General features: G+C 43.5%; 1 protein-coding gene across 3 annotated transcripts; it reads right to left on the bottom strand.

Moving 5' to 3' along the window:
- Positions 1-72,700: 72,700 nt before the first annotated feature.
- On the bottom strand, positions 72,701-283,358 carry EVA1A (eva-1 homolog A, regulator of programmed cell death). Of its 3 annotated transcripts, XM_086461629.1 has the most exons (10): positions 283,259-283,358; positions 223,522-223,806; positions 221,700-221,759; positions 220,425-220,429; positions 211,866-211,989; positions 195,035-195,187; positions 178,930-179,073; positions 85,162-85,326; positions 80,937-81,110; positions 72,701-73,071 (listed from the first exon to the last, which is right to left on the bottom strand). In XM_086461629.1, exons 1-10 carry the CDS (start codon positions 283,356-283,358, stop codon positions 72,701-72,703), a joined length of 1,581 nt encoding a protein of 526 aa, XP_086317755.1. The 3 variants fall into 3 exon arrangements, with proteins under 3 accessions (XP_086317755.1, XP_086317756.1, XP_086317757.1); XM_086461630.1 differs by lacking the exons at positions 220,425-220,429; positions 221,700-221,759 and having other exon boundaries at positions 223,592-223,806; XM_086461631.1 differs by lacking the exons at positions 211,866-211,989; positions 220,425-220,429; positions 221,700-221,759; positions 223,522-223,806; positions 283,259-283,358 and having other exon boundaries at positions 80,937-81,107; positions 195,035-195,125.
- Between the last annotated feature and the right edge of the window lie 5,000 nt (positions 283,359-288,358).

The following is a 288,358-nucleotide window of genomic DNA, read 5'->3' as shown; positions in this document are numbered from 1 at the left end:
CGTGAGGTATGTTCCATGTTTACAGATGCACCTGGTAAATTCTCCATCTGGTCCAGCAATGTTTTTCAGTACCTTTTTTTTTTCTTTCTTTTGCTAGTAAAATTGCTGAAAAATAGAATTGTCAAGAAGCTGCATTTCCTCCATTTTAGATACCATACATCAATCCATTGAAAATTACAAGCTAAGGAGATACAGAGGAGGCGGACACCACAGTAGGGCATTTGTCAAATGATGCACCTGCTTCCTGGCAGATTGTCAAACCCAGAGGGTGCAAGAGTAAACAAATCTGAACAATAATTTTCTTCCCCCACATTAGACATGTGCTAGTGCTGAAAAAGGTCCTAAGTATTGCATTAGCAGGAGAAAAGTCTATTTATTCTGTTAGAAAAAGGTACACAAGGAACAATTGAGGTCACAAAGGGTTTGGACAAGGTGTTTGTGTCTGTGAGTGGTCATGTCATTCCTTTCCAAAGGCTGAGCCTAACATGAGGGTGTGGAAAAGTAAGATCATGGTGCACACTTGCTTCCAGGTCTAGTTTCATATCTAAAGAAGTTGCAACCCACAGTCTTACCTCAGCGACTTTTCAGCACCCAGAGTAGACGTTTACTGACCCTAGTGATCTGCAGGCTACACTTACCATGTGAGACCATCCAGATCCATCACAGCCAGTATAAATGATTTAATCAGAGGGACCTCTGTGAAACTGGTTCAACCAGACATTGATAGAACAGAGGTACAGAGGTGGGCTACCAAGCTAGTAAAGGATTTGGAGCATGTCTCATATGAGGAACAGCTGAGGGATCTGGGACTGTTTCGCCTGGAGGAGAGAAGGCTGAGGGGAGATCTTATTGCTCTCTACAGCTACCTGAAAGGAGGTTGTAGTGAGGCGGGGGTGGGTCGGTTCTTCCTAGCCATCGAACAAGGGGAAATGGCCTTAAGCTGCACCAGGGGAGTTTCAGGCTGGATGTTGAGAAGAATTTCTTTACTGAAAGGGTTGTCAGACATTGGAACAGGCTGCCCAGGGAAGTGGTGGAGTCACCATCCCTGGAGGTGTTTAAGAGACATGTAGATGTGGCACTTAGGGACATGGTTTAGTGGTGTTGGTAGAGCCAGCACAAAGGTTGGACTTGATGATCTTGGAGGTCTCTTCCAACTGAAACTGTTCTATGATTCTATCATTCTATCATTCTAATCATGGAACCATTAGGTTGGAATAGACCTCTAAGATCATCAAGTCCAGCCATCAACCTAACACCACCATGCCCACTAAACCATATCTGGAAGCGCTACTTCAACATGCTTTTTGAACACCTCCAGGGATGGTGACTCCACCACTTCCCCGGTCATGAAACCACCAATGCTGACACTTCAGAACGGTTTGTGAGAGTCTGTGAAAATGTGCTTAGCTACCCATGTGCAAAAGTGACTAAGTACTCACCATTCTGCTGTCACCTACACAAGAATATAGCAACCTGTAATGTCTCACATATGGTACCTTTCAACAGCTCCAAGGAACAGACAAACATCTGGTTTATGGACAGTGACTGTAAATAAAGGGCAGGGATATGACAGGTACCTTTCAGTACCTAAGCAGCCACATTAACCACAAGGCCACTGCTAAACAACAGGGGATTTGTTCAAACAATCTTTGTTTCAGCATTTTATGCTTTTTGCATCTTTCATGTGTACAAGAACGTTTGACTTGGTTGTGACAAAAGACTGACCAGAAGTATGAGAACTGAATTTCATTCACAAAAAATAAAATCCTGGTTTTTTGTTCTTCGTCTAAGGCCTAGCCCCACCTAAACAGAAAAAAGAAAAAAAAAAAAAAAAAAAAAAAGAACACGAAGAATATCCTGAGGCCAGCATATTCATCTGGGAAGCAGGCAATCTAGATATAAATCCTACCTGGGAGATTTAGAGGATGGATTTGAACTGGTTTATATGTGACCAGTGCTCAGCCACTGGCAAAGTAAAGCTGTCAGTCACTAAGCAAATAAATATCCCACTGGCTTAAAGTGGAGCAGCTCCAACCAGAGAAATTGCCTCCATAATCAAGTGTCTGCTCTGGTTTAAATCTCTGCTGAAAATCAGGTAGAATTCATACCTTCGTCACTTCCTAACCAGGGAGCTGTTTCCTCATCTGCTGAAGCATTCGTCATCTGCTGCTCTCATCTTCCAAACCAGACAGAGCAGAAGGTCTCCCTGGGCCACAACATGTGATGCCATGTGAGTAGGCTCCATCCACACATGTATGATAAATGTCCTGGAGAGCCCAGAGAGCAGTCGGGAGCAGCAGACACTTCATCTGTAGGAATTAGGACTTGTGAATGTCTCTGGTCTGTTCTGCATCGGCTGTTCCTGATAATGGTGCACATAGAGCAGATGGAAGCATGGGCAGCTCGAGGCAAAGCTGGAGCAAAGCAGCCAATTAAATCAATCTCTCCCCAGTCAGGCTTGCTCTCACTGTGCGTTGGTTACACTAGCGGCTGATCTATCATTCAGCCCTGTCTGTTGCAAAGGCATCAGCTGTATTCATTTGGTGAGATACCACTTTTTTTTACAATTCAACCATTAAAAAAAAATAAAACCATTTAAATAAACAAATAAATCACTTGGGTCTCCTCTGCCCTGCACCCTCAGCCTGTTTTTGACAACTACACAAAGCAGATGTGAAGTGGCACCACTTGAGAGACAGAGGCTGGGGAGGATGATAGCCAGATCCTGAGCAATGGAGGCTGGCACATCTCCACTGAAATCATTGTGCAGCTCCAACAACAGAGACCACGCCAGCTTCCATAAGTTGAGGGTCTGCTTGCAGTCCTGATAGCCAAACTGCTCTGCATATTTCTTACCTGAACATGTCCATCTCTAGAGCGCTTATCACCCTTAGTGCCTAGAAGCAAGGTACAGACTGGCATAGCATCATCTTCTCACACAGATGTAACTTCTGGTGACACAGCAAAGAGAAGCAAGGTAGATTTGCTCTCAGCAGATGGAAGGAGGCACCTGACAGGCGCTTCATCATCTCCATCTTTGGCAGTTCTGGTCATCTTTATCACTCCTTACATCCTGGAGGTGTTCCTCTCTGAATGTATATCACACAACCATCTCAGGTGACAGCTGACCCCACTCAGGCTACTGTGAATCATGAATTCAGCACAGATAGCACTTGTCAAAAAGAAAGACCTTATGAGTATCTCATTGACTGTTCTTCACTTCTGCTCACTGTTAACATCTCCAAGGGCAGAGACACCATCAATCCCATCCCCACATGCACAGGCAGGCCAGCTAACAGACTGGAGCCCCTTTGCAACAGCAAGGGGTCCTCAGCGACAGGCACATCCCACCACATAAAGTCCACAAAGGAGTACATCACACATTGAATCTACCCAAACATTAGCCACCACAAAATGATACAGTTGGTGTTATCCTCTTGAGCTGATGGTAGTTTCAGCAAGTGGAGGAAGTTTTAGCTCTCACCAGAGCCTGTAACAGCAAGGCCTCCACAGAGATATGGTGTAAGCCTCAAGTCCCATCTCAACATATTGTCTCACCCAAGCTTGGAGTTTAAGGAGTAATTGAGACAATAAAACAGAACAGCTGAAAAACTACTAAAAATCTCCTACCACTGTCTACCAGGAAGGTGAATTCCCCAGCAGTTGACTGGACTGTCCCTAAAACATTTTGTTGCTGTAGCACCATTTCTAGCTATTTGTACCTTGGAGCTACTGACCACACTAAGTGTGGCTGACCAGGGCACGAGCAGGGAGCATGCAGCAAAGGGATGCAGGCAGCATTAACATTGGCCATGTCCCAGCATAACAGTCCTGGCATCTCTGCTGTCATGCAGTCACACTGCCTACATGCTCAGCAGCTGGGCCAGGACACTTCCATGTTGCTAAATACTTTATGAAAGCCAAGGAAAAAGACAAACTTTGCTTCATAGCTACTGCTCCACCGTCAGTGCTTACCTCAGGGGTTTTCAAACACAGCAGCACCAGCATTGGGCGTTGGGGGCTGCTCACAGTCAAGTCCAGAGTTTCAAAACAAACCCTCAAGTTCATCCTCTCCATGCGGAAATGGATTGATTCTTGGTGGTTCAAGCAGGGAGCAGTTCTTTGTAACTTTAGGAGCTCACTGTATCATTTTAATGAAGGAAAAAGAAAGGGAATATCTTTATCAGGAACTAAAATACCCCGTGTAAGAAGATATCTGATACAGGAAGGTTTTCTAATATCACTGATAAAGGGCTAATCAAATCCAATAGATGGATCTCAGCCCTGGGGAATTTCAAACTGCAAACACAAACATATTTTTGTAGTCGAGGCAATTAGAAGCAGTTAACAGGGAAACATAATGAGCTCTTTCCTAGTTAGAGTCCTTAAGTTGGGTTCAATTCTGGAATCACAGCTCAGAGAAACCACAGCAGATCTTGGATTTATAGCCATTTATACTGGTTAATCTTCCAGCCTTACACATCTTACTAAAAGCTATGCTCTATTTCATTCATAACTGATTTGATTCGGCACAGGAATTCCTGGATGAAAATCCTGTGTTGCCAAACTGGAGGAACACAATAAACTTTTCTAGTCTTAAAATACATGTGGGGCAGTTCCTCTAAGTCTGCATGGTTTTATTTAAGTCACTGGAATTATATTGATTTACACCAGCTGAGAATATTTCTCATTTTTAATTTCTTCAGTGGTTCGAACGAGCATGATAAAACTGGTATAAGCAGAGAGTGAGCCAGCCCATTTGTATCCTGTGGGACTACTGAGGAGCAACCCTTTCTGATCCAGATGGCAATTCAGCCTATTTTAGAAGCAGAACTTTGATTTAGAATTTGTCAGTCATTGTGGGGAGGACAAGGCTGTGAGGCAGGTGCTTGGAGAACCATATTAAATTATGCACAGCAGAAAATCTGCAAAATGTACTTCAAGAGCTGTAAACTCACCATTTGTGACTGAAAACTGCAGAGAGACACAATCCTAATTTCAAGATTAACTATTTCATCAATTAAAGCTGCTTTTGCCATCCGTTCTATTTGTCTGCCAATCTGTGACTACTGCTAATACAAAGCCATCACCATAATAGAAACCAAAGTGGACATTTGATGCCATGTGCATATGACAACCTACGTTTTTTTTCAACCACAGTAGTTCCAGCTAATTATTTTTTTTAATGTATTTGCACTAGTTTGTGGAATTCCATAGTTCCTATTAAGAAAAGACAGGTAATCAAATGAGAAAATTAAGCGAGTCCTGCTGCATGCTGTGTGTTTATACAGTTGAGAGGGCAAGGTTTATAGTTAAGATAATGTGGTAGCTGTTTACACGAGAACAAAACATCTCCTGCTGACCCGCCCAATTCTCAACACATTTTAGAAATGTACTTCAGCCCACAAATCATTTATGAGTCCAGCTACCTCCTAAGTGTGCCTTCCAGATCTGTAAGATCCAGCCTTTGTTGTTGCTGCGATAAGCTGTGGAATATTTTGCTTAAATCCAAGCTAAATTTTGCAAATGAGAAGCTGTGAGCTGAGGAAGCCCAGTAGCAGGAGACAAACTTCTAGCAAATGAGAAGATACATGATTGTGCTATTATTAGCAAAAAGCAGATCTGCAAAGACTGTGAGAGAAGAGGGACTGAAAGCAGTGCCAACGGTGCAAACCTGCAGCCTTGAAAAACACACCCAGCCCTGCCTTGCTGTCTGCATCCAAACCCAATTACTTTAATATTTCTGTCTGCATTTAGGGTCATGCTGCTGAAATTGTACCCAGAATTGCATTCATCCCCTCAGGACTGAGCACTTCTGCACCTCACCCATGCCACAGCCTGTTGAGTGATGTACTCATGATTCACCCCACTGCAGGTACATCTGAAGTATTTCTTTCCCAGTACAGCCCATTCCTCAGTGGGGAGCAATGAAAGCAAAACATGGAGTCAGGGTTAGGGAAGACTTCCAATATTCATTTGCAACCAGTTTACGGCCCATTTGTACCTTCTGGCAGGCACAGAGTTGTAAATCGCAGCTTGTGACGTCTCCCAGGTGCCCACCAAGCCAGACCCTATCCAGCAAAAAGTGCAGCTTGGACAGTAAATCCTGTGAGGCTTCCCACATATTGACAGTCCCAGCAAGGCTCTAAGCCAGGCTTGGGTGCCAGACCAGGGCTGCTCCCCGTCATCTCTGCACTAGCAGTGGCTCCCCGCCTCCCAGCCAGAAGAGGTGAGAAGAGTCTCCCAGAGGACAGAGTGCCACCATCAATCTGCAGATCAAACCCAAGACGGTGGGAGGACCAAGGCAGAGCTGCAGTCACCTTCTACTGGTAACTGAATGTAGCATCACCCATGACGCTGAGCCTCTGCAAACTCATTGCTTGGTGCCCAAGGCTGCCTCTCAGTTGCTTGTAAAGTGCCCTTCAGCTACAAGCTAGCAACACTGAAACTCTCATTTTATGCCTTTTTTTTTTTTTGAGTTAATAAAAAGCATAGTGCCTGGAATATTTAATTTAGGGCTATATATCTAAGAAATTGTTTGCAGCTCCAACACAGTGAGGTTTGTTAGGGTTTGGCAGGGGCGGGGGAAGAGCGGGGTTGAGTTATTGTCAGAACATCTGTAAGACCCGAGTCCAAAAAGAACCAGACACTCTCATAAATCTAACCATTTTATATGGTACATTTAGGAATTTTTATCATCATTATTGCAGTGGGTAGAGTATAGAGTATACAGTCTTTTAAAATTCTAGAACAGAATCAGATGGGCTGTTTATTGTAAGCAAGTAAATCTCATACTACATTATTTGAGTTACTAAAAAACCCACAGGTTCCTGCTGAGATTAAGCCCTTATTGTACAGACAAGTAGCAAGAGATAATACCCATTCTTAAGAATTTATGAGCTGCATGAGCAAAATGTTAAAGGTTATCAACAGTGAAATTACTCCAAATTTTCATATAGGAAGTTATAGCAGAGGGAGCTAAGGGGAACTGATTTTAATTCCTTTTCTCTGAAATTCATCCTTATATTTAAAAACATCCAGTTCTATGTCACTTCATCAGAAGTCATCCAGAGTGCACTTAGGAGGATTGAGGGATAATCCTCTGTCCTGGATGCTATTGAAATGCAGTTGCTGCTCCTCTCCGTGCCCCAGCTGAGATGGGAGCCCCGGTAAACACCAGCTGCAGATGGGACTTGTCTTGACTCACTCACTAGGGTTCAGAAAGTATCCTGAGAATACCTATGGCTAGGAGCTGTAGGATCAGAGACACTGTCCTCTGGTAATTTATTTATTCATCCAGGCTGGCCAGTTTGCACATCCTCTTTCTCAGTAACTCCCCACCTGCTGCAGAGAAAGTCTAAGGGCAGTCTCAGCTCACCAAGAGCCTGACTGCTGAAGTTATTTCACTACTTAATGTGGGATCCATAATTTTAGAAACCTACATTAGAAGTCTCTAAATGTCATCTAGTCATGAAAGTTCTCTTCATGGTCAGTAGAGAGAAGTAGGCATCGTTGCTGGAAGATTCATATGATCTGTTTCTCAACTCATCTATTTTGCAATCAGACAAATCTTTCTCTAAGCACACTAGTTCCTCTCCTGTCACCATTAACAGGGTCTAGGCATTTGGTCAGACAGAAATATACATAATTATGCAAAAAAATCCCACCTACAATCTTGGGAAGAATATGCCTTAAGGCTTTCAAGACCTTTGGCTGACATCTAAACGTACTAAAATACCTTTTAAAATCCAGACTTTAATGCCTGAAGTCTCCCCTCTGCCCCTCTCTGGTCTCCCCTAAGCTGCATGCATTTCAGAGGTCAAGACATCATGACAAAACCAGCTCCATTTCCAGCTTTTCTGCCAGTTGTGGGAGAGGGCTTCTGGGTCAGCTCAGCAAGCTGCCTGGCTTTAAAGCTGACTTTGAACCCACCAAGCCCCCAGCCAGAGCTCTCCCTGAGCCTGAGCTGAAAGCAGATCTGGAGAGCAGCAGGGTCTCCTGTTTCTCTGCTGCAGCTGACACATCAAACTTGCGTGTGATCACACCCATCAAGCAGTGAAAAGGTCCAGAAAGTCTCTTTCTTTAGCACGTTGACTATTTGTTCATGTTTCTCCTATGGCTTTGGAGGCAAGTACAAGAAATACTGCTCGGGGACTGTCCAGGGGCTGAATGGCTGAAGGTTTCCGTGGGACTGACACTCCCAGCCCAAGCTAAGCTTGTAGGCAGAGCTTGCTGACAAGGAGAGATGCAGCTGGCTGCTCAGTATCTCTGAAACAGGTTTGGAAAAAAAAAATTGGTTTTGCATTTTTTATGCCTAATTTAATGGAGAAACTTTCTGCTCTGCTCCTCTGAAAGTCAATGATACATCCATGATATTACTGGATCAGCAATACCTGTTATGAAACTGAGCTTCTATGCTGTTTTTAAGAGCTGAATCAGCTGCGTTGCTATTTCATTCCAAATGTCAGGAGCAAGTTATCCTGGAGCAATAATCTCAATAGCGTCAGCCCCTACATGCATTTCACAGGAACCAGAGGTTCAAATCAAGGAACCAGAGGTTCAAATCAAGCTGGAAAGGAGAGTTAATCCCCAGAGAAAACAATAAAACCCTATCAACATTAATAAGGGGTAGAACAGTATTCCTAAAACTAAAATCCCAGAGGACCAAATTGCTCAGATTATAGAAGTGCAGGATTTAGCAACAGCAATATGAAATTACATTCCCTTCTGGATGTAATTGTTTGGCTCATTTGCGTAATTTGCCTGGTAGACACCCAATTACTTTTTGCAACAAGGGAAATGTCTCTCCACCTCCAGGACCAGGTTTCCAGAGCAAGAACAAGTGAAAGAGGTACCACATCCAGTCTCACTATATCTTCCCCCTTTTTTCAGTACGTATAGGTATCTCGGAAGCAGCTTGTAGACCAGCGTGCCTGTACTGAGCATGCCTGAGAAAGCCTTTTTCAAGACAGCTGCTCTTAGTCTTGGAAGCTCCAGAGGGTACAGCCTCCAGCCATCATTACGAATTTATTGACTACACAAACAGCATAACTGCCTGGCCTGCAAGTTGAATCCTAACGCCGTTAAATACGTTACTATCTTCTTGCAGGATTGTGAGAATATTAAGGCCTCAAGGAAACAGAAGCATCATCATTAATTTGCAGGTCAGGAATAAAACCCTTCACTTCCAAAAATGCCATGTGCTTCAATCTCCCTTCTGCTCTTAGCAGTACTACATAAGTGCACACAAGGAGAAAGGCAGCATACATACAAGGTGATCGACTACCTCCTTTCCCTCCTGCTCAGCAAATCTTACACTTGTGCACCCAAAGGGATTAAAAAGCAGGAAACCCAGATGCTATTAAAGCTCTAAGCTCCATGCAGAAATATCCAGCTAGCCCATACAAATGCCACATGGGTTCACTTTCAACCTCAAGAAATGTCAGGTAACCTACAGGAATTGCTGTGGGCATTACTGAAATATTCACTCTCAAAACAGGGTAATCATGAAGAAAACAGGAAAAACGGCAATTCAGACATTCCGCCTAAGGGAAAACAAAGACATCTTTGTATGTTCCCTCTCTCACACACAAAGGTAGTAAATGCACTGACTTGATAAGCACAGGTGGGTTTCACCTGCCTGATGGATATCACAAACAAATTAAATCATGCAACTTGAGGCATTTCTGTAGTAAAGGCCGCAAAATAAATTAGAAATACACAAAACATGAACTGAGATTTAGCCATACAGATCTTGACTGGATTTATTTTAGACTGCTGAGAACAGGAATAAATTAGCCTCCCTGAGCTCCAGGACACCACAGCTGGATTGCTACCCCTCCCTGAGATGGTTCATCACAAGCTGCGCCAGGGACTTCTTCACCGTAAGCGTAGGTAACAATATACTGCCCGATCTCATATATAGCAAGTAAAATAATAGCTGCTGCCGCCTGTCCCTGCTCCCAGAGGGTTAATAGCTTTCTCAGTCAGAGGAGCTTTACTCCTCAGCATCTTATCTGGCCTAATCAAGCAGGTAGTGTTCCTTCCTTGCACTGAAAGAAGTTATAGTGTTGACAGCTGGACTTGACCTCATCTCAGAGATGGGCAAGGTGAATGCTTATGGTTTCTACTTGGTAGAGCAATGTCCCATCAGTATTCAGGAAAGAACCCCCACCAGAAAAACACTAGTCATGTTCTCAACTTCCTAGCAACTCTCTGGGGTGCAGTTGCTCACAGTGGTCACCCAGCTTTCCTTTGGAAATATATTTTGACAGTCGGTCCATGAGCATCCTTTCTGGGAACGGTCAAAGGGTCTAGGGAGGAGAGACAGAAAAATAACAATGTTTTCTGAGAACTTAAGAGATCATTCTATAACCCTAAAGTATTATAGATATCATGTAGCATGTAAATGTAATAATTTAAAGTAGTAGTAAATATTAGTTTTAATACTCTAATGCAAGTGAAATATATAATAGATGTGATGATGCAAATATTTATCACAGAGAATTCTAGTTTCTTCCTCACTGCCATCTTTCAGACTATTGTAATAGCAGAGACAAGCAGAGAAATCATCACAGTACAAAATATATGGGGTGACAACGCACACCTCCTTATCCAGGGCTAATCTGGCCTTCAGTGCAAGCCCTGGGAGCCTTGCAGCCATAGGAGTGGCCCTACTCACCCATCACCGAAGGAGGGGACCCTCTGGGACCTCACCAGGGAACATGACTCACGTTCTTCCTACCTCCTCCTTCCCCTGCACGAAGGAGAAGTGAGTTTCATCCTAGTGAGATGAAACCTGGAGCAAGAGATCAGGAGAGAGTGAGTGAGGGGATAAAAGTCCAGGCAAAGCTGGGAGACAACAGTGCTGCAGTGAATTATGTGGTCTCCTTTGAATAGCGTTACCCGAATCCTAAACAACCCGAATACCAGGTAAGCCTGCCACAAGTCTGGGTGTACATCTGGGCTGCCCAGGCTGAAAAGCCTGAAGTCCTTGTTTAAACTGGGACTGAAATAATAACATCATTTTCAGAGCTATGAGCCTGAGGTAGGAGTGCAGATGATGAGGAAGGAAGCGAAGAAGGGCTGATTTGGTAAAGCTGTGTGTCCCAGGTCAGTAACCATGGCTGCAGGCAGACAAGAGATGAACAATTAATGCCCTCTGATGCAATAAGCTGTGTCAGGAAGCACACTCATGCACTAATTCACTACAGTATTTTCTGTACCCAAAATCTACAGTTGTATGTCCTGGATAAACTCCTGCTATGTGGTTCAGGGGACAGTCACAGCAGGAAGCTCCCCAAATGCACTGGGACTGGTTGGTCACCGTAAATGTGTAGATATACTGATAGAGAGATATTCGTCTTCCTACCACTTCAATATGAACTTTGCCATTAATCTCCAGTGTGTCTCAGTACCTGAGCAATAAAACAAGTATCAGGTTTCTTTTTTCTCATGTTTTGTTTGCCTGGGTGATTTAGATGAGAAGATTTTCAGGATAATGGTTGCCTTACTTTAAGCTTTCATACAGCACCTTGCAATGTAGGGTTGTGGTCCCAACAGGCCCCTCTCAGTTGACAGTAATACAAAAAAAATCACAATGAACCAGAGGAAGAAATAAGATCGATTTTAGGATGTACAATCATAGCTCTAATACAGAAAAATTGGTTGAAAGCACACTCAGTTTCTATACTGAACTGAAAAACAGAATAAATGTCAGGCTTGGAAAAATTAAGAAAATATGTCTAAAGAAACACTTTCATTTTCTGATCTTTTTTTTAAGCACTAGCAAGAGAATATTGTGCAATCTTTTGGAAACAGTTCTGTACACCCAAAATGGTGGCTGTCCTGTAAGAAAATTAAAAACTCTGCATCTCATTCTATAGCAGGAGAGAAATAAATAATGCAAGTATTTGTAATGATGATGGATTTTTAAAATAAGTTATTAATTAACTGTACTTAATTATATTTAAGAAATTTTTGTTCTTTTTACAAATAGCCATGAAGAGCAATTTTAACTTAAACAGAAACACTCTTAACTTCTTCCAATTTATTTTGAAGTTGGAATCACAGTATGGTTTTCACTATAAAAAACTAAATACATTATTTTCAAATAGCAGATTTTTCCAGGGTCAATGAAATGGTTCAGAAACACCAGCACAAAGCAAACAAAAACAATAATAAAAATGAATCAACTGACTCAAAAAAAAAAAAATGAGTAGCAACAGCTTTTATTGTCCAAAGGGTAAAACATAGTTCCCTTGACTGCATATTTTGGCTAGCATTGGAGATACAAGTCATAGTCATGAGGCCAGGCAGCGATAACAACAATATTAACAGATAACTCATATTTACGTCAATTCACTCTGTGCCTCAAGAAAAGTCTAATACAATTCTCCTTTTTGCAATTCAGTGTTGACATCAGCACTTCGAAGGACGGCTTCCAAAGGGCACATAAACCGCCACACTTCTAGAAAAAAGTCTCTCCAGCAATTTTTTCTTGCACAAAACAAATGCAAGATCCTTTCCTGCTGTCCATCAGCAGGTGTTTTCTGGAGGAACAGCAGGAGGTGTACGTTTGCAGGGCCCGCAGGATGGCCCTGGAGGTCAACGTCTGGGCTGCTGAAAAGCAATAACAAACCAGGGGCCAAACTCTGCTTAGGTGGCAGTGGGTAAAGTGCTCTCAACTTTCATATGGCAGCGCGGATTGGAGCAGATTCAAGGGAGATGTTGGATCAAAGGATCCAGCCTGAAATAAATAAAAATAACACAAGCCTTTTCCCCTCTGTGAAATGGCAATTCAAAGCTTCTCTGGATGCAAACGACTTTTGATCTCTGTTATTTGACTGGGTTTGAACTGGTAGGTTTTATGCAGAGTTTGCATTTAAGATCTGTAGTGCTACTTTTGGAAGCAGGGAATACTTCTAGGCTAATGGAGGCACATACAATACTTAGTATAGAAAATACCTATATATAGCAGTTATGGGAAATACTACAGGTCCATTACTTCCTGATGGAGATGTTAATATGAGCCATTAAGCAACACATTGATTTAATGTTAGCAGACAGTCCTCATTTTCAGTATTGCTGTAGGATTTTGAAACAAAGAACTGCTAAGAGATATCACAGTACAGAAAGATTATTATAAGGTGCTTTTAACACAGACTTCTGCCAGAAATGGTGTTTAACATGAGACACGTCGCATATATTTCTTTACATTGATTTTGCCTGTCTGCTGGTTCTATGTTAATTCCAAGATATTATGCCTATAAACCAAAAGTCTTAAATTAACTTTCTTATTTGTGATTGCTGTGCACAGATTCATGAAGGACATCACAAATATATATTAGCTGGTGCCTGTGTGGTTCTCTTAGTAGCCAATTTTTAAAGCACTGTGTTATTGAGCTATAAATTCTCCCATAACAACAATTGTAATTTCTGAAAGGTTTCCTGTGGGATACTTTTAGCTTTTGCCTGATGAAGTTAATAAATAAGGTAAGTAATAGTCAAATAAGGTAAGTAATAGTCAAGGGGAGAATGCATTTGAGTGGAAGTATTGGCCTAATAGGCTCCTCATTGAACTGCAAAGAACCGTCAGATGGTGTAACCTTCTCCCAGCCTGGCGGTCTCCAGCTGCAGCCTGTTCCCCATTTCCTGCTTCAGTATCTGACCAAAGACACCAGGAGAGTGTCTGCAAAACAACAAAATAAGTGATTTTGAAGGAGGAGACATCTGAATTTCTTTGGGCAGCAAGATCAGTGTTTACCTGTCCACCATTCTGGGTGGTCATGCAGGCGGTTAAGAAGGATGTGGCTGGGCAAGCACCACAGCTGGCAACTGTCAGCGCGTCCCAGCTCTCTCAATAGCCACAGGAGAAAAGCAAGTTCAATGCTCTAAATCAGCCCTTGAAATGTTGCATCCCAAAGCATCGCTTGTAGTGTCTTTGCAGGATCCTTGTAGTTAAAAAGCACAAAAATTGGCTGCTGCCACAGATTGGGAAAATGCTCATGCTGCCACTCTGTTGGGACCCTTTTGTACACATCCAACTGTCCATACCAAGGTGGGCTTATGGGCTCCTGTTCTGCCTTCAGGGAGCCCAGTATAACATCCTTCCCGCTTCCGTTGCTCCTCTGAGGTCTGTGGTGAGCGTTCGGCTCCAGGAACAGGGTAAGCCCAAGCCCAGCACTGCTGCCCAGACTGCACAGCCCATCCTGTGAGCTGTGAGACACAAGAAATGTCATCCCCACTCAGATACTCTGGTGTCTGGTAAGGACTGAGCCCTCACTGGTTTCTCAAAATCACTTGGGTGAAAGGAGGTTGTCTGAGAAAGTCAAACATTTCAATTTTTTTCTAATATGAAACATTTCTATTTTACATTTATTTGAATTTTTTTTCAGACGTTTCCAAATGAATAAAATCCAAAGTCATGCTAAGTGCAAACAAAACTTCTGGTAGAAATCAAATAAAATGTTCTCATCATACCTCGTATGATTTTAACTTTTTTCAATTTATTGAATTTTCACATTAAACCTCCCATTCACTTCTTACATTTTTACTGGCTTTTGTTGCTAACTAACCCAAATATCGCAATACCAATTCACAGATTTGATTCCGTTTTCCAAAGAAAAAAATTACCATTTACACCAAATAGCAACAAACCAAACATTTACTTTGTCAGAATATATATTTTAATGTTTTAAACCTTTAAGTCAATTTACTTTTTTGGTTGCAGAATGATTTATTCCACTCAAGAATAAATGCTTGGAATGTGGCAGTGGCATTGCTTCTAAGACTGTTGAGTACATCACCTGGACGTTCAACTTGTGATGTATGATCAAAAATAGATGCCAGGAGCTAGATTATGAGCCCAGCTACCATGAAGAAAAACTGAAATCAAAATGAAGGACCTCCTGGGTGACTGGAGTTCCCACTCACTTTACTTTCATTTTTTTTTTCACCACATGCACTGTTTCCATTTAGCAGTTGATTGGCATTTGCTGACAGCTTTGCTGGAACAGATCAGCAGAAACAGGTGAGATTTCTGAGGAAAGGTGAGAGACAAGTTAAATTAAGAATAACACTTGTATGAGCAATGAAAACCTTTCGTCTTCCCTCACTGAATGTATTTTGTAAGTTGTTATTATATCTTCTCCAAAGAAGTGTGAGTTTCAAGAAAATTAGGTATTATAGGACTGAGATTTAAAATAGTATCTATGTGTTAATATTAGCATTGTTCAAACTGAAAATTCTGCAATAGGCTGACGATAAATAAATCAAACAACTATGTTAAAACATGAGCACAAATACTCAAGATATACTAATTTCATTTCCACTTTCCAAGTCTCTTACACGTGTGGCAAGTTACTTGACTTCAGTGGAATCTATCAAGAAGCATGCATTTTGTCGTTGTCCTCCGCATTAGAGAAGTGCCAGAAGTCATGAGCAGAGACAGGGCATGTGTGGTGCGGTGCAGCAAAGAGAGTATGAAACTGTCTGAACTTCAAAGAGCAGCAACTCATTGAGAAAAGACATAGCAAATGAGGTGATACAAACCTTGTCTGTCTTCGATCCCTCCATAGCAGTCATCTGTCTGACTAAGTTAAAGCCGCTAATTCAGGCAGATGAGATTCCCATCTGGATGCTTCAAAGTCACCTTCCCATGTTTATAAAGAAATGTAAGCACGTGCATGTGTCTGAGCAAGTGTTTTCTCTGCAAATTCTTCACATTCCTCCTCCTCAGCTAAGCCCTTAATGAAATCTTAAAATATATATATAAATTAATCTTGGGTAGGTGTTTCTTGAGATAACAACTGGACAATACAATCCATTTCTATGGCATCATAAAAGATTGGTTTGTTTAGAAGAAAATTGTATCCTTGTTATCTTTGTCAGTTGACAGGTCTAAGGAGCTGCTTCTACAACAAAAGTGCTTCAATGCATGTTCAAGGGTCACAAGCAAGGTATGGTGAAGGAAACTTTTGCTATCACAATGTTTAGTGCATAAGACCTTGAGCTCAACAGTAGATTACTATCTTCGTATCTTCAATTCAGCCCTGCTCAACAATGTTTAGTTCACTTCTAAATCAGAAACCAAAATCTGATTTATATGGAAACAAACACTGCTATCACCTTAGCTCATGTTGGAGGCTGCCATGAACACAAAACTGCACTGAATTGTTATTATTAGATATAATTAATAGATTTGGGAGCTTTCTGGTCAGTGATATTTCTACTTACTATCATAATATCCTAATGTAAGTGGAGGCATCACAAATGTCATACTTCTGAACTCGGCACACACTCATTCCATTGCAGAAATACAAGGAAGACATACGGCTTCCTAGATCAGTGGATAAGGACCTGGAAGGTCAGTGTATTGGGCTATGTATTTACTGGATGAGCAATTCTGTAAAGTCATCTTAAGAAATGCAGAGAAAAGCTTCTGTCTTACTTGGCTGGATGCCTTGCTGTTCACAAAAATGGAGTTCATGACCCTTTCATTTAAAGGCTTTTACTTCCTGCCTAAATCTTAAATCAATCCTGTTGTCTCTGAGCACTGCACATTTAATTCTAACATCTCTTCTTGAATTTGCCTCGAATTCCTCGAAGTCAACACTGCCTACACAAGCAATCTCTTTCTACCTCAGTGTCTGAAAATAACAGAAACACATTGTCTAGGGTAGGTTTCTCTTCTATGTGCACAGAAATCTCTTTGGAGTTTGCCAGCCTGTCCTGTGCTGCACGATGTCTCAGCTCACCATAAATCCCAAGGCTTTTAACATTACCATGCACGAGCAGGATGCTTTTAACCAGTAACAAATACAATCAGGTTGGGAATTGCTGTAGCATATGGCTTTGAACAGTAACAATACTAATATACACAGGTCAGGACTGAACTTCCAGGGAGCAAAAAGTGTGAATTGTGGATAAGTGATAAGGAAAAGGAGACAGTTTGTGAGGTATATTGGACAGAGGTTTTAGCTCAACATGGGATATATCACCTCCTGGAGACGCCCACTTCTCAGTTTGTTAAAAGCTTATATGCCTTGTCTGGACTAGATGCCTACTGTTAGATAGCTAAACTTAGCTAGGATGATCCCCACCCTTCACGAAGAGTAATATTTTATATAACGTGGAAACAGGAGGGATTGATCATGGGTTCATCCACATTTAGAAACAGACTAAACATACCACCTTAGGTGCAATAACAGTTGGTATGTGTGCAGACGAGGAAGAAGATGAATGTTATCATCTGGTATTTTCCAGTTTTCCTCAAGGGCAGTGTGAGATAATGAATAGTCCTGGAGTTTATAAAATAAAATTTAAAAAAAACCAAAAAACCAAAAAAAACCCAACAAACCAGTGCTTTCATGATTGAGCCATCAGTCCACCAGTCAGCTCAAGTCAGCTCCGTCAGTCCACAGGCTGGTGAGGCTGGAAGTGACTGGAATTCACCCACTATGATGCAAAAACTTTGGACATAAAAAAATCTTGCTTCAGTACCTCAGCTCCAGGAGTTAAGATGAATTTAAGCATAGATGATTATCACCACACTTTCTTATTGCAGAATTCCCTATGAACAATTGTTGGAGACAGGATGTTGGCTTTGGACAGACCGTGAATGGTAAATGCTCCAGAGTGAAATAAATGCTGAGCTTCACAGCAGCAGTTTTCATCTTGGAAGTGTTTAAACATCACAGTCTAAATTTGCTCTACTTGAAATCAATGACAAAGGTCTTGCTGTGTTTTTCGGGGCAGGAGGGGGACCATCATCTGATAGATCTCCAAATTACTCTGCAAATTAAGCTAAAGCTATTTTCCAATTCTGAAATAAATGCTACTGAGCTTCAGAGAATGTTAGGCTCCAATCACACCAGACCATTGAACTTACTGAGTTTATTGATGCTTTTAGGAGGCGGGTTGATCATTTGGTGTAGACACACTTGGAAAAGATACACAGCTGGTAAAGGGAAAGTTCCGCATTTCTGATAAAAAAAAAACGTAGAAAGATCAAAGGACTAAAAGATGAAGCTAGAGAAATTTCACCTTGAAATCAGATGCTATTTATAGTGATTAGACATTGGATCACATTACCGGAAAAGGTGATGGTTTTATCAGTCTGGTTTCATCCCACCTCATTTTAGGCACTGAAATGAGACACCTCATAGAGAAGCAGTTGTCCTCAGCTCTGTGTCAATGGGGACACAGAAGTACTTCTAGAGAGAAACTCACACTTGAAGTAACCTGACCCATCCTCTAAAAGTGCATTTCACTGATTCTAAGGGGAGCTTGAGTCTGAGATCATGCAGGCCATCACACTGCCAATGTGAAGGTCTCACTTAGGCTGGGACAAAACCAATCCAGTACCAGTGTTGTTCTCTTTTAGCAAAACTACAAACCTATTAAAAAAACAAAAAAGGGTTATTTAATGGGTTTCTGGTAAAAATACATGTTTGTGGGTGAAGCAGAGCAGAAAGAAGGCCAGATGACTGTGGTCCTTCCTGGAGAGGTGTGTCTATGGTCAGTCATGACTTTCTCAGCATGTCCTGAGGAGAACAAAATTGCCCTTGATGTCTTAATAATATTTGTGCCTCTCCATTGAGGATTATTATACTAAAATACAAAATTTCTTGGCCTCAGACTGTTGTTTGCAGGAGTGAGGAATGTTTTCCCTTACTGAACAGTTGACTTGAGATAGTTATTTTTCTCCCTTTCTTTTATGCATCACAAATTTATCCTGACAGAATATTCTTACTTTTATTTTCAAACCAATGCTGAGAAAAGAAATGCCCTTTGTGCCATGTTGGGAGAAACTTTGGGAAACTTTTTTTTTTTTTCCCTCAGCAGGGCATCTTCTCCTGATGATTCTGCAAAAGCTTGCAGCACAGTCTTTCTTGCTTAAACAAGTTTGCTTCATCTTTTCCTTGCACATGGGAGATTTTAGGCTACACCATAGGCCTTCAAGGCAGAAGTGAGTTTCATGAGCTCATTCTCTACAGAGAAAAAAGCTTTGCGCAGCTCACTGTATCAAGAGTTGGCTAATTTTGGGTTTTGCTTTATATTCAGAGTCCTGTTCTCAGACTTCAGCGTTATTCCTATGGATAGGTAGTAATTAGTAATTAATAAGCGGTAATAACATATGAGGAGAGGCATACAGTCATTTCTTCTCTACTGAAAGAGTGATAACCTCCATCAAAGCAAATAACAGCTCCAATGTTATTAATGTGTCAGAAGAACACACAAGAAAGATGGAATTAGTTTACATCCACAGTCTGTTTCTGCAAACTCAAGCTATATGCATGCAGGTCATCCTGTTTATAACCTCAGTCCACACCCTTCTGGTTGTCTGGCTTCTTCAGAACTCTCTGTCTCTTATTTCCCATTTTTTAGGAGTTTTCCCAGTATCCTCTTCTAGCAGATGACCTCAGGTCATCTATGAAATAGTGATTTTGCATGAGATCCTCATTTGCTTTTACTAGTCTCAAGTTAAATATATAGTCTCAGTGAGTAATCCTCTGTGTTGAGAAAATTATGGGAAGACCTAGCTTACATGCCTGCCTTAGGTGATGTTAAAACCCCCTGTGCCAGAGCCTCTCTCTCTCCATCAGCTATAGAGGTAGCCTAACTTGGACCAGCTGATTTTCACATAGCTGAAGTTAGGTTATAATAATCTTAATATTTTGACTCTCAAGAGTTTATAAATCTTCTTCACAGGCAGCCTGTACAAGGGACAGTTTATATCTTTTGCTCACTTTGCAAGCAAAGTGTGATTAGTCACCTTTGAACCACACATGGTCAATGTGACTTGAAACCCTGCAGAGGAATACAAAAAGACCTTAGGGTCCTATCAAAACTGTGCATGTCTCTAACTCCTCTTTTTTATTCCCCATGCTACATGTGTTTGGATAGAGGCATACAAATTGGGCCCCTGATGAAGCTGACTTACTGGCTGGAGTGGCTGGAATTCCTTTGTGCTTCTCTTCAGGAGCTATTCTGCTGACTTAGGATCTCTCTCCAGGCTCCAGGCATGAATTAATGGCATTGGCATCAAAGTGGTAGGAGTGGGATGGATTGAGGTTCCCCTCCCCTGGCAACTTTAATTTAAAGCCCTCTTCACCATCTTGGCAAGCCTATGATCAAAGATGCTTTTCCCCTTCTCTGACAGAGGGACCCCATCAGCCCCCAGTAGACCAGGTTTCTCAAAGTGAGTCCCATGACAAGCAGCCACTGCCCTGGTTTGTTGTGGCACCAGTCCTGTAACCTTTTCTTGATTCATTAGCTTCAATTGGCCAATTCAAACCCCTTCGCTTTGACCGGGAGGACAGATGAAAAAACTACCTGCTCTCCAGAATCCCTGACCACCGCTCCCAGGGCTCTGTAATCCTTGATAGTCCTCACACAGCTCCTGGCTGTATCACTGGTGTCCTTGTGAAACAACAGCAGTGAATAATAGTCGGTGAACTGTACAAGGCTTGGTAGTCTCTTGGTTACATCACTGATATGAGCTCCTGATAAGCAGCGCACCTCTCTAGAGAGTGTGTCAGCTCAGCAGGTGGGTGCCTCTGTCCCTCTCCAAAGAGTCACCTGCTGCTGTCACCTTTTTTTAGTTGCGCTGGTTGTTATATGGGGAGCAGACAGGTCTGCCTTGCTCAGCTCCAGTGTCTCTTCTAATGTGACGGGTCTTTCCTAACCACAGAGTGGTGAAGCAGTTCTGCAAGGGCACCTCAGGCTTTGGGGGCAGTCTCTTCCTCCTGCAGGTACTTGCTGTTGCAAGCTTCCATTCTTCTGCATTATTGGACTCCTCCCTTCTCTGTGCTGGTGGGGGAGGTTTTGGCTGTTTGGCTGTTGGCCCATTGCAGACTGCTCTTGGAACCAGCTATCTAACTTCTTCTCAGCCTCCCTGATGTTACACAGCCTTCTCACCACCTCCTGCAGATCAGCCAGCTGCTGTAGGAGGACTCCACCTGGGCACACCTTTGCAGGCAGGTCTGCCGCCTGTCCCTGCCCCAGCAGAAAAGCCTAGGCTCTTCCTGCAGTCTGAGGTTTGAGATGCAGCCTCTCACCTCAGCTGCTCCCTCTGGGTGGAGGCATCGGCCACCGCTGGGATAGGTGGTGCAGACCCCACAGCCAGAGCTGCAGCCTTTGCTCTCAGACGAGTGCCCACCACTCTGCCTTGAGGGTCAGGTAGGGTGAGGGCCCTTGGCCTGTACAGATGGTCACAGAGCAGTGCCCGGTTGCTGGGTTATTGTACTTCAAGTCTCGCCACGCAGCCAGTGGAATGTCCTGTTTGCCCATCCCAGTTGCAGCGCTCCTGGTCGCTGGCACTCCCCAGGGCTGCCTTTTGTCGGGGTGGGGGGTGGCCGCTGTTACTCCTGGCCCTGTTCACGTCTCATCAGCTGCTCTCTCTCGTGAGAGCTGCTGGCCCCTGGCGGGTCTCTGCACCCCCTTGGGGTTCCCCCGGCTCAGAAAACCCACCCTGTATGCCATGATCCCCCAATCCACTGCAAACGCACCTGCACTGGAGCTGATCAGCCTCAGTGAATGACCTTTCTATTATGCACCAACAGGGAAGCTAAAAAGCATTTTTATCAGCAGTATATCTCAGTGGTGCGCTCAAGGAGCAGCTAAAAGCTCCTTAAGAGAGTAAAAATCTGAAGTTGAGCACCAAGTACAAAATGTTTCCTGGAATTCAAGACTTTTATACAAGCTAGCCCAAAGCCAAGCTCTAATGTTCTCTCCTGCCCATTCACACACGCAGAGCCCAAAATAAAGGATTAGGGAACTAATTACCATCGGTGTCTTTAGATCCTTTATTAAGTGATACAAATTAGTGTCTTCCTCACTGTCACCTTGTGACTTTTTGGAATACTTTTTGAAATGAGACCTGTACATTAATCCCAGCATAAGGTTGCCAGTTTGGATGTGAGCTGCTTTCCATTCCCCTGACACTAAAGAAAACAAGCTAGGAGGCAGATATGCTGAGATCTGTCTTCATTTTGCTATTGGCAAATGAGTAAAATTCTGGCCCCAGTAGGGGTAGAGGTATTTTTAACATTCACTTACACGGAGCCAGGGTTTCATGAACAGAAAGACACTTATCAAACTCTTTCTTCTTGAAATGAAAATATCCTCTATTCAGCCCCAAGGGTAGTAGTGTGGAAAACCTTGAAAAACCCCAGGAGAACTTGATAAAGGTCCTGCACAGGAAAACAAGGCAAAAAGATGAGTTCATAACTAAGACTTTAACTCTTCAGTCCAAGGGAGGAAATACTAATTTCAGCTGTGGAAGTCTTACAGGTAAAAGCAGCCATTTAAATGCAATCTTTATTTCACAGATACAATCCACTTGGAGGAAGCAGCATAGGATCAGACAAAAGACCCATAACTTCAGTTTCTGTACTTAACAGTTCACTCTTGTGTCAAGTTATACACCCAACGATGGACGAGATAATGAACAAATGCCAATACAAAAATGCCTCAAGAAAGTAAGATGCTTGCACTAGCTACTGCAAAGTTCAGGGTATCTGTGTTGTTATTTCTGGAAGATGATCTCTCTACTTTGAGTCACACTTCCTCCATTTTCTGCAGTGCCAAAGGACTGAATAGTCTGAAGAAATGGTGGAGCAGGTTTCCATTCACCTAGATTCTTCACATCACTCTTGTCTTCTAATTCCTTCTGTTTCTCTTTCATATGGAAAGGCACACCAAGGACAGAACAAAAGCAGGCAAGTGCCAAGTTCACTTGATTGGACAGTGTAGCTTCCTGAGTTTTCATGCCTCAAGAAATGCAACTGGCATTGCATTTGTTGTCACAGTGTGACAGTCTCACCACTTATGTGGTATTTAGAGCATGTTTGGTGGAGTTTTTCAAAGGATTACTGTTTAAACTTACTGGGCTACTTTTTTTAGAAAAAAAAGAGAAAATCGTTTCTCTTGAAAGCTACCTGCATTTTACAGGTTAAGAAATGCATTTTTAAGCAAATTATATTTTATTGTAAGTTTATTATAATTCATTGTGTTCTTGTTTGTAAGGCATTTATTTAATACTTTAATCCCTTCGTGTCTTAACATGCTTAAAATATTGACAAGCTCCGTGACCTAGTTCCATTTACAAGATGTAATGCCGTAATTCTAAAGCAGGAATCAGCATGGAAAATTTCATCTTGTTTCAAATGAGCAACTGAAAATAGGTATTATGAGAATCAGGACCAGATGAGCACAGTAACAGAAGGGTGATTGGTACAAGCACCTGAAACCAAGGAGTGAAACATTAGCCCAGTAACCTGAAAGGTTTCTCAGAAACACCGCCACATATCTTCAAAGTTTCTAGTTCCCAGAAAGGTCACTATATAACTTCAGCCAGTTCAAGCTTTCTAGAGACTTGCAGCAACTGAAAGTCTCTCCTGAGTATCACAGGTCCTCTAAAACAAACCACTGCTCTAAAAACATCCCTGCCTGAAAACCTGAAAATGGATTAGCTGGTGTAAAGGTTTGAATGCAGGGATTTAGGGGGTTTCCTTGAGAACTTGGGAAATGATGCAACTAAATCCTATTTTCATTGGAAAGGCAGGTGCTCTTTTTGGAGAACCTGCAGATGAAGAAAAAAGCATAGGATAGCTAGGGTAGGCGTCAAGACTGACACTTCTATGGAGGTGTCTGTAGACAGGTGTCTACTAGCATTGGAAGTGTCTAAGCAACTTTTATCATCAGCACAGATCTCAGCTCCGTTGCTTAAACATGGCTGTCTAGTACCTTTGAGACATGTATCACTATCCAAGACATTCCCACGGGTCTGCCAGATATGTGAAAGGACACACAAGAGACTGAAACCTGTCTGGAGACTGCTTTTGCCTTCAAGTGTTGGTGTGTGGGCAGTTGAGACAAATCTCTAGCACAGCTGCAGGCACTTATATGTAGGCACCAAGTATTGGTGTCCATAAATCCATCCAGCCTTTGGCAATCGAAAGCTTAGGGACTTTTCACAAGGCAAATCACCCTGTGCGCGTGAGGATAGGCTGAATTGCCTTCTGGAGGTTCCCCTTTTCATTGACTACAGAAATGCAATGTCCACAGTGGTGTGAGGGGATCTGTGGCAGACCTGAGTCCTTCTGGACCAGGAGCTGAACTAGGGCATTGCAACAAGTACTAGACACCATGTAACCAACATAACTAGGTCTTAGGTGTATAGTCCTCAAACTATCAGGTTTAAGTGAACTCCCTCCTGGAGTTCAATGAGGTTAACCACATTCAACAGATCAGGTTGTTTCATTTTGTATCTGTCACATTCCTTGATATTCACTCAAACCCTGATAAACCAAGCAGAGCCTGCCCCCTGCTCTGTTTATGATGACAATGGTCACACTCACTCCAAGTAGTATTAACAAAGATTATTAAATACCACAGCACTGCTAAAGTATCTTAATTCCACAGGCAAGCGGTCATCTCCAAGCTTCCTGTATCTAGGATTAATTTTGGAGGGTACTTTTTTCAGCCCAGGCTAGAAGTATGTCAGGGACCATTTGAACAATTCAGTGGTATAGACCATCACACTCCATTGCTCAGGATTGTGTCCTGAAGCCTTTCAGTTTTCTGGTATAGATACACCCTTGCGTCTGACTGTGATCTACACTAGTCCCACATGCGCATAGTTTTGCCCCCTACTCAAAAGCACACACTTACTTTCGATTCTCTGGCAAGCACTGGAGATGAATAAATGTATATCTGCTCTCTTTTTAAATGTTGTGCTCTAAACGAAAATAAACTTGAAAAGCTGTCATAGCTTGCTGAAGAAGCATGCCAATAGCTGTCTCATTTTCAGCAAAACTCACTTCCTGGTATTCAATTAAAAAAAGAAAATCACTGCATTTCAAATGCACTCTATTTTAGAATTTCATAAGCAGCCTCAAATTCTGTGGTAGTCATGAGATTTGCTTTCCTTATTCAGATATTCCAGTATATTCCGTTCCACAATAAGTTCATTAGGTATTTTTTCCATATCCTGTCCAAGTGACTTCCACTGTGCAGCTGAGCTTTATCTATCCATAATCTGGAAATGCTCTTTCATCCAAAACACTTAAATGTGTATAATTTTAAATACTGCAGAATATTCATTGATTTCAGTAGGATTCTTCATATGTTTAAAATATGTGTGCTGAAACACTTTGTTGAAAACAGGGCAAACTCTCCATCACCAGTATTCTTTCACCTGTGGACCATAAATCCACATTTGACCATAGGTCATATTTTCTGTCTGCTCACACTTCAAATCACTTTCTCTCCAGCCTTTTATTCACAGTCTTCGTCACATTATAAAAACCTCTACCATCCCACTTGAGAAAGTATGCCTGTCATTTCTTAGCGTTATTAAGCATTATTAAGTATTATTTAGGCCAGGAAACTGATTTAAAAGCAACAATTCTTTACCTTTTCTATTAGTCCTGTATATCACTCATAAACGAAACTCAGGTCTGGCATGAATAAATAAGCAACATTCTCTCAGTCTCTTGTTCTTGGGCAACAATCATTCCTTTTGAGTGACACAGCCCCAAACACTTATCTGTTGTGTCACAACTTGTAGCTGTCTCAATTTGCAGCAAAGCTGTAACACTCAGGTAGATTCTTTCATACAAATATGACTTCCTTACGAAGATCTTCTATGGTTGTGACCCATTCTCTCTGAGTTTTCATATTCATATGGGAGGTTATAGATATATATCTGAAGATATACCTGCCTGAAGTACAACCACAAAGGCAAATCATAGTTCATTAAAAAAACTGTGGTGTCAGTTATTTCATGAAATAGACGTTATGAAGACAGGATCTATTCCATCAGGATTTTATAATCTATATTAATGGGAAAGTGCTGTTTTATTTTTGATGTTTCAATTTGTCTCTAAAATTTTAACCTAATTGGACAACTATCACAGAATGCCTGAGGTTGTAAGGGAACTGTGGAAGCCATCATGTCCAAACCCCCTGCTCAAGTAGGCACACCTAGACACAGTTGCCCAGGACCACGTCCAGATGTGTTCTGAATATCTCCAAGGATGGTGACTCCACCACCTCTCTGTTCCAGTGCTTGGTCACCCTTACAATGAAGAAGTGTTTCCTGATGTTCAGATGGCACCTCCTGTGTTTCAGCGTGTGCCCGTTGCCTCTGGTCCTGCCACTGCACCACAGAAAAGAGCCTGGCTCCATCGCCTTTGCATCCTCCCTTTGGGTATTTCTGTACAGTGATGAGATCCCCCCTGAACCTTCTGTTCTCCAGGCCAAACAGTCCCAGCTGTCTCTAATCTTTTCTCATAGGAGAGATGTTCCAGTCCCTTTATCATCTTTGTGGCTCTTCATTGGACTCTCTCCAGGATGTCCATGTCTCTCTTGTATTGAGGACCCCCAAACTGTACACAGCACTCCAAGTGTGGCCTCATCAGCGCTGAATAAAGGGGAAGGATCACCTCCCTCGACCTGCCGGCAATACCTTGCCTAAGCAGCCGCCTTTGCCACAAGGGCACATTGCTGGCTCATGTTCAGCTTGGTGTCTAGCAGGACCCCCAGGTCTTCTTCTGCCAAGCTGCTTTCCAGCTGGGTGGCCCCCAACATATGCATGGTGTTGTTCCTTCTCAGGTGCAGGACTTTGAACTTCTCGGTTTTGAATGTCATGAGGTTCCTGTCAGTCCATTTCTCCAGCCTGTTGAGGTCTCTCTGGATAGCATCATGACCCTCTGGCATATCAGCCACTCCTCCCGGTTTAGTGTCCTCTGCAAATTTCCTGAAATTATACTCTGACCCATCACCTAGATCATTAATGAAGAAGTTAAACAGGATTGGACCCAGTATTGACTGCTGGGATATGCTGCTAGTTATTGGCCTCCAACTAGAGGTTGTTCCACTGATCACCACCCTCTGGGCCTGGCCATTCAGCCAGTTTTCAATCCACCTTACTGCCTGCTCTCATCCAGCCGCTACAGCAACATCTTTTCTATGAGGGTCTTACTAGGTTTGGCAGATGAAATTATGGGAATGAAGAAAGTGGCAAAGAAATGTTTTGTGTATAAAGAACTGGTCCCATACCTCATCTGGTGAGACTGGAGTAGCACCTCATTCCATTAACATGAGTAGAATTACTCCTGAATTTCATGGAGAATTATCATGTTTTCAAAACCGACTAGTTATTTTGGATATTTGACTGTGCTGGAGGTCCTAATGTCAAAAAAAAAATTGAACATTTTGCTAGTGTATCTTGGCTCTTTTATTCATTGCATTTTATTGTGTGGAATCTCAGATTCATGATAATTATTTAATTGCATTTAATTAAATACTACCCCATCCTGTCTGATAGCCCCATAGTCAGGAAGGACTTATAATTAGTTACCAAAATATCAAGTATCATCTCCACACTTGTCACAGAAAGAGTGATGCACTTTGCTCACAAGAGAGAAACAACAATATATTTTATTGATATAAGACAATGAGTTAACAAAGTTCAATAGTAAATGTGATAGTGGTTTCGCGAGATTCGATGGCAAGCTACAATTGAGTATTTACTGCATAGAGGACAGGGTCAGACAAACCTGTCAGGGATACCCTCCCATTGAGTCACGAGGTTCAGAAAAGACTAAATTTGTGAAAATTCAAGCAGTGTTCTGCAGATTCATAACTGTTGTCACGAGAAGTCAGCATTGGAATGTCATGCCTGCAATCCATTCCTATCAATATTTTAATAAAAAAATAAGGCATTATTACTTTATCAGGTAAGCAAAATTTTGAGCTAAATGATTAACTAAATTTTTTACTTAACTGTATGAATTATATACTTGGAGTAATATAAACTGCCTCTGCTGTCTTGCTTATCTGATGATTTTCTAATTACTCTAAAACTTTTGTAGCATCACTTTCTTTCAGTTCCCCAGCATTTCTTTCTCAGGGGCTCAAAAGATCCAGCAGCAATTTGAATCAAAATCTTTATTCATTATTTTAAGCATTAAACAATCTTGCTCAGCTCTTATACATCACTGCCATTCAAGAATCTCAAACTCTTTAAAATTGTATCATCTCAGTTTAATTTACGGGCAAATGACACAAAACATTAAATTGACTGGACTGACACTAACCAGTACGTCTGTGGCAAAGTCAGCCATGGCACCAAGGTCTGCTATATTTCATTATACAGACACTTTCACTAAACCTTTCACATTTTTAATTCCCATTGAATAGTGGATGGCCCCTAAGGACTTCAGCTGTGTTATTACGACAGCCCCATTTAGCTGTGCTGGTCTCAGGAGAGAAGCTTTTTTGTTCTGTACACTTTCCTGCAGCTTGTGTGAGGACAGTGGATAATTCAGAGAGAGCATTTTTCAGGAGCAATTTTCATTTTTCAGAGAAAGGACAGTACTTATGAGAGATGCTACCTAAAAAAGCTTGGCAGGTAGTTGGAAATGTATGTAATTCAATATTAATACATCTTAGGTGGCCTCCAAAAGCACCCATGTAAGGGTATGCAAGATACCAACCGCTGCACAGTTGGCATATGTGGCACAAGACCTACAGGAAAGGCTTATCCTTCTGGAACAACAGATGGGGACAGATAGGACACTTTAGGACATCCTAAATGACACAAGACACCTGTGTATAGACATCAGTATCACGGCCCCAGTCACTGGTTACCTAAATCTCTCTCGGCTCTGCTGACCGCACTGACTAACTCTCCACCAGCTACAGCACAGCTAAGTTACCTAGAGAGGCTGTACACACTCCTACATAAACTTCAAACTTCCTACGTAAACTTCAAACAGTTTAAACTCAGTTTAAATTTCAAACTGAATCATGCCCATAAAGTCAGTGAGAGCTGCCCCTCTGTACTCGTATCTCAGCCCTAGGGGAGAAGATACAGCCTCATTTCACTTGACATGCCAAGGGCATTTAAAAGTTCTGAATGTGACTTCTCTAGAGAAAGATGTTTCTTTGGTAGATGATTATGGAACTAGTTCAACTTTGTGCATGTGTCTGGTGGTCTGATACATAGTTTTCCTTCATTAAGCACCATAGTTTTAGTTGTTGAAATTGTGCTCCAGATGTTCCTAACAGCTGTCAGAAGATTTTGCCATCTGAACACTCAGCAAACGTACAGCAAAACAGGTCAGAGGGGAAAGAGTTTATCTGCCTGTATGCAGGCCCATGCAATATAAGCATCCACGTCTGAGCTAATCACTTCCTTTTCTAGGCCAGAGAAACAATTCATAGAGAGCCTCTTGGCAGCCAGATCTAGTCTTGCTTTGAGCAGAGGGGTGCTCTAGATGACATCCAGATGTCAGCTCCAGTCTAATTTTTTCTCTGTTAATTTTTCTGGTTTTTATCATAAATAAGCACTTAATGGCCTGTGACTCATCTGAGCTGTTTTGAGCATTTAGGTTAGAAGGAAGCAGCTTAAAAGCACTGGCTTTTCTCTATTTGCTATAAAAGAAGTCGAGAAAATCAGCTCAGATGTAGACTTTCAAATTGAAAACACATTAATTTGATTAGCATACCCCTACAGGCATTGTCTGGAGCAGAGGATGGAGAGACAATATTCTAACTGTCTGATCCTCTGTTTAGGACTGATATAATTTGAAAGGCTCTGGTCTGTATATTTCAGTAATATACAAAGATAAAAGCAATAGTTAATTATTTCTTTTAATGCCATTCTCACCCATGCCTTAAATGAGAAATACTGAGACTAAAAGTAGAGGCATAGCTGATCCAATGGCTCTGCATTTCCTGGCATAGTCTGGTATTTCAACCTATCAAATCCTACAGCACCAGCTGACTAGGTTATGGAGTTGTTTGTTGTGAGAGGCAGCTGACATCTGTAATAGTGAACTAATTATTAACATTGCCTTAACTGGCCTGGTATGACCACAGCTGTGCTATTAAATTCTCATTTAGAAAAAAATGCGTAAATGCACACAGATTTCTTACTAGGGATAGTCTACAGTACATGCCAACTGCTCAGCATTCCTGCACAGGAATCCCATGGGAAAATATCAGAGGTCCCCATTAGGAATACTGGAGAATCAAGCTCCAATGCTCAGTCCCTGGGACTGTTTAATATAACCATCTAGAAATAGCTGTAAAATACCCCAAGGTTTCCTGTCAGAATTATTGCAACCATAGAAAATCTCCCTGATTTCTAAGAAAAAAAAAGTACAAGATCTTGTCACTTCCATGTCACTTCATTATGATGGTGAGTCTCAGTGTCCACTTTGAGCCAAATCTTTCAGGAATTTCAATAAAACTTCTAGTTGTACAAAGAAGAAGTCAGGGGCATAGAATTTGTATCAGGAAGTTTTTTGTTTCTTTCCCCAAGATCTTCCAACGACAAATTCTTATATATAAAGACATAAAATGTATTTTCTGCACTTTCTGTACTTTCTTTACAATATCTGTTATTGAAATAGCCTGAAAGCTGGGAGGTTTGGGGTATGCAGTCTCGTTGAATTCATCCTGTTTGAACATTCTGTTTCTAATTGGGCTGTCTCAAAAAGTTTAATTGCAAAGGATAGAACTAAATTAAAGATAAACTTTCAATTGCATTTTAGCTATGTGATGTTATTAGACCCTCTGAAAGCAAATCCCAAAATGGCACAGTGTCTATACTCTTAATTATACTTTGCTTACAAATATGAGCCTAATTGTCCATACCAAATGGCATCGTCACGTTTAATTATCTAAAATATAAAGCATCACTAATTTGTTATATGAACTGAGTTCTCCTGAATATAAGAGATGACATCTCTGGACTAACTACAAAACATGCGCATCTGCTAAAGTCAACAATGTCATTTTGTAGACATTCATAATGTTCCTTCTCACTGAAGACCAACGTATTTCAGCATTTGATGGTCAGCTAAAAATAAACAGGCAAGTCAAGACCTGCAATTAAAAAAAAAATCAAAAGAAAAAATTCAAACCATTGCAGTGCAGATAGAGGTATATATCTAACTGTCTGTGCACATGTTTCTGTAAGAATCAGGAGCTGATGATGAGAAAGGACAAGACAATTAGTATTTCTTGCATGATTAGGACTTGCACAGCCCATGATTTCTGGCTCCCAACCTGGTGCTTCCTATGGCAAGGAAGAAGGTTTCTATATGTGGGTCTGAATGCAATGTAATATTGTGCATCCTAGAGAAAACAGCAGCTCAAAGGCTGCTTGATCCTCCCTGTTCAGAGGCAGCTGAAACAAAGCCTCCAGGCACCCTGGGTCAGAGGCAGCTGACTGCTCATTAGAAGCTGCTAGAGCTTCCTCAGTCCCAGACCCTTGTGGTTCCCCTTCCCTTGTCCCTACCTGGTGGCAGTGCACGCTCAAGTTTCTCAGGGGGTTCCTGTGCATTCCCCAGTGATCCTGGCCGCTGTCCCCACACAATTCAGAAGCTCCCAAAGCAGAACTCAGAAGCTGCTGCACAAGATGCTGTATTTGCTGGCCACCACCTCAGTTATCTGTGCTCATGAACTTCAAGGAGGTTCATGCATTTTATTCAGGGCTCTTTAATAAAACAACCTGGGAGCAGGGAGCAGAACACCAATCATGCCTCATGACTTGGTTAAAGAACCAAATTTTCTCTTACTTGTTCTCCCTGTGTTCCCATAGATTTTGGGGCTTTGTCTTCACAGTCTCAACTGGAAGGAAGTAGGGGTTCCTTGCATATGTGCTTAGCTAATAGCAAGCTGGTTTGGGCACTCCTACTGGTAAAAGGAGTTGCTGAGCCTGAAGAGCTTCAGGCTGAGGAGCTCAAAAGTCCTCCATCCTTGCTGAAAACAATAACTATCACAGTTCTTATGAAAAGGCAGCCTAGTTTCTCTATTTCCTCTCTTTTCAAATGGAAAACAAGCCAGTTGTCTGTATTCAAAAGTAGAATTCAAGAGTCTGAATCTGACTTTTGTATAGGTACCTATATCTAAGAGAGAAGGAGGACTTTGAAAACACTACTCTCATCAATGTTTCCTGCTAAATATCTTTTACCACAACATACTAGCGTGAAGTGTCTGAATGTTGCCTTCCACTGTACTGGGAATTATTTACATATAAGGTGGCAGTAGACCTCTAGAGTCAGTGACTCCATTCCCCTTTCTGTATTTGCCTCTTACCTGTTTGCAAACAAATCTCATACGTTCCCTTAGTTGTCCCATGTGCATACTATGTTACAGCAAAGGAAAGTCCTGGATTTGGAAGATGTTAAAGAGAAATTAAGTGTTGTAGCAGAAACAATAGTCTGGGAAAAAAAAATGTGTCTGCAGCAGCTCATTGAACAGAACTGAATGGTGCAGTTGGATTAGGATTTCCTGAACAAATATAGCACAGTAATCCTGACAAGCTATATGACATTCTGGACAGCAGTTCTGCCAAGGAAAACATCTGGATCATGTAAGACACAGACGTGGCCAGATGTTATAAAAGTAAGAGTGGCAAAATCGACACCCAGCCAATAGGACTCAGTGAACAGGAAAATAACAATATTTTAATGATGTCAAAAAGTTTGTGATTAAAGACTCAACTTTTAATTATACTATTTTCAGTGGCTGCAGGTCTGTTTAGGCCTCATAAACATGAAGAAGATGCCACATCCACGTTGTTCTTTAAATCACAAAACCACAGATTATGAGAACTCAGCTTAAGTGAGTTCAACAGGGGAAATAGCCCCTGTATTTCCTCTCTTTTTATTTTCCCATCCCAAGCATTTAGTATTTATCCCTACTAGAGACAAGATATGCTTGCGCTATGCATGGATTAGCACAGACCAGGGACCATTCCTGGTGTTGCAAAGTTTGGACACGGCCACTGCTTTTGAAAAGCAGGGATTTAGAAGCATTAGCCATAGAAGAACAGTCTGTGTGAAAGAACAGTCTGTGCAAAAGAACAGTCCCCACTTAATTTACTGGCTATAGCTATGGCTGGTAGGTATTTGGCTTGGCCCAGATTGGTTATTCTTACATTTGAAACTTGTGCAAATCCACAGAATCATGAAAAACAAGGATGAAATATACTCTTCTGTGTTACCTACTTTATACTTGTTCCAAGGCAAGATCAGCATCACCTAAACCACTCCACAGATGACTATAAAACTTGTCATTATTACACAATAGTGGGATATGATGACATTTCTGCAATCCATTCATCACAGGTTTTTTATGCAGGAAGAATTACACTTGAAAGAAGTTCTGCAGTGGTGCTGAATTGCCTTTTAATTGCTTCTTTCAATGTATTCACCTGTAAGCAATTTCTTCCAAGTCATCTTCTCTGGAGAGTCAGCAAATCCATGGATTTTTACAATTTTTTTTCGTGTGATGAAGCTTTGAAAGTGTGCAAAGAAGAAGATGATGATGGCTGGCTGGATTTGGATTCAGGATCATGGCTAGTGCAAAGTGAAAGTACAAAAGAATCAGACACTTCTGAACAAAACTAACAACAACTCTGGTTAAACATCTGGTTTGGTTACATAGTTGGAAAAACAAGGCCATTCCAACTTTCCAGATCTGTTGAGGCTGCCTTTGCTTGCAGTAAGAAGTGGTGCATGGTCACAGTCTTGAAACCTTCTATGTTTCATTCTGCTACTGTTGAATTCAGGATAGCAAAGTGATTTGCTCTCTCAGGCCCTGTAATACACATCCGATCTTCACCAAAAAATTTTTCATTAGAGTTTCAGTTTCAAAATGAAAACTGCCTTCAAAACCACAGATTTTCTTCCCCTGTAAAAGAAAAACTCTAGTCCCCTCCTTTTTACTTGGTAATCAAACCCTTAAAAATCACATTTTTCTTTTCATTCCAGCCTACCTAGAAAGTTAAATTGAAGCTATCATTAAAATTTATAACTTAACCATTAAAAGAAAGCTATTTAGAAACCAACCATTTGGGAATAGAAAAAAATCACAGGGTTCCATTCCAAGAACATTGCCAATAATAGCTGGAAATGAGAACACTGGCTTTGGTGTGCTTTTTCTGAATATATTGTAATTGAATCGACGTGTTCCTATGGAAAGTTTTTATATTCATGAAACTGCATTTTCTCATTAAAAAATGCCAGGTCTAGTCCTGAGCACATGGAGTTAATTTTTTGCAGCATCTCAAAAGAAAATTATAGATACTATTATCTCTAAATCATTTTCCCACCCCATGGACAGATGTCAAAGATCAGCACTATTTTCAGCATTAAAACTTTTTCAGCATCCTTTAGCAGCTTGTGCTTCAGTGTCTCTGTCTTTTCATTTAACACAGACAATGCAGTGGGACCAAACTAGCCAAAAATCCTTTGTGTGAAGCACTATATAATACACGTTCAAAAGACATTCTTTCGCCTGCATCAGCAGAACTATGGGAGGATGAAACCAAAATGAATGTAGGATTGTAATGAATGTATTCATAATTCTCCTGGTGTTTAACTGTATCATTGACTAGCAGGTGCTAGAAAGATCTGACTGTGCATATACAGCAGAACATTTCATGTCAGCTCAGCAGTATTTCTATGGTCCTCGGTATTTGTTTCTAGCCAGAACTGGAGTCTCTGTAATCCTCTGAAGTTCTGTGTAAATGGAGCTGCAGTTCTGATGAGGAATAGCAGCCCCCTGTGTCTTTCTGAAGTTCATCCTTGCTTTTCAAAAGACAAATAAATGCTCTGGGCTGGTGGACTAGGGGAAGGAAATGTCCAGTGCCTGTGCTGCAACATAGTCACCAACATCTGCTGAAGAGAGAGCATGCCATCGTGTGGTGATATAGCCTCACCACAGCAGTGTAATTTTTCACCACCATATAGTTGTAACCGAAGAGAAATGTACAGTGAGGGAGGGTCGTCCAGATCCCACCAATTTCCCTGCTCCCTCTAATTCCTTGGAAGGTGTCACAAGGTTTTTTATGTCTGTAGTATTGCTCCATTCGGGCAGAGCTTTTGGAGGCCACCACCAGCAAAAAGCATACTGAGGCTGAAAGATGGAACGCCACCATGAAGATGTGACTTGGTCCCCTGTAATGCAGGGAAGACCCCTGGAACTGCTACCTCCCTCACTGAGCTTTATCAGCCTCCTCACCCATCCATGATGAGGGCAGTTTCTCCATGCCACAAGCCTAGCCAGCATTATGGAGCCCAGATCTGTTCACATGTAGGGCCTGTTGGCTTCCCCATCTCCACTGCACCTGCATGGAGCTGGGCTGGCGCGCAGAGTTGGAGCTGTGCAGGACCACGGTGCTCTGCCCTCTGCACCAGCCCTTGGTGATGTCTTTTGGGCATCACGGAGATGGGAGATGCCAGCTTCTCCAATATGGCTCTGCTGAGAAGCTCTTGGCAACGTGAAGCTTGCCGGATGGAGGTTCACTTTGGCTGTGGATGAGGCCTAAAGTGTCCTGAGCTTACCCATGCATGGCTCCACCCTACCTGATCTGTGCTTTTCCTAGCTAACTGGTGCTCATGCAGGGTCCTTCCCAAAAGGGCATGGCAGAGCAGGGCCATTGCCACAGGGAAAGGGCTGCAGACAGAACCTACGCAGGGCTGCACAGCACCCCACAGCAATTTTAAGTGCAATAGCCAATCAAAGCAGGACTATGAGGATAACCGATGCCACAGCATATTATCAGAAGGATAACTCCATGACAACCTTAATCCTGAGATGCACAAACTCTAAGAAGCAGCCAAGCTCAGATGTTTATTACTCTTTTGGAAACTAGACATAACCACAAGATATCATCTGATCTTGATAATGCTGCTGACTTTCATACTATAGAATTTCCAACATACAGTGTTGTCTTTTGTCCACAATATTCAATTATAACACTTCAGCAGAGCTTCTTAGAAAGGTGAAAGTGTGTTTCATACCCTGGAGAGCATACAAGGCAGGGAAAGGGCCACAACGGGATACAGGTTTCACCAAATCGAGGTGGGAAGGATTGCTGAAGGAAATCATTGGTCTTTAAGGAAGTTTTTTGGAGGTGAAAGATCTGGAAAAAAAACAGAGAGACTGTCCAGACTTTTCAAGAAGTTGACACGTCTTTAGAAGGTGACTTTTATGAATATTTTCTTGCCCGAGACATTTCCATCATCTCCAGACAGATTGTTTCAAATCTAATGCTTGAACCACTGCACTATTGATTACAGGCAGCCACAAAGAAAGTAATTTGTTCTATTTTATTCCTCTCACAGTTTCCTCTCCCCCTCTCCCACCTCAAAAAAGCCTCTCCTATCCATCAAAAAAGTGTCTCCAAGTCCATTTAACCCTTCAGATTATAGTACTCCTCACAGAAGGAGAGGAAGTACCATAACCCAGAAGCTACAGTATTTTCTTTCTCCCTCTAGATGGTGCCATGGACTTTCCCTGGGTTAACTAGAACCTCCTAAAATCAAGGCTTTGGTGGAGTGGGATTTACCCAACTGCAGGTAGACCTCAGCAGCTGCTCTGGCAGAGACTGCATTGCCTTATGGTCGAGAGATGATATGTGGATAGGAAACATAAATAGAAAGTTTAGTCTTTTTTTCTTTTTTTTTTTTTTTTAAGTGAATGGACTCTGGGACAACTGGATGCCCTTCTCTGACCTTTGATCTCTTCCCTCCTTTTTTCATTGGATTTCACTTTCTCACCATCCTTTCTTTATCACCCAGAGTGGCCCTTTTCAGTGGAATATAAAATAAATCATATGAGAGCATTAAACTGACCTTTGAGCCCCAGGGAGCAGGATTTATCTGTAGATAATGCTGTCTGAACTAACAGAAGACTTTTTACAGGCAAAGAAAAGAAATAGAGGTGGTTCCTCCTGGTCTAAAGTAGGTATCTGAAACAGGGAGATGCTGCCACCACCAGAAAAGCACTGTTTCTCTCCAGGGACTGGAAAGGCAGCCCCAGTTAAGTAGTTCAGACGTGTGTCTGCATGGTTGACACCTAAAGTTAGGTGAGTTGAATAACATCTAAAATGGCATTTATTTGACCTAAGTACTAGGCACAACACAGGCCAAACACAGACAGAAATGAATGGCATCATTTTGTTGTGGTAAACCTTGAAGGACGTTATAACCCCAGCCCACAGGAGCGGTAGGCTCATTTTAGTAATGAAAAGATTAATTCTGAACCAAACTAATCCTGACCTGGAGATGATTCAGGTGTGGATCAGAGTCCAGTTTCAGTGGTTGAGGCTTTCTTTGCTGGCCTGAAGAGTAACTCCAGTGAGACCCACAGGTTTCACACCTGGATCCCCACATTTCACAGAATCACTGAATCACAGAATGGCAGGGGTTGGAAGGGACCTCTGGAGATCATCTAGTCCAAACCCTCTGCCAGAGCAGGTTCACCTAGAACAGGTTGCACAGGGCTGCATCCAGGTGGGTTTTGAATATCTCCAGGGAAGGAGACTCCACAACCTCCCTGGGCAGCCTGTCCCAGCGCTCCGCCACCCTCAATGTAAAGAAGTTTTTCCTCATGTTGAGGCGGAGCTTCCTGTGCTCCAGTTTGTGCCCATTGCCCTTGTCCTGCCAGGCAGGGTAGTCCTTTGTAGACTTGTTCTGCTTTGACACATTATTACACACAGAGAAGAAGATGACAATCAGACCTGAGATTTGCAGCTTTTTGGGCATCACAGTGAGCAGAAGGGAGTACAGCTGTGGGCACAGAGCATGAGAAAACCATTCTGAGCTCCCAGGCATGCCTGGGATAGCAGTTGCAACAATTCCCACTAAGAGGTGCACTTTGCCACCACATTTTTTCCTCTCCCTTCCTTCTATAGGTGTCATGGGGCAATAAAAATAAATGTGGCTTTCCAAGAAAGGATTTGTAAGTGTAGTATTGCACCTGGCAACCTGCAGCTAAAGTTTTAACAGGGAGACACAGTCTTCCCCAGTCTTTTTTTTCTTCCCTGGGAAATGCAGGAATTGTTGTTTTCTATGTCATTCTGAAGCAATATCATCTGTAATATTTCTCCTTTATTATAAGCGGGGGAGTGGGAGGAAATTGCTTGTCACCCAGTGGTGATATGCAAATTTTATTTACATGGAAAGCAGTAAAATTGATCATTTCTGAACTGGACATAAGTCACTTGGGTAGAGTTCAAAGCAAAAGGGCATGTGGGCAACCCTGCTCTCTAATCCATGGAGGAGGGGACCACTAGGCACTAGTCTGGTCTCTGCCTTGGGCAGGCCATTTACTCGCTCACATTTTATTTTACCTCTATCAAGGCTCTTAACATGAACTAGTTTCATAGAAGTCTTGTGATATATAATTAGATGGTCTTGTAAAACTCGAGAGAGCTCTGAATGGCAGAGTGGAGGTATCTTCATCTGATCGGCAAGTATTAAAACAGAGACATCCAGAGACCGCTATCAGGGCACCTCATAATGTCCTGACACAGCTTGTTTTTAAAACCATGTTGAAAAAGCAATGGCACAGAAAAAAGCCACAGATTCAAGGGCTGGGAAAAATGCTTTACGCTGTGAAGCCTTTAAGAGTTTATTCTGTGTAAAGTGTGGAAAGTGTTTGAGAGTGCAAATACATTTGTGACAAAATAGCAGAAAACACCGACAAACTTTTGGAGATCTTAAGAAGCTCATAATAAGAAGCAGTATGTGGAAACTAAAGCTTAAACAACCTGCACTCCTGAATCTAGTCTGGGTTAAGAAAGTGCAGTTTCAAAGGAAGGAAAGAGACACCCGGTTCTCCAACCCTGAGAAATACATTCTGCTGCAGGACACCGCGGGACAAAGAGAAACTGAAGTTATCCAGTAACTATCCTCAGTGGCAAGTCAATTCTCATTTAACTGGCACTGCATAGAAGGAAGGCTGGTAGAAATCATTAAACCTGCACAATCGGTGCAAGATGAAAGGATTTTCCTTTCCACATTGTGACCCAGTAATGAGAGAGCAGGGCTGGTTTGCTGACGGGAATGTTAAGTGCTGCGATTTTTGAATGAGACAAGGCTTGTGAGGAGAATTAAGATCCCTATCCACAAACTCTGTCCCAGTCATGTCCTTAGATCATGATGGCTAAAACAATTCTAACCTTGGAGAATTTAAAGGCCATTTTCACTTCATTCAGTCTCTTTTTCTTCAAAGTTAGGTATTTATTTACACAAATACCTCAGAAATACCTTTTTTTTCCCCTCCACTGTGATATGAACACCTCAATATATTTTCATGGCTTAACTTTTCTCTAGCAAATGTCATCCCATTCGCTCTGGCTGTATCCACCATGTGTGGTGGGAGGTCGAGCTGGAGAGCAAAGCCAAGAGCACCCCAGCCCAGCTGCTATGCACAAAAAGGACGTGTGAACAAGTGCTTTGCAGGCAATTCACCTTTTTCTGAAGCAGGCACATCCTAAACAGCTCGGGTGACTCAGGGACCGGTCCAACCTCGCTTTTCTCAGTGCATTTTCAGTCACTAGGATGACTAGCTCAGGTGCACTGCTTTGTCCTGCAGAGATACAGTCTTAGATAAACATATCCCACCTAAAGCATTCTTGGCATTTAACCTCATAGAAGGCATTAAACTCTTTATGCTTTCATCCTCCTCTCTCCAGCTTGCCCAAAACTCTGTCTGAATACGTGACTTATTGCAGCCCAGCTCCCCCATGTTTTCAAAAGGAGAAAGATGCACCGAACGTGCCACGTTATAAGCAGATCATTCACATGTGTCAGTGTCTGTCAGAATAATAGACAGGCTAGCAAAATATGCACCTGAATGTAGCTACTGTATTTTCTGAGGGACCATTTCTTCCTGCAGAACCCATAAAATGTGTACTGCAGCTGTAGCAGACCTCCTTAGAGACGAATGGCATCTGAAAGCATACCTCGACGCAACAGCACTGCTGGGAAAGCAAGTTCAAAGGCATCCAGCTCTCTCTGGAGGATACAGCTATGTTAGACCCTGCCGGATAGATGACTAGGTACCTGTTTTAGCACCAAAGTATTACAAAGAGCTTTTTCTGCCTCAAGGCAGTAATTTGCTGAAGCGCATAAGACACATTTCCCATTGGCAGGATGAAAAGAAAACTTTCACCCCATTTTTTTGCAAAACACTACATTATGTCATCTCTGAAAAGAGCTCTATTGTATGTGTAGGCCGTGGCAAATATGGATGGAAGAGAACTGAAATGACAGCTTGCAGTGCTTGTATAAACAGACATTAACCCTGCATGTCCGGGGTTTCAGCTGAGCTCTGAAGCCCAGCTTATACCAGACGCCTTGAATTGCAAACAGTAGGTATTGTGCAGTTTGCTTGTGTTTCTTAGCATGAAACTGGTGAAGTGCCTTGTCCGGTTTTGTTTGCTTTATAGCAAGACTGGGAGTTCAGGAAAAAATCCTGAGTTTTTCTTTCCCAGACAGATGGTGTGCTGTGTCAGTTTCCCATTTGTATACATTTGTGAATATTTTTAATCTAAATTTGCAACTTCGAAAGCTACAGAGCAAAAAGCAAATTAGATTTTACCCAGGCTAATTCTTCTCTCATTTCCTCCAATTTTACACCACTGACATTAACGCGGTTAGCTTCTGATTTATGTTGGTACAAGTGAGAGAAAAACGAGGCCTTGAAGAGTTGGCTTTAATACAAAGCAGCTGGGCAGAAAAAAAGGTGGAGTAGGAAAATCCTGTTTTCCAGGAAAATGAGAGCCATTAGCTGTCCCTAAAGATATCTGTTTTAATGCATTGCTTTAGAATTGTAGTTAGTAATTCTTGCTGAATCTAAAAACCACCATGAATGGCTGGCTTTCTTAAACAAGTAAGTTAGTAAAAGCTCAGGTCAGGCTGGAAGAGGCTCACATTGAACTAGAGTTCACACATTTTTAATCTTAACCACTTCTCAGTGCCCAGCCTAGATCGCCAAACAAGGGAATCTGTTTATTGTTAAACTACTGAACTGCACAAATGAATACAGCAGATAAAATTTAACAATTAAAATCTTGAATGTTATTCTGTGTAAGCCAGGAAATGGTTTCTCACATGTTCTGTCAAAGTCACAGCCTTCGCAATCTGGTAACTTGCTGAAAATTCCTGTTAGCTCTTAATAAGACCTGGGGGAACCGAGTAATTTGCTGTGTTGATTAACATGCATTAAGTAGAGGGACAATAATTCTTTTGTAATAGAAGCTGTGACTTAGCAGATAAGAGCACTATCAAGTAGGTATACACGTCTGTCTGAATTTGCACATCAATTTTATATCGTCACCCTTCATGGCCACTCAATGCCTTTTACTGTGAAATCACATTCATTTAGCTGCCTGCATATGGGTCTCAATGCCTGCCTTTAAGCACTGGATTTTGATATTTCTAATATTTTTATTATCTGCTTGGCATCGTTTCACTTCAGTAGTGGTCTCCATGCTTTGGAGATCTGGGTGTCCAGGATGGCTTCTGAAGGGGTGTTGCCGTGATGCTCAGCACAGATCAACAGCTTTTCGTTCCCCCTGGACTACAGATAATCCACACTTATGCATCTGAGAGCAGCCTTTTCTCTCCAGTGGGTGCTACTCTGCAAGCTGGTCAGGAGCCATCTATTACACAGGGCACAGTGCATTTCCACAAGTAGCAGCAGTGGAGGATATTCTGTTTGGATGTGCCTGCCAGGGAACCAGTGCAGAAGGATGGCGAAGATAGCAACAGAGAGGCAGAAAGTGCTGATACAGCAGGCATGTGAACACAAAACGTGGAAAAGCTCCTGGGGGTTGCACAGGCCCTGGTGGTGCCACCAGCGGGGACCAGTCAAGGTCAGCAGTGAGTGGAAGGAACCATGTTGGTGCATGGTCAAAGCCATGCTAACAGTTGTGCTGCCTCTTGCAGCCAGTGCTGGACATCTTGGGCCACTTTCCTCTTTTTTCCTTATTTTTTTAAATAAAGGAGGCAAAACACACTCGTGATTAGCCTGACATGGAAGACTAGGAAACAGAGATATATCCCTTTCCTATCTTTCTAGCCCTGATAGTCAAACATGGAAATGGATTCCCCAGGGGTTGTCCCAGGCTTGCTTCCTTGGCCATGAGCAAGCAATGCACCATGGGCTCCCTCTTGTGATGGAAACAGGCAAGAAGAGCTCCAGTCATGAATTACATTATCCAAAGAATATAGTGAATTTGGACAGAGTCACACAAACCGTAACTTCTCCAGGGCTTGTACAACATACTGGTCCTGTTTGACAGCTGTCACACACTGGCAGACCACATTACAGTCTTCTTTGTCTGGTATGTCCTCAAAGCCACCAACAGGCTGCCAGAGGAAGCCCATCAGATATGGCTACTGCATGTGGTACACGTTAGCAAATAGGGTGTTTTGGACCCGACTGGAACCCTTGCGGTTCCTTAATATTGAATTTGCTGAGGCAAGAGCAAAGAACAGATGGTTTTATTCATTGCGCAGTCTGTCTTCTGCAGCAGACCCTTTAACAGCTCAGGCAGAAACGCTGGATCTTTCAGGCACCTGAGGGAATTGTCAAAGCCCAGATCCAGACCTTATCACTCACCCTGCTCACTTCCTATGTGCTACAGCCCATTAACACCACTTCTCTCCAGACTTCAGCACATTCAGCTCCATAGAAGCAATGAGCTACGCAGGCAGCTCCACCACTTTCCCTTATTGCACCATCGTCCGCAAAATGCCTCACCTAAAAGATTATGCAATTCATAAGCCAAAAATAACTTCTTTCCCTGCTCTTTAGGGTTTTATGGCTGGCTGATACAGACCAAAGCCTGGGACTGAGGGACAGAGTGCAGATTAAACTGAATTTAGGCAACAATTATTCTTTTCCTCTGCAGAAGAGCCACACAGGGAGGGACTGTATTTTCTCACCTTTGTCTGGCTTGTGCTCTAATTCCAAGGGAGGAGAGAGTATCAGTGCCTCAGCAGACCTTGGGAAGCAAGTTGTTATATTTTTTCATTTAAATCACAGCTCATACAATCCTGGAGTGAATGAGCTGCTACCTGAGGGGTCACAGCCTCCATACATCCATGTGTTTTCATCTGCTTGGTCAAATGTCTTCATGCTCCTAAAATATTTGCTAGTTTTCTCAAAGTGAGGAAAGGGACTTTTAAAAAACTGATTGCAAGATGTGAACATCCAGTTCAACAGTATCTACAGAATTGTCTTCTTAGCAGCTCTCAAATGCTAAAGGAGACACGGGCAACCTCCAAGGAAATCCTTGACTGAGGACATTCAATAGAAGATGATTTCTCTTTCAGAACTGAACTGAATCCTCAGCAGAGGGTTGACCAGTTGACTAGATGTTTTTCTCTAGCAAACTTTCTCACAATTTCCTTTTATTTTTTTCAGTCCCTTCTGGGCTGAAAATACAATGCTTTAAATTTCATAATGGAATAGAAATTACCCAAGTTGTTTCCCTTTGAAGAGCTTCAAAGCTAGTACTCTCTGTTACACTTCACATCGGTAACACAGAAGCATTTCATATTGGGTTTTGTTTTCTTTATTCCTCAGTTCACTGGCACCCAACCAATGAAAAGTCATGCAGGAAAACATGGGAAACACTAGCAGGAAAATAAAAGAAAAAAAACAAAAACAAATCAAACACATGAGTAATAATTCAAGATAAAGGCAACATTTAAAAAAAAAAACTAACTGACTTTTAGGACATTCTTCCAAATGCAATTTACCATTTAATACTGAAAATCCTTCAGACAGCTTCAGGAGGATTTAATAAGAAATTGCCTTCCTGAAGAGCACACATTCATACAACATGTAAAAGACAGCTGCTTGGAATCAATATCAACCTTAGAACTCTTGGCACATTTAGCTTATTTAAGGGCATCTGAATCCATGGAATCATAGAATCATAGAATGGTTTGGGTTGGAAGGGACCTTTAAATGTCATCTAGTCTAACCCCCCTGCAATATGCAGGAACAAAAGATGTGGCTCCGTTAGTATTTTACTAATGATTTACTGAGTTTGCTCAGATTGCTTAGTCAGTTAGAAACTGTGAACCACATAGACAGACACCCACAGATGTCATCAAACCCTGAAGCCAAGATGGAAAATTCAAAATATTGCATTTTTTTTGCATTCCCGAAACTTTTCCATATATGACTGCACGCGTGTTAGTTGTCAGCTAAGAAACGTTAGCTAGAAACTACAATGACAGCCACAAAATGCAGCCTGAAAAAGCCCTCAAGGATTTTGCACATCACTAAAACACATGAAGCACCAGAGCCACCAGCTGTGTTTGGAAACCAAAGTTTGCTGCTACTCTGGCCATCCCAGAGAGGTGGTCCAGTGGCCTGCTGTAAGATGTGTCGTAAAAGACTCTGAATGTTACTGTTCAATTCAAATAATGCTTGGTAGCTTTGTACAATGGTGTCAGGCCTGCAGAATGCTGAAGATCTGCAGTTGCACAGCTAAAGAGTTAGAAGACCCCAGACCCTGTCCATCCACAGCCTGGTACCAAGTTGCTTTAAAACTGCAGAGGCTGTGGATTAGCAGATTGAGGGTTATAAGTGACCTCAAGGTTACTGGAAGCAACATGTCATCAAGGTTAACAAGATGACAGATATATTGATATTGGCCTGTGCCATGTTGAGTTGCCTCCAGCCTGCCCTCGGTCCCTGACTTGTCCGTTGGCCTCACTGCTTATGGGATGGCTCATATTTAGACTCAAGTATGGCCTATGCTGACTCTGCAGAGAAACACAGATGTTGGAGGAGACACCCAGAGCTTGAACCCAAATCCTAGCAGAGCCATGACTTAGAAAGCCAGGATTGGTCTTGTCTACGGGACCATCTGGAGCCTCCGTGCTGCACTCAACCTCTCATTCTTTGCCCTGCTCCCAGCCTTATGTGCAAGCACTGCCACCACTATGTTCTTCTCCATAAAGAAAAGAGCAGCAACACCCAGCATGGGAAACCAGGCACTCACCCAATAACCTCCAATGATTCCCTAAATCGCAGTCAGAATAACAAGTTTGGCCAAAATACTTTTCCTCCCTTTCACATACCGACCATATTTAAAGGTCTAGGAAGGTCATGCTACTAGCTGGATGCTTTAGAAAGCAAATGAAATAAAGTGGTGTACTGAATCATTTCAGTAAAGAAAGATGGCCCAAGTACAATAGGCCCAGCTTCTCTTTTGCTTGAGACCTCTAAAACCCTTCAGTTTGTTTTTATCCTGAACACTTGTCCTCAAAGACAGCAGAGAGACCAGCCCTTCCCCAGGGGTTTCGTCCACACCAGAGCCTGGCAGAGTTCCTCCTCCAGACTAGCAGCCCTCCTAGACGATGTCTTGAGAAACAGCTGCTGTTTCACAGGCCAACTCATGTCATGACCCTTCCCATACACATTTGTGCTCTTTGCTAAAAATACCAACGTCTCTTTCAACTCACACGCCCCACTGGAGGGAGAAGCACTGTGCACTCACTTCCATGCTGTAGCAGAAGGTGCTGGCCAAGCCCAGAGGACGGCACAGTACATGTTTGCATGGCCAGCACCTCAGGAATGGATGAGGGAGAAAGGTAGTTCTCAGCCTTGGTTCTTCTTCTTCCATTCCTTCACACTACTACTTTGCTTTGATCCACTCCTCCTGGCCCTATTTGTAATCATGGTGCCAAGTCCTTTTTTTTCCAGTATTTCCAAGAACACTTCCATTTCCCCTCTTTGAAGAGCACCAGGAGGATACGGGGTGACAACCGCAGCTTCTGCAATGGGGGCAGCTCTGGAATTTCCTTGCAAATTTACAAACCTGTGATTACTTGAAAACTTTCAAACAGACCTACAGCTGTGAAGCAGCAGGGTTACCATCTCCTCTCTCCTCATTCAGCCACTCTTTTCCTCAGGCCTGCTCATCTCTTCAGGCTCTGTAAGACCTAATGTAGAATTGTAGGATCATAGAATCATAGAATGGTTTGGCTTGGAAGGGACCTTAAAGCTCATCTAGTTCCAAACACCCTACCTGGGCAGGGACACCTTCCACTGGATCAGGTTTCCTGTCCAACCTGGCCTTGAACACTTACAGGGAGGAGGCAGCCACAGATCCTCTGGGCAGCCTGTGCCAGTGTCTCACCACCCTCACAGTAAAGAATTTCTTCCTAATATCTAATCTAAATCTACCCTCTTGCAGTTTGAAACTGTTACTCCTCATCCTATCACTACCCTCCCTGATCAAGAGTCCCTCCCCACTTTTCCTGTAGCCCCCTTTAAGCACTGGCAGGCCACTATAAGGTCTCCCTGGAGCCTTCTCTTTTCCAGGCTGAACAACCCTAACTCTCTCAGCCTGTCCTCACAGGGGAGGTGCTCCAGCCCTCTGATCATCTCTGTGGCCTTCTCTGGACCTGCTCAAGCAGGTCCATGTCTTTCCTGTACTGAGAGACACAGAGTTGGATGCAGCACTGCAGGTGGGGTGCCCCTAGAGCAGAATAGAGGGGGAGAATCACCTCCCTCATCCTGCTGGCCATACTTCTTTTGATGCAGCCCAGGATGCTATTGGGTTTCTGGGCTGCCAGCACACATTGCTGGCTCATGTCCAGCTTTTCATACACCAGCACCCCTTCTCCACAGGGATACTCTCGATCCACTCATCCCCCAACCTGTATTGATACTGGGGATTGCCCCGACCCAGGTGCAGGACCTTGCACTTGGCCTTATTGAGCTTTATGAGGTTGTCCTGGACCCACCTCTCCAGCCTGTCAAGGTCCCTCAGGATGGCCTCCCTTCCCTCCAGTGTACCAACCACACCACAGAGCTTGGTGTCATCTGCAAACCTGCTGAGAATGCACTCAATCTCACTGTCCATGTCACCAACAAAGATATTAAACAGGACCAGTTCCAGTACAGACCCCTGAGGAATGCCACTTGTTGCTGGTCTCCACTCAGACATTGAGCCGTTGGCCGTAGCTCTTTTGAGTGAACCATCCAGCCAATTGCTTATCCATCGAGTAGCCCATCCATCAGATCCATGCCTTTCCAATTTAGAGATAAAGATGTGTGGGGGACAGTATCAAATGTAGGTGATGGGGTTTCCAGCAGAGGGTCTGGGAAGGGTAGAATCTTTGAAAGCAGCTTCAAAGAGTCTACAAATTAGACACGGAGCCACATGACCTAATCATAAGAAATACTGAGCCTCTCTGGAGGGTGCCTCACCACCAGCCTGTGCTAGTGGGAAGCAGGAGCATCATCTACCTGGCACAGACTTGATGTCATGCTGGGGAGACTGTAAGTGTCATCTCCCCCCAGCCTCTCACCAGGGCCTCCCACTGCAGCAGGCGCAGCTCTGCTGTTTGCTTCCTTCACTGCAGCTGCATCTGGCACGGCCTCCTGCTTGAGAGCTCTTCCCAGAGAGAGAAAAATAATTAATGTAGAGAGAAAGCATTGCCCAAATGGGAAAATCTGGCTAGAATAGTGGAAGCTGGCTCCTTTGTTGGGCCCAGAGGTGGGGGTAACATGCTGTGGGTATAACATGTTTGGTAAAGCATCAATGTAAACACCAAGGGCCTTAAATTTATAGGTTTTGAGAGGACAGCTGGTGTTTTCTCAGGTTTCCTTGGTGGATGCTGGTGTTTGGAAAACAGCTGGTTACGGGAGCACTGGCATCCAAACTGGATGCGAAGTACACAAATCTGTGAAAATGTGGGACACGAAAGATGGTGCATGGAGGGGCTGGCTACTTGTCCACCCCTTGAAGAAGGAAGGGCAGCAGAGTTAGCCTGGTCCTGGGTGGGTTGAAGAACAGATCAGCTCCTTACAGGAGCAGAGGGAGTTAGGAAAACTTCTGGGACAGGAAAGCAATAAACCTCGGTGAAGCAGGCTGAGTTGGAGGCCTTTTAAAAAGTGACTCAGCCGGTGTCTAGTGATTCTGGGTAAGACTCCATGCTATAAAGAGCTCCTAAATGGAGGTGTTGAGTGATTGCTTTATTGTTTCTTACAAACCTTGCTGTGAAATCCCTGTAAATATGTTTATGAGCTTGTTGGGGCGGCTTCCCTGCTGCTGACTGTACTGTAAATAAACATGCGTGCCTTTGATTCACGGAAGTTCATCTTCTGGACTCCATTATGGTCCCTGGCTCTGCTTCCAGTTCAGATGTGGGGCCCCTCCTACCTCAGCTCGCAAGAAGCACGACATTTCTGCTCTCCGGCAAATAACTAGAAGTACCAGTGCACATGTTTAGGATTACAAATCCTCATATGGCAGCCTCACTGCCCTCCCCCTCCCCTCTGCTTCCCCCCAAGAAGAGCTCTGTGAGCCTCATCAGCTGTGAAAAAGCAGCCCTTGGAGATGTCACCAGGTCTGGCAACAGCTTGCATTCACTGTTGTCCTTTCTCCCATGTGGCAAGGACATTTGGACATGATTCTGAACGTGGGTGGGCAATGCAAGATTTGGGGCATGCACGTTGCCTGCATCCAAGGCAGATGTTTGCAAGTATGTGGTGCATCTACATTTGAAGGCAACCTCAAGAAGCTGTATGTATTTTGTCTTCCTTGCAGTTTCTTCCTTCCAAACCTTGCAGTTTGCTTGGAGCAACCCACGCCAAAGCAGTGACCAAGGCCAGCTGACATGTCTGCTGCCCCATGTTGTCTGCACTGTCGTCCTGCACAGCCAAGCTGCCTCTGTAATATCACAGCTTTGTGTTCAGAGCAATTACCCTAAAAGCCAGGATTTTGTGATGCCAGGGATGTTCAGGCACTGCCAGATGAGTGCCCAAGACGTCTGTGCAAAGGGGGTTCAGCACATGGAGGGACAAATCCTCTGCAGCCATCCCAGTGCAAGCTGTCCAGCTCTCAGGGAAGATTCTCCAAATCTCAACACAAACATGAAGACATAATTTTTACACATATTTGTGAGTTCCCTGCCATTCTGGTGTGTCTGTATAAACAAATGATCCCAGCACACTGCATATATCCATGAACTTTGTTGAAATCTCCACTGAGGCATTCCTCTTGTCTCTAACCAAACCAGCTCCCAGCCAGGCCTTCTTCAATGGTGTGGTACTAAACCTGGATTCCTCACCACAATATTGAAAAAGAAAAAACATCTTAAGCTGAAGAAAACATCTCAGAAATGCAACAGCAGCAAAGGGAGGAGATTTTATCAGTTTCTCTGCTTCCACTCACTCTCCTATTATGGAGTTAAAATATGGGGTTGGCCCAGGAAACAATATACATCAAAATAAAAGAACGAGGATATTTACCCATCAGTATAAACCAAATGAGAGACACACCAAACATCACAAAGAATCATGAAAGCAAGGAAACAACTTGTGCACACAGCAAGCAAAAAGCTCTTATTTTGTGTAATGCCTTGCAGCTCAACTGTGATATGAAATTTTTGAAGCATAACTTGATAAATTGTCATAGGCATAAACAGGAGACCAGGGAGAAATTTCTTAGCTGGCTTTTGAAATTAAACAGAACCAGTGCTGCAGGACAGCAGCTCCAGAGGACGAAACACTGAACAGAAGTTTCTTGCAGGGAAAAAAGGGACCTGTTTGTAAGCAATAACCTTGAGGAGGTTTAGTATTATAAGAGGCTGAAGCCAAGTAGGGGTGAAAGGTTTAAGCTGAAAGGCACCTGCGTATCAGCATGCCTGTGTCTCAGCGTCTGTGGCATCGAGTTTGTGTACACAGAGAAGTGGGTCTTAACCAAACAGCAGACAGTGACCCTGTAATTGGGGCCAGAACCCTGTAGACTAGCTCAGGTCAAGGTTTATTTCAAAATCACAGAATGGTAGATGTCAGAAGGGACCTCTGGAGATCATCTAGTCCAATGCCCCTGCTGAAGCAGGTTCACCTAGACCAGGTTACACAGGATCGCATCCAGGCGGGTTTTGAGTATCTCCAGGGAAGGAGATTCCACAACCTCCCCGGACAGCCTGTCCCAGTGCTCTGTCACCCTCAGGGTGAAGAAGTTCTTCCTCATGTTAAAGCAGAACTTCCTGTGCTCCAGTTTGTGCCCGTTGCCCCTTGTCCTGTCACTGGGCACCACTGAAAAGAGCCTGGCCCCATCCTCTTGACTCCCACCCTTTAAATGTTTATAAGTGTTGATAAGGTCCCCTCTCAGTCTTCTCTTCTTGAGGCTAAAGAGCCCCAGGTCTCTCAGCCTTATCTTATAAGAGAGATTTTCCTCATAAGAGAGAGAGGACATGATTTTCTATGCTGAAATGATATACACTGAATTTCCACACATGAGAGTGGGGAATCGGGTGTTGGTTTTCAAGTGGGAAAGTTGGTTTCTAGCTTTCTGAGTCCTCCCAGTCATTTAGATCTTTTGTATTCATCTTGTGGCTCTCACTTCCCTATCTATAGGACAGGAATAATGTTCCCTGTTCTCCTGCCTGCCTTGGCTGTTTAGGTTTCTGGTGTCACTGGGTGGAGATTGTCACCCACTGGATCCTATTCAGACTGCACAGCAGCAGGATAAACTGAGGACCCAGGAGTATTATGTCAGACACCCCCATAGCTGCCAGAGCCCTTCTTTGCCCAGACAAGGAGAAAACTAGTAAGTCTGACACCACTAGCAGCTGGGTCTCGTTTGGACCACATACACATTGCGAGGATAAGGAAACTGTCTCCAATTATTTTCCTAAAAAAATTCAGAAGAAACCTATGAACAGATCTCCTTAATTTCTGCCTCTGCAAAAATGTCTATTTTCTGCCTCCTTTTTTTTAATCTCCAGTTTTCATTTGTGGTTTTCAACTAAACATCAAACATAATCAAGTAAGATGAGTGACGAAGAGGAGAGATTTGGTGCTTGATGATTTAGTTTAATGGTTTGACCATGGGGTCTCAGACTGATGTCTATGATACAAAAAGTTCCCATCCTTTCCCAGCTGCCTATGAAGACCTCCAGAGAGGAACAGAGCAGTAGGGAAACTCCAAAGGAAAAGGAAAATCTGATGGTACATTTCTGAGATGTATTTCCCAGAAAACCAGCAGGATTTGTGCATTCTGGCACTTTACAATGCCAATGAACATTTTTCCAAGGCAGGCATACAGCATATTTTTCCTGATATGTTCACATTTTACATCTCCGGCTCAGCCTGCCTTCAAACACTCCCATTTTTTGGAGTAACTCAGATCCTATACTGAAGTCTCTGGTGTAGTCCATTCTTAATCTTAATTTCTGGTTATCTGGACTATGCAACTTTAGTGAAAGGGAAATTAAGAGGATTTCCCTCTCCCAGCATGTGGTTGTCAGTTGATCCCAGAAACAATTCAGATTTACTGCTCCCATTTGATGGTTCATGGGAAAGGAATTGGCTCCATAGCAGTAAGTCAAAGATGTGAAGAGACAGTTGCCTGAGCAATGTGAGTGATGGCCACAGACAGAAATATTTTCCTCTCTGTTTTGCAGGTCAATTGCTGCACCTTAGACCTTAAACAAACATATGGTGACTGACCTTCGGATGCTGGTCTGAGACCTCGTCTTTCATCTTTCTCCACTGTTCAAGTTTTCCTCTCTCTATTCTCATCCAAGTCATTGTAAATATTCCTCTTTTCTTTTTTCTCCTTCCCTTGCTTTGGCTCAGCCAGGGCCTCAAGACTCAAGACAGGAATCCTTCAGCGTAACTCTACACCCTGCGTTATGCAGATAGTCAAGTGAATGATCTAGTGGTCCCTTCTGTCTTGAAAGTCTCTTCAGGTTAAATCTGTAACGGTAATGTTGATGTAGACATTTTGCAGATGCTTATTTCAGGACATGCATGTTTGTGATTCACTTTGTTTGGTGTCTAGGAATAATTCAGTTCCCAAACCAGCGCTGACGACCACGTTCATTAATTTATCAGCAATCACTTAATTCAGTTCAAAACAAACTTAGCAATTCTTCTCCATGTTATTTTAATATGTATTTTTTATTCATGCAGGCCCCAGAAACAGGAGCTTTGGACAAGCACATTGCATTACTTCACATGTCTGAACATCAGCCTTTAAATAAGTTTGTTAAAGCATACCAGCTAGTGAGGAAATTTTTAGTCCTTGTCCTCTATTCTACAGGACTTGAGTGTCAAGAGAAGCTAGACCACTACTAAAGAATATGAAGTTTATCTCAAAAAATAATAAATCAGATAGCTCTTCCAACAATGCAAGGCATTTTGTCATGGTGTCCTACAAATGTTTTCTGTTCCAGAAGACAGTAGTCCAGAATCAGTTCTAAATCAGCCTGGGTTTGACTGCCTGTTCTCAGCTTACAGGATTACATGCCATGCAGGATTTGCACTGATAGTAAAAATGAAGCTTGAAGTAGGTTATGAATTTACATGATTCACAGCTCCTTTAACTGGAGATGATTTGTCCCCCTTTTGCCAAAAACATCTCCAAAAGATCCAGTGCCAGGCCATCCTCATAACTGGACACAAAATCAACTCCAAAAGAGAGGGAGTGTGGAAGGAGAGAGAGATAAATGTCCAGTTAATCCAAACACTGCTTTATCCCTCAATCCAGATGCTTAAAAGATTTAACTAGGGGAGAGCTGCCATGTAGCCAACACATGTGTGCTAGAGAATAGTTAATGTGCCCTAAAGTTTGATAATCTGAATAAAAATGGATTTGAGAAATTTATTTGGATTAACTTGATCTGCTTTTTAGTGAAAAGATTTGGAATCCTAAACAAGCAGCTTAACCACGATTAACTCATTTAAACACTTTCACAGCTAAATGTATTCCCAATGCCCCAAGCTGTAGGAGCTTTACCCTTTAGGGATTAAGCTGAACCTCATCTGGGGGTTCTCCTGCACTTCTCCTCCATGTCTGCTAACTCTGCAGACAGCTCCTCATCATATCACCTCCTACCTTCCTTTCACTGTAAGGGGCTGGAGAAATGAAGACGTGGGAATTTCTCCCCATCCGTTCCCATCTGGTTGTGATTTCCTCCCCGCATTGTCTGGTGGCAAAAAAGATGATCTGAGTCACACTCGATTTGCCAGGTCACTGAAGAAGCCCAACAATGGAGAGTCAGCCATGCGGCTGCTGCCTTAGACTGACGTGCAAGTCCTTCAAGGGGAAGGGGGGGTCTGGGTCCACCTCTCTGCTTACAGACTACCCAGTAATAAGAATTAGTCCTTGAATTATATATGAACACCCAGAGCAGTTCTGCAGCTTTCTCCTCGCCTCTGGACCTGTCAGTACTCATTGTCTGTGCCTACAGTACTAAACTAAATGAAATGAAGACATGGGCCCAAAAAGTGTCACGCAGCCATCCACACTGTTACATTATTTCCATCCCCCTTGGCACTGGTCAGACCTAGGCCAACTTGCAGTGCATGGGAGCAACTCACAGGTTAGCACGGGGCCCAGTAGGCAATTTGGATGCAGCCATCCTGGTTTGGGGATTAGAGGGCTTAATATAAGCATAAATTACACAAATTGGCCTCAGAGTCAAAGGCAGCTCCTCACCCATTTTATTTACTAGTGTAGATGGAGCTGCTGACGGCAAGCTAAGGATACAACAGACCAGTTCAGGAGTTCCTTGAGGCAACAGAGGTGCTGAGGAGGGAACAATGGTGTTGCTTAGGGGCAGTCAGCACTGCTGGGAAGCCAGGGCAAGGTGATTCACCTTCCTGTTGGCCACAAAGAAAGGATCTGCCTGCAAAAAACCTCATTTTACACCATAGGTTGCAGTGTATGCCTGTTGTTTTGGAACGAGGAACAAGGCTTCTTGCTCACAGGTGACTCAGAAGAGACTAACACTGAGAGCTGAAAAGTCCTCCAAAAGTAAAATATTTTCTGTCCATTAGGTAAAATGAGCTATGAAATTCCAGTGCCAGAGCTAATCAAAAATAGTCAGTTTTTCCCATAACCTTTTTTTATTTTATTTTTAATAAAAGACTACGATTTTTTTAATCTCCACAGGAATGTTCTGGGGTTTTGTTTTGTCTTGTTTTGTTTCTTTCCCAAAGGAGGGGGAAGATCTGTTTTCAGGACTAAAAGCTCCTGGAAATAAAATGCATGATTTATATTAGACCTTAAAAAATTTATGCTTTGGCTCTTTGAATTTCTTGAGGCTTACTGGTGAAAACTGGCATTTTGTGTCCAGCCGCAACCTATTACAAGGCAGATGTCTAACCTTAAACTGCTTCTCAGTGCAGACACACAAACTGCTTTCTCATGCAGACACTTTTGCTTTAACTATTTTTTTGCTTTACTGCTTTTTTCACAGCTTTTCTTAATTTTTTTAAAATTAAAAGATGAACCAGAACAAAGTCTTGTGAAGAGAGCATAGTCTGAGCCTCTCCAGCAGGATTAAGCTGCCCTTAGCGCTAAATGGCAGTCTTGCTCAAAAAGCCCAGGCAAAATGAGGTACGGAGAAAACCAACTCTAATTAGAAATGTAGCTTCATTTAGTCAAAATGAATCATGTCACTTATGTAGAAATGCCATGTTGCTATACTGGCCTAGTGATTCAGTGCACAAACTATGAAGCTTTTTCTCTCTTTCATTTCCTAAAATATTAATGTAAATGCAACATTTGCCAAAGGCATTGGATTCACTGTCCTCTGGGGTAATATGTTACAAAATGTGATGTAAAGGGGGTCTCAAGCTGCAGAGAGAAGTAGGTTCTTAACCTGAACATTTAACTCTGCTGCAGTCCTCAGGATTTACAAGGCCTCCCTCTGAAAAACCTCCATCCAAAGTTCTCCAGAGCCTCAAATTTCTCTCACTAGCCCTCAGCAAAAACACTGAGACATTACATCGCCTTCCAGTACCTGGATGAGGGGTAAACCAAACCTTGAAGTCTCTGAAGCCCATAGCTCCAAAAAAGACATTCCCCTATTTGTTCTTGGTACCACGATGAAGCACATAGGAAACACATTGCTCCAGACCCCACAGGCCAGAGGAGACAAAGTACCAGATTACAAGGATGGGAAAAGGTATGAGTCCCCTGATAGCTGGTACTATCCATGTTCCTGTGTCAGTTACGCTGTGCCACTGTTTCTGCTATGCTGAATGCTCAGTTTATGAACATAGATGCATAAGAAGAGAATATTACACCCCATTAGTTTAGGATATGGACCTGGGATGTAGGAGTGGAGGGATGTCTGATTATCAAAGCTATGAGAGAATGAGTATGGATATATGGGCAGAAGACCTTACATGGAGAAGTCCTAGAGACACTTGCCTTAGAGCACCCTATAATACCTAGGATCTCCCTTCTGTGTGGTTAGACTCACAATCAAGCCAAGTGAGAACTGGAAAAATGTTCCTATATCAAGGATGAATAGTTTAACTACTAAAGTCTTCTTGGACGAACTTGAGCCAAAGCAGCACATGTCCTTTCACAGACCCCCACAAGATCAGCCCTGGTGGCCAATAGCCTTATTGCTGCAGGCCTCAGGATGTAGTCATAGGGAGCATCAAGGTTTGGGTAACTTGCCTCCTATATCCCTCTATGACACTGTGTGGCAACTGAGCAGAAGATCTTGATGGTGCCCAGAGAAGCCCTCAGAGAACAATCAATCTGTTCTGTCTTAGATACCTGTCTCAGTATAAGCTGAATCACTTTCCACAGGTTTCCAATTCTATATGTTGATGGAGCCAGTAAAGACTAACTCACACTTAAACGTCTTATTCTTGGCTCGACTTCAGGCAGATGGGTCCCACCCTTAGGTGTGCCGTGTCTAATAGTTAGACATTTAATCATAGATTCATAGAATACCAGGTTGGAAGGGACTTCAAGGATCCTCTGGTCCAACCGTTCTCGGCAAAAACATGGTCTAGACAAGATGATCCAGCACCCTGTCCAGCTGAATCTTGAAAGTGTCCAATGCTGGGGAATCCACCAGTTCCCTGGGGAGATTATTCCAATGGCTGATTGTTTTCATTGTGAAAAATTTTCCTTTTGTGTCAGATCAGAATGTCCCAAGGCATAACTTGTACCCAATACCCCTTGGTTTTTCCATGTAAAAGGGAGTCTCCATCTTCTTTCACCCTTCAATGGCATCCTGGCTTGTATTAGGAATAGTGTGGCCAGCAGGAGTAGGGAAGTGATCGTCCCCCTCTGCTCGGCACTGATGAGGCCACATCTCGAGTACTGTGTTCAGTTTCAGGCACCTCAATACAAGAAAGACATTGAGGTGCTGGAGAGAGTGCAGAGAAGGGTGACAAAGCTGGTGAAAGGCCTAGAGAATAAGTCTTATGAAGAGCAGCTGAGGGAACTGGGGCTATTTAGTCTTAAGAAAAGGAGGCTGAGGGGAGACCTTATTGCTCTTTACAACTACCTGAGAGGACACTACAGAGAGGTGGGTGCTGGTTTCTTCTCACAAGTAATTAACGATAGAACGAGAATGGACTCAAGCTGCACCAGGGTAGGTTTAGGCTTGACGTTAGGAAAATTTTTTTCACTGAAAGGGTTGTCAGGCATTGGAATGGGCTGCCCAGGGAGGTGGTTGAGTCACCATCACTTAATGTGTTTAAAGGTCATTTAGATGTGGTGCTTGGAGATATGGTTTAGGGGTGTACATGGCAGAGTAGGGTTGGTGGTTGGACTTGATGACTTCAAAGATCTTTTCCAACCTGAATGATTCTATGATTCAAATACTGGAACATGCTGATAAGGTCTCCCCTAAGCCTTCTTTTCTAAGACTGAACAAACACAGTTCTCTCAGCCTTTCCTCATATGGTAGGCTTCTCAGTCCTTTAATCATCTTTGTGGCCCTTTTTCCTTCACAGCACTCTGTTGAGCTTCAGTTACACTTGGATGAAATATCCAAAGAACACAGTGCCTGTTGTTCTCCCAAAATACACACATATGACCGCCCTTGGCCTGACACCTCCAAGATGCCTGAAGTCTCACCTCTTGCCTGAAACCAAACAACAGCTTTAACCTTGCATTTCCTTATTTCACAGAATCACAGAATGGTAGGGGTTGGAAGGGACCTCTGGAGATCATGCAACCCCCCTGCTAAAGCAGGTTCACCTAGAGCAGGTCGCACAGGGCTGCATCCAGGTGGGTTTTGAATATCTTCAGGGAAGGAGACTGCACAACTTACCTGGGCAGCCTGTTCCAGTGCTCTGTCACCCTCAATAGAAAGAATTTTTTCCTCATGTTGAGGTGGAACTTCCTGTGCTCCAGTTTGTGTCCATTGCCCCTTGTCCTGTCACTGGGCATCAGTGAAAAGAGTCTGGCCCCATCCCCTTCACACCCATCCTTTAGATATTTATAAGTGTTGATAAAGTCCCCTCTCAATTTTCCCTTCTCCAGGCTAAAGAGCCCCAGGTCTCTCAGCCTTTCTTCGTAGGAGAGATGCTCCAGCCTCCTAATCATCTTAGTATCCCTCCACTGGACTCTCTCCAGTAGTTCCCCGTCCCTCTTGAACTGAGGGGCCCTGAACTGAGCACAATACTCCAGATGAGGCCTCACCAGGGCAGAGTAAAGGGGGAGAATAACTTCCCTTGACCTGTTGAGGGTGCACTCTGTCCCTTCATCCAGGTCGTTGATGAATATGTTGGATAAGACTGGACCCAGCGCTGACCCCTGGGGAACACCGCTAGTCACAGGCCTCCAACTGACTCAGCATCACTGATCACAACCCTCTGAGCTCTGTCCTTCAGCCAGTTCTCAACCCACCTCACTGTTTACTTGTCTATCCCACACTTCCTAAGCTTACCTATGAGGATGTGGTGGGAGACAGTCAAAAGCTTTTATCAGTGGAACCTGAGTCAGTGTATTTTCTGGGCTTACCTACCACATTGGGCCTTCTGTTCATAAAATCTAGCCCAAGGCACTAGATAATATTGCCTAGTACCTGCATACCTACCCACAAGATGGGTAGTTTGTTTTCAAAACCTCATTCTGCTTGCTCGGTAGTGGTATCTCAGTGGTACCACATCTCTTAGGCCACCTCATAGTGTGGTCTCATGACAGCAGGTTGTCTCTAGTAGTGTCTTGTGGTTGTTCTTATGTGGTTGGCACATACATGAACAGCACAGTGCAACAGGGCAAGAACCACAGCAATTAGCTTCTTTTGGCTCTGAGGCCTTGCTAGGTGGTGCCACAGTCTGCCCAACACCAAACATGAGGCAGGCAATCAGGCAGTCCCCAGAGTATATAAATATTGTTTTGAACACAGAGCCCCAGAGCAAATAAGAGATGAGAGGCAATGTTGCAGATGGATATTTTATTAGAGACCTAGACTTCTACTCAGAGCTGTGAATTTACCTAGATTATATGTTAGCTAAGAGTTAGGCATCGCAATCCCTAAAACACATTATGGGCACAACTTCTGGACCCCTTATAAGTGGGAAAAACAATGAAAACTTTCCATCACACTGCTTCAAACCACAGCTTAATCCTGACGTACTCTGACTGAATACTTATAGAGTGAGAGTAACTCTGGTAAATTATTTTCCCTGCACCAGTTCAATTTCAAGGTTATTATTCAGAGCACTTCTGAAGGTTGGAAGGGACCTCTGGAGATTATGCAACCCTTTCTTCTTTCACTTCTTTCAGCCTAAACAAAAGCACTGATCTCTTTACTAGTGTTCACAATTCTTTAGTTCTGTTTTTACGCTTCTGTCTTTAAAGGACTTTTTTTTTGCCCCAAAGCTCAAGATGAGCATTATAAGTTTCCTGCTGCACACAAGGAAATGCACACTAAGTTGTGTACATGGCTTTGCCTTTGGAAAAGCTGGAACAAAGTTTATGAGAAAACTCTCAGGAAACCAGCCTACTTAATGAAGGCCATGCCATGTTTTTCTGGTTATGATTAACACCGGAGAGCTGATACTGCTTAGCTCAAATGGTGTTTTCAGCGCAGCTCTGGGAAGGATCCAAAGCTTCTTTTTGTTAATTTGTCAGAGTGGATTAATTTTTCAGCAGCCCATTACTGGAATGCAGCCTACCCAGCTTCAAACTTCATTGTGAGAAACCAGTGATACCGAGCTGACAGCAGCCATGGGCAGACAGAGCCCAGATGTGGTGCAGAGCTGCAGAAACATACCGATGACGTCTGGAGATCAGCTTGCTGCTCACGAGTAAGACTTGAAGGATGTATTTCAGCCAGATCCTATCTACTTCCACAACCAAGCAATCAATTCCCAAACAAGTCAGTCCCAGAATCACAACTGCTGGTTCTTGAAAAGTATCTGTCTTTGCCTTGCAGCTCTAATGGGACACCAGGAAAGAAAATATACAGCACAAATGTTGTTTCATCAATGGATACCAACCCTGAAATATTCCACTAAACAGTCTCCTGTTTAGCACTGGCTCTCTCACTTAACACTAGTAGGGAGTTCTAATGAGGATCAAGTCCTAGGAACTACAAGTGACCAAAGAGAAGCTTGATCTGAAACCAAACTTGGCATCATTGAGACAGTGACGGACAGAGGTATCAAAATAAATGGTAGTTATGAGCAGGTCTAAGACTTTTACAGGCAGACACATGATCTCTCACCCTATGTTGTGAATCAGCCAGCTCTGTTCCACAATGCAGAACTGTAGCACAGAAGCATCAAACTGCTGTCTCTGCATGACTTTTTAGCTCAAGGACAGCACAGAAGAAACGATCTCAATATAGCATAGACCCCAGCCAAAAGGTATGGGAAGCATGTGCTTGCCTCTCAAACACTCTGCAAACTCTTCTCCAGCTACACAAGGGTTGCTATAGTCAGGGACCACCATTCTCCATTTTTTACACATTGGTGGTGCGCCAGTCATGTCCCTGCTTCCTGCCTCCTGCTTGCAAAGCCACAAGTGAGTGTAACAGACCCATGTTGTTATTTGGTACATGAGGTATCTGAGAAAACTAAGTCTGCTTTGGGCATAGAGGTGGGTTTGTCTTTAGCAAAAACCAGAACATTATACTTTCCACTCCTGCAGATTCAGTGACTGCAATGGAGTTTTTGCTAATTTCAATGACGCATTTATTGTCTACCTTCTCTCTTGTACAACCTAAATCAGTATAACTCTACTGAAGTCAGTGCTATTGCATATAATAGACCAAGGTAGAAGCTTTCCTGCAGTTTATTTGGTTTTAATTAATGAATCAATTGCAAGGACCTTCTTCACCTTTTATGTATACAATCACAAAACAGATGAAGCATCAACCACTAAAAATAACGTGATGTAAAAAAGCAGCATGAAGTGAAAATCAGACCATCTGCCATCTGTTTTTCTAGTTGTTCTTTATTCAAAAGAAAGATCTACTGCATACACATCTGCTTTACCTGAATTAAGAAGCGTTTGCATAGATCAGCATGCATGTTGGGAGGGTTAATCCTGAAATTCATGAGCAAATTACAACGACAATTGAAGGAACAATGACAAAAGAGTCATTGGGAACACTGCAATCTTACACATGGGGGCAGAAGGCTCACAGAGAGCAGCAGTCAAGCCCTGATTTGGACATGCTTTCTTTTTCTGTAAATGCAGAATCACATTCACAAAACCTGCATCTTTATGTGGCCAAAAACCGCTCCTTAAAAACCTCTACAGTCTTTGAGAGAAGAAAGTTGTTCACTGCTGCCCCAAAGGATGCCGAGACACACAGAATTCCCAGCAGAGTTCCCCTACCCAAAATAACTGTTGCTCTCAAGTTTTGGTGCAAAACTGTTTCTTGCTAAACTTTGCAGCTTCCCAGTGTTTAACCCTTAAGTACGATTTATATAGAAACACAAAAAAGCTTACAAATTCTTTGAGGTGGACCCCCACAAAGTAAAATTAAGATATTATTGTTGTTGAATGCACAGTGCCCATTTTCCGAAGGAGTGCCTAATCATCAGCATATAGCTCTGGGTGTGTTCATTTGTGTGTGTGTTTGTGTGTACATATGTATACATATACATGCATCTTCATGTGCTTCCAATTTTCCAAATCAATTTTTCTTTTCTGCATGTGTAACAAAGTGCTCTCTGGACCAGAAACCAGGAATGACCTTGAAAATATTTCTTAGTTCTGTGAATGAAAGGCTCAAGCAGTTATAGCAAGAACTGGATTGTGCGTTTTAAACCCCTATGACTTCAGTATTAATAAATCACTTCATTTCTCAGTCAAAAAAGGAAAAGCAACCTCCTAATCGTTGGCACTAACAAAGGCTGGCCTGCATTTGAGATGCTGAACTCTTCAGTGCTAGAAAGACAGAAGAAGTATCTTCAACAGAGGCAATCTAGGTGAGGACTTCAGAAATGAAAAGCACCTAAAACTTTCTTAATTCTTACATCTTTCAAACATAAGTCACAATATAATATTTAAGCTGCAGAATTGTGGACACTCATTAGTTTCAAGGCATGGTGTGTAGTTGCACTGTGCACTGTGTTGTGTTCACAAAGCATCTTTGCCACATGCCCAATGACTGCTCAAAACACACACCACCATTAAGTTGCAGTTATAAGGCAAAAAAGGACAATACACGCTTTGAAACAGAATGAATACACTGGTAGAAGGTCAGCAAGGAAATTATATTTATTGCTATGGCCATATTATTAATAAAACCAAAGCTAAAATATGATGCTAGAACTACATGGCATGGAGTTGAGGCTGAAAGATGAAAAAAATCACAACCAAGGCAACCTTGCCTTCAGAAGTTTGCAATTACAAATCACATTGCAAAGGTTTCTCTCTCAGAAGAGAAAGTTACTTCTGAGATAAATGACTCTAAAGCCATATTTAGTGTCCTGCACTGAGCTAATCAATGCAAGTCTCTTTCCCAGACCTTGAGTTCATCAATATTTCATACATACAAATGGAAGTTCTACCAGCTTTTTAAACCATTTTGCCCTAAGTAGTTTATTTTACACAAGAATGTACCTGTGCTTCTTTTTTTCCCATAGGGTCAGCAACAGATGCAGACCGCTGTTTAGAAATCAAAAATGTTATTCTTCCACATCATCAATACATTCAGGAAATAGCTCACACTCATCACAAGGGGAGTTTGGTTAGAGTCTTCTTGAAATCTCTCCAGATTTCTTCCTATCTGAGCAGTATGTTTTTCCAACCAAGCAAAATTGGAAAAAACATCTCCTTGATGAAACATATAAAGGCCATGTTTAGATGACCTAAAAGGGTCATAGGTATCTTAAGCCTCATGGTTGCTCCACTCCACTGACTTTAATGTAAGTATCTCACTACCCTCTTATATTTAGACACTCTTGTAGCCTGGACATCTAAAGGAGTGCTGTGATACCACAGAGGTCTGAATTTGGTTCTTTGCTACTAACAGTGGTTGACTAGACTAAGAACAGAGCTAAACCAACTTATATCTACCTTCTCCCAGGCAGGTACCCCAACTACTGTATTATGTTGAATGAGCAAAGTGTCTTTGTTCTACTGGCTATACAGTGAACACACTTAACTACAGAAGATCTCATAGGGCATTTAGATGCAGAAAATTTCTTCAGAGTTATTCACAGTGTCTAATCTTAAATATCTTATTTTGGCTATAGTTATATACTCAAGAGAGATGAACGCACCTCTAAAGGAATATTCAGAATGCATGAATAGGAAATTCAAGTCCTACTGACCCACCTCTCACCTACATGCTAAAGCTTGCTGATGTTTGTTATCCCCCTGCACACCTGAATTCCTTTTACATCTGTTTTTATATTTCTCTTGTCTGCTGAACTAAGCAGATATGCAAAGATGGTCAACCTCTTTGGATTGTAGTCAAGCACTAGATACAATACCATTGCATGGTGCCATGCCCAAACAAAGGTAGAGAGGTATCTTTGACCTTCCTTTTTCCCTGCTTTTTATCCCTGCCTCCAAAATGGGCATGATCATCAAAACAACATGCTTTTGTCCCCACAGCCATGTTGTGAATGTATTACTTTGCAAAGCACCCCAACACTCCCATGACCTTGCAAAGAGGGAGGAGGAGTCATTGCAAGCCGTGATACGAGTTTTAAAGGCAGTTGGCACATGGCTCCAGGAATTGAAGCCTGAGGGAGCAGTATCTGCAAAGAAACACCTCATTATTACCCCTTGCAGTCATGAAACCAGAGCATGTAACCATGTTACTAATGATATCTTTCACTGAGGGACTTGAAGGTGGCTGTCAACCTTCATTCTGGCTTTTGTTTCTGAGTGCCTGATCCTAACAGCCTGGAGGGCTTTTGCAGAGGTTGGAGGAGAGGGGACATGACTGCGCTAACAACCTGCCTCTGCTACACCATGAGTCTTCATAGGAGAAGAATGACTGGAGAGGCCTTAACCTTTGAGTGGTGGCAGAGAAAGTGACACACACACCAGCTTCTCTATCTCCCTCCTTCCTCTCTCTCAGCCGCAAGACATGTTTTGAATACAAAATGTCATCTTTCCTCTCTGAGCTACACGAATGCTGGCTGCAAACCCTGGCAAGCGCTCCCCAAGCTGATGGTACCCAGGGCTCATCAGGGGCTCCCAGTGAGCACATCAACACGTTCACCAGGAAAGTGAGCCCATGACTTTCAGCTCCTCAACAACTGAAGTAGAAGGAAAATCTCCAATGACTAATTCTATGACCAGCTGGTTTCCTTTAATTGGGTCAGCTACTGCTCAGGCACAAAAGTCTCACCCCATGGGCAGGACCACCAGCTAGAAGAGGGTGTCGAATAGCTGGGTTGCTCTGCTACCAGTATGTGGGCCATAGCACACCCCTGCATTCAGCTGAAGGCAATGTAATGCCTGTGGGAGAGGGTGTCAGTGAAATACATTACAGGACATATATGCCAGGGGCTGTTCAGACCGTCTAATACCACTTCCATGTCACATACATCAAGGCATTCTCTGAATTTCCATCTGGTCCAAAAGGAAGTATGTCATTCAGAAACCCCTACTCTGATAAAAAAATTCCCATCACATAGAAACTGTCACATGATAATTTCTTCCAAACCCAAATTATTGCTATTATTTTAAAAGTCTGGTTTATGTTCAGCCTGACTTGAGCTCCAGCTTCATTGGCTCTTGGTTAGTGCAGTTAGCCGAGAAGTTTTCAGCAAAACATTTATTTGTTTTAAAAAAAAAAAAAAAAAAAAAAGACACATTTGTGGAAAAGGATTAGTTGTAACAGGGTTTCTCAACTCATCCCTTTTAAGCAATTTTTAATTGAAACATTCCAGATTACCAGTCAAAAACTATGGGTTTCTTTCTGGCACTTTAATAACTTGATATGAACAAGAAAAGGTCCAAATCAAAATGACGCATTCAGAAACTATTCTTTCATCCTTTCACTGGAAGAGGTCTGTGTGGTTGTATGAGACTTAAACATTGACTGCTGTCACTGCTGCTTTCGCTTCTGAATGGCAATTTACAATAAGGAAGTAAATATAATTAGTTCACATTCAAATGGCACTTTTTCAACCTGGAAAACTGAGTATATTTTATAGCCAGTGTATAAATTTGCCTGTGATAAATCACATCCCACCAGTGAACTGAATTGGCCATACAGCACCAGTCATGCCAAGCTGTTTACAAGAAGAAAAGAGATATTTATTTTGTGGAAGATAGAGAGGACTTATGCCACATCAGAAAAAGTTTTCACAGCTGAAAGCTGCTCATGTTCTGTAAATAAAACTTTTAAGGCTTGGGCTTTCATTCAAAAGAACCATGTAGCCTACAGGAGACTGTGTCATGACCTATGTCCTCCAGGCAAACCAGCCTCCAGAAGGGCTGTGAGGGATTTTGGAAGGCCTTAATGTCGGGGAAAGGGAGAGGGACTTGGGAAGCAGGGTTCATAGGGTCAAGGGACTCTCTGTGTCCCAAACCTCTTGTTCCTGACACCTTCTCCTCTCCTCTCCTCTCCATCATGAGAGGAGATGACAACCACACCTATATCCCCCCAGCCTTCCCATGCTGCTGCCCGTCTCCTTGCTGGAGTCAGTCCTTTTCCTCCCTGTGCAGGTCACCCCATGCAGGGAAAGTTGTGATCCTGCCACCAGGGAGGAGGCAAGGCTGGAGGTGGGAAGGCAATCTCAGAGGGAGCAGGAGGGTGCTCTTCTGGCTGCCCCTCACCATGTGTGGGACAGGGAGGGACAGAGGTTATGTAGACAAATATGTTTGGAATAGGAAGGGGCCATCAAGGAGCAGTAGCCTGTTCCCTGGTGGACCCGAGCCTTCAGCAGGTGAGCTGGGAAGAGGCTCAGCTTCACCAGCCTCATTCCCTCTTGTGCTGGTGGTGTTTGTCCTCCCCTGGTCCGCAAGGCAATCTGCTAAGGGATCCAGCATCACTGGTACCACAAACCCTGACACAAATCCAGATAGGGAAGCCTGCTGAGATGCTGCTACAGTAAAGGAAGCATCAGGGGAGTCTCAAAAGTACGCCAAGATTACGGGTGGCAACTTTCAGGATCTTGTCAGACAGCATTCAAACTTCTCTCCCAGGAAAAGCATCCTCTGGAAGTGCTACTGGTGAGATGCCTAGTCTTCAGGCAGTATCGTTAGCAATTAATTTTTATTCAGTCAGCTCTCAGAAGCAAACTTGTCATTGCCAGATCGCTTCCCATTCCAGGAGAAAAATCCTGCATCCTGGATGCAAAGTCACCAGTTCTGACTCACATTCGTTTGCTTGATCCAGCTTGAACTTTTTCTTTTAAATCATGCTTTTAAAAGATGCCAGAAATACGCAGATGCTTTACAAGTACTGTAATCACATTGGGAACTTGGACACCTTGGGCAGCTATGGGTTGAAAGAGCAACACTCACAGATACGGCTGGGTCTGTTACTTCGGAGCCGTGCAGTGCTATTTCCAGAAAGGAAAGCAATTCATATAAAGAACAGTTCAGAAAACGCATCAGATGCCTCTGAGCTGTGCTGTTCCTGGGTGGTCTAGAGGATCTGAAAACACAGGAGCTGGAGGAAGGAGAACTACTTCTGTCCCTTCTAAACAACTCATTAATTTAAACAAAAGTCCCCTTACACCAAGAATGAGGCAAGGACCATTCCACATAAAAGGAGATTTTAAAGACCTTTGCAAGAAATGGAACGTACAAATTACTGCCTTTTTAAAAGCCAAAGGTTTTTCCAGCATGGCACAACATTCCCAGAAAAGTGCTGCGGGGAGTTTGTATTTCACTCGCGATAACAGCAACACAATGAGAAAATAAACAAGCCAAGTCAGTCCTCTGCCAGAAACTGTAAAGAAAGATACTTTTTCATTTAGATGTCCAATATAAGGGGTTTTAAATGCCACTTTCCATCACATCATTGTAGCTTATACTTCTTCATGAAGCCATGATGGAAAGGGAAAGGTGTTTTCTCATAGCTCAAAGAAAGAAATTTGACATCGTTCCCATCTGCTGTCACTATTTGTTCTCAGAAAGTGTTTACTCCAAAAACATAATCTTTTTATGAAGGAGAAATTATTGAAGTTCTCAGGAGTTGCCAAAGTGGCAATGTTTGCATTTGGCAAAGGACACAAAGCCTTGGCAGAAATAGGTGCCCCGCAAAACTACATTTTCCCTGTTCAAGCTCAGCCTCAACAGGAGGATTTTCTTTCCTTTACCGTCACCCAGCTTTGCTCAGAACAATGTCCTTCAAGAGGAAAAAAATCCAAAACCAGGTTTTTATTTTTCCCTTCCACTCCCAAATCCACCTGTTGTTCAACAGAAAAATGGCAGATGAACTAATGAATGCCAAGATTTATCCAGTGCCATGAAAAATGTGGAGTCTTCTCAGCATTTAGTGGAAAACAAGTAGCATAGGTCCCCAACCAACTAGGAGAAATAGAGAAGGAGGAGAGATCAGCCACAGGAATGTGGTCTGACACAATCTGCAGTTGGGAAATCTAGGAGTGAAACAAGACAAGGACTCGAAAGAAGTTACTCAGCAAAGGAGCAATGAAGGGGGCCTGGGACATCTCAAAGAAAAATGCTTCCAAAGAATGATGGATTTGGCATTAGCACAATGTAATACCTCCTCCATCCATTAGAACCTCCTTTAGAAGGACAGCTGATAAGAAACCATGACATGTTCTTCAGAGAACTCACTTTCTAAATTAATTTTTTGAATAAAAAACCCAAATCCTCAACTGAGCATTTTTGCAAAGCACTTTATTTAGACTGTCTTATTGTAGAACGAAAAAAAAAAAAAAAAAAAAAAACCACACTTGGGTTTGCTTAGGTCTTGGGAGGGAACGTTGAACTTTTACTAATTTATTTTCTCATTGGGATGGAAGGGAAAAAGAGAAAGCAGGTGAAACAAAACATAAAATCAGGTGGTGATTTCCTTGAATTAAAAATACATCCATATTTTGAAATGTTTTCTGAATGACTCTGACAGTACTGAGTAGTTTAGAAAGCAACCACGATTTTGCAAGCATACAAGTGCACTGTGAAGCTGCCAGTGACACATGCACATACATGAGTAAATTACCACCAGTCTACTCCCACCCCCCAGACTAGTGACTTCCCCCACACTGAAAAATCAGACTATGCCTCAAGGTCCCTCAGGAACTGGTCCCAGAAGAGCAGCACATCAAATCTTACCATTTTTGACAGATTGTAGTACTAGTGATGGAGATTATGGATGCTGACCATGCTCATGGTCTTGACCACAATGTCCCAGTACTATGTCAACAGCCTTTTGCCAGAGGAGGGTGTCTCCATTCCCCTAGTTCTTGTTAAATCTTTGGTACTAGGAAGCCTTGTTTGGTGACTACAGGCCTGGCAGCACTCCTGTCCCCCCGTCCCAACCTGCCAAGGGCTTTGATCAGAGGTTCAGTGTGGAGCAAGTTGGTTCAGCACCTCCTCTCCTTCTGGGGACCTTCTTGAGCTTCCCACTGGTGATCAGACAGAGGGAAAAGAGAATCAGTGGTGACATCAATCAAACCTGCCTCTGGAGTTGTTCTGGTCACATTTCCATGCAACTGAGGAATGTATCTTATACATCCCCTCAGCAAGCAGACATGTCTCAAGGGAAATCATGGGCCAGTTGCACTCTTCTAGCCTAGAAGACAAAGCCAAGCGCACCTGTCCTTTTGGAGAGGCCCACAGGGGAACTGGTAGGCTTTCATTATATGAGCAAGTGTCCAGCAGAATGCACTTCTCAGAGCAACCATCACACATGCACCTCTGAGCATCTTTCAGGAAGTCAACACATAACTTCCAGTGACATAGCACCAGGGACCCAGAGCTTCTTGATGGAACATTGGCAATTACATCATTGTTGCTAGAATACGTCCAATCAGCGGTGGGTAACTGAAAACCCACAAAGCAACTGATTTGCTTAAATACTACTAAGTCACCACATCCACTTAGAGTAAGCAAGCACCTCCAAACCAAGAGTGTGGCAAACGCACACACACTGCAGCATAGTGGTGAGCTGCAGTGTAATGAACCAAAGCCATTATTGCTTTTTTAGCGAATTACACTTAAGTGACAGTCCTTGGGACAACCACAGAAGTAGACCAATAGACAAAGAGAAAAAGGGGGAAATTACTTGAAGGGGCAAGCTGCATCAATTCTAATGAGTGGACAAAGAAAAGCAAGCAACATCAAGAATTTTTTGGGACGGGTATCTAAGGACACTAGAAACTCAGATCGGATTATTAAAATTTCACTATGATGGAGACCTCAGTAATGATCGTAAGCAGGATTTCTGGGCCAGTCTAAGATGATTAATTGCTTGTGATGCCTCCAGAAACTTGAGAGAGTCTATGCAGCACAAAAGGAAATTCAGATTCCCCACAGCACCACAAGCATACGCTTTACATCCTGGCAGTACAACTGCTAAGCGAGCTCGCTTTATTTGCGTAGCCCCTGGGGTGCTGGGAAAGATAGCAGGCAAGGGGTTAAGTAGTGGCACTGTGGTTTCTGGAAGGGAAAGGCACGCCTCATTAACTGGCTGGAATTCATCGAGGATATGAACACCAGCGTGGACATGGGAAAGGCAGCAGTCACTATATTACTGGGATTTTCAGGGTACACTGAACACAGGTCCGCAAAAGAGGTCAGTGCCGATGGACCGGATGATAGCAGGAGGTGAAAACAGCCCTGAGAAGTCAAGGGCAATGGGGAGCGAGTACAAGAACTTAGCGATTACCTAACTGGAACAACCTACCTCTGCATTCTCTCCACACACAACTCTGGCTTCTTCTGTAACCAGCCCCAGCTCTCCCACCAGACAGGACAATAACGAATGTGAGGTTCTTTTACTGACCCACCGTTTCCATCTGTTCAGCTTCTCCCAGGAGTACAAACCTTAATTTTCCAACCCATCACATTCATTTACAAAGCTAAAATGGTACAAGTAATTGAACTGCAATTTAATGACCCTGTGGCTACTAGTCCAAGTATCCTGTAACTGTAGAAGCATGAAAGTATTCAGGTATATAGCACAGGGACTTCACTTCCTAAGGCTTACCTGCCACAAGCCTGCAGCCCAGCAGATGGTACACGGCAACAGCAATCCTATCTCCTTTAACTACAGTATCATGTGCTTCCCCCTATTACCAACTGGCCAAATAACTCATAGTCCAGTATTGCTCTCTTATCCTCTGTTATAAAATTATAAAGGCAAACTGAGGCACAAAGAATAGGTTCACCCAGAAAATTACCTTAGCATATTTTTATCCAAAAAGTCACTTACTAGGAAATTCATTCATGAAACAGGAAAAGTTGATTTCAACTCCTGTATCTGTCTTGCGGAATTCAAATAGCATTATTCTGGAAACAATATTTCACTTTAATGCAAAAAAAAAAATCAGCATGGAAGTAAGAGACCAGAGTTATGCGTAACCTCCTACAAGAGGGATTCACATTAGGGTGGTAGAAAAGCGTTCTTTGCTCTCTGGCTCTACAAGTGTTTAAATGTTTCACATGACATGGTGAGTACAACACAAACGATTGAAACCAGGCAAGTCCAAAACTGTGTGCTTAGGATACCCTATTGTGGGGTGAGAAATATGGATTTGACCCCCTCCCAACAGTGAATCCAGCTCTTCTGTACTCCAGGTGAGTGGTTTTGCTCCGTTGGTTGATAGGAGATAAAGGCAAACCACCAGCTTCTGCCCCACAAATCTTAATTGTGTTTTTTCCCCCAGACAAATTATTCAGCACTTTTGGGACAAATCCAGAAATAGTTACAGAATGACTTAAAGTCTTTTACTTATGGTGGCTTAAAGGTTTGTATTTTCTCTTTTTCTTTAGTTAAAGCCTTTTTAGAAATGCATGGCCCTGAGACAAAAGGAGCTAGAACGTACATAAAAGTATTGCCAGTGCTGTGAAGACAGTGAGTCTACTTTTGTGACCTCTTCTTACTTAGGGCAAGGCTGGGCTGGGCTTGTCTGATCAACTCTAAAAAGCACCGTGCGCAACCTGCTCCTTTGTATTGCAAGCTTCGGCTGAAAGATTTACAGCAGCACCAGCAACGCTAAGGGAGGATTGCTCATCCGTTTGTAACTTGGGTTCAGTTGTCATTTACATTTGAAGCACATATTTTAATCCCTCAGTTGCATATGAGGTACACTCAGACTTACCACACTTGCTCTTTCCTCTGGTTAAAAAAAAATCATTTGGGAAAATCATATACATAAATCCATTCATTTATAGCATTTTAAAAATCAGTTTTACAAGCTATCTCCCAGGACACAGCACTCTAAATCTGAAAATCTGCTGTCCCTTAATCACCGAGGGTGAGGGACTGTATCTTGTCATAGGGGAAAACATACAGCCAACAAAACTGATCCCATTGACCTCATCTTGTCATTTTGCCACTTGACACCCTCAGCAGAGCATACTCAACATTTCAGCTAAAGCACAGCACCTGACGATTTATCCAGGGTTTGGGACCTGCCTCCTGCTTTATTTCTAAATATTAGCTGCAAAATTACATCCCAGGTCAACACTGAGTCTTTCCATTTGAACCTGCACTGGACCAGGACCAGGAATCGCTCTGCAGCACTGGTATTGTCTTCCCAGGTGAAGCCACCTCTCACCAGCCAGCCTTATCTCTGACATTACCAGTACCACCAGTTGCAGTTACTCAACTTTGCTCTCACCCTGCAGGAGCCAAGAGAATTAGTTGTGGGCACTTCAAATGCAGCTTTCCTCAGCCAGAGAAGGAGCCCCACAGTGACCCCAAAGAGTGCCAAAAAGGCTGTTGGTGTGAGGGGTCTGACCCACCGTGCAGCTGTTTGGCACATGAGCAACCTCGCTCTAACATCCTCAGTCATCTTGTGGGCAGGCCCACCCATCTTCATCTCTGCTTGAGGCTAGGGGAAAGCCCTGGGCAATCTGAGCTTTTGGTCATTGTTTGCTTTGCCAGCATTTTGTGAACTCTTAAGACAAAAGCATGCCTAAGTGACAGAGAAGCACATCCCAAAGCCATGCAGGCTACAACGACATCATGCAGACTTGAAAAACACCAAGTTTTATGACTGAAATGATGTGAACTGGTGCTTGGGAGTGAGTAAGGTGGTGATACCCCATTGAACACTCCATGGGACAATTGAAGGAGCACTATAACATATTTCCCCTTTTTTCCATGTAATTTCCTGGTTCATTTAAGACTTGCTTCTGGCCCAGGTATGAAATCACTGGGACTCTTTCCCTTGATGCTGGTAGGCTTTGGAATAGCCCTTTGAGAACCAACGCATTGCTCAGCTGCTCCTGCTCACGTGCACCACAGAAGCAGACTGATGGGCTGCAGTCAAAGGACAAAGCGCCTCCAGTTTCCTGTACACAGACACCATCAGCCTTGACTGCTTGCAGAGGTGTGCTACCCTTCCCTTGAGCAACACCTATGCCAAAAGTGAGGATGCAAATGCAAATGTATTGAAGCAAACCAGAGTTTATTTAGCGTTTATTACCGATTCTGTTGTCATATGTGGCTTCTTCTGTCTCCATTTTCATTTTCCTCTGGTAAACATAGACCTTTTATTTTTTTATTTTTTTAATAAAATATATAAAACATTGTGCATTGCTATCCATAGGAAAACTGTAGTTTAACAACAACAAAAAAAAAAGAATAAGGCATATTCCTGTGCAGCATCTTCAAATATATATATATATTTAAAATAAAACAAAACAAAAAGGAAACCCTTTTCAACCTCTTTGAGGTTGTTAACTTCTCACCAGTCACTGACACTTCTCTTATATTACCATAATTTCACTGTTGGAGGTGGGTTGGGTTGTGTTTGACAGGGGCCAGCAGGGAGAACATACTCAAAAAAAAAATAGGATTTTATCCCTGAGGTGTCAGTAAAAAACGTAAATGTTCCCATTGAAAAGGAAGAGTAAAAGACAGCCATAAATAACCAAATACACTATGGCAAACATCCAAGCACCGAGATGATTTCATGATGGAAGAATCCCCCTCCCTCCCATCCCCCAGTTCCTAACAAGTCATATTTGCCGTTGGGTTTTAATTAGGTTAATCTCATGGCTTCTGAAGTCACAAGACAATTAGTCAGGATGCACCTCCCCCTCCCTTCCCAAATCATCTTTCCAGATTTGTCCCTTTGTTAACAATTCTCCCACAGTCCTCAGGAAAGGGAAACCAAAAAGTCCTAAATGAACACCAAAACCTGGACGACTTCTCTCCCCAGCCAAGACAGGAGCACTCGTACCACAGCATGACAAACACCATGTCCCACATGGGAGGACTGTACCTGTCACCTTCCTGCCTGCTACTAAGAAATGAAGTTGGCAACCACCTCTGTTGAAACCAGAAAGTGTTTGTGAAGAGGGGTGATTGATAGAAATATGTCAGGGAGAAGGAGATGGGGAAAGCTTTATTGCTGTCCATCCATACTGCTCCAGGTAGCACACCTGAAAGGAAAAGGGGAGACACCCACATAATATTCCTTCGCTCCCTCTCCTCTATCACGTGTGGAGGAGCCCCAGGGTGCAGGGCAGGACGGTGGGACTCCCCATCGCTTAGTAGTAGCGGTTGAGGCTCCTGGTCCCTGGGATGTCCGGCTGGCCGTTCATCCAGATCTCCCGGATGATGCGCTCCCGCTCCTCCAGCCGCTGAGCTCGCTCCAGCTCCTCCGCCGACGTGAAGACGTTCATGTTCAAAGTCCTCTCGAACCTGCGGTGCCTGCGGGCCGACAGGTCCGAAGTCGTGTCCGAATCGTCGTCGCTGTCGCTGCTGCCGCTGTCGCTCTCCCGCTCCCGAGGAGGCTTTTTCGCGGAGGAGCGTTTGCAGTCCGTTCGGCAGGACACCCTTAGCACCAGGGCCAGCAGGGTCAGGACAAGTCCAATGCACACTCCAGAGACAAAATACAGAGCAGCCCGCTCGGGGTTTTCTGAAAGGGGAAAGAAAATGATTGTCGAGAACAACCCTCTAAAGAACAAAACACACACAGCTCCTCTGTGCACATGCCAGCTGCGGTCTCTGGAGAGGCAGAGTTTCTAATGGTTGTTTTACTTCCATGCCCTCCTTCGCCTCCTCCCCCCAGGGAAATCAGGGTGGGGAATTTAAACGGTGGGTTTGCTGCCAAGGCATTTGCTCACATGCAGAATGTGGGTTCGCTACAGTCGTGTCTGGGAGTTGTTTGGAAGGAGGAGGAGCAGCCCGCAGAATTAAATGCTAATTCCAGCGGCTGCACGAGCTGGGTTGACACCAGGGTGCTGCACACCCAGCAGCAGCTAAATGCATCTTGTTGTCGCATCCATTATCATCGTACCAGAAATAAAGATGATTACAAAGCTTTATACGCTCTCTGTACTGTGGCCCAGATGAAATGGGAAGCCTTGCAGCATGGAAAAATGCATGCTATTTATTCATAAGCTTCATTTGCTTATCTAAGGCAAGTGTGCTGGCTTTCTGCCCAGACCACCAAAACGTATACCTGCGCTACAGAAGCATAGCTGGAGTCAATGCACTAACAGGATGAATCCTGCATAGCCACATTTCAGAGGTGATATAACAAAACTCCAAAGGATCCACAATGCCTTTTAAACTAGGTTATCTTGTTTATTTACTACCTTTTTTTTTTTTTTTTTTTTTTTTTGATTCATGGGACTACTTGGAAGTGTAATTATGATAAACATCGTTACTGCAATTCCCCTGGGCTGAATCACCTCGGTTTATAGGTACACTGAACGGGTGAAGGTGAACTGAGCAGAAGTGTCAAGGCCAGGTCTACTATGCTGTGTCTGTTGGGAGTCCTGAGTTCAAGGATGGAGTCAGTTCCTTAACTCTTATTCCCTTGAACTCATTGATGGAGCTGTAAGAGTTCCCACCAGCTGAGAGCCTGACATTCGGCCCTGAAAGATCTCTGTAACTAAAAGTCTCTGCTCAACCTTCACTTCCCCCCACTGTGCTTTTAGAAACCGCCCTCTCCAACTGATTTCCTTAAAACAAAGCTTGCAGAAGATGAACTGGAAACCATTTGGAGATATTCGAAACTCAATAGAACAAGACCCTGCTTTAACTTCACAGCTGGCTCTAAATTTGAAGTTAGCCATGTTCTGGGTAGGGGGTTGGACCAAGTGACCCCTGGAGACCTCTTCCAGCTTAAATTATTCGCTGATTCTGCAGTCAGAGCCCAAAGACTGACGTGCGCATAGTTGAAGGCAAGCATAGTTCAGTGCCTGGAGAAGACCATGGAACAGTTACAGGGACAATACACCTCTGTGCTCTTCACTTCTTTCCTACCAAACGAACCTCAAAAATGACTGACAAGCCAAGGTGGAGGAAGATGTCACGGTAGTCTGAAAACCGGCTAAACAGGAGACTGTTGCTAGAGTGGTAGATGTGGATGGCATGGGGAAAAAACAGGCTGAAGAGAGACTACAAAAAAAGAGGAGAAAACTGCAGCAGATGCATTCAACAATTCCAAAAATAGAAAGAAGCGAGAAATGCAGCAGCAGTTGGAAAGTCAAGTGATGCCCAAGACAGAGGTTTCAAGCTAAGATATTTTGACGAAAATGAGACAGCAAAAATCGAAAGATAAAAGAGAAGATACCAGAGCAGGCATGAAGGATGTGCCAAGGTTCTTGTAGCAGTCTGTCTGAGTGAAGTCCTGGCTCCAGTGAAGTTAGTGGCAATTCTGAACTCAAGGGGCAGAGCTCAAATTAAAACTGCAGCCCTGCTTGTGTAGTAGCAAAGCTGCTGCCCATCTGGTACTGTGTGAACAGTAGAGAAACGGCCTAAATTCCGGAGTTTTGGAAACCCTAGGAAAAGTGGTATCACACTCTGATATGGCTGCTACCTCCATGTGCTATATAACTCAGGAGAGTAACTGCAAATCTTTCTTTGCAAGTAGGCCAAAGCAGGACACACAGAGTGTGGGAAGAACAAATAAGCAGGACTGATCTCTTTGTCCTGGAAGATGCTTGGTCCGGTCTGCCCCCGCTCTGCCTGGCTGACAGGATGCCAGGCACACTTTCCTGAGCACCACGTTCCTCCACACACATGGGCTTGATTTAGTTGCATTAGTTCCACTCTTCACTATTTTAAAGCATCTTATAAAAAACCCATAGATTGGAGACTGAGACGCAGACACATGTGGTTTCTCTTCCCATTTTTGTCTATGTCCTGCTTTTCCTTTCTCCTCCACACTCCTTTTTCCATGCTACTGTATCCAGCTCATGAGCAAACTGCACCTCGATTGCTACTTCAGCAACCATTTTTCACCCTCTGCTCGTGCTTGTACATATAGCCCTTCATGCAGTGCAATGGCTGTAATTGAATCTTTGGGCTCCGGTGGCATTTATGAGTTCCTACAGCTACTCTGTCAACATCTGAGACATTGTCTGGACTTCCTCACTGAGCTGTAACCCTACGTTCAACTGCAGTCTTGGCATTTATCATACGTACAATCCACTCACACAGCCACATCTCTTTTTTGTTCACAGCAGAAAGAGCAACTTAAGCTAAAAACCACAGGCTCTGCTTTTTCTCAGTTGGTAGACAAGTCAGCAACAGCCTAGATTTGGGTCTTTGACAGTTGATTTTGAGAGCCTTCTGCATTGCATGTTCTACTTGCAAAGACTAAAAAGGCGTATCTTCTTCCACAAATGGATACTCAGCATCTTCCAAAAACTTGACAGTGGTTCAGATTCAGCATGCCAACACTGAAACTCCTCAAAACACTCATTTGAAAAACTCTTTAAAAGGGTATGGACAGCAGTAGCAGGAGTTAACGTAATTTTGATATGCATTGATATGTGTGTGTGTACACCCACTAACACACGGATTTTGACCAGTGTAGCTTTTTCTTCCACTGCTGTGGATAACAGCTCAGAGCTATGTTTTTCTTCTAAACTTCTAGCAGGACTCAGTTGCTGTCAATGTCTTTAGCTGGGGTTACCTTTCCCCTTCATGGTATTTCTGTTTCTGGACTGAAAGCACTGATGAAAATGTCACTGATTCAAGCCTGAATTTAATCCATGCAGACAAAAGATATATGCTCTTTATAACCCTCTATGCAAAAGCCACCGTTTTCTAGGCACTTAAACGGGCCAAAAATTAGAAACACATTTTATTGTGTTTTTCCAACCAAACCAGCAGCAATTACGGAGCCTGTTTCCTGAGGGCTAACAATCTGCTGGGAGCATCAGCCCAGACTGCCATTAATTCCCCAGGAAATGCCCCAGGCCAAGGTTGTTATTGCTATTATAATAAATTGTTTCAATAAATAAAAACCAATCCAGGCATTAACGCTGCTGGCTTCCTGTGATGGCTTCGTGCATTCAGAAACCTCAGTGGGGAGGAAAATTTCAGAGGCTCCAGTAAAACGTTCAGCTTTAAGCATGGCCAGACAAACAGTAGGAGAAATATCTTCTAGGGAATTTACAGTTAGCCCCACAGGCTGCCGAAATCCCCTGGTAGAACAGAGGAAGCTCTCCAGGAGCCCCTTATTAATAAGGCTCAGGTCAAGCAGTCTAAAAGTTGGAATGATCTCCCCCGGGTTGTTTTTTGGAAGTCCCTTGTTAATAACTTGGCAGCAAAGCTTTGCTTGTGGAAGAAGAATAAAACAGGAATTTGTGGAGGTTTCCCTCCAACTATTTCAGCCTGAATGCAATGACAAAACTGGAATAAGTCACTTGTCCAAAGGGAGGTATTGGAAGCACTCTGATGCAATTTGAACATTTAATATTTATATAACCATGAGGGACAGTTCTGGTCTCGCTGGTAGACTGTAAATGCAAAGACAGTTCCAGCTGTCACTGAGACTGGTGAAGTCTTTCCAAACACTCAGAAAGACAGTTTTTGGAACAGGTCCATGACAAATAACAGGTCTGAGGTTTGCAGGCAGAGATTGCATATAATTAAAAACCTAATTCTGTAAAGAAAATCAGCTTTCAAATTAAGGGCAACCCTAAGTCTTTTGCAGGACCATTCTCTGAATAAGTCTTACTTGTTTGAACACCTGATAGAGTCACTCCTCGTTGACATTGTTCACTCTTTCTCCCTATTTCTGAAGGAATGTCGTTTTCAACATTCTGGAAGCTGGGATAAGACTAACATCTAACTGGCTTTGATACTCCTAACCATGATGATAGCTGCACACAGATTTAACGTGAAAACCAACTCTCCTGCAAAGAGGTTTTGCTTCCTGTTGTGCTGTGATTTTTCACTCCCCTGTCGTCAGTAGGAACATTCCCAATTTTTGTATGTGAACACCAGTCCAGAAGATGGTAGGAATGAGCACAGAGGCTTTTGCTAGCATTAGCACTTCTCCCCTCTGTGCACTGCAAGACTGTGCATGTGTGAGTGACTGAGCCTGCAGACTCTTCATCTGCAGCTTCCCATCCAAACCTGCTATTTTGTGCAGAAAATATGAACACCATTGAGCACAAAGGCGATCCCACTGATCTGTGGATGCCCTCCTCAGGCTAAGAGACACCCCACTGCCAGGAAGCCGGAAAAGTAGCAGAGTGGATCGTCCTTACAAGAACACATTTTATCCATGAAATACCAAGTGTTCGTGGCTTCTTTTTCCTGTAGTTGGTCTGAGGGTGTACACCACCCACTGTCCCAACAGGAAAAACATTTTTATATGTTGTCCCTGCCTATTTAAAATTTTCTTTTCCAAAGTCCTGTTTTGACCCAACTCCTCATCACAGGGTAAGCCCTGAATGCAGCACTTTCAGACTGCAGAGTTTACCTAAGAGACGTTTTTAGTGTTATGAAACAGAGTAGTTCTTGCACTAGCAGGAAGACATCTGAGCCATCACCAGCCCTCCCTGGTTGCCCAATACCCTGCCTCTCCTGAGCCACTATAATGGCTCCTCTGTGGACATCAACAGCTGCTGTGGCTTAAGCCGCCTTCGGGGGCCCAAACTCAGGCAAGCACAAAAATTTCCAAATGTTCTGCTGCTCAAAATCTGCAATATGAAGGGCTTTGCCGTGCTCTAGTTTTATGCAGATGATATTTGTGCGCTGTGACACAGCTTGTCTTTGAACTCATAATCTAAAACCTCTCTGTATTCACATACAACAAAATAAATCATGCCAAATCCATCCTCTCTGCTAAAAGCAGAGGGCTAAATTACATGCAGATAAAGATGGTTTAGGGCATCTGCTGTTTCAGTCCATGGGGCAGCCATCAATTACTTTTGTAATAAATAATAAACCGAACATACATGTCATTGAGACTAAAGCTCATCTAACAGCTATGGTTAGGTGTACTGGAAAACATAAGCAACAAGCTCCTGAAATCACCACTGGAAATCAAAGTCGCGTGGTCTGAGTTTTGTCTATTTGACATCCAGTGGATGTGAACACATCATAAGGAGACCACATCATGAGAGGGCAAGCGAATCCCACCGTAACAAGACAGTTAAAGCCGTCCTTATTTATTATTTGTGCCACAGTAAAATCTAGAGGGTCCTGCCAAGACTGACACCTTGTGAAGTGGATGAATTGAGACCTTGTGCCCTACAAAACCAATGCAGGGTCAAAGAGTTCTGCTGCGGTAAATGGAAGCAAAATCCATGGAGCACCATCCACAGCCCTGAATCCTAGTCCCAACTGAACCCAGCCATAAATCCTATAATCCTTCTGTTGCCCATTACTGTTCAGATGGGGAAAATAATATTAACAGCATTTTATTTTATAATAAGGTTGGGAATGCAGGCATTTCCATGTCAAAAAATGAGCAGCTGCAGGTAAGAGAGGGGAAAAGTGTGATAGACAAGACTCATTTAAAGTTTGCTTTTTCTAATCTTTCATTAGGGAAGCCCACGCAAGAAAAAAATGTATCCTACTCAGCTATCTTTTGTGAAGAACACTACTAATTCCTCTTAAGCTGCCTGCTTCTTAAGGGTGTCACAAAAATACGGATCCTGATGCCACTATTGGATGTGTAGAAGGGCAGAACTTCGGATTCACCATTTACGGTCCTTTTAGAAGGACCCTCCACTAAATGTGCAAAAAACACTCTTAGATCTACTCAGTGATTCCAAAATGAAGAGCTCAAATTAGTTGTTTCACACATCAAACCAAGTGTGGCCAGCAGGTTGAGGGAGGTGATTCTCCCCCTCTACTCTGCTCTGGTGAGACCTCGCCTGCAGTGCTGCGTTCAGCTCTGGGACCCCCAACATAAGACATGAACCTGCTTGAGCAGGTCCAGAGGAGGGCCACAACAACGTCCAGAGGACTGGAACACTGCTCCTATGAGGACAGGCTGAGAGAGTTGGGGTTGTTCAGCCTGGAGAGGAGAAGCCACCAGGGAGACCTTATCGCAGCCTTTCAGTACTTAAAGGAGGCTTATAAAAAAGATGGGGAAAACTTTTAGCAGGTCCTGTTATGACAGGACAAGGAGTAATGGTTTTAAACTAAGAGAGGGTAGGTTTAGACTAGATATAAGGAAGAAATGTTTTACAATGAGGGTGGTCAAACACTGGCACAGGCTGCCCACAGAGACGGGAGAAGCCCCATCCCTGGAAACATTCAAGGTCAGGCTGGATGAGGCTCTGAGCAACCTGATCTAGTTGAAGATGTCCCTGCTCACTGCAGGGAGTGTTGGACTAAATGATGTTTGAAGGCCCCTTCCAATCCAAACCATGCTATGAAATGCAAGTACTTGTCTGTAGCAGCACGGTGGTATCTCAGCAAGAGCAATAGTGTGGCACCAAGAATGCGTTAGTATTTAACGAATTAGCAAGACCAAATGGCACAGAGACATGAAAAAACTAGCTCACAAATACTGGAGTTTTAGCTATATAGACCTCAATGCTCCAGAATGCTCCAGTGGTGCTAGCAGACTGGCCACAGTACACAGAATTATTAACAGCATGGAGTAAAAGAGCAACACATTAATATTACTAGTAAGGTAATATTGCTTGGCAATAAACATTGCAATTAAACAAATGGAGAACACCGATACGAAAAAGTGACCACAAACAGTATGTCTTGCCTCTGGGGAAAACAGCAGAGATTGGCCTAAAATATGCTGAATTAGTGCATCTGATGCTATTCAGCCACTGCTCCTCCTTATTTTGTGTTAGGTCCTCCAACTCTGCAGGCGATCCCTACTGCTGACAAGGTACCTCATGTAGTTGTGATATGGGAAATATTTGCACTATATCACTTGCCTGTACTGTAATTTTTGCTATCAATGGTATTGACCCCAAGCACTCACCAAGGTACACAAGCTTTATTTCAACTTTTAAAGTGAATCTTATTAGAAGACTGCTCCTCTGCTACTTGAAAGATACATGTGGGTGAAAAACAAACTATGATCCAGGAAAACCTTACTCTAAACTGGATTTAAATATACAATTAAGCAGACTCTCAAGTTACTTCATCTTCACACTTCTACTGAAGATAAGCCAAACTCTCTTAAACAGGGTAATGATCTGAGTGCTGCTTATTTTCCAAATTACAGGACAACAAGCTTGCCTCCCTAATGAGCCAGGCTTTGATCTTCAGGAAAATGGAGCACTAGGAATAATACCACATGTAAGATTACATTGTATTTAACTTCAGATGAGAGCAAATCCAGAGGAAAGCAGAGCACAATAAACCCTGTTATATACTGTCTGCTAGAGCTGCCCTGGTCAGGTCTTTCAAGGGAGAATTTGCTAAGAGACCAATGAAAAACATAAACAGTTCAAAGAGGCAGATTTAGCCATGGGTGACTGTGAAACGTAGGCTCAGTTGAGGGTCTACAAAGAGTTTGTGAGAGCCCAGAGAGATGGCAGTCGCAAGACCTACCTGTGATAAAGGCATATGCTGCTAGGATGTTGCTGAGCAGTGCCATCTCTGTGCTAACGCCCACGGGCTCCATGCTGCTGTTGCGTGCCGGCGGTTGTGTCTCATCCACAGGAAGCAGGAAGGGGGTGTTGTCTAGAGGGTAGAAGGTGGCCGACCTCCCTTTCTTCTTCTCTGCTTTGAAACAGAAAGGGAATGAGGAACGAGGCACGTGCCCCAGCCCTACCCTGCCCTATCCCCACCAGGTCAGCATCTCCCTTCAGAAATCTGGAGCCGCTCGACAGCAAGCCACCCGAATTTGCCCCTTTTTAGGGGGCAACTAAATCTTCTCAGATAGCTTCAGCTGAGCACATACCCTGTCTGCATCCAGGCAGCATCTTCTCTCCCCTGTCTCCTGCTCTTTCATGTCAGCACTTAGACACACCCACCTACGCTACAGCAAATATACAATCAGGTTTCTTTTCTCTTATGTAAATCAAAGGAGCCTTTATCAACACTGGGTTCAGCTAAGCTTGTAATAAGGACTGGAAAACACAGGCAGAGCCGGTAACCCTCTGCCGGTGTCGCGCTGTAGTGATCCATCCACACCTGGCAAACAGACATGCTTTCTCTCCAGCCTTCACGGGGAAGGGCAGACCTGAGTTTATGACTTCCTTCAGAAGCTCGCTCGTATTGTGTTTCACCCAGACACCATTTCCCCTTCAGAGAGGTGAGTGAACATGGGTTAATGATTTGATTTTATTTGTTGAAGTCTGGAGCTAAGGAGGCAGCTAATTCCAGGAGGCTCAAAGAGACCCTTTCAGACCTTATCAGCTCACTGCTGAGTGCTCCCTGCACCTTGATCTGCAGGCAGACACCCCACTAGTCACAAAACACTAATTGTTTCAAATATGTTAAAAAGTCAGTGTGCAGGATCCAGCTCCATCATCCATGTGATTGTTTAACTGTAGCTATTACAGTTTTTCAGGGTCCCTGCCCTGGGTGTCTGGTTCTGGCCAAAAGCAAGCATTGCACTGTAAAATCACAGACTTCCACCTGGCTTCCACTTATCTGCAGGTATTAAATTCAGGACCCTGTCAGGTCCATCTCCGATAATGCCATCAGTGCCACGCAAGCAAAGGTGCTCTGACAGCAGCTACAAAGTGAGCTGGTCTGTGTCCACCGGCTGCCTGATCTGTCTCCCTTCCCTGCAAACCCGGCAGCATGAGATGTCGCACCCAGCTTCCCGCTGTGCGTGCCAGGAAGCGGTTCAGCCCAGGGAAGCAGTAACAGAAACCGAGGGGTGTCAAAGAGAACAGGTAATACTGGATGGAGAGGGACCGAGTGCATGAACGTGCGTGCAGTGATGCCAGCTCCTAATCTGCCTCGGAGGAGAAGCAGAGGGGATGGGTGTCCACGTGTTGCTGTAAGCAATCAGCCCCAAGGAACGCAGGCACGGTTGTATCTCTGCCACTGAATCGCTGCCTGGCCTTGGGAAAGCCACATGTTACAAGCTACTGAGGTGCAAATGACTGGCCCCGAAGCAAAGTTTTTAAACGTGCGTGTCTGGGTGGCAGATCCAAAAGGGAAAAATATCCCAAGAACCTCTTTCTTCAGGAGACGAGAGATCACTGAAGATCAGTTGTACAAACAGAGGCACTGGGGCACAAGGATCAAGGGCACATTCAGCAGTAAAACAATAGCAAAGTTTGGGAAAATCTTTTAATTCAGATGAAGGCACCAACATGCCCTCTAATATATCCTTTATTCTCCCTGTCTGGTAAATCTATGTCTGTACAAGTGGTTGGATTCTTCTCTACTGCTGTTACTACAACGAAATCCATGGAAGCAGTGTAAATTTTTCATTTCTAAAAACTGAACCACTGCCCTCCTGAAGATGTCCTGGATACTTCAGAGCACCTCAAGTGGCATTATGCATCTAAACTGAGGCAACTGAATCCTGTCATTAGCTGACAGATCCTAGAGAGTCATTCAGCTCTCCCTGTAGCAGACACTTAAAGCTCATACACAGACACCTAAGACACCCCAGGGTCAGCAGGACATCGACGCAGAGAAGGGAGGTATGAGAAGGGATGTAGGGGAAACTCTCACCCTTCTAGGGCAGCATCTAGAAGCCAGGTGAACACCCCAGATCATCTCAAATGATACATTTATATGGGGGTATCTGAATCCTGCCAGAGATATCTATATGTTGAGCTTGGCTCTGAACTGGTTAATGTAAAATCTCTTTTACAATCAACTAAAAGAAAGGGCACCACCAGGATATAATCTCATCTATATTTCATAACCACGTATCTCATAATGAAGAGGACTGCTGAGTCAGGTGGTTCCAGGTTCCTGCTAGGTCTTTGAGAGCTTTCTACAACTCTGCATTAAAGTCCAGTTAACGTGGTTGGACTGTGGCTGCACAGAGCTGGTGGGATATGAACCTGGGGCCTCTGCGCCATGCTCTCTCACATGTCCACTTCTGGGTTAGTGACAACCCACCTGCGCCTCACTCAATACATCCATGGCTCCTCACAAGGACTAAGGTTTAAATTACACTTGCAGTGCAGGCTTCCATGTGCATGTGTTAGATGAGCCAGGAAGGCTCAGATGGACACCACTTCTGTTGGGTACCGGGCATCCCTTGTAAACCATGCTGTGCAGCAATGGTATATTTAGGAGACACAGTAAGGCATAACTCCTCTCATGTAAGACGTAAGAAGAATCTTTTTTTTATTATTTTTTTTACTTCTGACTTGTCCAAAGAACAGATGCAATCAAACAAGTTTTTAAACAAATACTCTTCTGCATACCCCGTACTCCGGCAAAGAGCACCACAAAACCACAGAACTGGTTTTGTCATCTGCAGGATTCTACAAGCACAGACAGGGAAGACAGAAAATGACTGCAGTTATGCAGGAGGGAAAAAACAAACACACACAATTTCACAAGGGACATGTGTTGCTATGCTATGTGGTTCCTGGGTCTACCATTCATTCCAGGTTCGTACTAAAAGACATCCCCTTTCCTCCTTGCTAGCTTTGAAGACCTTGACTATGCCTAATCAGCTCACCTACTACTGGTTTTCTCTTCACCACCCTTTCTTAGCTGTTCCCAGTCACTCGAACTGTTTCCCTGTGACTTTACACCAAAGCCGAGCCAAATTATTTCAGTTAGTAGTAAATTTGTCCAACACCACAGTATAAGCATAGGAGAGGTTATTCATGATACCAGGCTGACTTTAGCAAATAGTTTTAATAAAAGAAATAAAACAGGAAGGGAGATTACAGAAATGTCCAAATATTTCCTTTTGCTATTTTTGAAACATTCTTTTAGCTTTAAATTTCAAAATGACATCTTTGTTTGAAAACTGGTGCGTATTTTAAAAATGAATGAATAAACAAAGTGAAAACTAAACAAAAGGTGTCATTTGTAGAAGTGAAATGTTTAGATGAATGAAAATGAGTTCAGGATTATTTTTTTTCTTGCTTAAAAGAAACACCAGGATCACAAAATCTATTTGGGGCTAACCCTAAATTCTTTTCCTTGACAATTTTTCAGTAAGGTCTCCAAATTGACAAATCTGCTGTTGCCAACTCTTAATTATCTGTGGATTGACTATCCAAGCTGTGGATTAACTTTGCTAGAAGCGTAGACAGAGAGAAGTTAGCTCTGCCCATATCCATCCTAGAGCTGAATCTCTGGAAGCACAGCCTGGGAATTTCAGAAGTAATGTCATATACCACCTCCTGCGTGTTGAGAAACCACTGACTAACCCAATACGTGCTCACTAGTGCTTTTCTTTTATTCATACATCATCCCTTCCTCCTACTCACCTATCCCTATAGATAGCTAAGAATTTGCTTCATTCATATCTCTTGAATTTGCATTTTATGAAAATAGCGTCATATTTCAAAGCTCAACTGAAAACTTCTCTGTCCCCTGTGAGGCAGATCCACTGTCTTTGCCCTGTTTTTTTTCCTTTGCCATGGTTTAGACAGGTCTGCAAAGTATTTCTGTGATGAGTTTTGACATTCATGCCCATGACTGCTATTTCAAGAAACCCAGTGTGAGTTTCACAGTTCACTTTAGTCCGTCACTGTTCATGCCTTGAAGCTTCTCTTTCTGACTGTGACATGGACGGGTTTGGGATCAACATAGAAACTCAGCTAAGGGGAGACAGAAGGGAACAGTCACCACAACACAGCTAGGTTTGGGCCAACATCACCACAGTCATAGCTACCTGGGAGAGCTCGCCCTATTTTGGAAGGAGACACATCAGAAAGGAACACGCCGTCCCCTGCAACATTGGGATCAAACACTCTTGGCCTCAGTGGAAAATGTGGCTTCTGAAATCCTTGGTAATTGGTTGGTCTTGGCTGGGTTTCATGCAGAAGCTTCTTGGGAACTGAAAGACAGGAGTAAGAGCAGAGTTATTAGAATGAGTTATTTCAGCTGGTCAGAACGAGAATTATCACATTATACTATGGGCTCAGCTGATACTTAATTATACCATGTGCAGACCGAACAGACACTCATTTACCACTATGATGAACGCTCTCCAAATGCCAGCACAGAGACATTCAAGAAAAGAATGCTGGAAACTATAAAGTGATTAAGATGTTGTTTATTTACAATTAAGCTTTGAGACTAGACTAAGGATCAGATTCAGACATCACATTTAGACACCCATCTTAGAAACTGAATTGCCTGGTAAGCCAGGCTGTGGCCTCAGCCCTAAACTTCAGAGTACTCCACCTAGACACCTCTGTTCCTACCATGACAGCAGGCTAGGCAGGGTGCCCCATAACAATGGGGACTATACAGTATGCCTGAATCTCTGCCTCTCTCCAGCCATCGAGTTTCTGGTTTAAGATAGCACATCAGAAGTTTCTGTCCACTCTGGATTCACAAAACCAGCCCCTGGAGGATGCTGGTCATGTGAAATCATAAAGTTTAAATCAACCACCACAGAAGTAAAAAACACTACCTGTAAGAAACCCTCCCCACCCAGTGAGATCTAAAATACACCATTCCCCATTGGGTTTTAGGCTTTAATTAAGCTGGGAATGACCCATTGTCCATTCCCACTATCCTGAGAAGAATGGTGAAGACTCAGCCAATCCCTGCTGCCCTCTGGGTTTTGTCAGCCACAGCATCGGCAATATGCAGGTGAGGTAGACTAATGTGTGACAGTTGTGTCAGTACATTTATGATCTCTTTGGACCAAAGCATGCCTTAGTAAGAAGAGTATTTTCTCCTCCTTGATGTTGCAAGGCCAGCTCTTCAGCTGTACATCCAGGTAAAGAAATCAAAGTCGGTGTAGTTACCTCAGTGTACACCCACTGAAGGTGAATCCACATAGTAAATTCACTAATTTGCCCTGCAGGGGCAAAGCAGCATGTCATTTACAGAGCTGAACCAGTTCTTTGCTTCAGCCACAGCCAACACCTGAGGCTATTTCAGAGCAAAGTGCTTTTCCATTCAAAGAGAAGAAACACATGTACAGGCCATTCTGCTCAGAAATTCGAGGAACAGAGTGATGAAAGACAAAATAAAGAAATTAAAATTTCCAGAGGAGAAAGATACATTTTCCCCATCAGTGACTGTATACTAATATATACATAAAGGCATCATTTTGTCCCTGCAGACAACCAAGACTAGTGTGTTAAAAACACAGACTGCTGAGAACTAGGCACAAGTTCATTAGACCCACAGAAACTCCAAGAGAAGATTCCTGGGATGCTCAGCTCTCCTTTCTCCAAACCTAACAGTGACTACCTCTGCTCATTCCAAGCAGCCTGACACCTTCTAGTGCCTCAGTTTCCCCACTGCTCTGTTGCTGATTGCGTTATCTCTCATCTCCACTCTTCACAGGGGTGTGAAGAAGAGTAATTAAAAATGCAAAGCACTTTGAGATCCTTGGCACAAGCATGAAGGAGGACTTGGAAAGAGTGCAACCCTGGAACAGAAAGGAAATTCCTGCCTGCCCCCTGCAGCTAATCAGCTGCCAAGCTGGAGCACGAGATTTAATCACGCCCATTAAATTTGCCTGCACAGCTACAAATATTACTAGTGGGGGAAGTGATCCAACCACCTTGTTTACATTGTGTTCAACTTACTGTCTTTGCTGAGGCAAAGAAAATTGTAACTATATTTACTGACTGACCTCCTATATTAGGCTGCCAAGATATCAGCACTGAAGTTCTTGCATTATTAGTAGAGTCATGCTAGGTCAGGAAACAGACATAAAACCCCACAGCTTGTGAATATCAAAGAGCTGGCACAGCAGTTTCTACTGAAACCCGCATTGGCAACTGTCCTCTGATGGGAAGGCAGCAAAAGAAACACATCCCCTGTTAGGAACTAGACAGAAGCAGGGGAGATACCTGTGCCAGGGAAATACCAGAAAGTCTGGGGAGGAGGTGGGTAGAACAGATTATCCTGCAAACCACACAGTCAGGGAGAATTGCAATTCTGGGTGCTTAATTTGAGGCACCCAAAGGGACCTGATATTCAGAGGGCATAAGGCTCAGCACCTTCCAAAAATAAAGACGCTTTTTGCTATATCTTGGGCTGCGGACCTGAAAGGCATTTAGAAGACACAAGTCAGTTTTCTCTTACATGCTTTTCATCCAAACTGCATCCCAATAACCTGTTGATACACATCCAACGAAGAAAATGAAGCAAAAGGAACACAATCTTTTAGCAGATTTTGACTAGTCTTTCATGTTTCAGACTGACTCTTCTTCCTAGACGTCTCCTTTCACCTCCCAGTATTCATGGCTACCTCTGGGCCACAACACAGGCTGAGTGGACCTGCACCTTTCTTTGAAAAGGTGACACCACCAGACATTTAAACATTTGAGCCAAGTAGGGGAAAGAACCACCATCTTTTCCTAAGCACACCCAGGAATTCAGCTATGGCTTTTCCACCTTGGCATCTGTGCTACCACCGCTACAAATGCTACCTACAAGACCAGGAGAGGAGTCAGGGTAAAGCAAAACATTGCTAAATCAGTCAGCAACTGGTCAACAGCATCCCAAGGAAGAGTAGAGATGGAGAAGTACTCAGAGGGAAGCATTCATAGAGACTATTTATTGTCACAGCACCTTAATGGGGCAGGGTTGTTCAGTTATCCCTTTGGGACGGCTGAGAAAGTAAGATGACCATCAAGCAGGCATTTGGTGCCTAAAAATGCAGATGGCTGTGAAGAGAGATTCCCAAAAGCAAGAATGTGCTTAACCTCCATGATTAGCATGCACTTTGGTACTTTCAAAAATCCCAAGAGGTGCCTATCTTCACTTCAGCAACCAAACTCCTTTAAAACTCTGGAAGAAACTTAGTGCACACAGGATGTCTACAGCACATGAACCTAGGACTTTTCTGTTTCAAGGGACCATTTTTCTCTGTGGACTGCATAAAGATCTCGAGGAGACTTTGCCAGGAAAGGTCTATCATGGCAAAGAGTAAATAGAGTGACAGCACACAGCAAGTCTGTTCTTTTTCTAGTTTATAAGATGCTAAACCAATACACATCCTAGATAACTTGATTTAGAAAGACATTAAAATGGAAAGGCTTTCTCAAGTGCAAAACACTTCACAATTTCCAGTTAGCTTCTGTGTGGCAGCCAACTCCACAAGAAAGATTAAACATCTGGTTCCTTTGAAATACCCTCCTTAAATTCTCCAGAGAGGAGTGCATCTGATACAAAGCATGGCATGAACTAAAGCAAGGTGTCAATAAAAGTTATTCATGATTAAAACCACCAGAAAATAAAAGTACCTGGGATTTTAGCCTTATCTCAGCATGAAGCGCAGAAATCCTGGCAGGAAAGGGTTGGCACTTGGCCTGCTCCGTTCAGTCAAGCAGAGAAGTTAAAGCAACTCAGTCAGCAGAACAAGTGATATATGCAGACAAGAGGGGAAGAAACAAGGCCTTCAATCAAAGCATTAACACACCTGACAGTCAGGAGCCCTGCTCCTTAAAATGTACATGAGAAAGGAGCTGGGGTCACCTTAAAGAGAGGAGATGAGTTGTTCTGGGGACCTTCGGTCTCTCAGGGGGTAGCAATTAGCAACGAAATGTGGGTATTTATCCAAACGGTAAAATTCTCCGTTAACTTGGGCTGGGCAGCTGAGCAGCACAGGCAGAGGCGTAACTTTCCAGATGGCAAGCCATGCTCTGTCACCCGCACCGGGGTCCAACTCGGGCATCTGCGTGTGCTCCACATGAGCCAGGACTCAAGCGTCACCATTGCTGGGACACTCCATGAAGGCACCTGCAGAAGGCAGTTCCAGGTTATAAACCTGCAAGGGAGCTTTTGGATCAGCAGGTTCATTCCTCTGCCATTATAGGCTTTCAAGTCTTTATATAATCTCTCTGCATCTGTTTTAAAAGCAGTCCCAGCTACCAGCTCCCACCGCTCATCTGTCTGAATCAACATCATGCTAGTAATAATTTATGCCAATTCCCAACCCAAGACCTGCATTACCCATTTGCAATGAATTAATGGTATAAATCCCACAACAGAACATCACCACCACTGCCTGGCAGCTTCCCCCCCTGTAGGAACAGGGGCAAAGGAAAATTAAAGCTGGAGTGTGCTCTCACTGGCAGAGCAGAACCATCAGAGTCGGGTACAAGCAACCAACAGAACAGTGTGAAAAGGCACATGCTGGTGCTGCTGACAGTATCCTTATTTGTACTTGGTGGAGACTCCTCCTGCTGGGATTTTCACACAAGCACTCTCTTGTGTGGACAGAAAACTGAGGGCTGATGAAAAGAAAAAGTTACTGTGCCTACAAGCAGCAAAATTCTGAATTACAGTGCTAAGAGACGGAAAAAGGCCAGCCGATACCTCGCCTCTGTTCATCAAGATAATTTGCTGTGTTTTCTACTATTTTGATCTATTTAGTTTTAAACAGTCCAGTCATGGGGGTTTGGCTAATTTCCGTAAGAGATTATTTTGCAGAACATTGCTCTTTCTGAGGAATTCTTTTCCAATATGCTGTGAAGTCTTTCAATTTAAGCACATATATTATTCCCCTAATCAAAACATTTGATTGCTATAGCCCCCCAAATTTTACAGATGGGGAATTGGCTCAGTGACAGAGTTTTGAAAGTGTTTAAATATCAAAATTATTTGTCCAATCTCACAGAAGGAGTCTGGGCCAAAGGAAGGAAACAAACTAAGGCTCCCTATATTTCAGGCTTGCACTCAAACCATCCCGTCTCTTTGCTCATTCAATCATTTGGTGTTTCCTGGTGCTTGCTCAGTCCTAAACATGCTTAAAGACTTCCACTCCCAGCAAGCAATTATCCCCTGACCTCCATCTTCACTGCATATACAGATCAGTCAACTGGAGGGGAGATCAATGAAAGCCAAGTCTTAAAAACATACTAACAGGCGGTTTGTCGTTCTCCAGTCCTCTGCTATACATTCACTTGTGCATTTCCAGCCCATAAGGTTTACTCTGAAAGCGCAGTATGATTAAAGCAGATCTGCAGGATCCTGAGTAAATCCTCCTGTGAATGCTTGAAGCAGAGTGCAATTTGAACAAAACATGACTCCCTCACCAATGAAAATTACAACCAAGCCTTTTATCTGGGCAGGCTGGGGCCAGGAACTGTTGATGCTCAACATATTTTTAAAATCATTTAAAAAAATCCTACTGTGAGTAAACACCCAACATAAACTACTGCAGGTTTTTAGAGGTAGCAGCTCTGAAGGATTTTTGTTTGAGACTTGAAAATGCATAGCATCCAGCCAGGAACGGGATCGTTCATATCTCTGAACTATTACAAGAAAGCAATTCCTTAGCACATATGTAAGGTATATGGTGCTCTCAGACTGCAGAATTAAGTGTTTTATGTGCTGTAGAACCTAAATTCACTAAGCAGTCAACAATGTCTATTAAAATAATGGATGTTGGCTGTGTCAGACCACAAAATATCATGATATAATCACAGAGCAAGAAGGAAAAACCCCATACATAAGAAGACTCTGCACCTAGTGACGAAAGTAACACCACAGTGTAGCTAGAAACATGAGGGTGGAAGATGCTAATTTGATTAGCAAAAGTAAACTGAGGCACAACCTACCCCCTTGGCTTTCTCCCAAGGGTCTCAGACACGGCCAAGGAGGAAGTTGAAACCCTTTCCAGCTGCCTGTGCCCCTGTCTCTCTCAGTGCTGGATGTGTCCTTTTCAAGTAACTAAAACACCATTTGCATTACATGGCAAGAGGTTTTGCCTCTTCTTATGATCACATGTGTCATGTCAGACATCTAAAGCCTACCTTCAATTCCTGCCCCTTCATCTGGCAGGGGAGCCACTGCTTTTCAGTCAGATAGAGGTATAATCACTTGATAGGAGACAATCAGATCCTACAGCTCTCAAATGTCTCTGTGAGCATGTGAAAGGCTCAGTGCACTGGACACCAACTCTGTGCCGTGGCTGCAAAGCCATACCATACCTCTGGGCATCCTATATAATATTTAGAGTAAAAATACAGTAGAGTTTACACAGAATGTGTCAAGAGTCCCAGCAGAGAGCAGGAGACATGAAGGGACTTTCTGCAACTGAATGTAAGTCTGAAAGATGGGATTCGATCAACAGGCTGCCATATGAAATCTTCACTCTCACACAAAAAAAACCCAAAAAAATCCAACAAAAAAAAAACAAGTAAAAAACACAAACACAGAGCAAAAGCTTAATGAACTCAAGTGGTCAAGACCTCATCTTTCCATCTCCTTCAGTCATTTTAAAAAGTGATTTTTTTCACCCAGCATCAACACAGTTTACAATCCTGAAAGCGAATGCAAAACCCAGGATAAAGAAGGAGTTACTCAGCCTGCTGCAGGCGTGTTTTCCGTGTGCAGTGGTTCCAAACCACCAATAACAAGGAAGTGACTCATGCCAATTACAGTAAGTCCACTTCCAAGCACCACACGGAAATCAAGCGAGACTGTCTGGGAAAATAGCCCTGTCATAACCAAAGCCACCTACATCTCCCCAAGCCCACAGACTGCACTTGGGCCCTCCTCTGCTTCCCCTCCCTTCAGACACTGCCCAGAGCAGAAATCCATCTCTTCTGCTGGTGATTTTCGGGCTGGTGGGAAGCAGTACAAGCTGGGATGCCTGACACAACTCATAAACTTACAGAGCACTCTGCCAAGACTACTTCTGAGGCAGTCCAGATGCTTCGCCCTTTACTGCACCTTCTGACAGCAGCTAACTACGGAAAGGTTGTGCAATAAGAATATAAATGTAACACAGACAACCTTTTATCTTGTCTGCCCTCTACAGAAAAGGAGACGCTCATCCTTTCCTCATGCAGCTGCAATCAGAGAAGTGACTTCAGAAGTGGAAGCAATTCCAGTACAGAAACAAGGCCCATGCAACACAAATTAGCTCAGTCTCACCGTTCTTCCCAGAGAAATCTCTCTCAGGTATACGGCTCTGTGATGTGAGAGACTTTAGGAGATGGAGATTTAGGAAACGGTGCACCTCCAACTGAGACTCCACGGGGCGGAGACGGACACAAGCACTGCTCCCTCCCAGCCTCTCCCCCTCTTGCATAGGGCTGCAAAACACCTTCCCCTGTTTCCTCCTACTTCTCCCTGTGCAGAAGTGCCATAACCTTATTAAAAGATCCAGTTTGCCTAACTTGAGAACTCAACTCATGCATCCCCTGTAAGTACCTATTGAAAAAGTCCTCCTTAAATAAGCGATGTTCCTAAGCTCCCTGTATTGTCAGCAGTGAAAGGTGGGTGCCTTTGAAAGCCTTCAGGGGAGATTCTGTCTATTTTAATCTAGGAGTCTAATTAGGGATAGTTAATGAATCAAAATGTTACCTTTGGATTTATTCTCCTGAGTGTATCTGGGTTAAAATCTTACAAACTGCTTCACATCTTTTACTCAGATATTTTTCTTCTATCTTGAACTTTTCAAATCAGGATTTGAAGCTACAAACACCTTAATTTCTATCCAATGATGCATGTGCTTGATCTATCCACAGGCAGTTTTCCTCCTGCTTCCATAGCCATGAAAGTCAGTTGTTTTTCTTTCATCATCTTAAATGTAATAACAGAATATGAAACATCTATTGCCAGCAACTCATAAATCTCCTGCTTGATGTGGCTTCTGGTCTCCAAAGGGCACAGTGGAAAGCATCACATGCACCAGTCTGCTCCCTACATGTTCTATTTGGAAAGAAAAATGGATCAAAAGGAAGAAAGCCTTGTAAGAGATACCTGCAGATATGGAGAGTTACTTTCATCTGGTAGATTTCTGCCTGCTCCCAAAGTCAGAAGACTTCTGCATTTTCACAAGATAATGTATCTTTAGGAGGATGAGACTCGAGCTGAGGCTTGTCCAAATTCCAGCATGCTCAGCTACACCCCACCGTGGGACCTTCTGCCAGCCATAGCTGTAGGACCTCTCTAACAGTCCAGCTGCATCTAATCTCCACCAGGCCCAGAGCCTATGACAATAACTGTATCCACCTGAGCAGCACTGGTGTATTCTGGGGAGCAGAGATGGGTCTAGATCAAACCATTAATGTCACCTCCAGGTGCTACTGCTAGAAGCATGGGTAACTACTGTCAGCAAGGTGGCTGCAGGAACAGAAGTCTGACTTGGCACTCACAGATGCAGTGAGTTCAACTCAGATGAATTAAGCAAATTTCTCTTTATTTACATGCTGAGCATGGTCAGAATCTGACCTTTCAATTACATAGCCTCAATTCCAGAACTGGCAGCAGGCATGGTTGCTAAGCAAGGAATGACAGTACCTGGGAGAAGCTGCCAGTCTCCCAGACTAGGAAGGCTGCAGCAGGACAGCCTGAGAGTCAATTTTGGATTTCCTATTTTTGTAGCACACAAAGATGTCTTAGCTGGGGGCCTGGGCCCTTTAGCAGTGAAAAGGAAGACACAATACATAGGATGGCACAAAAAGGAGGATAAAATTAATAAGGAAGCCAGACTCATTCTTCCAGTCTTCCCTATTCCTACTATTTGAATTGCATCTGTCACGTACCTGCATCAGTAGTTTGCGAACCAGCCCATTCATGTATGGATTTCTTAGGCATTATAGAGATTATTGAGTTTGTCTCTTCAGAGGAGAGTTTTATTACAGACTGTAATTTTAGGCAATGCTCTAAGTATATTCACTCCACTTTGCATCAAAGCAGAATAATGCTAAATTTCAGATTTTGACAGAATTCCTATTTTTTCTCATCACGTTCAGTCATTTTAATCAAATATTTAACATTGCAAGCCTGCACTATTTTAAACTACTTTTATAGTATGGAACTGTTGTCCTTGACTTATTTAGGCTGTAGAGCTTGGCAGAAAGTCTTTTGTGCAGCTTATCTATTTTTCAGGAAAATATGTGACACAATATGCGGCTCCCAGGAGGATGCTGATGGAGCAGTAAGCATTGTGTGTTCAAGTGTGGCTGATTCGGAGCCAGGACATTGCTCATGCGAAGAATTGCTCGCCAGCAAGGGAGGAGAGTCTCTGTGCTCAGGATGCCAACACATACACAAGTGGTTGCCGTCTTGCAAGTTACCAGGAATCGGCTGAGTCATAGCAACTGATTCTGTAAAACTTGGAGCAAAAGTTACTCCCTTAAATTCCAGTGAAATGTATACAAGCACTGTCAGCGAAAGAGGCCTTTATTATTACATACCCAAAGGCAGTGGCTGGCTGAGCACTGTGTATCACTTTAAGACACTTAAATGATAGCCAGGGTGAGGATACCCAAAATAAAGTAAGGAGAAAGGGACGGTGTAAAGGGCCAGAGGCCCTGAAACACTCTGGAGCTGATGGGAAGCCACACCAACCTCCACCAGGGACAGGAGATGGATGTCAGGGAAGCAGGAGCCCAGGCAGAAAAGGAAGGTAACAGGGTAAGTGAGAACATCCACAGCTAACCTACACTGACTAAATATTTGAATAAAGAGTAAGAAGACTCATTCTTCAGCATCTGAGCCAACAACTGGCCTGATACAATCCAACCATTATATTCCAAGAGTTAGGAACATAATTTCTCCTGTGAGACTACTGACAGCGACAGACATTTAGGGAATTTCCATTTAGGGGATCTCTGAAGCAATGTCACCCATCCTGTAGTCCACAGACCGCTGGTGACGTGCAAGGCATCAGAAAAGTGATCCAGAAAAAACTAATTCAAAGGAAAAACAAAACCAGCATATCCCTGGATGTTTCCCCCATGGTTTGTCTTGGTGTCTGCTGGCAGGCACAGCCAGGAGATGCTTCCCGTCGGTTCTCTTTGGCTAATTAAAAATATTTGTAATTACAGTAGCAAAACTATGCTCTGTAAAAAAATATTTTCTTTTTATCTAAGTGCTACTTATCCAAGAGTGCATGCTAGTTCTTTATCAGTTCATCAGCTTTTCCTCTAGGTAATCAAACAGCAGAGAATTAGAAAAGAGGCTAGAATTTTTTTCTAAAAGGATAGTGGTGCCTTGATAACATGATGTGAGGAATGCCATTAAAGGCAGTGACTTTGTCTGGTCAGATGGTTGACTTAGTGTGGCGATTCCCAGGATCCCATAAGGTGCCCAAATTGGAAACCCTGCACAAGGAAAGGTTATCAACAGCATTGGAATAAAGACTAGGAGTGAACAAAACCGTATAAGGTAGCTACAGTGCTAAATGCCCTTCAGTTTTATACAGATGAATGCAGATTAATATCTAGTGAAAAAAAATACAATTTAGTTCAAAATCCAGAACATGATGCAGGGATCATTGTCTCCTGTTGCTTGGGACTTGGCTTATACGAGAAGCCAGGCTACACTAACAAACTTGAAATCTAAGGATCTATGGACAAAGTGGCAAAACTGTTTTCAACATAAATCCTTCTGTTCACATGGTCGTAACCTGTGAGACATCCTCCGTTGGGGCTGAGACTTCCTGAGCACAGTGGAAAGTTTGAGGAAAAATCCTATAGATGTTTTTGAATTATGAGAGTATTAAACCTCCCCTGTTTTTTTAGAGAAGTACATTTAACTGGCAGAACCCCTCTAACACACAGCATCAGCCTTAAATTATCTGGCTTGTAGACTGCGAAAAGTTCTTTGCACGGTTTATGGTTTGTTTTGTTTTGTTTTTTTCTGGTAGAAAAATACGTAGCATGCATCATCTTGCTTCCATGCATATCCTGAGGGAGCAGTAAGGACTGCGAGCTCTAGTGTTACTGCAATTGCTACTGCGAGTAACTGCCAGTTTTGTGCAACAGCAAATTATAGTCACTTTCCTGATGCCACATAAAAGCAAATACACACCATGGAAAACAATGCCAGGGTTTTGTTTTAGCCCAGTGAGGGATGTTACTGAGCACCTACCCTACACTCTTATGCAACTTGCCCTGCAGCTACTTCCACCAACACAGTCTGGGAGCACAGGAAAAAAACTGTGGGAATACGCAGTGCTGGATACGTGTGGCAGCTTTCCAGTACTTAGTAATGATATTTCTTTTTTAAGAGAACATGTTTTTAAAGCTAAATGTTTGTTTCTATTAGCCTTCATGAAATGTTCAGAAAGGGCAATATTTCCTGCACACTGGTCTGCTCTTTTCCACTCTTCTCACACGTAGTTAAGATTAATTTATATGAATATCCCTATCTCAAATGATACCTGGATTCACGCCACCTAATTGAAGGCACTTTTCTGGGTTGGGAGGTGGCTAATTCATCCCTCCATCAATTATACAGATAGGCTGACTAATCTCTCCGTTTAACCACTTCAGTTAAATACCTGCATTAGCGCAAGTAAGGCTTAGCAAGACTGAGCTGCAAGTATGCAAGTTATATATATATACTGGTGTAGGACATTGCTGAGCAAAAGGCTTATCTCATTTGTTCCAAAGTTAACAGAGCTAAATAATCCAGAATCAAATCCTACCCACCAACTAGTGCAGAAATTGTTCCAGGATTACTTGGGACTCTCTTGAGACCTCCCTAACAGACTAGCAGGTCTCTGACACACTCTAGCTACTCGTAATACTTGATTCACCACATTGCCACCCCAGCCAAGCCCCAGGGCGGTCACTCTGGGAAGGTCAGCAACTCTCCCTTTCTAGTGGCCTTTGCCAAGCATGGTCCAATTTCTGCCTATTTGGGTAGCAAGGCCCATCAACTGCCATCTCTCCTACCTCATCTTTCAAAATAACTGAATTCAATCAGTTAAAAAATTGTAAACGGAGACACAACTTAATCTGCCATGTTTGAAAGTGTTTCTTACTACACATTCCCTAGGAAATGCAGGTTGATAACTCACAGCCAAGGAACACACTTCATGCTGTAGGACCTCTATTTTTAGGCTTCTTTCTGAGACTCTTAGAAAAAAACAATTAAGACTTTAACACATACCTTTGCTGCTAGTAACTTGAACCCAGTGCAGATTCTTTATCTGGCATGCACTCAATTTAAGTTGCCACTTCTTTCAAGTGGAATATAATGCTCCACAGTATTTGTTCCCTCTGCTGGATATCTTGAGCCCACCAACCCTGATATCTTATCATCAGATGAAAGGATTAATCCAACACAAAGAGGCTGTGAACATCTTTTGAACAGGTAAACCTTTAACAAACTAATTTCCAAGAGGTGGTATAGACAGGGATGGTTTACGAGACCCTGTAAACAGCAAATAAACTCATAAATACAGTCCTTCAAAGTATTTATGTCCCATGATGGGATGATCCCTAATCCATACCAATGGAGACTGCCCAGCTCTGTAAAGACACATGCTGCAGAATTTGCTCAGCTCATAAATCAGAGCGTTGGTCCTCCAAAGGAAAACGAATCCTTATCAATGCAACTGTACAGGGTAAAATCTACCTCATAATCTGCTTGGGTTATAGTGACAAGATGTTATTAATTGCCGTTCCAATAACCATAGCAGCTCAAACTAGGACAATTACTTAAAATCTGAAGTAATCCACCTTAATTACGTTAACTCTAATAACTGCATGGGATCATAACAGTTAGAGGAGAAAAATAGTTGTTAACTTGTTGACTGCCAGATGCAGACTGCTGATAAGAGATATATCAGATACTAAAGTATTAAAACTGACCTCAGCCTGGCAGGAGAGGGCTGTGATTCATGCCCATGACTCCTAGGCACAGTGGGAGTACAAACAAATAATTGAACAAAGATCAAAGCATTAGCTGTTTCAGTGGAATAAGGCAGGAGATTAATCTCTCATTTATTCTCAGGTAAACCTCCTTCCTAACTTTCTCCCAGTTCGTCAGGAACTTCATCAAGTCCAATGTAGAAATCTGTTACATCGCCACCTTGTTTACACCTCTGCTATCCGGATAAAATTATTGTTACTGCGGAGGGTGAGAACTGGCCCTACTCTGCTTAGTCAGAGTTTTCCATCTTTTAAGTCGCTTCAGACTTTTCTTTGTGAAAAATAAAAAACCCTATCTTAAAAATCTGTATTTAAAAAAAAAAAATCTTGAATGAAATCTATTTTCTTCACCCTTGAGCAAATAATTCACTTCCAATTATGTCCCAGGTAATGGAAAGTCTAAGACCAATAGAGTTCAAAGTAAGGCACATTGTAAAAGAGGCACACTCTAAAAATGCAGTATGTAGAAGAAATGTCAACTTGGTGCTTCTACAGCAGTCAGTGCAAAGAACTGCCTACCCAATTTCCCAAGAGTGATACAAGCTTTGGAGACACCTAAGTATAGCCTTGCAGCCAAGTTTCACAAAGCTGGAAATCAAAACCTATCATCAGTCTGGTCTCCATATAGTCGTCTGATAAAAGGAATGAAATGGTGAAATGGCTACACCATTATTCAAACTCCGGCATCTAATGAAACGTATGAGCAGTAACTCGGATATATCACCCATAAACAGCTTCCCAGACTCTTTCAAGGGGAATCACAGCAGTTTGCAAAGCCGGGTCTTGCACCAGTCCTCACACAGCTTGTACCACCCTGTAAATCTACAGTCACAGGACTGAAAGGACAAAGGTGAGGTGAATGGTCAGACTGGGTCTTCCTGGCCTCAGGGTCTGAGACCCAGCCTGCCTGCTTCCCTGTGGGCCAAGCAGGCAATGAAGTGGTTGGTGCTGCTTGCTGTGCACAAAGACCATGTCTACCCTCAGATTTTGTATTTCTGCTGATCACCTTCAGAGGCAGAAAGGATTCTTCTTCCTCAGCAGGGGCCTGATGTCATCTGAGGATGTTTTGTTTTGTTTACCTTCTTCTGAAAGGTCGGAGACTAAATATACAATATCTACAGCTATCTGCAGGCAACAAGCACCTGGCCTAGAGGAAGAGAGAGTCTATGATCTGGAAAGGAACACACGCATGGAAGGGATGACCCTAGCCTCGTCAGCAGACCCTGATCTTCACGCAAAGGGTGACTGAAGTGATGAGGAAACCCAAGAAGGGAAATGCGTGTGGTCCTTCTGCTATTCTGTTTACACCCATGAAGATTTTGTGATAGACAAAATAAAGATCATCTGATCTTTGGAACCGTTACAAAGACACAAGGAGCATAAGCCTCCACTCTTACACATCCTGGAAGAAGTAAACTGTGGTTGCTGTGATGCAAGGAAATTAAACACACCATTGACCTGGTACAGTCTGACAAACTTCACACCATTAAACATTCTTAGCATTCAAAACAGGTGGCTCCATTCAAAATTCCTGCTGGGAGTAGTGTGTGGCCATGCTAACTTCTAAGCCATGTCAGGACCAGGCAACACCAAATATCATTTCTGCAACTTAGCAGGACGGTTCATTGAGTTCCAGTGTCAGGAGCTTCTGGGCTCTGGCACTATTTTGTTTATCAGTACAGACAGACTCAGTTAAGTCCAGAGGTCAAACACAGAAAACTAAGAAGCTGTCCTAGCTTGGGAGGTCAGCACTGCTCCTCAGGGCTCAAAGTATCTGGGACATGAAAGCACAGGTCTGTAGCAACACAACAGACATGAGGCCCGATGACCTGGAGATGTGCCAGGCCGAGAAAAGAGCTGGATCCGCTGCCTGTCCACAGCAAAGGAAGCTGGGATAGCCCTGTGGGTTGGTACCCAGACACAGGGCCGTGACAGACATTCAGCTCAGGGATGTTATCAGCTATGTGTTATACGAATGGACAGCTCTTTAGAAACACTGAATGCTGAAATGCTCCACAGGGAAAGAAGATGGCTGAAAAAATTCGCCTGGCCTCCCTTGAACTGTCCCTGCATGCGTGTTCCAGCCATGCCTGGAACAAAAAAATTGATTTATACAGAGGTACCTGCCTCCAACGGACCATCTGTGCTGCACCATCTGCCCTCGTGGAGCAGTACACATCCCCTCAAATTGTCAGAGCTGCATGGAGAACAGCGCTCAGACTCCACCGAGAATGAAAAGAGACTGAAGTCAGCCAGCCCAAGCTGAACACTCTTATCAAACTACTTTATTAGCACAGCGTAGAGCTGCTACTGCCCAGAAATAGGAAGGAAACATATTACCATATCTTTCCCTAATGCTCCTCCTTTCCCTTTAAACACAAAGAACAAAGAGGTTGTGTTAGAGTCCAGCAGGCTCATGTGATTGTAAAAGGATATCATACTGGGCACCTCATCCATCAAAAAGACCAGCAGGGTTTAAGGGAGAGATAGTGGGATAAAATAGTCTCCTGGGCCAAATTCAAGCCATAAATGTGGCTCCTTTTTATGTCAAAGGAAGTTTTTGACTCTTAATCTTTCCATATTTCAACTAAATGATGCAAATGACAGAGAGCGAAAATAGATGATAGATGCACAGCTAACCTCCCCCATGTTCTTGGGTTCCAAAGATTTTTCTCTTAAATACCATTGCAACCACTCTGTAAAATTGCAGTGGAACTTGTTCTTAAACCATGCCTGTATCAGTCATTTGATTTAATGAGCTATGCAAAGACTTTTTCCCACCAGTGCTTTTCTCCAGTAACAGCTGTGCTAGAACCAACTGCAGAAATAAAAGATAACTTCCTATGTGGAAAGTCTCATCCCCCATCCATTGCCATCTAGGCAAGACTTTAGATCCACACTTGTACAAAGCTAATCATGGTTGTTGACTGTGTATAGTATATGTGACGGTATAATCTGATATTAAAACACCTTTTACCTCTCAATTTGACTGACTAAAAACAAAAGTCCATTTCAGATGGAGCTCCCTCAGACCAATACCTCCAGCAGTTTAAAGAAGAACATCTCTTACAGACCTGTTCTGCATTTATTTTTTTTTCGTGTTCTTCTATTGGTATTTATCAGTTTTTTTCCAGCAAGGAAGACCCTGATTGCTCTATCAGGAACACCAACAGAAGAAACAGTCCTAGAGAAATAAGTCCACATCAGTGTTGAGCATATGGAGCCAGAGACACAGCTCTGGTAAGCCCACCACCCACAGATGAGATGAAATGCACCTCATCGCTTCCACAACAGCCAGAGATTTACAAGCACTCCAGCTCTCTTGAGGCAGAAACCTTCCCGACAATCTAAATACAGATATTTCCCTTCCCTGGGTGACAAGCTTACCACGGCTGTGCTCCAGGTCCGGCTACAACTCTGGAGAGCACAAACTCCTCCTAGAAATAATTATTAATGGAAGTCTTGCCCCAAGACACCTTGACATAGAGCTCAATAGGAGGTCTTACACTGGCTTCTGATAGTGCTGGCACATGCACACAGATGGACACAAGCCACCACGAAAGATGAACTGTCAGAATAGGGATTAAAAGCTGGCTATGCAACTAGTCCTGAACCCAGCCTTCTTCTGTCTCCTTTGTTCTGTGCTCCAGCTTTAACACTAATTGCAGCAAATAGCTGCAACAATGTTGCCAATAAATGTGGGGCTTAATCAAACAAAGCACTCATAATTATTTGATCAAGAATAATTTGCTTTTTACAAAGATAAAGAAAATTCATAACAGTTGTGCCCTTCTGTATACACAGTGTGGAAGTAACTGCTGTGGAATTTGAACAGAGTTAGCTGAGGTTTCTGACTGCCAGGCCAGCATGAGCCAGACCATGTCCTGGCCTCTTGGGAGGAACATTTGGACACAGGAACTGCTCTCCTCCCTGGATGGACACAACCAGTCAGCTGCCCATATAACAGGCATCAATAGATTTGGATTCAAGCACTGCACAGAGGTCAGTCAAAAATTATGTAGAAAATGCAAAAGATGATGTCTGAACGATGAATTATGTGAAATTAATGAGCTACCCTTTTTCCAGTAGTCAGCAGGAAGAGTCACAATTACAAACAATGCTAATGGGAAGACTTGTTGGCTGTCACAGTTTACATGCCAAAGACATAATGCATGATACGTCTACCCTGGGATGGCATGACTCTCATATCCAGAGATGGTCCTTCCAAAACAAACTCATGACAGACAGTGTCATGTGCAGGAAGCTTACACGGCCAAGCCTGCATCATCTCTGCAGAGAACCAGAGCACATCCACACCAGGCTACAGGGCTGTCAGCTCCACCACCCTCATCAGCCCCCACTTGTAAGCCAAATGCTGAAGGCAATAAACTGTTCAGAGACCAGTCCTATATGTCTGCCTGCAACAGAACTGAAGGGTATAGCAGAGGCTATAACCCAGTGACCATAAAATACAATGTAAATTTGATTTGCATAATAGCTTCAAATATTCCAGTGCCATACAAGCATTACCATCAAATCTAATTGAACAAAAACAATCCTTTGTGAAGAAGAAAACATTTTGTTTTAAAGTCTTCAAACAGCCTTGGTCCATTGCTGACAATTACCATCTGTTTCTCCTCAAGCATGAACCCAACGAAAATATTTCCCAAGCAGCACAGTACGTTAAGTACCTGGACATGCGCAGCCCAGCCACCCAGCCTTAGGGGTGCATTGGGCTCACACCACAAGCACTGCCAGCTCTCAGAGCAAACATAACACAAGGGGAGACAGGGTTAGAGCTGGCTGCCAGACTGCCTGGGTGCTCCAGACTGAGTGGCTGGATATCTGGTAAAAGCCCCAAGAGCACTGGAGGGAGCTTTCGTCATGAGTTTAGAAGGTCTGAACAGCAGATTTCTAGTGTGAGTCACTAATTGCTGCATCAGTGCAGACTTCACCTGGGTGATGTGTCATCCCCCCAGGATGGAACTCCAGAGCATCCTACCAAGCTCAGCTGCATGATCCTCCCAGCACTGAGCTCCCTGGTCTGCTGGCACTGCTGGTGCAGGTCCACGAGCTATGCTTCTCCTTGCAAGCTTAGGAGGCCCAGGGCATTGGTCCAAGCACTAGCAAATGATCATGTGTACTCTTTAAATGTTCACATAGTCCTTGACAGAAACTTGACCCATGTCAACTAGCGCTTTCCCCAGTCATGGCTGGCCATAGCCTGGATCATTGCCCTCAGGCAGTTGTATACGTGTGACTGCCCTGTTTTGAAGGAAAAACATCTGGCTAAATGCAAGTCCTGCTGTGCCACTCACCCCCAAGACCAGAGAGGTTTTGGCATGTTTTATTTCCCGGCACAGGTGCAGCCCCTGTGCTCCAAGCAGTGCCCTTTCATCACCCTTCATTAACACCTAACTCAAGAAGTTTTGGTAACACCCCCAGTGCACATGCTCATACATTCCCATTTGCACAAGAGAGAGTAAGCCAGTCTGTGCTGATTTAAATTGTCCTGAGAAATCTGGCTGGGAGTTCTGTGCTGTAGAGTGAAGCCAGCTGGAAAGTAAGGCTTTCCACTCCATGCTCTGCGTACACAGCCAAAAATCACATGCGGGTAGCATCACCAAACCCAAACACCTTCTCCTGTCCTGCTTCAAGTTCTGTGTGAAAACAAACGACAACCTGCATGGTTGGAAAACTCGTATTTCAAGGCATAGTTTTGTGCTTCAAGAAAAAATATCCCAAAGTGAAAGAGCAGTGTTAGCTTCTGGCACTGCTGAAGAGAAGCCCAAGGAGAGATCTACTGGCAAACAGTCAAAGGAGAAGCATAGCAAATCCTGGCCCTATGTACAACACACTACGTGGTTTTAGGCAAGTCACTAGATCAACCTGAGGGAACTGTAAAATAAAGTGAGGTCACAGAGTAATAGGGTTGAAAAAGACTCTGCAGGTTCATCTAGTCTACCCTTCTGGTCCCGTAGCAGGACCCAATCTAGCTGGCTTTTAAAGAGCCCCAAAGATGTAGACCCCCCGATTACCATTTAGGCTCTTCCAGAACTTCCCTCTTTTCACCACTCCAATATTTTTCTTAATATAGAACTCAAATTTCCTTTGCTACTATTTATGTTCTTACCCTCCCCAGCAAGGCAGTTAAGGCAGTCTTCCCCATCTCTGCCACAGCCTTTTATGTATCTGAAAACTACAAACCTACTCTCTTCCTAGATTTTTCTTTCTAGGCTAAACGACTTCAAATTAGGATTCATATCACAATTATACCCAAAGGCAAAAACAAGGCTGAGGTCCTCCCTGAAACCACACAAATGTGGTTTAAGGGTGTCCCTGCTCCAAAATGCTTATAATCGACACAGAGAGGAAAGGGAAAATGAAAGTTAAATGGTCAAAGAAAGAGACTATTCCTATTTTAAAGGTAGGAACTTGGTACAGATAGACACGTTTAGTCTTTTCAAGAATCCCATTGCTGCAAAGGAGTTTACAGAGGGCTAGTACCTAACAAAATTATTGCATTTGAAAATGTGGTTATTTCTGCTTCTACTGAGCTGCTAGATAAATTGTTATGAAATTCAACCTGAAGATGTATGCTGTTTGTGACAGAGCTGGGAAACACAAACCAGATCCACCAAGTCCCCCTCTAAAGCCCTGATCTCAAAACCATTCTTCCTTGTAGGGGAAGCAGTGCTGATTAATTATATTTTTCAAAGCCCTCTGAAGAGCATATTTTTTCTACAGGAGCTTGAGACAAAATGATCATTAATTGCCTGAAACACTCACATGCACGCTTCCTTGCAGGGCAAGCCGTAACAATGAATACAAGTTTAAAGGATTCTGCACATCAAATTTACTTTATATGCAAATTTCCTTCAGACAGAACCATTATTAATTGCCTGAATGGTCACATTTAGGATTTTCTAAAAATACCTTCTGAGTTTGTATGTGCATTTCTTATCATCCATATGCTTCACTGAGCAATCACTCACCATTTAATTGTCACTCCCTTTTGACATTAGCACACACATAAATTCCCTGCTTGTTGCAATTTTATGCTTTAGCAGCATCTTGCATGCCCTGCACTGCCAGAGTCTCAAATTTAAAATAACTCACACAGTAGAGGTGAGCATAGTTCCAGCACATCCACAGAATATCACACAGCTTATGCCAGTCTGGAGGACTACAATATTAGAAAATTAGTGGATCGTGAATATATTGTAATAAACACAAAGTTAATGCTGATGAACTAAAAACTCCCTGGGAACAGAACACCTCTAAATAAATGGAAACATTACATAGCTTGATTTTCTGTCGGGGTATGCAGCTGTATGTGAGGATGGAGTTAGACACTTTGATGAAAAAATCTGGTCCTAAAAGAACGTCAGGGGATGCAGTGAATCTTTACTTGTTCTGATATAAAACATATCCTTCAACTGGAAAATCTGTTTGGGGACAGTTAGTCACAGAGCGTGCTTGGGTTGATGACCTCGGTCTTTTTGTGCCCACATAACTATGGCAGCAAACCATCGCTCAGCACAGCAGCAGGGCAGGAGTCAAGTCAAATTGTATCTAAAGGATGGAGGAGCTGTAATACGTCGGGAACAGAAGCACTGGAAAAACACACAAAGTGGACAAAGAATGCATACTGCAATGCTCTGACTGTGGCACATTACTTGAAGACATAGAAGGGAGGAGTATTTTAGGGACAGGGCATGTTATCTCCCCTGCATGGCATGGGTGAGACTGAAACTGGAACATCATGTATAATTCAGGCAGTCCATTTTTTTTAACTTGAAAACAGATGAAAGAAGAAGCAGAGATGGGGCTGAGGTGTGATTTAACACCTGAAAGAGATGTTTTATGCTAGAAAATCGAAAGATCATGATGTTTAGTATATCAACGTGGAGCCTGTGAAAGATGACTTGACTTGATGTATCAAGAGAAGGAAACTACTAGCTTCAAGTGAACAGTTCAGTCTAGCAGAAGGAGTCATAATAAGAACCACTAGCTGGAGACATCCCAGATTAGAGACACAGTGCAAATTTTGAACAGTCAGGATCACTAATCTTTACTATCGCTGCCATTGGTGACTTGTCCTTCTTATGGGTTCTCTAAATCAGGGCTGAACCCCAAGATGGGATGTGTTTATTGTACTGAGCTTAGCATAAAACAGCTGGATACGATGTAATAATATGTATTAGAACATTTTGGATGATCCCATGGTCCCTTCTGGCTTTTAAACTCTATGAATGAACCTATGACCTTTATAAAACACTGCTTACACTGGAGAAGATATTTAAATGTATGTGTAATGAGTTTTCCATTATGCTAACGCATGCATTCCCAACTCTGTTTCTAAGAACACTTAACCATGTTTTTCCAAATATGGCCTATATTCCTATACTATCAGCTCCTGTATTACTATTACTATTTATTTGCACACTAAGGTAGCATTTCCTGTGATCTCAGCACCACCAGGCTCCTTTCTTTTCTTTCAAAATTCTCTGGTCCCCACCCAGCCCCACATACTCATTCAGCCAATGCTCTTTTTTCTCCTGTTTCCCCTAACTGGTGTCCCAGTTGCTGTCTCTAAGGAATCCCCCAAATTAGACATCACTTCTTAAATTCTCTGTCTTGCTTTGGGCCAGTCCTCCAGGAACCAGCTTTCTCCCAGCACACAGACACATGCCCCCTTCCTAGTTTTTAATACTCTCTGTCTTCCCATCCCAGACCCTGCATTGCCAACACAGCCAGTTTAACGCACTTCACACCAGTTGTGCTGTATCCATGTCTATGTGTACAGTATTAGCTAAGGATGACTGTATGGTAAGGGGACTTTGTTCAAAACTCTTTAATTGTGGTTCGGACAGAAACACCTAACTTAAAACTAGATTGGGCCAAAGCTAAAGCTGAGATTTTCAGCATGCACACAGAAACAAAGGTCCATGTCTAATTCCTACAGATATCTTATAAATGCTTGTAAGTACATTGCAGACCAGTCTTGCACCAACACACATATCAACCAGACAACTCTCAAGTGTGGCCTTTCTTTGCTCTCTGTGATTCTTGGACGACATCTCTTCATGTACACTTTCACAGCATTCCCTTTAAGACGGAGCCAAAACTGTCCCTATCTGAGGGACAATTCAAAGAGTAAAAATTTAGTTTCCTATCCTTTACAATTTGAAAGTGGCAGGAGGCACAACAGCTATATACACCATCTCAGCATTTGTCCTGTTTTCCAACATCCCAGATGCGACATACCATAAAGGCCCAAGCAACCCAATCTGCCCTTATAGCTGATCCAGTTTTGAGCAGGAGGAAGGACTAGAGCCCTTCAGAGCTCCCTCCCAACCTGAATTACCCTATGTTCTATGATCTTATGATCCTATTACATTGCCTGTTTGTGATGGAGTCCTGCCTGGAGCCCCTTGCAAGAATCATACTTTCTTTTACCTGGTTTGGCTCTGAGTTTGTCACTGCTCTCAACACTGTAGATCACACATTTCGGGGGAAAAAAAAAAGTAAATGAGAAAAAAGGCAGGCAGGTCCACCTGACCATAAATAGTATATTAAGCAGGCAATGGAGTCTCTTACGCATAATCCTCTCTCTATCTAATAAGACCCTTTAACCTAAATAAAGGCATTTTGCATGTGTTTATTTGATGTTGATGGTCTTTTCTCATAGTCATGACTCCTGAAGCCTAGTTACAACCTTTCTGCGCTTGCATTTGTCCCAAGGAGACAACACATAAGTTAGTGTGTCTTACCCCACCACCTTTGAAAATCAGCACGCAGCCCCACAGACGCCGAGCCCCTCTTTGTTTACTGCCTTGTTATTTTCATTCACTCTCGCTTGCGCTTGCAAAGCGAATCGTTAATGGCAATCACATGTGCACAGGCTGTCACACCCCAGCACATGTCTGGCTGTGATTTATCACCCTCCACTTCCTGGCACACAAGGCAGCCCAACATCTGGTTGTGACTAGTGGCCCATTTTGGTTTGAGGTTCCTTTTCTCACACGGCGTCTGAAAGAACTGAGAACCAAGATGATACACGGAGTAAACCAGCCCACGCTGCGCTGGAGCAGGGCTCGAGTCTTGACATAAAAGCAAGTTGGGAGCAAATTTCAGCAATGTGCATTTACAAAACACAGTCTGTTTAATTCCTGTTTATAGTGTTACATGACCACACACACCCCTATGTCCTGCTGACACTCAAGATGTCAAGATGGAAACCACTCAGAAGTGGCTTGTTAAAGAAAACTCACTTTTATCCCCTTCACCTTCAACAATTTGAGGAGCTTCCCAGTCTGCTTTCACAACACGCAGAAGCCTTGAAAAATAGTAACTCACATGACGGAGGGTTAGATCAGATTGCCCTCTTTCACTATCCAACTCAGGCATCCTAATTATCATGAAATCTAAATTCAAGATGATGATGAGCAATTCAGAGAACTGCCAAAGTCTCAGAAGTTGGCTCATAACACCGTCAACAGAGAAAAGTAATCACTAATTCTACACTGGAAACCTATAATAGACAGGAACCATAATTCCCAATCAATCAGAAGTGTGAAAAAAATCAACCCTTAATAAACATCACAGAGCTGGTAAATCTTGAGGATGGGCCAATTCCTTTTGGAGCTACTAAGGACATTTCAGAAGGTTTGTCTATAGGCAATGTTCGAAGTGGGGACTTAAGAGAGACCTGTCTGTGAACCTTTAGAAGCATGCTGTGGAAAAAAACAAGTATCCCAGTACACGTCTGCACTGCTCCATTATGTAATTACCACAGGAGTTTATAAGCCTCGTGAAAAGTGCTGGTGTGACACAGCAGGTCCTGGTGCGTAGGGCCATCTCAGGTCTGTTACATACACAATGCCAGAAGAAAAGCAGTATCACCACTAGTCTGAAGACCTGAAACGGCCTCTCAAGGTAAGAACTGACAGACAATGCTGAGAGCTCCATACAAGTGATAGCCTGCGAAGAGCAGGCCAGTGGCTAAAGCTACCATTAATGCACCTGAACTCCAAACAGAAACCACTCTTCTGAATAAATGTTTCCACTGGGGAATCCTTTATAGCTCAGGGTGGGTTATTCTTTATTTCACATTTTGGCTTTGCATGCTTTCCCAGACTGTCTTCCTGACCTAACAGAGACTCTTAAGAATAAGAAGCCTTAAATCTGAGAAAGAGAATTGCAGAGATGTGATGTATAAAATAAACCAGTCCTGAGACATGTTAACAGGAGTCCAAATCATAGAATCATAGAATGGTTTGGGTTGGAAGGGACCTTCAAAAGTCATCTAGTCCAACCCCCCCTGCCATGGACACGTTGCTCAAAGCCCCATCCAACCTGGCCTTGAACACTTCAGGGGTGGGGTAGGCATCCAGAACTTCTCTGGGCAACCTGTTCCAGTGTCTCACCATCCTTACCATAGAAAATTTGTTCCTTGTATCTAATCTAAATCTACCCTCTTTCAGCTTAAAACCATTGCCCCCTGTCCTGTCACTACAGGCCTTGGTAAAAACTCTCTCTCTGTCTTTCTTAAAAGCCTCCTTTAAGTATTGAAAGGCTGCAATAAGGTCTCCACAAAGCCTTCTCTTCTCCAGGCTAAACAACACCAATTGTCACAGACTTCCTTCAGTTCACTTCAGAGTGTTCACTTCAGAGGTGTTCCAGCCCTCTGACCATTTTCACAACCCTCCTCTGGACCTGCTCTAAAACATCCACGTCTTTCTTGCACTGGGGACACCAGAACTGGACACAGTACTCCAGGTGGGGTCTCACCAGAGCATAGCAGAGTGCGAGAATCACCTCCCTTGACCTGCTGGCCACACTTCTTTTGATGCAGCCCAGGATGTGATTGACTTTCTGGGCTGCAAATTATTATTGACATTGCCAGGTCACGTCCAATCTACCAGTATCTCCAAGTCCTTCCCTGCAGGGCTGCTTTCAATCCATTCACCCTCCAGTCTATTGATACTGGGGATTGCACAGGTGCAGGACCTTGCACTTGGCCTTGCTGAACTCCACGAGGTTCACACGGGCCCTCTCCTCAAGGCTGTCGAGGTCCCTCTGGATGGCATCCGTTCTCTCAACTGCATCATTCATCTTGGTGTCATCTGCAAACTTGCTGACACAAATGAGGCACGACATCAGACATAGAATCATAGAATCATAGAAACATAGAATCATAGAACAGTTTCTGTTGGAAGAGACCTTCAAGACCATCGAGTCCAACCTTTGTCCTATCTCTACCAACACCACTAAACCATGTCCCTAAGTACAACACCTACCCATCTCTTAAACACCTCCAGGGATGATGACTCCACCACCTCCCTGGGCTGCCTGTTCCAATGCCTGACAACCCTTTCAGTAAAGAAATTCTTCCTAATATCCAGCCTGAACCTCCCTTGGTGCAGCTTAAGGCCATTTCCCCTTGTTCTATCGCTTGTTACTAGGGAGACCGACCCCCACCTCGCTACAGCCTCCTTTCAAGTAGTTGTGGAAAGCAGTAAGGTCTCCTGCTCTTCTCCAGGCTAAACCGCCCCTGATCCCTCAGCCGTTCCTCATACGAGACAAGCTCCAAATCCTTTACTAGCTTGGTAGCCCGCCTCTGTACCCTCTCTAGCACCTCAGTGTCCTTCTTGTAGAGAGGGGCCCAAAACTGGACACAGGATTTGAGGTGCAGCCTCACCAGTGCCGAGTACAGGGGCACGATCACCTCCCTACTCCTGCTGGCCACACCATTGCTGATACAGGCCAGGATGCTGTTGGCCTTCTTGGCCACCTGAGCACACTACTGGCTCGTGTTCAGCCAGCTGTCAATCAGCACCCCCCGGTCCTTTTCTGCCGGGCAGCTTTCCAGCCACTCCTCCCCAGGCCTGTAGCACTGCTGGAGGTTGTTGTGGCCGAAGTGCAGGACCTGGCACTTGGCCTTACTGAAACTCATGGAACCGGCCTTGGCCCAGCGATCCATCCTATCTAGATCCCTCTGTAGAGCTTCCCTACCCTCAAGCAGATCAACACTTCCACCCAGCTTGGTGTCATCTGAAAACTTACTAAGGGTGCACTCCATCCCCTTGTCCAAATCACTGAGAAAGATGTTAAACAGGAGTAGCCCCAGTACTGAGCCCTGGGGGACACCACCCGTGACCGGCCGCCAACTGGGTTTAACTCCATTGAACACAACTCTCTGGACTCGGCCATCCAACCAGTTTTTCACCCAGCAAAATGTATGCCCATCCAAGCCAAGAGCAGTCAATTTCTCTAGGAGAACACTGTGGGAAATAGTGTCAAACGCCTTACTAAAGTCGAGGTAGATGACATCCACAGCCTTTCCCTCATCCAATAAGTGGGTTACCCTGCCGTGGAAGGAGATCAAGTTTGTTAAACAGGACCTGCCCTTTATAATCCCATGCTGACTGGGCCTGATCACCTGATTGTCCTGCATGTGCTGCATAATGGAACTCAGGATGATCTGCTCCATCAGCTTCGCTCGCACTGAAGTCAAACTGACAGGCCTGTAATTTCCCAGATCATCCTTCTGTCCCTTCTCATATGTGGCTGTTATATTGGCTGACTTCTGATCTGCTGGGACCTCCCCAGTCAGCCAGGACTGCTGATAAATGATGGACAGTGGCTTGGTGAGCACCCCTGCCAGTTCTCTCAGCACTCTAGGATGTGACCCATTCAGCCCCATAGATTTATGACATGGCTGGTGTGGAAGCATGTGGTGACCAATGGGTTTTAGCATCAAGAAATGCTTCTGCTAATCAGTTTTTATATAATTCAAGATACCAAATATTAGCTTTGCTAACAGAAGGAAGGGAAACTTTGGTTGAGACTAAGCACACAGGAATGTCTTTCTTCATCTTTATCTTGACTGTTTAATGTGGAAGCATCAATCCTGCTAACTTGTTGATAATGTTACGTGTACTGGTCCAACATTATGCTTCACCTAATATCAGGACTACTCTAAAATTTAAGAGTTTAGTTTAAACTAAATGATGAAATTCCCTGCCACTAACAGATGGAGACAATCACCTTCCCAAGGCAATTCAGCCCATCCTACAATAGGTGTCCTGGATTCTTGGACAGACCTATTTTTTGAAGTCATTCACCTCTCTCCATCACATAGAAAACCAAGATTTCACCAAAAGGTTAAACCAAATGAAGAGCCTACTGTTGCCCAGAAAGGGAGGTTTTCATTTTCCTCCTTTCTTCCCTACTTTTCTCTCCTTATGACTCTGATTCCCTATCTTTCCCTACTTCTAGCTATCCCCATACACACATTCTTCAACTTGATTTCCCCCTTCCTTGCTCAGTCAAAAGTAAGCTGATTTCATTCACAAATCCGAACAGTCACTTTTTTGCCTTTTTAGTTTTCTGCCGTTTCAGTGAATTGAATGAAACAATTTATCAATCAATCAGCAGGAGCAAGCTCAAGTCATGTCATGAACCATATGTGTAAGCATCATTGTACACAGAGTTACTCAATCTGCTTTCAGAATAAAGCTAATGAGTTAAAAAATCTAAACAACAAGCTTTCCTTTCTCCTCCTCCACACCACAAATTCGGTATTAATAACACTTATGAAAAAACTGTTTTGAAGACAAACCCATGGCTCATGAAGTGCTAAGCCTCAAGCACAAAAGAACCTTTGTCCAAACAAATTCAGACACATGTGAACGGCAATAAAACTCACCTATGTGCAAGTATTAACATCTGGACTTAAAAACAACCCTGGTAGATGCACAAGGGGAAGGAGACCTTTCAAGTAATTGAAAACGTGTATCTAAGCATTTTGTACCTTTTCTTACAATTGCAAGGGTGCTGCAGCCGCTGTGTCTATGCTTATAAATAAGACAGGTCAAGGCTCACTCTCTGACCCTCAGGGCAGTATGCACAGCACAGATTGTCTCCATATGGCTTCATTCATACTGCTCACTGGGAAGAGCCACTGGCCCGGGCTAGCTCCCAAACCGTGCCTGGACGAGGGCTAGTTATCAGGGAGAAAAGCCAAGGCAAAGAGCACAGGAACAATTAAACGGTTCGGACAATACAGGGCAGTGCTTAAGCTCACACCTTGGACCTGTGCAGCTGGCTACTGTGGATGCAGCCGGCGACAGTAGACAGAGATGCAGACAAAAAGTCATGTATCTGTCCGTTTAATATAAATAGAGTTTGATTAGAGGTGAGCTGAAGTCAGAATCTGCCATGCAAACACTGTAGAAAGAAAATCAATTTTTGCCTTCCTCCCAACTAATGCAGTTGCACTATAAAACTATCCTAACAGCATATTCCTACTTAGCACCTATTTATATGCAGTATCATATATTCTTCCTGGCTGGATCTCACTTATTATCGTTGATAAGCAATCTGACTCCTGTGTTTTAATCTACAAAAATGTCATCACAAGCCAGGATTTACCAATTCCACAAATAAAATCTGTTTTCCAGGCAAGGCTGGCTTCCCACTGTGCAGCTATTGAGAAAGGTGTGGGAACACCAACACTCATTTTACACAGTATTCCCCTGTCCTGGGAAAGGTGTTTTGGAGCAGGAAGACTTCATGTGCCTCTAGCACAAAAGTCAAAATGAAATATTCTGAAAGATGCACTGTTTGCCTTGCAGTATTAGAGGCAAATGCCGTGTGGTCTTGAGAAAGAGAGCTGTGCTGCTTCTCAGAAAAAGAGGAAAGAAAAATGAGCAGTAGCCTTCAGTGTGACCACTGTGTGTTCTAGCATTTCATTTATGGTTTGCGTTCACCAGAGGATTAATTTGCTGTTAATCTGAACCTTCCCTATTCAGAGGCTCCACATCAGCAGTGTCTTGGAAAGAACAGTGTCCCTCAGGACCTTCTCATAATCAAACTACAGAAACATGGTGTGCTATTAGGGCAAGAACTAAACTAGCTGGAAAAGTAGAGTGTAGTTATCAATGATTCATTTTTCACAGTGAAAGGATACATGAATTTGGGTTTTGCAGAGGTCAGTCCTAGATCCGGTTCTAATGAAAATATTTTTATTTTCCTGGACACAGAGTACCTGGATGATGGCCAGGATGCTGGAATATAGATAAAGTTTATTACATTTGCAGATGATACCAAGCTAGGAAGGACTGAAATGAAGGAAGGGGGAGATAATTCAACATGATCTTGAGAGTCTGGAGATTCAGACAACTCCAAGATACCAAAGCCAGCCAGGAACGATCCAGTAGGCAAATACAGGATGAAAATCAGCTTTCCACATAGCAGTCCTTCAGATCACAAGGGTGAACATCAATCAGTGATGTCAGGTGGCTGATGGACATCAGACCAGAAGACCTAAACCCTTTCCTTTTGCTCAACAGTAGTAAGATCTCAGCTAGAGTACTGTGCCTGGTCTGGGCCTCTTGGTTGCAAGTGAAACATGGATCTCCAGGAGAGAGTCCAGAGGAAAGAAAAAGAACAAACACTAATTTAGGCAATACTGATACTGTCACCATAAACAGCAGAAGACTAAGAAGGAAAGTGGGACATGTGAAAACAGGCTTCAAAAATATAAAGGCTGCCAGACAGCAGAAAGAAGTAACCTGTTTTCTATGCTTATTTGGACACACGAGAAGTAATGGGCTAAGAAAAATTGCATCAGGGAAATTTTGGTTAGTCACTAGGAAAACACTTCTAATGGAAAGGAAAGCAGGAAAGTGCATCACCAGAAGAGTCTCCCCTGACCAAGTATCTGTCAGGAGCGGACAGTGTCCATCCTGTTTGGTAAATAATGTGCTTTTGAAAGGAGCTTACAGTTGCATGACTCAAGAGTGAAGCAGTTACCTCTCCATGTGTACAAGAAGACCCCAACAAAGCCAGCCTGTGTTAGCAACTTTAAATTGCCTGCTAGCCATAGACTGGAAGAGGTGATTTGGGTTTTCAAGTCCTTACAGACATGACAAACTGTGTACTAGAAATTTAGTCCAAATGGCTTTTCTTCACACTTCCCCATGCAGCCAACCATTACCAGCAAAGAGGAGATATTTCTAACCTACAGCATGACAGAAAAAAAGCAAGAAAGACCAGAAGCACGCTCCAAGTATTACTGGGGATTTTGGGGGTGCACATGTGCAGAGGACTGTAGGAAATGCCTTTCCATGCCCCAAAACACATTTCAGCAGGATCAGACCTCACAGCCCCTGAACAGGAGGAAGGCTAAGCACCCAAGAGTCACCTCTGCGTTATTACAATTCCCATCTCCTCTATTCCATAAATTATCTAGAACACTTATTTGAAACAGAAAACTTCCCATTAGCATCTCTTACTTGTAAGGCAGTTTCAAATCATATAAGAGCCACCAGTGAGCGGGCTGACAGGTTTCATCCTTGAGAGAAGAAGGTACTTTTATTTACCATTTGCATTTCTGCCTTGGAACAATGAACAGTCCTTTCTTTGTAACAGGATTAAATGACCCCACCACCCACCTCCACTTCTTCACTCTGTGTCTTTGGAGCTCAGACTTGCATTTCGTTTCTTTCTTCATGCTTTTTGTTTCAGAGAAGCACATCTATGCGTTTACTGAGGGATGTATCCCACCTTGTCTCACCCCTGCCCAAAGCCCATCCAATGCGTTTTACAAAGCAGGACGTGATTTGGATGGAACCTTCCACAATGTGACACTTGTAAATCATCATCTAAGTGTCGCAGAGTGCCAAAGCCTGAAATAACCAAGCATTAGCAAGTGGCCAGCAGTGACCTGACTCTGGCAGTCAGCAGTGTTGTTCTAGCAGTGGATGTTGCTTGACACCTAACCCAAATAAATGCATCATCCTCGCAAAGCAAAGAGAGAAAGAGAATATGCAGACAAGGTAGCCTTTCTCTGCAGTCACTACACAGAGAGAGGAGAGCACCAGAGCTGCGGTCACTGGCATGAAGGATCTTGCTGGTGTTACCACATCAGCTATAGCAAAGAAAAAGCCATAAGTTTGGACCCAGCTGTACAGGAGACAGAAAACCTTGGTGCAGCTGCTCGGGCTCTGCCTGCTTTTTTCTTTGCACTCATTTTATTTCTCACCCTGGGCATACCACTTAAGGCAGGATTCATGACACAGCAATCAGGCACAAGAATTTCACTTCGGGGAGAAGGTAAGTGCTTAACACTAACAAAATGAGTCACCAAAAAAAAATATACTGATTTCCTGCCCAGGCACCTCACTAAATTTCTTCACACCTAGACTTACTTTGACATCTAAGGTTGGCATCCGCTGCGCATGCCCGGGAATGCCACCAGCGCTGTTAACTGCCCCTGAAGGACCCATCTGCTCCAGCAGTCTCTTGCCTCACTGACAGCATCAGCTTTGGTGCAAAGCCCAGCAGTCAGAGCCACTCTCCATCAAAAAAGTGCACGCAACGGCCACCTTCTGCAACCTTGTCAGCAGAGCTTAGGGAACGAGAGATGCACTTCCAAGCCCCAGCTCAGCCTCAGCAGGGCTTCATAATTTCTACATCCTGAAGGGACCAGGGAGCCTCGCTGAAGGAGTTGCCTTCTCTTCCTGGGGAAGATCAGCAGCTGCACAGCCCTAAGCCCAAAAGCCACAGGGCAGAGCCTTGCTGTGAAGTGAATTTGAGCTCTGTACCCCAGGTGAGGAAGGGCTGTGCCCCTTACAGCAGCCCTGATGGTCCATACTGCTGCTCTTCTCTCAGGAGCAACAATGACAAAAGCCTGGCGAGCCCAGCCATCTAGGTAAAGAAGACCACAAATGTTTCCTTGATTCAGTCATCAGCCACACAAGGTAAAACCTACTGGTTGCCTCAAGTGGGCCCCGGTCATGGAGGCAGAAAAATTGCTGGCAGCATGGCATTTGGCTCCTGCAGCCTTCAAGCTGGGCCAGGGAGAACTGCTGTCTGGTCCCGATCCCTCACTGAAGCACATAATATCCTAAGCGCTCGTGCGGATCATGCTTTACATTCCTTCTGGCCTCAGTTCGCCATACAGCATCTCCCAGCACCCTGTGGGGTACCGACGGCTAACGCAAAGCTTTTGAGTAACAGTCAGTGGAACCTGTAAGCTGCTTTTGTAGACAGGTCCAGCCTTTTCCATCACAGGCACTACAAGAGCAAACGAGTAAAAGCACATCCACGTTCCCTTGGACTTCAAAAAGAACCAAATCTTGACCCAGCCTCTTTAGTGAAGGTTACAAGCTGGAGGACTCTTCATAGCAAGAGTCAAAAAGTATCCTGAGAGAAAAGGAGCTACAGCTCCTTCTGCCCTGTCATGCTCCCAGGACTGTGTCATTCTTTCGCTGGCCCCCACTACAGTGTTTTTATGGTTTTCTTGCTTTTATTTCTTCTCTCTTTTGTGGTCCCCCAGCATTTCAATCAAAGTTGCATTTCCCTGCTTCTCGTTCTCCCCAGCCCCTTGCATTCTTGGAAGGAAAACAAGGACAGACGGAGCTGGCTGGCCGTAAAAAGCTGTTCTCACCACGAAAGCAGCACTTTCCAATAAAACTTAAGCAGTCTGGTTGCGCTGCCTGTGCTTCACTTCCCTGCTTTAGGGCACATCTGCAGAGATACAGCAGCCTCAGATGGGTGACGTAAATAATAAAGAATGGTTCTTAATAATCAAGCAACTTCAGCCTTGCCAAAAAAGTAGCCAATACACCCTTTCCAGCTACTGTGCATTTATAAATATGTTGATCTCTGGAGCCCACCTCCCCCCAGAGCTGGTGACTGAACCAATCCCAGATTTGATTTTTCTCTTAGTTGACTTGTTTATTGCCAAATTCCAAAACCAAAAAAATAAACCCACCCCAACCAAAAAAAAGCACTTTTAAAATGTGATTTATTAAGTGCCTCTTAGTAAGCACATGCAAGGACACATAAAAACACACAGGGCTGTGGTTCCAGCTGCACGGGAAAAGCAGCAACAGGAACTCTCACTGCATAATAAACACTACCTGAGCAAGCCCTTTTCTTTGTCTGTGAAGGCTTGGGGCCTGATCTGTGGGGGAGGTATAACTGCATAACTTCATTAGCTTCCTTCAGTTTGTGAAATGATGCTTTTTTGTCCAATTTTGAAAAACCTCTCTTGAACGCACATGCACACACAAAAGGCGACTATCAGCCCTTGGTCAGTTCAAACTGGGCCATCCCTGCATGTCCAAACAGTTTAACAGCCCCAGCTTTAAGCCTTTACAAGCATCTCTTCCTGACATCAAAGAGGAAGACTGCTTAATTTTCATTTTAAAGGGCAGAAGAAAAGCATATTAATCTTCAACCCATCTTTGGTTAATGAGCTTGCCGTGTACTCTGTCCCAAAGCAGCAGTCATTGTCCAAAATGCTCTTACAGCTATTTGCAGAGCAGGGGCTCTTGCATCACTCTTGCAAACTCAATATGCAAGTCACTGAGAAGTAAAACAGGGTTTTCAGCAAGAACAAAGGTCATTTGCTGTAACTTGCATGCTCTGAGTGGCTAAATGTGAGCAAAGCACTTTAAGCCCCAAGACACGCTCCGTGGTAAAGCCCAGTCCAACAAAGGTGGTGTGCGCAAGGTGATGGGGACCTGAAGCCCCTGCTCAGATCTGTAAAGGAGCTCAAAATTGCATCTCTGGAGGTCCATGCTCTGAGCTTTACCCCAACTCCTGCTCTCCTCCCCAGGCCTGTGGAAGTTCAGATATTTTTAGCTGTTTGCCATGAGTGAAGGAATGTCTTTTCCTAAGTTACCTCATCCATAAGGGCAGCTCCGCCAAGACAAACAGGTCCTAAGTGTGATTACACCGACTCCAGCCAGGGGAGAGAGCTCAGACCACATTAATGTGCATGCTCGAATCATAAGTACCTGGAATTATTAGTATTTATGGTGCATGAAATTATGTTCCTGACTTCCTCACCTGGCCACACAGATAGGAGGGGTGAGGGAATTTCAGATCCTTCCTGCCCTTACATAGCTAAGCACCTCTGAAAGCAAGTGAGCAGCCCTGAAAGCCCCAAGACAAGTGTGGGGTCATCACGGGGTGCTCCCTGAACTGGGGCCTTTTCAGGGATACATGCCAAAAGGAAAGCCAGCGGCCAACAGCAACTCAATTTCTCACCTGGGGAAATCTGTTCTACCGCAGGCTTGCTTTGTTAGTCGCACACTGACCTCCATATGCCTTTACTCTCATCTCATCAGAGCTATCCTATAAGCAGACATCAGTTAACACCCTCCTGAGCAAAGGGACCAAGGATTTGACGAATAACCCCTATATAAAACTATTGTGCCCCAAACATCAACTAATTAACTCTCAAAAATACCACCTATGTTGTAAAACCAGCATAGTGTTTACCCTTCACAAGTGAGAAAGCTAAACCATGGAAGTTAATTGACTTTCCCAAGGCCACCAAGGCAAACCAGTGTCAGAGTAAACTAAAGACCGCAAAGCTGCTTCCTTGCTCTGCCCCATAACTACTTATGTGATCCCAGGCCTGAAGGACCTATATGCTGGGGGAACAGGGCTTCTCTGCTTTCAACAAACCCATTCAAGGTGTTCAGAGGCAATTTTACCTGCAGATACCACAAAAACACTGATGGTAACTACTTGGAGGTCTAGGGTTAGGCACTTCAGCTGTGTGCCAGGCGGGGAAATGTAGATATTAAAAACTCTGCCTATCTAATACTTTATCTATCTACCTAAAATAAAATTAGCAGACCCCGAGAAACCTAAGAAAAGCTAGTTCAGTGCATGGATAGAACTTTTCTCGTGTTGTTCACCACTAGCAAATAGATATTGAATGGAGGTGCCTGATCCATAGGGAATTAGTATAAAAACAGGCTTAAGATGGGAAAATACTCATGTGCAGCCCCTTGAAGTCCTGCTTTATCTGTTTTGGACACTGCCTTAGAAACATCAAGTAGCCCTCTGCCACAGCCTCAGAGCTGCTCTGCACTGCATGGTTTGTGGCATTATGAGCACTTGCTGGCTTCTCATTAACGTAAATTGCAATACAGGTGACAACGGGCAAAGAGGCAATTACATCCTTCCCCTTGAAGGGACGTGCGTTCGTCATGGTGTGTCTCATGCACAGCACTTATCATTCCCTCAGCAGCAACAAACTCAGGACCAACAACAACAACAAAAAGGCTTAATCCCTTTCCAGGGAGTTCTTGTCTGCAAAATCCTCCTTATGAAAGACAGATGTGAACCTGCCTGTCCAGTCAGATGCAGAAAGCCCAGGAAATGCAGGAATGAACATTCTCGCACACAGAATTGGCAAGAAATAACGGGGATATTCAAACAATGAAAGGAGTAAATCATTTCAATATGACAGGCTGGATTTTAGAACGATTTCAGGCCACGAACATAGAAATCAAAGACCATCATCTCCAGCAATCCCAAAGGAAAACAAACCTTTCCTTTCCCCTGAACATAAAGTTATAAGCCAAGGTGAAGCAAATTGAGACTGAGGAAGGGAGTGAGCCCTATTCAGTGAGGCACATTGCAATAATCAGAGCGCACACATTACTGGAGATGTAATTTAAAGCAGAGATCAAATTCTACAAAGCAAGACAAAAAAGAAAAGTAATAGTAAAGGAATGCTATGAGCAACAGGAAACCCCAGCACTGACAGGGCCTTGCTGAACGCTACACAAACCATACAGCACAAGCCGCACCTGAGAGGACCTTTCATATTGCACAAATATTCAATCCCCCAGCCAGACTGCGTGCGTGATTTTTCTTTGCTTTTATTAGCTAAGATCAAAATCCAGCATCTAATGAAATCTCTAAGTCTCTCTAACCAGCAGGAGTAAGAAAGATGCCAGACTGATTTCCTGGATTAAGACAAAACAACAGGACAGTTTGGGAGGTCTGAGTCTTACCTTAGACTCCTGGCAGCAAAGTGTGGCAGCACATCTGCTTTCCCCATCAAAGAAAATGCCCAAGCCCACTTTTAGGGTGATGTTGACAGCAGCTTCCCAAATTAAAAAAACCAAACCAAACCAAAACATCCAGGAATCCAGAGTGCCCGGTTAAAATCAGCGAGGTGACAAACAGCAGCTCAGCAAAGCTCAGCCCGTTGCTGGATGCCATGGATGTCGCACAGATGCACCAACCCCCCGAATCGCTCACTGGCGGCTGGGAAACTTCCCACAATCAAAAATGAACGTGCAGGTGGTGACAAGCCTGAAAAATGAACGAGGATGGAGAACTCCAGGCCCAAAGCAATGCTCTCGTCAGCTGCCAAATGTCACATCCCTGCTCACCAGGTCTGCAAGGACAGGAGATGCTGGTTGTATTAATTTTCAGCCTTCATATCTTGTCTTTTTTTTTTACCAATTTTAAATCATATCTCAGTTCTCCCCTCAAATAGATTATTACTTCAATTACTTTCTTGTAAGCTTCTTTCATTTCATTTTAAAGTGTTCCCCAACTTTCTTTCAAATCAAATTAATAGCAATTAATTTAGAAAGCTTACTCACACTTATAGGTGAGTGAGGTCTGTTTATCTGTCTCTGGCCTGCAAACCAGCCAGCTTTGACTCTTACAATCCCTTGAGAAATCAGGATGACATTTTAGGGAGGAATACTGCGATCAAGAAAATAGAAAAAATCGATAGCATTGTTTGCTATTCATCCACCACTCCAAAGCCGTTTTGCTGTAATGTGGCACTTCTACACTAGCCTCCTTTGTGTCAACTTTCACAGCTGGGGGCATGCAATTTCTTCAGTCTTCCAGTTGCTTTGCTCCACAGAAAGATGCCAAACCTTTTTTTGCAAGCTACAGGGATGATCTCATAAGTTTCTAATCACAAGCATTTCTGCTGTGGGTGACTGCAAGTGATGATTCAAACTATGTGAGTTCTGTTCCAATACAAGAGCGTAAAAATGCAGCTGCTGCTGCTTGGAAAGTGGCCACTGCTTAGCAGAGCAGAAACACACCGCGCGTTCCTGGGGGGAGCAAGAGGGAGTCATTTGTGTAGCATGTGAAAGGTTAGGTAAAGCTGAGGGACTTGCACAGACATAGGAGAAAAGGCAACTCCCAGACCAACTGTTTGGGCCTCAGCACAATACTGACTCACGCAATGACCCCCTGCAGACCTTGCCTAACGCCCTGTTCCTCCTTTAACCCCTGTGCATCCCACTGTTGAGGCAAAAAATCCAGGAGCTGACTTGCTGCAATACCGGAGGCTCTGAGTACAGTGTAAAGTTGCCTTTTTCTGGCCAAGACCATACATAAAAGCAATACCTGTCCCTCTTCAACCCAGGGGAGTCCCATACATGCCTGCAGGTTGCCACTAGCTAAAGAGAAAAACACGGGCAGTTTCACATCATTCCTCTCCTTTTGCAGTTCTTGTTCATCTGCTATCAGTGTCCTGTACTTATCACTGCGAAATCAAGTTATATGTTTGAAAATATATATCAACTGTCTGACATTTGAAAATCTATTTACAGTGCTTGTCTTCTCATTACCCTATTTACTTTAAAACCTTGATTTTATTGAAATGCCACTTTGGAATATTGATTTCACTCAAATTGCAAACAAAAATGGGCTTTCTTGAAGAAAATGAAATATATATTTCATAGTCAGCAGACAGGAAAATCTCTCTGAGTCACTCTTTCATAGAGGAAATAAGTGGCCCATTTAAAAAGGCTGTGTAATGTTGTATACAACTCAGGAGACTGAGGGCTAAGTGCTGGTGTGCTGGGGAGACCCGGGATTCAAAACCGGCTCACAATCCAGCATCATCAGACCATTTTTCAAGACCAGGTTGGATGGAGCTTTGAGCAACCTGGTCTAGTGGGAGGTGTCCCTGCCCATGGCAGGGGGCTGGAACGAGATGATCTTTAAGGTCCCTTCCAACCCAAACCCTCCTGTGATTCTGTGATTTATTCAGTCTTTCCCTGGCTGTGACGATGAAAAGTTCTGCAGCAAAACTTGGCATTTAACTCTTTCTGTTCTCTACTGCATCTATCACCATGCTACCAGCTCTGCAGCTCTCTCCGTTAAGCTTTTGGTAAAAGGTGGGTAAGTGGGACTGGACCTTCTTCAGCGGATGGAGAAGGTAAGTGACATTGGCTTATTTTGTACATAAACATTTTGTCAGTAGCACTTTGTCAATGAGACGTGTGAAAAATCACATACCTGACATGGGTATGGAAACAGTACCTTATGCTGGGGCCAGGAACTCCATTTGCTGCTTAGTTTCTCCTTGCAAGCAATAGAATTAAACTACACAAGCAAAAAAACATTTCGGCAGAGAATAGTTATGTCTTTACTGGGAAATTTATTAATAGAGTTTGGCTGATGGAGTTGCAAATTCAGGTAAGTAAAGTAACCCTTTATTTGAGGAGAAAGAAAAAAGCTGTCATTACAAAGGATATTGATTGTGTTCATTGCAGGGCTGTGAACAGTCACTAGAGATGGATCCACCTTTTTACCAGAGAGAAGCCCTAAAATCCTCTGCGCAACATGGTTCAAGTGCTTTCCCACCCCATCCGGGGGTGCTAAACCCTGTGTAGCACTCATTGCCCTACCACAGGGAGAAGTGTCAATGTGTCCAAAGAAAACAGCTTTGCAAGCTCTTATGGGGCTCCATATATGGAGACTCCAGCTGTGAATCTTCATAACAACTAAAAGGACTAGAGGCCTGTGGAACCAAGATATACAACCAAAATAATTTCAAGTGAAGCAAAGATCTAGTGAGGTGGGAACTCCCCCTGCAAAGCTTCTCCCTGAAGGAGATAAGTATCAGCTGCTGAGCTGCTTCTGATAAGGGCTGTTTCTGCAGCTGATAGCAGCCACTTATTGCTCCTTGGTTATTACTGTTCATCAGCTGGCCAGTAAAACAGACGGATTTGGGGGTTCTCACAGCGAGAATTACTAATTAGTCAGTTATAGCAGACAGAACATGGAGTGGGAATGTACTGACACACAGAGCACTGCAAATACCTGCACATGGGTGCAGAAAGACTGTCCCTCTGACATGGATGAGAAGATCCTTCTCCAACACTGCCTTAACTAAGCAAAGCAACCAGATTGCTTTACAGACCTTTTAACCTGCAAACACGCCTCTCATACATTCTGACCGACCATCTTCAGATCAGTTGCAAAACAGGAGTGCCACAAGACTACACAGCACTTCAGACTGAGGACAGAAGCATGTGTTCAGGCCCTAATCCACTGCCCATGCATGTTGGTGATGACCTAACCCTGAGAGAAGCATCCTTCTAGACCTTCTGCAACGAGCCAGTCAGGACAAATCTTAGTCTGAAGCCACCTGTAACATCACTAGACCTGCCTGCTTCTTCCCAGGAGCCAAGGAGAAAGTCTCCTTTCCTTCAGCATCACAGCTCAGCCGATCCCAGCACACGCTTCCCAGCGTCATACAGGAGGAGGAGACCTCCTCGGGCAAGCATCAGCCTCAGCTATGTCACAGAGCTGTTACCTGCCTCCTCCTAGCCAGAGCACATGCCCAGACGGAGTCACGGCTGAGTGTCTGCACAGACGGAAGACACTCTTGGCCAAAGCTCAGCCCTCAAGGATAGCACACAAGATAAGCAGAGCAACAGTGTCTGCGTCAGCTGCTTGTCTTGGCTCCAGGCATGAGAGACTTCTCACAGACGTGCAAGAATTTTCTCTTTGGAATCTCTGCTGAATATAGCATGAGACCCTATTTAATGCAAGTTGTGAGGATGTACTTAATGCAGGTGTCATCTACTGCAGTACACAAATAACCTGCAATCTCCAAAATACTGCTTTTTACAACCTCCTCGTGAAGCAGGGCACTGCTCTGAGTCTCATTTCATAAAACCCCACCTGAGACGCTCATCCATGTCACCAGTCTATGGCAGCCCAGGGAGCTGGACATGTATCACCAACAGGGCTGACCCCATCAAGGAAGTATAATTGGAAAGACCATTCCCATGCAGACTTTTGCTTAGAAAAACAAAAAACATCCATCAGAACCGTTGCAGAAAGAAACAGTCCTTGGAAAACTTAAGGCCAGAGTTTCAGACTCAGGGGGGTCTTCTAGAAAGGCAACAAGGCTGGTGAAAGGCCTAGAGAATAAGTCTTGTGAAGAGCGGCTGAGGGAACTGGGGCTATTTAGTCTTAAGAAAAGGAGGCTGAGGGGAGGCCTTATTGCTCTCTACAGCTACTCAAGAGGACATCGTAGAGAGGCAGGTGCTGGTCTCTTCTCACAGGTAATTAACAATAGAACAAGAAGGAACGGACTCAAGCTGCACCAGGGTAAGTTTAGGCCTGACATTAGGAAAAAATTTTTCACCGAAAGTGTTGTCAGGCATTGGAATGGGGTGCCCAGGGAGGTGGTTGAGTCACCACCCCTTAATGCGTTTAAAGGTCATTTAGATGTGGTGGCTGGAGATACGGTTTAGGGGTGTACTTGGCAGAGTAGGGTTGATGGTTGGACTGGATGATCTCAAAGGTCTTTTCCAACCTGAATGATTCTATGATTCTACAATTCTACATCTGAGAAAATCGGACAATCAACTGGAAATAAGGAAGCAACCCAAACTTGCCACTAAGTGGTCTCTGCAGCTTGGTGCAAAGCTGACAGAGATCTGTATTTCTTCGTGCTACTCCTGTGCTTAGCAATAAAAATAAATAAATAGGTTCAGTTAGCTGTGTCCTGAAAGAACAATCACGTGGTAAGTCCCCCAAGGTGTCAGGACCGAAATTGGGCCCTGGAGAGCCCTAAAGGACACAACTTGACCACATGTGCTGAAAAATAAGCAGTTCCTTTTGATTCCACAAGCAGAGCTTATCTGTGGGGCACAGGGCTGCAGTGATGAAACAGCTTCACTAGAGCCAACCTGTGCATGGTCAGCTCAGCACAGCTAAACTCACAGCTGCAGGGTCAACTCCCAGGGGATGAGATGGCATGTGCTAAGATAGTATAGCCCTCTGAGACCTTATGGAATTACATCTGGCCTCTACAGCAGGTGGGCTGGAGTTAAAGACTCCAGTCAAATCTCCAGCTCAATGTGTTACCGAAGTAAATCCCTACATAACACTACTGACTCGTTATGGCAGATGCTATTTGTTGCTTACAAGAGAGACAAAGGAAGCTTCTGGGTGGGAGGGACCTCCAGATGTAAAACTTTGTGATAACGAGTGATGTCCCACTGTTTCAAGAGCATATACATTACCCATGGGCCAAACACCAAGAAGAGGAGAACTCTGAACCTTTTTGGAGCAGTTCTTAATGTCACCATTGAACATACTAACAGCTACCAGAAAGACATTTAACACAGTTTCCCTCTTAAATTTGCTATAAAACAATACTTATCAGCCAAAGCTGCCTTTGAAGTGACAGCTAGGGTATACATGTGAATCTCGATCTATACAACAGGGGGATCAGGAAACAGGTAGACTACACTGTAGATAGTTGCCTTAAAAATACTGTCATTGCAATGTTCACATGTGCTCCTAATCCATCTGCAGGAAACCTTCAAATACAAAAAGTTATTAAATCCAGAAACAATAAATTATCTACAAGGAAAAGGGGGAAGAGGCAGCTCCTTTAATCTCCCAATAAAGAAGCAAAGGAAATTGCATCATACCCAGATGGGAGACTGATGTGCCTGGCCAGACAGACAGAGGGATCGGTGAGTTGGCATTAATGGCATTGCTTCCACAAATCCAGACAGACAGACACTAGCCATAGAGAAGAGGGCCAAAGTGAATGTCTAGATCCAACTCCCTCTTGGCCGTCTGAGAGTCTTGATGCAATTTTTGTATCTGGTTACTATTTCTCACATAAAGCACATCAAACCCTTGGCCCTAATGCATGGAGGGGAGTCAGCTTTGCCACTCGGACACAACTCTAACACGGTTCTCAAACAACGTGGGACAGGACACTTACAATTCTCTTTTGCCAACTGCGAAACCCACCAACTCTACAAAGTGAGGCTGAGCTGAAAAATGACACGTCTTAATTTTCAGGGCAATGTAAAAAGAAAGTATTCTGACTGAGTTTTCGGGGGTTCTTTGTAGCACTGCAATCTTTTTTTTTTTTTGATCCTTTATCCCGTCAGTAGCAACACAGTTTATTTTCTGGCCTGCTTCCACAAGCTCTCTAGGTCAGATAGTGGTATTTGTTTTAATGTAACAAATACGGTTGTTAACCAAAAAGAGGCAGATGTTTATCCCCAGAATGTTCCCTACATGATCTCAACGCCCTTTCACCAAGGTTACCTCTGTCTGAATTAAGTGCATTTAAAAACCTGTCTGAAGCAACTGCTCCAGAGGCCAACAAATAACTGTTGCTTAGTGGAGAATTATATCCTCTGGCCTCTGTTCCCTCTGGCCATGCCCCCTTACCATTTACACCTCCACAAATCAGAGTAAGTACCGCTAAACCAGGGGAGCACCATTTCAGACTTGGTCTCCCCCTCTTACTGCCGGATAAGGGTTTTTTCTTTGCACCAGCACTCCTGAAGACTTAATGTATGGAGCCCCAGTACACCGTTAGCCTTGACCCAGCTGTAGTGACTCTCCAAGAAAAGGAAAGGAAGAGCAGAAATCAACAGGAAGCCGCTTTCACAGCTCACTAAATGAAGGCAGATGATCTGCCACTGCCTGAGACCAAACTCACAGCCAGTTACTACAGAGCCACCAAGAAGCAGTAACAATTGCTCATCTGAGCCTGGTAAAGCCCTTATACACCATCTGCTTCTGCTTCATCATGCATCCTAAGTGCAGTTTCTTGCTCACTGGGGAGCATCCCACAACACAGACAGCCGAGGCATTGCTGCTCACTCTCTTGATACAAGATCCAGTTTAAGGGAGCAGTTCCTCACCTTGTCTAAATTGGCTATTCCTAAGGATCTGCTGGAAAGCTGGGTGTGAAATCACAGCCAGGTGTAGATCTAACCCTGTAGAAGCAAAACAGACATTAATAGTAGTGATAGGGAGCTCCAAATTTCTCTAGGCACCTCAGCACCTACCTATCAACCTGAATGATGTGGCATGGCAGAGGTTAACTCAAAGGGCCACAGAAGAGGGGAAAAACCATTTTAAATTAAAGGCAGGAATATTTATCATCTAAAAGAAAAACCTCCCTTTCCATTGGGATCTGCCTTAGTAAACACAGAAGACACAAATCAACCTAATTGCCTGGCCAGTCCCTCACCCCACATCCAGCCAGTGTGCAGAGCTGGTCCACTTTGCTCTCTCCGGCAGGATGCTCTGCAGCTTTCCTTCTCTGAAGTTTGCTTACATTACTGACTCCCTTTGCTGACATTGGCAGCTTGCTCAAGCCTTTGCAAAACTATTTTTTCTTGGATATACTTAAATCTATCTTATTTGTATCCCATCTGTGAGAAAAAATGGCCACAGCGAAAACTGATCTGTTTAGCAATGCTGCCAGCTATGTGGATCCCATGACCTCCCAGCTAGGTTGCTGCAATGTTTTCTGTTTATCTGGTGCTGCTCTTGTGCGCTCACCCATGTCCTATCCCTAATGCAGCATGCATTTGTGAGTTCTCTTAAAGGCTTCTTTCAAGGTGAATTAACTGAGCCTCATGCATACTGTATTGCTGAGTGTGGACTTCCAGACATTTCTTATTCCTATAAAATTTTAAATACGTTTAGACTGAAGATCTTCCTGAGGGAGTCTCACGTGTTCTTCATACATGGGTCCTGTAAATGAAGTTGGATGCACTGCCTGAGAGAATCTGCCACAGCTCATGGTGTCCCAAACAAGGATACACGGACCACTGATGTCACTTTTGCTGCTTCAAAGGGACAGAGGGCCAAGAAGAGAGACAGTAGCAGCTGTACCCATGTCAGCTGCTGGCGATGGAGGAATTACCACAGCAAAGGATGGTACCACTTGAAAAGCAAATTGCTGTAATTACCATGGGAGTTAATTCAAGGAAAGTCTATGGTTGCCATTATCCAGTAAGATGAACCGAATGGTCTCACCAGTCCTTCACCTTTTATTTAGATACCTATGAAAACAGCTGGGTTGGCCTACTTTGTGAGGTGGTGGCCAGGAGTATGTGAGACGGTGGCCAGTGACAGCTGCTCCATGCAGGGCCATGCTGGCTTGGCAAGTGATGGAAGATTCTCCAGGACACAAGGAAGGAGAGACTGTTTCTCACCTTCTGCCACCCCAGATAGTGCTGCGTTGGTATTAAGCCTATGGTTTGGAGACACGAACGATGCGTCATTATCACAACGAGATCTGCAAAACCACTTCAACCAACTGTTTCTAAATCCATGTGTGTTTGTAAGTCCAAGCATTTGTAAATCCATTCCCAATACATGAGTCAGTGATAATGACAGGCATATATCCACAGTTTTTACCAGAAGGCAGAAAGATATCATCCTTTTTTAAATCAGCACTTTTAATGAAAATTTCCTGAAGAAATTAGTAAAGCAAAGACTTTTGTAAAAGTACCTACCTAAGCACTTAACTCTCCCTTCCACTCTCCCCACTTCTGAACGAAGGAGCAGGACATAAGATGATCCTTCTATTAGCAAGGACTGATGGGTCAATCAGTCAATACAATTATACCACTTCACCATCTTATAAAAAAAAAAATCCTTGGCTCAGCTTGTGCAACATTAGAAAATTATTTTTATTTATACATAATTTAAAAATTGGGTAAACTTTGAATATTTATGTCTTATTTTTATTTTCCCCATTTTCTTTCTGGCTCACTGGCCATCGTGGAAATGTACAGGTATTGGTCATCTTCATTTGTTTGCAGACTGCCTCAGACTTACAGACGAAGGAGTGCTGATCCAGATGGTGCTACTGGGGGGTGCCCTCCTTCGCATGTTGAGGAGGTGAGAGTCTTCCCAAGATACGAGGAATCTTGTGCTTCCTCCACCCCTGGAGACACTATAACTCCACAGTGCACAGTAGCACAGCACAGCTCTTAATGCTGAATTCATCCAAGAGAACAGGAGTACATGGAGTTCTTGGGGAGAGGGATATAATTACCCTATTTTAAGTTCTCCTGGAAAAATGTAAATTTTTTTAGTTAATATCTTTTCCTGCTGCTCGTTCTGGCTGGAGGTATCCCGCTGTCTTTCCTGACTCGCATTCATCTGTTCCTTTCTGAAATGCAGGAGATAAAGGAGATGCCTCGTGTGAGATTAGGTAGGGAAGGAGTCATGGTCCACAGGTGAAGCAGGAAAACATGAAAGATCTGGAATGCTCATTTTCCTAAGGATTTCACTGAACCAAATTATCACCAAACTGGAAACCATTTCTAACCACTAATCACCCACTGCCTGGAAACTATTTTGAACAAATGTAAAAGTACAAAATCTGTTCGATGAAAGCCTTGAAATGTAGATCCTGGGAACTTTGTGAACTCTAACAACTGTGGAGAAACAAAACCACAGTTTCTTTTGATAACTTTGATCCTATTCTAGGGGCGATACACAAGCACATGTAACAGATCTTTCCTTCCTCTCCATTTTCTTGCCAAGGATGCCATTTAAACTCTTTGGAAACAGCACTATAGCTACTCCAGGTTGTCTATGCTCCAGAATATATCAGATGTTATTTAAATAAATGCATGCTAGAATTTTTCTACAATGCATCCTGGTAAAGAGCAGCTGTAAGGAGCCTACATTCAGACTGAAAGGGACAAAAACGCTGAACTGAAGTCAAACGGAACAATTTGGTGTCACCTTACAGTACCAGAGTCTGCATAGTGATATAACAGATTAAATACTTAGAAGAAGAAATGAAAGATCACTGATGTTCCTCCACAAAAACTGCAGCCTGCCTTAGCACTGACTTCTTCTCTTTGTCCTTTGAACCTCCAGAAAAGACTTGTCACTGTATATTGTGCCATGGCAGTGCAACAGCTGAATCAACTACCCAGCCATGGACAAGGGGGAAACAACCCCACAGATACCCTCAAGCAGTCCACGTCTCCTCCTGAGGATTTCTGAGCAGGTTTACTTCATACTTTTCTAAGCCACATGGTTCAATGGAAACAACAAGGTAGAACTAATTCCCTTAAGACTAAGGAGATTTTATGTTAGTTTTCCTATACTATGAGTTTTTAATCTGTAGGTCCTTATGGCCATAAGAGATTTTACAGATTGAAATATCAGGTTGTTTTCTGTAGACCAACATTCAAACCCCAATGGAGGTTCATGTTTTCCATGTAGTCATCTAGTCCCTACAGTTCCCATCACAAAATTTCTGCTCAAAAGCAAGACCCCAAGCTCAGAAATCCAGTGAAAGAGAGGATGGAAGAGATGATGTGGCTCTTCTGCTGCCTACCTTGCAGCCAGCTCTTGAAACTATAATTGCCCAGAAATAAAATGTATGCAAATTCAGAAGATAAATAGGACAAAACCACAACACAGGCAAGCTGCATCCACTCATCAATAAAGAAACAGAAACCATTGATGAAACAGATTTTTTTCTGAGCTCCTGTTTGGAATCTGATTTTTCTTCCAGGGTCAACAAAACCTTCAGTTTGAAACATTCACATATATACTTTGAGAATTAGCATGCTGCGAGGTCTCGCCATGGATAGCACATCTTTTCTCAAGCAACACGTGCAACAGAAAGTCATGGGGATTTTTTCCAGCCTTCCCTCATTAACAGCACAAAGCAGTCACATAGAGCTTTTCATTTTTCCAGCACGTTGCAAGCAAGAAGGAATGAAACCTCAGACAGATGGCTTTGAGGTGGCACTCCCATTTTGCAATTGGATAAGATGACATTCCTACTGTCATGAATGTTGGACTGGTGGAGGACACAGGCTTCTTAGCTCTTCCAGCTGCACTTAGTCTCCCCCTCAGATCCACAGTGGTCCTATGGGGCACATTATGTCCCAAATTGCTGCTGCAATACGGCTATAATTTAGATTGCCTACTTCAAGATGTGTTTTTGTGAAATAATTGTAGGCTGTCCAGGAGACATGGAAATGTAAATTAGGAAGTTTTATGTCCACCTCTCAAGGTTGCTTCTCTTGAGCAGGTGATTTTCTTCATACCTTTGCCTGCGTTCCTGTACTTCCCAGAAAATAACTTTAGTCCTTCCTCCCCAGTTCAGGTTGCCTTTTGCTGTTTGCTGTATGCTTTCACTTTATCTCTGAGCTGATTCAAACTATGTGACCTCTGCCATGAAAGGAAAGAATCAAAGGTCTAGAAAGCTTTTATGCTATTTCTATATAGCATAAAATTCTATAGCAGCGAATTTCTATAGTGAAGAGTTCAGGACACAAGCACGGGTGCTTAAACTTGACCATCTATGCTATTACACAGCTATCTCACTTGCTTTTAGTCCAAGCCAGCTAGTACCCACCCAGAAAAGGCTCAGGAACCTGCATGCGCCAAGTGCATGGGAAAGGTGAACCACTGGAGCACTCAGCGTCCGCAGACACAGGCGCCTCAACCTTCCTAAAATTTCCCTCCACCATCCACTGTGGCCATCAGACATCAGCACTTCACCCTAACTATCTGTCTCAGAGGGACAGGTGACAACTCACAGTTTGGTATCCACCTCCCCACAAATGTTTGCAAAACGTACTCACTTCAGAGTAGGGAACTTACTTGTCTGATTCTGGAATCCACTTGTACTACTGTGACGACACCATTTACATTTGCTTAAAGGATATTTTATATACTCAGGAGAGGGTAAAAGCAGCTTAGCATATATGCGAATTGGTCTCACCAAATCTCCACCTTTCCTTTAACTGCTACTATCACCCGTGATAGGAATAGCAAGTGTTTCAGAGCAGAAACCCTACCTGTTCAGGGCAAATGGGTTCAGAGGCTTTATCATTGTTGCAATGCCAGGGAAATGAACAAATTTGCCCCCTGGGCTGAAGCTAAAGGAACAAAATTCTTGAGCCCTGCCTAAAATCACATGGGTCCACTTGGCTCATCTGATGTTGTTCCATGGTGATTCACAAGCACTCCTCTGCCTTCCTTTCTGCTCTGCTGTGTGATGCTTGGCAGCAAGCTGTGCAGAGAGCAAACTAGGGCCCTGGATGGATAATTCTTTTTTTTTTTTTTTTTTTGCAAGCAAGCTCCTGCCTCAGAGACAACTCTAGAAAGTTACAGAACAGGCAAGGTCTGGACAGAATCAGCAAGTATTTAGTGCTGTTGGAAAATAAAGTCAGATTGCATGGCGTGATAGCCATGTGATCCCCTTCCTAACATGCATAATTTCTCTTAGTAACGACAACAGGCTGTGCCTTGCATACTGCTTTGCAAATACTGATTAAGGCCAATGACACTTCTCTGGATTGTAGCCTGTCCTTTGCACCTGCAAAAGCTGAGCTATAGGAAGTTGACTTCAGGCCACATTTAATAAAAGCCTTACCTGGGTGTCACAATAACGAACTCGTAGATAACCCATCCAACAGCTGACCCAGAGCACCTATCTTAAGTGTTCAGGCATTCAACACAGTCAAAAGGAGAGCACTGAATTTCTGAGGAGTGACTCAGAACCTGTAAGCGTACATGTTCAGGGAGACAGGGTGTTTGTGCAGGGCAATTAGGTGTTCCCACGTGCTGAGTGAGAAACTGTTGAGAGGCAGCCAGCTGGAAACACCAAGCCCAGGGATATATCTGAATAGGCACCTACCTTCTGGCTTGGTCCTCTCAGAAGCTGCTTGACATGGCAGAGAAGCCTTTCCAAAATATCAGCTAGAAGTTCTCACTAGCAGTGCATAAGATGTTCACCACCTGACATAGCATCCACCTCAAGGAGAGGTGATGCAGACCCATGCAGGAAAGCACAAGCAGAAGATGGAAGTTGACTTGACTGCTGTCATGGTGCCTGTGGTGTACTCCTTCCTCTCGGGGAAGAGTTTCTGCAGTTTTAAGCAGTTTGTCAGGAAGAGTCAGTATGCCTAGCAGGTTTGCCTAGCTCAGGCTTCTTCAAGTAAGCAAACAAAAAGGAGGGAATTCCCAATTTTGCATTTGTTTGCTTTTAAAACAATGAGACTCAATACTGAAAGCTATTTAGACTCTGCTTGAACAAATCTCATATCCAGAGCTTCCACACAGGCCAATGGGTTGCAGGTTTGGTGAGAGAGGTGACAATCTTTTGGACACAAAACTCAGGAGGAGACAGAAACTCTCCCTGCAGGCTCAGTGGTGTCCAAGCCTCCTCAGGTGGCTGAAGAGCACCTTTCTCACTTCTGAATTGCAGCAGAGAAGAGAAAACACAGACACCTTCAAGAAAAAAAAAAGGAAGCGAGGAGGACTGTCACGAGCAGTTGATCCCTCCCTGCTTCCAGCTCCTGCTTTTGGAAGGGACACAAGGGATCGTCCCTGCACTTTGGGCAGATCTTTACCCCTTCATTCCTGTGCACACCTGGTACCTGGCACCACACACTGCTGTGACATTCATGGCATCATCGCTCTCAGGACAGCTTTTTGTACTTCCTCTGTAATCAGCTCTGAATCTGCTAAAACATTAATCTGATTTTAAGCATTGTATCAAGTGGAGGAAAAGAAATAAGAAATTTAAGCTTACAGTCTGCCAACTATTCCAAAAACCAGAGCATTGTGGATAGTAAATAGAGAGAAACAACAAAACAGGCATCAGAGGAATTTGAGTCTTTCATGGTCACTGATGTAGTAAATCAGCACTGCAGTTTGACACAGCCAAATGTAGTGTAAAGTAATATGTCTGAGGGAAAGGACTGAACTTGCAAGCACGTATTTAAATGTGACATTCATGCACTACACTAGCCAGGAAAAGAAGGCTGATTTCATTAAATCTCCGAAGACTATACAGTCCATGTATGCATTAATAAAGAAGAATTAAAAAAAAGGAAGCCAAGCATAATTTAGGCTGTGTCAAAGGGGAATCACAGTGACTAGTAAAATAAAAGGAGCACAAGATGTGTATTATTAAGCTAGTGAAATTAAGTCCAGCTGGGAAACTCCAGAAGAGTATCTTACAGGTAGCGTATCAGGTACCAGTGAGGCTGAGGTATCGGCTTCAGCTGTCTATCCTTAGTACGGTGACTGATGACCAAGAAGCAAATTCAAACTTAATTAGCAAGCTCTCTGTATATATTTAGTTAAGGTAGCACCTGCATATTTAAATTATGGCAATTTCAGATGTTCTAAGCTTTTCACCGCACCAGTCCCTGTAGAACCAACCCCCACTTCAAAGACAGTCAAAGAGGAGAGAGCAGGGACTGGTGGTCTTTCCATTGCAAATGGTCAGTGGAGGAGGAGTATGTTGAAATACCGTGGTCACAGAGGAAATCAGAGGGCTAGATCTGTATTTTTTTTCATAACCACATAAAGCCACTGAGAACACTCTCCAAACTGCAGGTACAAAGACATGTTTACTCCAGTGAAAACCAGCTGCTGGTGGTATGGAAGGGGACAGACTGCTCTGTGCTCCTCAGGGTAAGAGCAAACTAATTCTGGCCAAGGACACTGGAGGAAAACTCCTTGGTTTTAGCAACACCATGGTTCTGCAACAGTGCAAGTGGCCTGGGGTGCATTCAGAAAGACTGATCCCCAGTAAACCTCTGGGAACTTGCAAAAGGGAGATGAGGTCCAAGCAGCTTAAGCTGGGATTCCCACCAGCTGGGCTCTGCGGAAATCAGGTATCTCAGGGTGAACATCCCAACATTGACCTTCCTCAGAGGCCGAGATTATTCTCAGCAGGAAAAGAAAACCTTTCACAGCTACCAGATTAAGCTGATCAAGAACTAAAAAGAACTGGAGAAGAAACAGGAGTGGCCTCCTCCACTCTGCCTCCAGAGAAAAATCTGGCTTTTATTACAAAATTCCAGCCTCGAGCTTCCTCCCACAGGATAGACCAAGGAGGCCCGGACTTGTATGAATTAACCAAAAATAACACTTCCAGGGAGGGAGAGGATGACTGAGGGGATTGCTGTTGGGATACAGAGGCCTCTCACCTCCTTCTCATCAGTTCAACTCCAGTAGAGGTCAGGAGTAAGGAGGAAAAGCCTGTCTTTGAGCTGTTCAGTGCCCTTAGCCAATTTACTAAGAAGGAAGCAACTCTGCCACAACCACCAACACATCAGGCAGCCCCAAGCAGTGGAAAGAAGAACAAGAACTGTCCTTCCAGCCTCAGCATTAATCCATTTTAAACAGCTGTGAGTCGCATGGTGGCAAGGCTCAGACTGATAGCGGGCTTCAGTCTCCAGCAGCAAATATGTTTAAAAATAGCCAAAGCAAACAGGATACTGTTTGGAGAGGGAAAGAGGCATGCACCTTTTTGGCCATGTTTGGCCAGCAGCAGGGATATCGTCTGGTTGATCCTGACCATCTCCACTACACATCCTCATTGCTATAGCAATGTCCTATAAACAGGGCAGGGGTCAACAGCTCCCTGGAGCAAAGAGGCAAGGACTGTCCTCAGGTAGTGGCGCTGTGTTAGAAGAAGAAAAACAAGAGATTTGTTCAGGCAAGCTGAAGACTCACTAGAGCGTGAAAATGTTACCTTAATTTGTGCATCAGCACTTAAATACCACAAGAACTGGAGCTGGATCTACACGAGAGCAAACCGGATGGACACGGTGTGTCTGATTCAGCCTGGGGAGACAGCCAGGACAGAGCCAGGAAGCGCCCACAAGCGTTAGTGGGCCAAGGCTACCCCAAACCCTGCTGCTATTCACCGGGCAAACCCCATCAAAAACTGAAGCAGATGGAAGGCAACATGCTGCTGGGCAGCAGCAGAGCATCCTTGGAGCAACCTCAGGCAGGACAAGGAGCACCACACCAAGCTCAAGTACTGAAGCAGAGAAAAGCAGCCTAGAGAACTGGACCACCAGAGCCATGAGAAGCCACCAGAGATGAGATCTCTCCTGGAGATCTCAGTGGCGACCATAGGCTTGTGGAGCAGCAAAGGGTCTGGCTCAGGGACTAGAGTAGCACAGACCTGCTGTTACAAAGCAAGACTTGTTTGCCCTGCCCTTGTGCAAGATGAAGAAAGGGGGAAGGGAAGCACGTGCTCACTCCACCTTCTTGTAGAAAGTCTTCACAACCTGCAGTCTCTTACAATACTGGTTCCCCCACTGCAGTGAAGTGGCCATGAAGAGAGGCTTTACTCAAGGTAGTACTTTGGTGAGGTAATTTAAGACAACAGGATTAAACTGAAACAGACAATTTATGTTGTGCAATAGGAAATATTTCCAGACAGTAAAGTCTGTTGGGCTCCAGAGTGCTTTCCCAAGGTAAGCAGCAGAACTGGAATCTCCATCCCTTGACTCATCTGTCAAGGCTACACAAGCACTAAAAGTGTGGTGTGGAGAACACGCTCGCACAAGGACAGAGATGGGACAGGGACCCTGGTCTTTGTTTTTCCAGCAGTTCTGTGTAAAAGCAGGAACTCAGCATTTGCTTTTACATAGAACAAGGTTTCATTAACAGAACAAAAAGAAGAGGCTTAGGGCAAGCAAGAAAGTCAAAAAAGCTAGAAAGTGGTGGTACTCGAGACCCTTCAGTTCCCGTCATGACCTCACCCTGAGCGGGTTTCTCTTGTCTTGCTTTCTCCTTTGCAACTCACAGAAAAAAGCAGATATGAAGGTACTGATTCTTATCTGCCCTCAACTGCTGTAAATCAGGAATAACTTCACCAAAATCAGTGGAGTAATGCCAGCTTAAAATGAAGTGGGTTCACATTTAGATCTGAAATAATTAAGGAAGAAATTATGTTCCTCTCCCACTACAGCACCCGTAGGTAAAGATTTAGGATAGTTTAGAAACAGACTCACAAAAACCGCATTTGAAACAGATGCTCATCTCTCAACACCTATGTATATGGATGGATTTCTAAAGGACTTCAGGTCCCATCCACCCTTCAAGCGCCCAAAAGCAGCACCTGAAGCGCAGTTACCCCTCCCAGTCACCTTGCACAGACAATAATTCAGTTCACCTCGGAGCTGAGATGCCTGTTGGACTGCTGCAAAAATGTCACTCCATTTCCTTTCCTATGAAGAAATACAGAGCACAGTTCCAGGTAAATACTGTTTCTTCAGCTCCTCAGAGGTGCTGAGAGCGACTCCTGCTACAGCTTCTCTCCTCCCTCTGTTACATGAGCTCATTAGCCTCTTGGCTACGTCTCTGCTAGTAAACGAAACCATGCCAGAGCCCATTCTCCAGCCCTGAAGCCAACTGGCACGGCCTGATGCCTACATATTATTAAACTCTCTTACGCTATGAAACAAGGCAGCCACATCCAAACTACCTTTCTGGAGTGTCCTGGCCATCCTAACTCCCAGCAACACCCAAGAGTTGTCCCAGACCAACCTGTGCGTATCACCAGTGTGGTAGCACAGACCATCAAGACCAGTTCACTAGTACAGGTATAAGTTAGTTGTGGGGAACGCTGAAAGTAAAGAATACTTTTTGAAAAAACAGTAAGGACAGTACTCAGAAAGAGTCCAGGAGATGGGAAGACCCAAAAAACCATTTCCTACTCAACTTGATTTTTAAAAAAGTGTGCCTTTCATATAGGAACTGTGAAACAAACTTTGAGCTTTTACCTGGAAACCGATTCCAGGGAAAGCTGTCAAAAAGGTCTCCTGGGTCCCCCCTGGCTAATGGCAGCAAGGCAAGGGATGCCAAAGCTGGGCAAGGAGCTTGAACTTTCCCCAGCCATGGGAGGTGATGTGCCTCAGCTGGAGGCTGGGGCGAAGGACTGATGTGCTCAAGGTGTGCCCAAAGCCCCCTTCCTACGTTCCCTGTCTTGTACCTTCTTCCACTGCATTCCCGTTCTCAGGATGGGGGTCCAGGGAGGACTCGACTGCAAAACTAGCACAAAATGAGGGGGAGCTGAGGGAGCAACATGAATTGAGCAATGACTTGGAGGCAAACACACTGTGCATAAAGCCTTAGGATCATTTTTCCCAGGGCCAGTTCCAAGGCTTTTTTCCCCCACTTCTAATTAGCCAGTAAATACTGTACATATAATTGACCTTTCCAAATGCTGTTGAGTAGCTGGAGGTGTTGGGAACTAATCCTGCCCAGGGTCTTCCCTGGGGTTGTGCAGCACTGACTCTATCTGACGGCGTATAATGCTCTGCAAGGGCTTTTTTTCCCTTCACTTACTGACACATTTAAATTTACTGCTCTGTGTCAGTGAGTTCAAGAAAGCCTTTTAACTCTGAAAGCTCCAGGAACCGGCTCCAGCACATGCCTCAGGATTTCTCTGTCAGTTTGTTACGCCTTGTTTGTCCAAGAAACAGTCAAGACCAAACGAGTCAAGAATGACAGAAATAGTACATGAAGTCACAGTCGCTCCGCTTTAAAGCACAAACATTTGTGTCATTTTCCCACCAAATAAATAAATATATGTGGCTTAGCGAGCAAATAAGGAAATGTCAGAGGAAAGGCATTACAGGCAGGTTTTTACAGATGCCAGCTGATTTGTGCCCGCTCCTCCAAGCGAGTGTAATACAGATTCTCGCAAGTATCAGTCCTTTCTGGTGAGAAAAGCAATCACCGGGACTGTACACACCCACAAACCCCTTGAACGCTACCGCAAGCAAGCCCTAGGAAAAACCTGTAAACTCGAGACTGAAGCTTAAAGGCAAACACATGTGAAAATGCTGAGCACCCCCTCCTTTTTCCCTCACCTCCCTTCGCTGCCTTCCCAGCTTCTGTACAGCCCCACACTGGTTTCTCCCTCCTTTAAATAGCCCTTTTTTTTCTGTCAGTCACATCAAACCACCAGCGTCTGCAAAACAGCTTCAATGCCAGCCCTCGCAGATGCTGACCTCTCCTACGGAGCGAGACCCACGCCAGGCTCCCGCACGACCAGCATTCCCTGGCCACGGTCCCTTCCCCGTCCCTCCTGCACGCCGCAGGACCACACCACAGCCCCTCGCCCAGCGGTCACCCCAATACGCGGCACCGGCATCGCACGGCCACCTCACTTCCAGCCACCTGCATGGATGGGACCAGGGTCATCGGCGGCAAAGTTTGCAAGAGAGAAGGACATTTTCGCTCTCACCGACTTAGGTTTGCAGAAACCTGGGAAGAACAGCTGAGCTGCTGGGAGAGAAGAAAGTTATTTTACCGTTCGGTTGGTTCTTTGGCGTTGCCGGCAGCAGGCTGGGAGCTGAGCCCGTGGGGATGGCGAGAGCAGGAATGCAGCGTGACAGGCGAGAGCATGAGGTATGCCCCTGCCCTCTCACATCATCCCCAAAAGCCGCCAGTTGGGAGGGCGGACGCCTTGTGCGTCTGCGGGAGGAGAGGAGAGCGAGGAGAGCGGAGCGGAGCGCGGGAGCGCGTGTCGAGGAGGGCAGCAACAGGAAATGACACAGAAACTTCACCAGGCTCCAATCCAAACTTGGCCCCTGACATGAAAGAAAGGGGAGGCAATTTGGAGGAGGGGGGGGGGGGGGCTGGGAGAGAAATTTTTCCCCCTCATTAACCAGCCTAAAAATCTGCTGACTGGAAAAAAAAACCAGCACTGTGACAAGTTTTATTAAAGCAAGGAATGAATGGTGGAGAGCTGGGGGGGGGGGGGGATTCCCGTCAGAGTTTATTTATTTGAGCAGGAGCGGTGTGATGAGCAAAATGCCGTTTTCAGCAGCTTTCTGGCTTTTCTAAACTCCTCCAATGCTCCAGCTTGTGCCTGAGGGCAGCAGGCAGGAAGCAACGTCCCCCTTGCACCCTGTGGGTCAGCTGCTGCCCGCGAGAGCCCGTCTCATTCTGCCTGGGGTTGCAGGCAGCCGCCCCGAAATGCAGCACTGCCCGCAGCTCCTGGTGCGTGGGGGCGGCGGAGGAGACGGGCCAGGGCTGCTGAGGTCCTGTGCCCAGCCTGGTGAGGAGCACACATTCCCACACGCCTCGGGGACAAGGCAGGCAGCAGCCCAAACACCGGCAAGGCATGATGATGGCATAGCCCACAGAAGTAGAAAATCACACTGGGCGTGGGGTCAAGCCTTTGCCTTGATGGATGCACGATACTGCCTTAATTGAACAAAGCTGGATGGACATCTTCCAGGAAGGCAAATCCTCTGAATGCCTCTCCACGTGCTGGGTGCAAGGAGACAACAGCTACTCAAGTGGATGGCAGTTTTAAAGCATCCTTTAGACCCAACACGTGGTAGGCAGCCCTGATCCAGCTTGATTTTAGGCTTCCTGCAAATCCCACCTGCCTTTGCAGTAGGCAGTGCCATAAACTGTTTGGTAGGAGCCCATGGGACTTTCTAGGGGTCCTCTTGTCTCCCTAGTTTTGGACCCACACCACCACTGTAGGGCAGGTGAGATGTCCGCACAACAGGTCACTCTAGACTGAGGAGCAGGTCAAATGGAAACTTTTCACTTGGGAGTAGGTGAATCAGCCCTCATCCTGCTCAAAGATGTCCCACCAGATACAGTACAGATACCTCTCCACTCCCTGATCAGTTTAATAGGAATACAATATTCCTGTTATAACAAGAATTTTAAAATATTCCTATTTAATGGGGATATCCTAAGACGAGGTGAGATCACTCGTTTGATCATTTCAGTCACCTAATCTGACTGCCTGCATAGGTGAAGCCACAGAGTGGTGTCCCAAACCAACACCAGAACTGCTACATATTATGGCACATCTTTCAAGAAAACATCCCACTCTGAATCAAAGACTTTCAATGAAGGACAATCTGCCCCAGATAAGTTATTTCAGTGGCTATTAGCCTGTCAAGAAGAAAAGCCGCCTTTTTAATCTGTATTTGCCTGGCCTCACTCTCCACCCTCAGCCCTGGCCACCATCCATCAATCCACTCCAGGAAGCTACAGATCAGGCATGGACAGAGAAGTGCTGCAGCCCACCAAGGTACAGCCCAACCTCAGTTTACCCTCAGCACAGCAGGAATATTCCAAGCACAGGCATAGCTTGGGTTCCTCCAGTATTTCGGTTGAAAGTACCCAGGCCATGCAGCTCCAAGTGGAAACTGAAGCCTGCTGTTCCCTCGCCACCTAGGTTCGACCTTACAAAACCACAGACAAGTTATCTCGTAACCTTGTCCCGAATAAATAAAATTAGCTGAGCTTTTTTAGGCTCTTGCGGTAAGGCAGACTTTGCGGACAGACCACAAATCGTGCCTGTCACTCTTTTGAGATCCATTTCCATTGCATTAAAGTCCTTTTTGAAATGTGCCTACCAGAACTGCATGTGGTATTACAGTAATGATCTCACCTATGCTGTAAATTTTTAACACACTTAGACTGGAATCCAGTTGCTCCATCAGAAGCATCCCTCTCGTTGCTGTGCCTTTGTAAATGTGGTAGTGTGTTAACAAGCTGAATTAAGGATTTATTGTTGTAGTATTGTTTTACTCCAAACTTCAACCTTAAATACAAAACATTTTAAGATTTGGCATTTATACAGTGTTCTACATATGCTTTGATCCAAACAAGGGCTTTGACCTGCCTAACCTTTGGCGTATTTTTTTCACTCTTGTGAATGATTTGAGCACAATCTTGAGGTATCAGTTGTCACTCCCTTAACAAGAGGTTATTTTCAATTAATCAAAGAAATATAAACAGAGTCTTGTATTGAGTTCAAATAAGCTCAGAATAGTTATGCCTTTAAAACAGATGTCTAAGGCTGTGTCTCCTTTCAGATCAGAGCTGCTGTACTGTCAAGAAGAGGTCTTGCAGATCTGTTTGCTCAACCAGCTCAAAAAACTACTATCAGCTCCAAACTTTGACAAACTCCAGTGTGGCCCATTGAAGTCCGTGAATGGGGCAGCCCATGAGGCAGATTAGGGTATCCAGGCCAAAATCAGATTTACAAGGTCTTTATAGACTAAAGAGAACAGCGGAAGGGAATTAGATAGCACCACACCATTTCAAAGTAAGGATAGCCCCGTATCAAGCCTGGCATACTATACTGTTTCCCCATGGTTCTGATCCTGACAAGATAAAATAATAAAAACAGGAGATTAAGAGACCATAAGAGACTGTTGGTGCACCTTGTCATGAGCTAAACCGGGTCACGGCTGGTCTTTGGCCCTAGGGCCAGCAGGCACAGTCCAACCACACACACGTCGGGGGCTGAACGCCCTTAACCTCCAAAAGAGAACAACCCTATCCAGCCTGCTTGTTGTGAACAAGCTCTGGCCAATGCTAATGTTTAAGCCATGCCAGAGAGCTGTCACTGGACTGGTATAAACAGGGACCACGACAAAATTTAAAACCGTGGCAAAGGTTTTCCAGTGGCAGGGCCCTGGTGCTGTTTAATCAACTTAACCAATTAACTAAAACACATCTCGTTTCAGCATGGCAAGTTTTCAAAAAGCCCCACAAGAATTTTTCTTTCACCCCGAAGTCTTGGACAAATGCAAGCTTGCCCCTGTGAGTCTCAGACTTTTCTACACAGCTTTAACATCCTTATTTCTTGCACTTCAGACACTGATTTTTGTCCATATGCTGTCAAAGGCAAGGAGCACGTCTACCCCTACAGCTTTGCCCTTGCAGTTCAAAGCACAAGTGCGGCTCCTCATATCCACGGGGTGGGATCTATCTCCACTCAGCTTAGCCATCTCAAAGGTAGATCTGAACTAAATACCCTTGCTGTCTCTCTGTAGTTAATAAAGAGAGACTGGCACTTGTGGAGGATAATTTGTCTTATCCAAACATAGTTTAAGACAGGTGAGATGAATCGCCTCCACAGCTGCCCCTCCTGCTCCAGGGATTATGGAGGGAGCCTAGCTAATTCTTTCAATCTCTGCAGCTAATTTTTCAGTGTCTAACACGGTGGCCAAAAGCAAGATATGTGTTTGCCTGGCATAACAGAGCACAGATTATTTCATATCTATGAAATAAACGTGATAATAGTGTCGTCACAACTTTTGATGCCAGAAACAAGTAATCTTGTGTAGCCTCTGAATGAGGTAGACTCTGATTGGGCCATTAGGTTTCATGCAGTTACCGCTGGAGCCCAATAAACTGTGTGGCACTAAAGTGTATCTTCATAGCAGGTCATCCACTCTGGATTACAAAGTGTCAAGAGGGGGGAGAAGCGACCGTGTCTTTCAGTAGCTCATTATCTGGAGAGTAATAAATGAGTTTTCAATGTGAATTAATCCGAGGTAGCTTCCTGTACTTGGTTTTGTTGTGCATTTATGTATATAATTAAATACATCTTTGCTAGTGCCATTTTCTCTCTCTAAAAATACTTACTCAGTATAATCAGTCAGCTTTTCTGAAAGTTTGTTCTGATAAACTAAGCTCACTCACAAACAGCACCTGCAGCAACACCTGGAAAAAGTATGGGCAACACATTTGAGAGTAGACACTTTGCAATTAGCTTCCTTGACAATGAACATCACATTCCCATTTTTACATAAAATAAGACTAGTGGCAGGCAAAAGGCGTGTCTCGGAAGGACAGGTTTTGCCTGTTTATTTGTGAGGATGAACAACATGCAATCCCTTTTGGACAGTCATTCACCTTCAAGGTGTTTAGGTCTACCAGGTTTAGCTGTGGTATCTAATGAGATTCTAGAGAGAAGCAACACTTGGGTGCTATACAAAGGGAATGAATAAGGGCTTTGTTTTACTTGTTTGTCTTTGATGGTCTTGCTTTTTTTTCCTTTTTTTTTTTTTTTTTTTTTTTTTTTCAATGAGAACTGTCCAGAGCTCAGTTTGAAATCCAGTGGTGCCATGGTCCATGGTGCAAACCAGTGGGACCGGTGAATGAATGGCCCACGCTGTGCTGGATAGCGCTAGAAGAGGGGAATCAATCTTTTTTGTCCTACTGGTAGATCTCTGACTAAAACCACAACACTAACCATGTGCCAAAACATTGTTTTTATTAGCTAAACTCTCACCTTGCTTTATCATTCAGAGGAAACTACTTCTGTTTGAAAGACTATCTTAAACCATTTACGGCAGCGGGATTAAGGTCTGATGAATTCAAACAGAAGGGACAGTCTTACATACAATTTTTTTGTTTCAATACCTGTAATTTCATGCTAGAATGTCTGAATTCCACAAGCAAAACTACAATGCTGCAGAGATGAAGCTTTTTCTGGCTTTTGCAGTTTCACAGAGATCACTGCAGTTTTCATATATTAACATTAGATTACCTGTTATTTTATAAAAAATATTCCTATACCTTTCCAGGCATGCCTGCTCCTTCCCATATTATTTTTGGTATTTATGAAGTCAGCTACATAGATTTCACAGGCAGATGACCTTTAAAAATGAATGAAGATCTGTAACATTTACATCCTACATATTTTACAGCAGGAGAAAAGCTGGTTTCAGCTTCCCTCTCCCTGCTCCCCCCCCCCCCCAAACAAATGAGAATTGTTTCTCTCAAGTCTGTCCCTCTCCAGAAAAATCTGACCTACAAATGGCTTTGTCATAACTCAGCAGACTAGTTTAGTCCTCAGATGGATTTATCATTAACCACGTAAGCACATGTTGTCCATTCTGTCCAACCTAATGAATGTGCTATAAATAAATAGCTCTAAAAGCAGGTTTCACCATACTTACCCAAGCTGTTGCTGCAAGTCCTTGTAATTCCCAAACCCACTTATGTTAGAAACATTAATCACTTGATTATAATTCAAAGTATCAGCTCTCTACAGCTGAAACTCCCTAGCACTTGACTTTGGCTAGACCTCTAACCTCAACTTATCACTTTCAGGCGTACTCCACATTTTCTCCTCCAATCTGTCACTAATGTAGAAAAAACGTAGGAAGTCACTTTTGAAAGGTATTTTTAACCTAGGAGTGTCTGATTAAAAGGAGAACTTAGTATGGAAACTCTAAAACAAAACCTTTCACACTTTACTTGGTGTGGCAATCTGAAAATACCAGAGGTGTATTTCACAACTCATGTCATTTGAAACCAAAGCAATGTAAATAAAAAGGAAATCATTTTAGAAAAGACACCCTGAGTGTAATTCCTACCTATCCCACAAACATTTTACATGATCATAGAGCTTTATCTGTTATCTATTATCTGTAGAGCTTTGTATTATCCATCTTGAATGAAGGAAGCTGAATCAAGCCATCTGTTAATTCTGACTTGCCTGCTCATTCATTAAGAGTGCACATGGACAGCTTGGGTTGTTTTCTACTTATTTCAGCTGATAATATAAAGATCATATTCCATCTTGACCAAAGTTTTTAAAAGGCCAGAGAAACAAAAGATTAATTGTAGGAAATTATTTTTAAACATCATACGCTTTAGTCTGGAAATAGAAAGACAAAGATAAAACCCCCAGAAGGACAGCCACAGCTAATGAGAGCCTGAGAGGAAATGATCACACACTCTCAGTTCTTCTGATGGATGTTCTCCTAGTCTTGTTAATCAGAAGTTTGTGATGTCAATAAATCACTGAAGTATGATAACAGATGAAGGTGAGTTTGGACGTAAAATGATCCGTGGTGAAGGATTACAAAAAAAGAGGAAAAGGAGGGGAAGCCAAATACAGTTTTATAAACTGCATCCTCAGCTTGTGAGGACTTGTAGATAATAAATGTCATTCCTTTTCCACATTATCTAGGAGATTAAGAATGTTTCTCAATGTATAACTGCTGGGAAGACTCTGTAGCACCTTCTCCAGTTACTCCAGGAGGTTTACATTACATCAATTGCTTTATTTTTCCATCAATTACTATTTCATTTACAAAGAGGAACTTAAAAGTACCCTTCTTCTTTTAACCTCTTTTGGAGGAAGTAGGCTCCAGTGGCAGAAAAGGAGAATCCCAGCAAAACACCAATGTTTTTGACCTTCCACGGTTTGTCAGATTCTGCTTTGCAATTTCAGCATGTTTTCTAGTATGATGATCTTCAAGGACCCTTCCAACCTAAACCATTCTATGATTCTATGACCTTATCCTGCCTGAATGATTCTGCATCACAGAAGTGTTAGCAAGGTCTCTTCACCCCCAATTAGTCTACATACAGAGCTGCCAGTTTCTATATTCAGCAGAACTACCCAGCTATACATATCAATGTATATTGCGGTTCGCAGTTTTCAAGGAAAGCATTTCCCAGAGCACTTCAAAAGTAAGGAAGTGCATTTGAGATGCTATAACTGATGAATCAGTTCCATTCTCTGCTACCTACTGTTGGTTTTTATGCTGCAGAATACAGCCCTGGTCATCTGAAGCAAACCAAAGCCATGCTTATATACTGCAAATTCAAAATGGAAGGTTATTAAAACAAGGCGGTTTGCCAATAAGGCAAAATTTGCCTTAAGCAATGAAAGCCAAAGGTATACCAGACACCTAGGAAAGAAAGGACAGAAGTGCACTGGATGCTTTTGAGGATGCTTTCAACTGGAATACAATTTTGGTGCTTCCCATGTAGATTTTCATCGGTTTTGCCACAACACGGAGAGACCTTCAAGGTGATGCCCTACCAAGCTGGCAATGCTACCTCATGCTGCAGGACAGCACTTGGTAGTTAAATGCATCAGCTTGGTCCAGATGCAGTGAAGCTATGCAAGGGATATTGCTTCTTGAACTAATAATAAACCCTACTGACAGAGCACATTAGCTTGGATGGACTGCAGGTATTGTGTTATTCAGTGTGGAGTCAGCCCAAACACCTCCATACCCTACTGTTCTCTGCAGTAATATAAATTGGGGATTATATAGTTGAGTTTTACTACAGTCCTCAGAGCTTCTCTTGCTGGGAACACAGCTGAGGTGTCTCTGGCACCATCTACCCAAATGCTTCCAATTCTACGTTGCAGCAGCTAACAGGGAGATAGATCAGCTGGGCAGTCAAAAGGACAACCTTTGAAGTGATGAGATATTCCCATAGAAAATAAGGACAATTTATCCCTGTACGGACTGCTTTGTACTCCATAGAACAGTGGGGATGGCATTTCTGCTATTTCTGTTCTTGCCAAGGTTTCTGCATGTAGCTATGTTTAAAGGGAAGTACTGAAAACACACATGAATGGACATTAAATTACAGAATTTTCCTCCAGGCTAAGCCATCATGAGCAAGAACAGGAGACAAGTACATGTTAACATAAATTCTAAGCTGAGACGTGTAATTTTACCCATACAGAAACCAAAAGAGTGGAGAAGAGGGAAAATTAAGAACAAAAGACAAAAAAGAAAGCCCTCTAAAAAAAGCTCTAGCAGCTGAGAAAAAGAAAGCAGAACACCTGGTGTCCAGTGTTGCAGTCTGCGATCTGCTGCGAATGGATGCACGAATCTGTGGCATGCAAATGAGTCAGAATTACTGTCCCAGGGAACACACTGCACTGGAGCAGTCTAGCTCATCTCAGGGGGATATGTAAGACTTACAGATCTGATTCTTGCCACATGATTCTTGCCAGATGTTTAGCTGTAGACAACTGATCACTAGCCCGCAATGTTAAGAAAGTCTTCAGCAGAGACGCACCACTTCCACCCTGAGAGCACTTAATTCTTAAAATGCAAAGAATTGAGTGCTTGCAATCAGCATAGGAATAACCTTAAATTACACCTTCATGCTATAAAGCCTCTGCTCTTTAAATGTGGAGGTGGCTCAAAGAAATAAAGGGGTATCCAGGCCTTCTTTTCATTGCTCTTGAACGAAGTATGGTATATATTTCTAGCTCTGGATTCAGGCCTGGAAGCACATCTGGAAGTGTCTATCCTTGCATACATTAGATTTGTGCTACAGTAAAGAAATCATGGCTTCCACAAATATCATAGATGATGAAGAAAATTCCTGGCCTGAAACTAAATATTATTGTTTGTTACATTACATTGAGACTGAGTCCTTAAAAGCTGCCGATACCAAAGCCATGAAGTGTCAGCTGCAGAGCCTCAGACTACCTCATGATGGTCCTGTGAAGTCAACTGTTTGAAAATCCACCCCTGAGCTAAGATATCAAAATCTTCCCAACCCACATAGTTGGTCTGCATTTGGCACAACAGCAAAAAACTACACATATCAACCCGGAGCTACCTCACTGCAATACTCAACCAATACCCATTACCTGCAGGAGTGATGGAATTGCAACACAAGGAAAGGAGTAGTCTTTGGCAACAAACTATGAGACAAAAGAACGAACACAGCCCTTCTTAGCAAGCTCACCCGGCACAGTAGGTGTGGATAAAACACTGCTGGCTTCCAGCACCAGTGTTGTGATGATCATGACGAAACCTCCTCCTTCCTGGCATGGCATTTGTTGAATTCAATAGCTAGAAAGACCTTTAAAATCAGAGGTGGAGCGACCTCTGGTCACAGGAACAGCCTCATCTCCAGCAGCAGCACTGCTGCTAGGAAGCATTACATAAATGAGTTCATGTCAGGTCACAATCAGAAGATGGTCAGAGGCAGAAACACTCCAGCAGGCATTATATTTCCACGGCACAGCCAAAAGGAGGCAATATTTTTTTAAAACAGTAAAACACCACTGTGGTTGCAGACATCATTTATTAATAGCAGGATGGCTTTGCAGTCAGTTTGCACCATTGACACCAACACCATCTTTACTGCACTAAGTTGGTGAAAGTGACAAATTTTCAATGAACAGTTATTTAAATTAAGGCACACAACTCACTGGGAGACCTTCTGTGGAAACCTCCATGTTCTTGAGGCCAAAGGTCTGTTGCCAAATCCAAATCCACTCAGTGGCTACTTATCTGTGAGCATGTCCCATGTGCTAGAGAAGAAAACATGAGATCAAGAATCCTGTTCTTAAAAATTAAAAAGGTCATAATACACAGAGGAGTGATGAAAGCCTTCATCTCACTTGCATAGCACTGCAGATTACAGAGGAGAGAGAAACAGAGAGTCCCATTAAAGAACAGACTTTGTGACTCAAGGGGCTCAGCAAGGAGAGTGTTTGCTCCGTTAGGAATCCACAGGGCAGGAGCAGGGGTTCCCAAACTAGGCTGCATCCCAAGCCCAGAACTGGAAATGCTGACGGTCCTGGAAGTGCACAGGAAAACTGTACCATAGCACCAAAAAAGGCTTCACAAATAGGAAACTTTGGGAACTGCTGCTCTTATGGGTTTTAGTTATAATAAGTCATGTCTTGTTAAGGGTTAACTGTATTCAAGATCTGAGAGTTGCATTTCTACCTTTAGGAAGGTGATGAATTTGAGCAAGAAGCTTACCATATAAGCAAGCTGTCAGAAAAAAATCAGGACAAATAAAACCAATCTGACCTCCCTGCAGCTTATAAATGCTGCCCCAACTTGTTATTAGAGGGCAAAACAGTAACTACCACATGCATCAAAACTGGTCATTGCAAAGAAGCATGGTCATGCTCTGTGAGAAATATTATGTATCTCTCTATTTATAACCAGTTCTTTTTGGGTTTTAGCCATTAACCATTGGCTGGTTTGTATACCCAGAATTCAGCATTGCCAACATATTCTGGACTCTGAGCTAAGATTCCTGAATGAAATACCACTTCTTCCTGACTCGTGCCATGGTAACATTTCAACCCCACAACCCCCAGTGCCTCAGAGAAGGAATCTTTCTTTCCAACATGCAGTAGTGCATCTGACAAGGAATGCCGATGCTAAGCTCCCATATACTGCTGGTTTTTGGGCTGGCTAGATGAATACAACTATGGGACAGATACGGGCATGGAGATATCATGATACAAGAAACTCAATCGGCTGAGAACGTCACTGCACATCAAATCTTTCCTCCGCTGTCTAGTCCAGCTTCCTGAAGTTCCTGAAGAACTGTGAAATTACTTCTGTGCCCTGATCCTCATCTGGACCCAGGAATCTCTGAGACATACTAAAGGTCCAGAAGAAGACTATGGAAGCAAGAAGAGTAAGAAGTCCAGCAAGCAACTATGATCCTCTGGATCGATGGAAAGAGAAAAAAGGGACTCATCGAAATGGTGGAATTAATTCCTTTAGGAACTGTGGACTACTCCAAATCTCATCCCCTTTCACTGAAAGTACATGGTGCAATTCTTTAGCATCTTCTGTGTGAAATAAAAGTGTTGCTGCTGCCATAAAAGATAATAAAAAGATGTTTCTATAAATACATTAGCAACAAAAGGAGGGCTAAGGAGAATCTCCATCCTTTATTGGATGTGGGAGAAATGCAGTGACAAAGGATGAGGAAAAGGCTGAGGTACTTAATCCCTTCTTTGCCTCAGTCTTTAATAGTAAGACCAGTTGTTCTCTGGGTACCCAGCCCCCTGAGCTGGAAGACAGAGGCACAGCACAGAATGAAGCCCTCATAATCCAAGAGGAAATGGTTCATGACCTGCTACATCACTCAGACACACACAAGTCTATGGGGTTGGATGGGATCCACCCCAGGGTACTGAGGGAGCTGGCAGAAGTGCTCACCAAGCCGCTTGCAATCATTTACCAGCAGTCCTGGCTAACCAGGGAGGTCCCAGCTGACTGGAAGTTAAAATGTGGTGTCCACCTACAAGAAAGGCCAGAAGGAGGATCTGGGAAACTACAGGCCTGTCAGCCTGACCTTGGTGCCAGGAAAGGTTATAGAGCAGATCATCTTGAGTGCCGTCTCACAGCACATACAGGACAACTGGGTGATGAGACCCAGTCAGCATGGCTTTATGAAAGGAGGTTCTAGCGAGGTAGGTGTCGGTCTCTTCTCCCAAGTAACAAGCTACAGGACAAGAGGAAATGGCCTCAAGTTGTGCCAGGGGAGGTTTAGATTGGGAGAATTTCTCCAGCGAAAGGGTTGTCAAGCATTGGAACAGGCTGCCCAGGGAAGTGGTGGAGTCACTATCCTGGAGGTATTTAAAAGACATGTAGATGTGGTGCTTAGGGACATGGTTTAGTGGTGGACTTGGCAGTGCGAGGTTAATAGTTGGACTTGATGATCTTACAGGTCTTTTCCAACTTAAATGATTCTATGATTCTAAAATACGTAAGAGGATACACATTTCACAAAAGTCAAACTGCCTTAAAATCCTATCAAAATAATATGCTGCACTTCAAACACTCCTCCCCAGAGGGGAGGTTGGGAAAACAATAGTTGAAAGATGTATAACCATTTTGCTTAATGCACTACTGGAAGATGTTCAAATGCCTGTCTGATGGGTGCAGGAATAGAACAGAAAATAAAAGTAGTTCAGTTCAGGCCAGGTCAGGTGATCTTCCCAAAGATTCCTCCTGTCCATTTTCTGAAGAAACACATACCCAAGAGATTCTATATGCAAACTGCTACTCAGAAGGGAGTGATACAACAATAAAAATCAAGAGACACATTTAGAACAATATTAAAAATTAAAAGCGCTTAGTGAAATCCAGCAGCTGCTTGGATGTATGCCCCCAGCTCACGGGAACACAATGCTTTTCTTTAACTTCTTGAACGTTTTAGAAGGTGGTAAGTAAGTTGATGCTCTCCATATACCACATACATCAAAAAGGAATAAAAAGGCCTATCATCATAGGCTTGTCTGCTGCACATCAACCCCAGGCAAAACCACAGAACACCTGTGATGGGACTCAACAAATAAGTAACAAATGCCCATCAACAATGTGTAATGGAAAAGGGATCTTGTGAAATTAATCCAGTCTCACATTTTGATGAGCCTACAAACGAAGTTGATAAAAGTAATAGGGTTGATGTAATAGGCTTCTGAAGAGCCCCAGACTTGAATTATTGAGTAATAAACTTGACTAGTTTAAAATCAACATAGTACAGTGTAGATTAATTGGAGATCAGCTAACTGATACCTTTCCAAATTAAATAGTAAATGGCAAATATTCCTCAGCAAGTGAACTTTTCATCTCCTATAGATCCTGGCTTACCAGTTGACGCTTAATATTTTTACTGCTGACACGAAAGAAAAAGTTAAATTACTACTTTAGTAAGTGTGAAATTTTGGGAAGTGGTATGGATTAAAGAGGACAATACAGCAAAGCAATCCACAGAGTAATCCAGTAAACTGCACACGAGCCAACAATTTGAATTTCAGTACACACATATGCGAAGTCCTATATGTAAGACCGAACAGCGGAGGTCTTGCTCCTCAGACATGAGAAAGGAGGCCAGAAGTAAACTGGAAAAAGCCTAGCAAATTATAGAATCTAATTGGTTTAATATGGACCACCAGTCTGGCATCTTCAGCAGGGTAATGCATGTACTAGAGATGTACTATCAACTAGATGAAGCAAAGAAATTCTATACCATCCCTATCTGGCATTAGTGCAACTGCTGCTGATATTCGGAGACTATTTCATAGGCTGCAGACACTAAAAAATGGGAAAGAATTCAGGGAAAAGACACAAGAATGGATGAAAAATGGGGAAACTTCATTCTAGAGGAAGGCATGAGAAGATTTACCTCTTTAATTTTACAAAGAAAAGGCTGAGAAAATTCTTAATCAGAGGCTATAAGTGTGTAAAGAGACAATAAGAATTAGCAAACAAGGTTTCTTCAGCCTGAAGAGTAAAAGACCTAGCAACGGCCAATACCTAGAAGTCAAATCTAGACATTCAGAACAGAAATAAATCCAGTTTCTTTGACAATTTTGCAAGGGCTGTGGGATACCTACAGTCACTGGGAATCTTCAAACCAACTTTTTTAAAGTTTCACTCCTGTTCCAACAGTGATTTATTGAGGGAGGTCTTACGGCCTCTTGGTCTCACTATCTTATCAATTAAGTGACAGGGCTTCAAATGCTTCTGTGGGAGGTTATTTTACAACCCAGTAAATGTCATCTTTGGGAAAAGCTTCATGGGATTCTGCTTTTTTCTTTAACACACTACTAAAGGACCACACTGAGTAACTGATTCCCTTGTTTTCTGTTCTCATCAAAGGACAATTGAAATAATAATCTTTCAGCAGTAATAGATAATAACGCCTTTTCTAATAATTGTAAAGAATGAACAGAGAATGAATCAAGCAATTAGTTCGTAGTCATTCCTCCTACTTGAGTCCCAAACCAATGTTCACTTAAGCACAGGAATATGTGATGAATGTTTTCTTCAGCCAAGCACTGGAGAAGAAGAAGGAAATTTGGCATTTGTGACCCCCAGACTGCCATATTGTATCGTATCTTTACCCAAACCTGAAGAGTCTGCAGAGAAAACTGAGATACTTGCAGGGGCTGAAAAAAACGTGCTCCTGTGGTTAACACACTCTCTCTCTCCCTCCATCCTCGCCTGCTTTTTGGCTGTGGCTTGTCCTTTTTGTCCCTCGTGCTTTAATTTGCCTCCTAATCTCAATCCTGCTATTCAGTGTCTAAACACTGTGCATGTTTCCTCAAGACCACAAAGAAGCAGCCCAGTTGTGTAAATGAAACCCATTAGGACATTCCCTGACCCAGAGAGTTCACAACACAGAATATAAACCAGCCTTGTCGAACTGGTGGCCTGCAAACTGAATCCAGCACAGTCAATCCCATGGTATTTCTTCCCGAGCCTTTCAGGAGACACACACAGTAACGTAGCTCTCCTGGGGCAGCACAGCAATGCTTAATGGACGAATAACTTCTACTGGGCCTTACAGCCAGTGGTGGACAGTGCCAACAAACACAATGTGAAATAACAGCAAAACTGCTCTGCATTTCCTGTAACTCTCCCCTTGCCCCACCTTCCAGATACGGGATGGGGTTACCTGTCCAGCTCCTTTTGCCCAGACGGTGCATCAAGGCAAGCTGCATTGCCCCATCCCTTTTCCCAGGCAGCACCATGCCTTTCTCCCCTAATCAGGACTGCTGAACACCCACAATCAAAGTCAAGAGGTGACAGATGACCCGGGGGACTGAATCTCTATTCTCAAAGCAATGATGATAGTCCCCAACTGACAGCCCTGAAGTGCAGCTTTCACTGAGTAAATCCCAGGCCTCTGGAAACAGGCTGGAGAACAGTAAATTTAGTAAGGAAACAGAGACCCTACAACTCCCTATTGCTTCACCAGCGCTCTGTCTGAAATGTTTAATAGTATTAAGACACTTGCTAGAATCACAATACATGTTCAAATGCCAGCACAATGAAACAGCATGTTTATGGGGTCAGCCAGGAGACTCCGGTATGGAGACTCCAGTGTGGACAAAGTTGGACAAACATTAGACAAATAAGTGAGAGAGGCTGAATCATAGTGGAACCTAAGAGAACTTACGTTTACTCTAAATGGTGGATCTCATGGACCTAGATTCCAAAGTGAAGCATCTACAGACAGGTGCATCACTAGGACTCTAGGTAGGGCCCCCGGACTGAACCTTTTAGCAACATTTTGCGTGATTGTGATTTACCCAAAATTTGCCAGATCAAAAGTTGTTAGTATAAGTGCTTTGGAAAGCATGATATCTTCCAAGATGAGCACCATCCCAGCACTGAGCTTATATCATAGCCAACCCTCCTTCCAACTTGTTAATAAGAATCTTAAGTAAAAACAGTTTATCATTGTTCCCTACTGCTCCCCTGAGACATCTCCCACCAAGTGTTGGCATTTATTCATCACTATGTTCTGGTCCCTCCAGCCTGTTTTCAGTCTGTTTTATAAAGTTCATCACCAGTCAATCTAAATTAATTTTTCAGCTCAGTCTTCACAAAACAATACAATAATTGCCTCAGTACATGAACAGACATCTTATTTACACAGATTAAATGACCACATTCTTTTCATCTACTTGGTCTGCAGTTGGATCAAACTAAGTGATTAAGTTACGTCTGGATTTGCTTCTTACAAATCTATGCATGTGTCATTCATGTTCCTTTTCAATGGTAAACTTAACTTGTGTAGAGGGTCTGCATACTTCCTACATGCCACTAAAGGAATTGAATTAATAAATAAAGTGTGCTCTGAGTCACACAGAAAACTCAATAAACTCTTCTTCACTAGGGATGAGGTTTGCTTTAACTGCTTACAGATTTACTTTGTTTAGTATTTTCTCCATTATCCTGTTACAACAAAATTCATCCCTTTCTTTTTCCATCATTTACATTCTGGTTTGGCAACTATCTTGAGGGTTAGCTGACATACACATGGCTCCATGTGAATGCACGGTAAATTCTTCTTCTTTCCTTATTTAGACTTTTACTAGAGATGGAAGCCAAAGTTATTGGACAGTTACTAGCTCTTTTAATGACTGCTATTTATTCATAAAGATCAATACAACATATTTTCCTCTGTCCTCTGGTTCTTGTTTGATTCTTCTGTTTTTCAGAGACAACTGTATGTGAGCCAGCTCCTTGACTAATTGCAATAAAAACATAGCAGCCAGATCTGGTTTCACAAGTTTTATTTTGAAGATTTTCCTGTTTCCTATACCTCTGAAACTCATCTCACAGAGGTCGTATTCTGTCCCATTCCCAATGTATTCAGTTAATGTTAGTGTCAGGAGATAGCACAGGGATTCGGTAAATCCAGCAGTACTGACTTCAAGTTCTCATTCTGTGGAGCTTTCTAATGTTGTTAGACAGTTTGAGGTCTAAAATGGGATGAAAGGAGACAAGGCGAGGTAAATATGTCACTTCCACTCACAGCTCTGCTTATGGATGTTTCCCAACTTGGTGAAAGTCAGCTAACCCACAGGAACAGCAGTAAGGTATATTGTCACGTGAAAAAGTTAGTGCCTAGAGCCACTCTTTGCAGAGATCAGAACTCCTTTTTCTACCACATAACAGGGGTCACCCCAGTAATGAGAACAGGATTCTGGATCAGTTTAATGTCTGAATCATCAACTTTTTGTGGTTAAAGGGGAGGATCAGGATCACGAAGAAAAAGCTCTTTGTTTCTTTGTGTCATTCCACTAAACATAAATGTGAATTTCCATCAGCAGAAAATAAATAGCTGTTTCAACAGAGTTCCTGAAGTTTAGAGACAGACATACACCCACAAAAAAAAGCTAAACATCTGAGCAGGAAAATTATATAAATTGAAGAAAATTGAGTGCCCTCTACAAGGGGCCCTACCCTTTTAAAGCAGACAGACTTCTCCAAAGAGTGATGAAGAGAACAGCTTGTTCCAGCTGCCCTGTGACTCAGACTGGCATAAAGGTAATAACTGGCCAGGACAGTTCTGGGACAGCAGAGTGGGGAGAAAATAAAGGCCAAATACTGCCTTGGTTCATAAGGTGTGAAACTTTCAAATAACTGAACACCAAGCTATTGAACATCTCTGGCTCCCTACTATTTCCCACCAGTCAACACATCTACTGTGCACATACGCAAGTGAAGCATAAGCACAGAGATGGTGGTACGCAAGTAGCAGCCTAACAGTCACAACTGTATCAGAACTGCTTGTATCTGAAAACCTCATCACTTGGGTTCGGAAAAGAGAACTGAACACACGTGAAGATCTTCAAAACAACCAACCGGTCATTTAGGGAGCTTCAGGCTTGGGCTGTGGATCCTAAGAGAGGATCTAAAAGAGACCCAGTTGTGGAGTCCAGCAGTGATTGTTTGATGAGATGAGAAAAACAAGACAAAAAAGATCAAAATGGACTAGATAAGTCTCTTGATATCAGCATCTGTGACTCTTTTGCTATCAGCATTGTGACACTGAATTATTTGCCTCTGTTGTCTTGACTAAGACCTATGGAAATGAGTAACAGCACTTCTCAGGCAATTTGTTAAAATCATTTCAAGTCTCTGAGTGATGTTAATGATCACCGACTGAGTGCAGTAAGGTGAATGGCATGATGAATGGCAGATGACAAACATTCATCTTTCTGATGAACTTCTACCTGTGCCCTTCTATGGACTCTCAATACACCTCACCACGTCCTACTCTTTACCTTACTTACCTTCATCACTCTTCTGGGAAGCATTGTCCTATTTGTTTATTTAAACACAGAGCTGAAGCAGAGAGGGAATTATCAACTTCTCTAAGGTCACTCAGGTCTGCCCAGGTCTCCAGCAGTGGTGCAGGCAGAGACCTCCATCACTTGCATTTTTGGAGCTGCAGACAAATCTTATGGCTGGTTGGTCTTTAAGGATGCAGTCAGAGCTCTGCTGCTCCCTCCCCTCATGACAGCCTCTGTGTCACAAGAGATCACCAAATTTGTCACGTGGAGGCAGAACAGTTAAGGGCATAAGTACCAGTGTCAGACCTTGTGAAGGTGCTTCAGGTTTGGTGTACATGTTCCAGGAGCTGCCAAATTTAAAGACGCTCAAAAAGATTCTCACAGAAGTATTCACAGGGACAGCCTGTCTCCATGTGTCTATCAATAATGCTCAAGTATCAACACTTCCAGGCTAGAATCTTAAGATGCCCTCACCTGCTATAGGGCTGCTAATGGCCATTATCTCTGTTTCACAACTGGTGAAAGTCAGGCACACAACAACAAAACAATTCTTCTGCAGTAATTCAGAGATCAGAGCTGGAATAAAAAAAAAAAAAAAATATTGAAATCCTGGCTCAAGTATCCTGTACTATCTACAAAGTGATCGAACCACTCCTTTCAGAGTTTTCTCTTCCACTCTCTCTCCATCAGCCCCATCTTCCTCCAACTGCCAACCATTTACCTCTTTGCTATTCTCATTTTCCTTCCTATAGTCTTTCCCACTGTCCCTCTCCCAGCGACAATCCCTTCCTTCCAGTTTTGTGCCTCAGGTCTTTCCCTAAATTTTATTGCATCAGGCCATCTCCCTAGGACCAGAGCTGCTTCTCAGGAGGGGAACATGCAGCTGTTAGTAGCTGGAAAGTAGCCAGTGGACTCCCCGTTCCCCCTAGCTATGCTGCAGGAGGATGCTGAGTGACAATGTCAGCAGACAGAGCAGTAAGAGGCCTTGGCTGCCTGTTCAATACCCTGGAAGCAGCCCCTAGTTACTGGAAAAGTGATCCGAAGGAGAAAGGTTGCTCCCCCTGGCCTCACCCAAATGATATTTCAGCCGTCATGAAGGAGATGTTGACAGAAGGGTTTGTGTGTCACCCCAGATGAGAGATTCTTGGCTGGTAGGGATGTGCCTTCACCAGTCACCTCCACTCCAGCAAGACAACTATCCGGAGCTCCTGCTCACCCACAGCCAGAGGTTGAACACACAGTATTTCAGTCTTCTCATAAAAAGGGCTGTCAGGTAGAGCAGAGGGAGGGCACAGGCAGGACAGCCAGCACCCTTGTGTTATGTGGATGGAAAGAGGATGAGGAGCAGGTTTATTTATGGCACTGTTGCTCTGATTTGAGCACACAGGGGTTTGAAAGGGTAAGTTTTCATGTTAATTTATTTTTAAACTCAGGAGGAAGGGTTGGACTTACCACTTGTGAGCATATCACTGACCTGCTCCTTGGGTCTATTAATCTACGATGTCCTCCTCCAGTGCATGTCTCCCAGGACATACTTCATTAGTTAAACCTAACTACACACAGTTTCCTCTCAGGACACACAACGGTCAAATAATGGGACTAGTATGGTATGCAACTTCAGGGAAATTGGTTTGAGCAGAGCACAGGTACTCTCCAAGTCTGCCTTCCCAAGCAGCGTGTCTCCAAGTGATGAAATGCAATGCTATCAAATATCATTACAGAAAGCATGAATAAATAAAACATGAGGGTGCCTCTTAAAAATAAATGTTGCTCCATGAGCTTTTTCCCAGGAGAATGAAATTTCCAGTGTGCTAGCTCTCGCTGCGTGTGGTATCACATACTGCATGGCCTGTTCCCCATAAGCTCTCAACATATGCTATGAATCTGTCTCTGCAGTACATGTATTCTAAATCAGATGCTTATGCCTTCTTCTGATCTTTTGCAGTCACACGTACATACATTGGGTTTTTCCACAGGCTATTTATCATTTCTCCCTTTCCAGCATCTGAAATGCATGACCCACAATTTGGTTTTATGTATGTTTTACTGCAGTTTCCACATAATCGCACAGGAAACTTTAATTCTCACCTCATGAGGCCAAGCACAAACACGTAACACTGGACACAGGCTGCACGTCTAACCTTGTCTTTCAGAAGTGTCATGACTGTATCTCTGATCACTGACAGGCTGTATTTCTCACAACCGACAGAAAATTATCTGAATCAATTGCAAGCAAAGTTTCAACCTTCATGATCAGTTGTTTACCTGCATCATTTTCTACTTCCTACCCCAAAGTAACACTTAAAGTCATTAGGCAATTGCTGCCCTCTGCCTCTGAGCTCTCCCATTTCAGCTGTGGATTAAGCCAGCAGTGGTGCAGGAGGCAGGCATTTTCCATCACTGTAACACAGACAGCTCTGCAAAGCCATGCATCACCCTGTAACGACCCACGGCACACTGCGAGCTTGTGTTGCACTGGGCCAGGGTTGGGGGTTGTGGATGAATAAACAGATTCTCTGTGTACAATATTTCAGGCGAAAAGACCAGCCTCTTAATGCAGGTCAGAATACAGTGATGAAGTAGGTACAGATTTCCTGTGGGCATCAAGGGAAAGCATCCCCATCCACTGCAGACCCATCATGTCTCAAAGGCTGTGACCTGCCCCTCTCATTCCTCCCTCTCATCCCCTTCTACTCATTCACCAGGAATTCGCCATGCCTGGCCCCTTCCCCATGCCAGCCAGCAAGCGGCAGACACAGCTGGTCAGCATCATCCATCTTCCAGCTGCCTCTGTTTAAGGCCACAAAAAGGAAAAGAGGGTGTGGGTCACCCCAGACCCTGGCTTACTGCAACCACCTACCAGCTGTACAAACCCTCCTGCCTCGAGGGCTGACATAACCTGGCACAGCACCACCAGAACAGTGCTGTCTATACACATGCATGTCTAATACCTCACCAAGTGATCCTGATTCAAGTAGGGCTCACTCACTGACATCACATTACATGTGCTTCATCCTCCTCAATGACACATTTCTGTTTACAGTCAGGGAACATGACTCTTCCAGGAGGGCATATCCCAGGCACGGGGAGATTTCTAGCAGGTATATGCCCTCGCTGGTTGAATGCAAGAAGATGGATGATTTTTTAGCCCTCTGGAAAGGCACTAGCTGGGAAATGTTGACAGGCAAATGGTCTTGTAAAATACCTGCCCTGCGCCTGTAGCAGATGCATCAGAGAAGCCCTGTAAACAACCAGTTGAGCTTTAGCCACAAGCTGTTTCATCTACTTCGAATATAGGCTCCATCACCTTCAAGCTGGGGCTGGAAAACATCAGGTCTGCTCTGCCTGTGGGGCTTTGCGAATTCGTATATGCTGAACTACTGCCAGGAGTAACTTTGGTGCTGGGGCGATCAATGCTGGACCCTGTGCAGCACATCAGTAAGGCAGTGACTTAGCCCCGGAGGAGGGAAGCTGGGAAAATTCCCTCCCGCTCTAAACTATTTCTTGGCTCTTTACATTAGTTATCAGCCCTTGGGAATATATTTTCCTCCCTCCGTACTTTTCTGTGGTCTGCATTATCATTTGCTAAATATTAGCGCGTGCTATTTATCATGAGGTCCGCAACCCTCGTCCACTCCAGGGAGTTTGCAACTAAGTCACAGCAATAAATTTTCTGATATTCTGTGGGCTTTATAGCACTGAGAGGTGCACAGCTGAAATTATTATCGCAGAGCCTTCAACCCCTAATCTCACAGCGAAACGTTAGTAACTAAAGGATTGCGGATGCACACGAACACAGGTTGTTTATACTCACAGCGGATTCAGACCGAGGCTCCAAGTCTGATTACTAATCATGATGATTACTTTGGCTCCACCGGTTCTATAACATGTTTGAAAGGCTCAGGGAAACCACATTATCTGCAACTCCCTTTCAACAGCATGTTTGATTCATAAGAGCTGCTAGGCAAGTGAAGGAAACAGGGTGCGTTTGTGGACCGGGAATCAGTTATAATAACATCATAGTGACCAAAATGAACACTATGGCCTACAATTACTGCTGTTCCTCTATGTTTATTGCAAAACAGAATCATCTGAGACCTGACTCAAAACCTGTTGACTCCACTGAAAGATTTTGCAGCAGGTCCTAGGACCCACTCGGACAAGACATCATCTCCTACTGACCTGCTCTACCCAGCGTGTTCAGGGAGTTTGGACTTTCTCCCTGCAATAGCTGTTGTCTAAAAAGGGATTAAAACCTTGAGTAGAAAGGTTACTCCAATGCCTCCACACTTCTGAGCCCCAAAGCCCCTTTCAGACTCGTTCTTGCTTAATGACTAGAAATGCTCCAGCTCCTCCTGGCTACAGGATGTGATCCCAAGCACCTTCAAAGCAAATCAGAGTTCAGACTGAACTGGGAACATTCATTGAAGAGTATTAGGGTGTTTTTTTATTAAAGAAATGAATTAAATGCTACTTGAATGTACATGTCCAAAGAAGAAGAAACACTGGTCTGAGGAGTCTGTATTTTTCAAAGTTATCAAATTAGCCCAGCTTGGTTTCCACCGCCAATCTAAATAATGGTGGATGTTGTCCAACAACTTCTTTTTCCTTCCAAACAGGCTGAGAAATCATGGGCAAAGTCATTAGTACCAGCAAGGAGCCATCCTCCTGCCCTGAACGTACCAGACAGAAGTACACGGAGCAGCTGCTGCTGTCTGAGAAGGGAAGCCCAGGAAAAGGAGAAGAGGAGACTTGTTGAGCAGCTGGGTGGCTGTGTCCCATGTGCGGACGGAACAACTGGCATTAGCAGGTTATGCTTTGCAACCTTATGGCAACGAAAACAAGAGAAGGAACTGGACAAAAATATTTGAGAACAGTCTAAGGGCAAAAAATGGGATGGCTTCCTCTGCAGCAGCATGGCACAGCCCTCTCCTCCACCCCTCTCTTGCTCTCCTGCTATCACAGGAGCCACGGCAGAAAATGCTCCCAAGCTCAGGGTTTGCTGGCCGTTCCCTAGCCAACAAGACTCACTCTCCATCACACAAGGGCCAGACTGTCTCAGCACTTCCCCTGTAAGAGGTTGTTCTGCAGCCCCATAGCCCTTTCTGGCAGGAAAGCTGTCCTGATCTGGAGCAGGGATGTTTCTGAGTATGCCAGGCTGCTGAATGCAGTAGCTTGTTATCCCATAAAGACTGAGGATTAAACAAAGAAGGACTGGAAGAATAATGATCAATAAACTTCCTTGATCTGGAGGTCAAATCCAGGTCATAGTTATATTAATAAACTAAAGGGCTCAAGCACTGGCTTGCAGTTGTACACATGTTGTAACTAACAAAATAACAAAATGCCTACTCAAACAGCACCCTGGCATGGTCCAGGGAACAGCACTGCCAGGGGACTTTTTACTGCAGACAGTTTCAGTATAGAGAGTCCTCTTCAAATGCGAGCCATGCCATGACATTTTTACTCGACAAGTGCAGCCCACAGGGACTCTCTCCTAAACACAGTTAAATGTCCAAACTGGCACAGAGCAGTGGCTGCTGCAGTGTGTAGGGGATGTACAGGTTGTAGCTGCCTCCTCAGCATATTCAAACTCACTCCCTGCCCTCTCTGCTGCCTGGGAGACACAAAGGGAGCAGAAGATGCTGGGGACTGCAAGTCAGGGGGATTCCTCCTGGCACAGGGATTTCCTACCGGTGGGCACTGAACCAACACCAGTAGCTCCCAGAACACCTCTGTGGTGCAGGGACAGCAAAGTGGCCAAGCCATGGCACGCTGCAACACGTCTGCTAGCAGATGGTGCTGATGGGCTCAGAGCCATCTGGAAGGGGCTCTAACTAGGCTGTGCTGGCTTCTGCCAAGATCAGTCCCTGGAGAGTCTCCCCAGGCTGTGGGCTCTAGCTGAAAGCTGCATGCACTAAATGCTCTGCTTCGCTGGAGAGAAGAGAGTTTCCCTATGTTACTGGGGGTGTTCACTCTCCTGGAGGGGCCCTGGTCCTTTCTTCAGGTGACTTGTCAAAGCAAGCAGCTCCTTGTCCAGCCAGAACACGTCCTCCAAATCAGGCAGGACTTCCCATGCTTGAATAAGGCTGTCAGGGTAACACACCTCCAGGCACATGAGGCCATGCTATGGTCAGCTGCACCCTGGAAGCACAGGGTGCACGCAGGACAGCCAGGCAGTCAGAAGGCAGGAGGGTTGTGGAAGTGCTCACAGCTCTGCTGGTCACCTCAGCTGCTTTCATGTGGACAAACATCCCACATTGCTGATGTGCAAAATACGGACCTGCCGGAGCACTCTGCATTACTTCAGTGCGATAGATACCACCAGGAGATTTTGACTGTGGAAAGTCGTTATTCTTGGGTTGGTACAAAGCATTTCTGGTGCAAATTATCATGTTTTCCATGTTATAGACACGATCCTTAACCCCAAACCCTTGCTTCTGAGCTAAGTAAGTTTCCACTGAAATCAAAAGAATGGGAAAGTTTTTCTTTTATTACTAACTGGGAAGAGGAAATGTCCTTCAGAAGGACATGGACTCCTTTAATGTCTCAAAATAGAGAAGAGGCTTTTTGCTCTTCTGTGCCATAAGAAGGATAACACTGCCATGTCCATTTTTGGTATCTGTTGTTGTCAAAGACAGCTAAAACCAAGAAATAAATAGCAACACTAGCCTTCTCTCTCTTGCATTCTTGCTGGCCTCCACAGGGACCACTGCCAGAGCAATGAAACTATATTAGGACCACTGCATCCCTTAGAAAAAGATAAACTCTTCCCAGGGTTTCACCCTTGCTTCGTGACAAGAAATGGAGGAGTCAGCATTGGATTCAGACGCCCTTATTTCGGTGTCTGCAATGTAAATGTCCACATGGGTATTAGGTGTGTGAGTCGCCATTGTTATCGTCACTGATCTGGTCTTTACAGCCTGAGAATAATTCAGCTGGTCAAACAGCCATGATCCAGTTAAAAAATGAGTGTCCAGTGCTTTTGAAAGACCCTAGGCTGAAACATCAAACACAGAGTGTACAAATATTAGGCAGGACCTATAAATAAAACAAATTGTCTACAATATCATATGTCTATACACACAGGCAACTCAGCTCTAGGTATCTACTCAGTACAAAGCCAAGCTTCCTTGGCTCACTGGCTACAGCAGGAGCTTTGATACCTCATTGACCTCTAGACAGCTGCATTCAGTATCAGAATAAAAATCTGAATCCCATCCTGCAAAACTGGGTCCAAACCCACTGAAGAAAAAGAACCCTTCAGAAGAGACATTTTTTCCCAAAAGCAGATATTATTGAACTACATACCTAACTTTGGTCTTTTCTGGTAATAAGATATGAAAACTGTCAAAGACTAGTAAGTTTAAAAAGAAAAATATTTGAAGCAATTTAGTAATCTTACAATCATCAAGGTGCTAGTATTTCATTTAAGCATCGTGAGGTTTGAAGACTTATTAAAGTAACAATAAATAGTCATTGAAAATATGTAGACTTGTAGAAAACACATTCAAGGTAAGAATTATTTGACCTAACTTTAGATGTCAACTGTGCAGATATTCACACTTGGTCTAGTCACCACGAGTTCCTCTAAAAACAAGAGAAATAAGCACTTGTAAGGTACCTGAGATATCTACTTGAAAATGAGATGAACTGCAACCTAGAAATGCCAATTTCTTTTCATACACTGACTACAAAGGCTCCACCATATCTAGTCCATATGTAGCTGATTATGCTGTAGACAGCTACATCTGTTCAGCATTAGAGCGTGTTTAATAACATACCTATTTGCAACTGCATTCCTATTCAGATCAATACGTCTGTGCACTCAGTACTCCATCCCTCTACTTACACTCAAGATTGCATCCACTGCTAGTCCAAACCTTTAGTCTTGAACTTCAAAAGCAACTGTAGGCTGGACTCAGCTACGCTGAGATCTGTGACTCACTAGGTAAGGTCCCTCAGGAAAACACGACTCACCAAGCCAGGACAAGACACCTGAGATGTGGCTAGAGACATGGCGTTCACTCCAAGAAATCTGCAGGGGAGCTTACAGAGAAACAGAGAGGAATCATTACAAGTCCCTTCACTTAGGAAAATATTTTTGCCCTAACCAAAATGTCAGTGCTAATGATCAAATACATTCCCTTGAATAAAACCTATCTGCTCAAGACTTCAGGAAACACATTTATGAAGAGCCATCATGCCAAAAATTAAAGCTGTTCATGTGATCCTGAATTCAAGAGAGAGCCAGCCTTACATATGTAAAGAGCTGGTGAATGTTTTTTTCAGTCTGGGGCACGTAAATCATTTCTTGCACCAGTCTAGCTTGAAAATCAAAAAGCCTGGCTCAGGCACGAGTGTGTCGGCATCCCAGGGTATGGGGCGCAGTTTTTTGGCCAGCTGCAAAAGGAAGGTAAGCCAGTCAGTCATCCAGAACTATAAAGCAGCAACTTGCACTGTTATTAGAAGCCTGCCTCCCCATCTGGAAACTAAATGCAAACATATGCATATGCCTGAGTGTTGCTTAAGAGAAAATCACTACCCTGACAGTGCTGAACAGGAACAGGAAGGAAAGAAAAATGAAAAATACAAACCAGTATCTGTGCCTTCCCCTTTACTGTCAGAGGCACCCTCACATTTAATTCAGCACAACTTAGGGGACAAAGAATGATGAGGCGAGGAAGGAAAGAAAATCTGTTTATTTGTTTATACCGCAAAAGGCTAAGAACTATCTGACACAAAATTTACATTACACACATTCCAATTCCAGTTTACTAGTGGCTTGATCCTCTAAAAAGAGCCACCACACATCACTGGCATCCTATACTTCATTCTTCACCGATACCTAAGGCACCTGCAGAAGGTTTTGATAACCTATAATAGCACAGAGAGAAAATTTGCCTTTCTTACTTGTGGGAATCAGGTACAGCTTTCACATGGCAGAAGTCAGACCCTTTGATCAACACACAGCAGTCAAAAAATGTCTGTTAGCATGTAATTCTGGGATAAATCCTGGATGGTTTTGGTTTTTCACTGAAAAAATATAGGGGAGAAAAGATCTTAATATTAGCTATTTTTCACAGTGATAAGAATTATAACAGTACTTCAGATGAAACAAAAAAATGAAAGAGAAATGTAAGACAGACATTGAATTCATGACTGAGTGAATTATTGTGACAATGTCTATGTCAGGCAGCAGGAGCTTAACACCTGATCTTCCCAAAGCTTCACGTCAATGAAGTTCAACAGCAACTGTAGGCACTGAAAGTAGAGAATCATCACATCTGTGTGATCATGTCTGCACTAGATGCATAAACTGAAACCCCAAGGGAGGTGGTGAGGCTGCTGTTCTCTCCTGACATATGCTGAGCAAACAGCCCTAGGACACGTAGCCTAACCACACAAGGTGCGAGGAAGCCAAGAGACTGCCCAGTACCAGGAATCTGGGACAAATCAGGGTTAAGAAGAAAGCCTCTTGGTCTTAGACCAGTGCCCACCCATGAGGCCATGCTATCCACCATGTCTGTCTGAAAAAAAGAGAGGCAACACTTCTTGATAAGGAGGAGGGGGAAGAAACGTGGTAGGATTTTGCCCTTTTACGAGCTGATCTATTTTCTTTCTAATTTTTCATGTACCCATGTAAAAAAAGGCATTTCTTATCTATTTCAAGAAGTGTTTTTTTTCTTCTAAAAGAAACACTACAAGAATGTAACCAAAGGTTGAAGCAAACAATATGATCTAGAGACTAGATAGTGCAAGTCCCATCTACAGACTGTTCTTGATATATATTCCCTGGGTCACTGTAAGCTATGAGCATGCAAGCTGAGGCAACTTTTGACCAGCTAAGGAACAGGTCTGTTGGACTCCAGATGGAGCTGCATACCAGGTATCATCCTCTCCCTGAGGCTTTGGCTTGGACCAAAATGAAGTGACACGCTTTCAAAAAAGAGACTTCAAGTCTCTAACCTCCCTCCTTCGCTCCTTCCCCTGAAGGCACTGACACCAAGGTCCATCTGCTTGGATTAACCAGCCTCCAGAGCCTTTGCAAGCAGCTGTGTGATGGCTTTCAAAGATAAGAGATGGCCCAGGGTGGCCTCACGGGTTAGGAATTTAGTTAAATATCTTCTAAAGGGATTTAGTAGGATTTGCTTCATTGTTTATATTACGCAGTATCAGTCATCCTCAAGGCCCCAGGCCTTTGTATTAGTATGGCTGGGAACACAATCAGCCAGCAAGGGATGCTGATACTGTCCCCCATGATCCTGTTTTCCCCATGCAGAAATGCTTCCCTAATCTGACATTCAGAAATTGCTACTTTCTTTCCCTCAGTTTACCTAAATAAGGGAAAATAAGTTAAATACTGAGCAGCAGGATACTTGGGACTGAAACTCCAGAAAGACAGTCAGCTTTTCTTCCCAGGTAGTGCTGCTGGTACTGCACGATGCTGAAACAACAGCCATTGCTAGTAGATGGCAAAGAAATTGTAAGTCTCTGCTGGCCCCCAGGGGAAAAATAATCATAAGCCTGCTCAGTGTTTGTTAAAACATACGGGTAATTGTGGAAAAGAGCAACAAAAAGACAATTGAGCAACTGGGCAGGTTGATTTATGAGGAAAGATTAAAGGAGCTGAACATGAATGGATTAGCTAAACAATGACTAAAACAGGACATGAAAAGCAGCCACTGTCAACAGTATTTGAAGTGTCTGTCTGAAGGGGCATTAACCATTTGGGCGCATACACTTTGAATAAATGGAGGTCATGAAATGGAAGTAGGAAAAGTAGATGCCAGATTAATGTTTAGGACAGTTACATGGGGCGTAACTGCCATGGCAATCTCCTCTCCACTATAAGGTGGGGTGATCCCCGGAAGGTCATCTGCGCTGAACAGACATTACCAATGGAACTTTTGGGACGTCTCTACTCTTAAATGCCTCACAGGCATCCCCGTCTCTAAGCACCAGTGCAAGGATGACCAGACACGAAGACTGTAAAAGCCCATTCCAAGACCTCCATACAACCAGAAGATAAAATATCCATGCCTTGGGCCTCAGAGATCAAGAAGGAATGCAAGAAAATGCCCAAAGTGGGGCAAAAGAGTGGTTTTCTGGAATTCTCTTATACCACTGAAGGATGAAATGGCGCTGGGCATGTTCCTGGGTAGTGCAAATACTCAGAAATGTCAGCCTCTACACCTTACCACCACTTTGCCTCTCTCAGCTGAGAACTTGCACTGGAACAAGAGGAATGCTTTTTCGCAACACACGGCTAAAGAGACCCAGGTTGGCCATCATTCAGCCATTAGAAATCACATAAATCATATAAGGCACAGCACCCTCCTCCCTGCCCTGTCCATGCAGGGCAGGGGGTATTAACGGCTGCTTGCTACAGAGCTCCCTCCCTAGTTGGTTTGGCCATGGAGAGCCATAGCCCAGGTTCAAAACAGGAAAAAACCAGAAATTTTGCCACATCCTGACGCCTTCTTTTCACCTCAAGTAAGAAAGGATTAGGCAGGAAATACTGCATGGTGAAAAGTCCACATGGAGAAAAAAGCAAAGATCTACTCATCTAACAAAGTCACCACAGAACATACATGGATAAGCTACTAGGTAAGGAGGCTTGCACAGGTAAGGCGTTATGTTGATAGATCTTAGGTTCAGCTCATGTGGCCCAAACCCTTGTGTAAAAGTTGTCTCCACGCGTAAAATGAGACTAATACTTTCTCCCAAAGTCTGCCTGGCTCTGCCTATGTAATCACAGAATTACTCATAGCAGGGGCTGCTTAACACGTCAGTGCATTGCACAACAGGACGGTCCTTGCTGAGGCCTGTTACATTGTATAAATCATTAGTGCACTTCCCAGCAATTAAAAACACATTTGATGCCCATGTACCTTTCATCAATGGGCTACAGACATCCCTGAGTGGCTGTTACTGTTATTCTATTTCAGCAGCATTTCATAAACCCCAACTGTACCAAGGGACACCATCGCGGAGGTCGCGTATCTTTGGTGGTTTTCAAAAAAATTATTTATTTCCCCTCTCCGCCCTGCTCTTCCAGTTCTCTTTTCATGCTCAGGAACAAGGATTTTCCAAATCCCAGAGAATTTCCTGTTTGCTTCGCATTAAAGTGGAGAAAGAGAAAAGAGGGCAGCTAGAAAACAGCAGGGCAGTGGTACGTGCACAGCAGAGAAATGTGCACATGCTCGCAGAAAGACACCAGCTGTGAATCTTTCTATAAACGGTGTAAGGAAATGGCATTGTCTTCATACATTTTCAAAAGGAGAAGACAAATATATACGTGATCCATGCAAATATATCTTAATTGTTCATGGTGTCAAATGCCCCCTTTAAATTTAATCTAATGAGCGTTTCACTGAGCTGTCAGCAATCTCCAGTAGCCTCCAGGCACTAACGAGTTAGCATCAAGGTGTCAATGCTTCTGGCATTAACCTCAATTAGGAGGAGTTAGGGTGATCACTGAATGAAGGGTCAGCCATTCATTGCCGAGACATTCCTCTGGCTATAGCCTGCAGTCTCCTGCATGAAAGGGGCTGGCAGACTGGCTGCCTACCGCCTTCTTAGTAAAGAAGACTCATACGTGGCAACATCACTGTTAATTACTATATTTGAAACGTGTGCAGGTCTTGACAGGCATGGAGAATCAACAGTAAACCTATTCCATGAGGCTATTCAATGAGGTTCCCAGGCTGAAAAGTAGCCTGTGACAATAAAATGGTAAATATCTACCACTGACTTATTCATGGTCAGAATTTTTAAAAGAACCCTGTTAAGGCAGTCAGTATGTCAAAGAATAGAAAGTCTGTATAGCAGGGTTATGTTTACAGAACAAAAGAGTCACCACACAGATAACCCATGTAACTTTAATTCTGCTCCACTGATCTCTCTCCAGACTTCCTCAAAGATTTCCTTTAGATAGATTACATTCAGATGTCATCTTGCACAATTATTCTCAGGTAGATCTGCTTTTCTGGGGCGAGATCATGGATGGATCACATTGCTTTCAAGGCTGTGCCCTCCCTACTCAAGCATCGAGGTCTCCGGACAGCCAGGCAGACCCCCAGATCCACCTCGTCCAGAAATCAGTTCTCTAGTTGGCAGATTGCTGCTCAGCCCCAAGGACGTGTGCATATTTATGTCAGAGGAAATAATTTCTGTTTAGAAACCTCAAAGGTTTGTCAGTCGCCACAAAATCTTGGTTACATTACAATTTAGCATTACAGCTATTACAACAGAAACTCTGGGTCCATTCTAAAATATTTCTTAAATTTCTAAAATATACAGGTAATACCATAATGAAAAAAGTCCCACCTGCCTCCTTCCCACCACTATCACCACCCACTCCACCACAACAATATGACCACCCTTCCCTGAAGCCAGCTGTGACTGTAACTCCAGCATCCCCTAGCTAGAAGCAGCACAGACCCTGGGCAAAATAACCTGCAGCAGCCCCTTATGCTTAACAGGAACCTCGCAGTGAGTCCCTGATGCACTCCCTTGTGGCTTTTCGACCATGGTCCTTATCAACTAAAACAAAACAAAAAAAAACAGCTAAAAGGAGTAAAGCCTCAGGTGCACACACTTTGTGAACAGTGGGGGTCAGGGGTGGCAAAGTACTTTAGCCAACTGTTTATGGGACTTTTCTGGTTTTCCCGGAGTAGAAGCTCTGTATGTTTCCCAGTAATGGCAGAGGTGGAGGACCACAGCAGCAGGCTTGCAAAGCTTGCCTAATTGTAAGGCGGCACTTGTCTTAGAGCTCATTCTGCTTAGGATCATCGTAAAAGTTGTCCTTTGAACTCACTCTCTGCTTCCTCCAGCCCCATCTTCCTTCCTCCCCATCCCCAAGGCAATGATTTTTATCTCCAAGTCTCCATTTCTTCTCTGCAAGAATCAAAGGGCTTTCAAGCCTTTCCCTTGAGGTGACAGCATTACCTGCTCCTCCTCCACCTGAGATAGAGAGCTCTGCTTCCTCAGAATATTTATTTACCCTAATCTATGTCAGACATAGGCTCATTCTGCCCTGGTAATGAAGAGTTGCCATGTCTGGGCCAGCCAGGCCAGACGTGTTCGGACTCTTCTGAATGTGTGACTCAGATCAAGCTACAGTGAGTTGTACAGTAAGCAAAGACAAAGAGGAGCAGCACAATGACAGCTTCCGATTACCTAATTTACCAAGCTTAATCTTAAAACTGATCAGGCTGCTTGTGTCATGTCACTTAGTTTCACATTCTTGTGCAATCACAAATGTTACACCAAAACAGTTCTTTGCCTCTATAGTATATTCCTCCTTGATGCAGGATGGCAGAGCTACTATAGTCTCTGTATTAGCAGGTACCTCCAAGCCCATTAGTAATGCATATACCCCACTCACTTTAGCACTGGTCAGCAAAAGAGATGGCATCTTGCCTTTGCCTTTAGGTACTCCATGATCTCCAACATATCTGTGCGATGAATTCAAATTATATGAGCCTTGCTGACTGAGGGGCTTCCTTCTTTGCTGCTCTCTAAGATCCAGAAAACTGCATCCACAAAAACTGTAAGACAACATCGCCAAAGGTGACAAAGTCTCAGCTTCAGAAGTTGAAAATGTCAGCCTTGAGCTTTGTGTTCACCCATCATGGTGATGTGTTATGCTGCCACCTGGTTTTCAATAGGTTCTGTGAAGTATGAGTATTTCTGAAAGTGAGATCTAAGTTTCTGAAAGGAGAAACAAGCTCCTTGCTTTTCCTTCTCCTGGACGGAAAAGTGTAAAAGGCTGGAAGAAGGTTCAACAAGTCCATTCACTTGCAGGAACAGGCAACAAATGTTACATCACCAACGAAAATCTACTCTGTCCCCTCTCCCATACCACCAACTCCAGTCCCTGACTTTCTACAACAAATCTGACCTTGAGAACAAAAGACCAAAAGAATAAAAACCTGAAAGCCAGCCAAAGAAGACAGCAAAGCTATTGACCCCATCCTAGCTCCTAGAAACATCAAGATAATTTATAAAGGTGCAATACAGAAAGTGGAACTCAATCCCATGAAAATCCAACAGGAAAATCCTTCTCAAAAAAACCCAAGTCTGGAGACTGATATAACCTTGAGGTGAGGTGCAAGACACCGAGCTGCTATTTGAGAACTTTTTCAGCACTAACACTTCTGTCTGGCTACAGGTAATTTCTCAAGGTTCAGAGGAAGAAATTCCCCTTAAGAACTTAAATAAGCATCACGTTCATCTCTTACCTGGATAAATCTATGATAATTGGAGAACCAGTCAAGCAGTGGGAGTGGAAACCAATGAATGTAAGGAGAAAATACTGTTATTATCATTATTATTATGTGGCAGTGATAATTTTGACCAAAAGAAGCATTTGTGTAAGAACACCGTGGTTGAAAGCCATCTAACCAGATGTAGATATCTGCATGGTAGAGGTCCTACATGTAGGTAACATGTCAGCTAAGCACCTTCAGAAGTCCCGTTTATAGTCAGTACAGGAGCTTGAAACATGCAGTTCGTCTCTTTCAGGCACCTACTTTAGGATGAGATGATTTGTGCCCCAAAAGCAGCTGTTTCTCTCCATTACCTGTAACAGGAATTTTTCTCAGATGGGAATGTCTACACTATAAATCTCTATGGCTTATGTGTCTACACGTGGTCAGACGAATCCCTCTTCATGAATTTTTCATTATTTGCAGTCATTACATGAGGACTAGATAGCTTCTTAAAAACACACTATAGCTTGAAGAGAAGCATAGGCTTGACACAAAAAATACTGGACAGACTTCTGTTATCTTAGGAAAGAGAGAGGATTTGAACAGATGTCCTAAACCATCTCTGAACCCAGTACATTGACATTGAAAATAGCCACATAATTGAATTACATTATATCACTATTCTGTTATTTATTTATGTGGTAAGTCAAACTACATGGCTGTGAATTTAAAACCTACATATCTATGAGTTCTGCTATACCATATGACACAAGAATCCCAGTTAAACAGACATTATCAAACATTACACACTCAATGGAACAACCCTAGAGCTAGGTTGCCTGAAATGTTTACTTGTTTGTAAACATCAATTTTATCTCAACTTTTGAAGTCTGCATTACACATTCTGTGTCTGTGTTTCTCTAGCAAGACCCTGTCTGCATTGCCTTGTTTCAAAAGGGTGTAAAAGGCTTTTATTTATTCTTGGAGGTCTGGAATTGCTCCTTTTCTCTTCTTTTGCAGATCTTGGACATTGCTTTTTATAGCCACAGAAAGCATTTTTGCAGTGATAAAAATACATCTTCTACATTCATAAATTCATAAATTTTAAGAGCAAAAGGTACCATTACATTCATCCAGCCTGAGGCATTGATAGATTTACTGCACAGGAGCTAATGGACTAGAGCACAGTCCTTCTGAGATGACAGGAGAGAATTTGTGCAGCTCTTCAGCCTCCCTCCTCATCACCATCATGAGGACAACCACCTCAGATCTCTCTTGCCTAAAACAGGCCCTGCCTCTAGTCCAACTTGATAGAATATTTATTTAAAAACAACATTTTGGCGAAAGCCAGACTGCTTTCCCAAGTACCCAGAGAACACATCCCCATCGCCCCAGAGCATCTCTACCACCTCTCATTGACCCCGTTTGGTCACCCAGCAGCACCAGACACTGCAAAACAACAGTAGCTGCTGCCCATGTGCTCATGCTTTATCCTTTACCTGCCCGGTTCTCTCATCCCGCTTGGCCTCTGGGACTCAGCTTATTGCCTCATAAAGCAGGATGGCAGGATTATTAATGTGGTAGAACTGCAGGATTTTCCAACCAATTTATGAGTTACCATGGCAGTTTATTAGCTCTCAGCCCGATGACCCCTTTCTATCGAACACGAATCAAGCAGAAGGCACATACACATATAAATGCATGATGGATATTCAACATCAAAAACACATCCAAGGCCACATTTCCTCCATTCTGTCCAACATACATCTAACAAAGGCACTAAAAAGTCACCAGTTACCAGGACCAATAGCCAACTCACTGAAACGCACCTAGACATGAAGAAATTCACAATCTCCCTTTTTTTTTTTCTTTTTTTTTCCTCATCAGGCCATTTCTGACCGGTGCCTGTATTTAAAGAAGAGCAGGTAATTAGCAGAGGGGTTACATTTACAGCCTCCATTGACTGCACAGGGAGGTAGGTCTGGCAGTCAGGACAGTAGGCACTCTGGATTGCTCCCTTGACTTTCAGTGCTAAGAATAAGGTTTCTCTTTATGTACACATAGGCCCCTCATCCCCACTCAAAGAATCATTTGAGAAAATATTTAACTTTCATGGTATTTATGCATGAGTGTTAAAATAAAGCAAACACTTAAACACTTCCTTGAATCCAAGTGGCGCTACGCGCATGAAAAAATTCAACAGGTTTTAGTACGTTGCTGAGTTAGGACTTCATCAGGAGCCAAAAAACAAGTCTAGCATACTAGAAGGGAAAGAGATCTAGAGAATTAAAGGGAGTCTTTGAAGATAATAAGTGGACAATTAAGAAAAAGGAAAAGGTCAGGAGCACGCTAACTTTTATCAGTAAGTACCAAACCACTAGCTAGCAAGCTTCCCGCAGATATTACAGACACAATGCTCTATACCAGAGAAAGACAGAGAGACAGGGAGACAAGGAGATGGGGGCAGGGGAAGAGAAAGAAAGAGAGAAAGACTTCTATTAAGTCTTTTTTGCATTATCTTCCTCAGTTGTATTAATACTCTATTTGCTGTTACCCTCTAAGAGTTTCAGGGTACTTTAAAGAAAATACAGAGCTAAAATTTTTATAGCTCCCTCTAGTTACAGCTGCCACACTCAGAAAGCAACCTCACTCTGTGTTATGTGCTTTACCAGAATTAACTTGCCTTTTCCTTTTAAAAAAATAATTAATGTATTTATTAATGCAGTAATGGGAACCACATACTGGAAAATCCCACTTTCCACACCATCCCATTAGCTAAATCTGACTTTGGGCCAAAATTTAGTATTTCAGCTCCTGCCAAGGTTCAGGTTTGGAATGTTTTTACGCTGGAGGATTTTTCATCTGTTTCCTTGGCTGGGCTAATGGGACCCTAATGTACACAAGAGATCGCTATCGTGTCGAGCTGCTGGTTATTTGCTTGTTTCAATCATCTTGTACATACACGCTAACTTGCAGCATTTCCCTCTCAGCTAAGTGATGCCAAGAAGTGTTTAACGCAAGATGCAAAGGGATATAATACGATGTAGAGAACCACCAACGAGCCACTCCCACTGGCTGGAGTAATAACAACAAATTATTTTAAAAAAACACAGCTGGGCAAAAAGTTAGATGACACCTTTACTTAAAACCAGATTCATCAAGAAAATTGTGTATGTCTGGCAGGAATTCTCATGTCCAATAAAACATGGAGGCTGGAGAAATGCACCTCCAAGAAATTTGGACATGGCTTAAAGAAAGCAAAGCTGTGGCTTCATCCATTTACCTCTTGGAGCTCTGGGATAGGGCTCAGCTCCTGCTGTCAAGCCGGAAACGAACTGTCTGTACATGCTGACCTGAGAGACGCTTGCAGGTGTTCTCCTGCCAGGACTGGGAGAGAAGTCACCGCACTAGCTCTTCACTAGTCATTGGTCTATACAGCCAACGCCAGCACTAATGCCTGTCACAAAGTCCATCTCAGCAAAAGGGCCATGATTTCTGCTAACAACACATCAGTTTTCAATTAATATTACTTTTTGTGACCTCATAAGTTACTCCCTCAAGAGATTTGTTTCATGAATTGCTATGGGAAGAAGACATACTTTTCTCTTTCCAGCCCTCCCCATGCTTTAGCACCAAGAGCAGAGTTCAGCTGCCCTGTCCCCATAACTACCGAAGTTTCTCACAGGGGAAATGTGTTCACGAAGGCCCTCCTACCCACGCGGACACATCCATCCGTATGCTTGCTCTCACCACCTCTTCCGAAGCAGCACAGTGGGTGGGTTAACACTGGCCAAGGACAAGTCGCAGTTTTTCTCACAGGTAAGACCAGTGACACGGTCCAAACTGGTGAACCATGGCAGGACACTTCTGCCACAGCCTGGCAGCTGGGGAGTGACAGAGAAGACCAGACTGACTGCTCTGCTTGATCTCAGAGAGTGATGAAGTCACACATTTGAAGCAGCAACAAGACAGGCTGAAGTAATGTTCAGAGAATCCCATTTTGTGCACCCCATCATGTTTCCCAAGCTACGCCAGGGTCACCTCGCATCTTTTACCACTCTCCAGTGAATAGCAGCAGAGCCACATCCTGCACTCCAGGGATCAAGTGTTCCCAACTTCAAGAGGTGAGGAACGGGGATATGTATCTAGATACAGGTCACAGGAAAGTGCAGTCACATTTGTCAAAGTTTGTCCCCTTTCACTACCACAGGTTTTTTGAAAGTCAGAGAACACCATACCATGGAAACCTGAAACAAAGAGATTCCAACAGGACATTTTTTACAGTGCAATTGTTCTCTAAACCATAAGAATATAAATTTGTTCAGTTTTATCATTTCTTTTAAAAGAATGCCAGGATTTACTTCTGTCCAGCACGAGCACATGTGACTGGAATTTGATTTCTTCTTTATTTGGTTTTCACATTTTGAAGGATTTTGCTGTTGAGGGGAGAAATATGTATCTGGTGATCACAAAATCCAGCTCAGAGACATGTCTGAGATTATAATTTTGAAAAGGAGCCATGGCCACCTTCAAAGGATGAGGCAGATTTCACCCACTAAATAGCAAAACATGCCATTTTCTGCTCTTAAGCGTGACTCATTTCCTGATGCAGTTAGGCTATGACTAGGAAAGTTAAGTTCAGATTAAGACATCATTAATGCCTTTTGAAGTGGACTTTGAGACCAGAACCACAATGCCAGAATAAGGCTGCAGAGGCCTTTGAAGGAGATATCCTTCTGGAAATATATCATGGGGCTCTGTTTTGTTTGTCCCTGGATTTTTGAGTTATGGACCTCGTGTTTTGCTGTATTGCCTTTTTTTCTGTCAAATCTCCATGAGGATAAGCTTCTCTCCAGTCTCTTTACTTCACCTTCCTGTTTAGAAAATTCACAGAGCTTTGCATGGATAGCCTTGCTACTTCTTGCTAAATCATGTCAAACAAAACCAAAGAAGTCAAGAGAAAAAAAAAAAATTCAACCTTCCTGCCACTCCTGCCAAATGAAAAAACAGTCAGACAGGAGCTCAGAGCCTGATGCTCCTGCATCAATCTCTCTGCTCTTCAAGGTGCTGTACATCTGCCATGCTATAGCAACCACACAAAATGCTACAGTGACTCCACCTCAAATACTATCTATCAGATTCAGCATGCTGCAGTTACACACAGAGATTGACTCAAAGACCTGTTGTTGTCTGAGGAGACAGCCAGCACCTCCTCTGTTGCATGCTCCGCCATCTGCTCAGCAGATTCAAAATAGCACCAGAATCTCCTCTTCCAGGTGGATGTAGAAACAAACAGAGAGAGACTGAGCTGATCCTGACAACAGCTACATAAACAAAACCCTGAAGCAAATATTTTCAAATATGTCAGCTACAAATGACCAAAATGTCATGACTGGAAGAAGACAGACCTGATGTTGTTTTCATACCACAGAGCTCAGACGGGAACAATTCTTTCTCTGTTGCAAAATAAGATGATTAGTCAGGTAGGAATACGGTGTCTGCTCAGCACTACAACTTAAGCTCCCAGCTGAGAGCTCCAACTGTTTATTTTTCCCAAATGACAGTATTTTGTTAGGAAAATGTTAGAAAGTTCACCTGAAGATTTCAGGAGTGATTTTCTACTAACACCGTGAATGAGTATGGATTGGCGATTGTCTTATTCTACTGTACAAAATGAAACATGGAACAAAGTAACAACCACAAGTTTGCTGCAGTCAAATGAAACAGCAGGATGCTAACGTTCAGGATGTACCCATCCACTGAGTGGATTGACTTCACCACCAGATTTTCCTGCCTTGCAGAGGCAGTGTTGAATGGGTTAATAAAATATCATTTCCATGTTTTCTGATTTTTCTGTCAAGCCAATGAGTAGAAAAAGAGGCAGAATTAAACCAGTCAGGTCATCCACAGAGCTTTCCCTTGTTGACCAAATAGAAATCACCATGAGCCAACTGGAAGTTCAACTTTTTATGTACAAGTCTTGTCAATCTTCACACACCACTGTTCATCAAACACATATCCCTATGAGAGTTAAATAGAATTTCATGGCTCACCACAGGTGTAGATGACATTAAGATGCTTTCGGATGCCTGGGTAACAGGGATCTCCAAATTCATAGGTGCTGGCATATATGCTGCAGCTTCTTTTCCCGTGACAGCGCTTGATCATGAGTTGGAGAGCAGTAGCCGACTGACACTCTAAAAGGAGAAAAGGATACCTATTTGTTAATATTTGTCCATCTACATCAGAAATTGCCTAAAAAAAAATTACCAGATGCAGACTGTGAGAGCACATATATATGAGTTTTCCATGAGTATTTAAAAATCTTTGTGTTTACATGGGAAGGTATATCTGACTCTCACACACCTCTAGCAAATTGTAAATTGGTGAAAGGAAATTACCAAAAAGAACAGTGAAGAATGAGAAACACCCATACATCCATAGAAAGAAGGCTGCAAATAAAAGACAGCTTGTTTTCAAAGGGAAAAGTGTATCCATAATAAAAATAATTCCTTCTCACCTGGCATTTATTCTATAAAGGTCTGAAAGGACTCTAAGGCAGGTACCAGTATCTTCATTTTAATAGATGGAGAAACAGTCACAGGAAAGTAAAAAGACTAACAGCAAATCAGTGCAGAGCACGGAAAAACTCAGATCTTTGGGGTCTCACTCCAATGTACTTATCCAGAAACACTACAAGCTTCCACATAGACTAAGAGTCTGTCATAAGAACAGAAAATACATTAATACTACAATTATAACATTCATATGGAATTCCTGTAGATTTATTGAACCATCTGACAAGGCAATTGATCACAGTAACATGTAAAGTTATCAGCAAATTCCCACCTCACGGGTGTAAGGGAGATGGACATTGTGATTCTTGTTCTGGAAAGGGTAAAACTCTCATTCAATTTGGGCATGTTGATTTTTTTTCCAGGCTTTGCCTGTGTGGTGGATTGACCCTGGCTGGGTGCCAGGTGCCCACCAAAGCCACTCTATCACTCCCCTCCTCAGCTGGACAGGGGAGAGAAAATATATCGAAAGGCTCACGGGTCGAGATAAGGACAGGGAGAGATCACTCAGCAATTACCATCAGGGACAAAACAGACTCGACCTGGGGAAACTGGTGTAATTTATTACCAGTCAAATCAGAGTAGGATAATGAGAAATAAACCCAAATCTTAAAACACCTTCCCCCACCCCTCCCTTCTTCCCGGGCTCAACTTCACTTCCGAATTCTCTACCTCCTCCCACCGAGCGGCACAGGGTGATGGGGAACAGGGGTTGCAGGCAGTTCATCACACGTTGTCTCGGCCACTCCTTCCTTCTTAGGAGAAGGACTCCTCACATGCTTCCCCTGCTTCAGTGTGGGGTTGGTCTCATGGGAGAGAGTTCTCCACGAACTTCTCTAATGTGAGTCCTTCGCATGGGCTGCAGTTCTTCACAAACTGCTCCAGCGTGGGTCCTTTCCATGGGCTGCAGTCCCTCAGGAACAGACTGCTCCAGCGTGGATCCCCCATGGGGGTCACAAGTCCTGCCAGCAAACCTGTTCCAGCGTGGGCTCCTCTCTCCATGGGTCCACAGGTCCTTCTGCAGACAGAGGTCACCAGTGTCCCTGTCTGCTCTTAGATGTTGTATTTCTAAGAAGTCTAATGAGAGTTGCTATGAGGTCAAGTAGTTATAATGTTACCACCTACCATCTAAGTTTATATTCATAATATTCCGTAAAGCATGTTTGTTCCATGCAAGTGGAAATGTTTGTCATATCAGAAATTTAGAATATGGAAAGCTCAAAAAATAACTGTAAGTTAGTATGCTTACTGTACAACTCAATAAGTAAGTATTACTTTCTATCAGATGTTTTGTGCCTGTTTTCTCAGCTAAGGTGAAAATAATTTGCACGGACAAGCTCTCAAACTTTGAGGTCCTAGACTGATAGTTTGCTTTCATTGTCCAGCTAGGGTCAAGCACAAGTGGAAGCTGACAAAAAGACATTACTTCAACATTAAATTGTTGCTAAAAGCAACAGGAAAGCTACAGAGAAAGGAATACGAACCTCTTTTCGTCACTAATCAGGAGGCAGGGAAAGGGAAAATGAACCCCAAAAGTCGTTGAATGCTAGAACCAGCACAACAACAAAAGCCATGAGAGACATGAGAAAGCCACAGAAAACTAAGCTTAGAGGACAACATGTCTTTTTTTCTCAAATCAAAGGCAGCATTTTATTTCATATGCTGCAAATGACAAAAGAACAGGGCCCCATGTGAGCATTTTCATTCTGAACCACCCAAACTTCCTTAGGGGATTTTTGATCCAACGAGTGTCAGAGGTTTCAGTGGAAACATCTGGCACACAGCAATCCTGCTTTATTGTCCTTTTGTCAAATGTCCAGTTAGAGAAACTCATCAAATCTAAGTACCGCACAGGATTTCATAGCGGGCGCCTATGCTTTTTATTTGTTATTGTTCTCACGCAAAACAGACAGCATCCCATGGCTGTCTACACAGGGCCTTGCCCCCTGGCACAGGAGCACACTACTCCCATGGTAGGGTGGGGGTTTACCCATTACTGGTCCTGTGAGAGGCATGACAAGTCTTTTGCATGCATTGTCACCAGAGATGGTCAGCCTTTGGGATGCTCCTCTTGTAAGAATGAGCGGTAACAAAGTACAGACTTACAGACTCTGCCCTCCACCTTAACAAACCGGATTGACTCTTCAGGTGCCAGATCTGTAGATTCAGCACATCGAAAATGTTTTGTCTGTCATATACCCTCACAGCAACATCACCAGCTTTTCTAGCCATCACCAGTCATGTCTTGGTATTGACGACCTCCTTCCTCCCACACAGTTCTGAGCAGGCTACAGTCTCCATCAGAACTGACTTTAGCAGCAGCATCTGCACTAGGAAACCAAAGAGGGCTCAAATCCAGACTCACTATTATACCCCTTGTTTAAGTGCTACCCTGTTCCTTAGAATGATATTGACATCTAGCATTACCCCAAATGGGTAATATAGTCTGAGATACAACAGGGCTAGTCCCACATGTCAATTTGAGAAGGCCCTCCCAGACATTTTGGATGGAAAATAAAGGAGCAGGAGTACGTGCTGGAGGGTTTAGTTGCATGGACATGAGGTCAGCCACCACAAGGCCAGGCAGCAGGCCCTTTCTCACTGTATTCAGTACAGAGAGGCTGATGTATACATGGTAGTTGAGTACAGTCCTGATGATATCTCTACAAGGTAGTAGCTGCATTTTTTTTCCCTCAGGAGAACACAATCTTGCCCATGATACCCACCAAAAACAATATGCCATACTGCCTACAGACAGCTGTGGGACCCTGCTCTAGCCCCTTCACCAGCCCCACCACAAATGCAGATGTAGCTTGAGTTATAAAAGCCTCTTCCACGTAGCCCTAGATACCCAGCCTCTTCTACGTAGCTCCATCTGCCAAAGCAGGTCCTAACACTGCAGTCCTTACTTGTATTTTAACAGTGCCCAGGTCCAGCCTACACTGTTTGGCTATTTGTTCACTGCTAAATGAAAACTTACCCTGGCCCACCCCCCGACCCTGAGGCCAACTGTGATGGAACGACCTACATCCCTGCTATTAAACATTCTTACCCTCCAAAATACAGTGGTGATACCCAGTCCCTGTCCTATAACCAATCTCAAACCACCTTCTGGACTGCCTAAGAGAGTGTTAGCTGGGCCAAGGCAACAAACCATGCCACAGGCTATGCTACAATTTAATGATACAGAAGATTTCCAGTATCTGTGCCCAGGCCATGGTACCAGTGGTTTACCAGCATACATGTACCCAGCTTCTTCAGGCACGTATCAGGCCTCTATATTGACAAATATCAGTAGTGAAATCCTCAGCTCTCCAATTGTCAGGTTCCAGCTCAACCTGCACTAGCTAAAATGGGCAGAAAAGCAGAAGAGACTCTCTATACTTCATTTACAGATGGGGATGAAATCCCCCAGCATAGAAAAGTAAGGCACTGAGATTTTAAAAGCTTCTTCTACCTGGAGTTTTTGCAAACATTCATATTGAAAATACATCCAGGAAAAAGGTCACCTGTTGGGACTACAGCACATAAACCATACAATAATTTAATTGGAAGCAATATCTGGAGCCTATCCAGTCCAACCTCCTGCTCAAAGCACAGCCAGCTTTAATGTTACATCACGTTGCTCAGGAATTTGCCCAGGCAAGTTTTGAAAATCTCTGCAGATAAATATTCCCCAGACTCCCTCGGCACCTGTTCCAGGGCTAAACCGCTCTCCAGGTGAAAAATTTTTTCCTCATATCTAATCACATTCCATTGCTGCAACTTGTATTCATTGCTTTTGGTGCTTGTTTGGGTTTTTTTCTGTGTGTTTCCAAGCTGTGGATGCTCCATCCCTGGCAGTGTTCAAGACCAGGTTGGATGGAGCCTGGAGCAACCTGGTCTAGTTGGGAGGTGTCCTGCCATGGCAGGGGAGTTGGAAGGAGATGATCTTTAACATTCCTTCCAACCCAAACCATTCTATGACTTTATGAATGCAAGAGTGGCACAAAGTCATCTGAGGCACCCATATTACAAGATCCAGCTAAACACTACTGACAAGGCCAGGCTCCCTTATAGTAAACCCAAATACTCTTCTTATTTTCCTCATGGTAAGGCCTGAGCCATTCTGTTGGAATCAGTCACACTCTTCCAGCCCTGAAAAAAAGAAATTAACTCTATGGACAAAATTTGACAAAGCATTCACTTCAGAGACTTCCCTTTGGTCACAACAGGGCATTTTCCCTGTTTATCCCTCCACTCAATTTCTAAGCACAAATGCCTCGTGCATTCCCATAAATGCCAGGGCAAGCAGCCAGCACTACTTTGAGGGAGGACACTGCACTAATACTGACGTTAGCTTGGTCTCTCCTACTGGTTTTTTTGATCTGTCAACATGTTCGTCCTCAACACAACACATTGAACTGAAAAATGTAAGAGCAGCAATCAAAACCTCCAAATGGGACCATCTCCCTTATACACTTCAAAGGATTTGTGATAAGGAGGTCATTTAGCTGGATGCCAAAATGTCATATTCAAGCATCTTTATTCCCCCACTGACTAGCACTGAAGACGTCAATAATACATCTGAGAGATGGCTGAGTGATAGATGAGGCTACAGCACCCTCATAAATCACAGTCACCACCATGTCATTCAGAGCTCTAGAAGTGACAACACGGTATTTTCTTTTATCCCCACGTCTCATGAGTATAAAAACACTCAACATCACTCCTGTTGGCTGTCATGAAGTGCATGGAGGTAATTTAACTTTCAAACATAAACAAGTCCTTAGGGAGCTGGGTTGAAGTGAGATCTCCAAGTATATTACTGCCTTTTCAGGAAGTGATTCCAGGTCAGAGGTCTTCACCTCCAGGTGCCCATTTCCAGAGCTCTGAGAGGCAGGAAAACAGGCTCTTTTATCAATAAATCATGCAGTTAGCTTCTCAAAAACATGCAAGGAAGCCAAGTCCAGCAATGTGGTAGCACAGAGTTGGGCTATGATCTCCTTCATCTGGCCAAATTCACATTTTCCAGGTCTTCAGAACTGGGAGGTTAGATGTGGCACTCTTATTGCACCAGATGGTATGCTCATTCAGGGCAACACCTCCTCTCTTTTGCTGCTTGTTTGCTTGCTAAATTCAAACCGCAGATGTTATATGAAATACCACCCTGACATCAGTGACAAACAAGTGATCCCATGTGTCAGAGACATGGAAAGGACACTCACAAATGCCAACACCCTATCACTAAGTCTGAGGTAAGTACTGCTAAGCAGAGCCAGGCCCCTGCCAAGAACCTTTTAAAGCCCACAAAGCTTAAATCCCACAGCAGAGCAATAAAAACTGCTTTAAGACCTCACAGATGATAGAGAGTCCATTTACACAGGTTGGGCCAGAGTTACCCTCACCTTTCATTAGTCTTGGATTGCTTCAGTACACTGCTGAAGAACAAATACGAATCCTGGCTATGGTGAAACTTCCACATGTGAAAGTGCTTAAAGATACTAGCTGTGCTTTTGGAATATGGTATTTTAAAATAAAGCTTGGGTTTAGGGGAGAGTGGGATCAGCTCACTTTATCCTCTTTACTCCTGGCCCCGCTTTCTAGAAGATGCACATCCCTCCAGCCTTGCTCCTGGTACAAGGTGAATTCCCTTTCACAGGCATTTGTGGAGACTGCTCGCCAGTTTCATTTCACAACTTTCAGCCTAAACAGGTAAGTAATTCATCTTACCTGTTGCATTTAGTATGATAATACTTCCTGATCTAGTATGTTTATTAGCCCAATTTCCAACAGGGTAAAAACCCAAATCAGATGGCAACAAAGCCACATTGGAGGGTTTTACCAGCTGCAGCTTGCAGACAGCATTGGCTTTAAAACTGGCATCAGTCTTCAGTGATGTAATACCCATATCGTCAACCTCACCACAATGAATGGATATTAGTCAGTTAAGGCTGCTTCCCAGCATGACTATTTCTTTATTACCTCTTCCTGGTGAAAAAAAAAAAAAAAAGAAATTGGAGCCAATGCCTATTAATCACATCCGTTACTTTGGTTACTCACTGTTACTTGTTTTTCTCCAACAAGGGTGACACATCCAAATCTGAAATCCAAGCCATACTTTGCTGCTTTTGATTGCAAAACCTATTTGGGTTTGAAAGAATGTTTCCAAACAGTTTGATTTTCGCATTTTCACTTTCTCACTGCTCACTCTAATAATTACTCTATCAGATCGCTTTTCCATCACTAATCTTAATAGCCTTTACTGCATGTTAGTCCTACATGCCTTTATTTCACATAAGAATCACCTGTGCGAATTTAAACAAAAGAAAAGCAGAGCCTGAGAAGAAAAGTCCACCCACTTGTCAGAGGCTACACTCTCTGAGTCCGTGAATTTAGCACAGAAATTGGAGCACTCATTCTATATTTTCCATGAAAGTATAACTTCTTGAAGTATCAAAAGGATCAAATGATTGGCTCTAATTAAAGGCTTCAGAAAGAGAATCATTGCCTAAAACTCTATTTCCAGCAGTGCATGTGAGGTTAGTGATTAGGAACTGGAACAGAACGGGTGCTGACTTATCAACACACAAATTCTGTGGCACACTTTGGCTCAGTGTAAAGCATCAGGAGCAGACATGCATTTGGAATTAAAAGTCAGCAGAGCTCAAGCTTTCCTTGCTATCTTTGGAGCAGCAGGTGAAAGGAATGAGCTAAGATAAATACTCCCTTGAGGGAAGTCATTTACAAACAAGTGACAGCTTAGGAGGAAACTCCTCCCAAACAGAAAACAGGATCTTTCCCTGAAACATGCAGCATGATTTCTTGCTAAAGAACAAAACAGCAAAAGTTACTTGCTGAAAGTTATGAAGCAGAGAAGACAGAATGAAAGATGGAAAATGTAGGAGTTAATTAATTAAGAGGAAAGAAACTTAGTTCCTGCAAAGAAAGCTGACAGATGCCTGAATCAGCGCTGTGGTTATCTACTCATCTGCCAAAAGAGAAAGCAAACTTCGATGGAATAGCAAAAAGGACGTAAGCAGGAAGAAAGTAACGCCAACCTTGCAGGTGAGGCAGCTGCCTAAATTCCTTTCACCTAGGAGTGATTCAAAACTGTCTCATTCTGCAAGAGAATCTCTGTCATAAACAGGAGGGAAGGAAGTTCTCCATCTGCTCTTGGACAGTTTCTCATTTATTTTAAAGATGCTCCATTAGCTGTGGCTGATACAAAGTTCAGCTCCTTCATAAAGCAACAGCTGCTAGAGGTGTCTAAGCCTCTGCTTCAGCTGCAAATTAGCCAAAATTAGCCATCCTAGCAGCCTGTGAAGGATGTCTTCATAGGGTATTGATGAGCCAGTCTGCACCACGTGCAGTATATCAAATCCTAGGCATTTTCAGTTTAGCCCATGCCCATTAAGCTTCATGTTCTCTTTAAAAGCCAGTGCAGGAGACAGTTAGTAAACATGGGCTTTGTCCACTTTCTCTCTACAGTAAGCAGCCTGGGAAGGTAATTTCTTTATCAGCAAAGCGCTTTCACACGGTTTCAGATGGAGGCAACAGATTTACAGTGGATTTATCTTCCTTCTAGTGATACGCAAGCCTCTATAGAGGAGACAAGAAGCGAGCTGGGTTTAGAACCACAGGGACTGTGGAAGACAAGAAGGAGAAAACCAAACTACAGACACTTAGCTGTTACGACGAACCAATAAAAACAAAAGACTACCCTTAAACAAGAAAGGATGCAGAAGCAAACGCATAAAGAGGAAAGCTCAGGAGCAGAGACCCAAAATGATTAAAAGGCTGCTGGTTTGGAAGGCAGAACAGAATGGGCTTCAGAAAACCTGCACAGTCAATCTGTTCCAAGCACAGGAAAACCCTCTTCAAGTAGGGAAATAAATTAATTCATTAGAAGACAGTTAAAAGCACTTCTGAGCTGTACACACTGGCTCAGGAGAACGTTTGCTCGATAAGACACTGGGCTGTGGAAAAGGGTTTGCAGTCAGGACTGGTGGGGACGTATCACTGGGGCTTCAGCCCACACATTAGCTTTGGTTTCCCAGGTCCCTGCTCACCAGCTGTAGCATGAGCACTATCTGATGCTGTGCAGGACAGGGTCAGAGAGATGCTCCAAAATCTCACTGTCAACTTTAAGGCCAAGAAGAGTCTACCTCCCCCACAACAGCATCAGTCCCAGCACGCTGTTTCTTTTCCTGTTAGCTTTTATGTTTGAGGGAGTTTCTATTTGGTTTTGCTTTGGCAGTGCCAGGTACTTTGGTATCACGTTGAGCTGAGCTGCTGATATAAATTTCCAGCATCATTATTGTAAATAGCAGCAGGGAACTTTGCGTTGGTGCAGCTGGATATAGCATCTATGTCTTGCACAATGTCACTGAAGACAGCTAGCTAAAAAAGAAATCTATATCCAAACATTAGAAGGATGTGCTGAGAAGGCCAGCTTTACATTAAAAAGTACATTTTAATGAAAGAGAGAAAAATTACTCACCACACACTTCATAAAACTTTGGAAACTTCAGCAGTCAGCCAGAAAAGAGAAAATTGTCTTAAAAGAAACTAATCACATCTAGAGACTGCAACTGAAGGCTTGATTACAGGTTTAATTATAAATGCTATAGTTACATTTAGAAACACTTGGTTTATTAATGTGAACTCAAATCAACACCTTTGTATCTGGAACCAGAACTCATGTAAAATATATGAGGCTCCAGTTTTGCACAGACTGACTCAGAGTGTGTGAAGTTGAGCAAATTAATAACATTTTGCAGGTTTGGGGGCTAAATTGAGAATCTGAGGACAGCTTCAAACTTGGCTCCAAGAAGTCTCAGAGAACAAAACAGTTTGAGTCTGGTAACAACAGTAAAATTTTATTATTTAATTTGCAGCAGAGTTAATTGTGGGCTGTAAGGCATTCAAGATAAAAAGCAATAAAGCTAACAGCTTTTGCTTCACTCAGTAGAAGATAGGGATGGTACATTCAATGCATCTACTCTTCTGTGAAGTCCCTGAGTTCATTTCTCCTTCCTATTCGTTACAGCCCAACAAAAGTATTTTCCTGAATATGTGTATAGTTCAACAACTGCCCAGACCTAGGCTGAAGCAAGGTCTGAACTTCAGAAGCTGTGGGACTGGCCCACTTTTTTTAAGAGAATACCCAGCTGACACCATCTGCAAGTCACTTCTTGCCCTTGGTTCCAAAACAAAGCATGGCATGCTTGCAAACTCACAGTTTTCCCATTACCTTTGTTTCTCAGGCTCAGCATTCACCATCGTGGCAATTTTGTAATATTCTTGAGTGACATCTGAATTATTGTAAGAGGAACTTTATCAGTTCTGAACAAGTTACACTGGTTTTCACTCAGAGTAACACCACAGAAATAAATTGAGATGTTATAGATTTAAATCTCTTAAATTCTGCCCTTTTATTACTAGGATTATATTTTGGATTTGCTTTTAACTAATAGTTGGGCAATAGGCATCTTTTATAAGATCAGCTGCTAACGAAGTTGATACTACTGATACAAACACCCACTGCACTTCTGCAAATATCATACAAATATCATCACAGAGCTTGCTAGTGCTATTTAAATTATTACTTTCAGAATTTTTTACAACCACTGCATGGGGTCATACTCCACTGTAAACAACTTTTTTAAAAACAAGTTGAACCTTGGCTTTGAGAAAGATCTTGCCAAGAAGCAGATTTGAATGGATTTTTTCATTTTTTAAAAAATAGCAATTGTGTGCACATAAAAAAAAATCATATAAATCATTTTTATGACTCTATGGAATCCAACAATAGTTTGAGTTTTTTAGAAACAGCTGTAAAGTGATTTTAATTACCTCCTGGTGTTTTGAGACAAAAAGTTAAACACGCAAAGTATCTAAAATTGAAAAACAATTTTCTGAAAGCAGGCTTTGTCCCACTTTAACTTAGTGCTCTAAATAGGAATTTCATTTCAATTTAAATTTAATAAGGTATTATATGTGAATTAAACAGCAACTGATATTTATTTAGCCTTCAAACTTGGATACTTGTGGGTTTTACTACACACAAACAGATTGGCCTCTAAAAATATGTTCTTAATCATGAGCTACACACATAATAAAGTAGTTTCTGCACTGAATGTAAACGAAATGCACTTAGAGTCACACCTACAGGCAGGCGTGCTCTGGAAGCCTGGTGTGCACATTAGAGAGGAAAGATGCAGTCTGACTCCCTCCCACGCCTGCTGCTCGTCCCACAACCCCAGCCTTACCGCCATTTTAAAGGCCATCATCTCCCGTATGGTGAAACCAGGACGTAGCACGAGAACGTTTCAGCCACAAGCACTGGGATCTGCTAAAGGACGGCCGTGCTACACGGCGTTACCTGATCAGCACAGATTTCAGCGGATACCCCGTCTCCTTCTGCTGTCCTGGGCCCCCACTGCTTCCCCCATCAGTGCCAGAGGTTGCTACCTTTCACCGCTCCAGCTCCACAGTTTGGAGGCCTTTTATTATTAAGTATTTCACTCAAGACCAAGATTAGAGCACAGCCACAAACTTGTACTGATGGAAACACTGGATGGAAAATGGTCATGGATGGTGTAGTGGAAGAGAGCCAGAAATGCACGGCTGGAGGGGCAGCAGTCTCTTAAAACCAGCTCTTCTGTTTGCAGGAACAGTAACACGTACCATGGAATAAACATAAATAAATACTGCATGTATTTCATACTTATTCACATGCTAGATCTGATCACAGCTAAACAAACTAGAAAGGTCCATTATTTATATGGTGTAAGAAATATTTATATGAGGGACTGTGAAGGCTCTGGTTCGAGTCATATACACATCTGCATTAAGAGGAGGAAATCAAAACAACCTGGGTTGGATCACCTAATGTCACTGCATTAAAATGAAAAATGCCAGGGAATGAGCACCTAAAGCACAGGCTCCTTTTCTGAACTCATTCCTCTGCTCTTTCATTATCAGATCCAATGCATTACAGGGCACCACTGACCATCTGAGTTTCCTCAGGGCTTTGTAAACACATCCATTTTCCCCCTACAGAGGTACAGGAGAGAACTTGTATGTTAAGTGACATGGACATTTCACTTCTCAGCAAACTATTCAGCTTAATCCACACACCACGACCCAAAGCTAGGCTTTGGAGCCAGAGTTCCCACTATCCTGCACTGACTCCAAACCCAAGCCCAGATTCCTTCTGCCCAGGATGAGGAGTTAAATTGCTGCAGACTTTTCGTATATGTGGTGGAGAGAGACAGGGTCCTTCAGAAAGAGACCTGGACCCTGACATTAGAGGTCAGCTGAACATGTCCATCTCATTCTCTGTGGTTCAGGGCAGTAGCTACTGTAAAAATGTATACATGAACTTGACAGATGCCCTGAATATGATCAAGGATATCGCTCCACTAAATGATAAAAAAGGGTAATTGTTTTACATCCCAGTTCTTCCTCCTTAGTCTCCTAATTAGATCATTACCTTGCACTCCGACACAAGTAGGAAAAGGCCATTTTTTTAAATCGGCTTCTCTCAGTATAAACAAGTCACTCAGAGATGCAGGCAGAGGCAGCTGTAAACAGCATGATAAGGGGGCAAAGGGCTCACTGGGCTGAGGGATATTAATGGTTTGTGGCTTGTGAATAACCCTTTCCCCAGAGACCTCCCTATGCTCTGTGTATTCTCTCTGCATATGCTGGCAGCAAAGTGGAGGCTTTATTAAGAGAGTTACAAATAAGGTCAAATTCCTTTAGGAGCTTTTCAGAGTTCCCAAGGCATTCAAGGAGGAGTCCAGCTGTTTGCAGGGGTTTCCCATTATGGTCAGAGACACAAGTTTCAGCGTGTTTCCAGTTAAAAGAGGTTCCTGGCAGAATTTCTCTTTACCATGACAGGGATAGGATGGAGTTCTTCAGAATAACTTTCCCTTCACGGATGCTAAGCACATTCGTATAGATGTTAGACAGAGAAACCACGCGCCTGCCACGGCATGGTGTGTGAAGTCTGACTTGGGGATCTCACACCACCTAAAAGCAGCACAACAATGGATGGGTTATGCAGGTGTTAAAGGGCTGCAACATCAGGATACCTCAGACCCCTCCACCTGAGAACTTAACATACCTCATGTCTCTGCAGAATCCAAGAAACTCCATCAGCAGACTTTCTCTCCTCAACACTCCTACAGGAGTACAAGGTCTTGTTTTTCAAGGCAGAGACAACACAAATCAAATTATTCATTCCCTTACCTTATGGCAGAGTCAGAAATACAAACAACGCTCTCTTAGGCCACCCCTCCTTCCCATCTTAGACCTCAGTTCTTTAAAAGCCTCATCTGTAGAAGATGTAGAATTCTAAATTCAACCCAATTGTGCATTTTGTTCACAGAAAAAATGAAATTAAATTGTCTGAACTGTTTTTCATTAGGAGAAGAAGAAAAGACATCCTTCCCCACCTTTGGGGCAAGTATGAGTTCTTCACTTATCAAGTAACTCATGCTGCCTGGATAAAAATAGCAACTGCAAACTTGTCCAGGACCTACTTCCCAGGAAAAGGCCCTTTGCCAAGGCTCAGGCTTGACCCGTGAAATTCAAACAGAATAAATCTTCCATGTGCAGAACACAGTTGGGTTCTGCCTTAGGGAAACTGGATGCTGCCACAAAGTCTGAGTCATACGGTCGTTATTTGTAAAATCAGCTCGTTGTGAGTGTCTGGGATCAAAGGCTGTCACGGAGCAATCCTCCCCATATCGCCGGGCCGTAGAAACATGCAGAGAAATGTTCTCTAGCTAGAGAAAACTTTGATTTATAAGACGTGATGTTTTCACCTGCTCCTGGAGGAACAGAGTTGCCTGCTGGGCTAGGCAGGCCCATGGCAGGAGTACAGTTTCTGCAGCAGGTTGGGGGACTTTGTGTGCCACTCCCACAATTGCTAGTGGCAGCTGGGAGCTGTAAATGCAGGCAGGATGATTATTTCTCGCAGCACGCCGTGGGGAAGCACGGTGTGAATATGCCTTTTGCTGATTTGGGTTGCACGTGGATCCTACACCAGTTTCTCCTGTGGGGCCAAGAGAGGAGTAGTAACCACAGCCACAACTCACCTCCTCTTTCCTGCATCACCAGAGGTGTGTCCCGTTGGGTCAGCTCACACAAATAGATGAAGGGAAGGTCATGACAAGCAGAGGCCGCTTGTAGCATTGGCAGGGTCACGCCGAGGGGATCAGCGAGCTGTTGCTGGGCACACTAGCAGACCTGGACAAACCCTCTCCGATACAGCGGGGATTTCACGGATGGAGCATGGTGAGTTGAAAGACCACCTGCACACTCATATTTTTTCTAGTTAAGCCAACACACACTCCCCGCCTCCACTCAGGATTTCAGCATGCAGGGGAACATCAGCATCGACAGCTACACTGTCTTGTCTTTCACTCTACACACACAGTGCCCAAATGCCTGGAAAAACCTAAGGAAGGCATTGCTCCATGGTGAGTGCCTCACCTTTCATCCCCAGCCCTGCAAGGCATGCAGCCGGCCACTGTCCCGGAGACACTCCCACCCTCCCTTTGCTGTTATGCAGGCAGGACATACCTACCCCCTCAGCACTGCAGCAGCACCAGGCTGCCTCGACAGATACTTGAGACCCCAGCAACTCCAAACATGCAAGATATTTGTTCCTGTCCAACGACTCAATCATTTTTAGCATCAGTTCACACCTTAAAACCTTGCACTGGGTTTCAGTGTAAAGCTACCTTGGCATTCCCACCACTAGCTTGGCATTACATTGTCTTGTACAGAGCCTGCTCTTGTAATTAGTTTCATTTAAGAGCTGACACTGCAGGATGACCCTGCCTCGTCCCAGCAGCAGACTCCATGCTACACTCTAGAATATAACACCTGATTTCCTTGGGCAAACATCCCAGTTCGTAGGGATAGCAAGGCCAGTTTGAAAACAACAGGGCATAAAAGCACTATAGATTGTGTGGCACCGTGCAGCCCTGCTGTCACACCTCATTGCTTGTTCTCTTAAGTACACCTTTGCTCTCCCAGCTCCACTGCCTCCCATCCCATTTCTAGTGCCACATACCCCGCTCTCTGCCACTACAAGTTTCAGGACTTTGCATCTGGGCAAATAAGAATAAAACTTAACCCTTTGTGGCTTCACACAGAGTCTTGTTTCACACTGACATTCAAGAGCAGGTCGTGGTGCTAGTATCTTGTCACCGGTATGCGCCTGTTTCTGCTCTCCCAGCAAGGGCAAAGGAGCTCTGTGCTCAGGTATGCGCTAGAAACTCATCAAGTTTCGCTGACTCGGCAAGTTATCAGCAGCCAAACCACCACAGCAACCAGTGTACACACTCTTTGCCCATCCCAAACAGCACATGAAAGAGGTCTAGGCTAACTGGTTACACATATCTTTTTTCAGCTTCTGCACCCTGGCAACTGGGGGACAACAAGAGCACATCCAGGGACGTGGGTCACCTCAGGAGACAGGAGGTAACTTGTTAGAGGGTGGTGATGCTCCTGCCAATCGTCTGAACCATGGGACTGGGCAGGAGACCCTGAACTACTCAGCTGTAGTACGAGTGCTCAGATGTTCACACCTAAACAACCACGGCACTCATCACACTGTGCAAATAACCTGACTGGCCTGATTCCACCTGTGGTTTCCTACTGACACCCATCATCTGCGTATCATATTCCCAAGCAGTCACTTCACATGCTTCCATTTGAATAGCATTTAACTCCTTAAGGGCACTGGATCAGCAGCTGTGAAGCCAAAGATTCCCAGACACAGCTGAACAGATAACAGCACACGCAATAGCAGCAGCTCAAGCTTCCCTGTACAGCCTCCTCTGAAGCGTTTCGCCCTCTGGAGGCAATTCCTTTGGGAAATCAGTTAATTCCCTCTCACGTCTGCAGAGAAGGATGATGAGGAATGCTGAACACAGGATTTTGTGGTGCAGACAGTTGCTCTCTCTGCCACAGCTTAAAATATTCAAAGTAATTTCACATTGGCTCAAGACAGACAGTTCTAGTGAATATTTTTAATTTTATTGGTCTTTAACACATGAATGTAAGAGACTGTGATAGCCTAAGAGTAAAGAAGCTACTTGAAGGTACTGTAAGTCAACTTTAAGATGATGCAACTTAACAACTTGCTTTTTGAATTTTCACCCCTTGCTTTAGCTTCAGTAAAAGTTTAAATGCAACGTCAAAGCTTGACTTGGTCACAGATGGTCCATGACATCCATCAATAATATCCTCCTCCACATTACATAGATAGAGGTTCAGTGTCTGAACCACCAGGAAGACAGAAAATTGAACAAGAAATTCAAGCATATAATCTGATGAGTATGCCAAAAGTCTGAGGCTTGGTAATTGGCTAGGGCATCTAGCTGAACCTCAATTTGATGCTCATGATGAAGCTCACCACTGGTTAACAAGGTACCACACATTAGGACCACCATTGTGGCAGGTTGCATGGCCCAGTCCTGCTTTTCCTAATCAAGGTATGTGCCAGGTCTGCCTTGATGACAGTAAATGAAACCACCCTGCCCAGATCAGTGCTCTGTCAAGCCATTCCCCTGCTTACCAATCATGGGCATCCCTAGGGTTTGGTATGGGCACTCCAGGCTGCCTCCTTGTGTCCTTCCAAAGATAGCAGAGTAAATGGCTATCACCATGCTCTTCTTACAGCTTAACCTCAGCTTGTCATCTTCACAGGCTACTTTACTCTTGTATTCATCTGGAAGGAAACAAACACTTAATTACTCAGCTGATCCAGAGGCGGGCACTCAGCACGAAGGGAGCCTTATCACCTCCCCATGGTGTGAGCTTGTCAGAGGCAGCAGCGATTCTGGGCACACACCCAGAGGGGCTCATCAGCTGCCAGCACAAGCCCAGCCTTACAACTGCATTTGCCAGAGCAGCACTCATCATTTGCATTATGCATTCTCTCTCTGGTATTATCAGCCCATTTAATGACCATATTTTAACCTAGCACATGTCAGTTCCAGTAATAGCCAATAATTTCATTCTGCAGACAAATAAGTGAGTTACGGCAAAGGAGTGATTTCCACGGGGTGATATTAGAAGCCTGTGGCAGGCAAGGTAAAAGCCCATCTTTAGGCACCTTTCTCATCCACAGATCAGCCCTTTATGTGCCAAGCATTTATTCTACATCTCAGCAGCCCAAATGCAAACATAATTATGCTCAATAGCATTTTCTGCCAGCTCTCCCTTGGCAGATTCAATAGGAGCTGTACTAAATTTGTTAATGATGGAAGCTGCTCTTGCCCGTTGCAAATGCAGATATGCAAAGCTGCTCCCCAAATCCGTCTTGAAGTAGTCAGTCTAAGAACACAAAACAAACTTCTGCTTTTGTAAGGCTGGTGCACACAGAACAGTCACTTAGTTTACATCTGTCAAGGAGACTGGGCAATTATCTCACAAGAAATCACACGTCATTCCCTTCTCTTCACTATTATTATTTGTATTATGGGAACCTCTAGAGGTCCCAACCTAGAACAGGCCCTCCCTATGCACATCTGCTAACACACCACAGAAGACAAATACTATTTGGAAGAGCTGAGTCTTTACAGCTAGACATCTACAAGTGTGAAAGAAAGAGACTAAGAAAACTGAAGTGGCATGTCTACAGCCACCCCAGCCAATCCAAGGCACAGCCAGGAATAACCTCAACCTCCCCAGCCCCTGTAGAATGACCTCCCACTTGATTATGTTATTTATTGTTAGAAATGTATCACAACATCCAAATTGCTTAATGGGAAGGGTCCCTGTCCCATGGTAATCTACCAAGCATGATCAGTCATTTCATCTGAAATGCTGCTCATTGTACCAGGTCAAAATTGTGCCCCAGAGCACACTAACAACCAAACAGTGTAGATAATCATCAGCCAGTGCCTGGGGCTGGCCCTGTATCATTTACTAGCATAGACATGACTTTTGTCTCTTCCTGTCACTGGTTCTCTATGCCTAATATCACACACACATATAAACATATGAACTTATGCAAAGCCAATATGCATCAAACTACTCAGTAACTGAGAACAGTAGGTAATAATTACTTTATCGTTTAATACTCAAGTCTTTACTCAACACTATGCCATAGTAGCACACTTGATGTGATATTTTTGACTGTCTTGTAACTATAGGTTCAAGAATCATTTTTCCTTGTTGGAGATGGAGAGGAATTCTCTACCAAGGTTGAATCACAGAAGAATTTAGGTTGGAAGACTTCTCAAGAAGTCATCTGGTTTAACCTGTGCTCAGAGGAAGGCAAATTTCTACATTTGATTAGATTTTTTCAGAAGAAACTTCATGGATAAAACACATATTATATCAAAACAAGCACACGGTGATTTAAAAGAAATGTCTGAGAACAAACAGCTCCTCATGCTCAACTTGGAAAATCTTACTTGAAGCCAAAAAATAGCCCCCTCAAAATAGCCTATTACCTGCTGATTAGAGCATCAACCTGGAAGGTGAAAACCCTGGTCCAAAACCTCACATTCCGGGTGGGAATCTTAACCCTAGACACTATTCCAGTACGTAATTTTCCTTCTCACTCTGTAGCCTTTTTACAAAAATCTCTGAGAAAGACCCTAGTCTTTATCCCACTGCAGGGAAACTTTCAAACCTCTAAAATATTTCTTGAATGGGAAAATACCTTCTCATTCATCCCTGTAGATGAAGACAGAATTAAGACCTAACTCATTCATGGGACAATCTGTGAACACACATCCTTCAGCAATACCTATAGAGATAAACCCACGACCAGCTGAGTATGTAAAACAGTGACAGGAATCAGGAATAGAATCTCTTTTCAGCATCAGAGCATGTAGGGAGAGAGGAAGCTCATACAGCTGTGAAGAATCAATCACCATTTTATCTAAGCAGGTATTTCATCCACAGTCACCGTGAAGGCATCTGACTAATACACTGAATATACTAAGAGTTGTCGTCTTTGCCTATAATTGTCTCCCATACGATTTTTGTTTCTTCTGTAAGGGAAATAGAATCAAAGCTTTAACGTGGCTATACAGTGTAAAACTTAACATAGTATAATAGAACTTTCGAGATTTAACTGATTTTTTTTTTCTTTAGGAGAAAAACATGGATTCAAGCTAAAAACACAAAGACACAAAACTGCAATAGGACAACATATATATAGTTAATGTTAAACCAATATCATGGAAAGGGAGAGTACTTGTGACTGGCTGAAGTAGTTGAAATATGAAATAGTTGATTAACTTTAGAAAAAGATCAATTTTGAAGTCTCTAATGAGTGCGTGCCAGGGTCCTTTGTGAAGGTCTTATTTCTTAAAAGGCATTAACTCAATTTCCTCTTCTGATTTGGTTACTATTAGCTACATCTCCCAATTAACAAGTATAACCGATCGCTTAACCACATGTCCTGTGGACCCACTTAAGGCCCTTTGAAAATTCATTAAATTCTGTTGACCATTCAAAGTCAGGGCTTGTCCCTTGGAAACTTGACTGGGATTGAAACATAATGAGTATTGCATTTAGCCCAGAAGACCCCAGGATGCCCAGACATTCACATCTCTGCTGAAAGTCAATCAAGCAGTCAGGAAACAGTCAACAACAAAACTCTGCTACTCACATTTGCAGTTCTCACCCTTGTAGCCACTCTGGGAAGTCATGTTCAGGGCTTACAGGGGAAGCTGCCTGATGGATGGCTCGAGATATTAGACTGGGGAGCTGAATCTGAGTGCACACTCCTTGGGAACCAGTGCAGTTTATGGGTGATGTGCTCCTGGCACACTGCAGCATGGAGTAAGAGGGCTGCGCCACCTTGAAACAGATGCCACCTCCCAGTCACTGAATTCTGCCTTAGGAAACACCTATTGGGGCTGCCAGTTCCCAAGGCTCTGGCTGAGGTCAAACTGGTTAAGGTTGCAATCCTCTAGGCTAGCACAGGTAGAAGACACTGCTTTCTTAAAAGGAAGGGGGGAAAAAAAAAAAAAGGAAGAAAAAAAGAAAGGATGAAATACAAGGTAGTATTTCAGGCTCGCAAAAGGTTCCCTTAGGCTTGATCACTGGAGAACACTCTCAGTCTTTCCTGGTAACCTGATAGAAATCTAGATAAACAAACAGGTAGAAAGTGATGTTACAGAGGACACAAGTCCCTGAAAGTATTTTCTGCTTCATAGCACTGCCACTCCCATCTTCACCAGGATGACCCAAAGCCAGCTGTCTTCCATCCAGACACAGACGGCTCCCAGGCATTCGATGATGGTAAGGACTGTGACTGATATATAAAAAATACAGACCTAAGAATCATCCATTTATTTCCTAGTACTTCAAGCCACAATAGCCTTATATAAATATTGAAAAGAACCAAGGCAGCGTAAGTGATATAAGAGAGCTGGGACTGGGAACGAATCTGCATTTTTCTCTCTCTCTCTCCCAAGAAGAACTGGCCTCCTATAGATCAGTCACAATCTGGTCCTAAGCCTGCTATAACTGTTACAGTCTGGATATAATTCAGTCCAAATGCAAACATTTGTATTAGTGAGTTTCATGTTTCACCCTGAAAAATTAAACATGTTTAAATGGCCTAGGAAAGGTGGCAGTGATACTCAGCAAATGGCTTACTCAACTCTAATCCCCCATGCAGTCATTTGTAGGGCAACAGAGATTTACCATGATTAAGATATTTGCTAAGGATAATATCCCTTTTATTACTGCCTGTTTTCAGAGACACTGGCTTAAATACAACTCAGTAGAGAGAAACCAAGGAAGGGAACAGCTGTAGGCTTTTCTAGACACGTCATTACATGACATGATTATAACATAGCTAGAACAATTAAGGGAAAACACTTATAAATGTTTCTAATGGAAAAATCATGCTCTCAAACAGGAAAGTGAACAAGAAGATCCTTTGTAACTACAGGATGTGTACAAGAATATTAAAGTATTGACCTGTAGTAAATCCATTTATCCAGTGTCTTAAGAACATTTTCACCTACGGTCCACAACAATTTTCTGAATGATCATGATTGGGAAGCTCAAAACTAAATGTCAATTGGCTCAACCTCTGCAAGACCTTAGAGATAAAAGCTTCTAAGAAGATTTTGCATCTAACAAAGTGATGGAATGCATTAAAGCCAAAGGTCTACCTTGCCTAAAATTACATTTTTCAACAGAACTTGTGGAAAAAAATGATGAAATTTTGATGATTTAAATATGCATGCTTCACATAATCAGTGCATAATAGTTGACCCTATTTCCCAGATCAAAGAGCTGGAAATACATGTAAAAAGAAATCTGTCTTCCTCACAAAATCCTAAAGGATTCAAATCTTAGAATCGGGGATCTGAGCAAAGAAAGAGACTTTGTAGGAAACAGAGATAGTTTTGCCCACTTCCTTATCAGGTCAGAATTGTTTCCTACAGAAGACTATCTTATGTAGTTTATAACTGTTAAATTAATGAGACTGCACACAAGATGCCACTTCAGAACAAATCTGCACTCCATGTTAGCCAGTAACTTCTCTTTAGTCCAATTTTTGCCTTGCTCACCTTCATCCCAGCTTTGTTAGCTGCTCCACCACATACCACCCAAAACAGTGAATATTTTTTGCCTTGAAATTCACAACTCTTCATTATATTCAGCCTTTCCACCAATACCTGTTTTCCTTTAACTGATAAATGAACATGTTTAACTATTGGGTGGTCATTTAGTGTTGGTCTGCGAAAAAGGGCATATGGACAACTCCCTTTCTCACTCAGTCATCCTCTCCAGAAGAACTGTGTTAGTGGCAGACACATCTCTGATGCTCTGTGTCACTCTTTCTACCTACACCTCTTACTGTACCTGTCAGATACAGATTAGTTGCAATGTTGAACAGCTGAGTTGCACAATGGGCCAGATGGCATGAGTGGAATACGCGACCTTTTAGTCACAAGTTAAAATTCCATCAACTTTCATGGACACTAGAAGTCATCACATGTGGTGAGATTTTGCTCATTTCAGCACATCTTGAGGCAGAATACTTACATTGCAAAAGCCATCATATAGCAATTCTTTGTGTCAGCCTAAAGAGAAAAGCCAAAATAAGGGGTAACCATGGAAATACGAATTCTTTACTATGGATGCAGTCACTCCAGACCATAATTCACAGTCACAGAGGACAAAAGGCACCTCTGGAGACCGTCTAGGCCAACACTCATGTTCATACCAGAGTCAACTACAGCAGCCAGTTGCTGAGGGCTGTGTCCATTCAAGTTTTTAACACCTCCAAGGATTAAGACTCCACATCTTGCTTGGGCAACCTGTTCCAGTGATCCTGTTAATCATGTGAGAGATGAGTATAGTGAGTACCTCTTACTATGTCTTCCAGGGGAACTAGGAAGATGAGTCTCCAAGACAGGAAACCTACTAAACTTTAGGACAGATACTTCTAAGCAGCATCCTTGAAGAAGAATGCCTGTGCCAGAGGACTGCCCATGAACAGCTCTTCGAGATAGCCATCCAGTACCCTTCCTTGTAACCTGTGACCCTCCTTTTTACATATTTTTATTTTCCCCCATAAATCAGCTAATTCCCAGGACCTTCTGTAAGATATAGAGATTTTTTTTGACTGCATGTAGATCTAAAATTAAAATAGATAAGTACTTCTCAAAGCGGACAGAGTAAAGGTGCCTTAGACAGCTTTCACCAACTCCTACACTCTTCTGTGAAGAAGGTAAATGGACTAAAAGGATATTTTTCAGTTGGTGCTCCCCTTCAAACCTTTTCCCCACATCCTATTCCTGTGTTCATATAATTACTTACTTTTCATTTCAAGTAAGCATTTGTTATCTGAGTTTTGCGTCCTATTTTACACTTTGGAAGGTACAAGCAGATTCTGGCCTCTGAGTCCACAAATGCAAATAAGTCAATATAAATCAGAAATTCCTCACAGTGGCAAATGCCTACTCTTTAGACCAGTGCACATTGCTATGGCTCCTTGCTTTTTCTTTTCTTCCAATTTCCTTTCACTTATGACAGGCACCTCATATCCTGAGTTCCAAAGTTTCCTCCTCATCCGTGTGAACGTGCTACTAATGAGAACTTTCATGTTCATCTCAGGATTTTAATAAATCCATATCAATCAAGTCAACATTCCCTTAGGCAGGACTAGGTGAAGGAAACCTTTCCAGGTCAGCAAAGATCTCCACAGCCCTCAAGTATAGCCTTTCCTCTGACTCCTCCACAAGCACTTATGCTGTGGGCTACCTCGTCATTCCGTCATTTCAACAGACAGGATCTGAAAAGGATCGTCCCTTTAAATTTGGAGGATAAAAAAGTGAGAATGTCACAGTTCATACATTTGCACAGAAATATCTTTTAACATTATTTCAGTTCAACTTTCCCTTGAGAAACTTTTTGAGAAGGTGCTGTAATTTAACTTTTAAAAATTGAAGTTTGCTACCCTCAGTGATATGGAGTGCACCGCTTACTTCTGCAGAAGCTAATCTGAAACTCTGAAAGACAGAGCTCGGATGACAGTCCAGAGTTATATCAAATAGGCAGTTTGCCAACTTCAGAAGTAACCTGAAAACTCAAGAGTGCCAGGCTTTGGAGGTCTGAAACCATTTCGACAAGTAAGAAGATTGTTCTTTGAAAACGACCTTGTCAGATTCCTTTAAAATTACACTCCTGATGCACCCATCCAATTTGCAATGTTTAAAAGGCGCCTTTCCCCACTGTCACTTTCATTAGTCTGAAGCAGTTGTCTTGTTATATTCTGCTGTGAAAAGGCTGGTGGTGCTGCAAATTAACTGCTACATTTCATTTCCAAAGTAGAGTTCAGATGCACCTAGTTGCACTTTCCTGTTAGACAAACAGAGGTATATGGTTATCTAAGGAGGAAAAAGGGAACAATATCAAAATATATATGCTAGACTGTGAGATGAGAGTCAAACAAAACACTTGAGAGCCCAGGACAAATGTAATTCTCATCCTACTTCTTCCATTAATGAATTTGGGCTGACTGGTGTGCTGCTGCCTGAGCCTCTGCCTCACCATTTAATAGTCCTCCTTCCAGGGACCTGAGACCCTGCTGGCTAAATTTCAGTGAAATTTGTCAGAACCATTGAGATGACAAATGTAGTTAAATCCCTACATATTTTTTAAGAACTGGCAGCTAATTACAGAAGAGAGCCAAATCAGCGCTAAAGCTGGTTGCAACTGTTGCACTGTCCCACCAGCCAACAAGCATGGATGTAATACCTGGACGATTAGTACGGGTATAAATCTGGACTAGCTACACCATAGGAGGCAACATAGGAAGCATGGTGAGAACCTTTTACTGCAATGAAAGGTGGGAGGGATGCACTAAGGAAAAAAATTACCTCAATATGTAAGGAAAAAAGGCTTCATTAGTACCACTGCTCATAGCAATTTCGTTCTTCCCTTCCAGTAATGGTGTAAATCTAGAGTAATTCTGCTTAAAGTTACTACTAAAATAGCTGAAACTGAGAATTTAGTCTTATATCATGAAAACTGTCTTCTCCAAATGATAAAATAATGGCGATAATTCTGACACAGGAACATTAAAAGGATACATGATTGATATTTTTACATAAAATCCATGGGGTTGCCTAGAGCATAAACTATGGGAGAATAAGGGCTACTAGATTAAAAGCTAGTTCACTACTGTACTAAATAATTAAACACACAGCATTCCCTCCATGGCTTTGCCTGAGAAGAAAAAAATTAGCCGGGAGGAATACAGTTACCAAATCTTCCAAATTCATCACGGATGCTTTAGAAGTGCCAGTTCCCAGAGACATGATTAGATGACAACCTCCAGTGCCTTTTAAGTAGTCAGAAAAATAAGTGTGTAACTGAGAAGAGCTTGATGCACCATTAGTATGATGAAAAGCTGAAAATATCAGGAGATAGGTGTTTTTAAAATGTATAAATAATTTGAAAACCAAATGTAGGACTGATATTGAAAAAATACTGAAGAAATCCACAGTATTGGAAAGAGTTCATTACCGTGCCTCTAAGATCTACTCTTCTCTGCTTTTCTTTCCAAAAGACATTTATTGAGGAGAACAATTGATCTATATTTTCTGTCTTGAATAAGTTCAGGACCTCATCCAGAAGTATTGTATAAATTTACTTCTCTGTTCTGCGAGGCCTATACGCATGGTTTAAACTATGGATTCAATATAACAGATCCAAACTTTCACAAAAGTAAACTTTTGCAGCATCTCAATTCGGTTTATAAGCATGCTGTTTCTGGGACACGCTTTTCTTCTTACAGTTCTTCACCAGTATGCCAGAAAATCTTGAAATCTATCATCCAGAGCTTGCAAACCTCTACCACAGCAGGATTGCATTGAGATTTAGATTTATGGGATTCATTTTTAAAAACTTGGTTTCCTTGTATTTACTCTGGTTAATTGCCCCAAGAACACCCCCTCACTCTTCTGGCTAGAAGGCTCCCAGATCACTTTCATAGAATCATAGAATCATTAGGTTGGATTTAAGATCATCGAGTCCAACCATTAACCTGTTACTGCCAAGTCCAACACTAAACCATGTCCCTAAGCACCACATCTACACATCTTTTAAATACCTCCACCACTTCCCTGGGCTGCCTGTTCCAATGCTTGACAATTTCATGAACAAAATTTTCCTAATGTCCAATCTAAACCTCCCCTGGTACAACTTGAGGCCATTTCCTCTTGTCCTGTCACTTGTTACTTGGGAGAAGAGACCGACCCCCACCTCACTACAGCCTCCTCTCAGGTAGTTGTAGAGAGCGATAAGGTCTCCCCTCAGCCTCCTCTTCTCCACACTAAACACCCCCAGTTCCCTCAGTCACTCCTCACCAGACCTGTTCTACAGACTCTTCCCCAGCTTCGTTGCCCTTCTCTGGACACGCTCCAGCACCTCAATGTCTTTCTTGTAACGAGGGGCCCAAAACTGCACACAGCATTCGAGGTGCAGCCTCACCAGTGTCAAGCACAGGGGCACGATCACCTCCCTGCTCCTGCTGGCCACACCATTGCTGATACAGGCCAGGATGCTGTTGGCCTTCTTGGCCACCTGGGCACACTGCTGGCTCATGTTCAGCTGGCTATCGACCAGCACACCCAGGTCCTTTTCCACTGGGCAGCTTTCCAGCCACTCCTCCCCAAACCTGTAGTGCTGCATGGGGTTGTTGTGACCCAAGTGCAGGACCCGGCACTTGGCCTTGTTAAACCTCATAGCACTGGCCTCAGCCCATCTATCCAGCCTGTCCAGGTCCCTCTGCAGAGCCTTCCTACCCTCAATGCTCCTGCCCAACTTGGTGTCATCTGCAAATTTACTGAGGGTGCACTGGATCCCCTCATCCAGGCCACTTTGTCTCTGGCAGCAGCCAAAGCCATTCACGACACCTGAAGCACCATCCACAATGCAGACTCCATCATCAGCACAGAAAGGTATCACAGATGTCCACAATGCCTAAGGATGGGCTGGATCTCCTGAAGTATCTGAGGGCAAAGGGTCCAAGTTCCTTCTGGCAATGCTATTGACTCAGTTGTCCCAGCACAGAAAAACTAGGGTGTATCCCTTCCTCGTCCTTCACTAAAAATTCATGGCTTAAAAGGGGTGGGTTTACCCTTGTTTTTTTTCTAGGATCCCACAGAAAACTTAAAAAAGCGGACACTAGGGATCTAGAAAAGTCATGGCTCCATGATTTATACAATTTAGGTAGATTTCAGAGTTTGTCTTTTTCAGTGGTTCACATCTCTATACTGGAGACCTGAAAGACCAGTAAAGAGAATCTTTCTATCTACATCAGAAGGAAGCGCCCTGGTCTTCACTGGCTCCTTATTATGTCAGTTAGGGTTGACTGAGGAGGTTTGAAAGAAAACTGGGATTTTTTTTAATTTTTTTTTTTTTTAACTCTCCCAGGTCAGCAGCAGTTTCTTTCTCTATGGGGGTAGGGGCTGACAATAATCTCTGCATTCGCTGACAATGAAATCACACATTCCTCTTAATCCTGCTCCTGACAGTTGAGTGATTAGTGTGCTACAGAGATAGGGCTATTTGACAGCACCTGTGCATCAACAGCTTAAAACAATATTAATCATTAGCATTAAAGTTTCTCTGACCCCAATTGTAGGCTGATGGATCTGTCCTCTGTTATTTATAACGTTCCTTTATTTACACCTTTTCATCATCACAGCATTTGCTGCCTGGGGTTTTATTGCCCTTATAAATTTCCACTCCTTGCATCACCTTAACAGTTTTGAAATAATACAGATAAGCAAGAGCAAGCTGATGAATGCAGGAGGTGAAAGGCTTATTCTGCTGCCTCGGTGGCTGGGCCAGAAGGATGTGCCCATTAAACAGCCCTCACTCCATTGCGCTGCTTTGGAAAGCCTGGCCCACCAGAAAGCAATGCAGTGAACAATACAGTGAACTTCTCCTGCCACCAATAAACCTGTCTTACAAAGGAGATTAATGGTTTTCTGAAAGGCTTGATAACTACTGAATTACCAATCTATCCCAGCACTAAAATCAATCACCAGAGTTAAAGGGACCAGGAATACATTTAGGTCACTTTTTGCTCTCATCTGAAATTTCTACAAAAACCCTGTTCTTTCCACAGCTCTCTGCTCTTGCTCACAGAATTTTGCAAATTCTGCCTAGGGAGTGAAAGCCTTGAGGATGTGTGACGAGACCAGGCTTTTCATGCAATGTTCACTGAATTTAACAGAAAAGGTGTAATCCTCAGCCCAGCAAAGTCAATGGCAAAGCCCACACTCGATTCAGTATTAAAGGAATGCATTGTAGGGAAATTAAAATGTGAACAAGATGCATTCACTGCAATCTTAGGTGGTCCTTCCAAAATGTTCCTTCCATAGTTTTAAGCCAATCTGATGAGCAGACCTGACCAATTCCCCAAGAGACAGGATAGCTTCACATTCACCAGCAACTGTGAACCGCCAACACAGAGGATGACTCTGTAATTCCTTGATAGCTGGAAAAGTTCTGCCACAAGTAATGATGTTCTGCTGTTTATACAGGTTTGAAGTACCACTGGCAAAAAAGATCACACATCCATACCAAAAAAACAAACACTTCTGGGACATAGCATGGCAACTCCATCACTATACGACAGAGAGTGCAGATTTGAAGATGACATCTTTATTAGAAGATGATCTAATTGGAATTTATTCGGAATTTATTTTAAAATTCAGTTGCTTTTTGATTAAAATTGCCTAGGGCTGTTAAGAAAAATAAAGTTACCCCGGTAAGATTTTGGCAAGGACATCAGGATGTTTGGAAAAAAAAAAATCATTGACATTACACAAGAATTAATTGGGCCTCTTAGATTAGAATTAAATCTATAGTGGAGAGAATGACTGCCTGCTCTCTTCAAAACATCTGTCCAGGTTGATTGTCAGCACAAAAGTTTTCCCATTAATCAAAGCTACAGGTTCTGAACTAGAACAAAGTGACCTCCCCCCCACCCCCTTTCCTCCTCCTACCCCCACCAAACTTTTGGCACTTCACCCTTTGCCAACAAACGCAACTTTCCTTCCCAGCTGCATTTCTCAGAGCCTTGATGTACCTTTCACAAATATGTTTTTGTATTGTTACACAGGGATTTGAGCCGCAATTGGAGCCCAGGTCACAATCCAGGCTTTCTGAAACTTCAAAGGCTTTAGGCTTACGTTTGTGAATAGAAGGGTGAGCAGCAAAGTTTGGATTTACACTTTGTTACATCGCTGGGATGATTAATATAGGGGGGGTTCACACCCGCCAGCCTCCAATTATCACATCCAGCTGCTCCACACAGCATTTTAAAATGAAATAAAAATAACTTTTTTAAAAAAAGGATGGAGATTATCTCTCCCAGAGTCCTCTAAGGCACAAGTTAAAGTGGCAACTGCCCAATAGGAAAGAGGGAAAATATCACTATAGCATTACAGGAGGCTGCTTCTTAGGCTACTGAGAGCTGACAAGGGGACGGTGCCTCCAGGACAGCATGGCAATGGCAGAGGAGGAGACCAGAGAAAGGCACTGCGTATGTGGGACTCATGGGGAAAGCCACATAAGCAGGGTAGGAGCCCTCTCCATTCTGGACAGCAAATGGCCACTCAGACAACACATCTCATCCTAAGTAATCCCTTTGCAGAGAAAGGCAAGCACTCATGTCCCCATTTTGTTCAGGGCCATCAGCATTTTTGAAATAGCAAAGCCAAAAAAAATAACCAACTAACCAAAAAGCCGCCATGGACAAACAGATGCTGCGCAGGAGCAGATCGATCCTTGCTTGTACAATAGCCCAGAGCAGCGACTAACCCCAGTAAAATCAGCCGCAATGGCATTGCTGGGGTGCAGAGAGGTGAAGTTATTCCTTCAGCATGACTTGGACAGCCCCACAGATCCTATTCCCAGCCAGGATTAGACCACGCAGCCCCTCTGGAAAGTCTGGCACAAAAAGCAAACCTTTCCCAGCTTACAATAACACACGATCTTACACGGTTCTCTGTCTCTGAAGTGAGGGGGATGAACAAACACTGAATTGTTTGACTAATATTGGTGAATCCAGATTTCAGTTAGAGGGAATTCATGTTAGACCAATTAAATAGTATGTCAATTCCCTCTAATTATATGTTCCTGCAGCCTACCCAATAATTATACTTAATGAGTCTAAATCAAATCAGCATGTTACCTGAGAAATAATCGGATTTGTGTGCAATTTTTTAATGATCCTGAAAGGTACCCTGGAGATTGAAGTCCTCTGTGTGTTCAAGGTTTGGTCCTAGGCCTTAGTGTGGTTTGGGTGTGGATCTCAGGCTACCTTGGCCCTGATAAATTAAATGTGCCAGTTCTCTTGTGCCAACTGGCATGGGACAGCTCACAGTCATTCTCATCAACTCTTTCAGCCTCTGAAACAGGATGGCCGTACCCAGACTTCCCACTGGAAACCATCCCTGGCCAGTGCTAAATGCCAGACTATATCTACACGAGCAGAGAACAACTTCACTGCTACGGCAACATGTCCTAACCTTGGCCTGCAGGGACCCTCGGGGGGGCCTCTACTGAGGCTGCAGATAGCAGGACGATTTGCAAAGGCACCTCCAAGTTTAGAAGCACAAGCCATAGATGTGCTCTGCTGAGACCCATACTGTGCTTTTGAACATCTTCCCAAAGGTTGGTGGACTAAGGCCCACATGCTATGGGAAAATAAAATAAAAGCTAAGCCTCTATACACTTTGATGAGCCTTGGCTTTCAAATCACATAGTAGCAATAGATAAGTCTCACTTCCCACAAAATGAGACAGAATAGAGCATTTTATTGGTTATTTCTGATCTCCTTAAATATCCTATACCTTAAAAGTAAAAGTACGCCCACATGTATTGTATTTATTTACAGGCAAGGACAATACTTAGGACTGCCGAACACCTGACATTTAAAAGCAATCCCACGCACATATCCAAGTCCTGTACACACAAGATGAATGTCCACTAGACCCCCAGATCCATCCATTGGATCAGAGGGGACCATGATTAGCACAAGACTTCCCCAAAAAAACACACAAGCCATTTATTTTCTTACTGCTTTTAGTTAAGCATGCACTTCTCTAACCTATTTCTTTAAAATTCTAGAAGAGGTGAACCACAACACCTCAACAGCAAAACTCTGCAGGAGTCTTCCCTGCTTCTAGCAAAAGCAGTCTCAGAGCGATTAGTGCAGCAGAGATCCCCACCATTGTCCTGCTCCCTGGAGCCCCACAATTTGGAAAATCTGAGGCTTTCAGTTTCAGCATGATTTACTGTCCTCCATCTCCTCGAAATTCTGTCCATGAGAAACCAAAATAGGACCTTGCCTTGTGAATGAACCCTGTACAGCCAGTGAGCATCGAAACCACTAGATTTCAAAAGCAACGTAATGTCAGAGAGGCATAACTGCAGTGACAGTGGCTGGAGGGAATGACTGCACCATCTAGTTATTCTTCCGCAATGGTACAAGTAAATGCCACTAACTTCAGTTTTGCTTTCTTTCAAGGAAGTCTTTCATTTTAGATAACTACCTCTATTCAGGGAGCTTTCGAGGCTCCAGCATGACTCTGAGAGTGGAAGAACTTGGGCATCCTTACTTTATGTTAAAGACGTCCTCTTCAAATTCTGCAGGCCACTTCTCAAAGCTCCTCTCATACCTGTATACCGGAAAACTCACATTCATTCTACATAGGCAGGCACTTAACCAAGGCACCTACTTCAGCAGCATGGTCACATCAGTGTCCCTCAATAAGCAAAGGAAATAAATAGATGTCTCTAGAGAACAATTCAGACATTAAATAGCTTCTTATTAAAGTAATTCTGTCATGTCTACTGTTAAGAAGGACAAATTCAGGAACAGAATCCAAAAAATTGCATTAGTCTTTTGATAAAAGTTATGGATCAAACCATGTGCCAGGCAGTGAGCTCTACACAAGGACTCTCTGGTGCTCTTTGGTTACAATTATGTGTGCTCAGACTTTCTGGAGCAGGTCAACACTTCATAGGACCACACATTTGGGGATCAGCTCTTAAATACATATTTATTTACAGCTCATGAACAATACTCAAATACTCAATAACTCAAAAAGCCCAACAATATTTCTCATGGTCCTGTATTTTGCATTCTATGGATCCATCTTTCTTCAGTCCCCTCATTAGCTTTCTCCCTACAGAAAGGTAGAAAGGCTTATTGAACTCACATAAGCACCAGATTCTGTTTATGAGACTCGGAATGAACATTTTGAATCATCAAGGAAACGTTGACCATGTCCTAGTTTCTCTGTACAAAGCTAATCCTCACATATTTCAAACTTTCTTCTTAATCCAGTGGGTCCTGATTAAAAGTTTGCCCGGTGACTAAGAAACAATAATTTGTGTCAGGTTACCCTATTTCACCCTGCAACATTGGAGCTGCCTGAAAAATGTCTCGGGGAAATGTTTTCAAGCAGCTTCCCCTGCTCTCTTTCAGGAAAATCACCTACTCAGCACACATGGAAACTCCTTCTCTTCTAGCATATCTGTAATTAGCAAAGAATGCCAAGCCATAAATATTTATGCACAGATGGGATCCTGAAATACCTTCAGAAGTTCAGCACAGGCCTCAATAGTCAGAATTGTCAAGGGAGCTTTGATACAAAACCTGCAGGTTCAGAAGGACTTGTCAGAACACCCTGCTAATCACTCGTCTCTCGGAGATGCATTTCTCACCCAACAAGGGATGTTACAATCACTTGCAAAAACCCCACAACAAATGCAGGTGCTTCATTACCTACTTTACATTTTAATTCCTCACAGATCTTGCCAGATCTCTTCACTTCATTAGCACAGGTCTCTGCATGCTGGGGTAAAAAGTCTTCTCCTGCACTGCTGACAGAGTCTGAATGTTTCAGCTTTTGTTTCAAACCTTTTCTGAAATCGGATATGTTCTCCTTCCTTCTGCAAACTTTTTTTTTTTATTTCTTCCCGGAAAATTTTGCTGATGTGATCCTGGAATCATGTTAGTTGTGTCATCTAAAAAGTTTGCGATTAGGCTGGTCTGAAATGCCATGTCCAGACTACTGATTCAAATAGAGTCAGATCCTATTCTCTGGCTGAAATCAGTTGGCACAGTTTGGCCACCATCAAACTCCATCCATCTCCAAACTAATGTGTCTGCTTCCAAAGCACTGATGGAGAACGGTGCCCAGGCTGTGCTAACTCCCAGGGTGGGGCCAGGAATTGGCCAAGAGGGTGTGTTGGACTTCCTGGGCCAAAGTCGCACCAGGCTCACTCCTCCGCAGCATGCACAATTGTACTCCCAGTATCCAGGCACCAGCCCCATTTAGTTTAAACACAGCTAATGAGATCATGCAAAACATCAGTTAACATTTCCCAGTCTGGTCTTGGAGCAATTAAAAGTTGGCTTATGGCATGGCGTGGGCAGGTGAGCTTCCCGTTGCACCACCATCTTCAGTGCCTACCTTAGGCACGCATGTCTGAAGTTTTTGCCCACTCAAAGAGCTCCCAGTCCCTCTGGAGGGGCAGGCGGAGAGGGGGCAAGTCCCACTAGCCCACCAGGACAGAAGGGCGGCTGCAGGAGGAGCCCACCCACTGCCAACAGAGTGAGCTCAGCGTTGGCAAAGGCTTTTGCTGGCACCTGCAAAAACAATCTGCAACTCGGGCTGCCGGCAAGGAGGAACGTGCTAGAGCAGCAGCATCCCAGCAAGGCAGCAAGTGAGGGGGAGAGGGGAAATGCTTCGCACCCAGGGGTTTATGTTACACCAAAAATAAAGGTGGAAGGGAACAAAAAGTCCTAGAAGGCCTCTCTGGTGAGTATTAAGCAGAAAATGCTGTAGTCTCGCCAGAGCAAACACATTTGATAGCGAGATACTTACTTGGCCTGCACTTGTACCACACGATGAGGTACTTGCCGGTTCCAGGGCACGGATCTGCACCAAACAGCCGGCTATTGACAAGAAACTGGCAGCTCCGCCTGTCCTGGCACTCATCCAGCATCTTCTGCAGCCGGGGATGCACACAAGAAACAAAGAGAGAAAAGCACTTCAGTATCTCCACCAAAGGGATCGTCAAACAGAGACAAGCTGGAGAACAGCAAGGCCATCCTTGCCTCCTCAACCGACCCCGGCACGAGGCAGGCAATGGTGCGCAACACAGTGGGTACCGCAGGAGCAGTGGACTAGGAGAGAACCAAGCCTTGCACTGTTTCAAGCATGATTTCTTTCCCTTTCATGCCTGCAAAAGGAGGGGTTTGCACTGGGCCAGTCACAGAAATTTTAAAACATTTGCATGTTACTTAGTCATAGTATAAGGCAGTACTGTCCTTGGAAAAGCAGCTTTGAGGGCGTGGATCAACCTTGACAGTTAAAAGCAGAGACCCAAACTCTGCCACCACCATTCTGCTTTAGATTTCTCTGGAGATGTACAATTTCAGCTGCAGCTTTCAAGAGAGCTCTTGTCTTGGTTATATAAAAGCTTTGGCAACTGCTGGTATTCCAACAATTAGTAGTTGTGGTGGGAACACTGTTATACAGCCAACTTAGTCAGTTTTTAATAGGGCTTACTCCTCTTCCCCCATGACTATCGCATTCCTTTTAGCTAAACTCAGCAAGGGCCTGCGAGTTGGAGGGTCCTCCCACCGCCAGCATTTTGAGTCCTATCCCCTTTCCTGCACTGCTTTTCCTCTAGCGCTCGCTCCCCACTTCCCCATTCATAACCCTCATAAAAACTCCATCTTAGAATCCACAGGGGCAAGACATTCTGTCTCCCGCTAGAAAACAGCTTCATTAAGGAAGATTAATGATTTCTTTTAACCCTGTGATCCTCTAAAGCAGTAGCGGGGGGAGAGAATATTATTAAGCGGGTCAGTAATTAAGTTTTAAATTCAGCTGGATGGCTTAGGTGGTATTTATGTACTCCTGTAGAGCCCCTAAAGTGCTAAAATTACCATAATGTTTGCCTGACACACATGAACCTGTCAGAGCATTTTGAGACCACAGAGCGAGGTAATCCACCAGCCTCACTAAGTCCCTGTGATACAGAGCTGTGAATTCCAGTCCCAAAACAATTAATTTTCACTTGCAAGGAGGCGCTGGAAAATCTTTTCTCAGAAACTCCCCTAGGCTCCTCCGTCTCTTTTGTCTTCTCCCTGTTCTCTTTTCTTCACCCACCTTGATACTTGGGCTTTCCCACAATCTTATCCCTGTGCCATTAACACAAAGGCTGTCCCTCTCTACCACACGCCACCCAAAACAATTTTCTCTCTGCCTCAGTGACTACTTTCTATTTTTGAGTTCTCCCTGAACATAATATATAATATATAATCTTTAGCATTATAACTCTGAATGTCACCCTCTGAACAACAGGAACAACAGCTGTTCCAGTTTCAAGCGCAATTTGAAACTCCCTCATTTGCGGTTGCTCATGATTTCCTAAAGTTTTCACCTTTTGGTCTGACACATGCAACAATCCGTGCCTGCCTCAAGTCTGACCTTTATTTTAAAGTTCAAACCAAGACAATTCAGGCCTTTTCTAGTGAGCAGAGAACATATGCTGTTGTTTTCCACTTACAAAGGTAATAAAATGCAGGCATCTAGTTTCAAAATACAGGGCTTAAGATGGAAAGGCTGAAAGGTGAACACTGAAGGAGGTGCCTGGGAGCGTTAGCCCCCACTTGACTGCCATGTTAAAATGCACAGAAATAGCATATTCTTTCCTTTAGGCTCATAAGGGTTGACTGCTCACTCAGCGTGTGAAATTAAATTTAATGCAAAATCCAATGAGTTGCAAAGGAATTTAAGCAAGGCCTCTACGCAGATAGCTCTTTTGATCTCAAAAGGCAAAGAACAACTGGAACAACTCTTGAGTGCTTCACATATGGGAAGAAATCCTCTTCGAATCACTGGAGACCTGAAAGGATTTTCTGATACTGGGCAGCCATGGCTGTGTTTACACTCAAGCAGTGCTAAGAATAGGGAGCAAAGGAAAAGAAGCAGCACCCTGAATGTTTTCTTTCCCACAAGGGAAGCTTTCTTCCCTCAAAGGCATCAGACTTCGGTTTTTGGTCAACAAGCCTGTTCATAGCAGATGGGTGGGATTTTCAAAAGCTTTCAGCATTGTGAAATAAGTGCTATTAAAACCAGTGGGAAAACCACCTGGGTTTCAGCAGAGACTGAGTTAGGCCAACAAGAAGCCTCTTTGAAAACCTCAGCTTCGATGTCTAAGCAGCACTTGTTCATCTGTCCTTGGGCTTAGCACCAGGAGCGAAGGCAATCTCTTACTAACCTCAGAGAACGATGAACAGGGGCAGCTTTCACATACTGCCACTTTGTCTTGCTCTGCGCTAACTTTTGGCAGCTCTCGCTTGCTCCATGTATTCCACATAAGTAAAATCTCCTAAGTTTACTTGCTGCAGTATGCAAAGTAACACAGATCCCTAAGGAGAAGTTTGTACCTAAATTAAGGAGCAAAAGTAATCTGTGCCATTGTGAGACCATAGGAAAAGAGAAGTGTTCTTGAGGCTGAATATGCCTTTTACTAATTGGTTTTAGTGTTTAGCTACAGTTTCAACTTAATTTGATAAGAGCCACGACTCTGAGAAGTTATTTAATGAGGAGGAGGAAAATCAATATTTCCTTTCCATTCATGTAGTTCTAATGTGCCTCCCCCTGAAGGGTAACGATTTTCCTGAAAATATAAAAAATCATTAAGATTTTTGATTTCCTGCAAACTGTTCGAGTAAAATCTTAGGTATAATGCAACATATCCATAGAGATTAAAATAAAAATCTATATTCAATGCTCAGTGAAACACATCAGGAAAAATGCAAAGAAAATTAACAAGGGTTGAATGTGTCATGTTCTTTATTAAAAATAAAGAACAAAGATGTTAAACCAGCACTAACGTTAACTAAAAAACTTGCACATGCAGTATTTACCCATCCTTGCACACACAGAAATCTTCTTCCCAAGCGTTATTTACCAGCATCAGTACGTGCTATATACCAGCATCTTCTCAAACACTGTGCAACACAGCAGCTCTACAGAACAAGATGATCCACTACAGGTACACTACATTTCCCCTGCAGGTCCAGTGCGTCTGGTGTTTACAGGGGTCCTTACGAACCGAGACATTAGCTTTCTGGTCTTACTCTCAAAAATCGTACTTCTAGGCAGTATCAGAGCTCTGGCAGATGTCAGATGTTCTTTCTGAAGTATTTGCAGATAATCAGCCAGAGTGACACCAGGAAGGCCATGAGTTTACTTGGTAGTGCGCGTATGTCCTGAGCTCACATGGCTTTTGCTTAATGGCTGGAAAAATTTAGGCAATTCATTCCACGTTTGCCTTGGTTTTCTGGCTGTCACTGTCAGCTGTAAAGGTGGAAAAACAGAACCACAAAACCAAACAAAAAGAGGCCCACAAACAATCTGAATTTGCACAGAAATAGTAGTAGACACAGAGAATCGTCCCTAACCGGGATATATAATCAGTTGTTTATGTCACTGCCAACTGGTAGTCACCTGACTAACGCAAAATAAAGTCACATTGGATTAGATTATATTATAAAAATCACTCCAACTGAAGAAGGTGGAGGAGGAATTCCTGTCTGGCACGAAAAGGGAGGAAAGACATATTAATTGCATTGTGCCATTCTATAATTGCGTTCCAGTGGTAAATCAAGCCCGAGGGCTGACAGACAGTGCTCAGGAGGGAAGCTGCGGCTGTTTAAACCTATTCCAGTCTCTGGTTCATGATTGAGCTACGAAGCTGCAAGATTTTGAGCAGATAAGAGAGCAAGAAATGTGAATTCAAGTAAAACAAACACTAATATAACCCCTGTGATTTATGCCCTGGATTAATCTCACTGCGGTGACCTGAGTCTTAAATCAAGGGCAGCCTCAAGCTCAAAACCATGTCTTTCTAGTGGGCATTGCAGACGAAACACATTTCTCGTGCTCATTTTGTTGTGCTCGTTAGCTAAGTAATTGCTTGTGCTTATTAGATAACAACCTTTTAAATCTGGAACTGGATGCGAGCTCTGCAAGAAGGATGTCCCCAGCCATTTCCAAGGGTGCACTCTTTATTCGGTCTCTTCAAATCACTTTTCAAGAAGCCCTTCCCCTGCACTCTTAAAATAAACCACAACTGAGTTTAACACCCAAGGCAATTAAACTTATCTCAGTTCTTAGTCCCTTGTAGTAGTTCATAGATTCAACACACTTAGGCTGAAATTTTGGACCCATAGAAGCCAATGGTGAAACTCAATGGGAACTAGGATTTTGCCACAGGGCTGCTCTCTGTACAGTCTCCATCATCAAAGGAACATAAGGATGACTGCAGGGCATGCCAGCCAGGCATGAAATTACACAGAGGAACCCCACTAAATAATTGTCCAAATTGTATGTTGCTGAGGAGAATAACTCAGAGAGCAAACTGCACGAACGGATCAGAGCTGTGTGCAGTCAAATGAAGACAGGCAGAGATTTGTACTAAAAATTTTACACAAGAAGATATCAGTAATTTTAAAAAATACGATTAAGCATTTTTAAGTCAAATTCAGACCAGGTCTAGCCATTATGGTGGTGTTACACCGATGCTTATATTGGTGCATCTCCATGAGTTTTGCAATGGGAAGAAGTAGATACAACAAACAAGGCAGCATGACTTCTCCCTACAAAGCTACACAGCACAATGCACTCATAATGGCTTCATGTCAAGCTCATTTGAATTTTAATACTCTTTTATATACCCCTGAATCTTGGCATTACTTAAAAACACACTGTAAACTTAGTACTTTCAAGTTGCAAACTTATTTACAGGTCCTTTTTCCAATTATTTGAAGATTGCACGTTCATCTCTGTTTGTTCATGCAAATTACTGAAGTCCATGGAGCAAGAAGATTTTCCAAGGATCAGCAACAGGAAAGGACAGACTACATGAGGAACTGAAATCCACATTGATAAGATACAGGTTACCTGCCTATGGCTTCAGCAAGCAGCCTTCTCACCTGCTCCACTAGAAAGTAACTCAGCTTTGCCCAAATTACCGCATTCAATCTGTGCGTCACAGAATCACAGAATCACACGAAGAAGAGATCAGATGCCCTGAATCCTGACCACTGAGCTATGGCGGGTTTTAGTACCCTACTAGCTACCTCTTCTCAGTCTCCTATGAACCTTGCAACACTCACAGCAGAGTTAGCTGGAGGGAAATATGCCCACATTTGGTGACTCACATTAATACACCAGACTGTGAAATAAAAAGCTGAAAACTGGGCACACGTTCCCTTTACCAGCTCTGCTACAGGAGCAGAGGCAGTAGGGCAGGCAGCAGCAGGCTGGGATGTTAAAACATGACAGCAAGATTCACCAGAGTTCCTCTGGCAGAGCCTTGAAAGAGCCCAGATCCACAAAGAGCGGGAACATGCTCAGCAAATAGGACACGATAAAAGCTGCATTACAAATATCACCTAATTAACATTACCTACATTTCCTAACAGTAGGAAACTTAATCCGTATGCGGGGGTCAACTTCAAAGGGAGAGGTCTAAGCTGAAGAAATACAAAAGGATGCATAACTAAAAGTTATGGGATTAAAGAAAGGGAAAGCTTAAAACACAAAGTGGAAAAAAAAATCACTAAAAGCAAACCATTATACTGTCAAGCAGAGTCTTAGTGGAAATGATGGAAGCCCCATGACTCGGAAAGTTTAAATTTAGAGTAAACAAAGCATTAGGAGGCTTACACCCTGGGGAGCAGTCCTGCCTCATCAGGGAGACAAGCAGCACCGGCCACCTCTGCCTCCAGTGTCTCCTCTTCTGCAGTACATAATCACACTGCTCTGATGAGCTATTTCAGTCAAGCCAAAGATTTCGAAGATATGGCAAGTTAGAGATTATCTATGGCCTCTGCATCAAGCAGTTCTTCCACTTGCAAATAATTAGCTGGGGGAGCTGCTTGCCGGAGAGTTGTCTTTCAGCCTGGGCAAGATTTATGAATGAAGCTGCACTGGTTCTGAGATTTTTAAGAGCAACTTTACCACTGCAGTAACCTCTTCTGGACCCTGAGCTCACTGCTCACCATCCTCTGAAAAGTAATTAATTAGTCTGATGAAGAGTTGCCCAAACTGCTCTTGAATTCACTGACATTCTGAGATTGAAATTTTCCTTGCTCAAATTGTCTGTAAGTTGTGGAGATCTAATATGAAATATGACAAACGGTGGTTTCTCCTCCCAGTGGTACTCATGACCAATATTCTTCCTTAATATCATTTTCCTCCCTCTTTCCCCTTGACCATTATAAACTTACAGATGTTCAGAGTCACAAGAAAGGGCCCTTTTTCATCCTTGTTGAGGCCACTGAGGGCTGTTACATCAGTGGGACCATGCAATATCCTGTCACTGGGCATGGCAGCAGCCACTGTCCTTGGCCTACCAAGAAAGCTAGAGGAGTTGGACCATTGTCTTCTACTTTATATTTTACATTGCCACACTGTTAATCCAGAATACTTGGGGAAAACAAAACCCTCTTTAGAAACAGTAACACGCGCACACACCTTCCAGCCCCCTCATTTTGCGATCAACAACTGGCTCAGGCTTTGCGAGTCATGCAGCTACTGGAAAGTTTATCTCATCTTTCACCGAAAAGGTCAGCTCCCCTTTGCCTTCTATCACAGAAACCTTCCTGGCAGGTGCACACAAAAAAAGGGGGAAGGAGAGCTCAGGGAATCCTGCAGTTAGCATGCAAGGAATCTGCTCCATTTTGTACCACTGTTGGAGCAACAATGGGAGAGGTGGCAGCAAAGGTGTCCTGTATCTCACTTAAAGGACAAAAGGAAATACCATATCAGCAGCACTAGTGATTCTTGTCACCAACAACTGGTTGTCCCGGAGAGTGTTGAAAGAGACCAAGGCCACAGGCTATGCCTACACTCTCTCCCCAAACCAGCTAATCTTTCTAACAAGAGGCATGACTCCAGAGTACCTTCTAAGTACAGCAGCTGTTGGGGAAACAAGTCACATGCTGAAACATTGCCCTGTGAAGTGCAGCTTCCTGCTAATTTCAGCACAGGCAATTGTGAAGCCAGAAGTTAGCCTCCAATGTCTTCAATAAATAATCTGGGAGCAGAAACACCACGGGTAAGTGTCTCTCCAGGGCTTTTTATTTTCCTTCTAAACAAGCTTTGCTCCAGGGCTCTCTGGTTTTCTTCTAAATAAGCTGTGGTTTTACTTTTCTGTCAATATACCAAAATGAGAATATTGCAGGATATCTGCTGTAAAGTGTAATCTAGTTTTCTGGTAGTAAGCAATAATTTTAGGCCAACCATTAAGCATTCTTCCCTACAAAACTCAAGTAGTCTACTGTTGAAAACAAGTGGCATCAGGAATATTGATCCAGGAGTGAGCAGCTGCAGAAAATTTTATAAGCAAGCTACTCTAAACCTCCTCCTCTTCAGCTAGGCAGCTTCCTTCAAATGTAAACGTGCCTCCATGTATTTTTGCAGGCACAAGTTGGCCATTGTGAGCTTGGCTAGGAGTGACTAGGTTTCCTACTAAATGGATTAATTTATCAGGATGCTCTTATCATTAGGCAATGCAGAACACTTAACACTCCTATTTCTCCTTTATCCTCTGTGCCAGCATTTATGTGTTCATCTAAATAAACACACACTGCTGCTGTATCTGTTTATCAGCTTCCTAATTTCCCCAGAGGCAAGATCTCATGAGATGTTCTCATAGCAGAGAAGTGCAAATGTACGCAGTAGTGTGACAGGTGAGAGAACCATGGAGTAAGGGAGAGGATAAAGCAGATGAGGACAGTCTCCAACAGATCTCCTTGGACTAAAAGGTGCCTCCAGATGTTCCGTGTCACCCCCTGCTGTGCAGCAATGTAATTTAGCTGCTTCTCCATACTCTCACACTAAAAAATCAGACATTGGGCAGATTAAAAATGGGCTTAACCAACTCTATCTGGGTGACATATGGGACAGAGCAAGAGAAAAACTCCACTGTGAAAGCACAATGCACAGACCTACAAAAATCTTCATGTTCTCAAAATTGTTAGGTTGCACGCTCAAACCGACTGCACTGCACAATTGCTCCAATGGGGTAAAGGTACGTGGGAGTTACAGGGCATTACAAAGATGCCAGCACACACAGGACCATGCTAACGCAGCTCTGCTCTTCAAGACCCAAACTAACATCTTTGCATGATCCTGCTTTGACAATACAGACTTCCTAGTGGGCATACAACTCCTCTCTCTGCATAAATTAAGCAGTGTGGATAAACACCCTCTTACTGCCAACCATTTTCAGTGGCACGACTTCAATATGCCTAAACAACCCTTAATATTCAAGTATTTATTTTTCTGGGTGAAAGATTAATAGATTTTGGTCCTGGCAAGCAAGTAAAGAGAGAGATGGTTCATCCACCATAAAGCTCCTCCTCACAGACCTCCTCTGCCGAGGCAGGACATTTTGCACTGCATGGGTCCCTTTTACCAGAGCCATCAAGGCTCCAGATGTTCCTCTTCTCTGTCCCCCATCTGTCCCTCCTGGCTGGGACAAGGACATTGCTCTCAGTCACTTTGCAATCACAAATACTCTTTGCAGCACTCCACAAGGAAAGTACAGAAGAGCCAATACCAGACCAGACTGTTAATTAACAGCACTAGTACCCCAAATTAGCTTCTATTATTAAAGGATGAGTGGGAATTTTCTGCACTTCCATCTTCAAAATACCTCAAAGATGCTTCACGAATACAGCACAAATCTCTTTTTCCTTCCTACCATGTATCTCATGTGATTTGTGCTAACTCTGGGCTGCCCTGTTAAAGTGAGCGGAGCTGGGGAGTGGGGCGAGCTGTTTAAAAAGCAAATAATGTCTGGGTTTCAACACAACTTTATTTTGTTGTTCTGATCTCTCCATATTTGTGTGATTTGATCTAAAAGTTAACAAGAGGCCAACCACATCAAAACTGAAATCCCAGTCTGAACACTCAAATCCTTTGTGCAGCTGGAAATGTCCCACTGAATCTGACATTACGGTGTTAGAATAACAGAAATGTGTAGTTTGGGGTCACTGCCTTAATGTCTCAAACACACTCTCCCAAGTGGTCTGCATTTCATTTCAAACAAAAACAAGTGACTAAAGCAAGAGATCCTGGCAGCCAACCACATAAGGCTGGATTAGTAGTGGTTGTCTCAATGTAATCAGCTCTTTCTTTTCTCTTTTTAACATAGAAACATGGGAGAGACATGGGAGAGAGCTTCTAACCAGCAATTAAATGTTACTCACAGGTCATGTTTGCAGGGAATAGCACTAATAATTGCCCCTTACACTTCCTCCAGGCCACTTTCCAGAGAAGCAGCAAATTTATACAGTCATGGGTTTGATTAGATGCAGAGATTTTATATACTTAATTTTGAAGGGTTTGGTTTGGCTGACTTTTTTAATTACTGACAATCAGAATACACACACAATTGGTTCTGCCTATAGCAGCCATATAGCTGAGTTTCAAAACCACAGAAATACACGCAATTTCCTTGTCTACAGCTTTCCAATTTTCCTACATACATGCATTTCCTACCAGTAAGCTGCAGGCAGGTTGCCATTCAGCTTGTGGAGTTTCTGGATTACCCTTCAGAGAGGCCTCACCCCCTCCAGGATCAAGAAAGAAGACAAGATTCATCTCTGGCATCCGGACTCATCCTACCCTGGCCAAGCACAGCATATTGAGGCATCAAAGCCACATTGCGGGGGTACCAAAGAGGTACTGTGGATTTCTTCCAATCTCACGGACAATCTCAACCTATTCTCAAACTTTCAGTGGGTAATGGGGGTCGAGTGCATCTGTCACACCCACAGAGACTCAGGAACTTGTCCTAGATCTCCTGAGAAATTTGTGGCAGAACAGAGAATGCCAGCTACTCCCCTAGCTCATCTGCATCCCCAAAAAGGGGTGAATAGGAGTGTTCTGGTCTCAGCCACATAACAAATACACTGTACAAGAGATCTGCTGCAAGACTACCTACAGGGAACACAGTTCTCACTCTGATAAATAGGGGAGCTGTAATTACAAGCACTGCAAGTGCTGGAGGCAAAGCTAATGGGTAACAGCTCTGAGGACATAAGGAGCTAAGCCAGGAGGTAAGGATTTCACTTAAATCCCTCCTGCACATAAAACCATGACATGGAAAGCCAAAGGTTACATATTCCCTATTCTCAAGTTCTTCCAGATGCCTTCAGCAGGCCACTGATCCACAAGGGATAAGGCTACGCATACACCTATCAATCATGCTGGTAAAAGAAATGTTTCAAGTAAATTTCTCAGTAAACCAATAAAAGAAAGAAGGGAAGGCTAGCCTCTGCCAAAGTCTTCAGTCCATGTTCTCCCACCCTAAACAACACAACTGTATCTTGTCTGTTGTATTACGAACTTTCATTATCACATCTGGGAAAACCTTCCACTGATAAGGACCATGTCCACCCATACTACAACTCAGTCTTTTGTTGTGCAGTGGAAAGGGCAACCACAAATCTGTCAGCTTAAGGGTTACACTACAGGCAAACACCAATCCTGTGCAATTTCTTGAGAATTTACCACTGACATTTGGAAGCCAAAGCACTTGTATCAACTTAAAAAAAAATGCTGTGAATTCCTCTTAAAAACCCTGGATGCAACAGTGAGAAGTGATGTGGGAAACTCTGGCCTTTAGCCAAATTATAAAAGAAATTATTCACTAGCCCTGTAGGTTCATTAATCTAGTTCTGCTATAAATTTTTATTATGAGTTATTATTGACTCTCAGCCATAAACACACTAGATGCTTGAGATCTTTGCCCAAAAGTTTTCAGAATCCCAAATCCTGCACTTGGAAAGACTTGTGCTTGCTTCAACATCCAGAAGCAGACCCCATTCATCTCAACAGCATCAGCCAACTCATGTTTCTAATTTTAGTTGTTCCTACTGACAGTTGAGTAACACTGGCACCTTCCAAATAATCCTTTGATTTGCTGACTTCACTTGAGCTCTTGGGAGGATACATATAGCCAACATCCCACACACAAATGGTCAGAGCTGATTAACTACTGATGCTTGGGACATTACAAGCTTAAGTGATGTATGATCACCTATAGTGGCCCAAGAGCCAAATGAGTCAGAAGAAGTGAAGCCAAGGATTCTCTCTCTGGGTTTCAAGTTACCAAAGTAAAAGTCTCTTAAAACAGGATCAGTTCTGAAGCAAAAAGAACGCCATAGCAACTTCTGAATGTGTTGAAAAAGCCAACTATTGGGAAGGAACACTATAAAAAAAAAAATAATCTTTGAACCCAGTCAAGCATAATGTGGTCTTGCAGTGTAATTCTGTTTCAACCACATTCCTGAACTGTTTCTGACTAGAGTTGCAGAAAAATTAAGAAATTCATCAGCAAAATCTAATTCAGTCCTGTCCAAACCACAAAGATGAATTATCCACTAAGCTGTGTGAGATGTCAGTGCTCCCATGCTGGGTAGCACTGCTTAATATGGGTCTATGCACAGAAAGCTGCTGCCTGGCCAAGGAAAGATGAAGTCCAAAATGAACAGATTCAGTTTAAAATGCAATACCTGAAGGGAAGTGCCAACCGAACAGGCAACATCTTCTTTAATTAAAGTTGCATAGGAGTGGGGATAGCGAGATGGACACATCTGATGACTTGGTACAATTCGGCCATAAAAAGAAGACTGGATGCTGATGGTGGTTCTGTGAGGACATCTCAGGGAGACATATTCTCCATCACAGGCATGGTCAGTGTAATTCTTTAGTACTTGTGATATATAACCTGCAAAAACCATGACAAAAATCATCATGAGTGAAAGGTAGTTAATATTTAGGTGATTTACAGCAGCACAGTCTAACGAACAGACAACTAACAAGCAATGAGGGACGCAGATTTTATTAATCATCTCACACACATGCAAAGGAGAGGGACAATAACATGGTGTGGGGGAGGCTTGGTGATTTGGTCTTCAGCCATGTTATATATCTTCAGTGCTTAGAGGCAATATTCAGATGCTCCAAGCTCTTAGTCCAGTCATACTATTTATTTACATTGGCTTATCTGTCAAGTTTACAGGAAATGCAGCTGAGCCAGACTCATCATTTAGATCACATTTAGACACCGTATGAAATTTTTGCCCCCCCAGTGCAAGACAGACTTAAATAAACTTCAGTAGGTTCAACAGAGGGCCACCAAGATGGTTGAGAGCTGGAGCATTTGCCCTGTAAGAAGTGGCTTGCTCAGCCTGAAGAAGAGACAGCTTGGGGGAAACGAATAGCAGCCTGCCAGTATCTATAGGGACATTATCGAGGAGATGGAGCCAGGCTCTTCACAGTGGTGCATGCTATGAGAATGAGAGATAACAGGCACAAGATGAAACAAGAGAGTTTCAGACCGGGTATATGGAGCAACTTTTTCACTGTGAGGGCAGTTAAGCAGTGGAGCAGGTTGCTCAGGGAAGTTGTGCAGCCTACATCCTTGGAGGTTTTCAAGACCTTACTGGATAAAGCCCTGAGCAATCCAGTCTGACCTTCTAGGTGACCCTGTTCAGAGCAGGAGGTTAGACGAGAACACTGAAATCCCTTCCAAACTCGCTTCCTGTGAACTTACGATCATGGGCCAGAAAGGCCCAGAAACAGAGCCACTAAGGGGAAAGTTGGGGTTACAACTGGTTGTATGAGGTCCTATTCCATCATGGCAGACCAGTCACATCTTTGATCTCCCTTCACAACACACCATTTTAATTCTTCTGGTTGCATGTTCTGTTCTAGGGCTTTGACACAAAAGCTTTGCTTTCTCTCCAATTCTGCAAAGTTTCGATCTTTTTAGAAGGAAAACGGTATGCAGAACCAAATCTCTCCTCCTTTGTTAGAGGATGACGTTATCCACGATAATAAAGTTGTTAACAAGAATAAAGCATGGGGACAAAGCCCTATTAAAGTTACTCCAAGTTAAAAGGGCTGATTGCAGTCAGGTTGCCATGGCAACTGCCAAACAAATCCTGACTTTGCCACCCTCACGCATGAGGGGGAACCACTGTGGTGCTGATAAACAGACACCTCTGCAGGCAACTCTATAACATGCCCCATGTCAGCCACAGTTCCATTCAACCCTCTCTGTAACGATTTTGGAAGTCCCCTTCCCAGTACCAAATCTCTCCTCTCTGCCACCAACACAAACAACAATCCCACAATGCCCTGTCCTTGTCTTCCTCTGCCTATTCTTAAGAGGTAGAGTAAGACAAGGACAGAGCATTATGGGACTGCTGCTGGTAGACTCTTTTCTTAAGAGGGAGGTAGAGAGAAAATACAAAGCCACTAAGAGAAACAAGTAATCCCTGGACAAATTCCTAAAAGGGAACATGAGGTATATCTTAGACTCGTTTTTACAAAATGGCTAAAATGTGACTGTTCTCTTGGTGGCCCATAATCATAGAATAATTTAGGCTGGTACCTCTGCAAGACATCTAGTACAACATTCTGCACAAAGCAGGGCCAACTTAGACCAGGTTTCCCAGGGCCTTGTCCAGTTCTAAGTATCTCCAAGGATGGGGCCTCCACAACCTCTCTGGGCGACCTGTGCCAATGCTTAACTACTTTGCCAGCGAAAATTTTTTTCATTACATGCAATCAGAATTTGCCATGTTATGACTTTTTTTGTTCCCTCTGGTTCTTCCATTGTACATTTCAGAGAACAGTCTGGTTCCATTTCCTCTACACCTTTAGTTAGTGTAAAACAGCAATTAGATCCCTCTCTCCTTATTCTTTACTTCTCTTAGATTAACAGAGCAGCTCCCTCAGTCTCTTATTATTTATCATATGTTCCAGTACACCTGCCTTCTTGGCAGACAAAAGGACTCCCTCTAGATTCTCAGCATCTTTGCTATACTGAGAAGTCAGCTTGTATGCAGTTACCCTTCATTACTGTAAGGTGCATTGCTTCTTCACATTCATCATGCTGTCTTCCAAGACTTGATAATGCACCCAGGGAAGCACAATTCATGTGGTTTGAGAGCATTCACATGACTTGCTCAGAATCATTTCAACATGAACTCTAGCTATCCTTGTAGACACAGCTGTAGGGTATATTCACTCCACTAAGTTACACAGTCTCAGGGCCTTTTCTCTGTCCCTAAAGCCACATCCAGCAACTTCCTCTTACTCTCCAAGTAGGAGGAAGATGCTTTCCAAATACTCTCCACAATGGTATGGCCTACATACAGCGTTTTTACTGGGAATGGTTCTTCTTCCATATTAACACCAAAACCTAGCTCAGGACTTGTGTGAAAGAATATTGGTTTGAACAAATTCCAAGATGCCTAAAACAACTATAATCGTTGTTTTTAGAGATAACCATTATTCAAGCTGCCACTATGAGGGCTGGATTCTCTGATTTCTCTAAATTTTAGACTGTAGTTTTTAGCAGTTCTGTTGCTGCAGTGCCTCAAGGCATGCGCCAAATACATATTTACTCACATCAACGTATTAATTTCCAAGTCCTCAGGGCAGCATTCGCTTATAAGAAAAAGGCTGAGACACGGCCCCAATAATTAGAGTAAGTGACAGGGCTGCATCACATCAGGGAACAGCACTATGTAATTTTGTGCCTTTATCTCACTTGTTCAAGGAAGCGCTCTGGGGATAAAAAGAACTACTGGAGTGCACCTCCTTTCCCAGTCAGTAGAATACATGCTGTGTGTGATGCTGCCTATCTAGTCCTGGTAGTCAGATCAGCTCTCCACCCTCAAAAGTAAGGCAACCATACAAGAAGGGCATCAGGAAAAGCAAACTACAAACCAAACCAGAATACAACACAAAACATTAAACCCCACTTTCTACGCTGTTACTCCAGTGCATTAGGACTGTTCCCTGAGGCTGACCTATTAGGGAGCCAGAGAAATACAACCAAAGGGCAATCAAGACTCGACTGGCTCCTCTGAATATTCAATTATTGTGTCAGAACAGCCATCCTAGAGCATGCCTTTCATATTACCAATTCAGGATCAGGGAAGGTTTCAACCCCTGCAATTAGTGCAGATCACTTGTTGAAACAACTCCTTCCTCTCGTCTTCCGTCAGCAATCTCAAAATAACTTGAGTTCGTTCAAGCTCAAGATATTGAAGGGACTGAATGCTTTGATGGTGACTGGCTAATAATAAACAAAGCACAAGGTCTGAAACATCTGGCACTGACCACTGTCAGAGAGAAGATACTGGATTAGGCATGGGCATGATCAGGGATGAGCAAGAGCAAAAGGAAGTGGCAGTAGAGAATTAATGCTCTTTTTTTTTTCCTCTTTAATTGTGCCAAATTTGCACTACATTCATTGGTAGTTCTTTTGAAAGTGTTGGCATTTTGTTACCCATTGATTCATGGTTCAGTAATCCAAAATCTGAATTGTTTTCAGCAACTTCACTGAATTTTCAATTCAAGTCTCCAGTGACCTTTCGTACCATTACATCTGGTACCAGGGAGAGAACTACTGGGATGCTCTTTACTGAATGAAATGCATAAACATGCAGCCAATGGCAGGTGTTTGAGGACTTCAATGGCATTTGTATATTCAATTACTAAGGTAAGAAGCACTTTGTAAGTACCCAGGGAACAGTTAACAGAGTTCTTTGAATCCTTCCCCACAAGCATAAAGAAATCTCTTTTGGATGGCTGCAAGAAACTATTTTAGTTTAGTAAAATGATACAGCAGATCACCGATCAGCTATTCATAGACCACCGAATATGATAGTCAAGAAACAGAGATGATAAAGGTATTACCAAATGATGTTATCATTCCCCATCAAGTATATGTCTTTGCATTATTATCTGGGATATAAGCTATACTCTTACAAGTGTCCACTCCAAACAAAGACAAGGCAGGCTGTTTTTAAAGATGGCCAAAGACATTTGCCGCTCCTTTCTTTGTCCTCAAAGTCTGGGATGTGAAATCAACATTGTCAGATCCAGGACCCAAAGGCAAGCAATTATTTGAGGAAAACATCCCAGCTGTATTGCTACAGTCAAATGTACTCTATTTTGTCGTGGTTCATCTTGTAGTGGAAGTGACATAAATTCTCATGATTTTATGAGGAAATGTTTTGGTGGTTCACATATTAGACTGTCTAGGGAAGACAGTATTAGAGCAGGTGTTAATTTGAGCTTTTCTTTAAAAAAATATATTCTATTTGAAAGCATGGTAAAAGCATAAAAGAAATCTAAAGCATGAAGCCCACCAAATGCTACAAAAAGCATTTTCCAAATGCTACACATTTTGAAAATCTGGGATAACAAAGACTCAAAATCTTTTGGGTTTAGCACTTCTGTTTTCTTAAGGATTATGTTGTGGACACAGAATCTTTGCTGGTGGGCATCCATACTCCCAAATTAAATCAATCAGAGAATCACAGAATCAGGGGTTGGAAGGGACCTCAAAAAATCATCTAGTCCCTATATAGGAGTCAAGTGCTAAACATTTCCTCAATTCAAAAGACTCATGTCACTACCAAAGCAGGGAGTTACACTCTGGAGACAGAATGAACAACCAAAACTGGTGCATCACAGAAACAACAGATCATTTTTTCTCCATCTAACAAGAAGGAAATGTTCCTTTCAAACACCATTTGCAATTTATTTTTCCAAAGTCCAGAGTTTGACTCCTATCAGTCGTCAGCAATTACTCTCCGCTACTCACCAAGCACAATGCTGACTGTAACTCTATCCCACCCAGCAACGTCAGTTCCCAAGAACCATTTTCTCTCCTGGGAACTGTTGCTCTGTTCTCATCCAACAGCCAGTTCTAACCCTTAATACATATGTGGACGAGAGAAAAATAACAGTTTCATACAGAGTATCATCATTTTACAGGTACTGTAAAAATAAACATCATCCTTTACCTACCCTTATAGAGCTACAGCCCTGCCTTTTTGAAACCAAAGCAACGGATGGAAGTGGTTCATAAAAGCACAGATCATCTAAGAGCTTCCATCCCATCCAAATGCAGGATAATAGCAGAGTATACAAACACTCATTCATATATAATCTATTTAACCATGGTTGTCTAAATGTGGTAAGCCAGCCCTCTTCTCCTGCTTCCACGAAATACAGTTCTAGTTTTGCTTGACATGGCATACAGCAACACACCAGCTCACCAGTCATCAGAGACAAATTTCATCCTTCACTGGGAACCATCTCTGTGGGTGTGCTGGAGGAATAAAGACAATCACAATAAAACTAACTCTTTGCACGGTTTGGATATGATCTGAAACTTCTAACAAATTGCAAGGAAACTCAAAGGATTTTAATGGTTAACAAATTACTATACATAATTCAAGCCAGAGCTTCATTAGTATCTGGATCAAGCTGTATCTAAGTTATGGTAATGTCTTCTTAAAATGTGCCATTTTGAGCTTTTGTAGTTACAAATACAGAAGTGTATACACATAATAAAAAATAGTCAACATAATGAAAAAAGAACATTATATTTAGAAATAAGCAGCTTCCCATTATCTGAAACACATGAAATCAGTGCAATTAACTGTGTTACTGGATAAAACATTGTCTTGTTCCTGGTTGACACAGACTCTTTTATTTTTAATCCTCTTATTTTCCAAATATAGATTTTTTTTTTCAGTAGCTACTATTATTTTCTTCTAGTTTCTTCAGCTTCCTTGCAGTTGCTTTTGAGACTCTGAAAGTGAAACAGAACTTTCTTCTAGGACAGACATTTATCAGATACTTTTCTGGAGTTTAGACTACTCCTATACCACACTGTTTTTCAGATAGACTCTGGACTGGACAATGTCAGCTTATTCTTTATACACAGAACACCGATACTCGTAACATCTCACAGAAACAGTGCTAAGCTGGTGGAATAGAATAACACGCCACGAGGACAGGCAAACAGGGCTGAAATGTGACCCCAGGCAAGGCTTGAAGCCAGAGCAAGTAACTCAATGAATGCATTTTATAGCAGGCATTACTGATAATCCTGTGGTTGCAGTAGTAAAAGCAGCTTTCTCAAATCACAGAGCAGCCTAGTACGGACAAGTAGGGTTTGTTTTGCTTTGTTACTAATACTGGAGATTAAAAACTTGCTATTACACACCGTCCACAGAGAGATTTGCTTTCATTTCAGCTACTCCCCAACCCTTTCACCTTTCAGATACTATACAGCACTGGAAAAACTTGAACATCTTGTAAGCATACTTAGGAAAATATTTTTATTTTAAGTCAACGGTTCCTTGCCCAATTTCTGTTCTTCTGTACCGCAGTTGCAGCTCCAAACGGTTTCCAGTGTTAACTTTAAAAATGGCTTTGAAACGAGAGTGAATTTAGAACGGCAGCTGAGTGCCAGCATGTCAAGGCTAAACAAGGTAACGTTCTGTAAACGCTGAACAGTATTTCATAGGTCTCTTGGGTTTGTTTAAGGATGAGAGGGTAGTGGAAATAGATTGGTGAAGGCTAGGGGCTACAGGAATAAAAACATGGTGGTTTTCAACTCTGCAGGCTTGAATCTAACTCAGATACTAGTAAGGATTATTGCTAATTATTCCCTTAAATTTCCTAACTGTAAACTCTTACAGAATTTAATAAAACACTATAGCCCTTCCACAGACTGTTGGAACAACTCTGGAGAATTTAGTAAGCAACTCCAACTGTGAGTATTTTGGGTCTAGAATTTTAAAGAATTGCTCTAAAAATTCAATACAAAAAATCCTGTTTGCTATTTGAATATCATCTTAGATTATTTTCTTTGAATGTCCCGTAAGTCTATGGTTTCTTGAGAACTTAATTTTTTCTAAAACAAGTTTTTAAAGCTCCTATGGCTATGGAGATAATTTCTTTTTCTGATATTTTAGATTTCGAAAAGGCAAACGAACAGAAGTAAAAAATTATCTGTTTTTTTAAGCTTATCTTTCTAGAATCAGGGAAATTTAGCCTGGAAGGGCCTCCTGCAGGTCATCTAGTCCAAACTGCTGCCCAGAGTAGGGCTAACAGCACAGTGAGATCAAGCTGCTCAGCATCCTTGTTCAGTCCTGAGCAAGGACTGGCAAGGACAGGGATTCCCCAGCCTCTGAAGCACCCATGCCAGTGCTTCACCACCCTCCTGCTTAAGATTTTTTTTTTCAAATAAGTGCTCAGAATTTCCCCTGTCACAACTCGTGTCTGTTGCCTCTTGCCTCTTTTTTTTTTTGCACCTCTGAGAGGAGTCTAGCTTTGGTTTACGTATAACCATTTTTAGGACGCAGAAGGAAGCATCTGGATGCCCCTTCAGCCTTCTCTTCTCCAGCCTCCCCTCCCATGCCATGTGCCCCAGCCCCAAAATATCCTCCTGGCCCTCCACTAGACTCCCTCCAGTTTGTCAGTGTTTCTCTTATAATCTTGCACCAGTATCGTGACCTGTAATTCAAGGGTTTGACCAACCAGTTCCTCTGGATTTAAGGAATTTTTAAAAAACTCTTGTTTCACTAGCTGTACGGTTGCAGGCAGCCACAATGCTGAAGGAAATTTGACAGTAGAGGGAATTCAGCTGGAAGGAGCTGCACCAGGACTTCACCAACTTGCAACCCTCTCTCCAGCTGTTTATTCCTGCTCCCCTATTTCAGATCAAAGCCTCTTCCATTGATCTGTGTGCACGTGTGTGTACACGGGGATCAGTGACAGCAACCAGAGTCGAACCACAGGTCAGAGGATCTACGTGTGTGCCCTACCAGCAATCAGAGCAAGTGAGGGTGTGAATATTGTGCGGGTATGTATGTCTGTCTGCAATCACTAGTGACTATCAAGCTGGACTAGCTGGCACGTAGAATAAGAGCTTTGGGAGCCAGGTATGAAAGCAGCCACAAGTCTGGGTCGGATACTGGAGAAACCAGACAGCCTCTGAGTTGGCTACAGGAGAGACCAGGAGGTCCAGGCCAGCTACAGGAAGACCATGGGTCAGGGAGTCTACAGAGAGACCCATCTGCAGGCACATGTCTGTGTGTGAGGTGACCGGAGATGAGAGGACCCATGAGCCAGGGATTGCATAGACTGTCTAAGGCCACTTACAGGGGGATCTACATTGTATGTATGCACACATAGTCTCCACTAGCAGGCTTCCATCCTGATCAACTAGAGAGGGGAGCAGGATGAGGCCACTGGTGCTGTTTGTGGTTGCGTGAATGCTGAGTGTTTCTGCCTGTGTTGATCTGAGTGGCCTGAGACACACACACCTCTCTGTTGGGAAGAGATGCTCAGCGTCACTGCTGCCTGCACCTGGGGACACAGGGCTGTCACTGCCTTCCCTCTAGCAGGCTACCAGATTTGGCAACTCCTAACACTTCTTCCCACTAAAAATTCCATGTGTGTCTGCACTTCTGTGTATATACATATAACATATTTATAAGCAGACATACACATACACACATTAAAAAAAAAACAACCAACTTTGCAGGCTATTTTACCTGGTTTAAGTTGCAGGAGAAGCCTGAACCTCATTATAACTGTGGAGTTCATTTTTTGCAGCACTAAATTTCTTCAAACATTTTGTTAAAATACTGTTATAGCTTTATAAATATTAATACATTCTATAATTAATATGTTAGTGTTACAGCATTATAAATATTAGTCTCGAATTGTAGAAACTATAACTTAGCATGCATTAGTATGTATTATATGTCAATTATATAAAGTATATTGCACATAGCACAATCATATTTATAAAATACATCTTACAGCATAACCTAAGGATAATTACCAGGTTGCCTTGGGAAGCCTTATGGGGTTTGTTCAGCACTCAGAGGGTGAGAGCTATAATTTTGAAAGACATTTAGTGTACACTTCTTACAGCCCCAAAAGGTCAATTCCACGCACTATAGACAAGCTAGGCACTATTTCATTCTAGAAATACAGCTGCAGTAAGTGTTAAGGTCATCACTTTATAGCTGAAGGAACTACATGGGTGATACTTCCTGAGCAGCTTCAATTGGCTCTTTCTCCTTGGCTCTCAACCAAGTCCTTTCGAAAACACAGTCATCACACAAATAAATCACAGCATTGCTCACTGTGGCCTTGCTATTGCATTCTAAGTACTGATAAAGAGCTCACCCCACCAGGGATCATGTAGCTCTTCTAAATTAAGCTATAACAAGTTTATTTTATTGAAAGGACATTTTTCTCTAGATGGCTTATACAGAAGAGATCTTTAACAGCAAAACTACAGTGATATAATCAGGCTGCCATAATGATACTCACATAATTTTCCATAGTAAACGTAGCCACAGAGGAACACACTTACATAACTACCAATGCACCTTTGCTGGTAAACATTCTCATGTAGACAAGTTTCACTGGTGTTTATTTTGGTTTCCAGTTCCACAATAAAGTCCTTTTGATCCCTCTCCTTCCTGTCACAATTCTTATGGAAAACAAATTTGACCTTGGAAATCAAAATCATTGCAAATCTAGCATGCAAATGGTAAGACCCTAACTCAGAGAAAACAATCCCAAACCTTGGTGTAGGCAGCACTGCCTGCAACGAAGTTTAAGAGCTCAGGCAGGATCTGTCCCCACACTCAGCCTGCTCCCAGGGCGTGCTGATGCTCAGCGTTTCCTACAAGCGTCACTGGATTTTATGGCAAGAGACTGACAGCCCTTCTGCATCTTCTGGTCCAGACACCAAAATTGCTGAAATCAAATTTGTGCCGTTTCTTGAGGGCCAGGGACCAACTCATTCATGTGTTGCTAAAGTGATTAACCAATGCAATATTCTTATGTAAAAGGGAAAGGAGTCAGGAGCTGGATCCGTGCACCTGCCTCAGGACACGCTCCTGCTGAACATCTTGCTACTTAGTCAAGAGGCCAAGAACATTTTATGGTGATCAACATCTCAGTCCACCTCCACCTAAAGCATGATATAGATCAGAATAGACTTGAATAGAATTTGCACTTCCATGGTTTGTGTGGTCAATCTGCAAACAATCACTGTCACACTTTCTTCATACCCAGGGGAGAAGAACCCTATAAGTCTCTGCAAGGCATCTCTTTATCTCCATCAACTCCCTTCTTGGGCCCTCCTTAGCCATATCACCCACACAGAAGTCAATGCAGGTGAGCACAGTGCCCAACAGCAGTCTTCTGGTGCACCCTAACGAACACACCTTTTGGTTTTATCTGTAGCATTTTGAAAGTGCAGGGTTTACCGGTTCATCACCGGTATTTTGTCCAAAATTTTCTCTGGAAATAGGAAATATTCAGCACCTGTCATGAAAGCTGCTATGTATCAGGTCTCTGGTAAGGTCTCTGACATCTCCCTCATGTCCCCACATAGCATGACAGTGGCAGACAGAGCACCAACCCAGGAAGGTTGGGGACTGTCCAATTTGATCAAAACACAGACTTTCACCATTGCAAACACAGGGGGAAGGGTTCATTTCTGTATTAGAAACATGCAGCAAGGGAAATAGAAATCAGCTGTTACTATAATCATGCACCTCTGCAGAGCTACAGCAGAAGTGCCTAAAAGCAGCCTGGCCTTTGCCCACAGCTTTACTGGGAGTGACAGGGAAATATTCTGTTTTCACCCAAATTAAAAGAAAGCTTTTGCACAGCATACCACACTGGGACAAAGAAAACAGTTATTTGACCACACAAGTGACAGACAAGACTTTATGTGTGTGCATTGACCAATTCTTTAAGCAAATCAAGAACTAAGCCATGACAAGCTGACAAAGGCTAAGAAACACCAACACTAAATAATTTAGAACTTATTCTGACGAGGCTATGAGTACCGAGAGACGGCAGCTTTGTTTAGACCAGGGCAAATGGCAGGAGTGAAGGCAAAAGTGCATAACCCTACAGGAGCTGCTGCTAAAGCCATCATAAGCAGATGTGAGTGCTTTGCACGCAGTGCCAGCAGCCAGCTCTGGGGCTCTCAGAGTGACCTACACATCCGTGAAAAAAAGTAGATTTCAAGTGGCAGGTCAAAATGTTGAACAATTCCTGTGATCCCAGAGAGCAAATCTGAAATCCTGTTACCTTGCATGAAATAATACAGCGTGACTTACATGTGCAAATACCATCTTGGCAGTGAAGAGTTCTCCTACAGGGAAATACTTCCAATCGGGTTGTAGTCTCTCTCACTGATTTTAACAAGCACTTCAACGCTCCAGTGGTCATTTTTATCAGAAACTTTTATATCACAAACTGTGAAAATCAAGGCCTCCCTCATTTGACGTTGCATAATAAGGGCAGGGGATAGGCAATTTTCATGCTCAAGTACATCAAATCACTTTGGATTGGTTTGCCACCTAGAAATTTTTCCACTGAAGAAGCAATGATTTTTTGGGGACAATGACATTGCTGTCTGTGGTGGGAAGGGCAGCTACTGCCTACAGACATAGAGTGTGAGCTCTGCTAAGACACTGTGGAGAAGCCACACTTGTGGTTCCCCTCCAGACTTGAGATCTTATGCTTAATTCTCCCAGAACTCACCTCCCAAGAAAATTGAAAAATTAGGCAAAAGCTTGTTTCCAACACTGGGATTTTAACATTTCCCTTTTCCTTCTGCTTTAAATTCCATATTTTATTTATTTATTCTTCTTCAAGGTAGATTTGACAAACTTAATGAAAACAACAGCTCCAGAACGAACCTGCAGCCTTTCCCCAGGACCTGCAATAAGAACTATGATGCTGCCCTCTGCATGACCTTCGCCTGTGAAATGCATATTTCTCTTTGCTTTGGCCAGGCCTTGGCAGCTTTATGAACCCCAAGAGAGGAAAGGAAATGAGGAGAGACTGAGACAAGATAGAAAAGGCTAAACAGTGAAAAGAAGAAGCAGAGTAGGGGAAAACAAAGGAAAGGAAAAAGGGAAAACAAAAGAAGACACACGGTAGAGTAGACATACTTTAAAAAAAAAATTCTCTTTCTCATTTGTCAGTTAGAAGTGTGGTCCCAGGAGCTTATCCTGCCAGTAAGAATTAGCTGGAAGCATTGTGAAGGCTGGGTCACTTGAAACTGGAGAAACAAAGAGCGGCCTTAAAATACTAAAAAGGAAGAAAGAGAAAGATTTGAGCAAGAATATCTATTTGCAAGTGACCTCTCTTTATGTTCCCACGTGGTCAAACTCAAAATCATACCTGCTTGCAGAAAGGACTGTGTTACCCAGAGATAAAAGTTACCCAGGAGAAAAGGGAGCTCAGACTGGCTGCAAAAAGAAAAAAAAAAAAAAAAGAAAAGATAAAAAAGTAGGTTTGCATGAGTCTCCTCCAATTTCTGATATGCCCTATCTCTGACGACTTGGCTAAAACCCTCAAATATTGCTTTAACAGAACATGTTGTGTGTTGTATATGCAACAACCAGGCAAAACTGCCAGATCAGCATCTTCTGTTTAAGCCATTGACTTCAGCCAAGAGGGAATTTATTATTCATCAGTAACCTGACAACTTAAAGCAACAATAAATGTTGTCAGGGTAACAGGAATGATGATTTCACAGGTAAATTGTTTCTTTTATTGTTTGATATAAACAATACCAACAAGAGACAGGCATCCTAAGCATCACCAGTTGGAGCTGTCAGGCTGCCCAACCAGCCTGAAGCTAACTAACCTCAATGTCCCACATGCTCCTCCTGGAAAAGACATTGCATGAATGGACAGGAAATTAGCACTTGGAGTAAAGGCAGGATGGTCTCTGTACCTTGAGCTGAAGATCAAGCATTAATGCAGGAGCTTCCTTTCTGCCTGCTAAACAAGCTATACCTTCCTGTTGCTCAAGTGAAAAGCCTTGCCTGTCTCAAAATATCTCACCAATTTAACTGTATCTCAATCACCTGTAACTCAATCACAGAACTTGTAATACTCTTGTTGGGGCTTTAAAAATTACTGGCTAAACTAGTTTATCCTATTTTAGGCTTCACTGTCTAGACCTACTAGATCCCCGTCCTCAGATTTTTTTTACATTGGCGGGAAGGTAGCTTTGTTTCCCAGCTAGGCAAAGCCATAGCATAGAGAAAAACTTCGGCATAGAAGACTGCCCCTTACAGCCCACCACACATGGGGTTTAGCTACCATTTGAGCTCTCCCCATATAGTCAGTGAAAAGAAGAAAGTACTGTCAGGTGTGAAACGTTTTGTTCTAAAGTAGATGTCCAAGAAAAGGAGTAGAGGTCAGACAAGCCATGTCTGAAACTCGTTTACCCTTCTCTGCTGACTGTAAAGGGAGCCCCATCTAACTAGCTCAAACATATCTTCGTTATAGTCATCAAAAGAAAGATGAGCTGCTCATTGTGTATCACAGCATTGAGCAATGGCTTCATGACCTTCTTCTGATAAGGGTTTCCCAAGGTGGAGCTCACCTTGGGTAAGGAGGGTCAGTATACAATGGCGGCTCACTGCCCTGATCCCTCTGGGGTCCCACAGACGAATGAGGGTTTGTGGTACAGCAACATAGTTGTTGCTAGTACTAGAACATCGTCTTTGGAAAGACTCTGGTGTTCTTCAGCTTCTGCTGTTCCTGAAGTCTTGCTGCCACTGTAACTTTTGTCTTTAGTGCCTTAAATCACATAAAAGTGATTAGTACATAAAACAAAAGAAAAACTGCATTTATGCAGATAAATAAAACAAGCCCAGGCTCAATCCACAGCCTTGAGGTAAAAGGATGAAACACCACTAGCTTGACTGATAAGCTAAAATGACTATGTTCTTCTCCTTGCCCCCAAAACAAGGCGAAGTTGTCTGTTTTGACAGCCTGCACTCTCCCCTGAGCAATGTCCTGACAATGACTGGGAAATTGCTAGTTAGTGCAGATCCAAACAGTGACCTTGAGCGTGCAAAAACTTGAACAGGACAATTGTGTGTCAGCACATCCCCCTGATGCTGTTTAGTTTACTAGTATAAAGGTTTAACCATACTAGTTTAGCTTCTCAGGACCAAAAGGCCGTTCACAGACAGCTCCTACCTCCTCCCTGGTGCCATCAAGAATGGTCAGGTCTAGCTGCCAGTCACAGGGCCGGAGAAGAGTACCCAGTACACTTTATCTGGTATCAGTTTCATATGCACTTCAGTTTCCCAAATATCAGCTGAAGATGATCCCATTTTTATATCCATGGGAAGGCCAGGAAAAAAAATAAGGACCTCTGAATGTTAAATAACAGGGGCCACAGAAAGACTGGGGATAAGAAGATATAAATGCATACTGATTTTTAATCAGGAGCATTCAGTAGCACTTCAGGACATGACAAAGTGTATGAAAGGATACACAAAGAAAGGGAACTGCTTAGCCTGGGATATAAGTTAATAATAATAATGAAGACATCTGACTAACAGAGAAAAGACAGAACAGCCCCGTTCTGCCACATCACCCCAATCATCTCTATAAAGGCAATAAGAGAAAACACAAAAGGTATTTTTCCACAGGGTCCCTTTTCTCCCCCACCTCTCACTGAGGCCATTCCCCATATTTGCAGCTTCTTTCAAGGACAGAAATAATATTTGGCTTCCTTGGCAACGAAGAACAAAGAGACAATAGAAATCCGACAGTGGAATTTATTAAGCCGCATACTACACTAACCCCTTGTATAGGGACAGCAATCAGGCAGACCAGAATGGCCCCAGAGTAACTGCAGTTAGAAAAGCTTTTTGGCTAAAAGCTATTTGCACTGCTTTGACACAGAGCAGTTGTTTTGACTAATAGGCTAGAGAAGGGGATTTCTTTTGCAGAGTAACACTTTGAAGGCCTCTTTGCCTCACAGCTGTAACAGCAAGTACATCCACAGCACACGTTTTCCTCCTACCTATTGTATTACATACCAAAACACATCGCAAGCCAAAACAGTTTCAGGGTTGGCTGCTGCTAAACTCAGTGAGAATCGTGCTCATATATGGACAACATTAGAGCTAAAGGCTGTGATTAAACTACAAGACCTGGGAGCATTTCCCAGTCTTTGGATCTGAGTGCACATCCCAGCTGTACCCCAACCCCACACTGGAACCAGACACATCACCTCTCCCCAGAAAACTTGATTTATTTGGTTTTAATTTTTAATTTTTTTTAAATATTCAGACAGCTTAGATTGATGAATATCCCCTCCTACATTACCCCGGTTTTGGACAGCACAGGCAACTGCACCCTGTTACTCTGCTGCTGAGTCTAATGTTATGCTTTTCTGCTACACTAAGGAACACTTCTGAACCTGTGCGTGTCGTCTACATATTTTGCAGATGATACAAAACTGGAAGGAGCAGTTGATAGACCAGATGGTTGTCCCATCATTCAGAGGGACCTTGACAATCTGCAGAAATGAGCAAACAGGAATCTCATTAATTTTAACTACAGCGAAATGCAAGTTCTGCTCATGGGAAGGAGTATCTCCATGCATTGTTACAAGCTGGGGACTAACAGGCTGGAAAGCAGCTTTGTAGAAAAGGACCAGGGGGTCCTGGTGGATGCCAAGTTGACCATGAGCCAGTAATATGCCCTCACAGCCATTGGTAGGAGTATCACCAGCAGGTCAAGAGAGGTAAGCCTACCCCTCAGCACTCATGAGACCCATCTGGAGTGTTGTATCCAGATATGGATTCTGCAGTACAAGAGACACATGGACATACTGGTGCAAATCCAGCAAAGGGCCACAAAGAAGACGAAGGGACGAGGAGAGGCTGAGGGAGCTGGGACTGCTTAGACAGAAGAGAAGGTTCAGGGGGATCTTGTCAATGTGTATAAATGCTGATGTGGGAGGGAGTAAAGAAGACAGAGACAGACTCTTCTCAGCGGTATCCAGTGAACAAGAGGCAACGGTCACAAACTGAAATACAGGAAATTCCATTTAAACATATATGTATAACCATGAGAGAGGTCAAACATTACTTCTCAGGATGCGTTGACAAGCCCCAGTCTCCTTTAAAAGACTCTAGAAAAAAACTGTATTCAAAGATGGAATTATGTTTGTCATGACCCCAGGTAGCATTTCAGCATCATCTCATCTCTGTTCACATGGAGATGGATATTAGATAGACTCAGACTGTCCTGCAATAGAGTTCAGGCAAGTACAAAATGGCTTTGCCAGGTACGTCTCCTGGTCAAGCAACATCACTGACCTTTATAAGCAACATTATCATTCAAGCAAACTGCTGCTCCAGACAATGGAAATGGCACTAGGCACTCTGTGTCTGCTGAGTGAGTGCTGTAACAAGATCAATTTCAGGATTTGTTTAGTCTTCAAATTTCTGTTGATTAATTAGATTTACTCTGATGCAAACATGAAGAGTGCTACAGGAACACAGTTTTAGATAATGAAATTTGAAAGAGAAAGGTGTTAAGTTGCAATTAGCCCTCTTCTACCTGGAAGACAGACAACTGAGAGATGCCACAAACCACACAGGAAATGGAAAGGAGGTAAAGGGATTGAAAGAGTTGTTTCTTTCAATTAAAAAAATGTTGGTGTAGGGGCATCAAGTGAGGTAAACAAAAGGAGGCATTTCCTTAACTTCTGCAAAGCTGAGCTATGGCACTTACTGCCACTGCCCTTCTGCAGGTCTCAAGCATTTACATGGAGTTAAACCACCACCACATCAATGAATGGAAAAAAATCCATCAAGAACCAGTGAACTCGCACACAACTCTTGATTTACGAAGTCCTTGAGCTGTGAGGGTGATCAAACACTATAACAGGTTGCCCAGAGTGGTTATGGGTGGCCCTTTGGCTCAAGCCGGTATCCGGTATAGCTGCTCTTGCATGACATTTAAAGCGCCTGCATCTCTGCAGTGCCTATACAGGGAACCAAGGGTGAGTATCTCAGATACAGAAATCTGCATGGTAGTCTCAGAAGTTAGGACAGAGTAATCCCAGCCCTACTTTGTATTGGGTTTTGCTTTCAACCTATTCAATCTGTCAGAAGGTAAAAGTACCAATAATAATAATAATAATAGTTGAATTCTCTGGAAACAAGCTGTAGCATATCAGATAGCATGTTGGTACAGCAGAAAAGTCAGTAGGCTACACTTATTAGCAGATAAAGAAATAGTGGAAGGGAACATGTCTGTCAAAGTCACCTGAAGATTGGCCTTTGCAGAGAGCATAGCCTTCAGCATTGGGTGGCATGATTATTAACTGAGTCTATCAATCTGCTTACAGTATCCATCCCTGTTTCCATAGCCTGGAGCTGTGGTAATGAGGTGGATTGTATCAAGCAGAGTTAAAGACAAAGGAGGAAGAAAAATGAAACAGGAGAATGCTGGAGAGCATGGAGATGAAAGACACACAGGAAGGCATTGGATTAATGGACAAGCATTTATGTTGTGATCAGCTAATGCACAGAGATTAGCATGCAAGGTATTTTCAGGGGAAAAAAAAAAAAAAAAAAAAGTCCTGTCAGCCACAAAGTGATGTACAAAAGACGAAACAGCCAAATGTCTAGGAAGCTGTAACTCCATCTTCCCTTCACTGTCTCTCACCCTCGAGGTGGGAGGGGGGGGTAAGCCAGAAGAAAGGTTGGGGGACAAAAAAAACAGCAGGGAATTGGCAGAATGCCTCCATTTCTGCAGAGCAGAACTGTCCCTCCCAGAGGATAAACCAAGGGCACAAAGCTTGGGTTTCCACAACCTGCACCTCACCGGACAGAAACTTCTTGGATACAATTTCAGCGTAGACATTACTTTCCCTGCATCGAGAAACAACAGAACTGTTATATCTCAGCTAAGCAGTGGTTAAACAGCACTAAAACCCTCCTACACATTGTTTTGAAAGTAATAGGGGTCAAGCAGAATTATTCTTCAAAGAAAAACAGAGCATTTAGGTGGGATGGAAACCTTCCTCAAGACTGGAAACAGTAGGACAGCAAGGAATAATTGCCAAAATCAAACTGACAATTCCAAACAGCAGCTTTCAAAGCTTAGTGACTCTAAGATCTCATGAGACTAAAATAATTCTTCCAGTACTTCTTGATCCCCACAGGAGAAGGGAGGCTCTTGGGATACTTAACTCAGCAGATCGATCTGGGACCAACTGCTAAAAGAGACTGATCTGCTATTCAGACCTTCATATACAGCTCACTGATTCAGGGGTTTCCAAAGTCAACAGTAATTTGAAGAATCTTGCAACAACCCAGGCAGAAGGGCTAGTTGGAAGAATTTTTACATCTATTTCTTTCTGTCAAGGCACTAGACCTAACAACAGTGCAATGGTTCATGCTTGACCCAGCCTGGGTATCAAGATGCTTTTCAGATGAGACAGAGGGGGACAGGATCATTAACACTCAGGTACAAGTAGCCCTCAGTGCTCTCAGCCCCCTCAGCATAGCTCATGCACAGACAGGACACAAGGTTGTCATCAGGTTCTCATGGTCATGCCAATCCCTCACCTAGTTCTCAATCAAAATCACAAGGGAAGAAGATTGAAGGGCACAGTCTTCCCAAAGAGTGTTGGAGGTAGGTGATCCACAGCAGCCCTTCCTAAGGTAGAAGGAAGCCTTGTGCTGGCTGGAACTTTTTGAAGTGCTTAACTAATATGCCCATCGCTGAAAAAAGTAATATTGACTATTTTTCCACCAGAAAAGATGTGAATCAAAGGAAAAAGAGATGGACCAGACATTAACAAAATCTCCACTCTTAACACAGAGTAGGCTTGACTGTACTGATAGTTCAGATCCCTGAGCTCCTGATGTGAGTTGGGGGAAATCTCATTGAAGCAGCGGGCTTCAGGGGGACAAAAGCAACAGCATGACACAGTAGTGGTCTTCGTCCCAATAACTACCACACACAGTCTTGCAAATACAGCAAAAAACTTCATTGTTCAACATCTCCTGTGTTCAAGGAAGAACAGTTACGTATATGATTAAAATGGCACCAAAAGAGAGCTGGCTCCCTGAGGAGTACCTCTTCTAACAAAAGCAAACTGCCCCGAAACTTCGACCAACCAGTCTGCTCAAAACAGTGCAGCGGTCTTTTTGGTCTCTTTACCCTAAATTCAACCCAGAAGCTGAGAGGTTTATAACTCAAGCCCAGTTTGATTTTTTCAGGTGACCTTGAGCTTTAAAAACCAGAAAAATCCCCATATATCAGCACCATGTCACACTCGTCAAAATTCCCTCTGAAAGAGTTTCAGTCAGCTGGCAAAACATCCACGCATCTGAAAATTGGTGTTGTCCATAGGAAATACAGGAAATGGGAATTTACCCAGTTCTAATGTGGGTGATAGAAAGTTTACCCACCTCTCCCTTCCCTACCTTGAATACAAAGCAAGTTTACCACTATAATACCCATACAACATCCTCATTCAAGCCCAAACTCCCACACCACTGAGCAGATGAGAGCATATCTGCTCTATCCTGTTCACACCTGACTGGCCACCCACCCCTACAGAAGCAGATCTAAGCTGAAACAGACTGTTTGTGTAAGGATGCCTCCACCTGACATTAGGGCATTTAAATTAACATCAAAATCTGAACTACCAAAGTTTGCATCTCTTTAAACTCAATAGTGAGAAATAGGCACCTCCCAAGGACAGTTCGTGGGATGTCCCAGATCCTTTTAAGATGACATTGTGTAATCTCTATTCTTGGTGATACTCAAAACTCAGATGAACAAGGTCCTGAGCAACTTCAAAACTGTTGTGGTCATAACTTTGTTCCAGCTCCAGGAAAACACTTAGAGATACTTTAAGCATGTGCTGAAATCCTCCTCACTTCAGCGGTCAAGGGACTAATGACTCCTACCTACCCTGCACTCATGAAAATCCCAGTAAAACAGAGATGTTGAGAAACTAGAGAGTTCACCAAAAGGACCACCAAGATGATTAGTGGGCTGGAGCACATAATACATAAGGCTAATGAAAGTATGTTTGTTTAGCCTGGCAAAGGTTAAGGGGAGGACCTAACCGCAGACTAACACTTCCTAACAGGATTGGTTGCCAAAAAGAAAGCCAGATCCTTCCCAAAAGTGCACAGAGAGAGGACAAGAAGCAAAGGTCACAAGGTGCAACAAGGGAAAACCCAACCAAACTTAACAAAACCATTTTTCACCACGAGAGAGTTTAAGTCCTGGAACAGGTTGCCCAGTGAGCCTGTGGAAGCTCCAGCCTCAGGATATTTTCAGGCTCAGCTGGGCAAGGTAACAAGCACACAATATTGAGGCCCACCTTGCTTTAAGCAGGGGTTTGAACTAGAACACCTCCAATGGTCCTTTCCACCCTAAATCCATCTATTATTCTGTGATTGAGTTCCAGTCCCTTGGTGTCCCTTGAAAGTGTTTAATTTTCTAGTGCAGGCACAGTCACATAGTACAACCGCTATCCACAGGACAGACACGATTTTCTGGGTCAGGTACCTGTTCCTTTAACCTTCTCTTCCCCCAACCAATTTTAATCAAAGTTTCTCTTGCCAAAAGATAGAGTGTTTTATTAAATGCTTTGAATAATTTGGAGAATTAAAGTTGGTAATTAGACTAATTTCTCCATCCCACGCAATGTAACATTCTATCTCCTGCTCATCTTCAGGCAGCTCATAAGACTTTCATAATTATCATAGTTTGTTCAGCTGCTGCGAATTAGTTTTAATCTATAATCTTTAAAACTGTATTTCATATTGCATCTTGCACTTTGAGGAAGGAGGTTTGTAGCATGTTACATTGGAACTGGCTCAGTGGCAACAAAAGGCACTTTTGTACTGGCGAATGGCATGTTGCCTGGGAATGGGCCAGAACAACAAACTGATATGACAGGCTTTGCCTGCTGTGGAAGTATTAAATCTCAGCTGATAGCAGAACTACCACCTTTCTCTGAAAAGCAGTGTGATCTGAGCTATGCTGTCCCTTAACCATAAAATGTAAATGACCCACGGACACAAGGAGAAACTAGTGTAAGTCTCATTCAGCCTGCAGGCTGGGGAAGGGCATTTCTTAGACAGCTCCTATAATTAAGCATTACAATATGCAGGTCTCCCAGTCCCTGAGACAAGTAGGTGTCTGGAGCAGTGAAGCACAGAGGATTATATTCAGAAACACGGGTGCTCTCAAGAAGCCTTTTCTTGCACATCAGTATATTGAAGTCAATTCCCTCATTAAAGCGAACACCAGGATTCCTGGCACTCACTTTAGGGCAGTCAACTTCTACCAATGCGCATTTTGCAGAAGATTAAGGGCTAGAGTAGCAAAAGCCAGTAATCTAGAAAGTCCTCAAGGATACCAAAGCCAGTGTTACTTGGGTCCCTCTCTTTTCACTCAGCTGATTTATTTGGATTAGTTCAGGCTCTGGACACATCCTGATGCCCACACTTGGTCCCGCAAATGCGGCAGCTTGGCAACCACAGGTAGCAGTGGCAATTCCAGCCTAGAAATTCCTGCCTTTTCCTTTGCGAGCAAGTCGGGTGAATGCACCAGACAGTTTGCAATCTAGGACTCAGTGCTCACTTCAAGTGAAGCAGAGGCACTTTTCAGGCATTTATATAGCATCTCTAAAAACAGCACTGCAGTCCTGACCAGGCTGTAGCAAATGCATTCAGGGTCACCCACCTAATATCGCCAATTTACTGAGCTATGTAAGAGTACCATCACCCCAGGATCCCTCTGCCATCCATGGAGACAGAGGGGCACTACAGCAGGGTAATTCAACCAGCCTGGGATACAAATCAGCCTCAAGGTGTGTGGGTCCCTCCCCACAGGGTCACCTGTGTGGATCACAGGGTGTGCCCAGGCCACATACATTCCTAACACAGACATCACTTTTACATGTAAGGAGTACAGCATGTTACTTCCCTTAACACTGTTTAAACCTTTGACAGATGCTCTACAGAAACCACATCTTGCTAGTGTCTGAATAACAGCTTTACAGGTCTGAGCTGTGACGGTTTTAAATCCCACCCAAGTATTCCTAAGCAGCTGTCAATGACCTAGGACCTAGCTCGGGACAAGCCACCATGTCCCTGGTCCTTGGAGTTGTTTCTGCCGAACTGAGGTGAGGTATAGCTCATGAAGGGGGAGAAGCAATTACCAAAACCAACTCTGTCACAAGGCATGGGGAATCCCGAAGCATGGATGTTTGGGGAATCCCAAAGCATGGATGAAGCTTCAGAAAAATGGTATCAGACCCTTGACACTTCATCAGAAGTGCACAGTGAAAAGGAGATAGATCCAGTTTGGGATTTTAAAAAAGAAAAAAAGAAAAAGAATACCAACAACACTGTCAAAACACATGTTCAAGGTTCATTTACCTCCTAACTCTTTGTCTTTAATCCTTTTTCAGGAGAGAAGTCATCCAGGCTAATTAGTCCAAAGGTTTATGAAGGAAGCAAGTAAAAAAGGTGGCAGAAAGAGTCTGTTCCTTAAATCCATAGAGATAAAATGGAAAGTTTCACTTAACATTAGACCATAAAGTTCCCTAAACCATCCTCTCTTCATTTTATTGCTGAGATTAGCAAGTTCCCTGGAGTTCTTGGTTACAATGGGAACAAAGTAATTAGCACATGCACTGCCTTTAATTAGCATATCTATTGAAAGAAAGATGCTCACCTGTGATGATACATAATTGTCCTTTTCACCCTGGGCTAGGTGTGCCCCACCTGATCCCTGTGGCAGAGAAAGGAGAAGGCAACAGCAGAGGAAGAGTGGGCAGCACCTGTACCACTCACTGCAGAGTCTTTCACCCAGACCTTTCCCGGGATGAAAACTGGAAGAGCAAACAGAGATGAGAACGAAGAGGTAAAGGAGGGATGTGAGAAGACAGGGGAAACTGACTCATCTGCTCGGAAAAGAAAAAAAAAAAAACAGCCATAAATTTCATCAGCAATGAGCAGACTGACAATCCACTGTAGGAAAGGACAGGAACATCTAATTTTCTCTCTAATATCTCTCTCCCCTCCGCATGAAGATGAAGGAGGATTCATGGCTGAGATTTCCAACTATTTTAACTCCCATATATGCCAAAAGGCAGCCCACGAATTCAGACAGGCTAACTCAGTGCCCTAACTAGTGGGTCATCTACTGTCAAGAGCACAAGGAGCTGATCTGGGCAGTCAGGCTCTGGTTCCTCACACAGACAACAAAGAGAAGTAGAGCCCATCACTCAGCTCGTCAGAAGCAAGCGCCAAATGTATCAGTTGTGGCAACTTCTCTCCACTGCTGAAATGAGGCAGCGATGACCAGTGATCCCAGTGCGCCCCCTCATATCCACCACTGTCAGTCAACAAAGCAGAAAAGGCAGCAGGAGCTGTTTCAGAGTAAGGTTTCTCCCAGAAAATGGCCAGCTTGCATGAGAGGCAAGAAATGAGGCTTATATCAATACCGGAGGGGAGAACACTTGTGCCTGCAACGCTAGACTTCCTCTTCCAGTTCGTTTTGCACATTAATAACACTACCAACACGTTAAGGGGCATGTGGCTTCAGAGATTCACTATCCTTGTATTATATCATACTGCAGATACGACATTTACAGGCTTTAGGAAAATCCACCCTAACAGCAGCACTGGTCTTTTTGGAAGCTCTCACCAATAAGGGAGCCTCACAAAGGCTCTTAGGAAGGCGGATTTGCAGGGGATTAGGATTAAGCCAGTTTCAGTTACTGAAAAGTAAACTTCTGCCCAGGGAATTAGGGCTGGGACAGCTAATTATTTGGCTTTCTTTTGCTCATATCTTTCACTACCGAACTTCAGAGCATGTTACAGAGATGGAAGTAAGAAGCCAGACCTTCTGCAGCCAACAGGGCCACACACTGCCTGAATGAATGTAACACGGGTGGCAAAAAAAACAACCCTCTGGGAGTGTCCCCATGCAGATATCTAGGCAGGAATCCAAGAGGCAGGGAATAGTTCTGGGTCACTCCCAGGGCAAGAACACCTTGAGGCTGAGAGAGAAATGAAGATCAGCCTCCACAACTTGTGTGTAAAGATCTGCACAGGGTCCCTTGAACGTGGTCATCAAAGACACCACTGGAGCACAAGAGAGACCATCCCAGTTTTGCTTGGGTCACAGCTCACTCCACACCATACGACACATATTGCTTTTGTGTTAAGCGAAATGCAATGACTGCAACCTTAAAAAAACATGAATGTGCCAAGAATGGGCCACTGTCTAATGGATAAAGCACTAGACTGGGTTTCTGGGGCTCCAGTGAGGTCATTGAACTGCTTTGTGGTGTCCTGGAAATCACCTTCACTTCCTGTTGTACACATCACTTCCCATTCTGCCCTCTGCCTTTACGCCCCAGATTTTGTCCCTGAAAGTCTCTCGGTCACCAGGCGCTCCTACAGTCCCTATTTTGCCCCCCAAAAATATTGATATTAGAGTACCAATGCCTCAGCACAAACATTGATAGTTTTTGAATCCACTTTTACAGTCTGTAGGAAAAAGAACACATGATGGTCCCTTCTGCTGTAGGTACAGTGAAAAGGGTCTAATTACTTGAAATTAACCTCAGAGAAAATTCATTGCACTCTTGTAAAACAGCTTATCATCACAAAGTGAAAGCTTAACCCGGAAAGGTTTCTAACCTCATAAGCCACAAGCTTCTAACAAGGGCAGAAACAAGAGACATTTATAATCCAGCTCTTTGCAAGAACAGCCACAAGAATACATCAGGCCCCCTGAGTCACCCTGGGAGAACAAAACCAAAGCAGAGCAGTTGGAGGATCTAAAACTTAAAGGAACCATTCACTTCCAGGGCCTTATAAGTACTAATTACTGGACTAAAGAGACATTCAAAGATTGATCAAGCGTTAAGTTCAAGACCTGCTGTCATTCCTGACACTGGACACTATCTCAGTCAGGACTTAGTGCTATTAGGTCATTCAGACCTGAATCCAGGCAAATATTTTATGTATTTGACCTTCAAGTCAGGCAAGATACATGGAAATATTAGCCCGCTTTTAAAAACCGAGCATGCATTCACTCACATGTCTCAGTAGACCAGAGCCTTGGTCTATGCAGATCTGGGGCACTAAATTACCATCTCTGCCATGCTAAACCAGGTGAACTCTGCTGCTTCCACTACTCAAAGAGAGATCCATGCAGATGTACTTGCTACCTGTGTCAACATTAGAATGGCCATGCATGACACCAGCATTTTAATTGCACAAGAGTGAAACTAACCACCACCACCACCACACAAAGGTCTAACTGTCTAACCACCTCCTTAGTACTAATACTACACAGAATTTTATAACAAAAAAGTTTAGCAGCTCAGCTCCAGAACCTGCTTTTCAGCAAAAAATGCCACCACTCTGTTACAAGACTAGCAAAGTTTTCCATTGCCAAATACAACTGCACTACAGCATCTTCTTCCATGCAAATTTCATGTTAACATCATCAGACAGATGGCACTCACATTCCCACACACGCCAGGATACCTCTGGTGTTCCATGTTCCCTCTCTGCCTTTCACAGTGAGGAGTTCAAGGCTACCTGGGGAGACTGTGGAACTAGACCAAGATGGAAAAAGAAGGGAAAAAGACAGTAGGATTTTATCAGACAAATCCACAAACCACGCTAGGCACAGACCAACAGGGAATGTGCACCTGCTCCCGTAATTAGACTTAGGGCACGAGGTTGTTTCAGTTTTCTACTAAGCAGAAATATATTCAAAACTGGGGTATGGAATGGGATAAATGCCAGACAGCTAATATGCAAGAGAAAACCCAGCACAGCTGTCTTGCTTATCATACCACACAGGTAAAATCTCCCTGACTGAATCTCAGCAGTCCCTCCCCATACTGGCCTCCTCCAGCATGTATTCCCACCTCGGGGCTCTGTGTTTTGTCTAGCAGAGAGCAGGTGAGATTGGCTGTGTGGTCTCATAAAGCCTCAACTTGCCTGCTTGATCCTTCTGCCTAACAAAAAGAAACAATTCAGCTTTCAGTCTTGTTTACACGGGTGCTTAGAAGCATCTCAGTTCAGGCAGCAGCAGCTCAAGCCCCCTCACAAGCAGGGTGAAAGATGCCTAACCACCACAAAACACAGGCTCTGGCACAATCTAACTGGGGAGTCATTCACATGCAGCCCTTCAGCTGTTCTCTTGTTTCACCATAGTCTTCCACATAGGCTCAACAGCAGCCAGAGTGTAGGGCACATGCAAGATGTGGGGATATTTTATATGGCAGGCCTGCATAGCTATGGGCTGAAAGACCTAGAACACATTTTAAAAGGACAAAGCTATTTCTGTGTGTAGAAGTCTAATGAAAAATGCAATATTTCCACACTTCCAAATTTGTTTTCATTCTGATTTCATTTTGATGGGGATGTTTCCCAGCTCACAGAGAAAGAAACTAGAGCGACTACAACCTTAGGACACATAAATGAGCTCATATGGAACTCCCTAGGCTGTCCTATATGGGACAGGTTCTTGTCCATGATGCCTCTATCTCAGGCAACTGCCATAACTACTGCACTCTTATGGGGAAGGTCAGCTAACATCTCATTCCACAAAGGAATATACCACAGGACAGAAGACCTTCATCTAGGGGGATTCAAAGATAAATAGACTCTATAGATTGGGCCTTTGGGCACTTGAATGCGGCTCTCCCAGCTCCCAGGTGAGTATCCAAAAAGAAAGTGTATTCTAGAAAAAGAAGTAAGGGGAAAGAGTTAGTGTCTCTCATTATGAAAAATGCCTAAGGATCTTCAAAGCCAAAAACCTCAAAACATTTCATGACATACAGATTTGTTTTCTGTCCACCCCTATCCAAGAGGTCTCCATATCCCAAGTCCCCCATGTTTCCCTTGAAATACCAGCCTTAACTTATGTAAGCCACTGTTTTCTATACACCAGATTAAGTCAAGATAATTACCTGAACAACAGTAAATAAATACCTGCTTAGATTAATACTGTTCTTTTCCTCATACAGAGAGGCCAAGATAGCCCAATGTGAATGATCCCATCTATCACTAGCAAGTTGTTTCACATTCACTGAAGACTCGATGATGGGTGACTAAGTGGCTTGTTCAAAATGGGGATGGCGTTGATTTGTAAGTGGAGGAAAGATCAGAGACCTCCATTAGTATTCCCCCTGCCTGACTGCACTGATTCCCAATCAAAAGGGAAGGAGGATTTTCTCTGTGTTTTTTCACCCCCCTGTCACAACAACAGTTTTAACTAGACTTCAAGTAATGTTTGGATGCAAAACAGATGTCACTTCCTCCTTGCATACCCCTGAAGGAATTTGGTGCTGTTTTCATGTGTGCTGTCTCCCAGGATCCTGGGGATATCCAATTTCCCATTCAAACACAGGCAATAGAAAAAGCTGAAAGGCAGATTTTTGTGGATTTCTCTTCTGTCCCATGCCCAAACCTGTACCATGAATGAGGCTTTTGGTAGCTTTGTCCTTCCTTTTTAATAACTACTTCATTTACCACTTACAAAAGACAGTCTTCTTTCCTCGTTGCAACCTCCTAATAAGATTCCCCCCACATCACTGAAGCCCAATTGTGCCCAGAGGCTGAGTTATTCAGGAAGCAAGAAAGTCTGGATTACACAGCTATTCCTGCTGGCATTCAAAGCCACTGCACCCCTCCCCACACAGCTCAGCTCTTCAGCAGGGAGACATCCTCCAGGCAGTGCCACTTCCAGACCTGTGGGACAGGCTGAACAGCTACGTGCTTTCCCTCCCTGCCCCGTTTACATCTTTTACGTCTGTGCTGGGAAAGAGAAATCTCTTAGGTGAGAAGACAAAACTCTGCCAAGCCAATATAACCCTTCTCTGTTGGCATATCCCCATTGTCACGTTGAATCTCACAGCTGCCAACCACTCTGTGGAGGTGCAGAGTCCCCTTGTGTCACAGTTAGGCCTGGGGGGCTTCCACATGGAAAAGGGGTCTGCTGCATACCTGGTCTCTGATACATCATTATCTGAAGACTTCACATTAATTCTGGAGTCTCACCTCACCACATGCCATATTGCATTAGGAAATGACATGGTAATCACACCCTTCATGTGAGTTGGTCAACAGCAGCAACAAGGGCTTCAGGCTGCTCTAAGCAACATTTAAAAGAATAAATCCCTGTCCCTCCTAGATCTTTGAGATGCCAAGCGTGTCATCCTGGCTCAAGTCCTTCTTTGCAAGCAGCTTGCACATGAAGCTAGAAAACCATAGCATTGCTGAATCCATCTGGATCCATCTCCCCAGTCACTTCGGCAATAAAACAGGATCTCTGAGTACATCCAAGATGCAAAGGTCCCTTAACCTGCCCATTTGCTGATCCCACCACACAGCTGTCAATGGGCACTTCAACCTCAGAGTCTGACGAACTCAGAGCAGGCTCATTTCTTTGAAAAATGTTGTCTTTCCCTTTCAGTTCCATGTTCCCTCTGAAACCACAGGATCACTTTAGATATTTGAGTAGCAGCTGAAAATCTGCACCTTTTTTTTCCAAGTTCTTCCCTCTGATTGCTTTTTTTTTCCTTAAGTCGCCTCCTTTTTCCCAATCCAGATGCATTAGATAAACAAAATGGAGGGATTTATTACCCTTGTAAGTACAGGGTCTAATTCAGTCCTGCCATCTGACTTAGAGCAGATGATAGAAGCAAAGGAAGAACAGGAGAGACACAGAGAGATGAAACCACTTACTGAGTCACATTGCAATTCAGTGAAAGTACCAGGGAACAGAAGCCCATACCTGTGCCCTACTGATGCTGCTTTACTCATCTAACCATTAGACCATGAAATCACACTTTTTACATGGCTGAGAAAAGTTTGAGGGCTTTAAGCAGTAATAACACCATGGGAATAATCCATTCGAGTATCCTAATTACAAACTTTGTCTTGGGCTTCTTACTGCAACGATATAGCTCTGCTGGGACACAGTGTTTCTGACATTGTGTCACACGTGGATGTAAGTAATAACAAGCTCACTTCAACCCACATTCATCAGCTTTGATGTGTTGTTACCCAAAAAAATGAATCGAGAGGAGAAGAGTAGCATTTGGCTACTCAACATTTCGGCTGCTTTGAATCTGGCTGCTCAGCGCAACCCTGACAGCTTTATTATAAACACGGCAAATGTTTTGGAATGACAGGCAGCACTTAGCAGTCTTTTCCTTGGTCTGGGACTGTTTGATTTCCATTTATCACACTCACGCAAAGTAAGGTGTGTAGACAATACAGGGCAGGGAGACTTCAAAGCAAATTCCTCTCTCAATGGAGTATGGGGTTCCCTCAGAAAGGAGCTGTTCCACTTGTCAGGCCAATTAGTGGCAGCTCTGCCACTTTGGTGGGAGAAGTAGGGGAGAGGGTCTGGTGAGGAGAGGAAAGAAACCCTTCATGATTCATTGAATCACCCCTGAAATATCCTGGGAAAATCTGCATGCAGAAACATCTCCTATTTCCTGCAGACATAGCCAGCCCATGTAAAGAGGCTGCCAAGAAACACTAGGTGCATAGGGAGCCCAGCTCTGCACTCCACATTGACAAGCAGAGAGGGACCTGCTTGCTCATCTAGAATTTGCCATGGGAAATCAGGGAGAAAGGCAATGCACTTCAACTCCTTTTTCCAGACCCCCAAGCCTTTGATAGTTCTCCCCAATATAAACAACGTGCTCCAGCAAGTCACAAGGAGCCAAGCACTAGCACACTAAATTAGAAGGGGCAAAGCAAACCATCTTCTTGCCAACCATTAAAACAGCAGAAGTAAAAGGAGGTACTTCCAAGCATTTGCACCATGGGACTAGGGATAGCAGCTATTAGGACCTCTGACTCTGGAGACACCTGCCTCATGCTTTTGTGTGGCACCAAGTTATTTCCTAAGCAGTCTGACCCCATGAGTAAGTGACACTCTCAGGGGACATTTCCTCCCCAGGCTGCCCTTAGATCATGAGAGAAGGGCCAGAGCAACTGTTCTCCTTCCAGAAAGGGCAAGCACATCAGAGCTGATGGCTACATAAAGCTAACACAAGCCCTCAGCTCCTGAAGAGAATAACATGTTACTCCTGGGGAGATTCCGACTGGACACAAAAGGAAAAAAATTTCATGATGAGCACAATCAGCCATTGGAATAATCTCCCCAGGGAACTGGCGGATTCCCCAACGTTGCACACTTTTAAGATTCAGCTGGACAAGGTGTTAGACCATCTTGTCTAAACTGTGTTTTTGCCAAGAAAGGTTGGACAAGATGATCCTTGAGGTCCCTTCCAACCTGATATTCTGTGATTTTAGTGGTCATTAATATGATATTGTCTGTGTGCACACTGTTACACAAGGGCAGCCTTGGTGCTGTGCTTGAGGCCAAACCTGAGGCTGTCCACAGAACTCCACCCTCCGCAATGGCAGTACCAGAGGAGCTGGTGCTGTTCGAGGAAGCCCCAAGAGCATTCCAAATTTCAGATCATGCTCAAGGCCATGCTTTTCTCACAACTTTTTCACTTCTGCCCTTCTATCCCATTTGCCTTTGCTGTAATTCTGTACAACTGACACCGCCTGAAGACCTTCCTAAAAGGGAGCTATCCCTGCCTCCTGCAAGTGCTGACGACATCCATAGTCACCATGATTTCAGCACATTCACCACAGAAATGTACACCTCAGGTGCCGTACCATGCAGTCACCCAGCTCGTGTACACATGGGCCATACCAGTGACTTCACCATCTTCAGCTGACCCAGATGATTTCCTACCCTCTTTGGGCTTCACACATCTCATTATATGACAAGAAGGTATGCCCTGATCACCCATTTTTCTTGTATACTCTCAAAAATAATAACAGTGGCAGGTCCCCTTCTCTTGCCCTGAGACGACTGGCATGGCCTGGCCTTGGCTATATGGTGAATCACTTGTAGCCTTCAAACCAGTACTGCTGGACCCCACATGGACCCCTAACTCCAGAAATTGCACACACGCTGTTTAGGAAAGTGCCAGAGGACCAGTCTGACAGTACGACGGACTATCAAAACACCCTGGCACTATGGTTATGATCCATGATTTCTTCTATACATGACAAGGAAAAAGAAGCCAAAGAGAGGATATAGCCCATACCAAAATTATGGCACAGCAGGAACCTCTCAGGCACGCTCTTCAGTCATTAGTGTACTTCATGAAGAGCCTAAAAGTGATGGGAGCATATCATTCCCAAAAATCTATGGCAAATAATAAAATCTAGGGAGAGTTACACCTTACAAAGACAGAACTTAGTACTTCAAAGCACCACCTGCATGCTAAAGCATTCCCATGTCAGAAAATAACATTAAAAACCAGCGATATTGGCACTCACAAAACCAGGTCTCTGTTCCTTTGTTTGAAAAGACATCTTGGTTTCTGCATTACTCATCTTCAGAAAAAGGGCTCAGAGCATTTCCAACATCATGAAGCTGTGTGTTAATTTGATTTCATCCCCTAGACGGACTATTATTGGGATAGATGTTTGGTCTAAACTCATAGAAACAAATTTAGGGCTCCAACTGGGTACATGCGAACATTTCTGCCTACACAAGCAACAGTTATTTTTCAGGCTGAAGTGTCATTTTTTATAATCTTCACTATTGATTTTAGCGTCAGTTAAAAAACTCCTAAAGCACTTAAAAATTCATTGTGACCAAAGGCCCCTACCTGTCTTAGGTTATTAAAAATAAAAGAAATGAAAAAAAGCAGCTGTGTACCTCTCCATCGATTTTTCTCTTCTTATCACTCTTCCACCCAAATTTAAAAAAAAAAAAAAAAAAAAAAAAAAGGCTTTTTGAGCAAGTTTTGCGTTTGTTTTTTCTTTGAAAATTCTCATCTTAGTTGAAATCTTCAGGTTCAAAAACTGGGAAAAGAAATCTCAGAGAAAAAAAGAAATTGTAGAATCTGTTTTCATTTTTATTCAAAATAAAAACTGTGACACTTACTTGGAGCTACGTTTTAAAGTGAGGTGTTTTTCCAGCACCACAATAATAACTGACACTTTTGACTAGCCATTTGCTAAATAGCTTTGAACTCTTTGGTAGCCTGTTAAGGCTGAGGTGAAGTCATGGCCCTTCTCAAGAATTCTTCTTTAAGACTTTTGCAAAGAAGTCCAGCACTGAATAGGCTGGATTTCTCCCCACCAAACTTCAGCCCAGGATCCGCTACACTGCATACGTGCACAGCCAGCACTCCCTCAGGAAGGGGAGAACTTTCCAGGCAACTTTCCCAAAGACGGCAGGAAAGCACATCCAGGCCAACCAAGGAGGGAGGAGAAGCAGCCCAGGCAGGGGGAACAGTGGGGCGCAGGGGCTCTGCTGCAGATGGATCAGGGTTTTCACCTCATTCAGGACTTTCTTTTGAAAGCTGTCAGAGCCAAAAGAGAGTGGTCTATTCAAGCTCCAAAGGCATGGGGTCTCTTTGGTATAAATTCTCTTAATCAGTAAAGACCAAATCCTAGCCTCACATCCCTGCGTGCAACCCAATTACTGAGATTTCAAAGCCAAGCAGCACCATTAAGCCTGTTTAGCCAGACCTCTACCATAACACAGGTCTTAGGTGTTCACACGACAAACTTTTCACTAAAGCTCAATAACTTCAAAAAGAAGTATTCACTGAGTAAGCCCCTGCATTTTGGATTGAAAAGCTCTGAGCAAGCAAAAATCTGTGGCATATCTTCATAAGCTACACTAATAGTTAATTACTCTCCTTGTTAAATGCTCATGTCTTGTTTCCAGCAAGCATTACTCACAACTGGATACAGGCCCAGGCTCTCTCTAGCTGAGGTAAATGAGCATATTTTTCTCCCCTCGGTTACTTTCACTACACTTCTGGAATACAAAATGAGATTCACTAAAGGTAATTGGGCTGTTAACAAGTTTTCCCAGATAGGGACATAGAATTAGTGTTGCTAACCTTCATAATTTAAATTACAAACCAAACAGTAATTAGTGTTTTTCCTGGAGCTCCATCTCCTGGAGACAGGTGATTATGGGAGAATCTCTACTCTACTTACTTAAAAAGTACATTTTAGACACTGGAAAAATCTAGAAATGCCTTGAGTACACCTAACAGATGTATGGGTACAACCAAAGACATATTGAATTAACTGTAACTTTACTTATTTATCATTAAAATTAATGATTACTGTTATAGCAGATGTCGTGATTTGCAACTGTTGAATGTTTGGAGGGAGAGACACTGCAGAGACAAATAAAGACTAAGCATATCAAAAGAAACCAGAAAGTCTGGCTTCTTCTGGGCTGAGAGGAAAAGAGATGACCACAAGAGTTTTGAGGTTTGGGCAGTCACCACCAGCAGAAATGATGCAGGCATCAAGGGAGCTCATGCCAGCTTTGCTGGTAACTTCAGGAGCTGGAGTATTAACTCTCATCACTGGAAAAGTCCAAAGTTTGCTTTGCCAATGGAAATCTTCTCTGGCCAAGAAGACCTACAAAGTAGGTCCTATACACAGTATCTGCTGAGACACAGAAAAATGAGCATGCTCCTGATCCGAACACATTAAGGTAGATGCACCTCCTGAAGTTGTCCTGACATTAAAAAAAACAAGCGTTGGCCCAGGACATGCAAGACCTACACAGCAACTGAGAAATGATGACTACTATAAATTACTGCTATGACTACTTAGTGATGATCCGTTAACTCAAGATGACTTGTGTTACTCTATTATTTGAATTCATTATTTGAATTGAACTAGTAAGTTTAACTGAAGACAACAGAGATCTAATTGAAGTTTCCCTGCAGACTGCTCCTTGTGTGTATTCCGAAAATCAAGACAAACATCTTTTACAACACCACAGAGTGACCTCCTTGATTTAATAAAAGGCAGCACCACGCTAATCTGCAAGAGCATACAGGATGTTCAGCTTTCACATTCCCCACGTTTTTCTCCTTCTAAATCTGCATTGTCAATGTTTGTCTCCAAGTTCAATTCGCCTTAAGGGTGATATAAGAGTCCCCAGGTTCTGGCACTGCACAGGGTTAAGTCAGGCTAATTCAATCGGTCTCCCACTGAGCTCAGACAAACAAGCCCACATATCCCTCCCGAGGGAGGGGGGAACCCACTACTCTGAGAAAGACTCCAGTTACCAGCAGCAGTTTAAGACCCTGTTCTTTCAAGAAAATGACATCTTCTAGTATCTGCAGCAAACATGGAAAGTATTGCCTCTGGGAATTTAGCCTCCCATGCTCAGCTGGAGAATGATCTTAATTCACAAATAGCAAATTTCTGCTTTATTTTTTACTCTTCAATGAAAATTTCTATTCACTCAAGGCCTGGTAAAGAGATTATTGGGTGCTGTTTTACTGGAGTTAGTGCTCTGCAGAAGACCATTTGATAGATTAGCTCTTCCTTAGATGTGGTCTCCAGGATACAACTTAGGAGGTCTCCTCTGAGTAAAATGCTGCTGTTCGGAACTGTAAATGCTTAACCCTTTGTTTGTTTTTGCTTTCACTGTGCAGTAGGCAGGAAGATAATCCCACAGCTGGGTTGCAGTGCATATCTCACTATGTGTTTATGTGATTTCCCATTTGCCTATGTGCTGTACAAAGTCCCACCCTATCTGTTCAAAACACATCATTCCCTGAAACCCAGCAGCATTTCCCCAGTGACTCTTCACTTAACTGAAAATCCCCTTTATATTCCCCTTGGTATTCAGATAGCATAGTCTAAAACACGTATCCTATAAAAGGTCTTATTGTCCATAATTTATTAACTCTGATTTCCCTTTATCTCAAAATACAGCGCAGGGGAAAAATAACTAACTCCCACCAATGCTGCTACTTCAGCAATAGCATCCAATACAAGACCGCAATAAATCTCTAACTCACAAGTACATTTTAAAAGCTCCACTTAATCCTGTTAGAAGTTTAAAAAGAAGTTAATATTTAACTTTATATCTACATGTTTTAAAAGTTTATTGTCCTTTGGCTTTTTGTTCCAAAAGTGATTTTTGTGTGTGCAAGTTTAACAAGAAATGCTTTCAAAGAGGGGAATCTGATTGAATTTGGCTGAGCTACTACTCTGTTTTTCTTAAAATTATAGTCCTTTAAAAAAAACCAAACAGATACACACCAAAACTGGACATTTCCAGAGAATCATTAAATATTTTGTGTCTCGGTCTCCTTTACAACGGCAACGGATACCATAAATACCTCAAAATAGACAGAGATAAATAAGGAATCCAGGGTTACTCTTAAAAGTAGGGTAAAAAGAATATAGCCTCCTCCTAGAACTGTCAGATGCTACCAACATCTGGCTACCTCTGCATGGGAAACCATAGCACAGAATGACAATCTCTAGCTGCACCTGATCTAGATGGCATTTTAAACAGTGACAGCTGAAAACACAGCAGAATTGATGGGAAAGGCAACCTTTAAAAAGGCATGTGCAGAAGCATTAGGCACCTGTTTGCTTTATTGACAGGGTGGGCTTTGTTTAAAAAGAATAGCAAGCATATTTAATCTTCATGTCAAAAGACACAGTGGCATTAGAGGGTAGAGAGTTACCTCAGGGACAAAACTAGAGTCTTTAATCACCCCGATCTTCATTGTTTTGGACACTGGAGCTGATTCAATAGCTTCACCCTTGTGTCCTTACTCCCCACTTCCAGTGCGTTGACTTCGAAAGGTCTGGGACTCCAGCCCTCGTTTTAAAGGTGGTAATTACATAAAACTGGCAACACCAACAGGTTCTGGTTCCAGGTCAAGTAACACCAGAGAATAAGAAGGAGATATTAATTATAGAGAGTGGATAATTGCTTCCTTAGCAGCTAATCCTCCCATTTATCCACCCAAAAGGTCAGATCCAGAAACCCAACACCCTTTCAAAGTACAGTGAATAATCTGTCCTTGTGGCCCTATGCCAGAACTCTTGGCTATGTGCTAATCTGGACTATTTATGGGCAAAGAGACTGCGCCAGCCATTTAAAGAAAACGTAAACACTCATCTTTCTTCCTGGCCACTTGAAATAGGCACCTTAAACTGATCAGAAACAGGCATAAATGCAATTCATCACAGCGAATTTCTGTTGTTAAGCCAAGACAAGCAATACTTTCTTGTCTCATTATGCAAAGACAAGGTAAAACACAAGGGCTGTAAGTCTGTGTTCACATAAACTGCTGTGAGGCATGACTGTGTCCAAGTAAAGATCTGCTGGGTTAGGCACTAAGGTGCTCTTCTCCTACCCCATGGGGAGAAAAGGTAGCTTTTATCAGATCTGCCAATAGCAAGCACACAACCAGCCCTGCCAGCGCACGTCATCTCTGAGCAGACACACTGCCACTCTCCCAGTTGAAGCCATTTGAAGTCAGACAGCCAAGTGAATAGTCTGGCAGCAGGTCAGTGACCTCTGACTAACCGGACCAAACAAAATAGTAAAGTTAACATTGTTTTCCTATAATGAATCCTATTGATCAACTACCTGGGACGTATGACGTGTGCAGAAAGTCATGGTGAGGTCTTTCAGGGAAAATATTCCTCGTCTTTCATTACTCTTTGAAGAACCCCTAGCACCCATCAAGCGAGCAGATGCTTGCCTCACTATCTCTAGCTCTCACCTCCAAACCATCTGCTCTATTTTATTTTGGTCCAACTATTCTTACATCCCCGGACACAGGCCTTCTCACATGGCAGACAGAGTGGCAGCAAGGCAAGCGGTGGGGAAAAAGCCATGGTGCCGGGCAACAGCTGGAAATCTGCTCTCTGCTACAGCCCCTTCCACAACTCCTGTGCACATTTTCCCCCATCCCAACTGCAGAACAAGACCATGCTTCTAGATGAATACAAAATGAAACCCATCAAACTCTGTTTTAACAACTTTGAACCAGCAGAGGAAGTTCTTGTACTACAATGCTGCAGCATTTTTGATTGCAGAAGTCCTAAAGCCAGATTTCCTGTTTGGTAAGATTAGACTCCCACAATGAAGTTTTGTTTCTTTACTTATTCCAAAGGAAAACCATCCAGCGGCTTTAAGTGACATGGGCTCAGACCCAGATTCAATACAAGATTTACCTCTTGAGTCCTGCTTAAAATCCTTACTTCCCACCAAAAATCAACCAGGAAGCCAGAAGTCTGAGCAGGCGCTAAGAACCTTGTTAAGAGCCTACTTAAGTCACAGTGTCTCAAAGACTATTTGAATGAACTGACTTCTGGACTTGCGTCTTCCTCCCTGTTGCCTATTAAGGAAACTGTAACAACACTGAAGGTGGAAGGAGCTAAATTCTAGTCTCCCAAGTAAGGAAGGATCATTGCAAAGCAGGCTTTTCACACAAGCCACCACCTCAGACCAGGGCAGAGCAAGGCTGTATTTCCTGTAATATCCAGACAACTCAAGCAAGCCTTAATAGGTTCCTTTACAAAACTAGAGAAACAAAACAATGGGGCTTACACAAAAGAGCTGAATAAATTCATCAGGCAGATGAGGGGATGCTCTCCATGACATTTAAAAATTATGTAATAACTTTTATTTAATGTGTCATCAACTAGTCTCATGTGTTTTCTTTCCTGATGGCACTTTTTTGCTCCCCACACAGACCCAAATCTTAATTTGTTACAGGACAACAGGAACTTTTTGCTTTTGATATTTAGTATCAGAGATTTGTTTGGTACATATAGGGAGTATTTTAAGGCCATATTTCACAGTCGTTGCTCTGCTTATTGATCAGAAAGTGACTCTGGAGAGCTGAGAAAAGCTGGTGCCTCAGCAGCAGCAGGCAGAGATACAGCCTGTACTTCCCTCTTTAGTTATGTCTGTGGTTCCTTGGAAAGAAAGAGCAGGAAAGAGAACTTCACAGCCTCAGATTCAGGCAGAACTTGATCTTCCCTTCAACACATGAACCACCATATAATCAAACTCTGTAAAATCAAACCAAAATCAGTTTTGATCTACAATCCTGTGGGCAAAGACTCCATTACCTGAAGAGTGCCAAGTTTGTGTTTGAACTACACATTTGGGGTTTTTTCCTCCTGGTTTTGGGCTTTTTAATATTCTTGTTCCCCACCCTGCTTATGAGTCAGTCTCTGCCTGCAACATTCCTCAGTGAAATGCCTTTGTTTCCTTTCCTGTTAGGAAAACGCCTGCCCTACAGTGGGCACCGTCACAGCCTAGTAAGTTGGCACTTCGTTGTGCTTTTACACTCCAACGGTTCTCTGCAGCCATCAGCTGCAAAACAACATGCAGAGGCTGCCAATTAATTTACTGGACCATTAATCAATGTATTCTATACCGGTAACAGATAAAAGCCATGCAGGATGAGAGCAGAGAGGCCAGATTGCCCATGCTTGGCTGAGCTGTACTTGGTTCAGCTTCTCCTCTGTCTAAGGGGAGAAAGGGACGGGAGAGGTTGGAAAGTGGCTGTGAGGGCTCTGACAGACCTATGGTGGTACACTAAAATCAGATGGTTAAAGCTGCTTTTGTACCTCCTCTCCTTTGATGGAAACATCCAGTTCACACAGAAATTGGCTCCTGAATCGCCAGTTCTTACTTTGGTTAGTTGAAGAGGTGCCCAACCTTTGGCTAGGGCAAGTCGCACAGGCCCCTCATTTCTAACAACAGCTTTATTTACACTATGATCACAAACCAGATGCAGGACAGGACATGGAAGTCACATCTGATTCCCAATATCCATGCCTTTGTCACATATATACAAGTGACAGAGGCATTTGTGTTTGTACCATACGACACTTGGATAAGTACCCGTCACATTACATGGGACCCACAGTCCCTCTGGCAAACTGTGACAGGGAGCAGGTCACCATAACAGTTCAGATGTCCAGAAGGTATTCTCTGTCCACATGTTGTGGGGGACTCAGGAAAGAGGAAGCCTGGGAGCAGAGAAAGTCAACTTTTCTGGCAGAGACCTCCACCGCTGGGAATTCAAGACACCTCTAAATGACTGTCCTCCTGACTGCAGGTCCCCACAGTATATTTACATCCCACTTCCAGCTAAACCATCAGGGCTGGCAAAACCTTATGCTGGGTGAGTGGGGTACCTGTGGCACAGAGCTGGCAATGAAGTGTGGAAACCCTCCTCTGGCCAGGTGCCGGCAGCACCCCACACCAAGCTCAGGCTGCGAGGGTGCAGGGCCACGTAGATCGGTGCATTGCTTCAGGCATAATTTCAAGTACATGCTGGCAACAACCACCACCCTCCAACACAACCTATCCCTTCTGCAGGGGAACCAAGGTGCTGAACAGCATCATCCCTACACCACCAATATAACGCTTATGGAGGCTAACTCCAGTTAAGGTTTATGTGGGATTTTAACCCGCCCACTTGCTTTCAGGCTTTTACTACCAGCCCAAGCTGAATTTCCACTGTTCATTGACACAAATGTTACCGGAGAGAGGAGCATTGAATGTCTCCAAGCCCATTTAACCTCCACCTCACAAGGTATCAGGGGTGCGTCCTGTATAAACAGGTTTTTTTGTTTGAGGGTGCCTGACAAAGGAGACCCTGACCTTTCCCCTTCGGGGGAACAGCAGGCTTCAATTAAACGTTGCTGAGGGTTGGGGCCATTTTCCCTTCTCACGGGTCACAGTGATGCTTGAACTCTCCTTGCCTCAGCTCTCCCACCCACCCCATCAATCTCCCCTCTGCCCTGCCTGACAGATGGGACCACTGTGATTTATAACAGCCTCTCCCACAGCTGCATCTCCTCTGGGACTTTCCCTGCCAAGTGCCTCCACTTGCTGGACTGCCTGGCAGTTGGGTCCCCTTACAGCAGCAGAATCTAGACCCTTTGCAGGAGGAGGAGATCACTTGCCAGATTAACGTTTTCCACATTAAATTCTACTTCCAGCACATGGTGTGCTCTTAGGAAGCCATTAGGTTGGAACTGAGTCATATATATAGCACTGGTTTTGACCCATGATAATGTAAATGGGACTCAAGATGGGGGCTAAGAAACTAGAGCCCATATTACTTTATGGAGATGATAAAGGATTCTACAAGAATGGTCCAGCTATGTTTAACCTGTGCTAATCTCAGGTTGTATACAGATCATTATCACTGCAGCATCGCTGCAGTCAGACCTATGTTATTGTGCACTCACTGAAGACCCACACCATTGAGCTTTCATAACACCAAACACACTAAACTACTACGAAAGTTTCTCCTTTCCCTTCTGCCAGGGAAAGGCAGAGTGCTGATTGGCCTCCTCCCAGTTACAAGCCCATTTTTCAATAAGGCTTCTTATCATAAATACACTTTTCATTAATTCACAGCCAGATGAAGTCTGGCTACTATTCTGGACACTGCTTTAAAGACTAAGAGCTTTTATCAGACTGTTCCAAGCTCGGGCACTCATCAGCAGTGCTGCCACGATGGCCCAGAGCCCAGGACAAGCCTTTGCCTGCACTGGATGCTCGCTAAAACAAAATAGCACCAGGGTGCTGCCAGGTAAGGCATCCAGAGTGTGCAATTGGATTTCCTCGGCTCCTGTTTTAGGCAATACAGCCAAGAATCTCTTGGACTACAACCATGCAGAGAGACTCAAGATGGGAAGTGCCTCAGTGTGCGCTGATGCATCAGGGTGTGCTGGTGCCAAGCACAGTAAAAATGAACAGAAATGAAAGGAGCCGGCGGGTCCTCTGTGAAAGCAAGATCTGGTGACAGTATCTCAGATTGGGCCAAGACAAAACGGAGGTGTTCCTATCTCAGAGGGCACTCTTGAAAACTGCAGTATTTTTTTCTATTTTTTAGCGCCCAAACCTCTATTTCACTTCAGTGGTGATGAAAGGACTGATCTCAGAAAATAAAGAGTCGAGCCCAAACAAAACGTTATGCTGAAAGAGCCTACAATCTCATCCCAAAAACAAATATCAGGATTTCTGAATCTTCAGTCTTACTTATTTGTGGATAAAGGGACATCATAAACACAACCTTCCCTACAGAACAAAGATATGTAAATTACCAGCCCCTTCCAAAAGAATGAGACGTCAAGATTATTTCTTCTTGCTGAGCCACTGATCATACAAGCACAGCAATATACTGCCAGTGCCTCACTAACTTTTGCTGGAGGCCCACCTCTTACTCCCCAAAACTGGCCAAAAAGGCCAAAAAAAGACAGCAGGCCTGGATGAATCCCACAGGCCTACACTCAACTGAGACATCACAAAAACAGGTTTTTAGCTGAGAGAAATCACATGCCGCCTCTTGCTACAGCTTTTGTTCTTTAAAGCTACTATTGGCTCTCCTTCCTTCCAAACTAGTGGAACTGCTATGCCAGGCCATCTGGCACATCAAAATTTATCTTCAGATTTCATTATCCAACCCACTGACCCCAGTGTTTCCTCCCATTGACTAATGAGATTAGCCCATCACCTCCTAATTGCAGCATTTATACCTAGTCTGTTTTACAACACCCAAGAAAACAAATCCCCAGGTTGTTTCAGAGTGAATGAATGTCATTCTGCTCAGAACTAGCACAGCATTTCTAAGAATAGGAGATGGTACATACTTCAAAACAATTAATGAATGTCCTCAGGCTGGAAAGTGAAAAATAGAAAATACAAACATAAACACACTAATTTCAAACCACCGAGGCCAGTCTCTGTGCTCCTTGGGCTTCTTTAGCTCTATCAGAGCAGTATGAGGAGTATTACTTAGCATTCGTCATGGTAAGGGAGCAACTGCAAGGCTAACAATCCACTACATAGACATCACTTGTAAGGACACTAACAGAGCATGGTATTCCTGTTCTATACCTCCTCACCCTAAAAGGAAGTTTCCTGAAAAACTGTTCTAAAAGGACAGAAAGAAGGAGTTACAGAATCACCTTATATGCATTGCATATCAGCAAAGTGCCAAGAACTAAAAAAGGCATAGGAGATGGGCTAGAAGTCAGGTTTTTAGCTTTAATGCTGTTCAGTTTAGTGGTTTTGAGCAGGATCTGTCTAGTCTAAGCTAGCTGTCTGGATCTTCTTTGGGTCAATGGAGAGGAATCATCAATCATGGGATGCCAGTGGTCTGTAGATGTAGATGTAATGCTGCAAGTCAGATGATGCGACCCCTAGAAGTCCAAAGGAACCGCTTAGGTGATCTGAAGGATCTTTGGAACAGTTAAGGAAAATGGAATCTCACTGGTGATGGTACAATCTGTGCCTCAGCTTCTCCATCTGCAAGATAGTGCTATCAGTGTTTAATTGCTACAGCAAAATGCTTCTACAGCCACGAATGATCAATGCTATGTAACTGTGAATTACTCTTGATAGATTTATTGAGCGCACTTGAACAACTTAGCTGGAGACCTGCTGGAAATTCAGAACTAGAGGGAGAAGAGGGAGGAAACATTACAACTTTCAAGTAAATCTAGAAAATTTAGAGTTAAGTCACAAACAAAAAGGGCCTGGCCTGTCTTGCCTTGGAGGCACACCAAGCCTTCAAGGTGTTTAACCTGCAGCCTTACCTTACTAATATGGTTTTAAGTTTCCAAAGCAGCTCTAAAAGCCTCATTAGAAACACCAATAATGATTTATCACTGAAGCACTAGCATAAACAAGCCATCAGATTTAGAATAAAACAGCCTTCATCAGAGCACTCAAAATACAGCAAGCTTTACTCGTGCCTGGGCACCAGGAGGGCTGGATGCTCCCCTCACACGGCAAGGCAAGATTTAGATGGAGAACAGCTTGGGAGAGTAAATTTCCACCTCTGTCCACCAATTTCTTGCATGCTCAATCTCTGTTTAAATACACCACTGGATGGACATTTCCCCACCTCTCCCCACCACGTTTCTGTGATAAGTGTGCCTTCCACTTGTCTAATGTCTAAGAAAACTTCTTACCCTCATTGCACATCCCACAGGGGCTGAAGCACAGCTGAGCTCTGTTATCACATGAGCCAGACACCATTTGCATGACAGCTTCTCTAAAATGCAAATCAGACTCATTGTCACCAATGGAAAAAGCCCCAAATGCTAAATGAAAAGTTATTGCCCCTTGATAGCCACTCCTTCGAGAGCAGAAAAGGGTGGTGACCTCACTCTTGCCCCACCACCACCAGGCCAAGTGCTCAGGGAAGAGCCTGATCTCCCTCCACATCCATCAGTGTTGCCATTAAGCCAATGACATATGGCTGGGAAGAAGGCAGCTCTGATCTCCTCCAGAAAATTATGCAAGGAAAGGCCCTGGAACAAGGGATCAAGCATCTAGCCAGCCTCCAGCATTTTGTAGCTTGGGCTGCTTTGGCCAGCAGACACAGAAATGCAGCTCTGTACTAATTCCCCAACACTGACAAGGCTGAGAGGGGCTTTAAAAGGCAATTCTGCATCCAACAGGCATGGATACTGGGGTAAAATCTGACTCAGGGTACTAATAGTACCTTCAGCCCTCAACAACCCCACAGCAGAAAAGCAGTTTTCAACCAGCAGAAGACTTTTGCACAGGTCTGAATTTAAAGGCAATTCTGAAACCTCTTACGATCATAGAATCACAGAATGGTTTGTGTTGGAAGTGACCATCAAAGATCACCTAGTCCAACCCTCCCAACATCTTTCACTAGACCAGGTGGCTCAAAGCCCCGTCCAACAGGACCTCAAATACTTCCAGGGATTGGGCATCCACAGCTTCTCTGGGCAAGCGGTTCCAGTGTCTCACTACCCTCATCATAAAAAATTTCTTCCTTATGTCCAGTCTAAATCTATCTTCTTTCAGCTTAAAACCATTGCCCCTTGTCCTGTCACTACAGGCCTTGGTAAAAAGTCTCTCTCTGTGTTTCTTACAAGCCCCCTTTAGGTACTGAAAGGCTGCAATAAGGTCTCCCCTGCAGATCTAGGTGGGTCAGGCTGATTTGGTCCTTTGTAAGGCAATATGTAAAGTTTGGACCAAGCCAATTCTGATACTACACTGGGGACCAGAGGGGGCACAACTAGACCACAGCCCCTCGTGGTGGAAAAAGCGGCAGAAATGTTTCATTCTCTACCACCTTCACAAGAAAGGTACTATCTAAGCCTGCCGTTTTCAGGCTGAGCTGGCAAAGAAAACGCTCCCACAAGCCATAGCTGCGCCTTTACCTTACTCCAGGTCCGCTGCATGCTACAGGCAGGCAGCCACCATAGGTCTTACAGGCTAGCAACTTGCTGAAGCAGTGTCTCGGCAAAAACATTTGCTGGTAAACTTCACAGACGTCGGTAAGCCCTCTGTACGCTCCTTCTGAGCCTACTCCAATGTTTTGGACTGCAGAAGTACAACTAAAGGCATCCTTTCCAGGAGTAACTTCATCTAACCAGTCACAAGATCAAGTGAAAACATTCACTTGAAAGCAGCAGACAGACAGGACTATGTATCTAACCATCTGCTCAGAGATATCTATCTACTTCAGGAGACCTTTCTGCATCAGAAAGTCTTCAGAGAGGCAGCACTCATATCCTTCAACTTCCCAGCCTCAAAACTATAAGTCACCACAATCGGGGCTCCAAATAAAAATAGCAAGGAATCAAGCTGCAGTGAAAGACACACGGAGACACTCAGGAAACATGTAATCAAAAGGGACAGGCAGGGAAACAGAGGAGGCTGAGTCTCACGAACCCCAGGCTCTCGTGGTGACCTTCAGGGCTGTGTAGACAGGGACACGCAGGAGGTCTGTGACAGTCTTTTTAATCACAGGCTCCCCTCACACTTGAACTAGGCTTGGGGCTACAGTCTCAGACTTCAGGAGACCCAAGGATTGTGGCTCCAGTTGGGTTGACAATATTTCATTTCACTGAATGCAATTTCTTTCCCACATGCCTGATTCTCCCCTGTGCACATAAAGGATGGAAGTCTTTGAAAAAGCACTGAGAGAAATTCAGGGTGGGCATGTTAGTATTTTTGACAGCACTAAAACAACATATGAAAAGGGTTTCTTTGTTGCTATTATTCTTTTTCCCTGAGTTGCAGCTTAGAGGGGGAAAACAGAAGACAATGTCCCATCCGATGCCTGCTTGATAGAGTGACAGAGGCTGGCTCTGTCACAGCACTGCAGACTTGTGCTTTTGGGGGAGTATTGTTTTATTTCAGGAGAAAAAAAGGAAATGAGCAATCCCAGAAGGAAAGGGTCTGAATGCTTGCTCAGGCTGTGCCATGAAGAAAAGAGATTTCTATTGTCAAAGGGTGTTTCATTGTTCTGGTCTTTCTGAGAAACCTTAAAATACATCCATAAATGTAATAAGAACAGAAAATAGAACCATTTCTTCAGCTGCCTATTTGCAGCCTGGCTGGTGAGACAGAGTCTATAGCTTAGCAGTGTTAATCACCCTGGTTAATCCTTGTTCTTGCTAATGACATTTATTTAAAAAAACATTTCATAACCATCAGGAGTGGACATAAAGAGAAGGCAGCTCTCCCTCATGTGAATAGCCTCTCTGCTTTATATTAAATTACTCACCAAGTCAGGACTCCTCACCACTTAAAGCATTAGCCTCCAGGCTAATCAATAGCAACAAATTACTACAATAACTGCCTGGGCTCATTGGTGCCATTTTCAAACACAGTCCGCAGCCTGCCCTCCCTGCCAGATTGCTTCAAGCACGAACTTCTAGACAGGAGTCAAGCTCCAGGCAATACCTCCTCAGTCAGAGAAGTAGGACAAAGGAGAGATGCAAGGGCACAAGGATTTCCTTAAGGATCAGAAAATGGCTCTTAACGCAGGAACTGGTGGGATTCGCCTGTTTTAGCATCCTTAGTGTGGCTCCATCTCATGGGAGCAGCCGGAATCAGCCAGGGCTGTACCTCTAATCTTCCCGAGCCAAGGGACCTCAGAAAGAGGAAAAATTCCAGATAATACAAGTAAGTAGATAGATAGGGTGGATCCCAAAAGCTGAATGTGAGGATGCAAAGGGAAGAAAGCAAACAACAGACAACAACAGCATGTACAACATCAGCACTGAGCTAGGGACAACACGGGCACGCACATGAACATCTCCAGAAGCAGCACCCCCACAGCTCAGCACTGCTCCTGAGCCACAACATTTCCCCAAGAGCCTGCTGCAGGCACAGCCATGCTGCTCTCTTGCTGGCACTGGTGTGCACAGAGCCAGCTCAAGGGCCTCAGTCTCAACTGCTTGACAAAGCAGCTTGGACAGTTCATGTGCAACCCATCCAGAGCCAACAACCGTCAGCAAGAAGGACAGACAAAACCAACACAGGTTACAGGTCAAAAGGTTTGTCTGTCTTTTCCCCATAAAAGAGCTTCTTGTGTCCAGATGTTGGAGAGGCTGGTGTAAACAGGTCCAGATTTTCTGATCTGTAGAAGAGAATAATGCTAAGAGGCAGAAAAGGATCATCTTCTGTCTCAGGTCAAACCAGTGAAGAGCGGCCCTTAATCTCCAATACCCAGCAACAAGCATCTTAATCAGTCTTGTACCCCAATGACTTAAATCAAGGGAAACATTTAAAAAACACTTTATCATTCATATTTTGATATCACGCTGGCCAATCAACTTCCTTTTCACCCCCTAGCAGGCTTTCCTTGAGCAGAAATAATCACCACCAGCTCCACCACACAGATGTATAAGTGATGGGAAAATGCAGACGAGGCTGGAGTGAACAAAAGGCACTTCAGGCCTGCTGGGGTCAGAATGCGTATCTGTACGGTAGGTTGGACTCTTCACTAATCCAGCTCTGTTTCTAATGAGATTGGTTCCCATTACAGCAAAAGGAGGTCCATGGCTTAATTTGCCAAGGGGACCATTGTCATGCAGCTTAGGGAAGCAAAATAATCTTATCAGTTTGAACTTGAACCCTGCCCTCCAATTATATGGACAATGTTTAAGAAAAGAGAGGTAAAGAAAAAGTGATTTTCATTTATCCAGCAAGAAAAATGGATTGTCTAACAGGCATTCAGCTTCCTGCAGCTGCTAATAGACCTTTACACCGAGCCACTGGCTATACCATTGCTAAAATGCACCAACTACTACCTGTGTAGGCTAACTCCGAACCAAATCCAAGTCAAATGGCACCAACCACATTTACAGTGCAACTTACTGGTATAGCAGAACCTCTACTCTTGCAGTATAGTCAAAGTGAAAGCCTGCGGCTGTCAGCTAAAGACAAACAACCCAAAGGGCAGGAAGAATCAGAAAATTTTTTCACCCTTTCTTGCTGAACTTCTGTCTCTGCCTCCCTGTTCAATCCCTCAGCTCCTCTTGGCTGCTATAGAAGAGAGACTATACTCTTCTGGGAGTTCCGCATCCCACACGACGCAACTAAAACAAAGAACATTTTGGCAAGTAACAGCCAGGCTTCATCTATTCTTTTTTCTATACAATTCATTCCATCAAAGTTGTTCAGCTGAACAAAAACCAGTGCTATCCTTTATTGTGAGGCTTACAATAAACTAACATGTGAGCACAGCATGGGTCACAGATGTGTGTTCTTCATCATCAGCTGTGGAGCCACTTCCCTGCTCAACTCACTTTTATAAAGCTTTAACCTCTTTGAGCTGGAATTCAGCCTGAGCACATAAACCAGGAAGCAAACAGTGTTAACACCACAGAAGCGGCCCCTGTACAAAAGATACATGAAGAGATGGGTGTGCTTTGGAAACAGGCAGACCAAAAAACCCGGTTTCCAAGGGGTCACCCACACAATAAAGATTTAGAGAGAAACTAAACTGGACAAATCCCATGGGCTCTATTTTTAGTGATATCACTTGCACCAGAGGATCCTTATTTGTCCCTTTGGATAAACACATTTACATTTTTTTCCCCTGTGAAGGGACAGAAACAACCAAACAAAAATTTGGAGGGGGAATGTCTTCAAAATCAATTTTTAAAGATCTCTTGGAATACATTCCAAGGACTGACTCCAAATTTGTAACCCAATTTTAAGTACTCTTATTTCATCCCAAATAAAGTAACCCTCAAAGCATGACTGCTCTAAGAAAAAAAAAAATGCAAAACCAGACCCTTCTTACACCCGCGATTATGGGCTCAGATCATATCTGCCAACTGAGAGCTTGCCATCATATCCACCTCTAGCTCATATTACATACAACATACAGGTGTAACGTTGCCCTTTCCTTAGTGTACTGGGTCTGGCTGTGATGGAGTTAATTTTCTTCATAGCAGGTTGTGTAGTGCTGTGCTTCAAATCTGTGACCAAAACAGTACTGATAACATATTGATGTTTTAGCTATTGCTGAACAGTGTTTGCACAGCATCAACACTTTCTCTGTTTCTCACTCTGCCCCCCTTAGTGAATAGATTGAGGAGTGCACAAGAGGTTGGGAGGGGACACAACCAGGCAGATGACCCCAACTAACCAAAGAGATATTCCACGCCCTAAAACTCCATGTTCAGCAATAAATCAGAGTACATCAGCCATCTTTTGCCTGGGAACTGGCTGAGCATCAGTCTACCTGTGGGAGGCAGTGAGTGATTGCCTTTGCATCACTTATTTTGTTTTCTTTCTTTTTTCTTCCACTTCTTCAGTTATGAAACTATTTTTATCTCAACTTATTAGTTTTCTCACTTTTACTCTTCCTTCCCTCTTCCCCTGTCCTATTGGGGGTGGGGAGAAGAGGTGAGCGAGCGGCTGTGTGTTACATAGCTGCCTACAGGGGTTAACCCACATCACTTAGTTATGTGCACTTATCTTTGCAACTGTAATGCTCATTTTAACCTGTGCAGCCCATTTGCATACATGCATTACAGTATCTGAGAAGGAATTGTGTACCAAGTACACATATTTTGTCCTGCATATCACCATTGAGAGAATGGGTAAGGGGATGCTCCTGGAGAAAAAGGTAGATACTGAACAATCTCTGAAATAGTGGGAAGTTTTGGCTCCAGATGCTAATCTCTCTGCCTTGGATCCTCATCTGTGCAATGCAGGTAACACTCCAAACTCTCCTTCCAAAAGGGTAAGTATATCTGTGTTTATAGGACACTCACAACCAGAATAGGGTTTAAGTAACACATGGTAAATAAAGCCCTAGGACCGTCATGAACCAGAATGATAAAGAAAACAATTGTGAGGAAGCTGTCCTGTGCATGGGACAATACAGGAGTCCCAAGGAGGTGGAGAAAAAGTAGTATGTTCTCATTAAAGACTAACTCATAATGTAAAAACCCAAAGGACTGGATTCAAGTAGTTAAAACTACCTTAATTTTAAAATTTCTTAACTTCCCAATGTATGATTCACTACCCTAATGCTGTTCTTTGAATGTTCCACACAAAAGCTAAACTTTTTCAAAGCCAAAGTGCAGAATTTTTTCCCATATCATCTTATGGGCATCACCAGGGCCACAGCAGCACTGCACTTACAGGCCCCACACTGACCATAGAGATAACAGATTTCCCAAAGACTGAGGCCCAAAATTGATCATAATCCAGCTACTGCAGCTCCAGTTACGACCTATCAGTCTAACTGCACTCCTGGCCCAACACAACTTTAAGCGGAAACATGTGAGCCAAAATACAGCAAACATGGGAAGTGAATGTGAGGAATAGCACCTGCCATAGAACAACCTTAATATCAATGCGGAGGAGCAAACAATACAGGATCACAGCTGAGCCCACAGGTCCTAGGCACAGGATGCAGGTCACCCCAGCCTCCAGTGTGATACAAAAATAGCAGAGGAAAAATTAGCAGAAAATCCACCCGTTGATGTTTTTGTTTTTATATTTACTTGTTGGAGTAAAAGCCCATTTTAAACGCTTGAGGCTAATACAACTCATGTCAATATATCATAGCAACAAAACCACAGGCATCTGATCGCAGATGAAAATAAAATAACACAATCACATAGGGGGTCTCAGAGTAGGTGGTCTGAATGGTCTCTTTTTGACAAGCAGCACCATCAGGTACCTAGTCTATCGAGGATTCAGTATAACTTACCTGAAGACAACCCTCTTTCACACCCTGACTATTCTGGTGCTTTTATGGGCTGCTGGAGGAGTGAAAAGTGTCTCTGCTGGTAACTACTGTGTTGATACCAGGTCAAAAGATGGTGCACAAAAATACATAGTGAAGTTCTTTGATTCTAAGTGGCTGATAAAACTTCTCATAATCTGGGTCTCTAAGCCTTCTTATCTTAATGTAACATTAAAAAAGGAAATATATTTTTTACCTCTTTCTTCCTCTGTTGTTAAGGATGTGGGATACTTTGCCAGCAGGTGGATGTGACCTCCCCTGCCCACCACAACTAAAGTGCTTGGGCAACATCTACTGCAAATTCTTCAGCAGTATGCTACATCCATCTGTAATTCAAATGCACTTCTGAAACCTGACCACTCAGAGAGTTTGCCCACACTGCAGGTCCCACACACGCTGCTTCACTTTCATACAAGGATCCAGATGGATCCAAGAGTGATTATTGTATAGCAAACCTTAGTGTCCAAAGGAGCCCCATCAACACTGATACCACAGCACCTACCAGTATATATGAAGAGACTCAGCCAAGATTTATTTTACTGTGCAACTCAGAACTGCCAAACCATCATTGTCTCTCTGACATGAGAAGACATGCACTGGGTTCCAGGCAGCCAAGCATTAAGCATCCCTGAAAGAGCAGACATACATACTTTAATTACTACGGATAAGCTCCTATCCTCAGTTAGTGAGCTGAGCCAGGCACACTTGGATCAGCCCAAACCCAGGCTGAGAGAGACACAGCTCACCATCTTTCCTCAGGCAAAAGAAGCAGCTAGGTAATAATAATAATAATAATAATAATAATAATAATAATAATAGGTAACCCAAGCAGTTACCTTAAACATGTTCACAATTATTACTTCTATATCAGATTTAATCAGGAAGAAGATTAGTTGGGATTAACTTCTGTGCTTCTGTGCATCCTGCAAAGCCCTTGGCAAGTCAGCAAACTTGCCTCGCACCTGAGCGGAATTTGGCCCTTGCCTGTCTCTTGGAAAGAGCACAAAAATCCCAGACAACAGCAGTACCAGATCATTGAGGCACAGCACTGGCAAGGACACAAGGAACCTTGTAGTATTGCACCAAACCAGCCTATCTAAAAACCCTCCGAACTACTTCGAGCAGCACATTGGGACTGTTCCCGCAGGGAGCCACACACCTTTCAAGGGACAGAAACAGACTGAATCTGTGAAGGTCTTGGGTATCTGGATAAAAAGGAATGACAAGAGCACAAAAAACCCCAGGGGTAGTTGCTTCAAATGGTCCCTCACAGGGACTGGGATTGCTGTCTTGGAACAGAAAGCAGCAAGTTCAATCTATACATGCATAAACACGCCAAGCACAAGCAGCCAATCTCAAATAAGACATGTAAACAGACCTGGTGCTGGCCACCTAAATCACTGCACACCCACCTAAACACAGCACAGTCCAATTTTCAGTTTTGAACCCCAAGCACTTTGGGAGATCAGGCCATGTTTAAACTACCATCAACAAAAGGATCAGCAAAAGTGCCAAGTATAAATACACAGGTTTTATCCCCCTGCAAATACTAAGCTTATTCTGCCTCCCCCCACCAGCTTAAATTATGACTTTAGCTTCTGAGTATCTCAGTTGAGAAAGGATACATTAAAATTGCCACTTTTTTTTTTTTTTAATTGACCAAACTATTCGTGTTATATAACATCTGCTTTCACAGAGTCTTAATTCAGGGAACAATTTTTACCTAAGGACATAAACAGTTGCTTTCTTTAATTCTGCAGCATTTGTGTCCCTAACAACACACAGACATAGAAAGAATATTGCAAGGACATTTTCCTCAAATAGACTGTGCATCTAGTGGGTACTGATAACTTGGGATACTTCGAAGTGATTAAAATTATCACAGTGGATTTTGTTGTTGCTGTTGTTAATAATACTAATTAAATAAAGTGTTCCTGGTACTGACAAAAGTTTGCGTCTGTGGGTCACTTTCTAGGCCACTGCAATTAGTACATACGATATAAACATTGCCAGTCGTCACACAGACGTTGGGATCCCTGGGGTCTCTTAGCTCTTACTGACAACTCTGATGGCTAAAACAGTGGGTTTCCACATAACGTGAGCCAGATGCATACATACACGCAGTTATTGCCTACATGAGGTTTTACATGGACCCCTCACAGGACATCCTGACACCCACAGCAACCCCATCCATCCCTCCCCGATGGTACCTCCTTTCCCTGGCACCGAAGCAGCTGCTTTTTCGCAGCAGTAACAGCAGCGCCTCTGGTCACAGCCCAGGACCACAAACACACGGAATTGGAAACACGTGTTTCTCTTCCTGAAGCTCAGCTTGGTCCCCTCGGCTGTCAGTAAAAGTAAACTCTGAACATCTTAAGTCAGCAAGTGCTGAGTCCTCCCTTAGAGCATTATCATCACAACTGTTGGGAAATTCACCTCATTTTCTGGAGCAGGCGTCAGGACAGGAGTGCACAGACATCTGTATCTCTGCTTAACGTGTTATATTGATGCCCACAAAGCTGCATCCCTGATGACAAACCAGAACAACTCTCTAAGGCACCAAAACAGCCCCAGCTTCTGTGCTGCTGCTTCTCTTCCTCTCCCAACAGCCATGGAAGTGGCACTTGATATCCCCCATTGATCACAGAATCATAGAATCACAGAATGGTTTGGGTTGGAAGGGACCTCAAAGATCATCTCGTTCCAACCCCCCTGCCATGGCAGGGACACCTCCCACTAGACCAGGTTGCTCAAGGCTCCATCCAATCTGGTCTTGAACACTGCCAGGGATGGAGCATCCACAACTTCTTTAGGCAACCTCTTCCAGTGTCTCACCACCCTCAGGGTGAAGAACTTGTTCCTCGTGTCTAGTCTAAACCTGCCCTCTCCCAGCTTCCAACAATTACCCCGCGTCCTGTCACTGCAGGCCCTTGTCAAAAGTCCTTCCCAGCCTTCTTGCAGGCCACCTTCAGGTACTGGAAAGCCACTAAAAGGTCTCCCCAGAGCCTTCTCTTTTCCAGGCTGAACAAGCTCAACTCTCTCAGCCTGTCCTCGTAGGAAAGGTGTCCCAACCCTCTGACCATCTTGGTAGCCCTCCTCTGGACTTTCCCCAACAGCTCCATGTCTTTCTTATGTTGAGGGCCCCAGAACTGGACGCAGTATTCCAGGTGGGGTCTCACAAGGGCAGAGTAGAGGGTCAGAATCACCTCCCTCAACCTGCTGCCCACACTTCTTTTGATGCACCCCAGGATGCCATTGGCTTTCTGGGCTGCAAGCGCACATTGCTGGCTGATGTCCAGCTTTCCATCCACCAGCACCCCCAAGTCCTTCTCCCCAGGGCTGCTCTCAATCCACTGATTGCCCAGCCTGTATCTGTGCTTGGGATTGCCTCAACCCGGGTGCAGGACCTTGCACATGGCCTTGTTGAATTTCATGAGGTTGGCCTGGGCCCACCTCTCCAGCCTGTCAAGGTCCCTCTGGATGGCCTCCCTTCCCTTCAGTGTGTTGACCTCACCACATAACTTGGTGTCATCGGCAAAGTTGCTGAGGGTGCACTCAATGCCATTGTCCATGTCACCAACAGAGATGGTAAATAGCACTAGTCCCAGTACCGATCCCTGAGGAGCACCACTTGTCACTGGTCTCCACTCAGACATCGAGCCACTGATCACAACTCTTTGAATGTGACCTATCAGACAATTTCTTATCCACTGAGTGGTCCATCCATCAAATCCATGTCTTTCCAATTTGGAGACCAGGATGACATGCGCGACAGTGTCGATAGGTTTGCACAAGTCCAGAAGATGACATCAGTTGCTCTTACCTTGTCAATTGATGTTGTAACTCCATGATAAAAGGCCTGTCAGGCAGGATTTTCCCTTGGTGAAGCCATGCTGGTTGCCACCAATCACCTCATTTTCCATGTGCCATAGCAGAGCCTTCAGGAGGATCTGCTCCATGATCTTACCTGGCACAGAGGTGAGACTGACTGGCCTGTAGTTGCCTGGGTCTTCCTTTTTTCCTTTTTTGAAAATGGGGGTGAGGTTTCCCCTTTTCCAGTCAGTGGGCACTTCACCAGACTGCCATGACTTCTCAAATATGATGGAAAGTGGCCTAGCAACTTTTCTTGGAGGATCTCCTCCTCCAATACCTCTCAGCTCTCTGGGGTTTTCAAATTGCTTACCACTGAGAGACAGACACAGGTGACACAAAACTGAATGCAGCTTCCCCTTGCGAGAACCACTCAGCCATGGCTGTCAAACACAGCCATCCCCTTCAGCTCCCCAAACCCATCCCCTACAGCTCACTGTGCAGCCACATCTCCAGAACATTACCAGAAGTGGCCAACAGCAGTTTTTAACCGGCTTTAATGAGGTTTTGTATTTTGTCACCTCTGCAAAGGAGAATTTCTCTACCCCAGCACAGACCTCCCTCAGTAAGCCAAACCGCAGCCCACACAGCTGTGATGGATGGGTTGGCCCATATGACCTCCAGCTGAGGAGGAAAACAAGGACCTCTTCAAGCGACAGCCTGAGGTCCATTCAACCTCATCACTCACCTTCACCATAAGAAGGTATGGAGGTGGCCTGAGTTTAGCCCAGTCTTTAAATGAAGTCTAAAGCATGTCTGTTGGCTCCTGGGGTCAAAAGCACGGACCTCATTACTGAGTTACACCACCGCACTGGAAAATAAATTGTACCTGCCTTTCTCTTGAAAACCCCCCTTTCACAGCCTACAGCTTTCAACACATGGAAATCATGGACCTCCCCTTGACACCATCGACCCATTCAGGGCTCCAAAACCAATATCAAAGTCTGACTAAAGCCATTCAGAAGCTGTTAGCATGTAGATTTTGGTGATAATTGGTGAATGGACTTGTCAAACAAATTGCCTTTATTATGGACTGATTAAATGCAATCAGGAAGAAGTGCCTTTCCCCTCCCAGCTCCAGCCCTCATCAGCTCAAACAAACACACTGAGCCAATTAGCAGGGAGGTGGCAAAAGCAGCTTTCACTTGAAACCTGGCATTCTTGGGGAATAGAAAAAACAACAACAACAAAATATCTTTGTGCTTTTAAAGCCAGGAAGAGCCTCCAGGGAGAGGTCCCAAAAGCTACCCAGGGCTCACCTGCAGGGTGTGGATGGGAGTTATCAGTATTCATCTGGCTCGATGCCGGATCAGCTCCCTTAAGCAAAGTGCTGCTCACATCCAGCTTGTGCCAAATATAATGCAAAGAACATAAATATTAAAGCAGGCCCAGGGGGAGCAACACTACTGGGGCTGTTATTCCTACAGCTTTATATCCTGCAGCTGGGTTCTCCTGTGTCAGAAAAGGCATGAGCTCCCATCAAAGCTATTTCCATACTTAGAAACATGAGTTTTTTGGCTTAGGTCCCTGCAGTGGATTCTCTGATGTCTGCAAATGTTTGAGTTCACAGCACAGACTGTTCTGCACTGTGGCAGTAGTGAAGGGACCTGTCTCTGCTAACATGAAACTCATGGCAATCATATAGATCTGATGCCACTACCTTTCTGTCCAACGTGCCTGAGATCAGCTAATGAATGGGAAAGTTATTGAGAAGAATTGGAGCATGGTATCATAATCATCACATAAGCCTAATTCCCTGCAGGTACACAGCTGGAAATTAAATGGCCACCCTGGCTGGCCAGGGGCAGAGCAGAATTCAACATGTGTTTGCAGGATTTAGCTTCAGAGACAGGGACCTCATGGCTGGAGCTAGAGACCAGCACAGAGCATACAAGCAATAGCTGTTGATTGAGCTTTCAACTAAGCCTTCAATACCTGCATTTTAAGTTAGCACAAAAGACTAATTTTGGCCCCATTTCATTAACCTAGTCCCTCTGGGACTGCACGTGGATCACTGCCTCCCAGAGCCTACACAAACGAGCTATGGCATAGCTTCCTCGGGCGGGGCAAGGACATTGCTTTGTCTTGGAGTCCCACCACAAATAGAAAAGGGTTAAAACAAAGGTGAAGTTTTATCAACCAGCAGGGATTTTGGAGAGTTCATTGCTGGGACTGAGATTAGGATTAAGGGTTTATAGCTAAAGCACAGAGTTTCAAAGGACCACCAACCTCTTACCCCACACCTCATCACAGTCTTCAAGTGTCACCTTGAACATAAGGGGTATGTGACACATCCAGACACTAGGTCCTAAGCCTTCAAACAGTCCTGAGCACAACAACAGATCACAGAATGAGATTAGATCAAGAGCCCGTACTACAAGCAGCCACAGAGAAAAAGTCCAGGCCTTCTTAAGAAGTGGCTGCAAAGTGCCTGATAACTCCACTCTCTCCCCTAGGACCTGCTTCCTACCCCCACACCCTCCTGAAAACATCAATGTTTAAAGAACTGTTAAAGAAAACAACTTCAAAACTCTTCACATAGTTTAGATACTTCACTTAAAAGGAATTTTAATTCTGACATCTCAGATTGCACCAGTCCCCAGCAGGACAGGCACTCATCATGTTCATGTTGTGGTGTTTGAGCTGTTCAAACAGGAGGGATGGAGCCACAATGTGAGACCATGTGCTCAGAGGCCTGCGACCAGAGACAATAGAGATCCCCAGCAGTTCTGCCTGTGCTTTCCCATGACCAACTCAGTTCACCACACCTCTGGGCACCCTCTCAGGGTACCTTGCCACGACCTACATAAAAAACCAAATCCTTCCCACAGGCAAGAGACACATACCATGAAGACCCCACCAGTGGGATGGTATTGGGAGCAGTGGGATGTGGGTGGGTGTGCAACTCTTGGTAACTCTTTTGGCTAGTCCTACTGCATAGCTGCAGTATGAGAGTCAGATCAGTGCTGCTTGTGATCTGCTTAGAGCTCGAGACTGGCCATCCCTAAGCTGTTTCTTTCCAGGGCTGGATCTGTGCACTCTCTGACCACAAAGTAGTCATGACCTATTACTAACAGCAGCACCTGCCTGGTAATGCTGAGTCAAACCAAGCTGAGAAACCAGTGAAGCTTTGTTGCTAAACAAGGTCTACAGGATTGAGCTTAAAAAAATATTCTTCTCCAAAGAAGATCAGATGGTCCTTCTGGACAGTACTGCTATTTGCAAGCTGGAAAAGCCCTTACATCCCAATGAGTTGTGTCATCTCCCTGCAGCATGTGGGCAGCAGTTGAGGTGCTGCAGAAACCTCTATGGAATCACAGCATGCCTTGCATTCCTCAGCAGCAATAACCAATACAAATCCATTCATCTCCTTGGGATGCAGACCATTTATGTTTTGGATGCACCACCTCTAAGCGGCTAGGTGGGATGGCATATGGTAAAGCTTTCCCAAAGACATTCACCTGCTCAATTCCAGCCATGCTGGAGAAGAACAGAGCACACCCCGAAGTACAGAAAAAGTATATAAGTTGTCAGAAACCATTGCCATCAAATTATGCTAAAAGGCTACCCCTTTTGCATTTCTCACGCCAGCTGACTATTCATATATAGGAGTAACAGTAAAAAACAAGGTGTTTCATCACGTAGGAAGAGTTATCTGGGCCACAGCTCTTCCAGAGAGGCACATGGTGCATGACCTCAAGCATTGGAGGGAGACAAATGGGGTCTTTGGAAAATGTATTGGGGAAGCATAAGGTGATTTGGGAAATGCTGTACCTTTTCACATCCCCTTTCATCTTGTGGCTGCCCAGCTCCTGAACTTACAAAACCATATTCAAGCCACTACACACTGGGTACAGCCCTTTCCTGCAGCAAACCATGCTTCCTGTCCCACAAGGTACAGTCAGTCCAACAAGACTGCGGACATTTGCCAAGCCTGCCATCAGGAAACTTAGCTTGGATCTGGCAGAAGATTTCAACAGTTGTGGAAACACACAGGAGGTTGTGCTGTTGGGACCACAGGCCCTCTTTCAGAGTACAGCCTTGCCATGCACGTACACTCTTCTCCCAAAGTGTGATGGTACAGTTGGAAGTGGCAGAAAATGTGATTTTGTTATAAGCAACCTTCTCATCCATTTTTAAAAAGGACAGAAGCTGCCCCACTGCCAGCATTGCCAAAGCCTATCGAATTTGCTTCCATTGCTCTGGCTATGTTGTGCACACACAAAGCAAAGCGCCCTTGCTCTGGGACACTTTTGCACATTTTAATGCTTAGAAATTTGGCCTGGCTGGGACAAGCTTTATCTGTATTTCAGAAGGACCAGTACTTTCCCCATTGTAGCTTTAGCTCCTGTGGTGCCCGCTGCATGCACCCCTCCTGCATTAACTTGCTTGCAAGGAGGAGCGTAGAGAAAGCTCAATGCCAATGAAGAGATAAAAACACACTAGAAACAGGGAAATGCCTCAGTCCTTTCCATTCAAAGGCAGATCCGCCTTGAATGGCAGCCCCCAGGACTGAGCTGCCTCCAAAGCAGCCTGAATCACAAGCAAGTCAGCCCCCTTCAATTCACATTAAGACTTCAAGCTACTGTATATATATATATACCCTCCTGCCCCTCCACCACAAGCTCCTCCTTTCTAACACAAATCTCTCGCAGCACACAGACACATGCACTCCCAGGCGGCAGCAGCAGCATTGTGATGTGTTGAAACCCAAGTCCGGTGAGATTCAGCTCTTGCAAATGACACTTTTTCATCAGCAAACTATACTTGGCAGCTCTTACCTGGTACAAGAGTTTTGCCACACACACCTAAAGAATACACCACACTAGATCTTCACACTAAGACACAAAACTAGAACCGATATCTCAAAACCAAAGTGATCCTCACTAGGCATTCCCGAGCAAACTAATCGACCCTGCTCAACTGTAAAATGAGATGTTATATTTTCTCTGATCCACACGCACATCCACAAAGAACAGAAGCAGAAAGGTGACTTTAAAGTGACTGATGCAGTTGTACACAGTTACAAAACTTACACAGGACTCCATACCTTCAAAGAGCTGTGTATTTACCTGCTGAGCACAACTCAAAACAAGTGCTATAACATTTGTAGATTCAGAAATTATTTAGAAATGATACACTTCTCCTGGCTTAAGTAAACATAGGCTTAGAATCTAATTCATTCTCTGCATGTAACACCACCTTTATCTCAGCTCAAGGGGCTTTTGCAACAACCAGAAGCTGTATGTTAAGAGGAGGGGAATCCGGCCCGTTACAAAATAATTGGGTCTTGCTACGTTCGCTTTGATTTATGTCCTAGACCTTCCCAGTCTCTTAACCTAGCTCTTTTCACTCCTCAGAGAAACACAGCACAAACCCTGCCACAAACTTACACGAGTTAACACTATTCCCTTCCTTGTTCCCAAAGTTACTCAGGCTAACTCTGCTGAAATAGTTTTGCTCAGGGTTATTGGGAAAGCCTTTTAACAAACTCAAAATCCTGTTAAGGAAGATGCTTTTCATTAGCTTATTTTTAAAAGATTAAAATTACTCCCCACATAACTATTCCAGATCTGCTTGCATCCACTTTCCCTGAGCTGCTCCTGAACACTGTAATAAGAGCTCACAGCCATAAGCAGCCGTCCAGCGTCCGAAAGGATCGGCGCTTCTCCCCTACCTGAGAAGTCTGCAGAAGTCTTAGCAAAGTTGTTGAAAGCTGTCAAGCACATGAGTCCTATGAGGAAGGTGAAGGTGGGAGACACATCTGGGCAGCACATCCTTAAGTATCCTCACAGCTTGTTTTCTTCCAGAGGAAAGGAAAGCGCTTTCTGCCCCAATCCAGTACTCCTCATTGCCCGGAGAACAGTGTCAGTCCCACTGCTTGGAAGGATCACAGCCAGCAGCGGGGAAGGAAAAGCACTCAGCGCACACACACTCTCACACACACACATCCCTGGGAGTGAATGAATCCCGGCTGAGCGAGGCTGACGAATGAGACAGACCTACCTGAGCCTTGGCGGAGGTCCCAGGGTCCTAAAAGCCATCGCTTCGCCCAAAGTTGCTGCAGACTGTAACTGTGCAGCTGTCCAGCAGCGGCACTGCAAGCTGTCAGGGGGGAGAGCTGGGGCTGGGGGCGGGGGGGGGGGTGCCCTGGGGGGCTGGTTTGGAGAAGCCCAGTTGCTCGTGGTTTAGATACCCAGGGATCTTGTCTCTCTGGTGCAGACAGAAGGATGGGCAGTATATTCAAAGGAGGGAACCCAAAACAAAGAGCCTGAATTCACAGGGATTTTTGGAGTATTTGTAGCTGCTGGAGCAGTGGTGTCCTGTCAGATCGGTGACAGGAGAATTCTTCTGCTGTGTTCACTGTTGAGAGTGATCCTGCAATGGAGGAGAGTTCACACAGGCCCAAGGATCAAACCCTCCTGGATCTATCTCACTGCAGGACTGGGGTCTGCCCACATATCCAAAACCATCCTCATTTTTGACAGCAGCCAGCCACACAAGTCTCCCTCTGTCCCACTGGACCCCTCTCCCCTCCAGCCAACTCAACGGAGGTTTTTCATGCAGATCCTAACCTGTGGTGTTCAGAGCCAGGAGACCTGTCTCCTTTCATAGCAACTACTTTAACCTCCAACTAGCACGCCCTTGGCTGCTAACTCAAGCACTGCTCCCTCTGCAGAGTTAAACGAAGGCTCCAGCACACCTGGAAACACATCCAGGACTTGATCCTGCCTGAGCTTCACCCATATACTGGCAGGATCAAGCCCACCATGCTAATTCGGAAGAGCTGAGCTGAGCTGAGCTCTGGGAACACAGAGGTGGACTGGACTGGTGGACCCTGTTCTCCCTGGGTACAGGAAGGAGATCCCAGGCTTCGGTCATCAGCGTTAGCTGCAGCTCAGGCTTAGGTTTGCATATAAATCATGGACATAACCAACATATCTAGGCTAGAGCAGAGGCTGAGTGTCAGTGCAGAGGGTAAGAGATAGTTTTCACAGACAAAGTCAACACCAGCCATTTAGCAGCCTGTGTATACACACACACAAACCTAGGGAGCAGCGCTGTGTGGGCTGCCAGGGAAGGGGAGATGGAACCAGGCACATGCACAGCTGCTGAACAAAGCTGCAGCTTCTATCCAGCAAAAATAACCTGAGTTCTTACTCCTCTGTCCTGTTCATCTACATGGAATTAAGCGAAACTTTCCAAAAACATTCACCTTAGAGCTGAAAACAAGCATAAAAGACTTCAGCCCAAAGGGTTCTGGTTTTTTTTTTCAGGGCTGAGTGCAATTGTAGAGAGTTTCTTATGTTGAAATTTCTATCAATGTTTCAGCTGTTCTCAGATGAAAATCAGACTGGCTGTCAGATTATATATGAAAGACATTTTCAAGAGTGCTGCCATAAATACCACAGTTATTGTTTCCACTAGGAATCTGTCCCAGGATGATCTGAGTGCTAGAAGCAGACCTCAAGCTGTAAGTCCTGTGGCCCCATTCGCTTTCTGTCCATACTGCCACTTGCTCAAGTTCCAACCAGCCACGCTGAGCATGAGGGTAGTGTGGGAAATCTTGAGTTTGAGCTTGAATCCTGTCCATGATCCATCCACCCAGACCATGTGAACAACAGGCTGGTCTGGCCTGAACTGCACCTAAGCAGCCCTCCTTCCCATGAACAGCTCTTCATGCACTGAGGATCTACAGTGAAGGTGCAGATGAGTCACTCCCAAGGAACAGAGGTGGCTCTGGGCTGACCTGACAGAACAGACTGTACAATCCAGTCCCAGTCCCTCCTCTCTGCAGACAATCTTGCCACCTTACCTTTTCGCAGAGGGCTGCTTAAACAAGATCAAAGACTTCTAGGGGCTGCCTTACTCTTTATTTCACCTGAGACTTTAATCCCACATGCCAGACCTCTATGACCCATACTTTCCAGAGGTGACCTAAGTTTTAAAGAGAAAAGATCAGGACGTTTGGCTCCTAGCATCTATGTATAATTCTTGTCTCACCTAGTTCTGCTGCCCTTGCCAAGAGGAAGATTCACCACTATTGCCTTATAGGCATGAGATAACCATACCCATTACCAGATTATCAGTCAAAGCTCCTTATCAGCGGGACAAAGAAACAATAAGGCCCCTGGAAATTTATCAGCTCTGGAAAAGAGAAGCACTATTTGCTGAAAAGAGCCCACCCTGTTAGCAGGTGTTGATTTTACTGATTAAAGAGTAATTAGGTTTGGCTGATGCAGTATATAGGGAAGAAAAAAACTCTGGTGACAAAGGGTTTAAGGCTAAACACGGGAAGTGTGCTAGAGCAGCCCTTCAGGTTATTGTTAATAAAGTCAAACCAGAGGGGAGGAAGTTTACATCAGTGTCATGTGAGGGCTTTGTTTTTAAGAAGTTCGTAAAGATGCCTTCCAAAAGGAAAGTAGAAAGCAGCTCTTGCTAACAAAAAAAAAAAAAAGAAAGAAAGAAAGAAAAAGAGATATATCGGCCTTTGAGAAACAGACAATTCTGTTAAAGCCCATTTCCATAATGCCCTTATTCCTTAGGGCATGTGGGAACATCAGCTGTGTGTCTCAAACGGAAAGATGCCACCTGTCCCAACTGCAGGGGAGACAAAGGATGGCCTCTGTCATGGGCAGTCCCATGGGGCAAACATGAATCAAGGGGACACCAATATGGATCTTTTTTTTTTAGGAGTAACAGCCCTTGAAATCCAGCCATGCCTTTGAATATGTCTCCTGGGGATAGGTAATAATGCATAAGATGATACACAATCTCTTGGATCCCTTGTCCCCAAAGCCACCCAGAAGCGGGAATAGGCCAGTATTGATGCAGTTCAGCATTACATCTTAGCTTGGAGGAATGATTATTTGATCTCTTTCTCTCCACAGAGTAACTATGGAGAATGACTGCTTTTTTTTAGACACAGTATTTGGATATACTCAAAAAACTTCTTACCTCTAGAAGACACAAAGCCTTGTGTCTGAGCTGGGTTTTAATACCTTCCCAATCACAGCAAAAAGCACACAGGGTCTAAACGCCCAGGTTAAGAAGTGAAGATGTCCACAGTACCTAGAACCTAGGCCTGAGATCAGCACCTCTCAGCTTCCCTGCAGTAACCAGTGCTGTAGCTGCTCAGCACTGAGTTGCAGGCACACAAACCAGTCCCACCTCCTGAGGGCACTTCTCCAGACAGAGCTAAACCATGAGTTAGGCACCTGAATCCCAGCGTGGCTTCAGTCCAGCATGCTTAACAACTGTGCCTCAGTCCTCCTTTTTCACTATGATACTTCAATGCATCATTCTTTCTCCTCCCATTGTTCTTTCAGATCCTCCCCTTCTCCTGCTACACATAAAACTGTAATATCTGAAACTTGCATGCAAATTCCCAAACTGCATTAAAAGCAGCTAAGTACAACTGCAGCCAGGGAAACTGAGGCACTGAGAAGTGAAACAATTTGTCATCCAGTTTCGTCACCCTAACATCACCCATTTTATAAATGGTAATCAGGAATGGACCCAGTTAGGATGATTCCAAATTTAATGTATGTGCTGATCTTGCTTCCTTCTAGGGCTGATTTTTGGTCATGCTTTCCTATTTTTCACTAACCCTGCACCATTAATGTCTACCTTGCTGACTAAACAATCAACAGCTCGAAGAAGGGTTGGTCAGTAGAAAAGCTGGACCAGGATTAGCTTTCAGCTAGAGAACCATATGTAGGGTTGAAGCCATGTTTGTTTACGCAGTCACAAGCAGGTTTATTTGTACAAATGTGCTAGGACTAGTCTTGCTTTCTGGACCCCAGTAACATCACTTACTTCTTACTGTGTTTTCCATAAGGTCTGAAAGCATTCTCCAGAAGACCACCATTGCATCCTGCCATTTCACACAGGGACAAAGCACAGCCATACATTTGAGGTCACTACTTTTTCAAGATCAGCCAGGAGAAACTGTCAGAGATGAGAAAAGATTAAATACTTTTAATCTCTAAGTCCAGTTAGAGCTCCTTCCACTTGGCCACATTGCCTCCTTGCAAATGAATGTAAATTAATGACACAGTATACACGCATTTATACCTATAGAAATACATCTAAACTGGGGGAACAGAGCTTCAGATATAAAATAGCAAAGCTTTCCAGCATAGTACAGCTCTTTGTTCTTCTTTCTTTTTTTAATCTTTTCCCTAAGAATGTCTCATGGAAACAGATGGGGTTACTCACGGATGTAAGCGCTGTTGGCTTTCATCAGTTTGAAGGCACAGGACTTCACATAATGCAGTTTTGCAATACAACACCAAGTATCTCACAAGGAAAATCCTCCCCTGTCTCCATATTCAACGTTAAACAACAGCTGTGCAAAATATTCAAACTGTTAAGCCTTTGAAGTTTTCACATTTTGTGTCACTCAATCACCCCAGTTTACAAAACACATATAAAACTTGTGGGACTTTGCTCCACACTGGGACAGGTTTGGAGCGTGGGTGTTGCTTTACCATAACTCTATGTGGAGCAAAGGCCCCAAGTAATGCACTTATCTCATTAAAACATTGTGACATGTTGTACAGAGTGAAGCAAAATCCTCCAATGTGTGAAAATGTCAAAAATAAAACATTTGGAGACTACAAAGTGATCCACAACAAAGGTGAAAACTTTCTCCTGCACCAAGTAATTGATGCTGAAACCCCTACGCTGGCATTCTCCTTGGTACAGTGATGCCGTGTTTTGTTAGAAGATCCTGTACAGTCAGGTGCTTCATCTGGGACCAGAATATCCGATT

This window comes from Leptosomus discolor, chromosome 2 (assembly GCF_034619465.1).
Source record: "Leptosomus discolor isolate bLepDis1 chromosome 2, bLepDis1.hap2, whole genome shotgun sequence".
NCBI classification, from domain to species: Eukaryota; Metazoa; Chordata; class Aves; order Leptosomiformes; family Leptosomidae; genus Leptosomus; species Leptosomus discolor.
The sequence above is the reverse complement of the archived record's forward strand: the minus strand, read 5'-3'. Positions and strand labels throughout refer to the sequence as shown.

What these genes read in the sequence shown, in the direction of transcription:
- EVA1A (XM_086461629.1), bottom strand. Translation starts at nt 283,358, where the DNA reads ATGTGCTGCCCAGATGTGTCTCCCACCTTCACCTTCCTCATAGGACTC. An exon ending in GACTTCTGCAGACTTCTCAG is followed by an intron (nt 223,807 to 283,258) that starts GTAGGGGAGAAG and finishes TGGTTTTTGCAG; the next exon opens with GTTATATATCACAAGTACTA. An exon ending in TAATGTCATCTACACCTGTG is followed by an intron (nt 85,327 to 178,929) that starts GTGAGCCATGAA and finishes CCTGTCTTTCAG; the next exon opens with TTCCCAAGAAGCTTCTGCAT.